The sequence below is a fragment of the Phacochoerus africanus genome, chromosome 3, assembly GCF_016906955.1.
Source record: "Phacochoerus africanus isolate WHEZ1 chromosome 3, ROS_Pafr_v1, whole genome shotgun sequence".
NCBI classification, from domain to species: Eukaryota; Metazoa; Chordata; class Mammalia; order Artiodactyla; family Suidae; genus Phacochoerus; species Phacochoerus africanus.
The window spans coordinates 97195336-97483693 of record NC_062546.1 but is presented as its reverse complement, the minus strand read 5'-3'; the positions used below and the strand labels follow the sequence as shown (position 1 = coordinate 97483693).

The 288358-nt window shown below is 43.8% G+C and overlaps 6 protein-coding genes and 3 non-coding genes across 13 annotated transcripts; 5 read left to right on the top strand and 4 right to left on the bottom strand.

Annotated features, from left to right (window-relative positions):
- The first annotated feature begins 1842 nt into the window (after positions 1-1842).
- Positions 1843-45954, top strand: NIPA1 (NIPA magnesium transporter 1). The gene is made up of 5 exons (XM_047772207.1): positions 1843-2010; positions 28924-28971; positions 30434-30524; positions 38172-38332; positions 40284-45954. The coding sequence occupies exons 1-5, from the start codon at positions 1848-1850 to the stop codon at positions 40793-40795; spliced, it is 975 nt and encodes a 324-aa protein (XP_047628163.1). The 5' UTR covers positions 1843-1847; the 3' UTR covers positions 40796-45954.
- A 6595-nt stretch (positions 45955-52549) lies between these two features.
- On the top strand, positions 52550-78182 carry NIPA2 (NIPA magnesium transporter 2). Of its 4 annotated transcripts, XM_047772203.1 has the most exons (7): positions 53614-53748; positions 56910-57030; positions 62546-62775; positions 64417-64473; positions 70788-70878; positions 72285-72445; positions 77503-78182. In XM_047772203.1, exons 3-7 carry the CDS (start codon positions 62637-62639, stop codon positions 78138-78140), a joined length of 1086 nt encoding a protein of 361 aa, XP_047628159.1. In that variant the 5' UTR covers positions 53614-53748; positions 56910-57030; positions 62546-62636; the 3' UTR covers positions 78141-78182. The 4 variants fall into 4 exon arrangements, with proteins under 4 accessions (XP_047628161.1, XP_047628159.1, XP_047628160.1 ...); XM_047772205.1 differs by lacking the exons at positions 53614-53748; positions 56910-57030 and adding an exon at positions 52550-52867; XM_047772204.1 differs by lacking the exon at positions 56910-57030.
- A 1976-nt stretch (positions 78183-80158) lies between these two features.
- CYFIP1 (cytoplasmic FMR1 interacting protein 1) lies at positions 80159-190705 on the bottom strand. The gene is made up of 31 exons (XM_047772202.1): positions 190573-190705; positions 154660-154782; positions 154495-154584; positions 152802-152879; positions 152526-152627; positions 151032-151213; positions 143409-143505; positions 143184-143312; positions 136681-136785; positions 133616-133707; positions 129158-129275; positions 124774-124896; positions 123078-123203; positions 120857-121023; positions 119154-119301; positions 117800-117953; positions 116399-116555; positions 114748-114844; positions 112771-112847; positions 112554-112662; positions 111113-111232; positions 108819-109018; positions 101477-101564; positions 93655-93798; positions 93313-93403; positions 89959-90089; positions 86158-86230; positions 85321-85415; positions 84113-84351; positions 83567-83714; positions 80159-80965 (listed from the first exon to the last, which is right to left on the bottom strand). Exons 2-31 carry the CDS (start codon positions 154774-154776, stop codon positions 80801-80803), a joined length of 3762 nt encoding a protein of 1253 aa, XP_047628158.1. The 5' UTR covers positions 154777-154782; positions 190573-190705; the 3' UTR covers positions 80159-80800.
- TRNAE-UUC (transfer RNA glutamic acid (anticodon UUC)) lies at positions 153540-153611 on the top strand. Its single transcript has one exon. It is a non-coding gene; the product is annotated as a tRNA-Glu (tRNA).
- Positions 190706-215156: 24451 nt separating the features above from the next.
- TUBGCP5 (tubulin gamma complex associated protein 5) lies at positions 215157-259710 on the bottom strand. 2 transcript variants are annotated; one of them, XM_047772200.1, is made up of 23 exons: positions 259525-259710; positions 256830-256883; positions 256616-256724; positions 254050-254146; positions 253110-253189; positions 252311-252446; positions 247041-247158; positions 245913-246002; positions 244290-244383; positions 243033-243279; positions 240805-241007; positions 239208-239323; positions 236208-236476; positions 234823-235021; positions 233496-233684; positions 231462-231644; positions 224480-224564; positions 224256-224376; positions 223454-223632; positions 221974-222099; positions 221012-221100; positions 218512-218612; positions 215157-215393 (listed from the first exon to the last, which is right to left on the bottom strand). In XM_047772200.1, the coding sequence occupies exons 1-23, from the start codon at positions 259668-259670 to the stop codon at positions 215347-215349; spliced, it is 3078 nt and encodes a 1025-aa protein (XP_047628156.1). In that variant the 5' UTR covers positions 259671-259710; the 3' UTR covers positions 215157-215346. The 2 variants fall into 2 exon arrangements, with proteins under 2 accessions (XP_047628156.1, XP_047628157.1); XM_047772201.1 differs by having other exon boundaries at positions 247041-247155.
- On the top strand, positions 229840-229943 carry LOC125123864 (U6 spliceosomal RNA). Its single transcript, XR_007134233.1, has one exon. It is a non-coding gene; the product is annotated as a U6 spliceosomal RNA (small nuclear RNA).
- Positions 259711-274922: 15212 nt separating the features above from the next.
- On the bottom strand, positions 274923-274994 carry TRNAE-UUC (transfer RNA glutamic acid (anticodon UUC)). The gene has a single exon. It is a non-coding gene; the product is annotated as a tRNA-Glu (tRNA).
- A 1434-nt stretch (positions 274995-276428) lies between these two features.
- CCDC115 (coiled-coil domain containing 115) lies at positions 276429-279896 on the bottom strand. Its single transcript, XM_047772199.1, has 5 exons — positions 279764-279896; positions 279585-279688; positions 279415-279497; positions 278643-278774; positions 276429-276993 (listed from the first exon to the last, which is right to left on the bottom strand). The coding sequence occupies exons 1-5, from the start codon at positions 279872-279874 to the stop codon at positions 276881-276883; spliced, it is 543 nt and encodes a 180-aa protein (XP_047628155.1). The 5' UTR covers positions 279875-279896; the 3' UTR covers positions 276429-276880.
- Positions 279897-280119: 223 nt separating this feature from the next.
- Positions 280120-284334, top strand: IMP4 (IMP U3 small nucleolar ribonucleoprotein 4). Its single transcript, XM_047772198.1, has 10 exons — positions 280120-280230; positions 280560-280675; positions 280818-280926; positions 282332-282415; positions 283128-283237; positions 283316-283448; positions 283536-283690; positions 283774-283868; positions 283987-284060; positions 284139-284334. Exons 2-10 carry the CDS (start codon positions 280673-280675, stop codon positions 284249-284251), a joined length of 876 nt encoding a protein of 291 aa, XP_047628154.1. The 5' UTR covers positions 280120-280230; positions 280560-280672; the 3' UTR covers positions 284252-284334.
- Positions 284335-288358: the final 4024 nt, after the last annotated feature.

Here is a 288358-nt window from a genome sequence, read left to right as displayed (position 1 = left end):
ATGATGCTCTCCCCCCACCCCCTTTAAGGCCTCGCCTGTGGCATACGGAAGTTCCAGGGCTAGGGACTGAATCAGAGCTGCATCTGTGACCTACATCAAAGCTCGAGGCAAACACTGGATCCTTAACCCACTAGCAAGGCCAGGGATTGAACCCACATCCTCATGGACATTATGAGCCACAGTGGGAACTCCGGGAGAGATGTTCCGTCACATGCCACAACATGGATGAAACTTGAAACCATTATACTAAGTGAAATGAGCCAGTCATGGAATGACAAATATTGTACAATTCCATTTATATGAAATTCTAGAATAGGTAAATTCATAGAGACAGAAAGTAGATTAGAGATTAGCAGTGACGAGGCAGAATGAGAAATGGGAGATGACTGCTTTATGGTTATAGTGTTCCTGTTTGGAGTGATGAAAAAGTTTTGGAAATAAAGTGGTGAAGGTTGCACAATGTTGTCAATGTAAGTAAAGCCACTGAATGTACATTTTAAAATAGTTAAAATGGCAAGTTTTATGTTATGTATATGTTACCACCACAACAACAATAAAAGAAAAAGAAATGGACTAGATTCATTCAGCACAGAAATTTTCATACAGAAATAGTATATGATTTTACATTGCTTCACAAACTAATAGTGTTGTATATAGGTGTAGGTTTATACCCTAGTATTATCATTTTTGTTTTTTTGGGGCAGGCCTGCAGCATGCAGAGGTGCTTGCACCAGGGAATAAACCCCAGCCACAGAAGTAACCAGGGCCACGACGGTGACAATGCTGGATTCTTAACCCACTAGGCCACCAGGGAACTCCTATACTCTTCAGTATTTTTAAAGTTTATGAAGATGTTCATTATGTCATCATCTATAATAGAAAAAGAAATGTAGCAACCTAACAACCAACAACAGCTGAGCAGTGAGACAAATTATGGTAATTAACTTTATGGGAACTTATCATTAAAATTATCTTTATGTAGCAAAGTAAAAACTGATTATGACATTAAATAAAAAGGATATCTTGTATATTGAAGTTAGAGTTGTACTTTATGTGGGAAGACACTTAAAATAATAACTATTAGGCTAGGGTAGTGAAACTGAGTAATGTAAAAATATTTTCCCTTTTCTTGTAATTTTGATAGATTTTATTAAAAATAAATTAGTAAATGAGATGGTATGATCACAAGGTCACTGCTCCAGTGCAGCGGTAGATGAGTTCACTTCATTCAGTGATCCATTTGAGTCCCAGGACACCTGACTCGTTTAGGTTTCATCCCCCAGGGGTGGCTGCCAGCTACGCGCCCGGCCACCCTTCCCCTCCTTGTCCCCCCTCCTCCCTGTCCCTCCGCCTCCCCAGCCATCTACACCCCCCACCTCCCCTCACCCACCCCCACCCCATTCAACTGCCTTCAAGCAGCTTTGTGGGGGGTCTTGATCCCAGGGAGGGCTGCGTCTTGCCGGCTCTCTTCCAGTCCCAAATAGTGCAGGGGACACCTACTAAAAATTATTACCCGAGATGCAAACTTTACTGGTTGTCCTGTATTTGGACTTGCCAAATCTGGGAACTCTGTTTCTGCACCCACCCACCTACCTTCTCACCCCTTTCCTCACCACCTCCCTGCACACGCTCCTCAACCTCAGGGCCCCCCTCTCCACGCTTTCCCTGCTCGGGGAGCCCAGGATCCACCCTCTGCCTCTCAGAGGCTGGAAGCCCAGGCTCCACCCCGCCCCTGCGCAGCCCCGGGTTCCCCAACACCCGCACAGCTACAGTCGGCGGAGCCCGCCCCCGCCTTCAGCCCGGCGGGCGAGCGCGCAGGCGCAGGCGCGGAGGCGGGCGCCGGCAGAATGGGGACTGCAGCGGCGGCAGCGGCGGCGGCCGGGGAGGGGGCGCGCAGCCCTAGCCCCGCCGCCGTATCGCTCGGCCTGGGCGTGGCCGTGGTGTCGAGCTTGGTGAACGGGTCCACGTTCGTGCTGCAAAAGAAGGGCATCGTGCGCGCTAAGCGGCGAGGTAGGGCGGGCCGCGGCCCTGCTCGGGGTTGGGGGGGGGGGGCGTGGAGGAAGCAGCCGCACGGCGTGGGGAGGCAAGCGGCCGTAAATTGGGAGGTGTTCGGGTCGTCGCCCTAGCGGGATCCGGAGACGGGGCGGGACACCTCGGAGGGGCGAGCTGCGCTGATGGAAGGCACCTCGCCCACCCGAAGCGCACTCACCGACGCGGCCCTGCGCGCCAGAAACATCGCCGCCGCGGCCGCACCTCGTCCTCCTGCAGCTCCGGAAGCTGCCCGGGGATCACCCGTTGTGCCCTGAGAGAGGATAGTTCTGTCTCCGCCACCGTTTTTTTTTCTCTTCCCAGCGGCCAGAGAGGCCTTGTTCAGTTTTATTGGGCTTCTCCAGTTGACTTCTTTTCTCTCTCCCAGACTTAATCCTTTTGCAGCCGTGCTACCCACCGACTTGCCCTCTTGTTGGCGCCCAGGCGTCCCTATCACCCGCACCCACCCGCTGTTAGGGAAAGCTTCCTATATAGTGTCCCCCGAATGGTGGGAACCCAGTGCTTGCCCAGAAGGAGCGATGGACCTCCCGCCTTTGCTGTGCCCCGGCCTGGGGTGCACTTGGAGGGCAGGACCTGCTGACTCCTCGCTCCCTGCAGTGGCCACTCCAATGCAGAAGAGCTGTGCCCTAGGCAGGCTGAGATGGGACCTGCTGGCCAAGGAGGGCGCTCACTCTCGGGGTTTAGCGAGAGGCCTGTGCTTTCCCGTGGGTTCTATTCCTGTGGTCCTTGATTGAGCCATCTCTGGTGTAGATATGACCCGTCTGACTACAAGTGATCTTCAGTGAGAAGAACATGCATGGCAGATTAAAACCAAAATTGGGCCAACACAGTATTCCTTCAGTAGGTAGCCAGCAAACACCACTCCTTAGCAAAGTGAAAGTGCATGATGTAGGTAGCAGACTTCTTTGCCAGTGCCCCTCTGTACTAAGGCCTGAGACTGTTCACTGAAAGCAAGATGTGGCATGCTTTGAAACTGATAATTAACATGTCCAGAAGGACTAAGAGAGTCTTGTGATTGTTTCTTGTGTTTTACAAGAATAGTGTTAGCAGCTCTCTGGAAAGGAGGAGACTGCCAGGTCATGGGTTTGAGAATAAGTCAACTCATTTCATAGTTAAGATTACAGAATTCAGCTAAAACTTTGTCGAGTGCCCTTTGAAGTGAAAACATTGCAGTCTGTACATATAATTTTAATAAAACCACGTGTGGTTTCCCCAGGATGCATGTGTATTTCTCAGGTAACAGACATCTGGCAGCAGCACTTTTCAGGGACAAAAAAGTGGGCTTCATGGGTGGGTGAAAAGTTTCCTGTGACTCAAAAATAAACAACCCATGTGCCCTTGATAGGATGGGCACAGGATCCCCGAACCCATGACCCCAGTGTAACTATGAGAAAAACATCACACAAACCTGAATTCAGGAGCAGCCTGCAAAATACCTGACCAGTTCTTCTGTCAGGGTCATAAAGTCTGAGAGACTGTCACAGCCAGGAGGAGCCTGAGGACAGATGGCCATAAGACATTAGGTAAAAATCTAAGAAAACCTGAATATAGACTTGAATTAACAGAAAACAGTAATTATTGAGTAAAACTAAATGTGTTATTTCAGCTCAGCTTAGTTTTCTGTGTTCAAGGAAATTAATGAATAAGAAACTTAAAAAAAAAAGCAACTTGGAAAAAAAAAAAAACCCTCACTATTGATGCTTTTATTTATACCTGCATGCTGTGCCCTTAAATTAATAAGTGAAAATGTGGTCTTTGCTAATTTCACACTTCCCCAGTTATCTACCACCACTACTAATTCAAGCTGGCTGGCATTGCTCATGATCTACTGGTCGAGATGTATAGTCTTGTTTTGATAAATTAAGTTTTGATTTGTTCAACAAATATGCGTGGAAGTCTTATTATGTGCCAAGCACTATTCTAGGTATTGAGGAGATTTTAGAATCTATTCCCCCTGAAACCTTTTTCTACCTCTGCTAACAGGCAGTGGAGTTGGCCCTTATGAAATGACTAAAATGGAGGAGATGGGAGGAAAGAGATGGTAGCTAGAGACTGAGGAGCCAAGTTCTTGCACTAAGGGAGACCTGGTCATTTCTTACACTGGAGAAAGCTCTGTCTCACTATGTAACAGGGAGCTATATTTAATATGCTATGATAAACCATAAGAGAAAAGGATATTTTTTTTAAAATGTATATATGCGCATAAAATTGAATCACTTTGCTGTACAGCAGAAACTAACACATTGTAAGTCAATTATACCTCAATAAAAAAACAGCTTTATCCAAAAATGGAAGGTAATTACATTATTTGACAATTTAGAAACTTAATAAATTTGCTCTTTTAATCATCTAGAGAAAAAATAAAGTTTTTTCTCACTGAAAGTTTCAACTTTTACCCATTGCCACGCACCAGCATTTCTTTCAAGTCTCAGCTTCAACAGAGCCCAGTTCTGGTCACAGCCCTCCTACTGGGGGGGATTGGAGTGCAGCTTCCTCTGACCAGCTTTCACTCACTCTTGAAAGGACCTTCCCAATGAATGGAATACCTGCATAGTCTAGGAACACCTTCCACAACTCAGGCTCCAGTTGAACTACCTCACTCCTGGGGTGGCTTGAAGGACTCTGCACTTTGGGAAGAGGACAGGGGGCCCCTGGCCCCACGGGTCATTGATAGTATGTTTAGTGTTAGAGCCCAAATGAAGCAGAGCTTAGATGAGAGAAACAAGGTAGTCATAGGGCGTGAACATATTGTGGAAAGCCAGTTGCAACATTAGAATTCCTGTGCTGGTGGGTAGGCTAGGACGGCAGGGAACCTCTTAGCTGGGGTAAGGTGATGTCCCGTCCTCAGGTAGACGTTGTGTAGACAACCTCAGGAAAGTCATATGTGTGGATTTGCTGGAAGCTTTGGAGAATTGCATAGATGAGTACCTCTATATAGGCTTTTTATCTTTTTTTTTTTTTTTTTGTCTTTCTAGGGCTACACCCACGGCATATGGAGGTTCCCAGGCTAGGTGTTGAATCGGAGCTGTAGCCGCTAGCCTACGCTACAGCCACAGCAATGCCAGATCCAAGCCACATCTTCAACCTACATGACAGCTCATGGCAACGCCAGACCCTTAACCCACTGAGCAAGGCCAGGGATCGAACCCGCGTCCTCATGGATGCTAGTTGGGTTAACTGCTGAGCCATGATGGGAATTCCCCATATAGGCTCTTTAAAAGACTGGTTCTTCCTAGGCCTAGCACCCATTAGAAGAATAGCATTGTTTCTTTGTTTTTTTTATTTATTTATTTTTTGTCTTTTTGCTATTTCTTTGGGCCGCTCCCGCTGCATATGGAGGCTCCCAGGCTAGGGGTTGAATTGGAGCTGTAGCCCCCGGCCTACGCCAGAGCCACAGCAACACGGGATCCCAGCCGCATCTGCAACCTACACCACAGCTCACGGCAACGTGGAATTGTTAACCCACTGAGCAAGGGCAGGGACCGAACCCGCAACCTCATGGTTCCTAGTTGGATTTGTTAACCACTGCGCCACGAAGGGAACTCCAAAATAGCATTGTTAAAAAAAAAAAAAAGCGAAAAATAGCAGTCATTGGTAAAGATGTGGAGAAATTGGAATCCTTGTGCAGTGTTGGTGGGAATGTAAAATGGTGCAGCTACTATAAAAAAACAGTATGGAGATTCTTCAAGTAAATTAAATGTAGGGGTTCCCTTCATGGTGCAGTGGAAATGAATCCCACTGGTATCCATGAGGATGCGGGTTCAATCCCTGGCCTCGCTCAGTGAGTTCAGGGCTCTGGTGTTGCCACGAGCTGTGGTGTAGGTTGCAGATGCAGCTGGGATCCTGCAGACCCGTGGCATATGGAGGTTCCCAGGCTAGCGGTCAAATAGGAGCTACAGCTGCCAGCCTGTGCCACAGCCACAGCAACACAGGGGTGCGGCCCTGAAAAGCAAAAAAAAAAAAAAAATTAAATGTAGAATTATCATATGACCCAGCAGTTCCACTTCTGAGTGTACCTCCAGAAGAAATGAAAGCAGGGACTTAGATATATGAAGACCCATTCTCATTGTTCACAATAGAGAAAATGTGAAAACAACCCAAATATCCATTGACAGATGAATGAATAAACAAATTATGGTATATACATTCAAAGGACTATTATTTAGCTTTAAAAGGGAGGAAATTCTGACACGTGCTACAACATGGGTGAACCTTGAGGACATTATGCTAAGTGAAATAAGCCAGTCACAAAAGGACACTGCTTGTGTGATTCCAGCCACATGAGGTACCCACAGCAGTCAAATTCATAGATAGAATGGTTGCAGGGACTGTAAGAAGGGGCAGTGGGGAGTTAGTGTTTAATGGGCACAGAGTTTTTGCTTTGGAAGAGGAAATAGTCCTGGAGATGATGGTGATGTTTTCATAGCAAGGTGAATGTATTTAACACCGTGGAACTGTGTGCTTAAAAAATGGTTAAAATGAGGGTGTTCCCATTGTGGCTCAGAAGTTACAAACCCTACCAGTGTCCATGAGGATGTGGGTTCAATCCTTGACCTCTCTCAGGAGGTTAAGGATCTGGCATTGTCATGAGCTATGGTGTAGGTTGCAGATGCAGCTCAGATCCTGTATTGCTATGGCTGTGGTGTAGGCCAGCAGTTGCAGCTCCATTTGGACCCCTAGCCTGAGAACTTCCATATGCTGCAGGTGTGGCCCTAAAAAGCAAAAAAAAAAAAAAAAAAAAAAAAGTAAGGTTAAAATGGTAAATTTTATGTTATATATAATTTACCACAATAAAAAAATCCTTTTTAGATTTCATAGTCTCCTTCCTGAGAGGAGCCCAGCCTAGCAGTGTAGTCACGCTGTTAAGATGCTTGGAAGGTGAGTTAATTGTCTCATGAGAGTGAAAACTGGGATCCAGGCATTCCACCTCCTAGTCCCAAGCCTTCTGTACTTTACGTTTCCGGAGGGCATATGCTCCCTAGCTGTGCACTGTGCACATTTTCTCCTGGCCTCTCCTGCCATTCCCGGGCATATATCTAGGTGCATGCACCCTACACCCAGGGATGAGGCAGATACATGTCATTTACCCCTGCAGCCCTTTGGGATTGTGGTCCATTCTCCTGCTTCTGTGAACCCTCCAGACCCTGACAGATGGGGTCAGCTTCATCTCCCGCCATGTCTTCTTGGTGCCTGTCCTCAGCCCCCTCTTGCCCCTGAAACCTGTTGGATGATGGCTTGTTCTCTTGTCTGTGTTCCCCTAAGATCCTGGCTCTTCAGGGCAGGGCACATGTCCTGCCCATTGGGAGGTATATAGTGGATGGACACTTAGTGATGCTAACCACCCATGAGTAGCCATGGAGTGAAAGAGGGTAAAACCAAACCTTGTATTTTATCTCTGAGCTTTCCTAAAATCATTCAGAGCTGACCTCATTTACCTGTGGCCTCTACTAAGTAACAGAATCTAGAGTTTCTGCCAAATCTGAAAATCTGTAACCCTAATCTCTCTGTAGCTCTGAGGGCAGATCTCCAGTGAGGAACATAGTGAGAATAGTGCAAGTGTTAAGAGCATTTGAGTGGGCCCGTAACCTGTGCATACCTGGTGTAACTTGATTGTATTTCCGTGAGAAGAGAAGGAAAAGGAGGCTGCTACTTACAGAAGACTCTTGTGCTACCTGGGACTCATTTGTCTGTCGTGATTCTGTGGAATGGCTTGTCTCAGATGGGCCCCCCTTCTTTGGGGTCTTCCAGTGGGTTGCAGTCAGGTAGTGGCCAGGGATGGTTTCACCTGAGAAGATACTTCTTCACTTGCAGAAACAGCTAGGGGTTTCCTGAGCCCCCTCTCTCTTTCCCTCTTCTCTTCCCTTTCTTCTTCCCCTCCCCCTCCATCTCTCCATCGCAGTCTTTTCACACGTGGCTCCCTGGGGCCTCCTCATTCCATAGTGGTCTCTGGGAGGCCAGATCCCTTACATGGCAGATAGCTTACCCTAGACCCAGACTTCCAAAGACTAAGGTGGAAGTTGAGTGGATCCTTGTTACCTAGCCTTGGAAGTCCTGCATTACCACTCCCACCACATTCCATTGCACACTTGGGGCCAGCCCAGGTTCAGTGTGTGAGACCACGGATGCCGGCAGGCACAATACAGGAGAGGAAGTTGAGGCATGCACCCAATATAGAACTGGTGGGGCCAGGATTTGAACCCAGCTTGGGCTGACTTTGGAGATGGGCTTTCTCACCCTGCTCCCTGTAGGGAAGATGAGGGGGAAGATAGATAAATTCACCTACAGATAGGGCTTTTCTCAAGCTTCACAGTTTATTTGGAGAAAACTTGTACTCTGATGCTGGCTTATTATAACTATGTATAAGTAATACCCAAAAACATTAAAGCAAATAAGCATTTCTAGAATTATTTTTTTTGCTCATAGCCTCAGCATGTGGAAGTTCTGGGTCCAAGGATCAAACACATGCCATGGCAGCCACCAGAGCCACAGCAGTGGCAATGCCAGATCTTTCATCCGCTGCTCCACAAAGGAACTCCCAAATTTGAATTTATTATTATTTTCTTCTTTTGCTTTTATTTTTATTTTTTTATTTTTTATTTTTTGTTTTTTTAGGGCCTCATCCATGGCATATGGAGGTTCCCAGGCTAGGGGTTGAATTGGAGCTATAGCTGCAGGCCTACACCACAGCTCACGGCAACGCCGGATCCTTAACCCACTGAGCAAGGCCAGGGATCGAACCTGTGTCTTCATGGATGCTAGTCAGATTCATTTCTCTTGAGCCACGACAGGAACTCTTGTAGGTATTTTCTGAGGCTGGCTTTTTCATTTTCTTGATGGTGCCTCTTGAAGAGCAAACATTTTTAATTTTGATGAAATCTAACTTACCATTTTATCCCTTTCTATGTGGTTAGTATTTTTTAAATTTTTTATTATAGTTGATTTACAGTGTTCCGTCAATTTCTGCTTTACAGCAAAGTAATGCAGTTATACATATATATACATTCTTTTCTTCACATTATCCTCCAACATGTTCTATCACAAGTGATCACATATAGTTCCTTGAGCTATGTAGCAGAATTTCATTGCCTATCCATTTCAAATGCAAATAGTATGCATCTACTAACCCCAAACTCCCACTCCCTCCCCCTCCCTCTTGGCAACCACAGGTCTGCTCTCCATGTCCATGAGTTTGTTTCTTTTTTGTAGATAGGTTCATTTGGGCCATATATTAGATTCCAGATATAAGTGTTATCATATGGTATTTTGTCTTTCTCGTTCTGACTTACTTCACTTAGTATGAAAGTCTCCACTTCCATCCATGTTGCTGCAAATGTGGCATTATTTTGTTCTTTTTTTATGGCTGGTAGTATTCCATTTTGTGTTTGTACCACATCTTCTTAATCCATTCATCTGTTGTTGGACATTTAAGTTGTTTCCATGTCTTGACTGTTGTGAATAGTGCTGCACTGACCATAGGGGTGCATGTATCTTTTTCAGTGAATGCTTTTTCTGGATATATGCCTAGGAGTAGGATTCCTGGATCAGATGGTAATTCTATATTTAGTTTTCTGAGGTACCTCCATACTGTTTTCTATAGTGGCTGTACCAGTTGACATTCCCACCAATAGTGTAGGAGGGTTCCTTTTTCTCCATACCCTCTTCAGCATTTGTTTTTGTAGACTTATTATTGATAGCCATTCTGACTGGTGTGAGGTGGTACCTCAATGCAGTTTTGTTTTGCATTTCTCTAATAATTAGTGATGTTGAGTATTTTTTCATGTGCCTGTTGGCCATCCCTATGTCTTCTTTGGAGAAATGTCTGTTTGGGTCTTCTGCCCATTTTTCAATTGGGTTGTTTGTTTTTTTGCTATTGAGTTGTATGAGTTGTTTGTATATTTTGGAGATTAAGCCCTTGGTTGCATCATTTGCAACTATTTTCCTCCATTTCATAGGTTGTCTTTTTGGGTTTTTTATGGTTTGCTTTGTTATGCAAAAGATTGGCAGCTTGGTTTATTTTTGTTTTTTATTACTACTGCTTTGGGAGATTGACCTAAGAAAACATTTGTACACTTGATGTCAGAGAATGTTTTGCTTATGTTCTCTTCTAGGAGTTTGATGGTGTCTTGTTTTATGTTTAAGTCTTTAAGCCATTTTCAGTTTATTTGCGTGTATGGTGTGTTCTAGTTTCATTGATTTACATGTACCTGTCCAGGTTTCCCAGTATCACTTGCTGAGGAGACTTTTTCCCATTTTATATTCATGCCTCCTTTGTTGAAGATTAATTGACCATAGGTGTCTGGGTTTATTTTTGGGTTCTCTATTCTCTTCCATTGGTCTGTATGTCTGTTTTGGTAACAATACCACACTGTCTTGATTACTGAGGCTTTGTAATATTTTCTGAAGTTTGTGAGAGTTACGCCTTTTGCTTGGTTTTTGTTCCTCAAGATTGCTTTGGCAATTCTGCGTCTTTTATGGTTCCATATAAATTTTTGGATTGTTTGTTGTATTTCTGTGAAAAATGCTGTGGGTAATTTGATAGGGATTGCATTGAATCTGGAGATTACTTAACAGTATTAATTCTTTCAATCCAGGAGCATGGAATATCTTTCCATGTCTTTAAATCCTCTTTAGTTTTCTCAGTTAGTGTTTTATAGTTCTCAGCATATAAGTCTTTCACCTCCTTGTTCAGGTTTATTCCTAGGTATTTAATTGTGGGGGGGGGTGCGATTTTTTTTTTTTTTTTGTCTTTTCTAGGGCCTCACCCGTGGCATATGGAAGTTCCCAGGCTAGGGGTCTAATCAGAGCTGTAGCCACCGGCCTACACCACAGCCACAGCAATGTGGGATCCGAGCCGCGTCTTCGACCTACACCACAGCTCACGGCAACGCCAGATCCCTAACCCACTGAGCGAGGCCAAGGATCGAACCCACAACCTCGTGGTTCCTAGTCAGATTCGCTAACCACTGCACCATGACGGGAACTCCCTGGGGGTGCAATTTTATTGTATTGTATTTGTAGTTAGAATTTTTTTATTTCTGCCCCCTCCCCTCTTTGTTCCTCCTCAGATCACAGACTCTTGTGTTTTCCTCTAGGAGTTTCATAGCTTTAGCTTTTACTTTTAGGTCTATAAGACATCTTGAGTTAATTTTTATGTATGATTGAGGTATAATCATACACAAAAGGTTTAATATTTTCCCTGCTGATAGCCAGTTCATTCAGCATCATTTGTTGTGGAGACTTCCTTACTGAGTTATGCATTCTTGGTAATCTGACTGTACATATATGGGTTTATTTCTGAACTCGGTCCTGTTTTATTATATATGTCTGCCCTTATGCCAGTAACACACTGTCTTGTTTATGTAGTTTTATAGTTAATCTTAAAATCAGATAGTATACGTCATTCAATTTTGTTTTTCTTTTTCAATATTGCCATACTGTTTCTTTAGGAAGATAAGTTCTGCATATCTAATAACCAACATACAAAAGAACTTCAAGTAGCAAGTCCATTCATAAGTTAATGGATACCATGTGCTCAAAATTAGTCTAATTAATGCCCTCAAATAGCTGTGTTTGTGTCAGAAAAGAAAATTTCTGTAGTTCCTTTTTTAAGAACTCTGTAAAAACTATGTAGCATCTTTTTACATATTTTTTAAAAGTCAGGGCATTAACTAATTAGTAAATGACATAATTAGTTGCTTTGTTCTTAGCAGCAACTTCTGTTGTTGCTGTTAGGAGCACACATGAGTAGAAGCAATTTTTTGGTGGTATAATCAGAAGGTAAATAAACTAGACGACTGTATTTTTGGGCTCTAAAGTCTTATTTTAGGGACATTTTTGATATGCAGTTACAACTAAATGGATGATTTTAAAAGCCACAAGTCCATGGTTGGACAGCTTCACTGCCAGTTGATATTATCATCCTGACAAGTCTCTTTTGTATTTGCACAACACTTCTTTGTCTTATAGTTCAGCTGTTATAAACAACCATTCAACTCTCAGCATCCAAAGTTTCCAATTTGAGGGGAAAAAATTCTAGACCTTTGCTATTGCTACCTTGCAACCCCCACCTAGGAGTGGAGTGGAGGAGACATGAGTGTAGTCAAATAAACAAATCTCCAATTCTGAGGCTCCTTGTTCTTGCTGAGGCCAGAGAACTTGAAGGGTCCCAGGCATCAGCTGGGAAGATGAGGAGCACAGATGTAGTCTTGAACAGGTGCCTCTCAAGGGTGTCAGGTGAGAACTTTAGGATTTTTAGGGACAGTGTTGAAGATGAAACTTTAGAGAAACCAAGTTTTTTTAGGACATGAGAAAATAATATCTATGACAAGGCTAAGGCTAACATGGAACACAAGCTCCTAGGGGTTCCTGGCTGCAGGAGGATAGAACCTGAGGCTGACAACTTACTTGGAAGGCTAGGCACAGGTGGGTGGGCAGTCCTTCAAGGCAGACCACGGGGATGCTGCTGGACCGGGATCCTTGGGAACCATGTGGAAGAACATCACTTTGATCTACAGTTAAGGGTGTGGAGCAAGTGTACAGACAGAAAATCTGACTTATTCAATGTCCATGGAAGCAAAAGGTTTTTGCCTAATATTGGCTTAAAAGGTGAGGGTGATTGCAATACCTTATGGATTTCAGCAACTATAAGTTCCTCCTGGGGAGTATGAGTGGGAGGACCCAAAACACTTGGAATTGACTTGTACCCTTTGACTACAGGAAGATAAAAAGCTTGTTATTTCCCCATCCCCTGGGTATCTGGTATCCCAGGTTCTTCCCCATTTTAGTAACAGAGTCCATTTCAAACCATCAAAAACATGTGCTGTGTAGTACTTAGTGGTGTGGGGAAAACTGTAACAGTGAAAGAGGAGTGCCTCACTGGTTCCCTTTGTGCTGGCTCTTGGCATCTCCAGACCAGCTTTCACTGCAGGAGGGTTGCCCACATTCCTGCTCCTGCTGTAGCAGTGATCCCATGACTCCATAAGCATTCTGACCAAATTATATTCATTCAGTAAAAGAAATGGACCCTTCCCTGCTCCCAACATAGACCCCTCAACTGAAAAAGATTGTGGCTGATCCCTCAATCTCAAAGTCCTTAAAATCTTTTGAATATCATATATAGACTTTTGAAAAGTTAAGTAAATTATTGTGTGCATCTGCTGTGAAAACAAACTTCAAGATCTAGCATGAAATATGTTCATTGTTTATAAAATAATAAACAAGCAAATTTACTTAGACACAAAAGATAGAAGCGGCCATGCTATAATGAAACAAAATAGACTTTGTTTTTCTGGGGCTGTGCCACAGCATATGGAAGTTCCCAGGCTAGGGGTCGAATCGGAGCTGCATAAGCTGGCCTATGCCACAGCCACAGGAATGGCAGACCTGAGTTGCATCTGCGACCTACACCACAGATCACGGCAACAGTGGATCCCTAACCCACTGAGTGGGGCCAGGGATTGAGCCCACGTCTTCATGAATACTACTCTGGTTCATTACCACTGAGCCATCATGAGAACTCTGGTGAAACAGAATAGACTTTAAGACAAAAATTATTACCAGAGACAAAGAATGACACTTTATAACCATGAAATGGTCCATCCATTGGGAAGATATAAAAATTATAAATATATATGCACCTCTCAACAGAATCCCAAAATGGAGCAAAACTTGACAGAAAAAAGGAATAGACAATTGAAAAACAATAGTTGGAGGAGTTCCCCTTGTGGCTAAGTGGGTTTCGAACCTGATTAGTTAGTATCCGTGAGGCTGCAGGTTTGATCTCTGAACTCACTCAGTAGGTTAAGAATCCAGCATTGCTGTAAGCTGTGGTGTAGATCACAGACATGGCTTGGATCTGGCATTGCTGTGGCTGTGGCATAGGTATGCATCGGCAGCTCCAGTTCAATCCCTAGTCCAGGAACTTCCATATGTTGCAGGTATGGCCCTAAAAAGCAAAAAAAAAAAAAAAAAATTAAAGTTAAAAAACCCCAAAGAAACAATAGCTGGAAATGTTAGCACCCTACTTTCAAAAATGGGTAGAAAAATGAGGCAGAAGATCAGCAAGGAAAATAGAAGACTTGAACAACACTATAAACCAACTGACATTAATATTTTAATTATTACAGTTGGATTCATGCCATTTACTCTTTGTTTTCTACATATATCATGTATTTTCTCTTCCTTCTACTCATTTATTGCTTTATTTGCATTAAGTGAATTTTTCTGGTGTAACATTTTAATTCCCTTAATTATTTTTCACCATATATTTTAGTTATTTGCTTCAGGACTAACCATTACATTTTAAATTACAGGATTACTTCAGACTTAATTCCAGTTAGATATAGAAATATTACTCCTATGTGGCTACATTATTTCTTCCTTTATTTTATTATTGTTATATATATTACATTTTTAGGTTACAAACCCAGTAGTACATTGTTGTAACTTATAATTAAGGTAATGTAAACTTTATAGAATTCATATTCTAAAGAAGCTTAGAAAAAAAAAGGAAAGCAAGTATAGATTTATAGTGTTTGTTACTACTTTCTTATTTACTATTTCTCATTCTCTTCATTTGTCCTGTGGATCAAGTTACCTGCAATTTACCATATCCTAGTCAATAAAACTTTTCTGACACACATGTCCTTTGTGCTAGTCTTGTCAAATATGTTACTATATGTTATATATAACATATATAGTGCTATATGTTATAGATTCAATAATACATAATATACATATTGGCACCTTTTCAAGTCAGGTAAAGTGAGAAAGGACAATAAGTTTTCATTTCCATTGTCTTTTATAATTATATGATTACCTTTATCACTACCCATGCGTTCGCGCATATGTGTGTGTGTTCAAATTACTATCTGGCGTCATTTGTTTTCAGCTGAAAGACTTTAATATTTATCGTAAGGCAGATTTGTTCTCAGTGAATTCTCTGCAATTTTACTTTTCTGGGAATTTTTTTGTTTTGCCTTCATATTTGAAAGATAGTTTTGCTGGATATAACATTCTTGGTTAACGGTTGTTTTTTTTCCCCCTTCAGAACTTTGAATATATTTTTCCACCGTTTTCTGGCCTCCACTATTTTGCTGAGAAGTCAGTTACTTGTCAGTTGTTTTTCTCTTGCTTCTTTCAAAATTTTTGTCTTTGAGCTTTTTTACCAAGATTGTTTGTTAATGTCTTTGTGCTTGACCTATTGGAGATTTTTCAGCTTCTTGGATGTGTAGATTTTTTAAAATCACATTTGGCATGTTTCAGCCATTTTTTTCCCTTGAGTATTTTTTCTGTTTAGATAATTACATTATATCTATTGATATTCTTTTTAAAAATTTTAAACATCACTGTATTTTTTTATTAGTCTCTTTTGTAGATGTCTCTTTACTGCACCAAAAATTTATGGGCTGGCTTTCAAAAAAAGATTGCTGGACCCCGGTCTGTAGTTTTCCATTCATAGTCCCCAGCCCTGGATCGAGAAATGTGCACCAGAAGGAACTGGACCAGGCTATGCACCTAGGGTCTGGCAACCCAGCAATTGTGATGCGTTCTGCGCACTTGATATCCAGTTGTCATCTGTCTGTTGATATTCTTAATAATATCCCACATTTCTCTGAGGCTCTGTTCATTTTCCTTTTTACTTCTTTCTGTGTTTTTCAGAATGTATAATCTTTATCAGTATGTTTCAAGTTCGATGATTCTTCTGCCAAGAAGTTCAGATCTGCTGTTGATTTTTTGTTCTTTTTTGGCCACTCTGCAGCATATGTAGTTCCCAGGCCAGGGATCAAATCCAAGCCAAAGTTGTGACCTATGCCACAGCTGCAGTAGTGCTGGATCTTTAACCCACTGCACCAGACAGCTGGGAATCAAACTCTTGACCCTGCCTCTGTAGAGATACTGACAATCCTGTTGTGCTACAGTGGGAACTTCTTATTCTTGTTACTGTACTTTTCAACCCCCAAATTTCCATTTGGCCTATACATGCACACACACACACACGGTTTATATATATATATAATTTCTATCTCTTTATACTGTTTGATAAGTTGTCATATCTTCCTTTTTTTTTTTTTTTTTTGGTCTTTTTAGGGCCACACCTGTGGAAGTTCCCAGGTTATAGGTCAAATCGGAGCTACAGCTGCTGGCTTACACCACAGCCACAGCAGTGCAGGATCTGAGCCACGTTTGTGACCTACACTACAGCTCACAGCAACGCCAGATCCTTAACCCACTGAATGAGGCCAGGGATTGAACCCAAATCCTCATGGATACTAGTCAGGTTGTTACCACTGAACCACGATGGAAACTTCTCCCCTTTTGCCCATTTTTGAATTATTTATATATATATATATATATATATATATATATATATATTTTTTTTTTTTTTTTGCTGTCTCATGATTTTTTTTGTTGATATCTGGGCATTTTAGGTAATACATGATAGCAACGCTGGTTGCAGATTCTCCTACCTCTGTCTCTCTGGATTGTTTGCTTGTTTGGTGACTTAGCTGGAGAACTTAGAGAAAGTGTATTTCCTCTGCAATGTGAAGCCTCTGATGTCACTCCGCAGAGAGTGTAACTTGGGTATTTGTACCTTTACCTGGGTATGACAGTGGTTTAGCTGGCAATCTTTGACTGTCTCTTACCCTGATTTCTTTATTGTCTGCTTCATTGGATATCGCACCCAGCTGTTAGGCTGTACTAATTACTGGCTGGTTGCTCTATTGTTTTCGACAATTCTCTAGTGCATTAATTGCTTTATGGTCTTACCCGGTTAAATTCTGACGTGTATTTGTTGAGAACAGTTATGGGTGGAGTTAGTAGCCTCTGATCTTCTCTGCTTGCTTCTCTAGATGTACAGCCTACTAGGGACAGGATGATCAGGGCCTGCCATGTCTGGGGTAGAATCTCCACCTTAAGAGTATGTGTTGTGTATAGGAAAGGAGCCTACCATCTGCTGGATGCATTAACCAGATATTTAGCCTTTTCAACAGTTGGAAGAAATTGCAGATGGTGGAGGCCTGCTCTCCTGGTGATTGAGCTGAGAGGGGGAAGGAGCCCCATCTTCTTGGTCACACCAGCCTGGAGTAGAGCTTTTGTCCAGCTGAGCTGCAGAGAGAAGGGGTGGGTCATGGCTCATGTGCTAAAGACTCTCACTGTCTTTACAGAGATTTTATAGATTTTCTTGAGTAAATATTTCTTCATTGCTGTGTGCTATACATTCCTGCATATGGCAATATTTCCTTCTCTTTTATAGCTGAGTAATAGTCCATTGTATGTATATACCACATTTTCTTTATCCATTCATCTGTCAGTAAATACTTAGGTTGCTTCCATGTCTTGGCTATTGTAAATAGTGTCACTATGAACATTGGGATACATATATCTTTTCAAATTAGAGTTTCCATCTTTTTCTGATACGTACCCATGAGTGGGATCATATGGTAGCTCTATTTTTAGTTTTTAAAGCAACCACCATACTGTTTTCCATTGTGATTGCACCAGTTTATATACCTACCAACAGTATAGGAGGGCTCCCTTTTCTCCACACTCTCCTCAGCATTTATTTTTTTAACTCAATGAATTTTATTATATAATAAACCTAATTTTAGAACATTTCAATTCCAAACCCCTAACCTATCCCTCAGCCCCCAACCTGTCTCCTTTAGTAACTGAAAGTTTTTGAAAGTCGGCGAGTCAGTTTCTGTTCTGCAAATAAGTTCATTGTATCCTTTTTTTAGATTCCACATATAAGTGATAGCATATGATGTTTTTGTCTCACTGTCTGTCAAACTTCACTTAGCATGATAATTTCTAGGTCCATCCATGTTGCTGCACATGCCATTACTTCATTCTTTTTATGGCTGAGCAGTATTCCATTGTGTATGTGTACCATATCTTTATCCACTCCTCTGCCAGACATTTAGGTTGCTTCCATGTCTTAGCCATTGTATATAGTGCTGCAGTGAACATTGGAGTACCTGTATTCTTTCAAGTCATGGTTTTCTCTGGATATGCCCAGAAGTGGGATTGCTGGGTCATGTTGTAATTCTGTTTTTAGTTTTCTGAGGAATCACCATACTGTTTTCCATACTGGTTGTACCAACTTACATTCCTACCAACAGTAGGAAGAGGGTTCCCTTTTCTCCAAACCCTCTCTAACATTTATAGTTCATAGACTTTTTGATGATAGCCATTCTGGCTGGTGTAAGGTGATACCTCATAGTAGTTTTTCATTTGCATTTCTCTAATAATTAGTGATGTTGAACATCTTTTCATGTGTTTCTTGGCCATCTGTGTGTCTTCTTTGGAGAGTTGTCTGTTTAGATCTTCTGCCGTTTTTTTTATGGTTTTGTTTTTTTTGTTTTTTTTTTTGTTTTTTTTTTTTTTTTTTGCTATTAAGCTGCAGGGTATGTTTATATATTTTGGGGATTGATCCCATGACAGTCGCTTCATTTGCAGATATTTTTTCCCATTCTGTGGATTGTCTTTTCATTTTGTTTAGGGTTTCCTTTACTCTGCAAAAACTTATAGGTTTAATTAAGTCCTATTTGTTTATTTTTGTTTGTATTGTCATTGTTCTAGGAGGTGGATCTGAGAAGATACTGCTATGGTTTATGTCAGAGAGTGTTTGGCCTATGTGTTCTTCTAAGTTTTATGGTATCTGGTCTTATATGTAGATCTTTAATCCACTTTGAGTTTATTTTTTTGTATGGTGTTAGGGAATATTCTAATTTCATTCTTTTCCATGTAGCTGTCCACTTTTCCCAGCACCACTCATTGAAGGGACTGTCTTTTTCTCCATTCTCTATTCTTGCCTCCTTTGTCATAGATTAGTTGCTTTTAGGTGCGTGGGTTTACTTCTGGGCTTTCTATCCTATTCCACTGATCTCTATTTCTGTTTTTGTGCCAGTACCCTACTGTTTTGATGACTGTAGGTAGTTTGTAGTATAGTCTGAAGTCAGGGAGCCTGATTCCTCCAGCTCCATTTTTCTTTCTCAGGATAGCTTTGGCTATTCTGGGTCTTCTGTGCTTCCAAACTAACTTGAAAATATTTTTGTTCTAGTTCTATGAAAAATGCCATTGGTAGTTTGATAAGGATTGAATTTAATCTGTAAATTGCCTTGGATAGTATAATCATTTTGACAATACTGACTCTTTCAATACAAGAACATGGTATGTCTTTCCATCTGTGTGTGTCATCTTTGATTTCTTTCATCAGCATCTTATAGTTTTCAGAGTATAGGTCTTTTGTCTTTTTAGGTAGGTTTATTCCTAGGTATTTTATTCTTTTTGATGTGATAGTAAATGGATGGTTTCCCTAATTTCTCTTTTTGATCTTTCATTGTTAGTATATAGAAATGCAGTCGATTGCTTTGTGTTAATTTCGTATCCTGCAACTTTATCAAATTCATTAATGAGCTCTAACAGTGTTTTGGTAGTGTCTTTAGGATTTCCTAGGTACAGTATTATATCATCTGCAAACAGTGGTAGTTTTACTTCTTCCTTTTCAATTTGGATTCCTTTTATTTCTTTTTCTTCTGTGATTGCCGTGGCTAAGACTTCCAAAACTATGTTGAATAGTAGTGACAAGAGCAGACATCCTTGTCTTGTTCCTTATCTAAGCGGGAATTTTTTCAGGTTTTCACCATTGAGAATGATGTTACTGTGGGTTTGTCATATATGGCCTTTGTTATGTTGAGGTGGGTTCCCTCCTTTCCCACTTCCTGGAGTTTTGTTGTGGTGTTTTGTTTGTTTGTTTGTTTGTTTTGTTTTTGTTTTTGTTCTTTTTGTGTGTGTGTGTGTCTTTTTGCTATTTCTTTGGGCCGCTCCTGCGGCATATGGAGGTTCCCAGGCTAGGGGTCGAATCGGAGCTGTAGCCACTGGCCTTCACCAGAGCCACAGCAACACAGGATCCAAGCCGCGTCTGCAACCTACACCACAGCTCACGGCAACGCCGGATCGTCAACCCACTGAGCAAGGACAGGGACCGAACCCACAACCTCATGGTTCCTAGTCGGATTCGTTAACCACTGCGCCATGACGGGAACTCTGTTTTTGTTCTTTTTTTAATCAGAAATGGATGTTGGATTTTGTCAAAAGCTTTTTCTGGATCTATCGAGAGGATTGTATGGTTTTTATTCTTCAGTCTTTTAGTGTGGTTTATCACATCGATTTGCAGATACTGAAAAATCCTTGCATCCCTGGGATAAATCCCACTTGATCATGGTGTACAGTCCTTTTAATATATTGCTGGATTTGGTTTGCTAGTATTTTGTTGCGGATGTTTACATTTATGTTCATCAGTGATATTGGCCTGAAATTTTCTTATTTTTATCTATCTGGTTTTGGTCTCAGGGTGATGGTGGCCTCATTTAATGAGTTTGGGAGTGGTTCTTCATCTGCAGTTTTTTGGAGTAGTTTCAGAAAGATAGGTGTTTGCTCTTCTCTACATTTTTAATAGAATTTGCCTATGAAGCCCCTCATTCAATAAAGATTGTTTGTTGAAAAGTGTTTTGTTTTGTTTTGTTTTTTGGTCTTTTCTAGGGCCACACCCTTGGCATATGAAGGTTCCCAGGCTAGGGGTTGAATCAGAGCTGTAGCCACTGGCCTATGCCAGAGCCACAGCAACGTGGGATCTGAGCCACATCTGCAACCTACACCACAGCTCATGGCAATGCCAGATCCTTAACCCACTGAGTAAGGCCAGAGATCGAACCCATAACCTCTTGGTTCCTAGTCAGATTCGTTAACCACTGAACCATGATGAGAAATCCTGTTGAAAGTTTTTTAATCACAGTTTCAATTTCAGTACATGTGATTAGTCCATTCATCTTTTCTATTTCAACTTGGTTTAGTCTCGGAAGATTGTATTTTCCTAAGAATTTGTCCATTTCTTCTAGGCTGTCCATTTTATTGGCATATAGTTGTATTTAGTAGTCTCTTATGATCCTTTGCATTTCTCTGATATATGTTTTGACTTCTCCTTTTTCATTTCTTATGTTATTGATTTGAGTCTCCTCTCTTTTTTTCTTGATGAGTCTGGCTAAGGGTTTGTAATTTTGTTGATCTTTTCAAAGAATCAGCTTTAATTTCAATGATCTTTTCTCTGGTTTTCTTCTTTTCTATTTCATTCATTTCTGCTCTGATCTTTATGATTTCTTTCCTTCTGTTAACTTTGAGTTTTGTCTGTTCTTTCTCTAGTTGCTTTAGGTATAAAGTTAGATTGTTTATTTGAGGTTTTTCTTATTTCCTAAAGTAGGCTTGTACTGCTATAAAATTCCATCTTAGAACTGCTTTTGCTGCAGCCCATAGGTCTTGGATTATTGTCTTTGTTGTCATTTGCTTCTAGATATTTTTAAATTTCCTCTTTGAGTTCTTCAGTGATCCATTGGTTGTTTAGTGGCATGTTGTTTAGTCTCTACGTGTTTGTGTTTTTTTGCAATTTTTTCTTACTGTTTTCCAGTCGTATAATGTTGTGGTCAGAAAAGATGCTTGATGTAATTTCAATTTTCTTAAAGTTTCCGAAGCTTGATTTGTGGCCCAGAATGTGATCTATCCTAAAAATGTTCCATGTTCACTTGAGAAGAATGTGTATTCTGCTGCTTTTGGATGGACTGTTTTGTAAATATTATGTCCATCTGGCCTAATGCAGTGTTTAAGGCCTGTGTTTCCTTGTTGATTTTCTGTCTGGGTGGTCTGTCCATTCTTGTAAATGGGGTGTTAAAGTCCCCCACTATTATTGTGTTATTGAATTTCTTCTTTTAAGGTTGTGAGCAGTTGCCTTTTATATTGAGGTGATTCTGTGTTGGGTGCATATGTATTTATAATTTGTTATGTCTTCTTTGGCTTGAGCCTTTGATCATTATGTAATGTCCTTCTTTGTTTCTTATAATATTCTTTATTTTCAGGTCAGTTTTGTCTATATGTGAGTATTGCTACTCCAGCTTTCTTTTGACTTCTGTTTGCGTGGAATATTTTCTTCCATCCATTCATTTTCAATTTGTATGTGTCCCTAGAACTGAAGTGGGTCTCTTGAAGACAAAATATTTATGGGTCTTGGTTTTGCATCCATTTAGTCAGTCTGTGTCTTTTGGTTAGTGCATTTAGTCTATTTACATTTAAGGTAATTATTGATATGTGTGTTCTTATTGCCATTTTACTAATTGTTTTGTATTTGGTTTTGTTAGTCTTTTTTTCTTCCCTTCTTGTCTTATGGTTTGATAACTATCTTTAGTATTGTGTTTGGATTACTTTTTCTTATTTGTGTATATCTATTGTAGTTTTGGTTTGCAGCTACCATGAAGTTTTGATATAGGAATATATATATATATACACATACAAGATTGCCTTAAATTGTTGGTCTCTTAATTGCAAATGCATCTCTAGTATCCTGCATTTGTACCCTTCTCCTCTCATGATTTCTTGTTTTATTAGCATATTTGTGTATGGATGGCTTCCTACTTTTACTATATGTATGCCTTTACTTGTGAGCCTTGTCATTTGTAATATTTTCATTTCTAGCTGTAGCCTTTTCCTTTCTACCTAGACAAGTTCCTTTAGTATTTGTTGTAAAGCTGGTTGAGTGGTGCTGAATTCTCTTAGCTTTTGATTGTCTGTAAAGCTTTTGATTTCTCCTTCAAATCTGAAGGAGAGCCTTGCTGGGTAGAATAATCTTGGTTGGAGGTTTCTTCCTTTCATCACTTTGAGTATATGGTGCCACTCCCTTCTGGCCTGCAGGATTTCTGCTGAAAAATCTGTCAGTAACCTTATCAGGGTTCCCTTGTATGTTACTGTTTCCTTTCCCTAGCTGCTTTCAATATTTTCTCTTTGTTTTTAATTTTGGTCAGTTTGATTCATGTGTATCTCGGGGTGTTCCTCCTTGGGTTTATCTTATATGGTACTTCTTGTGCTTCCTAAAGTTGAGTAAGTGATTCTTTTTCTTTTTTCTTTCTTTGCTTTTTTTTTTTTTTTTTTTGCTTTTGCTTTTGCTTTTTAGGGTGACACCTGTGGCATATGAAGATTCCCAGGCTAGGGTCTAATTGGAACTATAGCTGCCGACCTACACCACAGCCTCAGCAACACAGAATCTGAGCTACATCTGCAACCTATGCCACAGCTCACAGCAGCACCAGATGCCCAACCCACTGAGCGAGACCAGGGATCAGACTTGCAACCTCATGGTTTCTAGTTGGATTCGTTTCTGCTGCAACCTTGGTGGGAACGCCTGATTCCTTTTCTATATTAGGGAAGTTTTCAGCTATTATTTGTTCAAATATTTTCTCTGGCCTTTTGTCTCTCTCTCTTCTCCTTTTGGCACCCCTGTAATATGGATGTTGGTGAGTTTAACATTGTCCCAGAGTTCTCTTCAGCTGTCTTCATGTCTTTTCAATCTTTTTCCTCTTTTCTGTTTGGCATCAGTCATTTCCACCCATCTGTCTTCCATCTCGCTTATTCGTTCTTCTGCTTCCTGTGTTCTGCTGTTGGCTCCTTCTAGTGAATTTTTTATTTCAGTTAATTGTGTTTTGTATCTCTGCTTGCTTAACCTTCATATCTTCTATTTCTTTGCTCAGTGTTTCTTGCAGTTTATCAGTCTTTGCCTCCAGTTCATTTCCAAGATCTTGAATCATCTTTACTATCATTAGTCTAAAGTCTTTTTCATTGGAGGTTTCATTGGTAATCTTTAGATCCCTTAGCTGTTTTTTCTTTATTTTTTTCTTATTCCTTTATCTGAGTCATAATTATCTGCTTTTTCATTTTGTATATATTTTTGGTGTGGTCTCCTTTTAAAAAAAATTTTTTATTATAGTTGCTTTACAGTGTTCTGTCAATTTCTGCTGTACAGCAAAGTGACACAGTTATTTATATATATCTTTTTTTTCACATTAATCTCCATCATATTCCATCACAAGTGATCATATATAGTTCCCTGTGCTGTACAGCAGGATCTCATTGCTTATCCATTCCAGATCCAGTAATTTGCATCAACTAACCCCAAACTCCCAGTCTATCCTGCTCCCTCCCTCTCCTCTTTGGTAAACACAAGTCTGTTCTCCATGTCCATGAGTTTGTTTCTTTTCTGTATATAGGTTCATTTTTGCTGTATATTAGAGTCCAGATATAAATGATGTCATATGGTATTTGTCTTTCTTGTTCTGACTTACTTCACTTAGTATGAAAATCTCCAGTTCCATCCGTGTTGCTGCAAATGTGGCATTATTTTGTTCTTTTTATGGCTGAATGATATTCCATTGTGTATATGTACCACATCTTAATCCATTCATCTGTTGATGGACATTTAGTTTGTTTCCATGTTTTGGCTATTATTAATAGTGCTGCACTTAACATAGGCTGCATGTATCTTATTCAGTGAAAGTTTTTTCTGGATATAGAATATATAGCTTGGTCATATGGTTGTTCTATATTTAGTTTTCTGAGGTACCTCTATACTGTTTTTCATAGTGGTTGTTGGTCTTTTTGCAGACAGTAGGGTTGTAGCTTCTCTTGCTTCTGGTGTCTAACCACCTTACGGCTGAAGTTGGTACAGGGGCTTGCTGCAGGCTTCCTGATGGGAGGGTCTGGTGCCTGCCCACTGGTAAGTGGAGCTGATTCTTATACCTCTGCAGGGTGAGTCTTTGTCCCTGGGTGTGATTAGAGTTGGCTCTTTGTCTGGGTGGTCTTAAGGCAGCCTGTTGGCTGATGGGTGGGGCTATGTTCCAATTTATTATTTGGCCCAGGGCTTCTCAGCCCTGATGGGTGGGGCCACATTTTTCCAAAATGGCTACCTCTACAGGAATTCACACAGATGATTATTCCTGAGACCTTTGCCTCCAGTGTCCTTCCTCCCAACAAGCCAGAGTCACCCCCTGTTTTCCCAGGAGATCCTCCAAGAACCACAGGCAAGTCTGACTTACATTCCCATGGAGTCTCTGCTTTGCCCTGGGCCCCAGTGCACACAAAAGCCTGTGTGCACCTTTGAAGAGTGGAGTCTCCATTTCCCCCAGTCCTATGGAGCTCCTACACACAAGCCTGACTGGCCCTCAATGCCAAATGCTCGGGGAGGGGGGGGGGGGCCTCCTCCTCCCAATGCCAGATCCCCAGGTGTGGGAACCTGATGTGGGGCTCAGAACTCTCACTCCAGTGGGTGAGTCTCTGTGATACAGTTACTTTCCAATCTGTGGCTGCCCACCTGGTGAGTACAGTGTTGCTTATATTGCATTAATCGCCCCTCCCACCTTCTTCATGTGGCCTTCTCTTTGTCTTCTGGAGTAGGATATCTTTTTAGTAGTTTCCAGGTTATTTTGTTGAAGGGTGTTCAGCAGTTGGTTGTAATTTTGTTGTTATGAGAGGAGGTGAGCTCCAGTGCTTCTCTGCCATCTTAATCCCATCTCCTCTTCAGCATTTGTTATTTGTAGACTTTTTGATGATAGCTATTCTGATCAGTGTGAGGTGGTACCTCATTGTGGTTTTGTTTTGCATTTCTCTATTAGTGATGTTCAGAATCTTTTCATGTGCCTGTTAACCATTTGTATGTCCTCTTTGCAGAAATGTCTGTTTAAATATTCTGTCCATTTTTTGACTGGGTTGTTTGTTTTTTGACATTGAGTTGTATGAGCTGTTTGTATATTTTGACTATCAAGTCCCTATCAGTTGCTTCATTTGCAAATATTTCCTCCCATTCCGTAGGTTGTATTTTTGTTTTGTTGATATTTGCAGATATTTCCTCCCATTCCATAGGTTGTATTTTTGTTTTGTTGATGATTTCCTTTGTTGCGCAAAAGCTTTTAAGTTTTATTAGGTCTCATTTGTTTATTTTCACTTTTATTTCTTTGGCCTTGGGAGACTGCTCTGAGAAAATATTGCCGTGATTTATGTCAGAGAACGTTTTACCTATGTTCTCTTCTAGGAGTTTTATGGTGTCATTTCTTATATTTGGATCTTTAAACCATTTTCAGTGTATTTTTGTATATAGTATGAGTGAGTGTTCTAATTTCATTGATTTTTTTTTTGAGGCTGTCCAGCTTTTTGGACAGCAGTTACTGAAGAGCCTGTCTTTTCTTGATTGTATATTTTTGTTTCCCTTCTGGAAGGTTAATTGGCTGTAGGTGTATAGGTTTAGCTCTGGGCTCTCTCTCCTGTTCCATTTATCTATATGTCTGTTTTTGTGCCTTTACCATGCTGTCCTGATTACTGTAGCTTTGTAGTACAGTCTGAAGTCTGGGAGGGTTATGCCTCCTGTGTTGTCCTTTTTCTTCAGGATTGCTTTTTTTTTTTTTTTTAGATTCCACATAGAAGTACAACACATTCTCTAACATAGCTGCAGTGTGATTAGCACATTTGGGAAATTCAACAAAGATTCTGTAATAATAGTTGATAATTGTTCTGTAGTATTCACTGCAGGGCATTCTTAGGCTCAGCTATGCTTTCCGATGTATAGGACACTGGGCCACATTTATACTAGACACACTCTGAAGGACATGGGGCAGGAGCCACAGCCAGTGGCAAAGGTAGAGCATGGTTTAGGGGCCCAGAGGAAGAGTTGTATCAGATGGTGCTACAGCTGCTTAGCCTTACAAGCTTCATGCCCTCCAGTATAAAGTCAGAAAGACAAGAGTTCCCATTGTGGTTCAGTGGTTAATGAATCCTACTCGCATCCATGAGGACGCAGGTTAGATCCCTGGCCTTGCTCAGTGGGTTAAGGATCCAGCGTTGCTGTGAGCTGTCGTGTAGGTTGAAGAAGCGGCTTGGATCTGGCATTGCTCTGGCTCTGGTGTAGGCTGGTGGCTACAGCTCCAATTCAAGCCCTAGCCTGGGAACCTCTGTATGCCACAGGTATGGCCCTAAAAAGACAAAAGACGCAAAAAAAAAAAAAAGTCAGAGAGGCAGAGCTCCCAGGCCCACAGGAGACATGCTTATTCCCAGAGGTATGGCACGCAGGGGAGCCCAAGTGACAAGATCCAACAGGTGTTCACAGACCTCCACTCAGGTGCCATTTGCCCATCAGAGGTCATTTTTACTTTAAATGTTGTCCCTGACACATGGCTGTCAGCTTTGTAGAGCCAGAAAGTGCAATACAAGTCACATTCTTACACAAAAGGTGAAGGGGTTTTGTTACTCTGCTCTCTACAACAGTCCATATTGAGGTTTGCCAGTTGTCCCAGTACTGTCCTTTCTAGCAACCTTTTTTTTCATCTAGCATCATGTGTTGTGTTTAGTCACACCTCTTTAGTTTCCTTTCATCTGTGACAGTACCTTAGCTCTTGTCTTTTAGGACCTTGCCATCTTTGAAGAGTACAGGCCAGCTGGCGGATGGTCCCTTTCACGGTTTCCTTGTGATTACGTTCAGGAGATGCGCTCTGGCGGAGCACTGCAGGTGTGATGCTGTGCCCTCCTCAGTGCACCCTCAGGAGGCACAGGATGTTGGCTTGTCCCATTGCTGATGGTGGTATCTTTAACCATTTGGTTAAGATGATGTCTACCAGGGTCTTAGAGTACTTTTTCTCTTGTGATTAATAAAAAACTGGTAGAGGTGATTCATGGAGACTGCGTGACAGTCCTGTCTCTCAACAAAGTTTCATGTACTTATTTTACTCTCCATTGATGGTTTTTGTCTGACTCAGTTTTTATTGTAATATTGTCAAATGGTGCCATTTGAGCTTAACCATTCTTCCTACTCTGTCATTATTTATTGGTATCACAAATTTTTTTTTTTTCCCTGCCCATGGCATATGAAAGTTCTGTGGCCAGAGACTGAGCCTGGGCCACAGTGGTGACAATGCTGAATCCTTAACCCACTTAGCCACCAGGAAACTCTCTTGGTCTCATTTTTTTAAAAAGTACTGTTTAAATACCCGTAGCTGTGCTCCTCAATGAAGTAGGCTAGCTTCCTGTATCTTCATTATACCAAATTACTGAGACTTAAAACATCCAAATAGAATTAGGGTTTTTAGTCTGGAAGTGAGAAAAAAAAAATCCTCTTAGATTAGGAACGTTTTGACATACCTGACAAAGTGAGGGATGGTTGTGACAGGGAGGCCTGGACAGCTGCTCCCATCTCTGCCTGCCTGGGCAATCATGGCAACATAGGAGGGAGGTCCAGGAGGGTAAGAGGGAAAGCAGTTTATATAATGTCAGGTCACTGAGTGAATGAATCTAAGGATCTCTTTTCAACCATTTCCAAATGGTTGCAAAAAGAGCTGGGTCACAAAGGTTCTACATTATGAACATTGAGTAACTTGTTAAGTATATGCTAGTAAAATTATCATATAAATAGGTTTCAGTAAATGCATGAGGGGGTTGGACTTTGAAGGCTAAATATCTTTTTTTTTTTTTTTTTTTTTAGGGCTGCACCCACGGCATATGGAAGTTCCCAGGCTAGGGGTCAAATCCAAGCCACGTCTGCGACCTACACCAGAGCTCAAGGCAACACTGTATCCTTAACCCACTGAGCAAGGCCAGGGATCAAACCTGAGTCCTCATGGATACTAGTTGGGTTCGTTACCACTGAGCCATGACGGGAATTCCCCCAAATATCATTTGAAGTCAACATATAAAACATTACTCCAAAGAACATTTATGAGTCTAGATGACATGTTGAGCTACCCCCCCCCCCCCAAAAAAAAAAACCAAAACCAGTTAATAAAGATTTTATTTGTTTGGGTCAGCTTGTGTTGGTTGCAAGAAACATCTTTGCCACTTTTAGTGGTTTCTTTTATGCTGCATTTATAGGCTAATGATTCTTCACAGGATGAATAAACAGTATGGTACTCCTTGTTCTTTTCAATTTTAGTTTTCATTTAAAAACTTCTTTTAAGTATATAGCATGTAAACCTCTTGCTTCATACTTTCCTGATGTTTTATCTCATTGTTTTCTAGGTACCTCTTATTTAACAGACATTGTGTGGTGGGCAGGAACAATTGCAAGTAAGTACCCTGTATGGTGAAAAACTTAGTCTTCTTAAGTCATTTGACTGGCAAGGGTGGATGCAGGGAGTGGGATGAGCTTAGCTCATTCTTTGAAATGAGGACCAGGAGGATGGGAGGCAGTGGAAGGAGGTGGGAAAGGTTCCTGCTGCCTGTAGTAAGCCCTGAATTTGTCCAGGTCAGACTCTCCTGGGTCTAAGGAAAAAAATAGCTCCTGCTTCCTCATCTGTAGTAGGGCTGTGGGCATTTGGTGACCATTTGCTGAACACAATTGATTTTACAAAGGAGAGTTTCTTCACTCAACCTTAAGTACCAGATCAGAGGTCATGGGATATAGCATAAAAATGGTAACATTAGAATTTTAAACACATAAAGAAAAATTGTGTTAGATTTTTCAGAAATATCTTGAGGTCTATTTGTCACACATTGTCTTTTTTGTCTTTTTTAGGGCCACACCCACGGCATATGGAGGTTCCCAGGCTAGGGGTTGGACTGGAGCTGTAGCCACTGCCCTACACCACAGCCACAGCAACACCAGATTCAAGCTGCATCTACGACCTATACCACAGCTCATGGCAATGCCAGATCCTTAATACACTGAGCAATCCCAGGGATTGAACCTGTGTTCTCATAGATGCTGGTCAGATTCGTTTCCACTGAGCCACGATAGGAACTCCATACACATTGTCTTTTAGGCAAGAAATTTACTAGCAGGTGTTGAGTCATTGAAAAACTTATGTTTTCTTGGGAGTTCCCGTCGTGGCGCAGTGGTTAACGAATCTCACTAGGAACCATGAGGTTTCGGGTTCAGTCCCTGCCCTTGCTCAGTGGGTTAACGATCTGGCGTTGCCGTGAGCTGTGGTGTAGGTTGCAGACGCGGCTCGGATCCTGTGTTGCTGTGGCTCTGGCTTAGGCCGGAGGCTACAGGTCCGATTTGACCCCTAGCCTGGGAACCTCCATATGCCACGGGAGCGGCCCTAGAAATGGCAAAAAGACAAAAAGACAAAAAAAAAAAAGAAAAACTTATGTTTTCTATCTGGATGCAGCCCCAGGCATAGGCCTGTGCAGGCAGTAGTGTTTCCACTTGAGTTGCCATCAGAGTGTCACTGGAATAGATCTCAGGCCACTTGAAGGGACATGGAAAGCCCTACACAACCTGTCCTAAAACAAGGGTGTGCTAGAAGGAGAGCGGAAATGTTCTCTGTGTTGCACCCACTGTCAGTCACTACCTGTTAGATTGGGAGTTTCCATAGAGCATTGAAATTTCTACCCTAACAAATTGAGCCAGTGACTATGGAGCCTGCTTTCCTCTTCCCTCAGGACTAAAACAAGCAATATTTCCTCCTCACTGATAATGGAGAAGTAACCCTTTCAGAGCGGAGTCTTACAGAGTTTTACTCTGTGATGAATGCTCGAAGAGAGTTTTATAATTTCAGTGATGTCCTTGTGATTCTCTTGACAGTGGCTGTTGGCCAGATTGGAAACTTCCTGGCTTACACGGCGGTCCCCACAGTCCTGGTGACTCCTCTTGGTGCCCTTGGAGTGCCGTTTGGGTGAGAGCTGGGATTCTGTTTTGGTTTTTAATGCGTAGTTTAAGGATATGGAAACTTTTTATTTTATTTTATTTTATTTATTTTTGTCTTTTTAAGGCCACACCCGCAGCATATGGAAGTTCCCAGGCTATAGAGTTCGAACCAGAGCTGCAGCTGCCAGCCTACATCACAGCCACAGCAACCTGGGATCCAAGCCGCGTCTGCAACCTGCACCACAGCTCACAGTAACGCTGGATCCTTAACTCACTGAGTGAGGCCAGGGATCGAACCTGCATCCTCATGGATACTAGTCGGGTTTGTTACCACTGAGCCACAGCAGGAACTCTGAAAACTTTTCATTTTAAATGATTCTGTTAAAATCAAAAAAGTAAAATTGTAACCGAAGCTAGGTCTTCAGCATTACATGTCACGTGGTTTAATTTTACCCCTTCAGATTTAGTTATATGAATTACTAACTCTCTCTTCAGCATAGGCTTTAGTATATTTCATGTCCTAACTTACTCTTGGAAATCAGTGACTGTGACGCCATCACTCTCCTGGTTTTTGCTTTGGAAGACTTACTTCCTAGAGACTAGAGTCTTTCCAGCTCCTTGGCAAGTGATTCTGAGAAATCAGTAAGCAAAACCAGTCAGTTGGTGTTTTATTTGGGTGCCTCAAGAAATTATGGAGGTCGGGACAGAGGACACATGGGCTCAATGGGTGTGATTCCTCTTGTGAACCTATTTATATTGTTTTACTGTTGAAGAAATCATTAATAAACAGAGATAGGATAGAAGCAAAATATAATCCAAGTTTCTAACTGATTGATTACATTGGTATTCTGCTGATTCTAGACAGACCTCCAAATCCTTGCAGAGGAGTATGTCTGTGGTGGATGTATTGGATGCATTTAATTGTGTAACTTAAAGTCACTTGGGCTTTAAGTTTCTATGGCCTAAAAAGCACAAAAAAGATTTGCACACGTGAACCTTTGAGGATGTGTTTGTAGTACATTGTTCTAATCTAGATGTAGGCCTGATATCACATGTGGCTCAGCATCATTTGGCACTTTGGATGGTTCTGAAGAGCTTGGATTCATGGTTGGTGCTCTCACTAGGGAATCACTACTTCAGCTTCTCAGAGCCCAGCCTCACTCTCTGTTTCCTGAAAAATAATCAGGCAAATAAACAGTCCAGCCCTGTGACCTTTGCACATTTAATGTGCATATACTAAAAGGCCTTGCTCCTTTCTTGATTAATTTCCAAAGAACTGTCTGTTCTCATGGACTTTGGCAATTATGTCTCCTCACCAGAAATGTTCACTGCTTCAAGGCTTTGGGAGATGTTTCCCAAAGGAATGTGTGAGGTGGCATTATGGATAAAAGAGTGCTTTCAACTAAGGATCTCAAAGATTTTTTAAAAAAGAAGAAAATTAAAATTAGTTTCAAAAAAACAAAGATGTCTATACATGTATATATGTGTATATCTTTTAAAAGAAGTTATCTTTTTTTTTTTTTTCTTTTTTAGGCCTGCACCTGCGATATATGGACGTTCCCAGGCTAAGAGTCAAATCAAAGCTACAGCTGCTGGCCTGGGCCACAGCCGCAGCCAGCTCCGGATCCAAGCCACGTCTGCGACCCACACCACAGCTTATGGCAACACTGGATCCTTAACCCACTGAGGGAGGCCAGGGATCATACCTGCATTCTCATGAATATTATTCGAGTTTGTTACCACTGAGCCACAACAGGAACTCCCAGAAATGGGATGAGGTTGCTAGAATTACATAGAGAAAGAAATGAAAAGTATGTGGCCCCTGGAAAAAGATGTTTATGTGGCAGTGAAAGAGAACAGAGAGCCCCCAAATAGATCTACTTTCACTGTAGTGGTTTAATATATAATAAATTAATCATCATGTTATAGTAGTTTTAAAGAAGTTTTTTTAAAAAATTATTTGGAATTAATTTCCAAGTTACAGAAAACTTAAAAGGTTAAGAATAATCAAAGCGGGGTCCATGTGCCCCTCACCCAGACAAATTGATTGGCATTCTTTCACACTTCCTCCCTCGTTTTGTTTCTCTATATTAAAGTTTTTTAAACTTGATGCTGTTGATATTTGGAGATAATTCTGTTTTGGGAGCTGACCTGTGCTTTGCAGGGTGTTTAGGAGCATCCATGGACTCCACCCAGCAGATGCCACTAGCTCCCCCTCCTCAAAAATGTCTCCAGGCATAAGCAAGTGTCCCTTTGTGGAGCAAATCACCCCTGTTGAGAAGCACTGTTCTAGTATGAATGTTGTGTTTGTTTTGTTTTGTGAACCTTTTTGATCCATATGAGAATGATCCTTTACCCTTAAACACTTTGACTTGTATTTCCTAAGACTAGACATCCTCTTCATAAGAGTAGTACAGTCATCAATTTTTGAGAAATTTAACACTGTATCAGAAATGTATCTTTCTAATCTGCCTTCCCTATTCCAATTTTTTTTTTTTTGTCTTTGCCATTTCTTGGGCCGCTCCCGCGGCATATGGAGGTTCCCAGGCTAGGAGTCTAATCGGAGCTGTAGCTGCCAGCCTACGCCAGAGCCAGAGCAATGCAGGATCCGAGCCGAGTCTGCAATCTACACCACAGCTCACGGCAACGCCAGATCGTTAACCCACTGAGCAAGGGCAGGAACTGAACCCGCAACCTCATGGTTCCTAGTCGGATTCATTAACCACTGCGCCACGACGGGAACTCCTCCTATTCCAATATTCTTAATTGACCCATTATGCCATTATTCTATATCATTATCCTTTATACCATCATTTTCCTTCTAAGGCAAGATCCAATTTAGTATCAGGAGCTGCATTTGGTTGTCATACCTCCAGTTTAAAAGAGAGGGGTTTTTGTTGTTTGTTTGTTTTGTTTTAATAACTACACTTTGGGAAACTGGTAAATAATTTATAGGAACATCAGTTTAAATCCTAATCATAACATCATCAAAATATGATCTAGATGAATTAAGCATTATATACAGGATGGCCATCATGTGTGAAATAGAAACATACAACATTGCATGGTTTGTTGATACTACATTGAGTGCTTCATTTTTGTGATGACATTATGTGATATGTTGATGTGTGCTGTCCCACTCAGCAATGCAGAGTGTGCTATGTCAAGCTGCAGTGAACCCAGTGGGTTAACTAGCATCTCCGTGGATACCTACCCAAGTATCTGTGTTATGTAGCTACATATAATTTATGTCTCTAATTTTCCCTGAACAAACCTTCATCTCTAGTACAACCCAGGGTAAGTCATGTTGAGATTTGTAAAAGAGGAAAAAAAAAGCTTAGGTATGTATCTAGAGTTTATGGCCCGTGCATATCAGAAAACTACTTTAATGTGTTTCAGATTGTAGAAGGATAAGAAGTTTCAAACATTTGAAGCCATAAAAATGAAAAGGTTGGAGTTCCTGCTGTGATGCAATGGGTTAAGAATCCAACTGCACTGGCTTGGGTTGCTGTGGAGGCTTGGGTTTGATCCGTGGCCCAGAACAGTGGGGTAAAGGATCTGGCATTGCTGCAGCTGTGGCATAGGTAGAAGCTGCAGCGTAGGTCACAGCTGAGGCTCGGATTCAATCCCTAGCCTAGGAGCTTCCATATGCCAAGGGTGTGACCATTAAAAAAGAAAGAAAGAAAAGTTTAATTTTATACAATAAAATAAAGTAAGTTTTCTACAATAAAACATAACATAAAAAGATTTCAACAAATATGACAATAACTAAATTGATATAAAGAATATCTTAAATTGACCAAAATAATATAAAAATCTCAATAGATAAAATGACAAAAGACAAAAGTGATTCTATACATAGGAAAATTAATTCCACAGTGTTAAACCTCATTTCAATAAAATGCACTAATCAAACAAAATACACACCATGTATGTATATATATATATATGTATATATATATATATATATGAAATTAAAACATCACACTGTAATGATTCACATAATGCAGAAGAAAGCAGTAAATAAAGAATAGGGAACAAAAAAGACATGAAGGAGTTCCTGTCGTGGCTCAGCAGGAACGCAGGTTCGATCCCTGGCCTTGCTCAGTGGGTTAAGGATCCGGCGTTGCCGTGAGCTGTGGTGTAGGTTGCAGACACAGCTGAGATCCCACGTTGCTGTGGCTATGGTGTAGGCCGGCAGCTACAGCTACAGTTCAACTCCTAGCCTGGGAACTTCCATACGCCATGGGTGCAGCCCTAAAAAGACAGAAAACAAATAAGAGGTAAGTATTGGCGAGGGTGTAGGGAGAAGGGAGCCCTTGCGCACTGCTTGTGCACTATTCGATTCTTCACTCATCCGTTAATGGTTGCCTTGAGTTGCCTCCACATTTTAGCTATCGTGAATAATACTGCTATGAACTTGAGTATACAGATTTATCTTCAAGACCTTGCTGTCAATTGTGCAGCACACTTTTTGTTTCCCATTACTATGCATTCATTAAAATAGTTTATTGACTTTCTTTTGACATTGTTTCTTTCCTTCTCTGTCCATTGCCTTTTCTCTTTTCTTTTTATAATGACCACATATGGAAGTTCCCAAGCTAGGGGCTGAATTGGAGCTACAGCTGCTGGCCTGTGTCACAACGACAGTAACGCTAGATCTCTGCAACCCACACTGCAGCTTGCTGCAACACCGGATCATTAACCCATTGAGCAAAGCCAGGGATTGAACCTGCATCTTCATGGATATTAGCTGGGTTCTTAACCTGCTGAGCCGCAACAGGAATTCCTATTGTCTTTTTTTCATCACACGGCTCCTAATTTCACCCTCCCAACCCTGCCCCACTCCCCAACAACTTCTTCAGAGTGAGGATGCTGCTCTTCTGTGTTGTGGCCCTGATGCTGTCATGTACCTTGTGCCTCTACCTCAGGCCAGCTCTCTGGGTAGATGTGTGATTAGTTCTGTAGATTATTTAACTTAGGGGGTGGCCAACTTTTTCTGTAAAGGGCCGGATAGTAAATATTTTAGACTTTGTAGGCCCTGTGGTCTCCTTTGTAGCTGCTCACCTCTTCCACTGTGGTGAAAAGTAGCCACAGATCAGACTAACTGCGTGGACATGGCTGTGTTCCAATAAATTATTTACAAAGACAGGCGGAGGGCTGGATTGGGCCTTCAGCTATAGTCTGTTGACTCTTGATTTAAGTCCAAAGGCTATGTGTTTTTCACTTAATCTCAGCTCAGAAGGTGGCAGGCTCTAGTTGCTGCAGTGCAGGAAGAGCGAGGAGGGAAGGTTTTGTGTGCAGGCAGTTGGTGATTTCCTCCTCAAGCCTGGAGAGGCTTGTTAGGTATATGTCCCTGTTCCAGCTGCCCTGGGTTTGTGCATTCATGGGGGGCGGCAAGGGCTAGTTCTCCATGCGTTACTCAGAAGGTAAGTAGTTGCCCAGATCCTTTTTCCCTGTGTCCTTAAATGACATGATGCTTTACTGACCATGTGTCTCCTGTCTTTAAACTTGATGCTCTAGGAGTTCCCGCTGTGGCTCAGTGGTTAATGAGTCTAACTAGCATCCATGAGAATGCTGGTTCAATTCCTGGCCTTGCTTAGTGGGTTGATGATCCAGCGTTGCCGTGAGCTGTGGGATAGGTCGCAGACACGGCTAAAATCTGGCGTTGCTGTGGCTGTGGTGTAGACCGGCAGCTACAGCTCCAATCCATCCCTCAGCCGGGGACCCTCCATATGCTGCTGGAGTGGCCCTAAAAAGTAAAAAAAAAAAAAATTAAAAAATAAACTTGATGCTCTAACATCTGTCCTACATGCGTGTGCCACCTGCACCGTGTACTGAACAATCCAGTAGTGTGCCTGAGTCACCTTGCCTTGGCTTCTGTGTCCCTTGGCACCCCTCTGCCCCTCAGGAGTTCTTCCCTTGCTCAGGCATGCATTTCATATCTAAGCCAATAGACCCAGAACCCACACCCCAACTGCCTCCTTTAGCAGACTCTCTCCCCCCTGCCCTTATCTCCCCAGAATCAGGTAACAGCCAGCTTGGGACAGCCCCCGTGCCTAAAAGCCCACTGAAGTATTCACACTAAATTGCTTATGCTGCCTCCCACATTCCTTCCCTCACAAACCACAGTAAAGACTCTGGCCACAGTCCCCCACCAACCCCCACCCAGTGCCTCTTTGCTGATCATGGTGCTTCCCTGTGTGGTCCTGCCTGGGGTGCTCTGACCCCTCATCTTAGAAACTGAATAATAAACTTTTTTCAATGGCATCTGTTTACTGATCTGTTAGCCTTACTACCCCTCAAATTTTCTGTTAATTGCTCTCTAACTACTGTTTAATTTGTCCTCTGGAATAAGACTAAGAGTGGAATGAGAGATGAGTGGGCCGCATGGTCCAGCATTACCCCTGCCCCTGTCTTCCATGCATGGCAGCTCCTTTCCCACTTGGCATAGGCCCCCACATCATCCCAGCCTGACTCCAGCCCACCTCTTGTTCTCGGCGCTTCCCTCTCACCTGGTTTCCACCTTGCCACGCAGCTGTGAGGAGCGCCTTAATTTAATGCACAGTTTTATATTCTCATATCCTGTGTGGTTTCTTTCAGTGATGTTGCTTATTTTCCCCATCTACACTGCTCAGGCTTGTGGAGGACCAGGCTGTCTAGGGCCAGAGACAAAGTGGTCCATGGCTTCAAATTTTGTTGGCTTTGTGGCCTTGGGTTCAGTGCTGATCCTTTCTGAGGCTGTTTCCTTATCTGTGAAATGAGGATGAATGGAAGTAGTCTTGTATTGTATATTCTATATACAAGTCTGGTATACCTTCCCCATGGATTTTCATGTTCCCTGAATGCCTTTGGCATAGATAGTAGCAAAATGACGAAGACCCATCTCATGATTTAGAAAAAGCCCAAGTTTCCCAGTTCAAGTTATATACTGATGTTATACAGAGAAGTAAGAAACATTATTATCAACCTTAAGAATATAGATATTTTAAGAGAAATGCTTTTTTTTTTGCTTAAAAAGTAATGTGATCGCATTTTAAAAGTTTCCATATTAGAGAAGAGAAAAATAATCACCCATACTTCTACCATAATGCAATTACTATGAGCGTTTTGATTTTTTCTTATTTATGCACTTTCTCAATTTATTTTAACTTAAATGTTTTGATCGTGAATTACTTGTAATTATTTTAGCAGTTCTCATATCCTACTTTCCTACTTAACAGCTCTGTTGGCCTGTTTGCTTTTAAAAATACGTAGGCAACATTTTTATTTTTGGTCAATCATAACACTTATTTTTTTACCCTGGTATATTTCATACCTACTGAAATAGTATAATATAGTGGTATGAGTTGAATATCATTAATGACGTACTGGAATTGGTATGAAAATGATATTTCTATTGAATTCAGGAGTTCTCTGGTGGGCTGAGGATCCAGCGTTGTCACTGCTGTGGTGCTGGTTGGATCCCTGGCCCAGAACCTTCTGCCTCTTGTGAGCGGGGCCAAAAGAAAAGAAAGAAATTGCAACTTCAGTAAATTCTTTCTGCTCTTAAAAACTAAATTAAAAATAAAATGTGACTATAAAGAAAATGTAGCTTTAATAAAATATCTGCAATTAGTAAAAACATCAGATAGTTTGATTAAATCTGTAATAATTTTTTTATTTTAAATTGAAGGTCCATTTTAGCTTCTTACCTTCTGAAAGAAAAGCTCAACATCTTGGGCAAGTTGGGGTGTCTGCTAAGCTGTGCGGGTTCTGTCGTGCTGATTATCCACTCCCCGAAATCTGAGAGTGTGACCACTCAGGCTGAGCTGGAGGAGAAGCTGACCAACCCAGGTAACTCGGGGGTAGCCCTGCCAGAGAGCTTGCCACCTCCAGCATGGTCCCCCTGAGTGGAGCTGCACCCTCCACCCAGTTGTGGTCTGTCCTCCAGCCCTTGGTTCCTCTTCACTCATCACCAAGCCTCTGCCTGGGACCTGCTGTCCTGGCCCCTCTGCTGCCTCCTGAGACCCGGAACTTGTGCATTGATGCCATTCCTATCCACCCACCTCCATGGCAACTGGTCCATGGCCCCTCCGATCTCCCTCTGACCTTGTTCCCACGTTCCTGCTGTCCGTGCAGCAGACACCAGTCCTGCAGGGTCAGCCCTAGGCCACACCACTCGGGACCACCATGTGTCTGGCCCTCCTCGGTGAGTCTCTTAGATGTGGAGCTCTGTGAGAGCCTAGGCCTGATTTCAGTTCATCTTAGAGCCCTCCCAGAGCCCTCTTAGAGCATATATTTTTTGACGTAATTTCTATCTTTCGTTTTTTTGATAAGTGCAATCACCCCTCCAAGTCTCCCACCCCCACCATGAGCGAAAACCAAGCTATTGCACACTCAGGCCCAGCTGCTTTTCCCAGAAAGAAGCCTGCACACTTGCATTCCAACAACTTCTGATTTTTTCACAAACAGCCTGCTCTTGGGCAGTATTTTCCATGTGCCCATGCTGGTCTCTGTCCTCCACTACCCCTTCCCCAGTTTATAGGTCAGGCTCTCAGGCAGCTGTAGCGTTTTCCTGAATCCTCGTCTGCAGCAGAGCCCCATAGTTCTTTTCCTTACCCTTGGGGAAGAGGGAACTCCCATCACCTGCTTGCTGGTCCACATGCTGTTCCCAGGCCCAGTGCCTGTCACCCTCTTTACAAGGAGGGAACAAAATTCATGGAAAATACAACTTCCTTGTACGTATACTAGCAGCCAACCTAACACTCCAAGGACAGTACTTTGAAACAACATAAAATGCTCAGGTATAATTACATGCGAAGATATATTAGAGCCAGCAGACCCCACACCATATGTGGAGCTGCTGAGAATCTTGCAGGTGCGAAACAGACTGACGTGGAAGTGTGGTGTTATTGGCTCGAACACTTTGGGTTTCGCCATCAGCAGTGGGATCTTCTGAAATGGAGAATAACTCTTGAAGTTGTAAAAAATTCAATGGATATTAAATCCTTGCCAAATTAGTTTTATACACAAAACAGGTTCTAGGCTCTGATTATTATACACATTTTTCTCACTTTCCTGTCCAAGGCAGTATTCCAAAGTTGTGAGAACAGGATGATATTTCATTGTGTGGACCTGTATGCACATCCCAGGGCCCCTGGCCTCTGCCCACAGTGTGCAGCCCCCAGTCCCTCCAACAGCAACAGATACTCCCACAGTTTTCTTATATGTTCTTTAAGCCCCCACATGTTTCCCCCCACTTCTCCAAGCATCTGCGTTGACATTTATTGTTAGAAAAATATTACTAATTGGGAGTTCCCATCATGGCACAGAGGAAACGTGGCACTAGGAACCATGAGGTTGCGGGTTTGATCCCTGGCCTCACTCAGTGGGTTAAGGATCCGCTGTGGCTCTGAGCTGTGGTGTAGGTCACAGACGCAGCTCGGATCCCACATTGCTGTGGCTGTGGTGTAGGCCGGCAGCTGTAGATCTGATTAGACTCCTAGCCTGGGAATCTCCATATGCTGCAGATACAGCCCTAAAAAAAAGCAAAAAAAAAAATTACTAATTGAAAGTACTATTTTATTGACATGTAATCCTGTAGGAGCTATGAAAGTTTTAATGGTGAAAATAATGATGGGAATCATTTTCGTGGCGTGAGTTCAGTGGATCTGGTAAAGTCCACCCGGAGCAGTAGGGTGTCATGGCAGCAGTGGCAGGGGCAATGGTGGGATGCATGGTGTGGGCTGCGCTGCTGCCCGCCTCCCCCCACATCCCAAGTAACTGTGCACCCTCTGTCTTGCAGTGTTTGTGGGCTATCTGTGCATCGTGCTGCTCATGCTGCTGCTGCTCATCTTCTGGATCGCGCCGGCCCATGGGCCCACCAACATCATGGTCTACATCAGCATCTGCTCCTTGCTGGGGAGTTTCACTGTGCCTTCCACCAAGGGCATTGGGCTGGCAGCCCAAGACATCTTCCACAACAACCCGTCTAGCCAGCGGGCCCTCTGCCTATGCCTGGTGCTCCTGGCCGTGCTTGGCTGCAGCATCATCGTCCAGTTCAGGTACATCAACAAGGCGCTCGAGTGCTTCGACTCCTCCGTTTTTGGGGCCATCTACTACGTTGTGTTCACCACTCTGGTCTTGCTGGCCTCAGCCATCCTCTTCCGGGAGTGGAGCAACGTGGGTCTGGTGGACTTCTTGGGCATGGCCTGCGGGTTCACCACTGTCTCTGTCGGGATTGTCCTCATACAGGTGTTCAAAGAGTTCAACTTCAACCTTGGGGAGATGAACAAATCTAATGTGAAAACAGACTAGGACATAATGGGTTGGATGGCTTGAGGAACAGGAAGTGGAGGTGGTTTCTGGTCCTGATTTGATGTGAAGCAGAAGAGACTGTAAATGGCTGGTGGCAGAGTTGCCTGTGTGTTAATGGATGGGCTGGTGGAGAGTGCAGACGTATCGCTTCGCACCGGGGTGGAGCCCAGCCCTCTGCACTCTGCTCAAGGGTTGCCTGGGTGGGCATCACCCTCTCTGATGAGAGGAATCTCATGTTCATTGCCATTAACCTGGAAGCTTTCATGAATACTCTTTGCTTTTAAAACATTTCAACATTATTTAAATAGAAAATAAAGAAGGGCCTTTTCTGATTAGTCTTTGCAGGGAAACAGATACCCTTACTTAGAAGCTTACTTTGGAAGTGGGAGAAATTGTCTTGAAGACTGGCTCTACAGTAAATGTGTCTGTAGTTTTGTTACTTTGCATTAAGCATGTATAACATTCATGTGTCTCATCCAAATAGGAGAAATATACATTTAATTTGTTTTTAATCCTCTGATGAGCTGACTCTCCCACCCCTGACTCCAAGACATTTTAATTGCAAATAGAGAAGAGTAAATGGACATGATGCAGTGTTCCATTTGCAGGATGATTTTCAATAGCTCAAATCAATTTCAGTGCCTTTATCACTTGAACTATTCACTTAATTTAATTTGACTATTACTATGTGTATGTTCTCTTAGATTAGAGTAATGCCGCTTCCTTGTTTATACTTTAATATTTCATTCTTCAAAATAAAAATGTTGAGAGAAGTTAGAAATTATGGTATATCCATTCATTGGAAGAGAGTCAAGACTAAAGACACATTAGAGTAAATTGACCCTTTCAGCATGTAGTTATAGCCCAGTTAAAGACAGTTGACTTAAGTAGCATGAGGTATTTTATTTGCATTTCGTCTGATGTAACTAGGATCCAGTATTTAAAATACCCATGTTCTCTTTCTGTAAGCATTGGGGCCCCTGAGAAGAAATAAATTATTTAACTTGATAATAAGGCTGTTAAATGAGAGAATAACTGTTCAGTAGCACATTACAAGTTTCCTGTAATTGAGGAACAAGTTAAGAGACGCAATTAAGCTTAGGCTAATTTCTACAAATTCGAACACACTTAGTTTTCAAAAGGATTTCTAGCAAAAATGAAAATAGTTTAGCCACCTCCCTGTTGTTTGAGATGGCAGAGCACCCTACAGTTCCCACTCAGCCTCTCATTAAACTTCTGAGATGCAAAATAGCCATTAATTATTCCAGTATTTGGAACAAAGAGGTCATTCGTCCATCTGTAGTAACCTATGTGTATTAAATGGGAACAAAGCACAAAGTTAAGCCAGTGTTTCATCAAGATTTCATGTACTTCACGTGCAATGTCTTATCTAAATAGAGAACTAGGCCAAGTTGAAAGATGGGATTGGGTAAAATAGATTTAGTGAAGTGGAACAGGAAATTTAATAATACCCAATTAAAGATACTAAGGAATGTCAACAGGAAAAAAAAAAAACTGCGTTTTTCAGACAAAAAGTACATTTCTAAAAGTACATTTTTAATAGTCCCTAAAGTGTTGAACAACGTGACTAAATAAAAAGATAGTTTAACATAGGGCAGAAAACACCATTATGAATTAAAAGTACATGTGATAATCATAGGTTGTCAATGACTTGTGGACTAACAGAAGCAAGATTATTTGAATTAAAAAAAATCTTACAGTAACTGATAGTTAATAAATGCTGAAAACAATCCATTACTCTTTTAGTCAGCTCTTTGAACGTTTGTTTTCTGTCATCAGTATTTTTAGGAATGCAGGCCTTAATTTATTGAACTGAATTTTCTGGAAATATAATGTAGCAGTATTGATATATTTTTAGGCACAAAAATAGTTTCCTTGGTAGGTAGTTTAAGATGTTCAAAGAATACATGTGGCTATTTAACGAGAAAGTTTATGTGTCATGGAAATTGCCATATTTATTTTGTTAGAGTTTACATGTGAAGCTTAGTTGATTTAAACGCACCTTTTGGTGTTCCTTATTATAGTTAATCCACGATTTTCCCTAGATACTTAGAGGTGATATTTTCTGGATTATCTCCCTGTGATTTTTTGAGAGTAAAGCAAAATCTCAAAAGTATTAATAGCTTGTCTTCTCTTCTAGGTGAGGTGTCCCATAACAGTTAGACTCTCCCAGGTATACTCTGTATAGCAGATTAATTTTGTAGGGTATTACAGCTTTCCTTCCATCAGAACAAAGTTCATATCATCTGTTGTATTCCAAATGTGTGCCTCTAGCCTCAAAGTGATTGACATGACCATTAGTCTAACAGCCTTATTTTCAAGTTTAACACAGAGCATATAACTTCTGACTTAATAGTAACTATTTTTACAAAGTCACGTTCTTATAATTGATTTGGAATTGCAAAAAATAAAAGCTTCAAAGGAGAGGGCCCAGAGCGGGGATAGGTCTTATATTGATCTTTCCAAAAGTAAATACATAGAAAACATTTTTATTACCATGCTATTCTTTGGGTTTTATCTTCGCTAAAACTAAGGACAAAATACTCACTGTCTGCTTGTTTTCCAGCCTCCTGTAAAATCATGTGTTTGTGATCACAACTTGCAGAGTTACTTTGATATATACTTAAATAGGCCATTTCTTTTCTCTCCTACTTGGACAATGCCTTATTTTCTCTTCTGAATCTTGCATTTAAAAAGTGTTTCTTGTTCTGTTCAGTGATCAAGTGTAGGGCCTATTAAGAAGTCTAACCCAAACCCAGCACCAAGACCACCCTGGATGTTTTGCTGTTCTGCAGGTCTGCTCCACCTCTGCAGAGAAGGATCTGGGGGAAGGGCAGTCTGCTACCTGCCACATGGGGAGCAAAAACTGCCCACAGCTGGGACTTCAGGGAGGGATTGTTGCTCAGATGTCATTGTGGTCTTTTCACATTAGAACATCAGTGAGATACATTTTGCTGCTCTTGGTTCAGCAATACAAGAAATAGTCTTTTAAGTCCTACTTTTCAAGCCAGTTTGTCATATGCAGTTTCATTTCCAGAAGTTCATTCCAGCAGTAGTAGATTGGTCTTTGGGTTTCATGTCTGGTGGAAGAGAGTGCTGTTGAAGTGTGTGGTCACTCCTCATCTTCCTTCTCCTTGGACTGCTCAGCTCTTTATAAATACCGTGCTCACTTCTAGAGGCCAGTTCCTAGACATATGTAAAGTGCTTGAGATACGCTGTCTCCAGGCATGGATAAGTATTTCAGTCTGCAGAGACTGAGGCGTTGATCACAGGCCACTGCCATGCTGCCTAATTCTTGTTGGGAGATGATAACCTCTCTTTTCTAAGCTGCTCAGCTAACCCAGAAGAGCAGTCTACAGAGCTCTGCCCGTCGCTTTGTTGATGCCTACTGGATCATGACTTAGGCTTCCTGGGACTGAGTAGGAACCTGGAAAGAGAAGAACTTCAGTTTAGATCTGTTCATGACTGTCTGATTGGCTCCAGTGGTTTGAAGAAGTTGTCTTTACTGTGTCTGACACTAAGAAAGTAGTTCACCATCTTTAGCAGGATTAGATGGAATCTTGGTGTTCTGCCTTCTCAGGGACCAAAAATGTAACATTAACTCCTTAGCATTGACCTTCCTCCCTAGGACATGTCTGTGTTAGTTTTTCATATGTTTTGCTCATAGTCATAGCGAGAGGTCTGATAACTTGAGCTGGGAAGAGAATAGATCAGTTTGCACACCAGTCACACCATAAAATGGTTTATCATTATAAAATACCTCAACTTTCTGTGTTCCTCACTTCCACCTCACAGTTGTACTGGTGATGAATTTAAAGGCTCTGTCCTTTAGCTTATAGGTGATTTTTCACATCTGGCCAGATTCTTATACCTCCATTATATACTTGAAAAGATTAAGAATTATAGGAATGGGAACAAGAATTTGGCCTACTCTCACTACTCATATGTTTTCATACACATTTCTCACATGCTCTTAAATGCAACAAAAGAATTATATTTTAAGAAAATGTAACTTGGCGTTACATCAAAAAAATACCGTCTCGTAAAAGGGGATATTCAGTAGAACAGTGATCATGTAAATAAACATCTATCTCAAATGTACCCAATGTGATTAATAAGCATAGTCTAGGGCCCAGAGCTTGAGCCAGGGAGGATTTATTTGTTTTTTTCTCTATTTTTCCGTGAATTGTGCAACTATAGGTGAGTCACTTAACCTTTCTGTGCCTCAGTTTCTCTACCTCTAAAGGGTGGGATGGGTCTCCAAACCTACTGTGTTAGCGTGCTCGCACGTTCAGGTGGGCAGGTAGCCTCAGACTGGAGCGCGTGTGCAGGACTGCTCTGGAGCGATGCACTGGGCGCCATGTCTTCTCAGGACTGTGCCACAGACACGCAGCTTCGAGCCCTGAGAAAGCGAAGGAAGCACTGGCTGTAAAGTTTGCACGATTCCATGAAGCTTTAATTTTCCTTTTTTTGTTTTAAAAGGAAGGGTTTTTTATATTCTGTTGTAAAATATGGAAATTAAACAGGGACTGAGAAAAGCTCCACTGAGAGACCACGTTCTGACGGTGTGATGAGCTTCTCTGACGTTCTGCAAAGGTTTATGTTCTGCAGAAGATTCAGTGACCTGTGAACCAGATTGATTCTGTTTTGTTGAATTTGTAATGAATGATGCGGAACTTTCTGCTTCCAAGTGGCTCAATCCTGACCTTGAACTACCTGACACCAGGTGAATGTCAGGAACTCCCAAACCACTAGTGCCAAAGGGTCACATTGAAAAGTTCAGAATAGTTCTTTTATCTGTCAGACTGTAATAATTCCCCCCCCACCCTCGTATCAGTGTTTTTGCACTTGGAAATATTTAAGGGTACTGTGTTTTTGCCTTTTTAAATGATAACTATTACTTTCTTGTAAAATGGAATATAATTGTTACAGAGAGGAACAAAACTGGATAAAGAAAATGTAAAGTGTTGATTGGTTACATAAAATTTTTGTCACGTAAATGTATCAGGGGAGCTTCCACTTAGCATATTCACACACATTTGTCAATGATTAAGACTTGCTTATATTTTGCTTTATAGCAGTAGTCATTAGCATGTTGTAACTGCCTTATGTAAATAAAAAGGCTATTTATTAAGTTTTCCAATACTATTTATTAATCTGTATGTGTTTTAAAATAAAATAACTTATTTCTAGCTGAACACTTGTTGCTTTTTTTGCCTTTACATGAAATGTTTGTGTAGTCTCAGGTTCCATATTATCCTAATTCCTCAGTCAAATGCTTCCCATTTTCTTTGTAGAAACAAACAGCCCAGGTCCCCATCGTGCTATAGAAACTGTCCACCTGTGCATATCTTAGGGAGCAGATCCATGTGTGAAGAAATGCACCATCCAATGATTACCTTCTGATACAATGAAATGATGTATTAGAGAAAACCAGCTATATTTTAATATGTTAATACCTTTAAGTATTTTTGAGGTATATAACATTTTAAACACATGAGAAACTTGAAAATCATAACACATTTTAATATTTCAATTGTCAGAAATCTTGTCATTTTTGTTGGTGTCTTACACATGTAATTTGATTAAATAAGTATTTTATTTGAGGAGTTCCTACTGTGGCAAAGTGGGTTAGTGATCTGGCTTGTCTCTGTGGAGGTGCTGGTGTGATCCCAGGCCAGGTGTCACCCAGTGTTGCAGGATCCTTGTAGGTTGCAGCTGTGGCTTGGAATCAACCCCTGGTCTAGGAACTTCCATATGCTGCAGGCATAGCCAAAAAAAAAAAGTTAAATTTTGAAGTGCCCTTGTGGTACAGTGGGTTAAGGATCTGGCATTGTCACTGCAGCAGCTCGGCTGCTGGGAACTTCCACGTGCTGCAGTTGCAGCCCAAAAAAACACCCTTATTTGAGCAAGAAAATGTTTTATTAGGCTCTGTCCAAAAGAATATTTTTGTTTTTGCTTTTAAGGGCCACACCTGCAGCATATGGGAGTTCCCAGGCTACAGGTCGAATTGGAGCTACAGCTGCTGGCCTACATCATAGCAGGGTCAGATCCTAGCCATGTCTGCAACCTGCACCACAGCTCACGGCAACAGCGGATCCCCTACCCACTGAGCGAGGCCAGGGATTGAACCTGCATCCTCATGGATACTAGTCAGATTTGTTTCCACTGCGCCACAACAGGAACTCCCCAAAAGAACTTAAATACATTTTGATCAAAGTATATCTATGCAGAAATCACAGACATTTTAGGAAACCACTAGGTGTTTCTATGGAAAACTTTCCAGACAGGTTTTGGGGGTTGTGAAATGTGTAAGTGCCAAGTTCTACAAAAAGTTGCTGGGGTTGGCTATTGTTACAAATCTCTTAGTGGAAGCTGCTAGCCAAGCCTAGTACTGTTTTTTGGGTTGGTTGTTTTTTGTTTTTTTGTTTGTTTTGTTTTGTTTTTTGTCTTTTTAGGGCCACACCTATAGCATTTGGAAGTTCCCAGGCTTGGGGTTGAATCGGGGCTGTGGCTGCTGCCCTATCCCACAACCAGAGCAACTCGGGATCTGAGCTACATCTGCGATCTACACCACAGCTCATAGCAACACTAGATCCTTAACCCACTGAGTGAAGCCAGGGATTGAACCTACATCCTCATGGATACTAGTCAGATTCATTACTGCTGAGCCACAGCAGGAACTCCCAAGGATAGTACTATTGAATCTGAGCTCTACACCTGGTTCTGAAGAGTACAGAAAATCTATCTGCCCTCTACTTCACCTCCCTGTGACTCTTAGACGTGACACTGCCAGCACCTTTGGTGTAATATTAATTATACCATATTTTGCACCTCTTACAGTTGTTTCAAAGAGGCTTTTTGTGTTGGAGAGGCTGAGGCACAGTCAAGAAACAGAAAAATGAAAGCATACCTCTCTCTGTATTAGCAGTTCAGAGAGGTGTTTATCCAGAAACTGGGAAGAGTTGGGATCAGAACTGCACCATGGCAAGCCGGATAGGAGAAACACCAATCAAGTAACAAACACAAAAAATCCATGTAAAATAACTGAGATCATGAGCTGGAAAGTAGAGGGAAGATCAAACTAGGTCCTCTGTTTTTGAAACGGCATCTTTTTATTTGGGGTGAAGATGTCTGGGGGATGTCAGTGTCCTTCCCCTCATGCAGTGTGCTTATTCACTATATTGGTTTTCTACTGCTGCTCTAACAGAAGGCCACAACTACAAAGTTTATTATCTCATATCTTTGGGGTCGGAAGTCCAGCACAAGGGCTAAAGTCAAGGTGCCAGCAGAACTGCATTCCTTCTGGAGGCTCTAGGGGAGAATCTCTTCTCTGGCTTCTTCAGTTTCTAAAGGCCTTGCACATTCCTTGGCTTGTTTGCCTTTCTCCTTCTTCAAAGCCAGTGTTGGATCTCTCTGATGCTTCTTTCACTGTCATCTCATTCTCCAACTCTGACACTCCTGCCTCCCTTTCCTTAGAAGGACCCTTGTGATTATTTTGGGCCCACTTGGACAATCCAGGATTATATTAGGGTCCTTAATTTAGTCACATCTGCAAAGGTGACACAGTCACAGGTTCTGAAGATTAGGGCTGTGGACATCTTTGGTGGGGGGTCATTATTCTGCCAATGAGATCCACATAAAATGAGACAATTATTAACAGCCAGAATTTAATAGATGCAAACTATTGCCCTTGGAATGGATAAGCAATGAGATCCTGCTGTGTAGCACTGGGAACTATGTCTAGTCACTTATGATGGAGCATGATGATGTGAGAAAAAAGAATGTATATATGTATGTGTGACTGGGTCACCTTGCTGTACAAGAGAAAATTGATAGAACATTGTAAACCAGCTATAATGAGAAAAAATAAAAATCATTTAATTATTAAAAGCCAACTGCTAGCTTTCAATGAATATCTTAGTGTTCTACCCAAACTCTCTTGGAGTTATTACTGTCTTTCAGAGAGCTCTCCCCTCTCCCTCCAACAAATGTTTTGGAAAATGCCCTCTACATTTGTAGGTCATCTATGGCCTTGAATAAATAATGTTAACTGAAAAACAGGTATACAATACTAAATTCTTAAAATGCTAGAGAATATCACTATTCACTTTGGAAGGCCAAAGGGCAAATTTACTGATGGGGGTTGAGCTAAACAAAAAAAAAATGATCATCTGTAATGCTGTTCTCATGTTTCTGGCTGGCATCTGTGGTAACAAAGCCAAAACGTAGGAGAGTAATTGGAAAACAATTTATACATGAGGAAACTATTTGATTTACTAACATATGATTTAAAAAATACCATTTTAATAAGTCTTGCCTATACTTTTAAAACAATGCCAAAAGGTAGATTTTAACAGCTTTATTGAGGTATGGCTGAGATACCATAACTTGTACATATATAAAATATATGTAAGTTGGTAAGTTTCGAAGTATGTCAGAGATGTCATATGATGAAAGCATCACCAAGAACAAGAGTGAACATACCTATTATCCTTAAAGTTTCTTTTCTTTTTTTTGTCTTTTTGCCTTTTCTAGGGCCGCACCCACAGCATATGGAGGTTCCCAGGCTAGGGGTCCAATCAGAGCTGTAGCCGCTGGCCTACGCTACAGCCATAGCAAAGCAGGATCCAAGCCACGTCTTCGCCACAGCTCACGGCAACACCGGATCCTTAACCCACTGAGCAAGGCCAGGGATTGAACCCGCAACCTCATGGTTCCTAGTCAGATTCATTAACCACTAAGCCATGACGGGAAGTCCATCCTTAGTTTCTTTTTGCCCTATTGTTATCTCTCTGCCCTCCTTACCCCATCTGCTCCCAAGCATTCATCTGATTTCTGTTGCTATGTAATACCATTTCCTAGAATTTTATATAGATGTAGTCGTTTAGTATATACTTTTTCTTTGGTCTGGCTTCTTTCACTTATCATAATTATTTTGACATTCAGCTCATTCCCTTTTACTGCTCAGTAGCCTTCCATTTTATGGATATACCACAGTTGTTTATCTGTTCATCTATTGATGGACATTTGAATTGTTTCTATTTTTTTTCTTTAGCTATCATAAAGCCAGTATTGAATGTTCATTTACATTCACATTACATTCATTTACATTTTATCTTTTAATGGGATATGCTTTCCTGGTATCTCTCTTTTCTTGGATAAAAATACCTAGAACAGCTGGGTCATATGGTTATATATGTTTAACTTTTTAAGAAACTGCTTACAAGGAGGTTGTACCATTTTACAATCCTAAGAGCAGTATATGAAAAGGCATTCAATTTTTAAGTTTAAAAACATCTCATGGAGTTCCTGTCATGGCGTAGTGGTTAACAAATCCGACTAGGAACCACGAGGTTTCGAGTTCGATCCCTGGCCTTGCTCAGCGGGTTAACGATCCAACGTTGCCGTGAGCTGTGGTGTAGGTTGCAGATGCAGCTTGGATCCCACGTTGCTGTGGCTCTAGCGTAGGCTGGCAGCTACAGCTCCGATTAGACCCCTAGCCTGGGAACCTCCATATGCCGCGGGAGCAGCCCAAGAAATGGCAAAAAAGACACACACACACAAAAAAAATCTCATGATCAATGCTTGAATGCTCCTGGTATTTAAGATCTGCAACATTATGTGCTGGAGAAGTAAACTGGGCATTTAAGGAGCTTGCATTACTTTAGCAAGGAATTATATACACTTATAAAAACAACACACTGTGCAATATGACAGTAAGGGTCAGATGTGGGAGGAGTCCAGATAATCAATGTGAGATGAGTCTGTGAGCTACAATGATGAGAGAAGGATGATTAGATGAGGCAGGGTTTAGCTGGTATGATTAGAATACTGGCAGAAAAGAGCTACAAGCAAGTTAATTTGTTAAGTCAACATAATTTCTAAGCATTCTTATGACTCGACCACTACTTTCATTACAGTCATCTGCTTCCTAGAGGCATCTGTTGGGATTAGTTATTGTTACACAGCAATTCATATCAAAGAGTGGCTTAATACAAGATTCCTTTATTCATTCTCATATGTCTGTGGGTCAATTGTGCAGTTTTGTGGTCCTCAACCAACTAGGCTCCAATCCTTGGTCTCAATGAAGCTAGGTGGCTTTCCAAGTTGCTCTACTCCACCTGATCTCCTCCTCTAGCAAACTAGTCCAAGCTTCTTCTCATCATGGTTTAGGCTGGGAACCACCACATTTTCTTGACCAAAGACAGTCCCAAGGCCAGAATCAGGAGATGATATGGAAGTGCAAAGCCATTCTGCAAAATGTGTGGGCACATGGATAGGTAGAGAATCAGAGCCATTTTTTCAATCTACCATGTCATAGTTACCAACTTGCAAACTATCTTTCAATAGTCAGTACAGGAGTTCCTGTCCTGGCTAAGCGGAAAACAATCTGAGCAGCATCCATCAGGATGCAGGTTCGATCCCTGGCCTCGCTCAGTGGGTTAAGGATCCAGTGCTGCTGTAAGCTGTGGTATAGGTTGCAGATGTGGCTCTGATCTGGTGTGGTTGTGGCATAGGCCAGTAGCTACAGCTCCAATTCAACTCCTAGCCTGGGAACCTCCATATGGGCTGTGAGTGCGGCCCTAAAATGACCAAAACAAAAACAAACCAGTATGGGCCTTGTTTCAACACAGATTTGAACAAACCAACGGTAAAATATAAAATATTTTTAAAAGATTAGTTAATATAATTCTTTATTTGACAATGTCATTTAACTAGAATTCAGTTAAGACCAAAAAGCAAGCAAAAAAATTCATCTGAGCCAGTTCTAAAAAGCAGTTTCCTGGTTGTCAAGTTCACAGAAGATTAAAAGCTTTTAAATTAGAAGCTGCGTAGTTACCAAAACCAGAGTGGTCAGGGGCTGTGTAATCTAGAATATAACAGTCCAATGGGACTGTAGTCTGAAGAGAGCAAATTATATTGGGCATTTTCTGCCTAAATAGGCACATAATTCATTTTAGGAATATTCCCACCCAAAATGACTTAAATTTGGTATAATAGTGCTTTTGCATCTAGTCAAAAACTGGAAGAACATCCCTAGAAGACTTTTGCAACTGTAACCAAGGTGTTATTGGTTTATTAGCAGGTCTCACTCCAGATTTAGCTAGTTGCTCTGCCAGGCTTCTTATAAATGACCTCTCCGTCTCTGTCCTCTTCCAAGGAAACCATGATGATAGATTCCAAGAAATTTCTCTGTTCCAGGAGGAGCTAAGGCGGGACAGCTTAACAGTGGGTTTCCCATGCATCTAATGAAAAATAAATCTCTGCTCCATGGGTCGGGAGACCGAATTTTGCCAAACCACAAACTCGACCAAAGAACGCATTTATTCCCGTATTCGGTTAGTTAACATTGGGGAAGAAAGGGCCTTACCCTGAGCCCGCCCCGCCACCAGCACTTGGTCTCGCCCCTCCGCGTCCCCCAACCCGCCCGGGCCTCTTGGCGCGGCGCTAGTCCTTTCCCTTGCACTCTCGGAGAATCTTTCCCTAAGGAATCTCTAGGGACACCGCGTAAAACGCAGCTTCACACGTGGGAACTCACGGCACTCTCTGGGAATTCTCTGCACACTGTACCTTCCTTTCGATATTTCAGTCAGCAAACAATACATTGCAAAACACTGCTTCCGACACCCTTCAGCCCGCCCCCTGCTCTCCACCAACCAGGACTTGGAAAAGAGACCGGAACAAGATCGGAGAGCGCGCCGCAGGCGGAGCCTTTGCCGTGCACTGCGCGTGCGCGCGCCGCCGCTTTCGTCATTCGGCCGCGCCCAGGTTCTCCTCTGCTGCGCCCCTTGGCCCCCTGTGGCGGCGGTGGGTGCCGGAGGTCGTCCGGGGCAAGTTCCTCTCGGCATTTCCCCATGGAGGAAGCGGCGTGCACGGCTGCAGCCCCGGATGCTCGCACCTCCTACGGGACAGCAACGAAGGCTGTGGCCGCGCGAGCTCAGGACAGAGTGACCCGGGCGGCCTGTGTGGGGGTGTGAACGGAGGTGACCGGGGCCGGATAGGAAAAGGGAAGCTGCGCGGCGGGCCTGCCAATTTTCTTCCTTTCAGGCAAGCGCGAAGGGGCGAGCTGGGCAAGCCTGCCCATCTTGGGTCGGGAAGGATTTTTCAGGGGCGCCTTTCTTTTCCCTGGGGACACTGAGCCACGCGTGTTCTGGGATGGAGGTAGTTTTCCCCATAACCTGTATCAAGGAATACCACTGTGAATTGGGTTGCCAGTGAATCCCAAGGAAACCTGGCCTGGCCCTGTCGAGGGCGCATGTTCATTAAGTTCATTAAAATGCTTTCATTTTGTAGTTTTAGAAGATTTTTTCAGCTGCTGCGAAGATATTAACACTGTTGAACAAGCCTTAGATGTCGCTGTAACGTTTTGAACAAGGCTTGTTTCATTTCCTAACTTTTATAAAGTCACTAAAATCCTTCTCTCTCCCTCTCTGTATAACTGAACAAAACTCATTATTGTGTGGATAGAATTAGTATGCATTTTGTTTTGTGTTTATGTCTCTTGAATCTTTTCAATTCGTTTACTACAGGCTCTGTATTTCTGGGAATTCTCTATATACCGTAAGCCCACTTAGTACTTTGTTGTTAAAGTGCTAGCAGTGAATATGAGAGAATAGAGATCTCTTTTTTTCCTACCAGCAAGATGTCTGTTAAAACAGTATGGTGTACTGGGTTGAATAGATTTTATGTTAGTTGGTAAGTAAAACCAGTAAGGAGACTAGTAACCAAATTTTTTAAAATATTCAGTAACTATTTATTTCTTTTGCCTCCTTCTGTATTTTCTTCTTTCCAGGCTGGAGCCACTCTGCCAGGGTTTAAAACTTTAAATGAGAATAAAGGGTTTTATTTGCGAGGAAATGAGAGTGAATAAGTCATCTCTAACCTCTTCCAGCCTTTTTTTCATAAGAGAGACCATATTAAGTTTACATGTAAGTTAAAATTTTAATTTATAAATGATATTACTAAAAAAGGTTGGAGATTTAGGTTATGTAGTATTTATAAGTCTTGGGGGTTTTTTTGCTTTTTTTTAGGGCTGCACCTGTGGCATATCAGGTTCCTAGGCTAGAGGTTGAATCAGAGCTGCAGCTGCCAGCCTCCACCACAGCCACACCGGATCCTTAACTCACTGAGCTGGGCCAGGCATTGAAACCGCATCTTCATGGGTACTAGTTGGGTTTGTTTCTGCTGAGCCACAATGGGAACATCTATATGCAGTACTCTTAAAAATAATTAGCCAAGTGAGAGGTTGGAAAAAATTAAAGTAGTGGAAACGAAGCAGAAATAAAGATGGAGACCGCTAAAGTTTTAATATGATGTGGGCGGTCTATATATAAGTAAAGTCCAGTGGACACTTAGTTAGGTTCCATTTTAGGCTGTGTAGCTTTTTGTGTGGTCCTGTGCATATGATTTAACATCTGTGAGGTTTGGTTTCTTTACCTTCAAGGTGGGGGTAATGATATGTTTTTCTCATTATTGTATGGCTAGAATTAGTATCAGTTGTCTGGAGCAGTGCCTCCATAGGTGTTCATTAAGACATAGCTATTACTCGTAGGGAGACATAATGATAAAATACAGTGACACTGGTTTTCAGGTTATTTCTATTACATAGAAATACCCTGCTGGCGTTCCCACTGTGGTGCACTGGGTTAAAAATCTGGCTGTATCAACTCAGGTCACTGCAGAGGTACAGGTTCCATCCCTGGCCTGGGGTAGTGGGTTAAAAGATCTGGCATTCCCGCAGCTGTGGCTTAGATTGCAGCTGCAGGTCAGATTCAGTCCCTGGCCTGGGAACATCCTGATGCCATGGGTGTGGCCACAGAAAAGAAAAGAAATACCCTGCTATGGTATCTCACCTACCCTTGTTGTTCGTGTCAGCCACAGTGACCTTTCTTTTCCTAGAAAACTGCGTGTTTGCTCATGCCTCAGTGCCTTTGAACTTGCTTCTTTCTCTGCTATGTTCTTTTACTTTCAAGCCTTTGTTCAGTGTTATCCTCTCCACTAGGCCTCCTGACTAACCTAATAAAAGTCCTCCAACCCAGCTCCCCAGTGCCTTTAACGTGCTTGACTTTTCACCATAGTATTTGCCACCTTCCAACATAATGTCCTTATTTGTTGCATTGCCGTACCTCCAAGAGTAGGTAAACTCCATTGAGGGCAGGATTTTGGTCTGCTGTATTCACTCCTATACCTAGAATATAGTAAATAGTGTTCATGTAAATATTTAATGATCGAGTAAATACCACTTGTCTGTAGAGAGCCACAGTGAAGGGGATATGAGTCATGTACATTACTAATCATAATAAAGGCTGGAAAGGTGTCCAAAGAGGAGTTCAAGTTAAAGGCTAGGGAATTCAGAAAAGATTGGCTCATGGAATTCAGGTGGGGCTTCATTGCGGAAGTGCTTTTTTGAAATAGGTCCTTAAAGATGAAAGGAATAATGTGGAAAAGATAGAGAGGAATGAAAGGAATAGGTAAGAATGGCAGCAGTGTGTTGACCTAGGGTGCAACTAGGGTATGTGAAATATCAGGAAGTAAAAATGTTAAAGATAGGTTTGGAACAAATGGTGAAAGGTCTTAGTTACTGGGCTACAAAATTTGAACTTCTTTCAGGAAACAGTGGGTAGCCATTCTGAGTTTTGAAGCAGGAGAATGAGAGGACAAATGTGTTGTATAGAGCAGTGTGGTAGCATCCTGCTTTTAAGCTGGATTAGGGTCAGGAGAGACATGGGGTGCAAGGCCATATTTCAGAGATAGAGTCCATCTGGCTCCCTTGGCTCTTGTACACAGTTTGGAGATGAAGATGGTGAAGCCACAGTCAGAACACAAGAAGGAGCAGATTGGGCAGAGAGGCAATGACTGACACTGAGAGCCTGGTCTGAGCTGCCCCTTGCTTGTGTCCCAGCTTGGGGACTAAATGGAAACTCCGGTGGAAAAGACTGAGACTGAAACCTGTATTCTAGTCCTGGGTCTACTGTCCACTCCCACCATGAGAAGTTATTTAACATCTCTGTACCTCTTTTCTCATCATGAGACTCATCAGATGTCTTTTCAAGCTTTGTTAAAATTGAAATCAAAAGTGCTCTGAAGGGTTTAAAGCTGTAAATGTACTCCAGTTGATATAATTTTTAATTTAGCTGACTTTGAAAAGCAAATCTTAACTTGGGCTTTTCGTACAGGTATTAGAATGTTGGTCCATGTTTTCCTGTTCCTTAAATTATGTGTTCTCCGTGTTTTAAAAGGAAAGGTGGGAGTTCCCGTCGTGGCGCAGTGGTTAACGAATCTGACTAGGAACCATGAGGTTTCGGGTTCGGTCCCTGCCCTTGCTCAGTGGGTTAACAATCCCGCGTTGCCGTGAGCTGTGGTGTAGGTTGCAGACTCGGCTCGGATCCCCGCGTTGCTGTGGCCCTGGCGTGGGCCGGTGGCTACAGCTCCGATTCAACCCCTGGCCTGGGAACCTCCATATGCCGCGGGAGCGGCCCAAGAAATAGCAAAAAGACTAAAAAATAAAATAAAAGGAAAGGTGGACCAATTTCATAATATCATTTTCTTTGAGATAAAGTAATTTCATTTTTGACATAATTGCATTTGATGGAATATAACATAACATTATAAGTATTATAAGTAAGTGTTAGTGAAATCAGTTTTGAAAATTAAATGTGTTAAAGTTTAGAAAGAAGAAGCTGGAAATTCTAGAAGTCTTTAAAAATGGAAGTGTGTTTAAAATTTGAATAGTTTATTTTCAGAATTCTTGCTTAGCTATGGGAATCCTTGAGGGCAGCAGAAACTTTTGATCATCTTTATAACTCCAGTGCCTGGCACATTCATAGCTGCTCAGTATATGTTTATTGAACAGATGGCCACATATAAATAACATATTAACTGCCAGGGGTGGGGAGTGGGACCTTCCACTTCAGTCCCTCTGAGAGGTAAGATTGACAGGTTACCCCCCTGCCCAGCCCCTGAGCTTGTTATCTTTGGTTTGGTTACCAAGTTGAAGTGAAACTTAGCAAGTTTTCTTGTTTAGCTGTCTTTAAACCTGGACCTGCCTTATAGCTAATCCTTAAGAAATAAAAAGTAATCTCTGTTTCAGGCTCTCCCAGCTGTAATTGACCTTCAGTTACACAGAATGGGAACAGAACACTACCAGGTCTGAGACTAGCGAAGCAACTGTTCCTTTCAGGACATTCACACTGATGTCCTGTTCTCAAACTGTAAGTTAAATGAGTGATTCACTTACTTAGTTTAGTGGCTGAAGGCTGCTTTATAACTTTATGGCGTATAGCTTTTATGTTACTTATCATCCTTCCCCAGCCCCAGTATACACATTGGTATAGTTCATTGAGTGAACAAACATAACAAATAATTTTAATTCTAGAAAAGCTTTTAAATCAGATTTGCCACTATAAATGAGTGCCTTTTGTGGGGAAACCACCACAGTGAACTTAAGTCATTGTCTTTAAGAAACTTAGAATTTATCTTTGAAGATAGAACATTGAGAAATAAATTTCAGGAGTTCCCGTTGTGGCTAGTGGAAATGAATCTGACTGCTACCCATGAGGACGAAGGTTCGATTTCTAGCCTCACTCAGTGGGCTAAAGATCCAGCATTGCTCTGAGCTGTGATGTAGGCCAGCAGCTACATACAGCTCCAGTTCAACCCCTAGCCTGGGAACGTCCATGTGCTGTGGGTTTGGCTCTTAAAAAAAAAAAAGAGAAGAAAGAAAAGAAAAAATTTTATGAGGCTGTCTTTAAGTAAGTGCAAAGGAAAGCAAATGCCTGTGGGCTGCAACTACTGGGGAAGTCTTTGAGTGTGACCTGACCTAGACTGAAGAGCAGGCTCTAAGTAGTGGAAGTGAGGCCAGGAGGCTGTGGTGGGTCTGGGCAGTGATGACACTAGTCCAAAGGGAGCCATGAGTCTGTTGGGAAATGAAGTGAGCAAGAGGGGTACAGCTTTCCAAAGCCATATACAAAATAAGATTGACCCAACTAGTCAACAAAGGTCTTCTTTTGTGTGTTTGAAATTTTCCATAATAAATTGATAACAATAAAAAGAAAAGAGGGTAAAAGATTTTAAATAGCATCATTCAACTTTGTGTAAAAATGAGGAGAAAATTTATATATAGGCATAATAAAGTTAAGAACAGTGAATTTTCAGTGATCTTAGGATAAAATGAGTAAGATTCCATTATAATGTATTGTTTTATTCACCTTTTCTTCACCTTGTCAGGAGGGAGATTCCTTCCCTCACGACACCTGACAGTGGGCTCATGACACCTGACAGTGGGCTCACGACACCTGACAGTGGGCACATGAGAGCAGCTTATTAGTCACTTCTGTTCATGTAGGAGGAGGACACTGAATAAACACAGGGCTACATCAGGGCTGCAGAATAAAGAACCAGAGGCTGTGGGAGTCAGGCTTTGGGTAGCAAGAGGTTAAAAGTGCCCCTTGGTTCCTGCAGGAGGATGTGATTGGCTTGCTGTAATAATTCTGCAGTATGTCAGCAGTGAAGCCCACTGCCTGGTCCTTATGGGTTGCTGAGCTTTGGGACTTTCCATGAAAGCAGTGGAGGAGGGTTGGAATTTGTGATTAGGTCATCCCACTTTTACCAGATATCAGGGCAGTACAATAGGTCTTATTTTTAGACCTTATACTCCACATATGTAACTTGAAGTTAGTATTAGTAAATTGAAAATTATACATTTGGTATTTGAAGGTCAAGTTTATATAATTAAAATGTGAATTTGGATTTGTGAGGTTTTCATTCTACTGGGATTGGAATTATAAATAAACCTGACTTGTTTCTGAGTGTCATCCTTGCAGATAACAAAGTTCCATTTTATTAATTCCAGAATATCCAAATTATAAACTGGCTTGTTCTGTTCAGACCTTTAAAAGGGAGATTTACGAAGATTTAAGTAGTTACTCTCCTCAGTAGAACTTGCATGATAATGAAGAACACTGTTCCATTAAGATAATGGTTAAAGGAGAAGAGCTCATTAAAGTTAGGTGACCCTTGGAGTTCCCATCGTGGCTCAGTGGTTAATGAATCCAATTGGGAACCATGAGGTTTCGGGTTCAATTCCTGGCCTTGCTCAGTGGGTTGACGATCCGGCGTTGCCATGAGCTGTGGTGTAGGTTGCAGACGTGGCTCAGATCCTCCATTGCTCTGGCTCTGGTGTAGGCCAGGCTGCTACAGCTCTGATTAGACCCCTAGCCTGGGAACCTGCATGTGCCATGGGAACGGCCCTAGAAAAGGCAAAAAAAAAGAAAAAAAAAAGTTAGGTGACCCTTGGTCATTAGAAAGATATACCTACCGAGTGGGCTGAGGTGTTTGGTAGCTGAGTTTTTGTACTCCCATTTTCCAGCCCTTACTACTATTATCTTTGCATGTTCACTTGTATGTTGTATTCTCACTTCCTAGTTCAGTTTATAGGCTATTTTAGGATGCCGATCTGAATGATGCAGTGGTTTTCTGTTAATGACCACTCAAGAATGGCCACCAACTTTATTTTTTTTTTTTTAGGACCAATTATATGGTTCTCTTCATCTGTATTCATTCAGAAAACATGTATTAAGACACATTTTGAGACTACCAGATAGCTTGGTGCACAGGTTCAGGAGCCCAGGGCTGACATTCTGCTGAGGGTGACTGAGTCATAAGTGTGGAAAAACCAGTTGTGTAGGATGTGGTAGGAACACCATAAACACACTTTTTTTGTTGTTGTTATACTTTTCTTTCTTTCTTTCTTTTTTTTTTGTCTTTTGTCTTTTGTCTTTTAAGGGCTGCACCCTCGGCATATGGAGGTTACCAGGCTAGGGGTCTAATCAGAGCTGTTGCTGCCAGCCTACGCCAGAGCCACAGCAACACCAGATCCGAGCCGCATCTGCGACCCACACCACAGCTCACAGCAACGCCAAATCCTTAACCCACTGAGCGAGGCCAGGGATCGAACCCGCAACCTAATGGTTCCTAGTCGGATTCGTTTCCGTTGCGCCATGACGGGAACTCCAATTTCCTTTTCTTTTTGTCATAGAGCAGTTTAGTTATGGTTTTGAAACTTAAAAAAATTGTCATTTTTATTATTATTCGAATTAAGTCACCAGATTTGAAAATATAGCAGACATAGTTTTAGAGAGCACTTTTTTTTTTCCCCTCTTCTTTTTAGGGCTGCACCTGTAGCATATGAAAGTTCCAGGGCTAGGGGGTCAAAGCTAGGGGTCCAATCAGAGCTGCAGCTGCCAGCCTATGCCACAGCAATGCCAGATCCAGCTGGTTCCATGACCTATACACAGCAATGCCAGATCCAGCTGGTTCCGTGACCTATACACAGCAATGCCAGATCCTTTAACCCAGTAAGCAAGGCCAGGATCGAATCCACATCCTCATGGATACTAGTCAAGTTCTTAACCCACTGAGCCACCAGGAACTGCTGGTTTTTTGTTTTTTTGTTTGTTTTTGGTTGTTTGGTTTTTGTGTGTTTGTTTTGGCCACCTGCAAGACATGTGGAAGATCCTGGGCAAGAGATTGTACCTGTGCCACAGCAGCAAGCTGAGCAGCTGCAGTGACAATGCCAGGTCCTTAACCCACTGTGCCGTGACTGTGCCACGAGGGAACTCCAGCTCCGTGTCTTTTTTGTTTATATATTTATTTATTGCATTTTAGGGCTGCACCCATGGCATATGGTTGAGTCCTCATGGATACTAGTCAGGTTCTTAATCTACTGAACTGTGACAGGAACTCTGCAGAGAGCTTAATTTTTTTATGTTTAAATAAATTGTCAAATCTTTACCATTCAGTTACACTAAGTACTGTTAAGATACTTTGTCATACTTGGTAGTATTGAAAGTTCCTATTTTTCCCCTGAGTTATAATTGACCTACAACACAATTTTAGTTCCAAGTACACAGCATAGCGATTTGATATTTCTATATGTTACAAAATGATAAGCGTAGTTAACATCTGTCACCATACAGAGATATAATAACATTGTCATTGAATATATTCCCCCATCTGTACATTTCATCCCAGCAACTCATTTATTTTGTAATTGGAAGTTTATATCTCTTTAATCTCCCTCACCTATTTCTCCTATCCCCCACCCTACTTTTGTAATACGTCACTTGTCTGTCTCCCCACTGAGCTGTCACCATTTTATCCAGAGAGCTTATTATAATGCTTAGTGCACATAGCACATGTTCAGTAAAAACCGTTTGAGTGGGGAGTTCCCATTGTGGTTCAGCGGAAACAGGCCCGACTAGTATCCATTAGGACGCAGGTTTGATCCCTGGCCTTCATCAGGGGGTTAAGGATCTGGTGATGCTGTGAGCTATGGTCTGTGGTATAGATCACAGATGTGGCTTGGATCCCACGTGGCTGTGGCTGGCAGCTGCAGCTTGGATTTGACCCCTAGCCCAGGAACTTCCATATGCTGCAGGTGCGGCCCTATAAAGGAAAAGAAAAAAAGAAAAAAACTTGTTTGAGTAGATGGATAATTGAGGGGCTGGGTGGATAGGAATTTTACTTGTTCTTGTTAAAGACCAGAGTCCCTTAACCTGAAGAATGGAGCAACTGGGCTAGTCAGTGGGGATTAATGGCCAAGGATACTGACTAGATTACAGATTAGTTCTGGGACTCAGTCCTTAAATTGTGGGACTGCAAGTATCAGGACATACCAGAACGTTGAGCAGGCAGTTAGTTATAATCAGTCATAAATGTTGTAGCTGAGTAATGTTTTTTTCTTCTGCCTCCAACACTTTGCTTCAGTTTGTTTGTCAGCAGGGTTCTGACTTGGCTGATTTGGGCGGGGGGGGGGGGGGGGGGGGGGAATGCAGTCTTTGGTAAGCCTGTGTATCCTATCTGGTCTTATGGATTGAGTCCTTCCAAAGTCTTCATGTTCTCTAAAAAATCCACCAGTACCACACACACCCTGGCAAACATCTGCCTACTGGAATCATAATCCTCTGCTAACAACATAATTTCAAATCTGCATTCTCCTTACACACCCCTATTAATAGGCTAAGTAAGAAATCACCAAATGTTTATATCTACGTAGATTTCTAAGAAGAAAATATTTGGGTGAAAACATTTTTTGTTTCTCTATATAGATTATTGAAAAAAACACATTTATGAAATTTGTAAATGTATTTATAGGCTAGGTTTTTATATTTTTTTTGCTGATTTTCATTCTGTAGAATTTTTTTTTTTTTAGCAGCAGTTTTATTGCTGTGGACTGTCCAGCTAAGACCAGAAACATTTCTAAAATATGAAACCAGAGTTTATAAAATTAATTTAAATATGGTTTTATTTAAAAATTTTTCCTGTTCTATTGAGTTAATAGTTGGCACATAACATTATGTTAGTTTAAGGTGTAGCACACAATGTGTATATTATAAAATGATTGCCACAGTTAGTTTAGTTACCATCCATTACTACACATGTTTACATATTTTTTTCTTGTGATGAGACCTATTCTCAGCCATATTCAGCTCTACAGTACAGTATTGTTGACTACATCACCGTGCAAGTATAGTTTTTATTATCATGATCCCATCTTTTGCCATAATTGGAAGAAATATAATTAGATTAGTGATAAGTATCAATGGTAAATACAGTTTATTAATAGTTTAAAAATGATTGTGAGAAATTGAGTAAAAAAATTTTTGAATTGCATATGATCATGCATCATATTCTGTGAAAATCTCATTTTTGTTTTGCATCATTTAGGTTTGAAGACTGTGTCATCCTGCCTCCAGCACCAGCAGTTTCTCATTCTTGATCAATGTGATTCACAGTAATTTCTTAAGTAACAAACGAAATGAGCCAGGGGCGTGGAAAGTATGACTTTTATATTGGTCTAGGACTGGCTATGAGCTCCAGCATTTTCATTGGAGGGAGTTTCATCTTGAAAAAAAAAGGCCTTCTGCGACTTGCCAGAAAAGGCTCCATGAGAGCAGGTAGGTGATTTATGCCCTTGTGATTTTGAATGATATCCGTGTGTGCTTAAGTACATCTTTGTAGAAGACCACATCCTCATTCCTAGTGACTGGATTCACAACTTGAACTGTGCAGGAGTTGTAAATGTTTATAGAGAATCATTTTTGTAATCAAAAAAATAAAAAGATGTCAAAATAAGTTAACTACTCACTCTTGCAGTTATTGTCAAAGTAGAAGTAGGGACCAGTGCCCAATTAGCATCTAGCCTTTTCTTTAAATTTGGATATGTCTGCAAAGAAGGAAATGAGGATATGTGGATAGAATCAAAATCTTATTGAAGTCTAGGATCTTTTGTCTTTGATAGTAAAAGTTTGACTTTTAACCTTATACATTTTTCCTATTGATCTCAAATTGGCAAGAAGGAAAGCTTCCTTGGATTGAAGTGTACTCGGTTGAGTGAAATTCTGATGGGTGGTATAGGTGGATCCCCAGAAATTGCTGACAAGTCGAGAGACCCTGGGGGACACTTGATGTGATTGAATCCCCCCTGGCTTGGGTGCATCACGACAGCTCCCAGCTCCCAACATTATGTTGCATTCTGGTCATGTTCTGTCATTCAGCCTCTGCTTCAGTTCTAGACCCAGTCCTGACCTCATAGGAAAACCTACTTTGGCAGTTAAAAAAATATATATTACCTTCATCTTCTTTTCTGTACCATCTCTATGAGCAGACTTAAACACTCTTGAAACAATGGCTTCTATTGGAATTTAGTGCAGAGAGAAGAAAGTATTGGCACGTACTGCTGGAACAAGTGTATCCTCATTCCTGAGGCAGTAACTCTCATCGTCCACATGGATATGCTTGTCAAAGAGTTCATTTGCTGTGGTTTTTTTCTTTTGAACAATGGCTTAAGCACTGATTTTATTAGTTTGGTATGGAGGAAAGGCAAGTAAAAAGGCAGAATGAGTATCTTGGAAGCCCCGGACTATGAGCAGTGCTTGGTCTTCATATGTCTGGTCAGTGTAGGACCTCTTCCTCCAAGATCACTACCTCGTCTGTGGGGCTAACCCACACCTAAATGGCTTATCCCTTTCTGACTAACTCATTTGAAGTTGGGCTACTTCTTATTGGTTCATTTTCTTTATTTATTGAAATTGAGTTCTCAAAAGAATGAAGTATGAACTGAACATAAGAATTGATTAACTCTTTCACTCACATTCTCATGAGCCTTAACATCACCTTTTCTAAGATAATCTTAAAGATACCCCGCTTTGTAATCATGATGAAGCCATTATTCAAAGTAGTAATAATTGGAAGTTCCCATTGTGGCACAGTAGTAACAAGCCCAACTAGTATCTGTGAGAATTCGGCTTCAATTCCTGGCCTTGTTCAGTAGGTTAAGGATCCGGTGTTGCCATGAGCTGTGGTGTAGGTCGCAGGGGAGGCTCAGATCCTACATTGCTGTGGCTTGCGGCATAGGCCCAGGAGCTACCGTTCCAGTTAGATCCCTAGCCTGGGAACTTCCATATGCTGCAGGTGCAGCCCTAAAAAGAAAAAAAGTAGTAATAATCAACAAATGATATCTTTACATCCGTTATTACTAATAGTTGCCATAAATTTATGTTATAATCTTACAAAGAAATATATGTTTTCATTCACAGGTCAAGGAGGCCATGCATATCTTAAAGAATGGTTGTGGTGGGCTGGACTGCTTTCAAGTATGTATAGAGAACATTTCAAGAAAATATCATAGCTGTATATTGAGTTTTTTTCTTTGTTTTGTTTATTTTGCTTTTTAGGGCCACACCTGCAGCATAGGGAATTTCTCAGGCTAGGGGTCAAATCAGAGCTGCAGCTGCTGGCCTATGCTACAGCCACAGCAACACCAGATCTGAGCCACATCTGCAACCTACAACACAGCTCACAGCACCGCCACATCCTTAACCCACTGAGGCCAGGGATCAAACCTATGTCATCATGATATTAGTCGAGTTTGTTACCACTGAGCCACAATGGAACTCCTTAAATATTTACATATACTGCTACAACCTCCTATTATTAGCAAATTTTAAAACTCTACATAAACCCTGTTTTTTTGGGGTGTTTTTTTGTCTTTTTGCTGTTTCTTGGGCCGCTCCCTCGGCATATGGAGGTTCCCAGGCTAGGGGTTGAATCAGAGCTATAGCCTCCAGCCTACGCCAGAGCCACAGCAACGCGGGATCCGAGCCGCGTCTGCAACCTACACCACAGCTCACGGCAATGCCGGATCGTTAACCCTCTGAGCAAGGCAGGGACAGAACCCGCAACCTCATGGTTCCTAGTCGGATTCGTTAACCACTGCGCCATGACGGGAACTCCCTGGTTTTTAATAGGAAAAACTCAAACTATGTAAAATTTAATCCTATAAAAGTCATTTACCAGTTTAATAGCTTATTTAATTTGAATGAGAAGACTTTCTCTTACCTATCTGATTAAAACATGTCTGATGTGTGTTTTTAAAAATTAAGCTCAGTTTAAGAAGGTGATTTTGAAAGAGAAAGATCATAGAAAACATCCTACTTTAATTCCTGCTCCTCCATTAATTTTTATTCTAAATTGGAAAGGAGGCATGCATTTAATAAGACTGCCCATGCTTGTTTTGATGATTACCTTTTAAAAGGTACATAGAAAAAGTGATCCTTAAGACACTAAGCCTTCAAAGTATTCTGTATTAAATTGTTACACAGCACTAAATTAGTAAAGCTTGAGTAAACAGTAAAGAGGCAAGAATAGTAAGGGAGTGGATGTTCAGGAAAATAGCAGGGGATAAGTTTAGAGAAGTAATAAGGGCCTAGATTAGGTGGGCTTTGTAGGTTGTAGGAAGAACTTTGTAGTGTTTGGTGGGCTGTCATTGGAGGCTTGAGCAGAGGGGTAATGTTATCTGACTTAGCTTTTAATAGAAACTCGTAGGTTGTTATATTGAAGCCTAGACTGCATAGGGGCAAAAGCAGAGAAACCAGGAGGCTAGGGAAATAACTAGGTAAGAGGATGTTGATGGCCTGGACCCAGAATTGTGGCAGTGAGTATAGTGAGAATTCTGGAGATGTGTTTGAAGTTAAAACATTTAATAAGATTTGCTGGGAGTTGCCATCGTGGTGCAGCAGAAACGAATCCGACAAGGAGTCATGAGGCTCGGATTTGGCTTTGCTCTAGCTGTAGTGTAGGCTGGCAGCTTGAGATCCAGTTAGATCTCTAGCCTGGGAACCTCCATATGCCTCAGGTGCGGCCCTAAAAAGAAAAAAAAAAAGTGCTGAAAACAAGTTGGAAGGCTAGACAGGATATAAGAAAAGCATCCTCTTAAAGCATCAAAAAGCCAACGTGATAGTGAAGAATTACCTAGCCAAGATCATGGAGAATCATAGAGCTCAGGGTAAGCTGCAGATACTTCTGCCCTAGAGGTAATTGCAGACTCCATAGCAGTCAGCTGAGAGAGAACTTGCGTACTGGTCCATAAAAGTCAGTCAGGTGATGCCACTTGGGCAGTCTGGGGGGTAGATGTATGAGTGTCATTTATATTTTATTCTGTTTTTCTGAATATTTGAAATGTTTGAATCTTTAAACTTTTAGAAATAAAATCTTTTAAAATAGGTGGTAATTTAAATCCAGATATATCAATAACTAGCATACACAAAATGCTACAGTTAAAAAGGCAAAGATTATTCTACTGGAATTATAAACAAAATGCTGCAGTTAAAAAGGCAAAGATTATTCTACTGGAATTATAAAAACAAACAAAAACAACTACATGCCTTTTACAAGATGAATTATAAAACATAAGGATATATAGATTGGCTGAAAGAGAAGGATGGAAAAACACTCCTGAAAAAAAGTTGAGATTTCTGTTACTGATATTAGAAAAAATATACTTAAAAGTAGTCCTGGAGATAAGAGGATTATTTCTTAAAGACAGAGGGGTTGAACTTAGGAAGCTTTAACAGTTCTTACTTTATTTAATAATACAGCCTTGAAATATACAAAGCAATAGTTGACAGAACAGCAAAGAGAAATATGTAAATCCAAAATCATATAGTAAGATTTTAATAAAACACACTTGACTGGGCAAGCGGAGAGTAAAATCCATAAGGCAGTAGAGAATTTGACGAGCACATTTAACAAACAACTCATTGAACTCAACTTCAGGCCTACAGTCTTTTCAAGTACATGTGGAATATTAATGCAGATGAACTATTTGCTGGACCATAAAGCCAGTCTTAAATTTATCAAGGATTTAAAGAAGTCTTTTCACAGATCATTATAATTATATTAGAAATCAGTAACAAAAGATAACATGAAAAACTCATGTGGAAATTTAGAAATATGCTTTGTGTAACCGTGGTTCAAAGCAGTCAGAATGGAAGTTAGAAAATATTTTTAAAATATGCTTAAATTAGAAAATACTGTAATATGTTGATGCAAAATACACTTTAACTTGTAGAATATAACTGAAGTAATTAGAGTAAAATTTATGGCTTCAAATAAATATAATTGAAAATAAGAAAGGCTAGGCATCTAGTTCATGCACATAGAAAAAGAATGGCAAAATAAACCCAAAAATGTAGAAGTAAGTAAAGAGAAGAGCTAAAATTATTTAAATAGAAAACAAAGGGCATTAAAGACAATGTTTCAGTCATAATAATGAACTTGTTAAACCTTCTGTTGAAACTGCTCAAGAAAAGAAGGTAGAATAGCCAGGTGATGTAATTAGGATTTTATAGATATTAACAGGATGTTATAAAAAATTTTTATTCCGGTCAATATAAAAATATAAATAAAATTTCTAGAAAAATAAACTTTATCAAAACTCATGAGGAAGAAAACTAGACCACTACTCTAACTTAATAATACATTTGAGTCTGTAGTTTTAAAACCTTTGCACATACTAGGCCCTGGGCTCAGATGGTTTCATTGGCAAATTATACAGCCATTTAAAGAAGAAATATTTGGAAATTTCTTCCTTCCTTCCTTCCTTCCTTTTTTTGGGGGGCGGGGTGCGGAGGAATGCTACTCCCTGTGGCATGTGGAAGTTCCCAGGCCAGGGATTGAACCTGAGCCACTGCAGTGACAATGCCAGATCCTTAACCACCAGGCGGCCAGGGGACTCTGAGAAATTTTCTAATAATAGAAAAAGGGGTATATATTCCCCCACTCCTCTTAAAAAGCTAGCATAATCCTGATAGCAAAATCTGATTAGGATGGAGTAAGAAAGGAAAAACAAAGTTGAGTCCCATTCATGAACATATTTGTAAAAATCACAAAATAATACATCATAAGCAAGTTAGATTTATTCTATGGATGCCAAGTTGGCATAATCTTGGAAAGCCAGTCATTGTAATTTACCATGTTAATTGAAGGAGAAACATTATATGATTATTTCAGTAAAATTCAACCATTCATGACTAAAAAGAAACCACTTCAAATTAATGGTTTAGGAGTACCCGCTGTGGTGCAGTGGGTTAAGAATCCGACTGCAGCAGACCCTGGCCTGGCACAGTAGGTTAAAAGATCTGGCATTGCTGCAGTTGCAGTGTAGTTCACAGCTGTGGCTCGGACTTGACAAAGCCAAAACAAACAGTTGCACAGTAAATACCAAAATGTGGAAATATTGAAGACTTTCTTTTTGGAGCTGGGAACAAGCAAATGACTTCTCATTACTTTTTCAATATTTTACTGGAATTTCTAGCCAGTGCAGAAAGTCGGGGGTAGAAAATAGGATTAGAAAGAAACATGTCAACTGCTGTTATTTACAAGTTATATGACTGTGGGTATAAAAATTCCAAAGAATATACAGATGAATTATAAAATTAAAATTCAACAAGGTTGTTAGAAAGTCAATATGCAAAACTTAACTGTATTTTTATATATTAGCAACAAACAAAATTAAATGTTAAATTGTTAGTATCTGCATATAAGTTTAACAGGAATTACTTGTATTTGTTATAAATCTCACAAAAGATGGTAAAGATTCCCACAGAGAAAATTAAAATGTTACTGAAATAAATAGAGGAATATGTCATTTTCATGGATTGAAAGTTTCATGACCGTAATAATTATAATTGTAAAGTTGTCATTTCTCTCTATGCTGATTCATAGGTTAAATGTATTCCAATTTGAAACTAGGTTGTTAAGTGGTACATGATAAGTTGATTTTAAATTTTGTGTGGAGGGAGTTCCTTGGTTGCCCAGTGGATTTAGGGTCTGGTGTTGTCACTGCTGTGGCATGGGTTTGATCCCTGGCCCAGCCTGGGAACTTCTGCATGCTACGAGTGCAGCCAGAGAAAAAAAACTGTGGAAATACAGAAATCCAAGAGAAGCAAAGATACTCTTTTTTTGTTGTTGTTGTTGTTGTTATTGTTGTTGTTGTTGCTATTTCTTGGGCCGCTCCCGCGGCATATGGAGGTTCCCAGGCTAGGGGTCGAATCGGAGCTGTAGCCACCGGCCTATGCCAGAGCCACAGCAACGCAGGATCCGAGCCGCGTCTGCAACCTACACCACAGCTCACGGCAACGCCGGATCGTTAACCCACTGAGCAAGGGCAGGGACCGAACCCGCAACCTCATGGTTCCTAGTCGGATTCGTTAACCACTGCGCCACAACGGGAACTCCGCAAGGATACTCTTTAACAAGAAGAGTGAAAGGACTTGTTCTACTGGATATTGAGACTTAAGTTATACTAATTAGGTCAGTATGGTTTTGTTACAAAATAGATACTGAAACCAATAGAATAGGCTCATGGACAGTATATTTATGACAGAGATGGTACTGAAAAAAAGGAAGTGTGCTTTTTAGTAAATACTTCTGTAACAATACATATGGGAAAAAAAATTGGGTCCCTACCTCATTCTGTCTAAAGTTCAACTCCAGGTGGTTCATAAGTTTAAATGTGAAAGCAGAACACTAAAGGGTTTAGAGGATAAAGAATTTTGAGGAAATTTTGTTGTACAGGTTGTATGAGGCAATAACCACAGAGGGAAATATTTTAAAATTTGATGTAGAGAACTTTTTTTGATTAAAAGAGTTTGAGAGAATAAAAAAAGCAAATCACAGAGTATTAAAAAATATTACACTTTTAACCAACAGATTTGTGTCCAAAGTATGTAATGCATTACCTCAAATCAATAAGAGAAAACAAATAGCCTAATAGACAAATAGGGAGAAAACTAAAACAGCTACATCACAAAAAGATTTCTCTTGGCCAATAAACACATGAAAAGGGGAAATGTAGTTTGAAAGCATAATAAAATAATCCCATTTCCCACTAACAGTTTAGAAAAAGTTTAAAATCTAACAATACCAAATGTTTGGGAGAGTGAGAAACAAAGGGAACTCCCAGACACTGCTAGGTGAAATTTAGCATAGCTGTTTTGGAAAAAGTCAAGAATGATCCTTTTATGAGGTCATGTGTCTCTCCCCTGCTTAAGATTTTCCAGTGGCTTTTCAGCACAGATGAAATCCATTGCAGGACTCACAAAGATCTGGCCCCTTTAGCCCTTACTCGCTCTGCTGGAGACACCCTGGCGTCCTTACTGTTCAGACATTGCAGACATTGTCTTGAGTCAAAGTTCTGTCCCTGCTTGATGTGTCTCCCACCCTCTCCATAGCTGTAAGAGTTGGGTCTTAAAAAAGAAAAGAGACAGTGAAAAAGACCTGGGAGAAGTGCTTTCATATTAGTTTTAGCTGCTTTTAATTGATTTGTGTTTGTTGTCATAGGATATAAATAGCTATTAAAGTTTTTCATTAAACCCATAAATAAGCATAAATTAGTCTCTTTCATTAAACTTGTAGATTTGTATTTTTTTTCTAATTGGTGTGGATAATTTACAAGAGAACCCTTATGAATAGATGGCAGAAAATATAGAAATTACTAGATACAATTGAAATAGTATATTAAAAAATAAATGTAAATTTAAAAATAAATGTAAATAAAATACAGGCATTTCCATTTTGAGCAGATATGTTCCTATCTGAGAGTTTTCTTTTGTTGTCTGTCTCCAAGTGGGAGCTGGCGAGGTGGCCAACTTTGCTGCGTATGCCTTTGCACCAGCCACCCTAGTGACTCCACTGGGAGCACTCAGTGTCCTGGTAAGGTAAGGACCCGACTTCCTGTTTCACACATAGAAACAGCAGTTAGTATTTCAGTTGGTGAAGCAGTGAGGACCATCTAATTGCACGTGTTCAGCATAATTGACACTTAAGCAACCTCAAGAACTTTTTTTAATGCTGTTTAGTAATTTGCTTTTGAAAAGTTATCCTCTGCATAGTCAACCTATCGAGTTTGGGAGAAGCTTTTATTGATGGTTTGTCTTGCTTGTGTTCAGAGCCAGCACTAGTTCTACTTTAATGTCAATTTTTTAAAATTCCAAGTTGCTCTTGTTACAGTATTTATCATTTGACGTGTACTTTGGTAGGTAGCAGTTGTGAATGAATAGATGTCTATGTCTTCTGCAGAAAATCATTAATTGGGACAAGGTTGAAGACTGGCCTGGGGTACTTGTTTGGAAGAAGCAGTCCAAGATCTGTCCTATTTCTGTTATTTTAATCATTAGCCCAAACAGCTAATCCCATATTGAAGTCTGGATTTTTGGCTGCTGTTCTTAAAGTTGGTTGATTGATACTTTAATCCTTTTTTAAAAATAGCATTTATATAAATTAATATTATATGCAAATTATATACTTTTCAAGATACTACATATTGCTCACATAAAGATATAAGAAGCTATGTATTATGTATATACAAAGATATAGTATGTGTCTTTATCCTAAATTTTTTAAGACTTCAGTAAAACCAGCTATAAAGTATTAAAAATAGATAATTTGATTAATAGGCAAATAACATAGAATTAAATGAACATGTACAAAGGGAGTTCCCATCATGGCACAGTGGAAACAAATCCAACTAGGAACCATGAGGTGGTGGGTTTGATCTCTGGCCTCGCTTAGTGGGAAGGATCTGGCATTGCCGTGAGCTGTGGTGTAGATCACAGATACGGCTCGGATCCTGTGTTGCTGTGGCTGTGGTGTAGGCCGGCAGCTGTAGCTCCAGTTGGACCCCTAGCCTGGGAATCTCCATATGTCATGGGTGCAGCCCTGAAAAGCAACAACCACAACAACAAATAACAAAAATGTATAAAGGATGCATCAACCAATAGGGATAAGGTAAACTTGAACAAATAGATAGCATTGTTTTCTTAATTAGAATATATATTTGGATCATAGCTCTTTCTGTTTATTGTAAATTTCACATTGATGTCCTGCAGTAGAAAGATGGTAACTATCCTGTTTTCATGTATGATGACCCACAGTTGGTTCCCCAGAAACTTTTCATTTTATGATTGAGTGTGCATTTTCTTTCCCTTGGCTGAAAGCCAGAATCTTCATAGGCTGACAGTGTTTTAGTGTGAATTCAGTAATTTAAATTCTGAGTTGTGTTGATGTTTCAAAAGAGGAAAGTAGAAGATTATTGTAATGTTGTCTACCTTTTCCCCCGTTTTAGTGCCATTCTTTCTTCATACTTTCTAAATGAAAGACTTAATCTTCATGGGAAAATTGGATGTTTGCTAAGTATACTGGGATCTACAGTTATGGTTATTCATGCTCCAAAAGAAGAGGAGATTGAGACTTTAAATGAAATGTCTCACAAGCTAGGGGATCCAGGTAAGAAAGAAGAAAAGCTTTCTTAGTCTTAACTGTGTTTTACTTTTTAGTGTTCATCGTAATCAAAATTTTATGTGCCTGTAAGGAGGCCAGTTGTTCAGCAGGGCTTATTAGGAAAATGACAGTCTTTTTCTTCCCCTACCAGCTCCCTCAGCCCTTGTTTCTTTTGTTCTTTAGCTCATGTCTAAATAACATGCTTATATTGCTACTACTTCCTTGCCTTTATATCTGTTACCAGTTGTATCTATTGAGTTTTGTTTAAGTGGTTCATTTTACATTATCATCACTAATAACTTCTCTTCTCAGCTTAGACATATAAAATTTTATGATCACTTTCTCTTTCTTGTTTGACTTCTGATTTTCCTAAACTAATAATGATCATTGGCTTAGTTTTCTATGAATTTATCAGTGTATCCTGAAACTCTTCCCCTGCGTTTTAATTCTCTCCGTGATTTCTAACACAGTCAGTGTTCTTGCAGTGTCATCTCTTAAGGAAATCTCTCTCCCAGAGCCTTGTTTGGCCTCAGTTTAGACTGCTATCTTGAGGCCACCAGCACAGTTGACATCCTGAGGGATCCCTTTCTCTTTTGTTTTTTCTTCTTTCCTAAATCCTGGGCTTGCTCCTTCATTTTGGTGGAGCCATTCTTGTAGGAGACAAGAAAGAAGAGAGGAGCCTTTTTGAGACTTGCATATGTAATCTACCATGACTTAGTTATCTTCTCACTTCCATGTTGCTGCTAAGAAATCAAACACAGTCGATTCTTTATCTTTTATATGAGATTTATCTTTTTTTTTTTTTTTGTCTTTTTGCCATTTCTTGGGCCGCTCCCGAGGCATATGGAGTTTCCCAGGCTAGGGGTCAAATCCGAGCTGTAGCCGCCAGCCTACGCCAGAGCCACAGCAGTGCAGGATCCGAGCCGCATCTGCGACCTACACCACAGCTCATGGCAATGCTGGATCCTTAACCCACTGAGCAAGGGCAGGGATTGAACCCGCAACCTCATGGTTCCTAGTCGGATTCGTTAACCACTGCGCCTTAACCCACTGAGCAAGGGCAGGGATTGAACCCGAACCTCATGGTTCCTAGTCGGATTCGTTAACCACTGTGCCACAACGGGAACTCCGAGATTCATCTTTTAAACATGTAAGGATGTCCTCTTTGCCCTCATTGTCTGATGTTTTCCAGCAGTGTGCCTAGATGTGGGTCGGTTTTGATCCATTGCGCTTAGATACTTGATATATCTTTAATTTGAAAATTCATGCCTTACTCCAAGGAATTGAATTACTCCTTTGATGTTCTTTTGTCTGTTTTCTCTTAGTGAGATTCTTCTTTTCCTTCTTATTGATTGGACCTCCTGAACCAGACCATCCATTTTCTTGCCTTTTTTTTCTCCTATTTTTAACATTTTGCCTTTTTACTTTGTCTTTTGGAATATTACCTTGGTTTTATCTCCCAGCCCTTTTGAGTTTTTAATTCTGCCATTGTTTTCTCAGAGCTTGCTCTAGTTCTTTTTTTTTTTTTCAAGTGGCAAAAAACCCACGAACTACAGAACATAAAGTTCATTTGGCCTCCCACCAGTTTCCAGATTACAGTACAGTGTCACCAGCCACATGCATGGTGTTGTGCAGCAGATCTCTAGAGTTAAGTATTTTAAAGTCATTATCAGGATTATTTGTGGACCTGTTTCTATGATCTATTTTTGTTTGTTCGCATTCATTTAGTTTTGTCTTTGGACAGTTTCAATTGAATGGGCCATATTATATTAAAGAGTATAAAGGCTCCAGGTGATGTTTTCTTCCTTCAGAGACAACACAATTTCTTCAGGCAGGCAGGTAATAGTCCAGCAGATCCCCTTCAACCTGAAGTGTTGTTTCAGGCTTTGCTGGGCCAAGTTTCTTCCCATGTTGCCTTTATTCTTGGTCATATCCCTTCAGGCTCCCAGGTGATAGGCTAGGAAGTTTACCTGGACTCTCCAGCTTGGCGAGCTGTGACTGCCAGTGCCAGTCATGGCACCCCAAGACTGTGGGCCTCTCTGCTCAGCCCTTTGGCCCCCTCACCAGGCTCCCCAGATCTAGGCACATGCAGCTTCACCCAGAAACCACACAGATATTTGCACTCCCCTTTTATTTCCATTTTTACCTAATCTCCTGACACTTCCACAAGCCCCAGATTACCACTCTCCTGGCCTTTGTGCCCGTCCTCACTCTTGCTCTAGATTTTGCAGTTGCCCTGAGGGAACAAGCAGAGGTGAGTGTTGGTGGTACCTCAAGGTGCTTCCTTTCTCTCCAGGTTTTGGCCTCTCGAGTTCTGCCTGTTTTGATTCCTCTCGTATTTCATCACATCTCTCCAGGGATATTAATGGTAGTTTTTATTGACTTGGGGGGACAGCAATTTCTCTGTTTTGAAGTTTCCCTCTCTTAATGATCCTTGACTGCCTTTTGAGTTAGGCCAGTCAGATTCCTGTCAAAGTCTCCTGTCTGGCTGCTGGCATCCTAGGTGTGGATTGGGAAAGGGCAGGTTACTTCCATAGATGTATGTCTTACTCCAGCCCCCTGTCTCAATGGGGCACCTACACACCCAGCCTGTCTATTGTCCTCTAGTTCACTCTGCAGGCTGACCAGTCACTCAGATACTCAGGACAGGGCTGGGATCTGGGGTCTCATTGCTTCTTGAACTGACTTTTACAGGCCTCCTATTAGTCTTCCCTACGTCCCACTTCTAGAGGTAGCTTATACCTTTAGAACATTCTTTGTTGTAAACTGAGTCACTTTTTATTTATAAGTGCTGATGTAGAATTCAGCTTTCTTCGATCTGCTATTATCAATTATTAGTTATTTTCTGCTTTCTGACTTTCATATTGTTGCTATCATCTCCTTACCTATTCTTGTTTTTGTGTTTGCTTCTTTAAAAATCTTACTTTTAGCCAAATTTGAGGCAGGAAATGATTAAATGACTGCTATGTCCGTTTCCTCATCTTAAAATGCAGGTGACAGTGTCCCTGTTACAGGGTAATTGTGAGGATTTAATGAACTAATCAATGCCAATTGCTGAGGAAAGTGCCTGGCCCATGGGGCTACACAATCACTAGCTTTTTTTTTTTTTTGTCTTTTTGCTATTTCTTGGGCCGCTCCCGAGGCATATGGAGGTTTCCAGGCTAGGGGTCGAATCGGAGCTGTAGCCACCGGCCTACGCCAGAGCCACAGCAACGCGGGATCCGAGCCGTGTCTGCAACCTACACCACAGCTCATGGCAACGCCGGATCGTTAACCCACTGAGCAAGGGCAGGGACCGAACCCACAACCTCGTGGTTCCTAGTCGGATTCGTTAACCACTGCGCCACGACGGGAACTCCACAATCGCTAGCGGTTATGCTGGGTTCTCCATACCCAGCCTGAACCCTGACGGTTATTTTCAGGTTCTCATATTGATTTGTTGTTGCCCCAAAATAATTTACTCCTTTTAGATAAACGTTCTTCAGCATCTATGAATTGTTGAGCATTCAAGGTCATCTCATGATTTCTCTCCACTAGGTGGTTTTTTGTTTTTAAATTTACTTAGATTTAACTCCACTAGTTTTTTGTTTGGGGTTTGTTTTTGTTTGTTTGTTTTTTGCCACCCCAAGGCATGTGGAATTCCCTGACCAGGGAGCAGATCTGAGCCGCAGTTGCGGCTTAAGTCACAGCTGTGGCAACATTAGATCCTTAACCCATTTTGCCAGGCTGAGGATCTGAACCTGTGTCCCAGTGCTCCCAAGATGCTGCCTGCACTTTTTTTTTTTTCTTTTGGCTTTTTGTCTTTTTAGGGCCACACCCGAGGCATAGGGAGGTGGGTCTAATCAGAGCTGTTGCTGCTGGCCTACACCACAGCCACAGCAGGGTGGGATCCGAGCCTCGTGTGTGACCTACACCACAGCTCACGGCAATGCCAGATCCTTAACCCACTGAGCAAGGCCAGGGGTCGGACCTGCCATCTCATGGTTTCTAGTCAGATTCGTTTCCTCTGTGCCACAATGGGAACTCCCCACCTGCCCTATCGCACCACGAGAACTCCGTAACTGCACTAGTTTCTAATGTCTGTCATTGGAATTAGAGCACCCCAGTAGATGGGAAGGAGTCCATAGACTGTTAATCAGTCTGATTCCATTTCCTTTGATACACGTTTGACCCTTTAACAATGAGGGGGTTAGGGACACCCAAGAAAATCCACTTATAGTCTTTCTCCATATCTGAGGTTCCACTAACCCTAGATCATGTAGTACTGTAGTATGTATTTATTGGAGATGAGGGAAACCACGTATAATTTTTTCTTTTTCTTGCGATGTATAGGAGTTCTCAGGCTAGGGGTTGAATTGGAGCTGCAGCTGCTGGCCACACCACAGCCACAGCAACGCCAGATTTGAACTCCAGCTTGTGGCAATGCTGGATCCTAAACCCGCTGAGCAAGGCCAGGAATCAAACCTGCATCCTCATGGATACTAGTCAGGTTCTTAATCCTCTGAGCCACAATGGCAACTCTTCTTACATTGATCAAGGGGAACATACAGTTACCATGAGGCTTAAGATGCTGTTTTTAAAATGTTAGTGGTGGATTTCCCATTGTGGCACAACAGAAACAAATCCGACTAGGAACCATGAGGTTGCAGGTTCGATCCTTGGCCTTGCTCGGTGGGTTAAGGATCTGGTGTTGCCGTGAGCTGTGGTGTAGGTCACAGACATGGCTCGGATCCTGCGTTGCTGTGGCTGAGGTGTAGGCTGGCAGCTGTAACCGCGATTCGACCCCTAGTCTGGGAACCTCCATAAGCCGTGGATGCGGTCCTAAAAAGCAAAAAAAAAAAAAGTTGTGTAATAATTTGTGAATATGAAGCATAGTATAATCTTCCAATGTGTACATATAACTAAATTTTTATGAGGTATTTTTGCTGGGCAGGGGCAAAAGAAAGCTAATCTTCATTTTAGGGCAATTTTTCTCCTTCCTATTAATATTTTCTTCTGGATTCTCAGTTTTCTTTTAGTACTTAAACACTTGACTAAATATGATTTTTCTTTGCCTCCCCCAGGTTTTGTGGTCTTTGCAACCCTTGTGGTCATTGTGTCCTTGATACTAATCTTTGTGGTAGGACCTCGCCATGGACAGACAAACATTCTTGTGTATATCGCAATCTGCTCTGTAATTGGAGCATTTTCAGTGTCCTGTGTTAAGGGCCTGGGCATTGCTATTAAAGAGCTGTTTGCTGGAAAGCCTGTGCTACAACATCCCCTGGCCTGGATTCTGCTGCTGAGCCTTATAGTCTGTGTGAGCACACAGATCAATTACCTGAACAGGGCCCTGGACATATTCAACACTTCCATCGTGACTCCAATATATTATGTATTCTTTACGACATCAGTTTTAACTTGTTCAGCTATTCTTTTTAAGGAGTGGCAAGATATGCCTGTTGACGATGTCATTGGAACTCTGAGTGGCTTTTTTACAATCATTGTGGGAATATTCTTGTTGCATGCCTTTAAAGACGTCAGCTTTAGTCTCTCAAGTCTGCCTGTGTCTTTCCGGAAAGACGAGAAAGCGATGAATGGCAATCTCTCTAGTATGTATGAAGTTCTTAATAATAATGAAGAGAGCTTAACCTGTGGAATCGAACAACACACTGCTGAAAATGTCTCCCGAAGAAATGGAAATCTGACAGCTTTTCAATAAGAAAGATATAATTAAAAATTAACCTTTGTGTTATAAAATGAATCTGAGTATGAGAATGTGTCTGAAAAAGCATTGTTCTCAAAAATGTTCTCTAGAGACAATCTTTTTTAAGGTTTCACTAATTTGGACCAAGAAATTACTTTTCTTATATTTAAATGACACTAAAATGACCTCAGTATCAGGCAATTTCTATTACTATTGTATTACGGTAGAGATATTTTAATTTTTCCTTCACCCAATTCTAAATGCATTAATTTTAATGACAGTTTTAAGACTATAAAAATGCTGTTTTTTTCCATTGGTGATGAAAGTCTGAACTATATGTCTGGAATCCTCACTCTATCAATCCCTGACCATTTTAAGGCTTTTTGATTTTGAAAAACAAAATTAACTCAATACATTATCCTGTAATTTACCTTACTTGTAAAAATGACTCATTTGATGAATGGTTTTAATTTTGAAATGTTAAGAGATCCATAAGTTATTAAATGAAGGAAACTCATTTACAAAACAGGTAGGAAGTGACCCCATAGAAATATTTTTTAGTCTGTGACTTATGACCATGCACATTTGATGCCTTTCTAGATGGCAACTTTTTGTTAAACCAGCCCATCCTTTGTCCAGGTACAGCCTGGCTGGTTTTATTCTTCAGTTACTCTAATCCCTTATGCCTGGTAACTTGATTACCATTTTTACATCAGCTCTTGTACTTTTCAGTATGCCTTCATAATGAGTTAATATTGTCATTTAGCTCTTCTAACAACTCTGGGAAATAAAATCAGGAATTAGGGTAATTTCTTAAACTTAGCTCATGTTGTTATAATAAAAAGACAAATTGAAACAAAGTTGTAAGTGTGAATGCTAAGAATGAACTTAGGATGTTTGTAAAATAGGGTTTCTTTGTACCACCTATTTTACTTTGCTTGTAAGAGTTCGGCTGGGGCATGATGTAGCATTTCAGTTCTCAGACCAGGGATTGAACTCCAAGGGCCTCATGGTAAAAGTGCCAAGTCCTAACCACTAAACCACCAGAGAACTCCCATATATTTTATTTTTTTGAAAAAATGCCCATGAGGGAGAAAATGTTTACAGAAAACTTTAAAACATATGCAAAAAAGGGTTTAGAATAGTATAATGAACTCCACCAGCTTCAAAACCTATCATCATCGATTAATTGGCCTTTAAAATACTGACAAATAATTTCCACCTGAATAGGAAGAAACTAGGCTTATTTCTGTTCCCATTCTGTTGGTCACACAGTTTGGCCCACTGTGTAACTAGCCACCACTGAAGCCTCAGTGTCCACTGGCTTCATCAGAGTTCACAGTTCCCAAGTTCCATGAAATTCCATTTTCCCAACATTTTTTATTGACACTCTAAGGAGCCTTTGTAGATTTTTTTTTTCTAATTGCTTCTCCATGTGATTTTAACACCACAAATATACTCTATATTCGCTTATGTACTGTATCTGTGCTTTGTATACAATAGATCAGAACAAATTTTCACCCCCTTGGGTATGACACTGCCCTCAATGAGAATATGTAGGTTATAAATTTGTAATTATTTAAAATCTTACAGCGCTTGATATTTTTATTTGGCTCATAATTGTCTTATAAAACGCAATAATTAAATTTACATTTACTCAATTTTTCATCACAGTCTCTACTTTTAGTATAGGGTGAACACACAGATAACTTACCTCTTACTCTGCAGCAGAATGCTGGCCCCCAGGTTATTTCACATTACTAAAAGCAACATTTTTAGGTAACTTTTCTTGTAAAGGATATTTTTGTTGTGTGTAATTCAAGGTTAAACAGTACAATGGAATAGTTCACAAAATTTCTGGTGCCATGTATGATGTTTCTGGACTTCAGTGTTAATGTTTCTAAAGCCATATGGAAATTACTATCATGATCTTGTCCCTTCTCACAAGGCTGTAGGTGACCTCAATTCCTGGCCTAGTCTGTGTGTTCAGGTAAGCAGTGTGCACAGAGTCACAGTAAATGAATGAACACAAACAGGTTTCATTAGTTTTATTTTTGTAACCTTTAAATCATACCTCACAAATTAGATTTCGTCACAACTGGATTTAGTAGAAGCCTCGAAAACATGTTCACTATTTTCTGAATCACTGACACACAAAGGGGAAGGGAACAAATGACTTAGAAAAGGTTTCCATAAAAAACCAGAAACATCCGTAACCAAATAGCTAGATAATTAATCATTAATTAATCCTAATTGGTAACAGATTTTATCACAATTAGCTGGTATTAAGTTTCTTAAGTCCACAAATCTTTCCCTAATTGTTATAAAAGGTTAAATGGATGAACTCAGCAGCACTTGCTGAAATAGCTAGCTGTTGGAACATTCCATAGGAAAAAAAATGGAAAGTAATTTTGTAAGAACATGATGTCAGCAACCAGCCAATGTTCTCAGACTTTCCAATTACCAAAAGCATATACAATTTTAGTCTAGAAAAATATGTCAATTTTATAAAATTAAGCTTTTAGTTTGAAAAGCATCCCCTTTAACAGGCACAGAGATACTGAAAAATAGTCCCTAGAAATCTCACTAAATAGTTTATGGAAAGAAAAACATGCCCTTACAGTTCTCAAACGCAGTCAGTACTGGAATTCTTCAACAACAGGACATCCGCGTCCTCAGCTGCTGGCCAGGGATTGGTGAATAGGTGGCTGAAAGCAGCGAACGTGCTCCACAGGCGTGCTCTCTCCATCGCCCGACTTCAAGTACTTGTCCAAGATAGTGATTATCTCATCATTGAGAATCTGGAACTTCCGAATTCTCTCCACCATCTTCTTCAAAGGCTGTAACAGTTAAAATCAGGATGTCTTAGTAATAAAAGCTGTACATTTATCCTTGTTTCAAAATCTAAGAAGTTCCATATTCTCAGAAAAATTATAACATCATCTCTCAAATGTAACCATTAGAACAATGTATTCTGCGACATTTCTGTTTGCTTTATGCTAACTGTAGATTCATTTGTACAACTTAACCTACCCATTCAACAAACAGGTATTAAGAATCTATGGTGTCCTAGAGTCTCTTCAGAAAGTAGTGCTGGGAAAACTGGACAGCTGTACATAAATTAATGACACCAGAACACACCCTCACACCATGCACAAAAATAAACTCAAAATGGCTTAAAGACAAATATAAGACATGACAACGTAAAACTTGAAACACAGGCAAAACACTCCCTGACATAAACCATACAAATGTTTTCCTAGGTCAGTCTCCTAAGGCAATAGAAATAAAATAAGCAAATAGGACCTAATAAAACTTACAGGCTTTTGCACCATAAAGGGAAAACCACAAACAAAATGGAAAGACAACCAGGAGAAAATAGCTGCAAACAATGCAACGACGGGCTTAATCTTCAAAACATACAAAACAACTCAGAACAACAACAAAATCGAAAAATGGGCAGAAAGACATTCTCCGAAGAAGACACTGATTGCCACTGGCATATGAAAAATGTTCAACATCACTAGAGAAATGCAAATCAAAACTACAATGAGGTACCACCTCATGGCAGTCAGAATGGCCATCATTAAGAAGTCTACAAATGAACACTGGAGAGGGTGTAGATTAAAGGGAACCCTCCTATACTTTTGGTGGAAATGTAAATTGGTACAACCACTATGGAAAACAGTATGGGGGTGCCTCAGAAAACTAAATACAGAACTACCACATGATGTGGCAATCCCACTCCTGGGCATATATCCTGACAAAACTTTCATTCAAAAAAAAAAAAAAAATGAGTTCCTATTGTGGTGCAGCAGAAACAAATCTGACTAGGAACCATGAGCTTGCAGGTTCAATCCCTGGCCTCAATCAGTGGGTTAAGGAGCTGGCATCACCATGAGTTGTGGTGTAGGGTCACAGATGCAGCTCGGATCTGGCGTTGCTGTGGCTGTAGCGTAGGTCAGCGGCTATAGCTCCTATTCGATCCCTAGCCTGGGAACCTCAGGTGTGGCAGGTGTGGCCCTAAAAAGAAAAAAAAAATACACCCCTATTTTCATTGCAGCACTATTTACAATAACCAAGATATAGAAACAACCTAAATGTCCATGACAGATGACTGGATTTCAAGATGTGGTGTATATATATATATATATATACACACACACACAATGGACTACTACTCAGACATAAAGAACAAAATAATGCCACTTGCAGCAACGTGGATAGAACTAGAGATTCTCATACTAAGTGAAGTACATCAGAAAGTAAAAGACAAATACCGTATGATATCACTAATAGGTGGAATCTAAAATATGGCGCAGATGAACCTATCTGCAGAACAGAAACAAAGAACTCAAAAAACAGAGAACAGACCGGTGGCTGCCAAGGGGGAGAGAGTGGGATAGATGGAGAATTTGGGGTTAGACGCGGTGGTGTGAGCTGTGGTCTAGGTTGCAGATGCGGTTCATATCCCGCATTGCTGTGGCTCTGGTGTAGGCCGGCGGCTACAGCTCCAATTAGACCCCTAGCCGGGAACTTCCATATGCCATGGGTGTGGCCCTAGAAAAGGAAAAAAAAAAAAAAAGGACAAAAAAAAATAAATAAATAAAAAGACAATGGCAGAATATTTTCTAGAATTTAATTATAAAGAATCTATAAAATGACAAACACAAAAAGATCTTTTAAGACCCCCTCAAAACACCAGGCGTTCCCTGATGGCCTGGCAGTTAAGGATTGCATACCGTCATTGCTAAGGCTCAGGTTTAATCCCTGGCCCGGGAATTTCCACATGCTGTGGGTGCAAGCCAAAAAAACCAAAAACCAAGTAACAACAAAACACATCCTAGACAAGAAGAATAAATAGAGAAAAAAAGCCTTAATAAGAAAAAGGAGTTCCCGTCATGGCTCAGTGGAAATGAGTCTGACAAGCATCCATGAGGACGCAGGTTCGATCCCTGGCCTTGCTCAGTGGGTTAAGGATTGGGCATTGTCATGAGCTGTGATACAGGTCGAAGACTCAGCTTGGATCTGGCGTGGCTGTGGCTGTGGCACAGGGCATCAACTACAGCTCTGATTCGACCCTGGAAACCTCCATATGCCTCCAGTGAGGCCCTAAAAAAAAAAAAAAAAAAAAAGCCCAAAACACAATTTACAACAAAGGAAGCCAGAAGATTTGGCAAGTATGCCAATAAACAGGAAGTGCAGATCTTATAATGCTCTATAATAGGAAGCAGATCACCATACCTTCAAAACAGAAGGAAAATGGAACCACAGTAGTCAATTTCCACTCTCCTTTACTTACCAATTCTACTCAGATTCATTTTGGGAATAAAACGAAAGCTTCAGTTGGTGGCACCTTTTTGTCCTGGGATGAGAAACATTCCCAGAGAAACAACTTTTAATAAAGAGCAAGTATCCTTTTTTGTGAAACTTCCACATACCACATTTTTGATAATTTCATCTTTGCCATCATGTTTCTGGACTTTGAGGAGATGATAGCAAAAATCCAGTACAGCAAAGCGCCGCTGCTGCCCCAGAAGTACGATGATCATGCAGCCAGCCCAGTGGAGCCCGTCGCCAAAACACTGTCTGGAAATAAGGAGCAGCAGGGAGAGCGGGAAGTCAGACACGCGTGACCAGCCCTCTTCGGGGCAGGGAGGGAAAGCTGAGCAGCCGTGTTCCTGGTCTGATAAACACCTCTCTTTGGTTCCTTGGCCAAAGTGTTTCCTAACTTCCTTTTAGAACATGGCCCCTCCGTGAAGAATGAGTTCATGACACTGTGGCCATTGGATCCAGCAAGATGCTCATCTGACTTGTGTAAGTCCTGAGGGGTTCAAAGAACTCCGGAAGCCCAGCGTGGAGGCCCAGCCTGGGCATCAGGTAAGAGGCCCCCATTTAAACAGCTTTACAGCAGCTCAGCAATCTGGGCAACCGTTTCCAGAGGAAGGCGCTTTGCTGTGCTCCCCCTCCCCCGGGCACACACTTACTCGACCGTAAACTCATGTGTCCCCACGGGAATGCAGTAGACAAACTGCATGGCGCTCCACAGCCTGTGAAACTCAACGCAGTCATCCACATGCATGACCCCGTTGCTGGGCAGAGGCCCGCGCCAGATGGGGTCATCCAGAAAGGTCCGGATCCGAGTCAGGATGACTTCAAACATGGACAGGCCACAGCAGAGACGCTCCTTTGTCAGCAGGTCCCCCTCTCTCGCTATTGCAATTTGCTGTAGGAAGAAAAGGGTCACGGGTGTGGCAGGAGGCTGCAATGTGGACACCATACTCCTCCAGTTTTGCTTTTGACTCACCAGACACGAGTCCAGCTTGGAAACTACTGCTTTTATTTATTTATGTTTGCTTTTTTTTTCCCCAGGACCGCACCCATAGCATATGAAGTTCCCAGGCTAGGAGTTGAATCAGACCTGCAGCTGCCAGCACACCACAGCCACAAGAATGAAGGATCTGAACTGTGTCTGACCTACACCACAGCTCACAGCCATGCCAGATCTTTAATCCACTGAGCAAGGCTAGGGATCAAACCCCAGTCCTCATGGCTACTGGTCAGGTTCATTTCCACTGAATCACAATGGGAACTCCAGAAACTACTGATTTAGAAATAAGCATCAACAAAGTAAATATGTCAGCTATTACCTATATGTTTTATCAGACTGAATATTAAATATATTCTAGAGTCGAGGAGAACAGTCAAGTACAGCTGTTCTTAACAGGGAGTGATTTGCCTCCAGAGGACATCTGGCCAGTGTACGGAGATGTCTGTGGTTGTCAGAGCTTGGGATGGGTCTAGTGGCATCTGGTGGGTAGAGGCCAGGGATCCTGCTCAACATCCTACAATTCATAGGTCAGTCCCCACAGCAAAGAGCTGTCTCGTCCAAATGTAGCAAGTGCAAGTTAAGGCCGGGGAACACCTCCCTAACATCCTGCCTGTGTTCGAAACCTAGGAGAAAGCCTTCTTTGTAAAGGGACGGCCAAGAAAAACAGCCATGTGCCAGCTGACATCCTAAGTCCTTTCCACATGTTAGCTCATTCTAACATCCCAGCCGCTCTGTGACAAGGTCCTGTTATGAACCCCACACTGGGGCCTAAGCAGGCCTGTCCCACCTCCAGCCCCAACCGTGCCCATGGCCTGACCTGGACGCTCAGCTCACAGCAGCAACAGGGGCCCCGGCATGAGTTACCTGAGGGGTTCCCAGTCTTTCAATCAGAGGGACAAGATGAAGTGGGGCGTACTTTGATTCTAGTCTTTTCATTTTGGCATCAAGTCTCTCTCCCTCTGCAGTGGAAAAAGATACATTACACTCTATTCCTTTGTATGAATGAATAACAACTGCACAAGTTTCACTTTGTCCAGAAAAAAGAACAACAAAAGAAAAATATTTAAGTTAACATGTAGATTCTCCTTGAAAATTCCTTCATGGAACTGGCTCATTTGCTATATTTTAATTCAAAAAGAGGGGACTGATTCTCTGTTCAATATGCAACCTTTATTTTTTTATTGTTTTTTCTTTTTTTTATTTGGCCACACCACGGCATGTGGAGTTCCCAGGTCAGAGATCAGATGTGCGTTGCAATCTCGACCATAGCTGCAGCAACGCTGGATCCTTAACGCACTGGGTCGGGCCAGGGATTGATCCTGCATCCCAGCGCTCCAGAGATGCCGCCAATCCCACTGTGTCACAGCGGGAGGTCCTCAATATGTAGTTTTTAAAACTTACTGAAAAACCCAAATGTAATAAAGCAGAGCATGGTACAGCGCATGCTCTATGCCCATCTGCTGTGGTGACCTTGAGCTCAGGGCGCTTGTTTCACAGACCCCTGACAGCCCCGCTCCCATGCTCTTCTAGAGCACATCCAGGAAGCACTTCAGGCCAAAGTACTGCATTTACTCAAAACTCACTTAACTACCTCATGTTACCAGTTACCCCAGGTCCCGACTGAAAAGGCACCAAAGACAGAGTTGGCCTTCAGTTCTCTGGTCTCACCGATGTGCATCCCCAGTCAGAGGCCTGGCTTACCTTTCACGTGGACTCTCGGCAATATGTTCTGGAACGGGGCTGCATGCAGCAGGTCACACACTTCTTCCAAAGACTAGAACACAGACAGAGAAGGCTGCGTTAGACAGCTTATCTCACAGCAAAGAGGGACAAAGAAACTGAGTGCTGAAAACAAGACACATCTTTTTCACTCGGTATAACATAAACACTGCAAGCTGCACTGTCCAACAGGTGTCTCTGTGACAGTGGAAATGTCCCCAATCTATGTTGTTAAGGTACCTACCAGCCATATGTCATAAAGACTTGGGATGCGGCTGAGGAACTGAATTATCAGGTTTACTTTTTTTTTAGGGCTGCACATGGAGCATATGGAGGTTCCCAGGCTAGGGGTCGAATTGGACCGGACCTGCAGCTTCCGGCCTACGCCAGAGCCACAGCAACACAGGATCGGAGCCACATCTTCGACCTACCCCACAGCTCACGGCAATGCCAGATCTGAGCGAGGCCAGGGATCAAACCAACAACCTCATGGTTCCTAGTCGGGTTCGCTTCCGCTGTGCCACAACAGGAACTCCAGTTTTACTTACTTTTGACCAATTTAAACACAGACCTGAGTAGACACAGCACTGAGCATGGCCCGGGTATTTATAGTCTGGCTGCCCTCCCTGCAGACAGGAAGAAGGTAGTTCCTGTGCAAACAGCACAGGAGGCAGAAGGAAAGGGCAGCATCAGCGATTCCCCAGAGCCCAAAACAAGCTGTCACTCTGAACCTGTTTTTGGATCATAAACTCCTGTAAAGAAGCAATAAAACCCGATCTCCAGAATAATGCAATGCAGAGAGAAGTATACTTCCACTATCACAGGGGTTACAGAAACACTTTTTAAAAACCCACCAGGAACCCCAAGATGGTCAAGAATAAGACGCCCTTCCCAAGTCTGAGGGCCTGGAAACAAGGGAAGGCACCTTGGGTGCAGTGCATTCACCTCAGGGCAGAAGGAGAGGAGGGGCTCTCACACCTCTGACTCTACACCACCCTGAAACTTTAGTCAAACCATCTGTCCAAAACGAAAAGGTGACCAGAGTGAAGACATAGGCTGACTGATGAATATCCGTTCTGAGGGTCTCCACAAAAAGAGAGCAAAGACCAAGAAAAGGAAGAGGAATTCCTGTCGTGGCTCAGCAGCAATGAACCCAACTAGCATCCATGTGGACGCGGGTTCGATCCCTCACCTCGCCCAGGGGGTTGAGGATCCAGCATTGCCGTGAGCTGCAGCGTAGGGTGCAGAGGCGGCTCGGATCTGGCGTTGCTGTGGCTGTGGTGTAGGCTGTAGCTGCAGCTCTGACTCAACCCCTAGCTTGGGAACCTCCATATGCCTCAGGTGTGGCCCTGAAAGGCACCCCCCCCCCCAAAAAAAAAGAGATTAGGAAGAGAAGCTTGGTACCCATCCAGTGAGGGTCCCATCGTCACCTAACACAACCCGGCGCAGCAGCCAATCAGCCACCCCTGCTCTGCCAGAACCCTCCAGAGGGGCTGGCCCCGCCAGTCCTGTCCCCAAGTCCAGCAGCAACACTAGCACTTCACACAGAATCCAGGAGCCCTTTGAGGCCAGCACACACACAAGACCTGGTCCCAGGCCTCCTGCACGAAGAGAAGGCAGTGTGGGGATGGAGGGAGGACACGCATAAAGAAGGCAGGTAGGTGGCAGATTGCGAGGGCTTGCTACACACAGAACAGAGCACGATGTCTGTGGGACAGGAAGCTGCAAACAGGCTGAGGAACGTTACCACTTACTAACGTGGAGTGACTATCAGGACATATTTACTGTCGAGTGAAAAAAAGCCAAATAGAGACAGGCAACTGGCCCAACTGTATCACCAGAGGGTAGGAGTACCCTTGGCATGTGAATCACTGCAAAAGAGTGGCCTGGCCAATGGTGGGCAGAGAAACTTTGATGAGGGGGGGGACTGCTGGGGTTGAGCCACACAGGTGGAGGCTCTGTAGGTGGTAAAAGTTCCTGCCCACAGGTGACACACTCTGGAGGGGCCACTTGGCCATCAGTGCTGCTTCCAGGGGTCATTTTACCAATGAACTCAAATTTCTGCCCCAAACCACACCAGGGACAGAGGGAGAATGCTATAAAATCCAGCATTAAAAACAATCTAAAACTATTCTAAAACAAAAAGTTTCATAAACATACACATAAAAGCTTAAAAAACCCTACCTTATCAAAATTTTCAGGTTGAGCTTAGAGACAGAATGTAAAAAAACAAACAAGGAGTTTCTGCTGTGGCTCAGAGGGTTAAGGATCTCTGTGAGAATGTGGTTTTGATCCCTGGCCTCGCTCAGTGGGTCAGGGATCTGGCATTGCCACAAGTTGCAGTGTAGGTTGCAGATGTGGCTCAGATCTGGTGTTGCTGTGGCTGTGGTGTAGGCTGGCCGCAGCAGCTCCGATTCCATATGCCACAGGTATAGCCCTAAAAAGAAAAAAAGAAAAAAGTAAAACAAAACAACCCTTCTACAGTAAGCTAGAAGCATCTCCCCAGTGCAGAGGTTCAGACTGAGATCAACAGTTTTGGATACTGAACCAAATCCTGGTGCCAGGTGGGGCCACCTCTACCCTGGTGGCCTCACCACAGGCTCGTGGTGCCCCCTGCAGCTGGGTGATGTTTACCCGAATTTCCTAATGTGACAATTTGGAGGACACATCTATAGGCTTAACATCTCCGCTGATATTAATGGGAGAACACACAGATGTCAAACATACTTTATCACCACCTTCCTCAGAGACACTGAAACCACCACCAAGGAGAGCGCGGGGTCTAGAGTTAGGGTGTGAGGAGATGGAGTGAGAAGACCCATGCATCTTCCACCCTGCAGAATCCTACCCTGGTGGACCTACTGCAAAACACCCCTGATTTCCAAAAGGACAAAAGCAACATCAGGAAATTCCAGCCTGAGCAGGGCCTGGGAGCAGAGTCACCCAACACAGAGCTTGGCTTCTTGCCACCACACAAGGTGCACTGACAGGTGAGATGGAGCAGGAGGAAGTGAAGGGTGATGGTGCACAGAGGGCAGGAGAGGGTGGGGACAGGGACTCCTGCAGGGCAGGGCCACCTGCCCAGGAACCACACATGGACCACAGAATCTTCAGGGAAAAGAAAATGGGGAGTTCCCATTGTGGCTCAGCAGGTTAAGAACCCAAATAGTATCCTTGATGATGCAGGTTCAATCCCGGGCCTTGCTCAGGGGTTAACGATTTAGTGTTGCCGTGAGCCATGGTGTAGGTCACAGATGAGGCTCAGATCCCGTGTTGCTGTGGTGTAGGCTGGCAGCTGCGGCTCTGATTCAACTCCCAGCCAGGGAACTTCCATATGCCATGGGTGTGGCCCTAAAAATAAAAGTTAAAAAAAGGTAAAAAATTCAGTAACATTAAAAATTAGCTCTTCAGTCACATGAAGTCACACTTCAAGCTTCAGCTACAGAACCTTCCATCACAGACAAGTTCACATAGGCAGCTTACAAGCATGTCACATAATTTAGATGCAGCAAACACTATATAATAATATAAACATTATTCATACCACAGTAAGAATTCTTACACAGTAATACATTCCTAAATGATGAACTAAGTGACATTTTTGTTTTTTAGCTGTAGGGGAAAAAAAATTGAAATTAAAGCCCAAATAGTCATGGGAAAAAAATAGTGTTTCCCAACTCTTGCTCCCCTCCCCCTACTAAATAACCCCAGTAAACCAAGCCTCCAAAGAAGTCCCCCTCCCCTCACCCATGGACGTGGGGCAGGGCAGGGCTGGGCACTCACCAGGCTCTGCTCGATGAGCAGGCAGAAGAGGACGGCATTGCCCACCTCCCGCAGGTTCTGGAAGCACACGGTCTTCAGCTCCGCGTACTCAACGATGTCCTTCAGCTGGTGGTGGAAGAACTCCAGGATGCCTGTGGAGACAGAGAATGAGTGTGCAGCTGAGGGAGCTGGAGGGAAAGGAGCCCCACAGAGTGCGGTCTGGGGCCCACAGCCAGAGGCACCACTGCTGGCCACAAGCATTCTGACTCCACCACCACACCATGCGTCCTGACCCCAGCGCCTTCCCTGCAGTGGTGGTCTGTCCACCACCTGAGCCCTGGGCCTCAGCGCCAAAGCCTCCTTCCATCACATCTGTAGAGCACAGCTTGTTTCAGTGTGCTTTGCAGATACTGTGTTTTTGACAAATTGAAGGTCTGCAGCACTCAGGTCTACAGGTGCCATTTCTTCCAACAGCATCTGCTCACTTCATGTCTCTGTCATATTTTGGAAGTTCTTACAATATTTTTGACTTTTCCATTATTATTTTGTTATGGTGACGTGGAATCAGTGATTTTCGATGTTACTATTGCAAAATGATCATGATTTGCTAAAAGCTCAGGTGATGGTTAGCATTTTTTAGCATGAAGTGTTTTTATTTTTTTAGTTTTTATTTTTTTTTTTACGGCCACACCCATGGCATATGGAGGTTCCCAGGCTAGGGGTCCCATCAGAGCTACAGCTGCCAGCCTACACCACAGCCACAGAAATGCAGGATCCAAGCCACATCTGCGACCTACACCACAGCTTACAGCAATGCCAAATCCTTAACCCACTGAGCAAGGCCAGGGATCAAATCTGCAACCTCATGGTTCCTAATCAGATTCTTTTCCTCTGCTCCATGATGGGAACTCCCATGAAGTGTTTTTAAAGGTATATATATTTTTAAAGACAAACACTACTGCATACTTAATAGATTATAGTACAGTATAAACACAACTCGACATGCCCTGGGCAATAAATTCTCGTGGCTCACTTTATTGTGATACCTGTTTTACTGTGGTTGTCTGGAATCGCACCTGTAGTATTGCTGAGGTCTGCCTCTATCTTCACAGAGGAGGCATCACATTGCAAGAATAACTAAGAAAAACCATATCATCATCTCCAGCAGACCTAGAAGGTTACTGGTGAAATTCTATATCCCTTCACAGATACAAAAGGGAATGTTCTTAATCTGATAAAGGGCATCTACAAAAACCCTGCAGCTCATAGGGTGAAACCTGCATGCCTTCTCCCAGAGCTTCAGAGCAAGACAATGAATCTTCACCATCATCCCAGAGGCCTTGGCAGCCTTAATAAAGCGGGAAGAGACACAGGCAAAAAGCCTGGCGAGAACTCAATGTATCCCATTCAATGCTGACCAGTCAGAAATCCCTGAGCTGCAGCAGTAACAAACCCAACTAGCATCCATGAAGACTCAGGTTCGATTCCTGGCCTTGCTCAGTAAGTTAAGGATCCGGCATTGCCGTGAGTTGTGTAGGTCACAGACACAGCTTGGCTCCCGAGTTGCTGTGGTTGTGGTGTAGGCCAGTGGCTACAGCTCCAATTCAACCCCTAGCTTTGGAATTTCCATACGCTGAGAGTATAGCCTTAAAAAGCAAAAAAAAAAAAAAAAAGAAGAAGAAGAAGAAGAAGAAGATGAAGAAAGTAATCCCTGAGCTGATTCCACAATTTATTTACTTTTCTGGCCACATCTGTGGCTCCACAGTGACCATAGCTACTGCAGTCAGATTCTTAACCCATTGTGCCATGGCAGGAACTCCATGACTCCAGAACTTACAGTCATACACAAGACCTAGAATAGCCAAAACAACCCTGAGACTAACAAAGTTGGAGACTTAGGATATTTCAAACCCCTCACCCCAACAGGTTAGGTCTGAGTGCCTTTCTGCAAGGACCCCATGGCCCAGCCTGCCTGAGGCCCTTCCTCCTTCCTGGTCCACCCCCTACCCCAATTCTCCCTAGTGTGCACACAGACCCTGTTGGGGGAGGGAACGCTCCTTCACAAGTGTCACTGCCCAACAGGCGTCAAGGTGCTATCCGCACGGCAGTCCATGCCAGCTGCACAAAGATGTGTGGAGAGCAGCCCTGAAGACTAGCTCTGGATATGACCCAAATGGCTTTGTCTTTGACATTTAAAATGTCCACTTGGATGTTCCTGTCATGGCTCAGCGGAAATGAATCTGACTAGCATCCATGAGGGCACAGACTGGATCCCTGGCCTCGCTCAGTGGGTTAAGGATCCGGGGTTGCAGTGAACTGTGGTGTAGGTCGCAGACATGGCTCGGATCCCACATTGCTGTGGCTGTTGTGTAGGCCGGTAGCTAAAGCTCCAATTCGATCCCTAGCCTGCGAACCTCCATATGCCATGGGTGTGGCCCTAAAAAGACAAAAAATAAAAAATAAAATAATAAAATAAAGTGTCCATCTGTAGTCAGGACCCAAGCACCAGTTCCATTATCCCAATATTACCCATCTATGCTCTGAGGTTCCCCTAAGCCAGGGCATACCAATAGTTATTTCCCTTCCCCGTGGCCGATAGGGTGCCCTCTCCTCAAAGACCAACAGCTGGGGCCAGAACCTGCAACATCTGGGGGCGCAGCCACACTGGCCAGCTGCCTATCAGAACCACCTCTTGTCAGTGACCCATGTGTGGGCCAAACTCACTAGACAGGATAGTTGTCCCGCTTTCAAGAAAATATTAATGGATGCGAAACAAGAGATAGTTTTGCTAAGAGAAAAAGGTTCCGAGAGTCCCATTTTATGACAAACAATGCTGTTTAAGTGGAGAACCCCAAACCTGCTCTTGTCAGGACATGCAGGTCTGGCACCCGGAAGGGCGCATCTTCCTGAGGGCCCTACAGTCAGCCAGTCAACAAGAGAGACTCTCATTAGGGGGAGGCTGCGAGACAGACAGACGGGATGCACCATCTGGGCTGCCCCCGAGGCCTGGGCCGCACAAGCCCTGCAGCAGCTGTACCTGCCAGTGGAGCTGCCTGCCCCTCCCTGCTCAGTGATCATCAAGATCCTGATGTTGCCGGAGAGCCCAGGCGCACAGGGTTCACAGCCCTGTCACCCCCCGACCCAGCTTTTTCCACTTAAAATGGCAAGTGCCACACACCCTCCTGCACACCTGCTTCCGGATAAAAGGCTCCTTTATTTGTCCTGCTGGAAACAATCGGGTTGGGCTCCCCATCTCCTCTCACCAGGGGAAAGCAGATCTGATGCTTATCAGTAATTTCTGACTTGATTTCCCATCCTGAGACCTGGGGCTGACACTGTCCCTCCCCATGCACCCCAGGAAGGCGCCATGCTCACCAGGGGAGCCATACTCATGCCGCGGCAGCCGGCAGACCTTGGGCATCACCTCCATCAGCGTCTTCACGTACTGCAGGATGGTGCCTTGCAGCTGTAGGAGACAGGCTGTGTCAGCCACAAGCCCCGCTGCCGCGCAAGCCATGGGTGTCATGTGGACTTTTGAAAAGGTGCCTGTTAGTAAAATGCACGGCAATGACCCAGTACTGAGAATCACTGTGGCTGGAAAGGAAACCCCACCCACAAAAGGAAAGCAACCCTGATGGAAGGGAAAGTCCCTCCCCACATAAGGACTGGGTGCAGAATCCTTCCCCTGGGAAGGAGGTGCACCCGAGGGGAACATACCAGGCTCTTAACCACCTTCAGCAGCTCTTCCATGACCACTGCGATGCCCTGGTAGCCAAGCAGCCGGCAGATGACCTGGAAGTGGGGGGGGCCCACGAAGTTCCGGTAGCTGCCATAGATGCTCGAATAGGCCAGGTTTAAAGCCTGGAGACAGAGAATGTCAGCTCTTGATGAAGCTGCCCCACCACACAGATGAAAATGAAGATCAATAACGTAAGTTCATTTGCACACAGCACCCGCAGGTGGAAGGATCCAGAGAACCCGTTAGCCTGCCCTTTATTGGTGTCTATGTTTTCAACCTAAATACATGAAAACCAGGAGTTCCCGTTGTGGCTCAGTGATTAACGAACCCAACTAGTATCCATGAGGATGCAGGTTCAATCCCTGGCATCACTCAGTGGGTTAAGGATCTGGTGTTGTCGTGAGCTATGGTGTAGGTCGTAGACGCAGCTCAGATCCCACACTGCTTTGGCTGTGGTGTAGGCCGGCAGCTACAACTCCAATTTGACCCCTAGCCTGGGAACCTCTGTATCCCATGGGTGTGGCCCTAAGAAGGCAAGACCAAAAAAAAAAAAAAAAAAAAAAAGACATGAAAACCAGCTTGCTAACAAGAAAAAAAAAAATCCATTTGGTTTTCCAATATTTATTAAACTGCCAGTCCCAGAGAAGCTATTTTGAGGTCCTAGAATGAGAAAAGAATACATCATAGGGTTTTTATCAGAAGTGGGTGTTGGATTTTGTCAAAGGCTTTTTCTCTGTCTATTGAGAGGATAATATGGTTTTTATTCTTCAGTTTGTTAATGTGGTGTATCACACTAATGGATTTGCAGATATTGAAGAACGCTTGCATTCCTGAGATAAATCCCACTTGATCATTAAGTACAATCCTTTTAATGTATTGTTGGATTTGGTTTGCTACTATTTTGGTGAGAATTTTGCATTGATGTTCATCAGTGAAATTGGCCCGTAGTTTTCTTTTGTTGTGGTATCTTTGTCTGGTTTTGGTATCAGGGTGATGGTGGCCTCATAGAATGAGTTTGGGAGAATCCCTTCCTCTGCAATTTTTTGAAATCCCTTCAGAAAGTGGGCATAACAGGAACCTACCTCAACATGATAAAGGCCATATATGACAAACCCACAGCGAACATCATTCTCAATGGTGAAGAGCTGAAAGGATTCCTGCTGAGATCAGGAACAAGACAAGGATGACCGCTCTCACAACTACTCTTCAACATAGTTCTGTAAGTCCTAGCCACGGCCATCAGAGAAGAAAAAGAAATGAAAGGAATCCAAGTTGGAAAGGAAGAAATAAAACTATCACTATCTGCAGATGACATGATACTATACCTAGAGAATCCTCAAGACTCTACCAGAAAACTGTTAGAGCTCATCCATGAATATGGCAAAGTGACAGGATAGAAAATTAATACACAGAAATCAACAGCATTTCTATACACTAACACTGAAAGAGCAGCAAGAGAAATTAGGGAAGCAATCCTGTTTACCACTGCACCCAAAAGAATAAAATACCTAGGAGTAAACCTACCTAAAGAGACAAAAGACCTGTACTCTGAAAACTATAAGACACTGATGATAGAAAGCAAAGATGACACAAATAGATGGAAAGACATACCATGCTCGTGGATTGGAAGAGTTAATATGATCAAAATGACTATATTACCTAAGACAATCTACAGATTCAATGCAACCCCTATCAAATTACCAAGGACATCTTTCACACAACTCGAACAAAATATTTTAATGTTTGTATGGAAGCACAAAAGACCCAGAATAGCCAAAGGCATCCTGAAAAAGAAAAACAGACCTGGAGGAATCAGGCTCCCGGACTTCAGACTATACTACAATGCAACAATCATCAAAACCATATGGTACTGGCACAAAAACAGAAATATAGATCAGTGGCACAGGAAAGCCCAGAATGAAACCCACGCACCTACAGCCAACTCATCTATGACAAAGGAGGCAAGGATATACAATGGAGAAAGGACAGTTTGTTCAATAAGTGGTGCTGGGAATGCTGGACAGCCACATGGAAAAGCATGAAATTAGAACACTCCCTAACACCATACACAAAAAGAAACTCCAAATGGATTAAAGACCTAGATATAAGACCAGATACTACAAAACTCTTAGAGGAAAACATAGGCCAAACACTCTCTGACATAAACGACAGCAACATCTTCTTAGATCCACCTCTTAGAGTATTGACAATAAAAACAAAAATAAACAAATGGGACCTAATCAAACTTCAAAGTTTCTGCACAGCAAAGGAAACCCTTAACAAAACGAAAAGACAACCCACAGAATGGGAGAAAATCTTTGCAAGGGAATCAACTGACAAAGGATTCATCTCCAAAATTTATAAACACCTTCTTCAGCTTCATACCAAAAAAACAAACAACCCCATCCAAAAATGGGAAGAAGATTTAAACAGACAATTCTCCAAAGAAGACATACAGATGGCCAAAAAACACATGAAAAGATGTTCAACATCTCTCATTAGTAGAGAAATGCAAATCAAAACCACTAGGAGGTACCACCTTACACCAGCCAGAATGGCCATCATCAAAAAGTCTACAAACAAGAAGTGCTGGAGAGGGTGTGGAGAAAAAGGAACCCTAGTACACTGTTGGTGGGACTGTAAGTTGGTGTGACCACTGTGGAAAGCAGTATGGAGATTCCTCAGAAAGCTAAAAAGAGAATTCCCATTTGATCCAGCAATCCCACTCCTGGGCATCTATCCAGAGAAAACCATGACTCACAAAGACACATGTACTCCAATGTTCATTGCAGCACTATTTACAATAGCCAAGACATGGAAACAACCTAAATGTCCATCAACAGAGGAGTGGATCAAGAAGAGGTGGTACATATACACAATGGAATATTACTCAGCCATCAAAAAGAACGAAATACCAGCATTCTTAGCAACATGGATGGACCTAGAAACTATCATGCTAAATGAAGTCAGCCATACAATGAGACACCAACATCAAATGCTTTCATTGACATGTGGAATCTGAAAAAAGGACAGATGGAACTTCTTTGCAGAACAGATGCTGACTCATAGACATTGAAAAACTTATGCTCTCCGGAGGAGACAGTTTGAGGGGTCGGGGGGATGTGCTTGGGCTGTGGGATGGAAATCCTGTGAAATCAGATTGTTATGATCATTATACAACTACAGATATGATAAATTCATTTGAGTAATAAAAAAAAAGTAAAAAAATAAAATTAAAAAAAAGAAAAAAGAATACATCATAGCACCTCACTGCTCCCTATCTTCCTGCTCCCAGTCTTCTAGGGAAGACACCCAAGGACAGACTCTGATGGGGAAGTGGGGGGCACAGGAGCTGAGGACAGCAGCCCTGATTTCTGATAGATAGGACCTCCAAGCTTGTCTGAGGAAACAGGCACACACTCTGCAGGGAGATTCCTAATGGAAGCATTCAGTGTTTCCCTCTTGGCACTTCTTTGGCTGCACCTTGCAAATTCTGATGCATTTGCATTTCATCCAGCTCAAGGTTTTTTTGTTAGTTTTTTTTTTTTTTTTCCTCTTTTTTAATTTACCTTAAGACTTCCTCTTGCCCTAAGGATCACTTAGAAATGTTAATTTCTATGTGTTTGGAGATGTTCTTGTCATCTTTTTGTTAGTCAAACTAGAACCTGAGTTCACTGTGATCAGATAACCTTCTGTTCCCAGTCTTTTAATTTTATTGAGGTTGTCTGATGACCCAGAATATGGTCTACCTTGGAGAATGCTCCATGGGCACTTGAAAAGAAAGTGTGTTCTGCTGTTGTTGGCTGAAGTGTTCTATATATGGCAATGATATCCTGTTGGTTGATAATGTTTAGTTCTTCTTAGCTGCTGATCTTCTGTGTACTTACTCTTTAGGTTATTAAATGAGAGGGATGTTGACTTCCCGAACTACTACTGTGGAGTTGTTCAGTTCTCCTTTCACTTCTGTCAGTTTTTGCTTCAAGTATTTGAAACTCTGCTGTTTGGTGCATAAACATTTAGGATTGCTGTATTTTCTTGGTGTCTTGACCTTTTTATCAACATGTACTGTCCCTCTTTGTCCCTGAAATCTGCTTTGCTCTGAAATCTACTTTATCCTATATTCATACAGTAACTCCTGCTTTCCTCTGATTAATGTTTGTGTGGTACATCTTATACCAGCCTTTTACTTTTAACCTACCTATATCATTAATTTGAAATGAGCTTCTTATACAATCACTTTTAACTGTCTTCAGACCACTTACATACTTAATATATTTACACATCATGTAATTACTATTTGAGTGTGTGTGTGTGTGCTCGCACGTGCGTCTTCTTAGGGCCAAACCCACAGCATAATGGAAGTTCCCAGACTAGGGGTCAAATCCAAGCCAGAGCCACCAGTCTACACCACATCCACAGCCAACGCCAGATCCGAGCTACATCCACAACCTACACCACAGTTTGCGGCAGTGTCAGATCCTTTAACCCACTGAGCAAGGCCAGGGATCCAACCCACATCCTCATGTATAGTCGGGTTCTTAACAACAGGAACTCCTAAGTAGGTTCTTAAGTAGGCTCCATGTCATTCTTCCTGTCTTCCTGTAGGTCACTTAAACATTTTTTAGAACTTGTGATTTACCTGTGTCATTTCTGAGAGTATCTCTTTGCACAGGTCTTTTAGTTGTGCTCCAGGTCTTATATTACACATTACGTAAGCGACCACAACCTACTGTTATCAACATGTTATGGCTTTGAGTGAAGTAAACGACCTTTTCCTCCTTTTAGGTCCCTATATCCTTCCTCCTTCCCCTCTTATAAATGTCCTGAATATTACCTCTACGTGCACAGAACCACATTAGGACGACAAGGATTCCGAAGAACTGGCACAGCAGATCTGGTTGCTCAGCTCCAAATATCCTCAGGAGGCCAGACTGCAATTCCTGGGAACTCACCTCTTATAATGCTGTCTATTGAAACAGCTTTCTATACTTGGGACACTTAACCATGCCATACAAGCATGTCTAGGTATTTTGTACAGAGAGCGATTTAAGGCAAGATCCTCCTTTCCTTCTGTGGGTTCTGGGGTTTCAGTAACTAGAGTGTGTCTATTGCCCTGTCAAGGCTTTGGATGTGGGTGTTCCTCTGGGCTTTTCTTCCTTGGGCAGGACCACTCTGTATGTCCCATGTGACCCCCAGGAGGGACCACTGGAAGCCTGCACCTGTTTCCATCACCACCTGACGCATCTTTCCCTCTTACACCTTTGCGTTCTTTGGCTGTAATAAACAGCAGCTCCGAGTCCTCCTGGAGACTGACCAAATATGCAGGTAGACCTGGGACCCTCACAACAGAAAATCTGAGTCTAAACCGACAATCAAGTGCAAGATTGACCAAGGTGGAAACACTACCAAATGCCTGTCCCACATCCACCCCCAGGACCCTATCAGACTTGCAAGGACCATGTCTTGGTCGTGGGCTCACATATAACCCTCTCCCCCGTCCATCCTCAAAGCAACAACTCTGGGTTTTTTTGGTTTTTGTTTTTTTTTTTTTGATTTGTATTTTTTCCATTTTGTTTTTTCTATCATAGTTGATTTACACTGTTCTTCTGTCAATTTCTACTGTACAGCAAAGTGACCGAGTTATATACATATATATATATATACACACATTCTTTTTCTCACATTATCCTCCATCAATGTTCCATCACAAGTGACTGGACATAGTTCCCTGTGCTAAACAGCAGGATCTCATTGCCCATCCACTCTAAATGCAATAGTTTGCACCTACTAACCCCATACTCCCAGTCCATCCCACTCCCCGCTACCAACTCTGCTTTAAATGCTGGGATTCTAAGTGAGGTTTTTGCTTGGTAACAAGTTCCAGTACTTGAAAAACATGCAAAGCACAAAATCACAGAACCTTATGTTACAAGTGAGGAAACTCACTCCCAAAAACACCCTGACTTGCTGGGGGCCTGGGGATCAATGACACCTGGTGCCAGGCCCCTCAACAAGTGTCCGGCTTCCTGGAGACCTCACTCACCCTCTACATAGCACATCCCAGGGACAACACAATCAGAGCAATGTAACTACTCAAGAAGGAGGGGAAGAGGCACCACCTCTGGAGAGAGAAAAACTACAAATGCTGCACTGTGAAACATTTAGACTCAGAGGAGGGGAGCCTCACAGCTCAATTCAAGAAACACTACTTGTCATGCCTGAAGCAGAGACTGGGGCCTCCTCTAGAACCCAGAGGCTCCATCTCATCATGCACCCTGAGTTCTCCAACATTCTTGACACTGTGTGTCTTCAACTGAAAAGTAGGGGCAATCTTACTTACCTTACAGGAAAGAGAACATCAGTGATGTACTCAAGAGGCTGTTCGCTCAGAGAGGTGGTATTATCAAGAGCCAAAAAGATAAGGCTGGCCATGTGGAAACCACAGAGGCAACAGCTTAAAAAGCTAACAAGGACAGTTCGAACAAATGCATCATCAACAGAATTCAGAAAAGGAAAACATGTCTCAAACCAGTCCCACCAGAGACAGCCACTGTTTAATGTTTCAATATGCTTTCCTCTGGGTTTATCTTTTTGTAATCAGGAACTTTCTGTTTGGAGTTGGATTGTTTTCTTTTTTTCAGCCCCCAAGATCTTGTTAGTAAGATCTACGTGTTTATTTTCAATGACAGCACTGCATTCCACTGGACAATAACTTGTTCCAGTGCTCTTGGTGGTCAGTTAGTTTACCGCTATGGTTTTTACGATGATGTACTGTATTATCAACCCCATAACAGGCCTTACTTTGTACCTGTCTGATTTATTTCCTTAGGAGTCAGGCTTCCTACAAGTGAGAACATTTTATATACTGATGAACACTGGCAGAGGCTGCATGGAACCACTTGGTCCCACGGGCACTCCTGCAGCCACACTTAAGGCAACTTCATTCCTCCAAACTTTTCCAATCTGACGGGCAAAATAATTCTTACTGCTGTCATTTGTTTTTCTGCCATCTATTTTTATTTTTCTGCTTCACTTTTTTGGGAAGGGTCTGCTCATTGTATCTGGCTCCATTTTACTACAGAGCGCTTGCCTTTTTCTTACTAAATTATAAAAGCACTTTAAATACTAACAAAACACTTAGTAATACCCTTGCTGCCACACATCCAGCCACCATCAGCTGGGACACTTGCCGTATTTCACAGGATGGTGGGTGTCCTGTGGTTTGCATCATGGGCCCACTTACCTGTGATTTTCGGATGATAGCTATTTTCCCCATGCTCCCTCCCACCTCAGCACCTCTCTTCAAGATGTCACAGTTGATTAGCCACCCTAATCCTCCATCACAGGTGTGCTCCCAAGCCTCTTCCACACATTTTCTTGGCTTGATGTTTTCAAACCTTTAAGTCTGCCAACATTTTGCACATGGCATGATACATTTAAATTACCGCAACTACACTGATTCGAACTACACCAACTATGTCTCACTGTGAACTTAAAAATCATAATACACAAGCTCCCGTTGTGGCTCAGTGGTTAACAAATCCGACTAGGAACCATGAGGTTGAGGATTCGATCCCTGCCCTTGCTCAGTGGATTAAGGATCCGCCCTTGCTGTGGTGTGGGTCACAGACACGGCTCAGATCAAGAGTTGCTGTGGCTCTGGCGTAGGCGGGTGACTACAGCTCCGATTTGACCCCTAGCCTGGGAACCTCCATATACAGCGGGAGTGGCCCAAGAAATGGCAAAAAGACAAAAAAAAAATAATAATCATAATCATAATACAGATACAAAAGAACCTACCTTTGATCCATGCAAATACTGGGGTTGTGCATTTGGCTGTTTATCCCTTTGAAATTCTTGAGAAAATGGTAATACTGTCCGAACAAATCTAAACAAGAAAGGTTTAAAAAAAAAGAAAGAAAGAAAGTAAACCAAAAATTTAATGGTAGTTCTTTAAAATTCAGAACTTTTCCATTACTCATCAATTAAATCTTCCTCCCAATTAACAGTTATAATTATCATACAGGAAAATTCTAGGACATAAAAACCCATATTAGGAATGAACTATAAATACTCTTTGAAATATGTTAAATGAATCCAAAGTTCAGGAACTGAGTGAGGACACCTGCAGGGGGGGAACAGCAACCTTAAAGCACATAAACACAGTCTCCAAACTTGGCATCAGAACCATTTCAAGCCTAATTCTGTCCTTTAACAAGAGGTGATGACCAGGCACTCAGGCCTTGCTGGGCCTCTGGACACAGCAATGATGACAGGGTCGGGGTGGGAAGGCAGATGCAGGCAGCAATGTGGTCACTCAGAGCACTGGTTATGCACTAAGAGAAGGTGAGTCTACAGTCATACTTGCAGAACCAAGAGACCGTGGCTTCATAACGGATTAGGAGCCACTGAAAATCAAATACTTGGATCTTAAAGCAGAAATGTCAAAAATCAGCTAACAATGGAGTTCCCATAGTGGCTCAGCAGAAACGACTTGACTAGTATCCATGAGGATGCAGGTTCTATCCCTGGCCTCATTCAGTGGGTTAAGGATCCAGCGTTGCCGTGAGCTATAGTGTAGGTTGCAGACGTAGCTTGGATCCTGCATTGCTATACGGCTGGGGTGTAAGCCAGCAGTCACAACTCCAATTGGACCCCTAGCCTGGGAACTTCCATACGCAGCCCTAAAAAGACAAAAAAAAAAAAAATCCGCTAACATTTTCAAATCAGAAGGGTTCACTGAAGCATATAAAATGTTTCCTAAGAAGCACAATTTAAAAAATTCATGGATTTACTAATTATTAAATACTAAGAACTTGATTAACACATATTACACTGTAATAAATAAAAAAGAGTGTGACTGTCAAAACACCACCAGCTCATGAAACCAATGTTTGCACCTAAGGGGAGGACGGTGGCCTGTGGTGCAGGGCACATTTACATAGAAACACTATTGTTGAATGGCTGGACTTTGTCGTTATCCTTTAAAGAGTGTCGAATTTTTGTGGGCAGGTGGTTAAATTGCTTGCAAGTCAGCTGGATCCTTTCATGATCTGCTAGGTTGTAAAGCAGGCACTACCCTAAGGCTGGTACTAAGACAGGCCCTGCTGGCAGTTCTATCGAATGCCTGGGTGTTCAGTGAGCTTCCCCTATTCTTGCAGGCAAGGCCTTCAGTGACTCCTAGTGCCGGGGAGCTCTGGGGATGACTTCGCCTACAGCTCCCTGGCAGCTGTTCTCACAGCCTTGTGGAGCTCCACCCAGCGCACAGTCTAAGATTCAAGCAAAGACTAATAAAGGGTCCCTTAGTTGGTTTCAGGAGCTGTTTCCCTGAGTAGCTCTCTCCTCTCCCACTCTGCCTGTAAACCCCAGTGCCTCAGCTCTCCGGTGTCCACCCAGCAAGACCTCCAAAGCGTCTGCAGGCAGGAAGCAGAGAAGTCACAGCTCACACCCTTAATTTCATTTCCCTCCAGGAAACATCCAAAGAAAACAGTTGGTTCATCAATCTTCTCCCGTTTTCCCCTTGTTTAAGGCAAGAGAGTAAATCCAAACCCTGTTCCACAATTATCCCAAATAACTTCTAAACACCACATTTTTTTTGGTCTTTTTTTTTTTTTTTTTTTTGCTATTTCTTTGGGCCACTCCCGCGGCATATGGAGGTTCTCAGGCTAGGGGTCGAATCGGAGCTGTAGCCACTGGCCTACGCCAGAGCCACAGCAACTCGGGATCCGAGCCATGTCTGCAACCTACACCACAGCTCACGGCAACGCCGGATCGTTAACCCACTGAGCAAGGGCAGGGACCGAACCCACAACCTCATGGTTCCTAGTCGGATTCGTTAACCACTGTGCCACGACGGGAACTCCTAAACACCACATTTTGAGTGTGTGTATTTCTCAATCTAAAGACAAAAAAAAAAAAGGAAACAAAAAATACTGAATTACAGTAAGTTTGTGTTTCACAGTGGGAAGGACAAGTAATTCTGAAACTACTTTCTTCATGTTTGAGAACTGAGCAAATGGGTAAATATATAAAGAAGGATGAAACAAGAATTCTCAGTATAGAGGGAAGTTACAGAAATGGAATGAAGCTGCGCTGCTGAACTGGAATTGAAGACAGCAGTGTGAGTTCATGGTTTCAGTGTATAGAGAGCTGGACAGAGGTAGACACACATGTAAACATTACGGGTTTGTGTCCCCGCAAAAGAAAACTTTTAGTCTTAATAACCAGTACCTCAGATGTGCTCTTATTCAGAATGAGGACTGTTGCAGGCATAATTAGTTAAACTCATACTGAAGCAAAGTGGGTCCTTAATCCAACATAACATGACTCACTCTCTCAAAGGAAGTGAGGAGAGACGCACGAGGAAAACACCTCATGCCGAAAGAGACAGGGAGACAGGGCATGGAGCAATGAGGCTGCAGGCTGAGGAGTGCTGGCCACACCAGAGATGGGAAGTGTCAGACAAAGACCCTAGCTGGAGCCTCAGAGGGAGCACAGCCCGCTGACCCCTTGGTTTAGGGCTTCCTGCCTCCAGAACCATGACAATACATTTCTGTTGTTTTAAGCCCCCCAGAGTGTGCTCACTTGCTAGAGCAGCCTCAGGAACCTGACCCAGCACTCGTGCAAGTCTTTGCTAGCGCTGACCACTGAAAGGGGTCAGAAACAAGTACATACCGGTAGCAGTGAGCATACCTCCTAACCCCTGAACTTGGCTTAACTTTTTTTTTTTTTGTCTTTTTGCCTTTTCTAGGGTCGCTCCTGCAGCATATGGAGGTTCCCAGGCTCGGGGTTTAATTGGCGCTGTAGCCACCGGCCTACACCAGGCCACAGCAACGCAGGATCGGTGCCGCATCTGTGACCTACACCACAGCTCACGGCAATGCCGGATCCTCAACCCACTGAGCAAGGCCAGGGATCGAACCCACAACCTCATGGTTCCTAGTCGGATTAGTTAACCACTGAGCCACAATGGGAACTCCTGAACTTGGCTTAATTTTAAAATATTCTCCATTAAAAGGAATCCTCCTAGAATCACAGATTACAGGGATCAAGCAGGAGAATTCCAAGATGAATCTGGAACTTCCTGTGGTGCAGAAAATAGGACAGAACTTAAGAGTCATGGGAAGAGCCACATACACATTAAGAATAGAGAGGGAGGGACTCCCACCAGCCAAAACAGACCTATTTGAGCCTCGAAATCAAGTCATGACTATAACAGATTATAACCGTGCATTAGAACCACTGAGTCCTTCCTAATATAAACAAATAAATAAATGCTAACACATATAGCTCAAAGCCAATAACTTATTAATAACTATAGATGGAATAGAAAAGTTCAAAAATCACCACAGTTCAAACTCCATAGTGATAACTGATTCAGGTAAGAATCGACAGATGTTAAAACAAGTTTTAACAAGAAATGGTTTATTTAAAGTCTCAAATTACCTCCCTGCAAATTACTTATAAATTTCAAACAGAAAAATGGCAACATGGCAGTGGAGAAACTTGGCCGACACCACCCTAACCAAGGGATGGGAGTGAAGATGGCCAGTGACGGGGAGTTCCCTGGTACCTCATAGTTAGGATTTGGTGCTTTCACCTCCTCGACCAGGGTTCATTCAGTCCCTGGTCTGGGAGCTGGGATCCCACATCAAGCCGCGGCATGCCGCACTCCCCTACCTCGCAAAAAGAGATGGCTAGTGATGGGTGCAGTGGTTTTCCAGCCAAAGAGGCCTGACTCTGATCCCAACTGCTGGCTTACTTCCGCGGCTATTGCACTGCTACAATTAGTAGCTGCACAGGTTAAATTTAAGTCACAGGCTACCTAAGTGACCTCTGAGAGTCACTAGGCATAAATCATTAATAGGAAATAAGCAGGAGAATAAGTAGATACACCAAGCAACAAATGGAGTCTTGGTTTTCCGCAAGCAGCTCTTGGAAAACCCTCAGGCGAGGAATTAAACTGGGTGCCACAATTTGGTCTGTCTTCCCAGGTTTCCATATGCAAAGTAGATACACAACATGCTATTGTAAGATGTCTTTCGCAATCCTGCTGTATAGCACAGGGAACTATCTATCTAGTCACTTGTGATGGAACATGATGGAGGGTTATGTGAGAAAAAGAATGTATACATATATATGTATGACTGGGTCAACCTTGTTGTGCGGCAGAAATTGACAGAACACTTTAAATCAACTATAATAGAAAAAATAAAAATCTTAATAATAAAATAAAATGCCTTTTGCAGACAGTGAATCTTTTAAGAGTTCCACTGGAAGACCTGCTGTTAAAAAGACAGAAGTAATGGCTTTGCCAACACTAACAGAAGGTGGAGCCTTCAGGGCTGCTCTGGTGAAGATGGCATCCATGCAGCCAGGGTTCCCTCTGAACTGCACCCCAGGTTTCTGGGCCCGAGGATGCCAAGCTACCTCACATTGGCTCCTGCCAGCACATGTGAACCCGGGTTCCCAAGCAATTGCCAAGCCTGCTGTGGGCAGCACTGGCTCCAGAAGCCTGGGGTAGAGCAGCCTCCTGGGGCTGCATGCGGGCTCCACAGGCAGGCAGGCAGGCTCCCAGCACCTCCCGGACAGCAGGGAACACACGAAATCAAACAAAGACAGCCTTCTACTGGCTGGCATCCACGTTAGGGCACCAAGGGTGGAGATGCCTCTGTCAGCTTTTACATCAGAGACAGCTGGCTCTACCAGGCCCTACAAGCCATACAGTCTGGAGGTGTCCACTCCTCCTAAGGCAGCTGGGTCATGGGGCACCAACTTCCTGACCCGAATCTCTGATGAGACCCCTGCCAGGCCCCCATGGTGGGCTGTTTCCTAGCATCAGCCCCAATCAGGGTGAGGGCACCCAGGAGGGCGCAGCCCAGTGGGCAGGGCCTTAGATCTCTTTCCCTAACTCCACACTCATAACCCGAGTTTCTGGAGTGTTTTTCAGAGATTCAATAGAAGGGTTACAGCACATGCTGAATTTTCATCATCAGGTATGTCTCATCTAGCCTCCCTGTGCAGTCCTTCCACCCAGCTTCTGTTGTTTCTGAGCTCCCAACCCACTGGGCTGTCCCCAAGATGAGCATGTGGGCAGGCGCCATATGCATCCAGTGTGGCCAGCACAGAGGGGGCCCAGAGAATGGCTTCGACTGTTCCTTTTGCAAGACCTCTGGGTGACAAGATGCTAATCAAAAATGCAACCTAAAATAATACAAAAGAATCACAGCTCCCTGTGTTGCCTGATTCTACCCCCTCACTGTATGTTTTCTCCACTTGCCAATAGTGGGGTTCTGTTGCATTTCACCTTTGGAGATGCCAGTTCTAAGCACTAAGCAAAAATGATTTATGAGATGTAACAGAAATTAATTCCAAAGATTCCAAACGGATTAAGCAAAACAAAGAAAATCTTGTAAACATTGGCCACGACTTAAACAGACTTTCAGAAGCACAAGTACCCTCATTAAAACAGAATGCCAGGGAGTTCCTGTTGTGGCACAGCAGAAATGAATGAAACTAGGAACCATGAGGTTGCAGGTTTGATCCCTGGCCTCGCTCAGTGGGTTAAGGACTGGGTGTCGCCATGAGCTGTGACGTAGGTCGCAGATGTGGCTCGGATCTAGCATTGCTGTGGCTGTGGCATAGGCCAGCAGCTGTAGCTCCGATTGGACCCCTAGCCTGAGAACCTCCAGAGTGCAGCCCTAAAAAGCAAAAAAAGGAGAAAAAAAAACAAAAACAGAATGCCCCACCTTACAATATATCAGGTGGGAAAAGAATGTGTATTTGGAGCTCCCGCTGTGGCACAATGGGATCAGGATAGGCAGCATCTTGGGATGTGGGTTCAATCCCCGGCAAAAAAGAATGTGTGTATATAATAGTATGCCTAATAACATCCATTTCTGCAAATAAAAAATACACATATATATTTGACTATATGGTAAAAACTCTAAAGACAGACCTTTTTATAACAAAAATCTTGAGGGATTTAATTGTTTTCCCCCAAAACACACATACACATGACTTCTAGCTTTTCTACATAATCCATGCATTACTTGTGCAATAAAATTTTTTCGTGTGAATTCAAAAATCACCTGTTTCAAGAAAGGGGGCCTGTAGAAGGGAGTTTACAGGGATGAATCCTTTGGTTCCAGGGGATCGTGCCCAGCCAGGCACAGGGGCCCCAAACCCAAGGAAGCCAAGTAGGGCTTCTCCCTCTGCGGCTCTCACAGACACAGCAGCCTGGGGCCAGGGCAGGGGCCACGGCCCTGACTGCACCATGCGCAGGGACAGGCCTGCCTCCCAGCAAGAGAACCAACCCTGGGGTCCCAAAGAGATGATGGCCACAGCAGGTATGATCAAGAGGGCTTCCCTTCTGCCCTCGGGGTCAAAGCTCAGCACCCCTGGATCAAGCCACACAAATCTAAGCCTAAAAGTCAGTAGTGATTAAGCTAACACATAGCAGGGTTCAGATGCACCAGTGACGTGAAGTAAAAGCAAAAGACACTTAATTTTCAAGAGTGGTCATAACGCTCACACACATACTCTCTCACACCCACTCTCATTCATACTCACCCTCACACACCCACGTTTCCGCTCTCATGTACATACACACTCATGTGTTCCTGGCTCATGCTGACACAGAGCAGGAGGTCAGTGCAGACAGGACAACCTTCAGGCAGATGGCTGCCAGAGTGGGAGCTGACACAAGGCCATCCCAGGACCAGAGGCTGGGCCACGGGACACTGCAGCCATCAGCCATGCCACCCGCCCAGTGGGCCACTTGTGTTGTTCAACAAAGTAAAATGGTAGCTAACCAGCAGCCCCAACATCCCAGAATGGAACCATGACAATTAAGCATCATCAGCACATTCCAGCATCAACAGACCTTAAGGTGTAAAACTGTAGACCCGGTGGCTGTCCATATGCACCACAGACTTAGCCCTGAGCCCCAGGGAGTACCCTGGACAGGAACCCTTGCCCCACCACACGGTCTGCACAGGAAAGCCATGACCATACGTCCAAGGGCTGGCCCAGGGCTGCACTTGCACATGGAGGAGACAGGAGGGGCCTCAGTATCCTGGACATGGAAACCATCCTGTTTAGACGCCCACTGGCAGGGACATCCGTGAGGCAGGATGCTCACCGATTGGTGGAGCCATTGTAGCAGTAGTTGGGCAGGAAGTCGTAGTTGAGCTCCCAGAAGACGTGGAGAGTGATCCTCCCATAGGGTGCTGACACGTTGTGGTTGGCCTCCCGGAACATGGCATCGAAGCTGTCCAGAGTCAGGTACCTGCTCAGCAGCTTGTGGGTCATGCGGTTGATTTCCAAGAGGCCGTCCAGCTCCTGCAGGACCAAAGAGACAGGGGTGTGAGGACAGAATCTGGCCTGGCATGGCGGCCTCCATCCCCTCTGTGGGCAGCACCATGGTAGAGGGGTAGGGACAAAACAAGATGTGAATGGTGAGGGGCTACACTGAGGTGGGTGAGTCGGGCCAAGAAAGCACAAGAGAGGGGGTGTCTAGCAGGCCACGGGAGCTTGCTTCTCACGCCTAAATTCACTACATCCTTTCCACTGCTCTTGAAATGCCCCTCCTTTCCATGGTTGTCCCCAAAGGGCCATCGGACCATTCTCTACCACTGGCTGTGGATCCTCAAGTCGGGCTTTCCTAACTAAAGTCATTCAAAAGCACAGCTGTGCAGCAGGGCCGGCAAGCATGTTCAGAGATGGCCCTCTGGGCTTTCACAGTCTTCACAAACCCCGCTCCAGGTCTGCGCTATCCCCTGCAGCAGCCACCAGTCATACACAACGAACTGAGATGCGATGTACATATGAGATACACAGATCTCAGAAACCGAATATGAAAGCAAAGAATGTAAGATGCCCATGTCAATAAGGTTTTTATAACGATTCTATATGGAACTGTTAAATTTTGGACATGTTGGGTTAAATAAAACAGACTACTGAAATTAATGCCCCCTATTTCTTCTTCCTTTTCTACCTTAAAAAATGTGTGTGGAGTTCCCGTCGTGGCTCAGTGGTTAACAAATCCGACTAGGAGCCATGAGGTTGCAGGTTCGATCCCTGGCCTAGCTCAGCAGGTTGGGGCTCTGGCAGTTGCCGTGAGCTGTGGTGTAGGTCGAAGAAGTGGCTGTGATCCGTCATTGCTGTGGCTGTGGCGTATGCTGGAGGCTACAGCTCTGATTAGACCCCTAGCCTGGGACCCTCCATATGCCGCGGGAGTAGCCCTAGAAAAGCCTCCCCCCCAAAAAAAATGTGTGTATTTGTTTGTTTACATGCCTGCAGCATGTGGAAGTTCCTGGGCCAAGGATCAAACCAAGCCGCACCAGTGACAAAGTCAGATCCTTAACTACCAAGCCGCCAGGGAACTCCTCATTTTCCTTTGCTATTATGACAACACGTAAATTTCTATTTCAACAAGCAAATTTCTTTAAGGGCAGGACCAGTCTAGGTCAAAGCCTCAACCAATGATTTTAATCCAAATCATGTAAAACCAAGGACAATGAAGACACCATGGCTTGGATCAAGCCAGGCTGCAGGAAGGGCCACTGTGAGCTCTGCATCCTGAGACAACCTGGATTCTGAGAAAGGGCCAAGGAGCACTCTCAGAAGTGGGCCCAGGACACACACCCCCCATCCCATCCAGCAGCTTCTCTAAGAACAAACATCTTCCTGGAGTTCTCACAAGTCTGTCACCAAATGCCTGCATCTGTTATTCTTAGAAGATAGATTTGGCACAACAGAATTTCGGTAATTCTCACTTTCTTTCCTGCCAGCAAAGGTCTGAGGACAATAGGATTTTCTTTCCCTGATCACTCTGCTCAGACACCCCAAGAGGACTTTTCCTTTCCCTTGAAAGTCCAACACTTACACACGTGTTCCTTGGTGTGGCCCCTTTGGGTCAGTTTTCCCAGGCACATGATGAATATATTTACACTGTGTTTTTTATTTCATCGGTTTTTCTTGAAATACTACTTCACCAGGATAAACAGAAATTGGTATCTGTTCCATCTTGTGGCTTTGGTTTTCGCCCTCAGGGGTTTCCATGATATGTTTGTTTGATCCTCACTGTTCATCTTCTACATGATTTTCTCGCAAATCTCTTTTGTCTGTCTTCACTTCTTTTTAATTTTTAAAACTTTCCTCCCTTCGTTCTTTTGCCAGATCTTTTGTCATAGTTCAGTGTAATCATTTGTTTCTGAAATGAATTCAGAATTGTGAATACTAAGAGCAGGTGCTCAAAGAAGATGCCCGGGACAGACTCCGCTCCATGAGTGCACATCTTTGGATCTCTAGGCAAAAACTGAACCTACCATCATCAGGTCCATATGTCAATAAGGACAAAAGGGGAAGTAGCTCCAATCCTGGCAACCAGCCTCCCTAAAACCAAGCTGAGCTTGAGAAAGAGAGAGCACTTACGACTATTGACGTCAGATCTTCACTCTCGAATCGCCCAATTGCCAGTTCCAGGGACTTGTACATGGCGGCTGAGACGCGCTGGGTAATCAGACGATTGAGGTCTATGGACCTGCCCAGGAGCTGGGCACAGAGGGTGGAAAGTGTTAACAATAACAACAACAACAACAAAAAACCCAAATAAGCAAGTACATATCCATCCTCAGAAACTGATTCCAAAAGATACAAAAATCAAATGATGGGCGTTCCTGTCCTGGCTCAGCAGTAACAAACCCAATTAGTATCCATGAGGATACAGGTTTGATCCCTGGCCTCACTCAGTAGGTTAACGACCTGGCATTGCTGTGGCTGTGGTGTAGGCCAACAGCTGCAGCTCTGATTTGACTCCTGGCCTGGGAACTTCCATGTGCCACAGCTGCAGCCCTAAAAAAAAAATAAAGACAGAAAAAAAAAATCATAGGAAAGTATGATCAAATCCCCTACTTTGCTAGAGCTGAAACTCTGCAAGTCAAAACTGTAAAGAACTTGCGTAGTATCCTTTGCAAGTGAATTTACACTTACTTCATGGATAGAAACTCCAAGTCTCTCCAGAGTCCCGGAAGAACCTGGGTCTGGCAGATAGCGCAGCCCCAGTAACAGGTTTGGGGCCACCTCAGAACAGAGAGTGGCCTCTGCATGCCTCACCCCCACAGTGTCACAAGGACGAGAAAAAGAAAACCATTCCATATCTATTGCAGAGTCCTAACAGCATGTGCGCACCTCAGTATCACTTCAATAACATAAAAATACAGACAAGACCCTGGTGAAAATGTCCCAAAATGTAAATAGTGGTTATCTGTAGATGGACAGAATTACATGGAAATTTTCCTATAGTTTTCTATATTTTCCTAACTTGTGGTGATGTATATATATTATTTTTGAAGAAACAAAAAAGCAAGCACTCTATTTGTACTCTTTGTGCCTGTAAACAAAAAAGCTCCTCCCCACCACGCTGATCTGACCAGCATCTGCATCTTCTCTTAAGCCTGGCTTTTGGGTTCCTGGAGAGGAGCTGCGTTTGGGCCAGGCCTCCTTCAAGTGTCAGGTTATCCAAGAGAAACTGCTCTTTTTTTTTTTTTTTTTTTTTGCTTTTTAGGGCCACACCCGAAGCATATGGAGGTTCCCAGGCTTGGGGTCAAATTGGAGCTACAGCTGTCAGCCTACACCACAGCCACAGCAATACTGGATCCCTAACCCACTGAGTGAGGCCAGGGATCAAATCTGCCACCTCATGGTTACTAGACAAATTTGTTTCTGCTGCGTCACAACAGGAACTCTGAAACTGCTCTCTTTACAAGGATGTTCTCACAGCCATGTAACACACTGACAGGGGTGCTCCAAGAAAACCGCACTCTTTACCTGGTTGGCTCCAGGCCTCACCACACCCAGGGAAGACCTGGCTCACCTGCACATGCCTCTGCTTGAGCAGCGTCTCATAGCGGTTAGATGGAGGGAGGTGGATTGTTGCTCCCTGATTCTTGCACTCTGATCGTAACCGTTTATCAAGAAGCAAACTAGCAAGGAAAGAAGAGATGGCATTTCTCATGTGCTGTGAATTATAATGGAAATGTCAGATCAAGCAGCCCAAGATTCTGTACCCAAGTTACAAACCACATGCTCACCTTCCCGCCATAACCTTGTAATACGCAAATATCTGGTCTGCCAGCTTATAAACAAATTGGTCAAAGCATAGATTCACCTGAAAAAATAGAAAGCATGCATTAAATTTTGCTTCCCTAAATCAAGAGCAAATAACACAACTTAAAAAAAAAAACAAAAACCTTGATCTAGCAATTCTACTTCTAGGTATTTATCGGAAGGAAATGAAAACAAAGTCAAAATGCTATCTGTATCCCAGTATGTCCACTGCAGCACTATTCACAATAGTCAAGACATGGAAACAACCTAAGTGTCCACTGATGGATGAATGGATAAAGATGTGGTATGCGTGTAGACACACATACACACACACCTATATTTTAGATTTTAGAATGTTCTATAAAATAGAATATTCTCAGCCATAAAAGAGAAGAAACCCTGCCATTTTTGACAACATAGAGGGGCTCTGAGGGTACTATGCTAAGTGGAGTAAGTCAGACAAAGAAAGACAAATACTGCATGATTTCACTGGTATGTGGAATCTGAAAAAAAGAAAAAATATCTCATAAATACAAAGGACAGACTGATAGTTGCCAGATGTGAAGAATGGGAGAAATGGGTGAAGGTGGGCAAAAGGTACAAACTTCCAGTTATAAAACAAATAAGTTCTGGGGATGTAAAATTTAAAAATCTAAAAAATAAAAAAAAAATCCCAACCCTTTGTTAAGGCAACCAAAAAAGGCTCTTAAGGGGAAAAGAGAAACAAACTACTGTCCAATGAAAGCAGATTAAATCTATTTCAGTGTTACCAGGAGTGACCACCACACCCCCACTGAAAATTACATCAGAACCTTTCCTACTGATGGAGAGAAATGTTCCATGCTCTTAAAGACAGGAATATGAAAAAGTCTCTATTCACTATGTGTACTACGTTTGGGGTCCCCACCCTGGGGGTAGCTCCTGCCTCCAGGCGTATGTCCCAGGAGCCACTCTCTGTGGCCTCTGCTGGCTCCAAGGTTGGTCAGGGTAGACAGCCCTGTAACTTCACCCTCAAAACTGTATCCTCCCTTGGAGATGGGGCTAGCTCCTATCCTACCCCAACTAGGATAAGAACACCCTGTGTCAGTGCAGAGCTGCCCCAGGACCCATGGGTTCTGCCTGTGGTTCATCCTGTCTCACCTGGAAGCCCATGTCATCCCCCTATAGAAGCACTTCCCGTGATCTCTGTGAGACATGGCTGGGCAGTGCAATCTGTTGAGGTTAAATTCTCTTATAGCCTAAGCTAGAAAATAAGATGTGTCTCCTTAGCTGCGTGTACACAGACTTAATTCCACTTGTAGAAATTTATCCTCAAGAATAATCTAACACAGGGAGTTTCCACTGTGGCACAGCAGAAATGAATCTGACTATTATCTATAAGGATGCCAGTTCGATCCCTGCCCTTGCTCAGTGGGTTGGAGATCCGGTGTTGCTGTGGCTGTGGCATAGGCCAGCAGCTATAGCTCCAATTTGACCCCGATCCTTGGAACTTCCATATGCCATGGGTGCAGCCCTTAAAAAAAAGGAGAGAGAGAGAGAGAGAGAGAAGAATCTAACACAACTAAAAAGTTACATGCAAAGAAATTCATTAAAGCATTATTTATAATAAGCAAAAATAAAAAGCTAAAACGAGAAATAAAATAGGGTGGTTGAATGCATCTATTCTATACCACACCCCTGCTCTAGACTATGTTCATGACAGAAGACAGGCAGCAATATGCAGAGCTTATGACACACAGTCACATGAAAAGGACATCACCCAACAGCTGATGTTTTAAGACTCCAGCCATCATGTGTGGATGCATGAGAAAAGGGCGGATAAAAGGGTTCACCCCAAAATGTTCATCTCAACATTCATTCCACTGTTTAAACGTCCTTATGTTACAAAGAAAATTTGCTTCCTCTAATACCCAGAAAAAAAGGAAATTAAAGAAGCGTATTAGAGGTGCTTGGGCCCTCACCTCTGCCTCGATTTCATCGTAGAGAAACTGCTTGTTGAACCTGGTGAGGGCGTAGTGGGCACTATCATTGTACAGGTCCAGTGAGTAGAGGACGTACCTGCAGAGAGGGGGTAGCAGTTAGCCCAGCCACACCCAGGCCCTCTTTTCCTCTCTCCCAAGGAAAAACAATCTCTTACTTCAAGCACCAAACTGCATTCCTTCGAGGGCCCTGATGGCAGAGCCCCACCAGGCTGGTCAGACCCTCAGTAGGACACGCTTGGCTCAGCCTCACCCAGGGCATCCAGGGTCCACGAGGGCCTCCTGAAACTATATCTTTTCACTTATCATGTTTCAAAGATTTTCACCCCAATGTGCAACACCTTTTTTTAGGTCTCTTTAGGGCCAAACCTGGGGCATATGTAAGTTCCCAGGCTGGGGGTGGAACTGGAACTATAGCTGCTGGTCAACACCACAGCCACCACAACGTGGGATCCAAGTTGAGTGTGTGACCTACACCACAGCTCATGGCAACACAGGATCCTTAACCAACTGAGCGAGGCCAGGGATCAAATCCGTGTCCTCATGGATTCTAGTCAGCTTCATTACCACTGAGCCACAACAAGAACTCCATTTTCTTATTTTTAAGAACTATCTGACTTTAAAAAAAAAACAAAACATGAAGGCCCCAGGCCCCATGAACATGTTCAGTGTGGCCAAAAGCCCCTCGATCCCTGGAAAAAAGGTGGTGGCCAGTGGTCTCCAGAAGTAAGGTCCCTCTGAGGACTTGAGAGCAGCAGGCCCAGCGAGGCCCCAGAGGCAAGACACTAGCTAGTTAAGGCCTCTAACGCTGTGCAACAGACATCACAGCCGACGAAATGGGAACGTGGCCCACCTCCTAACCTGCATAGCAAGGAAGGTGGAGGTGGACCTGACTGGGTGGGGCTGCAAATCTGGTCAGCACACAACACCCCTTTTGTTATTACCTTCCCTCTGTAAGCTTCATATCTTCACGGATTTTTTTGTCTTTTTTTTTAGGGCCATACCTGCAGCATATGGAAGTTCCCAGGCTAGGAGTTGAACTGGAGCTGTGGCTGCCAGTCTACACCACGGCCATGGCAATACAGGATCCAAACCACGTCTGCAACCTACACCGCAGCTCATGGCAACACCAGATCCTTAACCCACTGAGAGAGGCCAGGGATCAAACCCATGTCCTCATGGATACTAGCTGGGTTCATTTCTGCTGAGTCACAATGGGAACTCCAAGCTTCATGTTTTCAAAGTCTCTAACCTTGCTCCCCTGGCTATGCTGTGACACTGAGCCCCAAACTCTAAACAAAGATGTTCAGTGAATATTTCCTCCCCCAAATCCATCTGGGTCAGAGGCCACGAAACAAGAGAGGCTAGGCCACCTCTCCCCTTGCTGAGTTCCCAGGGCCTCACCAGCACCTGGACACAGCAGACTTAATTAGTTCCACTGTATTAGTTCCCCAATTTAGTCTGAAGCCAATTCACCTGTTCCTTGTATTGATCTCCAATGTCTCACCCCAAGAATTATGAGTTCAAAGGAAGTACTGAGAAGAGTCACCCCTTCCCCCACCTCCCAGTTTCCAAACCACCAAGGGCTTCGATCACCAGGGACAGAGGCTGGGACAGGCCTCCAAATGCTCACTCCATCATCGATGCCTCCTTGGTCTCCAGGATATGGTCTGTCAGGATCCAGGGCATGGACATCTCAATGGGGAACTGGATCCTTCTACCCATGGTCAGCTCCAGGAAGAACTCTCGGAACCACAACTGTGAAAGGTCACAGCACTGCTGGAGCGTCTCTTGAGAAATTCGAATGATACCACGTTACTCATCTGCAAGCATAAGACTCCTTGGGGGGTGATGCAAGGGGGTGCGCGTCAGGCTCTCAGCCCTGAGCCCCAGGGAGTAGATGTGAGAAAGGAGGGGGTCGCACGGGCCTTGCACACAGTGTGGCCACAGACAAAGCCACCTGGATGTACTCATTCTCGCTCACAGAGTCAGTGTCCAGCCTCACAGGCCCAGCATGGACACCACCGCCCACCATCAGGACCTCATCACACCATGTGCCTTCTGGTGGGACTGGGAGAAAAAAAAAATGTCTTTGTTTTTTTTTTTTTTTTTTTTTGCTTTTTAGGGCCGCACTTGAAGCACATGGAGCTTCCCAAGCCAGGGGTCAAATCAGAGCTGTAACTGCCAGCCTGCGCCACATCCACAGCAGTGGAGCTGCAACTGCAACCTACGCCACAGCTCAAGGCAATGCTGGATCCTTAACCCACTGAGTGAGGCCAGGGATCGAACCTGCAACCTCACGGTTCCTAGTCAAATTTGTTTCCGCTGCACCACAATGGGAACGCCAAAAAATGCCCATTTTATAAAAGGAAAAATAAAAATGGGATTACTTTATTTACTTTGGATGCAGAATGTAGCACTACATGCATACGTGGTGCAGAGCTCTCTGATGCAAAATAGAGACAGACTGAAAAAGAACATTTCAATCCTTTTATGAAGTGAAAAACAAAACTTCACTATTACTCTAAAACGGCAGCACAAGGCAGCCAAAATAGAGGCCTCCTGTCCTGAATAGCTACAGCACGGGAATAAATGTAGACAGGTCCGTGATGACAAGCCCAGTCATCCCAGGACAGGCTGCTCATGTCAGGTCACCTGCCACCTTCCCCACATCACAGGCAGGGGGGCAGTTTCTGATATCTATCACTGCCTGGGTCTGGAACTAGGTGACAGTTATAGTTGGCCTGTGTTGCTGACCCAGAGAAGGTTACAAAGACTTGCGTCCAGGTTCCTGGGCCAGTCCCAGGCCCCACAGGCCTAATTCACCTAAGGGCCAGCCACATGGAGGGAGCTCCAAGCCGGTGATGCATTAGAAGCGACAGGCAAGGACAGGCCACGAGGGTTACAACATGTGTCACCGGCCGGGTGTGTGAAGGGACCACAGCAGGAGCGGTCAGACAGGCAGAAGCATTCTAGACGGTGTTAGTGGTGTTAGAACATGCTGGGCTGGACGCTGGTCAGCAGTAGCTCTTACCACTGAAATTTATCAAGTGGGTGTAGAAGAATGACTCGCGATGAAATTTTTCAATGTCCAATATGGTGGGCCCCTCAAGGCTACTCCTCAGGGTTTTCTTGGAACCACTTTTGTCTGCAATGAGGGACTCTAGCATGGTTCTCACCATGTAAAGCTGCATTATCCAAGGAGACATTTGTAGGGGAGAAAATACACATGGCACATTAGTTACGACAAGCGCTTATCAACTACGAGGGGGGCTGCTCTGCTGGACACCACGCCGGTCCTCACTGGGCGGCGCCCGTCCGCACGGCCAAGTCGCTGCTGCTGGGGACAAAGAACGTGGAGCAGAGCAGTTCACCTTGTGCCATAAATGTCAACAGGAAAAACAAACAATGTCTTACCACCAAAGGTTAAAAGAGGCGGATAGGTGTAGGACTGCCTCAGAAACGCGTTAACCACATGCAAGAGCCTTTCCGCGCCCAAAGACTTGAGCTGCCTGAGCAGCTCGGCAGAGCTCAAGGACTCCGCCATGGTGCGCACCAGGTAGAGCTAGACACGGACAGACGGGAAAGCGGAGACAGCGTTAGTCACGCGCGGCACAGAGCGGCGACGCGCATGCGCATGGGCGCGGTGGGGCGCCTGCGCAGACTGGACAGACAGCCATTTCCCCCCTGCTCCCGCCGCCCCCCGCCCCCGCCCGCCCCCACCCACCTCCTCCCCGAGCAGCAAGGCCCTCCCACCAGGTACCCCAGAGGCTTCACACAAAGCCAGAAGCACGCTCTGTTGGGAATTCCCTGCGAGGCTGGCAGAAGAAATTGTAAAAGCCCCCAACGCAGAGGTGATGAATAAGAAGGCCAAAGTCCCAAAACAGGAGGCGAAAAGCAGAGGGCATATTAAATAAGGTATGAGGGTCAGGGGAAATGTACCTGAGGGGCAGGAGGGGGTTGAACGTGCCAGGAGAGGGAAAGGCAGGACAGACCAAAACTATGTTTTTAAATCCCCCCCCAATTTTATCTTTAGAAAGGATGATTTTTAGACCCAACATAAAAATTACAAACATACATTAAACACCCACCAAGAAACACAGCATAAATACAGACACATGGACTTTTACCCACATTTCAGGTACGGGACTTGATGCAGTCAAATTAGGTTCTGCATGCAAATGACCAAACCTGAGAATTGCTAAGTGTGTATATCCCCGATTCATTTGAGTGGGAAGTAAAGGAGCAGAAAAGACAGAGGCAGCACTTGACCTGCCCAAGCAGACAGCGGTGAGGTCATTTCTCTCCCGACCCCCCTTTCCATTCCCCAACTCAAGGCCAGCCCACTCAGGGGAACAGCAGGAAGCAGGGGAGCGAGGGAGGAGAACCTGGGTGCTAGAGGGTCCCACGGCGCGCCGAGGCACTTTAATGTCGAAGCCACTCTTGGGGTCCTTCTCACCCCGAAGGGCAGGGTCATTGAAGGGTTCGTGCCCTGTCTCCCAGTCACACACGGTCTTCCTGATGGCCTGCAGGACACTAAACCACCACCAAGTTGTCAAGGTAGACACAGTGCTGACACCCTCAGCACTTTTACAATCACAGAATCTCCTCACCTAACACACAGTCAACTCTTACACATGAATTCCTCTGGGGGCAGCGGAGTAGGGGGTGGTAATGGACCCATTCAATAGGAAATTTAAAATTTTTTTTAAATCGATCGTTTTCTGGGGATATTACCAGCCCCGGAAGATCTAATATAGTTGAGTTTGCTTCAGTAAGCCCAGAAGTGATGTTTTATTTCCTAAACATTGAGTCATGCTAAGCGCAGCAAGAGGACAGACCTCAAACATCCACCCAGAGCTGAAGATCAACCTCCCTGTGACTGATCTCATTTTCTAACTTGAACATGAACTCACCAACGCAACCTTGGGGACTAAGTCTGTGTCCTGAACTCATTTGGAACATGCCCTCATTCCCACTAACGCTCCTCTGTGCAAAGTTCCCCAAGGGGCCACCATCAGAGCAGACGCACCAACACACCCATCCTGATCACCTCTCAGGAAACGTTCTAGCTAAACCCAGAGTTACTCTTAGACTACACTGTGTATTTCCTACGTAGTGAGGCTCCACCACAACAAGCATGAGCAGAACTGAGGCACTACTGAAAACACAAATGCCTCCACCCAGCTCTCCAGGTGAGAGGACCAAAACTGGAATGCTTCACAGTATAGGACTTATTAATGCTAAAGCTGTATCATTCCAGATGACACTTATGTCAACCATATAGGGACAAAATGAAATCAATACACATGTGAGCCCCTGGGAGTTTCATTTTACATAAATGTCTCCAAAAGACAACTTTATCTAAAAGGCTAAACATTATAATAGAAAATTAGGAGCTCCCTTTGTGGCTCAGCAGTTCTCGAACCCGACTGGCATCCATGAGGAGTCAGGTTCAATCCCTGGACTTGCTCAGTGGGTTAAGGATCTGGCATTGCCTTTCAGTGGGTGAAAGACTTGGCTTGGACCCCAAGTTGCTGTGGCTGTGGTGTAGGCTTGCGGCTACAGCTCTGATTGGACCCCTAGCCTGGGACCCGCCATTGGCCGCAGGTGCAGCCCTAAAAGAAAAAGACTAAAAAGAAAAAAAGAAAAAAAATTAGCTCAAGATTGCTGTAAGAGCTCAGCAACATGTATGTAGTTTTCAACCAATTTGTAGTATAAGCCAAAAAGAACAGAAACAAAATTACTAAAGAAAACACACTGAGCTGGCAGATGAAATGCTGGGCCGTCTGTCCCTACAGGCCTGGTGAGCAGAACTGTCAGATGGATTCTGAGATTCTCCCAGGCCCTGGATAAACGCACCCTGTCCATGGGTCTCTTGATTGCTTAGATTCTCTATAGTTGACTTATCGTGGGTTGTTCAGGAGAATAATTGGACCCACTGAGGAAATTCACCAAAGGAGTGCCTAGAGGTTGAATATAAATGCACTGAGCATGTTAATGAAAATTTAACCCTACAGCTGTTCAAATCTAAGCTGGTCTTTCAGTTCTAGACAAGTCTGTGTGGAGAGGTGTGTGCAACAGGACTGACCTCTGGATAACATTCTTCTTCTTCTTGATGGCTTGCCTGAGCGGCTCCCTGAGGGTGACCTGGGAGAAGTCCTGCAGTGCAGCGTAGACGGTGTGGCGGATGGCATGGTTGAACACGCTCTCCATCCTGCCCATCAGGACCTGCAAGCCTTTGATCATGGCAATCACCTGAAGGGGGACACATGACCTTCAGTGTGCTGGAGGGTGACATATGAGTTCCACGGGCCTGACACACACCAGGAGGTTGCCTCCCCTGAGCATGGGGCCTCTCTCTGGCCTCCGGTCTCACTGCTCTGTACCTACACCTGCAGCTGTCCCTGTTCTTGGTCTGACCCCATCAGACCACAAGCGCTTTGAGGGCAAGGATGATATCCTTGGCCTGAAGCCAACAGAGGCATTTGGTAATGGACTCAAAATACTTCTGAATCCATTAGGGTACACGACACAGAAGACTTCCAACAACGAAAAAAAGAAAGAAAGAAAGAAAAAGATGCAGGAAAAGCAAATTTGTTATTATCTGGAAAAGAAAAAAGTTACAAGTTTGTAGCCCAAATCCCATCTGTTAAACAATAATGGCACAGTGAACTAGTATGCATAAAAAGGCCAGAAGAAAAATGCATCGAACTGCTTAAAGTTCTTTTCTGTGATGGCATCAGAGACAAGATACTGTCCTCATTTCACATGCGTGTTTTCTCTGCTTGTTTGGGGGATATATATATGATGAATCTGGGTTGCTTTTCTAATGAGAAAAAAAAAGAGAGAGAAACTTCTATTTAAAAAAGCAAAAATTCTGGAGTTCCCATTGTGACTCAGAGGGTAGTCCCCATGAGGATGTGGGTTTGATTTTTGGCCTCGCTCAGTACATTAAGGATCTGGTGTTGCCATGAGCTGTGGTATAGATTTGGCTCAGATCTGGTGTTGCTGTGGCTATGGTGTAGGCTGGTGGCTTCAGCTCTGATTCGACCCCTAGCCTGGGAACTTCCATATGCTGCAGGTGTGGCCCTAAAAAGACAAATAATAATAATAATACAAAGGACAATAGCTGAGGACTTGAGGATAGAAGGACTTGCTTTACCAGACACACAATTAACTGTTGTAACTAAGAGGGGTGTTAGGAAAGGAAAGACTGACATATGGATTAGAACATGAGCACAAACACTCCCGCCCAGGTTTGATCACCTGACTCACAACAGAGGTGGCAGGTAGAATAGGTGGGAGGATTGGTGGGGGCATATAAATGTGAAAGGCAGAATAAAAAAATATCCAGAAAGCAATGTAGGAGACTAACTTCATGACCTTGGGACATGCAAAAACTTCTGAAGGCAGAAAACTTAGAACTACAAAAAAAAAAGAGCTCTTACTGTGGCTCAGTGGGTTAAGAACCCAACTAGCATCCATGAGCCTGCAGGTTCAATCCCTGACCTCACTCAGAGGGTTAAGGATCCAGTGTTGCTGCAAGCTGCAGTGCAGGATGGCAGCTGCACCTCCATTTCAACCTCTAGCCTGGGAACTTACATAAAAGAAAAAAAAAGGAGTTCGCATAGTGGCACAAGCAGAAACAAATCCAACCGGTAGCCACAAGGATGCGGTGCAAGTTTGGCCCCTGGCCTCGATCAGTGGGTAGAAGGATCCAGTGTTCCAGTAAGCTATGGTGTAGGTCGCAGATTCGGCTCAGATCGGGCGTTGCTATGGCTGTGATGTAGGCCGGCAGCTACAGCTCCAGTTGGACCCTTAGCCTGGGAAGTTCCATATGCCACAAGTGCAGCCCTAAAAAGCAAAAAAAGAAAAAGAAAAGAAAAATACAAACAAAAAAATTGTATGGCATAGAAATAAAGAACTGTTCCTCAGAAGGGGTCCTGAAGGGCAGAGCTGGGGGAACCACAGTTAACATGTGAGAGTGAAGAGCTGCCAGAGGGGCTCCCCTGCCTCAGACCCCAGGTCCTGGCTTGCTCCTCTTGCGTGTGCCAGCAAGAAGCTACTGCGGCTCCCAGGCTCTCGCTTAGAAGGAACCCTGATCTGTGCAGGGGAGTGTCCCTGCAGACCAGGAACCCACAACCTATTTCACTCTCTATTTTGACAGCTGCAACAGGTGCCAAGGGCTGCCCTCCACCAACGCAATCACAGAAAATAAGCAGTTCATTCATGTTTTTGTTTTTGCTTTGCAAAGGGGAGACAGTTTGAGGCCAGAGTCCAAGGAGGAAGAGAAAGCATACAAACCGCACCTCCACCAGGGCAAACTTCTCCTCACTAGTGTAGTTGTAGCGGGTGGCCCGCTCATACTCCTCAGCATTGTCGGGGCAGTCCTTGTTGGAGTACTTGTCCGTTGGGTGCACAAGTTTCCATGAGTACTGGTGTGGTCAAAAAGGAGAGACGGTCACACTGAATACAAAATGCTTAACTGCTAGTACACCTCACAGGGCCATTGCCAGAGCCACCAAAGGTCCGCCTCCTACTGCTCATTGAGTCTGAGAGTCACACACAGTCACGTGTGCTGGAGCACACACACATACACATACACCCTATGTATGCATACAGACACACACTACACATGCACACACACACACCATATGCATACACACACTTAAACAAACGCATGCACACACAATCTCTTTCCATAAAACTGCAAAACATTCTGGCCACAAGACTTCAGGTTTAAATAATGTATCAGAAATTTAGGGAATACCTCAGGTAAAACAGCCTGGATAGTTTGTGTGGATTATCTAAGACTATAAGCATTTCATCACCACCATTTTAAAAAGAATTAGCCTTTCATATGATCAGGAATCCATCCAGAAATAATAATCCTTGTCTGCACAAAATAAACAAAAGGAGGGAAACTCTTCTATGACTTACAGGTATCCAAATCCTTCTAGCATCAGAAACTACTAATCCCAAACAAAAGAAATTGATGGCTAGAACTACACAGAGACCATGTTGTTTAAAAAATGACAATTAGGAGTTCCCATCGTGGCGCAGTGGTTAATGAATCCGACTAGGAACCATGAGGTTGCGGGTTCGATCCCTGCCCTTGCTCAGTGGGTTGACGATCCGGCGTTGCTGTGAGCTGTGGTGTAGGTTGCAGACGCGGCTCGGATCCCGCATTGCTGTGGCTCTGGCGTAGGCTGGCGGCTACAGCTCCGATTGGACCCCTAGCCTAGGAACCTCCATATGCCGCGGGAGCAGCCCAAGAAATGGCCAAAAAAAAGACAAAAAAAAATGACAATTAAAAATCATTGTTAACAGGAGTTCCCATCTTTGGCTCAGCAGTTAACGAATCTGACTAGCATCCATGAGGACGCGGATCTGATCCCTGGCCTTGCTCAGCTGGTTAAGGATCTGGTGTTCCTGTGAGCTATGGTGTAGGTCTCAGACATGGCTCGGATCCTGCGTTGCTGTGGCTATGTTATAGGCCAGCAGCTGCAGCTCCAATTTGACCCCTAGCCTGGGAACCTCCCTATGCTACAGGTGCAGCCCTTAAAAAAAAAAAAAGTAACAGTACAAATTCAATTATATCAGTATGTTTAAAATAAGGCCCTTTTGCTGTATAACAAGGGAACTATATCCAGTCTCTTGGGCCAGTCATATATATATATGACTGGGTCACTTTGCTATATAGCAGAAATTGGCACAACATTGTAAATCAACTGTAATAAAAAATTTTTTAAATAAAATAAAGATAAGGCCCTTTATTTGTAATATATGTAAGTGAAATATACATTGAGCTATCTTACAAACATTTAAACTAACATATATTCTTATTTCTAGTGTCAAAGATAAAAAGACCAACTTGTTCTTAATCCGAAGAGCAAGATTAATGCAGAAAAATATATAATTTAGTCAATTTCTTGCCAAGTTTGGGAAGAAAAGCACTTCTAACCAACTGGGGATACGTTTCCAAATAAAAGTGGGAGTGCCCACCACTTCCATCACGTGAGCGCTCCACTGCGACAGCAGCTGCAGGCCCTGCAATGCCAGGTCGAAGAGCTTCCGGTACTCAGCGTCTGTCTTCTGAGCCTCCTGGCGGCCCGAGCCTGTGACCACCTAGAGATGACAGAGCATTGAGAAGTCACCGATGTCCAGGAAACCACCCATCAAACCCACTCAAAGAGCCAAACCCGAATGAACACTCCCCAAAGTAGGAAATGATGTGAACACAAGACTGCCAACTGCATCAAAAGATAAGGCACCTGCAGAGCCCTCACCATGGGCACCACAGCTCAAAGCCCAGAGAAAGGCTGCTGCAGACGGTGCTGGAGGGTCTCCAGACATGGTCCTTCCTGAGAGAAACACTTGCCTAGCTGTTTCCACTTAGCTACTAAAGGAAAATGTGCACATGTATACAATGTCACTGCTGTGACTCAGGTTCAATCCCTGGCCCAGGAACTTTTGCATGCCTCGGGCAAGGCCTCCCCCCAAAAAAAGAAAATAAAACCTTCGATTTAAGAATGTTTATCTACAGGCCAGGAAGGGTTAGGGTGGAGGGGAAGGCAGATTTCTTTGCATATACTTCCTCTGATACGTCTGGCCTTAGAGCCACAAAAACATAAAATTATCTTGTGACAAAATTAAATTAGGAAAAATCGATCCCTAAAACTCAAAAGCAAAATGCAACAATCAAGTGCAGGGCTGAACTGGCACATGAGCACAGAGAGGAACCATGCAGTGGAAGTGCCTGACATTAAGATTTTAGTCACCAAAGCATCCATTTCAGAGACATCCATTCTGAAGAAATATATTGCCAGCAATCCAAGTAGATAAAGAGCCAGCCTACCCATGAAGTTCCCCCTGTAGAAAGCTCATGGTGGAGTTCCCATTGTGGTGCAGCGGAAATGAATCTGACTAGGACCCATGAGATTGCAGGTTCGATCCCTGGCCTCGCTCAGTGGATTAAGGATCTGACATTGCGGTGAGCTGTGGTGTAGGTTGCAAACTCGGCTCAGATCCTGCGTTGCTGTGGCTGTGGCGTAAGCCGGATTTGACCTGGGAATCTAGCCTGGGAATCTCCATATGCTGCACATGCAGCCCTAAAAAGCAAAAAAAAAAAAAAAAAAAGCAAGCCCATGGTGGCCAAAATAACTGCCAGACCTGCTTCTCCCCTCCTGCACCCTAATTCCCACTCTTACATTTTAAATTCACCAGGAATGAATCCATGAAATATAAGCATCCAACCCTGGATACCAACAAAGGCAGAGCCCCAGGTTCGTGCACCTCCACTCCTCTCTACCTGTGACCTCATTGTGTGGCTCTGAGTGTCCTATGGTACCCTCTTGGACCTGTGCATGATCAACCTTGTTTTTTCAAAGTTCCCCGATGGTCATCGCTGAGGGCATCTTGCAGTCATAATAAGGTCCACAGGGGCTGGCCCAGCCACAACACTAGCTCTGGCACGGGTGGGGGGCTGCCAGGAGCAGTACAGTTCCAGGCGTCACTGGCGGTGTATAGGACACACAGGGGACAGGGGTCATGGCAAATGACACTGCATGGAACAAGGAAGATGGTGGGAAAGGCATGTCAACGAATGCAATATACGGAACTTATCTGGACCTTGAGGCAAAAAAAACCTGGAAAAATAAACCACAAATGATAATGAACAAATCGGAGAAATCTGAACAATGACCAGCTATTCAATATGAAGGAATACATACTTGCTGGTTTTTAGGGTGGGATGATATAATGGTTATGTTTTAAAAGGGCCCTTATCTTATAGAGACATGTAGAAAATATGTTATTTTGGCTTTGCTTCAAGCTAATCCAGACAGAGGCACAGGGCTGAAGGAATATTTGATTTGAAAAGGGGTAGGTGATGAAGCTAAATGTGGCACCCAAGGGCCATGACTGGTCTCTCTCCCTCTGTGGCCCTGAAAATTTACATAATGGAGAAGTCAGACGAAAACAGAAACACCTTTGCCCAGAACCTGGCTCTGGTCACTGTCAGAAAGTGACCGGGAGTTCCCCTCTGGCTCAGTGGAAATGAATCTGACTAGCGTCCATGAGGACACAGGTTTAATCCCTGGCCTTGCTCAGCAGGTTAGGGATCTGGAGTTGCCGTGAGCTGTGATGTAGGTCACACACATGGCTCGGATCCTGTGTTGCTGTGGCTGTGGTGTAGGCCAGCAGCTATAGTTCCGATTTGACCCTTAGCCTCCTAGCCTGGGAACCTCCATATGCCGTGGTGCGGCCCCTAAAAAGACAAAAAAAAAAAAGAAAAAGAAAGTGACCAGATCTGGGGCCTCAGGGAGTGTGCACACCTGCACTGACATTCCCGTGAACTACTCACACCCAGCTGCTATCCCTGCACAGAACAAATCCTTACCCACTAGTGAGAGAAACTGCTAAGCAAACAACTTGAAAATAAAATTAATAAAATAACTCGATTTACAGTAGCTAGATCTAAAGTAATACAGTACTGGAGCAGAGCAGGTTAAGGATCCAGCATTGTCACTGCAGTGGCTCAAGTTCAATCCCTGGTCTGGGAACTTCCACATGCCACAGGTGCAGCCAAAAAAAGAAAAGAAACAAAATCATACAACTCAACAATTAAAAAAAAAAAACCAAACCAAAAAAAAACCCAATTTTAAAATGAGCAAATGACTTCAGAGACATTTCTTAAAGACAATATACAGTTGGCCAATGAGCACATGAAGATACTCACTTTCATTAAAGAAATATAAATTCAAACCACAACCAGATACCACCTCACATTCACTAGGATGCCTAGAATCCAAAAAAACAGACTGCAGCAAGTGTTAGCAAGGATGTGGGGAAGTCAGAGCCTCAGAGACTGCCGGGGGGAATGTGAAATGGAGCAAGCACTCTGAAAACAGCCTGGCAGTTCCTCAAAATGTTCATCACAGAGTTGCCACATGACTCAGCAGTTCTATTCCTAGATATCTACCCCAGAGAAATGAAAACTTATGTCCAAACACTTGTGCATAGATGTTAGACCAGCATTATTCATAACCCAACTGTCCATCAATCGACAACAGATGAATCAATCAAAAAAATGTAGTATGTCCAAGCAGTGGTGTATTATTCAGCCATAAAATTATAAATATTACAAATTTCATAAGCCACCCCTCCTCTGTGGGCCACACTGGCCTCTGGAGAGGGGTGAGGTCATACTTCCTCACTGGGGAGGAGGAGGGCAGCCCACCTGGGATCCACGAGGAGGCAGCACGGCTGAGCATCTGGGCTGTCTTTCAGTCATTTTGGTTACATGATGACTAGTGCTTGGGGGTGAGGGACAGGGTGCTTGTTGTCCTGCAAAGGGCAGGGCCAGCAGATTGAGTTGTTCCCCCAAATGTAAAGGTCCTCTGGACAACCTGGAGGTGCCTCAGTCTCAAAAACCAGACCTCTCTAAGTGGCCCTGAGTCCCTCTAGACCACTCACAGCACCTACGCCACTGACCACTGCTCTGACCCTGACCTTGGTGCCTTGTCCACTAAGACAAGAGGATGATGCGCCTCTGCTGCTCCCCCTCACTCCGACTTCTGACCTACCCACCCCCCCACCTGAGCAGTGCTGGCTGGGAGCAGGTACAGGGAATGTGACCAGTCCAAACAAGGAACACCCACCGGGGAGTTCCCGTCGTGGCTCAGTGGAAATGAAACTGACTAACATCCATGAGGAGGCAGGTTCGATCCTTGGCCCTGTTCAGTGGGTTAAGGATTCAGCATTGCCCTGAGCTGTGCTGTAGATAGCAGACGCGGCTCAGATCCTGCGTGGCTGTGGCTGCGGCATAGGGCTAGCGGCCATAGCTCTGATTCGACCCCTAGCCTGGGAACCTCCATATACCACACATGCAGCCCTAAAAAGAAAAAAAACCAGCTGCAGAGCTGGAGGGGATTAACAAGGCCCAAAGCCAGAGAGGCAGCACTTCCTCCTATACCCAACTGCAGGCCTCCTCTGGGCCCCCAACACGTCTTCTCCCGACCCAGGGCTCCTGCTCTTCCCCCCACTAGATGTGAAAGGGGAACAGGTCAGAACCCCACTTCTGTCCCCGACACTCTCCTCACCCCTCTCCTAGCAGGTTGGAACCATGGAACTGGACTAGGAAATGCACTTAGTTCTTGGTCTCACCTCAGTCCTTTCTTTTGAAATCCCTGTTAAAAAAGAAGATACTTTTTGTACAGCTGAACAAACTCCATTATATCTGCCTCATCCATTAGAATGAGCGCTTTTTCAGTATTTGATGCTAAATCATGTTTCTCAAAGCCATTAGAGACGGGACTTGGGTGCAGAGAGTACAAGAGCGCCCCAGGCCCCATGTCCTGGGTGAGCACCGCAGGCAGGGGCCACTCACCTCGCTGTTGCTATATCGTGCCAGCTCCGAGATGAAGCGCATGTGGTCCTCTCGGATCTGGACCATCTGCTCGCAGATGTTGTACTGTGGGCTGCTGCTAGAGGATGTGCACGTCCACCTGGGGGTGAAGGGGAAACATGCATTACCTGAGGGGTGCCTGGCTGAGGACACACTGCACAGCAGGCCCACCTGCTGCCCAGGGGAACCTGCATGTAGCAAGGAGGTGGGGGCAACATCAACAGAACACAGAATTCTCTGCAAGGGATGGGAGAGGGATCTGGCCTCATCTCCCCGGATCAGGGCTGTGTGCTCTATCTTCTCGTGTCTGCATTCTGGAAAAGCAACTGGAATGTCTCCTTAAGCAGCAAACCACTTTCCACAAAGCCGACAGGAGCTGCTAAAGTCAGGACACTGCGCTACGCTTGACACAATACTGCAGAGCTGGCAGGAACTAATATTTATTTTATACTCACGTGTGAAAACATAAGCCATAGTCCAAAACAAGTCAGCCAAAAACTCGGGGACAAATGTTATCCTTAATGAGAGAGTTGAAAATGACATCACTTGGAAATTAGTGTTGCTGTAACTACCTATGTGCAACCCACCCAATTTCAGCAGCAGGTAGTCAACTTACTGGGAAAAGTGCATCAAGAATTAAATCTCGGGAGTTCCCGTCGTGCGGAGTGGTTAATGAATCTCACTAGGAACCATGAGGTTGCGGGTTCGGTCCCTGCCCTTGCTCAGTGGGTTAACGATCCAGTGTTGCCGTGAGCTGTGGTGTAGGTTGCAGACACGGCTCGGATCCCGCATTGCTGTGGCTCTGGCGTAGGCCGGTGGCTACAGCTCCGATTCAACCCCTAGCCTGGGAACCTCCATATGCCGCGGGAGTGGCCCAAGAAATAGCAACAACAACAACAACAACAAAAAGACAAAAAAAAAAAAGAATTAAATCTAGGGGGAGTTCCCATCATGCTGCAGCAGAAACAAATCTGACTAGTATCAATGAGGATGCGGGTTTGATCCCTAGCCTCGCTCAGTGGGTTAAGGATCCAGCATTGCCGTGAGATGTGGTGTAGGTCGCACACTCGGCTTGGATCCCGAGTTGCTGTGACTGTGGCATAGGCCAGCGGCTATAGCTCAGATTAGACCCCTGGCCTGGGAACCTCCATATGCCGCAGGTGCGGCCCTAAAAAGAAAAAAAGAAAAAGAAAGAAATATAGGGAGTCCCCATTGTGGCTCGGCTGGTTAAGAACCTGACTAGTATCCATGAAGGTGCAGGTTCAATCCCTGGCTTTGCCCAGTGGGTTAAAGGATCTGGCATTGCTGTGCAATGCAGTGTAGGTTACAGATGCAGCTTAGAGCCCACGTTACTGTGGCTGTGGTGTAGGCTGACAGCTGTAGCTCCAATTCAACCCCTAGCCTGGGAACTTCCACATGCCACGGGTGTGGCCCCAAAAGGAAAGAAAATAAGAATTAAATTTGCTGGAGATCCTGGACAGAAAGCAGCTCCCTTGCACTCAGCACTATCTCACACCATGTTTTTAATAAGTTGGTCCCCTTGGCTTGAAGAAAAGGGTGCATGTAACCCATTTTCAAAATGATCAGTACACTGCCTCAAGCAGCATCACTTTTTTTTATGGCCACAACCATGACATATAGAAGTTCCTGGGCCAGGGACTGAATCCAAGCCACAGCTGTGACCAATTCCAAATCCTTCAACCCTAGGATCAAACTCGCCCCTCCATAGTGACCCAAGCTGCTACAGTTGGATTATTTATTTTTTCTTTTTACAGCCACACCGTGGCATATGGAAGTTCCTAGGCTAGGGGTTGAATTGGAGCTACAGCTGCTGGCCTACACCACAGCCACGGCAACACAGATCCAAGCCAGGTCTGCAACCTACACCACAGCTCACGGCAATGCCAGATCCTTAACCCAGTGAGTAAGGCCAAGGATTGAACCTGCATCCTCATGGATACTAGTCAGGTTCGAAACCCACTGAGCCACATCAGGAACTTCAGCAGTTGGATTCTTAACCCACTGCACCACAGCAGGAACTCCAAGCAGCCTCACTTTTTAACTTTCTGAATCCACTACAGGATGATGTTGATGAGGCCTTAGCCAAGGCAGCTCCCCGAGTCTGCCGTAAGCACACACGTCCCAGGCCCTTCAACAGGGTCCACCCTCAGCACACCCACCTCCCCTGCAGACCACAGACATCATATCTACCTCAGGTGGGGCACAGGGCCCAGAGTCCAATGCCAACCCCTGCTCACTCTGTGCCTTCCCCCTCTGGGCCAGGCCCAGGCACTGGGCTCTCAGAGCTGACTGCTGCACGCTCAGCCACCTCCCTCAGTGGCTGGGAAACACAGCATGTGACTGGTAATAATGACCATCAACTTGCAATAGATCATATGAAAAACAAAGCAAGCATGCAAATCTCCTTGTTTCTTAATTCTCCTGCTGATTTTACCACCACTAGATCAGGGTTTGTGAGGGTAGGAATTAGGAATTGCATGTTGTTAACTTGAACGGAGACATGGCAAGACCATTTACACCATGAAAATCAGCACACACTCCCAATCAGAGCTCAAGCTGATGCTTAAGCAGACTGAGTGAGTGTAATTCAGAGGATGTAATCCAGAGAATGTAATTTAGTGAATATAATTCAGAGGAAGGCAGTCACATATCAGATTTAATGGCAGATGTGTCAGAAAGCTGGCACAGAGGTCAGCAAACTACATTACAGCTCAGACCTGAAGTGATCAGTTTTTGTACGGCCCTAGAGCCATACAAAATGGTTTTTACAGTTTTAGAAAGTCATTTACCAGAGTTCTCTTCCTGGCTCAGTGGAAACAAATCTGACTAGCATCCATGAGGACACAGGTTCAATCCCTGGCCTTGCTCAGCAGGTTAAGGATCCAGCCTTGCCATGAGCTCTGGTGTAGGTTGCAGACACAGCTTGGATCTGGTTTTGCTATGACTGTGGTGTAGGCCAATGGTACAGCTCTGATTCAATCCCTAGCCTGGGAACCTCCACATGCCACAGGTGTGGCCCTTAAAAAAAAAAAAAAAAAAAAAGCAATTTACAAATAATAACAAAAGAGACTATGTGACCAGAAAGGCCCAACATGTTTACAATTTGGCCTTCACAGTAAAAGACTGCTAACTTTTGAGTAAAGAGATTGAGATGCAAGTGTATTTTTCAAAATCGTGGCTGAATGGTGATCACACATTTGCCAGGTCAACAAAAGCATCCTATGAGACTCAACTGGCTATGTGGAAGCCACAATAAAGAATATTGTATATTATTATCATTTGTAACCATGAGATGCAGATCCTTTCTGGCAGGGGTTGGCCAACTTTCTCAGTACAGGTCCAAAAAGTCAGTACTTTACTGTCTGTCACATCAGTCATAGAGCCATCGTCTTTTAAAAAACAAACAAACAAACAAACTTTAAAAATGTGAATACTGGAGTTCCCGTCGTGGCTCAGCAGTAACAAATCCGACTAATATCCATGAGGATGCAAGTTTGATCCCTGGCCTCCATCAGTGGATTAAGGATCCAGAGTTGCCGTAAGCTATGGTGTAGGTTTCGCACACAGCTCAGATCTGATGTTGCTGTGGCTGTAGTGTAAGCCAGCAGCTGTAGCTCCAATTTGACCCCTAGTCTAGGAACTTCCATATGCTATGGGTGTGGCCCTAAAAAAAAAAAAAGCAAAGACCATTCTCAATAATATCAACAACAGAGATCTTACAAAAATAGGATCACTCTGGATTTGGCCCTCAGCTGATAGTTCTGTAACCTCTCTAAGTTACATATAAATATTTCTCCCCACCACCACTAGGCTGGTTGTTCAGCATTTACCAGCACACCACTAGTCGCAGAATCTGTTTATACTTCCCTACTTGTGACCATCAAGTGATGGGGTGATGAAAAAGTTCTGTATCTGTGCTGAACAACACAGTAGTCCCTAACTATTAAATATTTGAAATGTGGTTATCCTACTAAGGACATAAATTGCATTTGTAAATGAATTTTTTTTTTTTTGTCTTTTTAGGGCCTCACCCACATCATGTGGATGTTCCCAGGCTAGGGGTCAAATCGGAGCTGTAGCTGCCAGCCTACGCCACAATACCAGATCTGAGCCACATCTGCGACCTACACCACAGCTCAAGGCAATGCCAGATCCTTAACCCACTGAGCGAGGCCAGGGATTGAACCTGCATCCTCACGGATACTAGTCAGATTCATTTCCACTGAGCCATGACAGGAACCCCTCTAAGTGAATTTAAATGTAAATAGCCACATGTGGAAAAGGCCACCATATCAGGCATTCAGTTCAACATGGTTGAAAATGTGAAAGGTGGCATCTCTGGATAGATAAGTGCAGTGTCATAAATGACAGTAAGAACACCGGAGGATGGTCTGTAGGGGTACCTCTCTCTCCACCTACCGAGATTTATTTTCCTCATAGTGAGCGCTCGTCTTGATGTATCTTGCCAGTTCTATTTGCATGTCCCCAAACAGCGGAACCACCTGGAGCTGCTGTACTCGAAGAACAGAAGAAAAAATCCCCATGGTCATTACATATGTTTAGTCACCAAATAAAATCACAAGAAGCATGAGTAAAGCTGATAATGACTGTGGGTTGAGCGCTATCTCTGCAAATCACTGCGAAAGAGTGAAAAACAACTTCTACATTCACTTTAACAAGAACAAAATAGAAGAACCGATGTTCATAAAACCAATTCAAATATTAAAATTAACCTACCTTGTTGCTAGATCCATGGTCATTTAAAAAAAAAAATCAACTGGGGAGTTCCCGTCGTGGCGCAGTGGTTAACGAATCTCACTAGGAACCATGAGGTTGCGGGTTCGGTCCCTGCCCTTGCTCAGTGGGTTAAGGATCCGGCGTTGCCGTGAGCTGTGGTGTAGGTTGCAGACGCGGCTCAGATCCTGCGTTGCTGTGGCTCTGGCGTAGGCCGGTGGCTACAGCTCCGATTCAACCCCTAGCCTGGGAACCTCCATATGCCACGGGAGCGGCCCAAGAAATAGCAACAACAACAACAAAGACAAAAAAAAAGACAAAAAAAAAATCAACTGTATTTCTATATATTAGGAACAAATAGAAAATGAAAATCTAAAGAGAAAAAACTGCAGTAGCATCAAAAAATAAAATGTATGATGAAATCTAATAAAATATGCACAATTCTAATCAAAAATGCTACCAAAAATTTTTTAAATTTTCATGAATGGGGAAATATACCAGGTTCATGTATTGGAAGACATGCTATTTTATTTTATTATTATTATTTTTTAAATGGCTGCACCCACAGCATATGAAAGTTCCCAGGACAGGTATTGAATCCGAGCACAACTGCAACCTAAGCTGCAGTTGCAATAACACTGGATTTTTTAACTCACTATGCCAAGCTGGGGATCAAACACTTACTCCCCAGTGATCTGAGCCACTGCATCTGGGTTCTTAACCCACTGCCCCATAGTAGGAACTCCAAGACATGCTCTTTTAAAATATCCATTCTTGGAGTTCCCGTTGTGGCTCAGTGGTAACGAGCCTGACTAGTACCTATGAGGACACGGGTTCCATCCCTGGCCTCGCTCAGCGGGTTAAGGATCCGGCATTGTTGTGAGCTGTGGTGTTGGTCACAAACGCATCTTGGATCTGGCTTTGCTGTGGATGTGGCACAGGCCAGCAGCTGCAGCTCTGATTCGACCCTCAGCCTGGGAACTTCCATATGCCGTGGGTGTGGCCCTAAAAAGGCAAAAAAATAAAATAAATAAAATATCCATTCTCCCTAAATTGATCTATAGATTCATGGAATCCCAAATAATATCCCAAGAGGAAAAGTGGTTCAGGGTGTGGGTGTATGTCTGGATGTGTGTGTGTGTGTGTAGGTGTGGGAATCAGCAAGCCAACTCTAAAACGTATTTCAAATGGATAGAAAATACTCAAGACAGTCATGAAAAGCATAACTGGAAGGCTTCCTGATAAGGCGATCTACTGGAAAGTTACAGCACCTAAGCTACCAGAGAGATCTGAGAACTTAAAGCAGAATCACAGACATGCAGAAACGTGCTTTATGACTCAGATGACTCCGCAGAGCAATGGGGGGGAGACAATCTTTGTAATAAATGGACAGAGTCAACTGGCTATCCATAATGGGGAAAAAAAATCCAAGAATGTCAACCTCCAATCTCACAGAATACACATGGCCAGTTCCAGGAGGATTACAGACCTAAAGGAAAGGCAACTGTGATGCTTCTAGAAGGTAACATAAAAGAAAATTCTCAAGAGCCTGCTTTATCAAAGATTTCTTAAAGTGGACATTAAAGATTGACATATTAAAATTAAGAACTTCATTCAGTTCACCAAATGACTCTGTAAGAAAGTGTTCAAGAAAGAGCCACACAGAGGAAATGCATGTATTTCAGAGCTCATGTATCCAACAAAGGACACATACCTGGATACACAAAGAGCTACACATCAACAGGGGAGGGAAAAGAAGGAGAGATTTAAAGGGCACTTCACAGAGAGAACACAAAGAAGACTAAAAATACTGTGAAAAGGCATCAGGGGACTTCCTATCACGGCTCAATGGAAACAAATATGGTTAGCATCCATAAGGACGCAGGTTTGATCCCTGTCCTCACTCAGTGGGTTGAGGATCCGGCATTACTGTGAGCTGTGGTGTAGGATGCAGACACAGCTCAGACCCCATGTTGCTGTAGCTGTGACGAAGGCAGGCAGCTACAGCTCCAATTGAACCCTTAGCCTGAGAACCTCCATATGCCGTGGGTGCAGCCCTAAAAAGACAAAAAAAAAAAAAGCCATCAGGAAAAACATTAACTAAACCACAAGGAAACACTAGCCAATAAAATCACAATGACAGTAGTACACACCCTTCAGGATCACCCCACGCAAAAAAAAAGCCAAGCATTGGTGACGATGTGGAGCTCCGAGAATACTCATTCACTGCAGGTAGTGGGTGCAGTTCAGCACAGCCACGTGGGAGAGTTGTGAGCCTGTATCTCCTACCCTGAAAATGTGTATCCCCATGACCCCCAATCCACCACTGGGTATTCATCCAATAGAAGTGTGCACAAGTCAGAACAGCACTGTTGGGACAAGAAACAATCTCACGTTGATCATGACAAAATGGATAAATAAACTGCAGTATAACCGCAAAATACAGTGCTACACCAATAAAAATAAAACGACTATGGCTGCAGGCTCCCACAGGGATGATCTGACAAAGTGAGTGAGGGCATCCAGACACAGAAGAATAAACATAGCAGGATTCCATTAGACAAGGTTCAAACCCAGGCAAAACCGGAGCAAGGTAGGAACCTGTCCACCCCACCCCCACCTGCCACCACTGCATTTCCCAGGAAGGAATGGTCACAGAAGTTGACCTCCCAAAGCTCACACTGCATAGACTTCAATAAAAAGGTGTACCCCCCCCCAAAAAAAGGTGTACCCCAAAACTGTAACCTCACCTTGAAGTACTTGTCGATTTTGGATAAGTTTATTCTTTTCTTGGCATCTAGTTTATAAATGTTGCTGACACTCCCATCCATCAAGTACAGACCAAATCCCATGACCTGAAAACCACAAAATGGCACAGAAAGCTCAGACCTGCAAGTTGAATTACCCATGAACACTTCACTTAACAGTACTACTATGGTTCAGAATTTGGACATGACAATTCGTTCTTCTTTCAAAAATCACCTTTTAAAAAATTTGACCTACAACACTACATTAGTTCCAGATGCACACCATGATGATTTGATATTTCTATATATTAGGAAATGTTCACCACACGAACAATCTAGTTACCACCTGTCACCATGCAAAGATATTACTACATTAATGACTGTATTCCCCACACTATACACTGCATCCCAGTGACTCATTTATTTTGTAACCACAAGTCTGTAACTCTTGATCTCTCTCACCTATTTCATTCAACTCCCTCCCACCCAGAGCCCTTCCAGGGAACCTCTTATTCTCCGTATCTATGAGTATGTTTCTGTTTTATGTTTGTTCATTTGTTTTCTGTTTTTAGATTTCACATATAAGTGAAATCACATGTTATTTTTCTTTCTCTGACTTACCTCACTTAGGATAATACCCTCTAGGGCCATCCATGTTGTCACAGATGGCAAGATTTCATTCTTTTTTATGGCTGAATAACCTTCCATTATTTATATAAAATCTTCTCATGCCTCCATCAATGTACACTTGGGCTGCTTCCATGTCTTGGCTATTGTTAACAATGCTGCCACAATGAACACTGGTATGCACATATCTTTTGGAATTAGTGTTTTGTTTTCTTCACATAAATATCCAGAAGTGGAACTGCTGGATCCTATGGGATTTTGACTTTTCATTTTTTGAAGAACCTACTGTTTTCTGTAGTGACTGTACCTTCACTGTGCAAAAGCTTTTTAGTTTGATGTAGTCCCATTGGTTTATTTTTGCTTTTGTTTCCATTTTTTTGAGGAGGCATATCCAAAAAATATTGCTAAAACTAATCTCAAAGAGTGTTCTGCCTGGAGTTCCCATCGTGGCTCAGTGGTTAACGAATCCGACTAAGAACCATGAGGTTGCGGGTTTGATCCCTGGCCTTGCTCAGTGGGTTAAGGATCCAGCGTTGCCGTGAGCTGTGGTGTAGGTCGCAAATGCGACTTGAATCACGTGTTGCTGTGGCTCTGGCATAGGCCTGCGGCTACAGCTCCGATTTGACACCTAGCCTGGGAACCTCCATATACCACGGGTACGGCCTAGAAAAGGCAAAAAGAGTGTTCTGCCTATGTTTTCTTCCAGGAGTTTTATGACTTCAGGCTAAGTCTTTAATCCATTTTGAGTTTACTTTTATATATGGTGTGATAGCATGGTATTTTCTTCCTTGTGATGCAACTGGATTACTGGGCTACTACTGGACTGCTTGATCCCTTTGCAAATAGCTGTCCAATTTTCCAAGCACCATTTAATGAAGAGGTTTTTTTTCCCCATTTTACATTTTTGCCTTCTTTGTCACACAATAACAGACTATAAAGTGTGGGTTTATTTCTGGGCATCTCTATTCTGTTCCACTAATCTATGTGTCTGTTTTGTTCCCCAGTACCATCCTGTTTTGATTACTGTAGCTTTGTAGTATAGTTTGAAATCACAAAGCATGATACCTCCAGCTTTGTTCTTCTTCCTCAAAATTGTTTTGGCTGTTTGGGGTTGTTTCTGTTTCCATACAAATGTTAGAATTATTTGTTCTAGCTCTGTGAAAAATATCATTGGTATTTTGATAAGGGTAGCCCTGAAACTATGGATTGCCTTGGGTAGTATGGCCATTTTAACAATATTAATTCTTCCAACCCCATAAGCACAACAAGTCTTTCCATTTGTTTGTATTGTCTTCAATTTCTTTCAGTGTCTTATAGGTCTTTTATTTCCTTGGTTAGGTTCATTCCTAGGTATTTTATTCTTGTGATGCAACAATAAATGGGATTTTTTTTTTTTTTCTTTTTACGGCCACACCTGCAGCATATGGAAGTTCCTAGGCTAGGGGTCAAATCAGAGTTGCAGCTGCTGGCCTACGCCACAGCAAAGCTAGATCCGAGCCGCACTTGCAACCTACACTACAGATCACAGCAATGCCAAATAGTAACCCACTGAGTGAGGCCAGGGTTCGAACCTGCATCCCCATGGATACTACGTCACATTCTTAACCCACTGAGCCACAACTGGAACTCCCTAAGTGAGTTTTTAATTTTTTTTCTTCCTGATAGTTTGTTGCTAGTATATAGAACCACAATAGATTTCTGTATATTAACTTTTTATATACTGCAACTTTACTGAGTTCATGTATTAGTTCTAATACCTTTTTGCTGGTGTCTTTAGGACTCGTTATGTATAGTATCATGTCATCTGCAAACAGTGACAGTTTTACCATTTTCCTTTCCTATTTGGATTCCTTTAATTTCTTTTCCTTGTCTGACTGATGTGGCTAGGACCACATCAATACTATTCACAGTATTTTATTCAATACTACATTGAACAAAAGTGGTAAACTGAGAATGGACATCCTTGCCTTGTTCTTAATCTTAGAGGATATGCTTTCATTGTTGAGTATGATGTTAGCTGTGGGCTTGTATATGGCTCTTATCATCTTGAGGTATGTTCCCTCTATATCCACTTTGGGTTTTTTTTATCATAAATAGATGTTGAATTTTGTCAAAAGCTTTTGCTGCATCTATTGAAGTGACTGTGTGATTTTTACTCTTCAACTTGTAAGCACAGTGTATCACATTGATTGATCTGTGGTTACCAAACCATCCTTGCATCCCTGAGATAAATCTTAATCATGTTGTATGATCCTTTTAATGTACTGTTAAATTTGGTTTGCTAATATTTTCCTGAGGGTTTTTGCATCTATGTTCATCAGTGATATTGGCCTATAACTTTTATTATTATTATTATTATTATTGCCTTTCTGCCTTTCCTAGGGCCACTCCCATGGCATATGGAGGTTCCCAGGCTAGGGGTTGAATTGGAGCTGTAGCCACCAGACCTGCACCAGAACCACAGCAACATGGGATCTGAGCCACATCTGCGACCTAAACCTCAGCTCATGGCAATGCCAGATCCTTAACCCACTGAGCAAGGCCAGGGATCCAACCTGCAACCTCATGGTTCCTAGTCAGATTCGTTAACCACTGAGCCACAATGGGAACTCCTGGCCTATAACTTTTGTATGTGCGATATCTTTGTTTTTGATATCAGGGTGATGCTGTCCTTGTAGGAGGAATTTTTGTAACATCTTGAAGACAGGTATTAACTCTTTTTAAGTGTTAGGTAGAATGCGCCTGTGAAGTTGTCTGGCCCTGGACTATTGTTTGTTGGGAGTTTACCGACTACAGATTCAATTTTATTAGTAATAATCAGTCTATTTTCAGAAATACTTTCTCTTTCTTCCTCATTCATCTTGGGAGACTGTACATTTCCAGCAATTTATCTGTTTCTTAAAGGCTGTCCATTGCACTGGCATATAATTATTCATAGTAGTCTCTTATGGTCCTTTGTATTTGTGGTGTTGGTTGTAACTTCTTTTTCATTTCTGATTTTATTGATTTGGATCCTCTATTTTTCTTGATAAACTAAAGGTTTATCAATTCATTTATCTTTTTGAAGAACCAGCTCTTAGTTTTTTTGATCTTTTCCAGTATTTTTTAGTCACTATTTCATTTATTTTCACTCCAATCTTTATTATTTCCTTCTACTAACTTTGGGTTTTTCTAGTTCCTTTAGGTTTAAGTTTAGATTAGTTATTTGAGATTTTTCTTGTTTCCTAAGGTAGGTTTGTATTGCTAGAAAATTCCCTCTTAGAACTGCTTTTGCTGTGTCCAATAGATTTTGGATCATTGTGTTCCCATTTTTCATTTGTCTACAGGTATCTTTTTAATTTCTTCCTTAATTAGTGATTCATTTGTTCTTTAGTAGCGTATTGTTTGGCTTCTACATGGTTGTGGTTTTCTGTAGGTTTTTTTTTTTTCCTTGTACTTGATTTCTAGTCTCAGTGTTGTGGTCTGAAAAGAGGCTTGAAATGACCTCAATCTTCTTAAATTTACTGAGATTTGTTTTGTGGCCTAGCATGTGATACACTGGAGAATATTCCATGCACTTGAAAAGAATGCACATTCTGTTGCTTTTGAATGGAATGTTTGCTCTATATATAGCTATTAAGTCCATCAATCTAATGTATTATTTAAAATCAGTGCTGCCTGATTGATTTTCTGTCTGGATGATCTGATTTTGATGTAAGTTAAAGTCCCCCACTATTACTGTGTTACCATCAATTCCTGCCTTAATGTTTGTTAACATTTTTTACTATTTACATTTGCTTCTGTATTTAGGTGTTCCTATGTTGGGTGCATATATATTTACAACTGGATAGATCTCTTTACTACTGTGTTATGTCCTTCTTTGACTCTTATTACAGTCTTTGTTTGGTCTATTTTGTCTGATATAAGAATTGCCACCTTGGCTTTCTTTCCATTTCCATTTCCATGACATATCATTTGTCATTACCTCCCTGTCAGTCTTTGAGTCTTTAGATCTAAAGTGAGTCTCTTGAAGGCAGCATACACATGGGTCTGGCATTTTTAATCCATTCAGCCACTGTATGTCTTTTGTTTGGAGCATTTAGCCCATTCACATTTAAGTTAATTATTGATAGGTACATATTTACTATCATTCTGTTCATTGTTTTCTGGGATTTTTAATAGTTCCTTTTTGTTCTTTTCTTCTTCTTTTGCTCTCTTCCCTTGTGATTTGATGACTATCTTTAGCGTTATATTTTGATTCCTTTCATTTTTACGTATCTATTACCAAAAAAATTGGGGGTGCACCTGTGGCATGCAGAAATTCTCAGACCAGGGATTGAACCTGAGCCACAGCAGTGAACCTGGACCACTGCAATAACAAGGTCAGATACTTAACCCACTACACCACAAGGGAACTCCCTTTTATAAATTTTTGATTGTGGTTATCATCAGGTTATACAGCAACCTATATAAATACGTTATTATTTTGTTGTGATCTCTTAAGTTCAGATGCATTCTAATAGCCTTGCATTTTTATTCCCCTACCAACACTTAATGTTTTTGACATCATAACTTACATCTTTTTGTTTTGTGTATCCCTCAACTACCTATTGTGAATACAGATGATTTTACTACTTTCATCTTATAACCTTCCTACTAGCTTTGTATGTAGTCAATCTACTACCCTTACCATGCATTTGCCTTTACCAGTGAGATTTTTCTTTTTATAATTTTAATATTTCCAGTTTTGATAAAAAGCACTTTTAAGGGTCCCTCAGAAATGAAGAGATACCCCCCCCTTTTTTTTTTGCTTTATAACAGCCATATGGAAGTTCCCAGGCTAGGGGCTGAATTGGAGCTACAGCTGCCTGCATACATCACAGCCACATCAACACCAGATCCAAGCTGCATCTGCGACCTACACCACAGTTCACGGCAATGCTGGATCCTTTAACCCACTGAGTGAGATCAGGGGTAAAACCCACGTCCTCATGGATACTAGTCAGGTTAGTTACCACTGAGCCACAACAGGAACTCCCAATAGCTATCCCCTTACATAAAGCTATTTTATGTCATTTCTTGTGTCCTCTTCCAGGTACACATACCAGCTCCACCTCCTGTCAAGCACAATGCAATATTAAATGTGGATTCCCATAAACACTCATGGCCAGGGGAGTCTTGCACCAGTAGGTGCAAATAGAATGTTTCCACTGTTACAAAGCACTCCACTAGACAATGCCCTCTTGCTCAGATCCCTCCATCCTGCTCTCCTGCAGGGAAGAAGTCTTAGAGCTAGGCAGCTTGCATGGAAGGCTTTGGGCCAGCAGGACACACAGCATAGGATCCCCCAGGACTGCCTTCCATGAAGGTAGTGAGTGGAATGAAAGGGATGACAGAATTGTCTTTTCATCTTCCCAATGAGAAACATCACTGAAAATCTTCCCAATTTGAAACAGAATTTTAAAAAATGAGGAATATGGTAAATAACATGTTTCTTGACCAACAAAAGTCTACTATAATCATGTTGAGAATCTATCTAGAAATTACATCCTTATCAAGTAGAATGTGATATAACCTCTGTTACAAGAAGCTTAATGCTGAGAGAAGCCCTTGACCAGGACCTCCTCACCCATGAGCACCTTCTCCTAGCACTGGGGTCAAGCTCAGGATATGCTCACAGCAATGCGTCAAGAACTTGTAGTGCAAACTGTGAGTGAGGTGGAGGATGCTATATGTATACACGTATACACACACACACACGCACACACACAAACACATACACAAGCATGAGAATTAGAAAAGACTGGCAAAAGAGTTCTAGACAAAGTGCAACCTATTCATAAAAGCAAGGCTGCCTCTCTCTCATGGTGCTGTGGGCAGCCTACCCTCAACACACTTACTTTGAGAAGCATGTGTTTCTCACTGGGCGTCAAATACATCCTATTTTCATAGTAATCCACACACAAATTCACGATGTCTGCTAAGAGCTCTTCATAGCCAGAAATCACTTCAAGCTGCTGCTGCAGAGACTGAAACACAGAGTAAGACCTGTCATTGACTGTTCTCTGCCCCTCAGCCCCCCAGCAATGTGCCCCATCAGCCAGAGCAGCAAGAATGTGAGTTACTTGTGTGATCTTGTTGTGGTTGGCCAGGAACATGGATAGATTCTGTGATTCCTGGATGGATTGTGGATCTGCCATTTTACGTAAAAACTGAGCAGCCCTACGAAAGAAGAAAAAAGTTAACCAACACACTTGACTTAAAAAAAAACAGCCTAGGGAAACCAAAATTACTTTACTCTTATTACAGTTATCTAGAAATGTGCATCTTAGAACCTGGTTACAATTTTAGCCTCTTCCAGTTTCTCCCCTGGACTCCAGGTGAGTCTCCCTGCAACCTGAACAGCTCGTGACCCCACTGTCCATAGGTGACAGATTTCCTCAGAGTTGTGGCAGCACTGCCCATTGGACCTTCCTGAAGGGCACCTATACCCTGGCCTCTCCTCTGGGCATCTTGAGAAAGGCAGCCATGCCCCCTATGACTCCTACAGGTAAGTGACAAAGATGGCCAGCACTGTTCAGGTTCTTTCCCAGGAAACTTCTGGGCCACCAAACCTCCTGTTAAGTGAGGGAGCACAGTACACAAAGTTCTGGGCCAAAGACCTGAGACGGAATCTTTTTGTTGTTGTTGTTGTTGCTATTTCTTGGGCCGCTCCCGCGGCATATGGAGGTTCCCAGGCTAGGGGTTGAATCAGAGCTGTAGCCACCGGCCTACGCCAGAGCCACAGCAATGTGGGATCCGAGCCGCGTCTGCAACCTACACCACAGCTCACAGCAATGCCAGATCGTTAACCCACTGAGCAAGGGCAGGGACCGAACCCGCAACCTCATGGTTCCTAGTCGGATTCGTTAACCACTGCGCCACGACGGGAACTCTCTGAGACAGAATCTTGATTCCACTATCAATCTGCAGCTCCATCTTGGACAACCCTAAAGATCTGGTACCAATTCTAACATGACAGTGGGTTTTCCCACACCACCAAGCAATTCTCTAACACCTGCTGGATGTCCTATAATCAACTCGATTCTGACATTACCTGAAGATATATCAGATCCCACAGGTTAAAGGCTCCATCCTACAAGACTGCTATGATGTCTCCTGACTTCAGACAACAAATGGAGGTCCGTGTTACTACCTGGGCTTCTGACCAACAAGCTACAGGTTGGCAGTCCCAACAATCCCTTCTCTGAGTTCAATTAATTTGTTAAAAGAGATCAAAGAACTTAAGAGAAACATTTCATGTCCTAGATTAACGATTTATTATGAAAGGACATAACTCAAAATAGCCAGATGGAAGAGATACATAAGGCAAGGTATGGGAAAGGATGGAGGCTTCTACGCCCTCTTCAAGCATTACTCCCTCCAAACTTCCATGTATTTACCAAGTTGGAAGCTCTCTGAACCCTGTTCTTTGGCATTTTTATGGAGAATTCCTTACATTAGCATGTTTGATTCAATCACTGGATATCAGCAATGGATTCTCCCCTCCCTGAGGTTAGGAGGAGAGAACTAAAAGTCTCAACCCTCTAATCACAGGATTGGTTCCACTGGCAACCTGCCTGCATCCTGAGGTTACACAGGGACTATCCAAAACTCATCACATTAACATAACAAAAGACATTTTATTGCTCTCAACTCCCAAGAGTTTTAGGAGTTCTATGCCAGAAATGGGGACAAAGACCAAATATATATTTATTATAAATCATTGCCACACCTCCTGAATGCTCCTCTCACTTATCGTATCTGAAAAAAAAAACAACAGGTGTATGATCTACCCATGGGGCTCACAAGGAAATGGTGGACACAGAAGGACCTGTACACTGAGGTCCTGCAAAGCACTGTGAAAGCATGGATGAGGATTCTGCACACCTAGGGCTTCCCCAAAAGAGTTCAGTGCAAACTGCCTGTGCAACCTAAACCTCAGGGGTTTTACTAAAGAAAAGCTTCCATTGTAAAGACTGATGACCTACCCCAACTGTCATCCCTTCCCTTCTTGCTGTGGAATATACCCTGAGTACCTGTGGTATAGCAATGTGCTTCCTCTCCACGTTGTGACCAACTGCTGAGCCATGAGATTTAATGCAAAACTTTGTAAGGCACTCGAAAGTTTACTTATAAGGGATAGTATGGACCCTTCAATTCTCCTTCCTTTCTTCTGACTGGAATGCAGAAATGACAGCTGGAGCTCAAGCAGTCATTCTGGGCCACAGGTAACACATTACGACAGCAGGAGCCCTGATTCCTAAACTCTACAGAACCCCCTCTCAGCTACAGACCACCTATGTCAGGACTTTTCAGGTGAGGAAAAAAACTGCAATCTTGTTTAAGCCACTGATATTTTTGTAAGTTATAAAAAGTTATATACAGCGAACAATACTGACTGATATGTTTACAATCTTTTTTACTTGTTTCTTTTTTCTTTTATTTCTTTCTTTCTTTCTTTCCTTTTTTTTTTTTTTTTTTTTTTGGCCACCCCCAAGGCATATGGAAGTTCCCAGGGCAGGGATCAAATCTAAGCCAGAATTTCGACCTATGTCCCAGCTGCGGAAGTGTCAAACCTTTAACCCACTTCCTGGGGCCAGGATCTCTACCTCCACAGAGACGAGCCAGATCCATAACCCACTGCACCACAGCAGAAACTCCTACAATTTGTTTTTTTTTTTTTTTGTCTTTTTGCCATTTCTAGGGCCACTCCCACGGCATATGGAGGTTCCCAGGCTAGGGGTTGAATTGGAGCTGTAGCCGCCAGCCTATGCCAGAGCCACAGCAATGCGGGATCCGAGCTACGTCTCTGACCTACACCACAGCTCACAGCAACAGCAGATCCTTAACCCACTGAGCAAGGCCAGGGATCGAACCCGCAACCTCATGGTTCCTAGTCGGATTTTTAACCACTGAGCCACGACGGGAACTCCCCTACAATCATTTTTAAAGTGTTTATTTTTGGAACTAGAGGCTCTCATACTAAGTGAAGTCAGAAAGAGAAAGACAGGAGTTCCCATCATGGCGCAGTGGTTAACGAATCCGACTAGGAACCATGAGGTTGCAGGTTCGGTCCCTGCCCTTGTTCAGTGGGTTAACGATCCAGCATTGCCGTGAGCTGTGGTGTAGGTTGCAGATGCAGCTCGGATCCCCCGTTGCTGTGGCTCTGGCGTAGGCCGGTGGCTGCGGCTCCGATTAGACCCCTAGCCTGGGAACCTCCATATGCCTCGGGAGCGGCCCAAGAAATAGCAACAACAACAAAAAAAAAAAAAAAAGAAAGAAAGAAAGAAAGAGAAAGACAAATACCATATGATATCACTTATATCTGGAATCTAAAATACAGCACAAATGAACCTTTCCACAGAAAAGAAATCATGGACTTGGAGAATAGACTCATGGTTGCCAAGGAGAGGGGGAGGGAGTGGGATGGACTGGGAATTTGGGGTTGATAGATGCAGACTATTGCCTTTGGAATGGATAAGCAATGAGATCCTGCTGTGCAGCACTGGGAACTATATCTAGTCACTTATGATGGAGAAGGATAATGTGAGAAAAAAGAATCTCTACATGTATGTGTAACTGGGTCACCATGCTGTACAGTAGAAAATTGACAGGAAACTGACAGAACCAGCTATAGTTAAAAAAATAAAACTCATTATATTAAAAAAAACTTTTTAATGACAAAACAGTGCTGTGAGAAGTTAAAGAGGACCTAAACAAATGGGAAGATAAATGACATTCATGGATTGAAAGACCCAGTGTAGGAGTTCCCGTCGTGGCGCAGTGGTTAACAAATCCGACTAGGAACCATGAGGTTGCGGGTACGGTCCCTGCCCTTGCTCAGTGGGTTAACGATCCGGCGTTGCCGTGAGCTGTGGTGTAGGTTGCAGATGCAGCTCGGATCCCACGTTGCTGTGGCTCTGGCATAGGCCGGTGGCTACAGCTCCGATTTGACCCCTAGCCTAGGAACCTCCATATGCCACGGGAGCAGCCCAAGAAATAGCTAAAAAGACAAAAAATAAATAAATAAAATAAAATGCAAATCTGAGTTGTCAAATTTATTAAAAAAAAGAAAGAAAGAAAGACCCAGTGTAGTCAGTGCTCCCCAAGTTGATTTATAGATTTAAAGCAATCCCAATTAAAACCCCAAGAGGCTTTCCTTGGAGTAGAAATTGACAAGCTGAGTCTAACATTTATATGGAAACATAAAGGACCTTGAATATCCAAAGCAATCTTGAAAAAGAAGAATAAGGCTGGAGGATTCACAGTACCTCACTTGCTATAAAACTATAGGATGTCAACAACAAAAAATAAAAATACCTGATTTTAAAATGGGCAAAAGGACTTGAGTAGACATTTCTTCAAAGATGATATACAAATGGCCAACAGCATAAGAACATATGCTCAACATCACTAATCTTTACGGAATTGCAAATCAAAACCAGTGAGAAACCACTTCATACCCATTAGATGGCTACTATTGGAGTGGGATTAGACTGGGAGTCCGGGGTTAACAGATGCAAACTATTGCATGTGGAGTGGATAGGCAATGAGATCCTGCTGTATAGCACAGGCAGCTCTATCTAGTCACTTGTGATGGACCATGATGGAGGATAATGTGAGAAAAAGAATGTATATGTGTGTCTGTGTCAGTTTGCTGGACAGTAGAAATTGACAGAACACTGTAAACCAACTACAATGAAAAAAATAAAAATCATTAAAGCAAAACAAAACAAAAAAATAAAGTGTTCACTTTATTGATCTGTTTGGCTGTTGAAGCTGCAGAGGTAGAAACTAAGGAAGGGACCAAGAATACCTGTTTTTATTTTCCTCAAGCCTCACCATGACCATACGGATTATCTGGCATTTACACACACACACACACACACACACACACACACACACACACACAGATGAAGCTGTAACTACAAGCTGAGGCAAATAAAAAGTGTATGCCAGTGCTGGATTTCCCTAGTGGCTCAGTGGGTTATTGCCACTGCATTGGTATGGGTTCAAGCATTGTCACTGCTGTGGTGTGGGTTCAAGCCCTGGCCCAGAACTTCCAGATGCCACGGCTGCGGCCAAAAAAAAACTGTGTGTGAGGGCTGGGGAGAAGTGGGGGTTACTGCTGGGAAGGTGACCCAATAGGTGAGAGGCCAGGGGACAAGCCCGCTGGAAGGGTGAGGGGTGCTAGGGCCCTCTTCTAATGCTCAGGGGAACCTGGGGGGTGGCAAAGATGCTGGGCAACTCCTGAATGGGATGCCTGAGGGCCCCCCCATGGCCTTCCACAGAGCAGCCCATCTTAAAACTATTTTCCAGGCTGGGCTTTGAAATAATGTGCTACTGCTAAGAGAGAAAAGAAACCTTTTAGAAATTAAAGACCACTGGTGCTGCCACTCCTTACTTCCCGGACAGAGTCAGAAAGGTTCACAAAGCTGCTCAAAATCTCAAGTGATTTGGGCTATCAGGAGCAGAAGCTGTTCTCCTGGCTGGGCTGGTTCCACCCCTCAGAAGTCCCTATGCTCTACCCTATGCTCCACCCAAAGTCACATGCACCTGAAATCCCAAAAGCACTGGCATTAAATGGAGACAACTCCAGACTTTACTACTGGAGAGTAAATAATAGAGCAATTCAAAAGATTTAGTAGTTCTGGGGCGTTCCCATCATGGCTCAGCAGGAACGACCCTGACTAGTATCCATGAGGACACAGGTTCAATCCCTGACTTCGCTCAGTGGGTTGGGGAATCTGGCGTTGTCATGAGCTGTGGTGTAGGTGGCAGACGCGGCTAGGATCCCAAGTTGCTATGGTTGTGGCATAGGCTGGAAGCTTTAGCTCCGATTCAACCCCTAGCCTGGGAACTTCCATATGCCACAGGTGCGGCCCTAAAAAAAAAGAAAAAAGAAAAACGATTTTGTAGTTTTGAAGATCTAGTGGACTCTAGGTGCTGAATGGAAGGCCTCGATTTATTTTACATGACATCGAACTCAACTCACACTGCTGCCCAATCCTCAAATCTGTTTCATGTCACATCCCAAGTTGATTTCATCGTAAAGACACAGCAAAAGTTGCACGGTTTTAGAGGCATGTGTTAGAATTCGGTCCACCCCCAAATACAACACTGTGGCATACTGAATTCTGAATTAAAGTTGCATAAGAAACAGCCAGTGCAAGGACCTTCTGATCTCTTCTGTGCCCCCTGAAAGCAGAAAACAACCTCCCACATGAAAGGTACCCTCCCTACACCAGGAGGGAGGGAAGCATCTTCATCCCCAGAGACGGGGGCGTTTGAGGCTGAGTGACTTCACTCACTGACCACCCCAACTCAAGCCTCTTGTCAACTCTTCACAGATTTATTTTTCTTTATATAAAAAGTATATACATTTTTGGGGGTGGGAGAGGGGTCTTCTTAGGGCCATGCCCACGGCATATGGACTTCCCAGGCTAAAGGTCGAATCGGAGCTGCAGTTGCCAGCCTACACCACAGCCACAGCAATGCCAGCTGAGTCTGCGACCTACACCACAGCTCACGGCAACCAGATCTTAACCCACTGAGTGATGCCAGGGATCGAATCCACATCCTCATGGATACTAGTCGGGTTTGTCATTGTTGAGCCACAATGGGAATCCCAGTATAAAAAGTACAAATGCTGACTGCTCTGGTCAGTTCTTTGGGTCTCGTATCTTGAGATCCCTGTATGTACAAAATTAATTAGTTTTTCTCCTATTAAGCTTTCTTTTCTATTTAAAAAAAATTTTTTTTTGGCCATGCCTATGGCATGTGGAAATTCTAGGGCCAAGGATCGATCTTGACCACAGCAGTGACAATGCCAGATCCTTAACCCGCTGAGCCACTAGGGAATTCCTAAGCTCTTTTCTTGAAGGCGATACTCAGCCAAGAACCTAGAAGGGCAGAGGAGAAATTATTTTTCTTCCCTTACAAATGAAACCACAGCCTATTCAGATACAAAGTCAAGTCTCTTCTAATTTAATTTTATAGCAAAGACTCTTTGCCTAGCAGAGGAAACCAAAGTCAGCATCTAATTCCAGCCAACATGTTTTCAAGAGTCCCAGGCACAGACTTTCTAAGGAGAGTCAGTCAGAAGACAGCAGCTCTGCTCTACCTGCCATCAGCACACTTGGTCTTGCACACACACAGTGCCCTCCTTACCAACCTTTTCCAATTCTCTTCTCCAGAAACTGTCTGCATTTGGAAAAAAACGACCCTAGAGGAGAGCTGGTCTGGGAAGTGCTGTGGGTCCAGGGGCCAGCTGTACTCACTGCAGGGATGGTGCAGTGCCTGCGGGCAATGCCCACCAACCAGCCAGCGAGGAGCAGAGGCGGCCCCACCAGGCTAGGGCCTCTGGCACCCTCACCCAGACACTCACAGAGCCAGTGCCCACACACACCCCAAGGCTCAGAACAGGACTGCTCTCATGATCAGCTATCCTCCCAGGGTGCTGAGCATCCAAAGCCCACAACACAGACACACACACACACCCAGGATGCTGAGAGCCCACAGCCCACTACACAGACACAGACACAGACACACACACACACACACACACACACACACAGAGGAATGCATCGCAGCACTCACCATCTGCCGCCCCACTAGAACATCTCCACCCAGTCCTGAGAGGGGCCTGCGTGGGATGCGCACCCACCATGAGGGCGCTCAGGCGCCCGAGGCCAAGGCACGCTCACCTCTTGTAGGCAGAGTGGTCATTCTTCACGCTGCACTTCATGTTCTTCAGCTCATCCAACACAGCAAACATGTTGATGAACTTGCCCAGGGTGATCAGGTAGGCCTCAGAAACGAAGTCCTTCCTTCTCTCCGCGTGGCACAGGCGCCTCACCTCCCCACAGAAACGCTCGATGGCATTTCTCTGTGCAGAGGAAGTGGGGACAGCAAGGCCGCTTTCAGGGATGAGCCAGCCCAAGGCCCAACATCCACATTCATGCTACTCACTGATGAAACACCCGCCAAACATTTACAGTTCATGCACAGGGATGTGTTTTGAGAACGTGATATCCACGTGCCTTTACTCTGTAACAATCATTGATTTTGCACTTGACCAACTGTGTCTCCAAGTAAAAGAATTTTGTTGGGAGTTCCCGTCGTGGCGCAGTGGTTAACGAATCTGACTGGGAACCATGAGGTTGCAGGTTCGGTCCCTGCCCTTGCTCAGTGGGTTAACGATCCGGCGTTGCCATGAGCTGTGGTGTAGGTTGCAGACACGGCTCGGATCCTGCGTTGCTGTGGCTCTGGCGTAGGCCGGCGGCTACAGCTCCGATTCGACCCCTAGCCTGGGAACCTCCATATGCCACGGGAGCGGCCCAAGAAATAGCAAAAAGACAAAAAAAAAAAGAATTTTGTTGATTATTCCAGCAAAGTTACAGAGCAAAATGCTCTAATAAACATCTGAAAAGCAGATAACTTTTAAGATAAAACAAAGATTCATCATCTAAGAAGTTCGGTCTTCTTCCTTTGCTAAAGAAATTTATGATAAAAAAAAAACTTCCACATATTTCTGAAGTATGTATTTAAAAAGTCAGCAAGTCCAGGAGTTCCCGTTGTGGCGCAGTGTTTAACAAATCCAACTAGGAACCATGAGATTGCAGGTTTGATCCCTGACCTCGCTCAGTGGGTTAAGGATCCAGGGCTGCCGTGAGTATGATGCAGGTTGGAGACATGGCTCAGATACCACGTTGCTGTGGCTGTGGCGCAGGCCAGCGGCTACAGCTCTGATTAGACCCCTAGCCTGGGAACCTCCATATACTGCAGTTGTGGCCCTAGAAAAGGCAAAAAAAAGTCAGCAAGTCCCGTCCCTGTAACCACTCTGCCTAACCCAAGGGCTAGGAGGAGCCAAGGCCAGGGAGAAGCCCACCAGAGTGGACAGTGGGACGAAAACACCTGAAAACCAGATGAACCGAAAGTGCTGAGCATACTGATAGAAAGCAATGTTCTTGCAGGAAATATATAAGTCACTCTCAATGGGAGAAGAGAAGTGAAACACAGAAGCAGCATTTATTCTGAAAAGGCCAGTAAGGGCTTTAGATCATCGAAGGTTAGTTCCCTTTGGTCTCAGACCAGCTGTGGTTGGTTACTTGAATTCACAAGCACTTTGTTTCCTGAGTAGGTGGCGCTAGTATCTCACACCTCTGCAGTAAACCCCTAGGATTATTTGGCTGTTTTACCTGGAAGTACATAAAATTCATCAGTTTTGTGACTTCAGGCTCAAGAACCTCCACAGTTTTCTCATAAATTTCCACTCTATTGGGCTGTTCGTTACACTTCACCTGGGAGTAAACAAGCACGACATAGAGAGGCTTCAACCCAGAGAGAATGCGGGGAGGGCGCCAGGGCAGAGGGGCCAGGAGGTGGGATGTGGCCTGGAAGGGCGGGGCAGGGCGGGCTGGAAGGGATGGGGCGTGGTGGGTGGGGACAGGGCAGGGTCTGGCCGGGGTGAGCACCTGTGGGATAGCCCGAGAGCAGCTCCTCCAGGTGTACAGCATGACAGCATACTCTTGACCTTCCTCCAGCATCTCATTCTGCAAGGATACCCAGGGCAAATCAAAGGCAAGTAGAAGAACAATCATAAAACAGGAGGGTCAAATTCCTAATATCTAGAGCCATAAACCATGATAGAGAGGCCATGAGGACCCTCCCTTTGAGGGTCAAGTAAGCACCCAGGACCTGTGTGCCAAGATGCTGGTGACACTGCAGTCCTGTATCTAGGCCACATGACCACCCTCAACATCCCCCTCTTTTGCTGGCTGAAGAGGGGTGTCAGTGACATGCATACACCTCTGCATGGGCCAGCAAAGCCCATGGCACCTGCCACAGCCGCCACAACCCAGCTCCACTCAGTCCAAACCACCTGCTGGCAGTGCAGTCAAATGCACATGGGCCCTCATGGCCTCTTCGCCAGGCCTTACTGAGCCTTGTGGCTCAGAAGGAAGACTGACACTCTCTGCTATCCCCAGTGCGGGGAGGAAAAACACTGGGAAGCACTTAAAATCCAGGAGGGAGAGTATCCACAGGAAGAGGACTGCAAGCATTTCAAAACTGCTTCAGTGTCTATTCCTCCTTTCATGTTGATCCTTCGGTAAAAAAAAAAAAAAAAAAACCTCAAGATGTTCTTGCAAATGTTAACTACAATTTGGGAATGTTTTTAAGATGCTTTAAAATGTTCACAACCTTATGGGAGTTCCCTGGTGGTCTAGTGGTTAGGACTCAGCACTTTCACTGCCATGACCCAGGTTCGATCCCTGGTCTGGGAACTAAGATCCCACATCAAGCTGCTGCACGCCACGGCCAAAAAAATCTTCACAACTGTTGACTTAGTAACTTCACTTCTACAAATCTAGCCAGTGAAAATAAGGATGTATTTATCAGGAAGATGTCCATCCCAGCATTTTTTTATTATAAAGAAACGAAGGAAATGAGCAAAAATTGTTAAATTTTGAACATTTAAAAATTGGACTAGACAGCCATTAAAAATTACTTCATCTAGTGCATTTGAATGAAATATTAAAATGTTCACAGAATCATTAAAATACATAGTTATAATAATAAGGCAATTCACTTATGCAACCTAAAACCCACATGGGTGTGTACCTGGTGTGCTTGAGTACAAGAGTTTAAGAGGGAAAATGGGCTCCCTCAAAATGCTGCAATGGTTTTCTCTGGACCACAGCAGCTGTTCTCAGAAAGAGCATGTACCGTTCTTATAATAAGAAAAAAACAGGAGTTCCCGTCGTGGCGCAGTGGTTAACGAATCCGACTAGGAACCATGAGGCTGCGGGTTCGGTCCCTGCCCTTGCTCAGTGGGTTAATGATCCGGCGTTGCCGTGAGCTGTGGTGTAGGTTGCAGACACGGCTCGGATCCTGTGTTGCTGTGGCTCTGGCGTAGGCCGGCGGCTACAGCTCCAATTTGACCCCTAGCCTGGGAACCTCCATATGCCACGGGAGCGGCCCAAAGAAATAGCAAAAAGACAAAAAAAAAAAAGAAAGAAAAAAAACAAAGGTTTTAAAAAAAAACATAAGCCCTTCATTCACTTTCTTCTCTTCTTCCTCCCTAAGTATCCTATGAGGATAATACAAAAAAAAGTGGCATCTGCCAACTCCCACCCCCCCACAAAGAAACCCCACAGAGAGAGTTACCATGCTAGAATGGACAGTCGCTTGTTCAATGTATCTTGCGATGCCGGTGACAAATGCATTTCTGTCTTCAAAGTTAGTGTTGAAATTTGGCTGAAAGAAAGAAGAAAACCATCACACAGAGGTCAGCATCGCAAGCCGTGAACCCCATGGCCACCCAGCACCTACCTGGTAGAGCAGTGAGGACGGTGGGGGCTCGATGCAGGGCTGCTGGTCTGGCAGAGGCAGCTCTTCCAGCAGGTCCACATTGGACAGAGCATCCTCCAGGGTCACCTGGGCCGCCATCCTGGCCTAGGACAAAACACAGAGCCTGCGAGTTCCTATTGTGGCTCAGCAGTAACAAACCTGACTAGTAGCCATGAGGACATGGGTTCAATCCTTGGCCTTGCTCAGTGGATTAAAGGATCCATTGCTGCCATGAGCTGTGGTGTGGGTCACAGACTCGGCTCCAATCTGGTATTGCTGTGGCTGTGGCATAGGACGGCAGTGACAGCTTAGATTCCACCCCTAGCCTGGGAACTTCCATATGCTGCAGGTACAGCCCTAAAAAGACAAAAAAAAAAAAAAAAAGGCAAAGCCCCCGTGCCATGAGGAAGGGCAGGGGCACCCTGACAATCCTTCCACGGTGAGGCACTCGGGGCCCTGGGACCATATGCCCTCTCCTTGGGGCCCAGGAGATGGTGTAGGAGTCACAGTGGTCCCTGGAGTCTGGCATCTCTCTCTGGGCTCAACACAGCCTCTCCTGGTTGTGGAGCAGGGTACAGGGTCCAACAAACCTACCATGGCTTCCAGCCACCTTCCCACCTCAGGGCTGCAGTTCCGGAAGGCTCTCTGTGAGGGTCTGACAACCCCTTCACTGAGCTAAAAGGGGAAACAGCTCCTCCAATACTGTGTCTGCCCCCAGGAGGCCAGCAGAGGCACAGAGGGGCAACAGCACTTCCCTGCCACTGATGCTTCCCAGGTGGGTCCTCCAAGCAGGGCCACACGCTAGGGACAGAGATGGAAAAGGCCAGACCCCTGCCACCAGGCGCACAAGTCAGGCAGCAGGGCCCACAAAAGTGAGGGCCAGGGGCCAAGGGAAGGAAATGGGGGGGGGGGGGGTTGTTGGAAAAGGATGAGAGCACGAACTCTGTGGCTATCATCCAGAAGCCCAGTAATGGTGCTTCATTTGATACCTCTGTGCCAGCTCCAAGAAGAGAGATGAGTCTGCACACTCCAGCCTGCCCCCCACTGAACACTGCTCTGATCTGGGACAGGCCTCAGGGAAGAGCTCTAAGCCCAGAAGGCTTTGCTAAGCAGCTCTGACCCCAGGGCAGCTACATGGGCAGCTACGTTCATTCTGAGAAGCAAAAAGCAAAAGGCAGCTGGACAACAGTACTGAAAGCAAGAAGCACCCAGATACTCCTCCTAGCACTGGGCCACAGACAAGGCCTTGGTGTGGAAGTGTGTGGTGGGGCAGGTTTCCAAAGCCCAAGCATGCTGGTTAGAGAAACAGAAAGGGAACCCCAGGGCACTGGAAAGCCCCAGGGGCAATGTGGAGAGGAAGCAGCTCAGAAGAGCAAGACTACGAAGCTGCTCACCAATGCCAGGGCCATGCATGAGTCTGATCCTCACATCCCAAGCCCTGAAACCTCAGTCGGGTCCCAGATAGCCACAGAAGGCACACACAGGACAGATACGAATGGCACTGCTGAGGCTCCGAAGACAGAATGACACCAAACCACAATGCACAGGGGGCACATCAGAACTGCAGTCTAAATTGAACCAGATTTTTTGCCCCCTAAAATAAACCATCAACATATATCCTAGGATTTAAATAAGACCCAGAGTCTCATACCATAATATCCAAAATGTCCAGCCACAGTCCAAACTACTCAGCAAAGAACCAGTAATGCCTTAACCCCTATGGGGAAAGATGAACAACAGATACCAACGCCAAAATAAGAGATGCTACAATTATCTCCCAGACTTAAAGCACCTACCATAAAAATGTGCTACACAAACAGAGCACTCCTGAACTGGAAAAAAACAAACAAACAAACCTGAAAATCAGCAAATAGATGGATAAATAGATACTGATACAAAGAACCAAATGGAAATTTAGAACTAAAAAATACTGAAATTTTTAAAACTCCCCACATGAGCTTAAGAACTTATTCAGTGACCATGAAGACAGAGAAATAGAAATGATCTAATCTGAATGACAGAGGAAAAAAGATTGAAGAAAATGAAGAGCCTTGAAGACCTTTGGGACAAGAGAAAGTATCTAACACTGGGTCATCAGAGTGAGAAACAGGGAGAAGAAAATGGGCAGTGCCAGAAAAACAGCTGAAAAGCATGACTGAAAATTTCACAAGCGTGGCAGAACTTTGGTCTACAGATTCAAGAAGCCCAACAGATCCCAAAGAGGATAAACCTAAAGAAATCCATCCCCAGACACATCACAGTCACACTGCTGTCACTGCACACATAAAGACCATGAGAAACTATCTTGAAAACAGCCCAAGAAAAGTGGCTCATGACCTAGAAAACACCAGTTTGAATGTGGACCTCTCCCAGGAAACCAGGGGGAACCTACAGAAGTGGGAAGAAAAGAAGAATCATGAAGGAGTTCCTGTCATGGCGCAGCAGAAACGAATCCAACTAGGAACCATGAGGTGGCAGGTTCAATCCCTGGCCTCGCTCAGTGGGTTAAGGATCCAGCATTGCCATAAGCTGTGGTGTAGGCCGGCAGCTGCAGCTCCAATTAGACTCCTAGCCTGGGAACCTCCATATGCTGCAGGTGCAGCCCTAAAAAGCAAAGTAAAGAAAGAAAGAAAAAGAAAAAGAAGGATCATGAAAATGAAACAAGGACATTCTCAGATGAAGAAAAATTAAGAGGATTCATGGACAGCAGACTAACGAGTTCTTCAAAGAGAAGGGAAATGATACCAGAAGGAAACTTGGGACTTAAAGAACAAAAGCAAAAGCAAGATAAAGGGTAAATAGCAAGTAAACGGAATAGACGACTACTATTGTCTGATGGATTTTTCAGTGTATATAAATGTCATACATACGAGAACCATAACAAAAAGGGAAAAGGCAAAAGGACCTACATGGTGTAAGATTTTTGCATTCCACTTGAAGTGTTGCAATACTGATTCAAAGTAGACTGAAAAGTTAGCATGTATTTGTGATCCCTAAAACAACCACTTAAATAACTCCAAAAAGCAATATAGGTAAATCATAGAAAGACTGTTTAAAATAAGTTTAAGGAGTTCCCGTCATGGCACAGTGGTTAACGAATCCGACTAGGAACAATGAGGTTGTGGGTTCGACCCCTGCCCTTGCTCAGTGGGTTAAGGATCCGGCGTTGCCATGAGCTGTGTTGTAGGTCGAAGACGTGGCTCGGATCCTTCGTTGCTGTGGCTCTGGCATAGGCTGGCAGCTACAGCTTGGATTAGACCCCTAGCCTGGGAACCTCCATATGCCGTGAGAGTGGCCCAAGAAATGGCAAAAAGACAAAAAAATAAATAAATAAAATAAAATAAAATCAGTTTAAATGGAATACTAAAAACTAATCAGTGGTATTTAAGTAAATAGTACTTAAGAGTTCCCATCGTGGTTCAGCGGTTAACAAATTTGACTAGCATCCATGAGGAAGCAGGTTCGATCCCTGGCCTCGTTCAGTGGGTTAAGGATCCAGCATTGCTGTGAGCTGTGGTGCTAGTCACAGACACGGCTCAGATCCTGTGTTGCTGTGGCTGTGGTGTAGGCCGGCAGTTACAGTTCCAATTTGACCCCTAGCCTGGAAACCTCCATGTACCACAGGTGCAGTTGAAGATGATAATAATAATAATAATAATACTTTAAAATAAGGGGGGTAGGAAAAGGAAACTGCAAAGAAACTACAGTAATCTTCTTTCTGCCATGTAAGGACACAATGAGCAGTTGGTGTCTGCCCCCCAATTCTGTCACCCTCTGATCCTGTCACCAATGCCAAGGTGTGGGTTTCCCGACACCACCAAGCACCAGCTGGGTGTCTCAAACTCGATTCAAGTCTGACACTATCTACCCACAAGACAGCCACTCCCCACAACGCCAATCACAAGACCAGGTTGTCACCTGTACTTCTGACTGAGCAGCTGTCCCAATGACTCTCTCCTTGAGTTCCATTAACTTGCTAGAGCAGCTCACAGAACTGAAAGATTTTACTTACTAGATGACTGATTTATTATAAAGGACATAACTCAGGAACAGTCAGAAGGAAGAGATGCACAAGACACATGAGGGAAGGGGCACGAGCTTCCACACCCTCTCCAGGCATGTCACTCTTCCCACATTTCCACGTGTTCACCATCGGGGAGGCTCTCTGAACCCCAGTCCTTTTGTTTTACAGAGGATTCATCGCACAGGCATGGTTGATTTATCAACGGCCACTGATGACTGAACTTCATCTCCAGCCCCTCCTCCTCTCCCCAGAGCTCAGGGGATGGAACTGAAAGTTCCAGTCCACTATTCCTAGTTGGTTATAGTGGCAGTCAGCCCTCATCCTTAGGGGCTTTCCAAAAGCCACTGCCTTAGCACACACAGACCAAATATATGTATCATTATAAATCACAAAATCACATGACCTTATCAAAACCTCACCATGCTGGTTGGCTTCAGGTCAGACTTCTAGCCTCCAGAACTGTAAGAAATAAACTTCTACTCTTTATAAGTCAAAGAAAGGAGGGAGGGGAGTTCCCTTGTGGCTCAGTGGGTTAAGGATCTACACTGTAAATGTTGTGGCTCAGATTCCTGCTGTGGCATGGGTTCAATCCTTGGCCCAGGAACTTCTGCACGCCATGGTGCAGCCAAAAAAAACAAAAAAAACAAAAACAAAAACAAAAAAAAAAAGGAAGAAGGATCTAACAGGAATCAAATAATAAAATGGTAGACCTAAACTCAAACACATCATTACTTTGATTTATCACAAATAAGTTGAAACACACCAATTAAAAGATACAGATGGTCAGAATGGATTTAAAGACCCCTGACCCAACCACATGCCAGCTACACGACACTCACTTCAAACAAAATGACAGAGGTAGACGGACAATAAAAGGGGAAAAAACAAGCCACGTAAGACTGGTCAAAAGGAAGCTGGACTACGTACCAGATGAGGCTGATTCAGAGCAGGAAAGTACCAGGGATAAAAAGGGGCACTGAATAACCATGAAGGTCATTCACCAAGGACACAACCATGCTCAGCGTGGATGCATCCAACCAGGCTGACAGCACTGAAAAGAGAAGTAATTCTACCCGAGCAGCGGGAGACAGCAATAGCCCAAGATCTATCCTGCGTGGTCCTAACTACAGATTTTAATGTAGCAGACATTTTTCAAAACCATGAAGTATTTTTCCTTCCATTACCAACTTCCTTCTATCATCATAACTTCCTATCCTACGCACCCAAGAAAGGACACACCCAGGACGGGGATGCACAGTCATATCCTCATCCTGGTCACCGCCATGCAGAGCCAGTGCAGAGACCCCAGTGGTGTTCACATAGAGCATCTCAAAGCTGATGGCCTCCAAGGATGCCTGACACCATTTTTGCAGCCCCACAGGACCCCTTCCTCTCCCGCCTCTGCCCAGGACAGGCCAGGATCACCCAGTTAGAGAAGAGGCCGTGCATGAGGGTTGTAGAAAGCCCCCGTGACACACTGAGGTCACGTCCTAGGAAAAGTATCAAATGTTCAACTCACTTCAAGTCAGTGTTCAAGGACATTTTTCTTTGTTGTGGTTTGTACATATAATGGAATATTATTTGGCCTTAATGAGGAAGGAAATCCTGACACATGTCAACCTGGATGACCCTGAAGACATGCTAAGGGAAATAAGCCAGTCACAGAAAGACGAATACTGAGCAATTCCAGGTCTTTGAGAGGAGTCAAGGGAGATCCCTGGTGGTCTAGTGGTTACGACTTGGTGTTTTCGCTGCTGCCAACCTGGGTTCAATCCCTGGTCTGGGAATTAAGATCCCACATCAAGCTACTGCACGCCGCAGCCCCCCCTCCCCAGCAAAAAAGGAGGAATCAGAGTCATGAAGAGAAAACAGAATGATAGAAGGGTGGTTACCAAGGGGTAGAGGGGGCGGTGTGCTGGGACATTACCGTCTAATGGGCACAGAGTTCCAGTCTGGGAAGATGAGAAAAGGGCTAGAGGTGGATGGTGGTGATGGTTGCACAGCAATGCGCATGCACTCAACAGTACACCTAAAAATGGTTAAAATGGTAAATTTTATGTTATGCGTGTTTTACCACAGTTTTAAAAAAGCAGCAAAAAAGATGGGAATATTTAATGTAAATAAATCAGAAAATATACATAGAAAAGTTCAAAGAAAGGGTATCCATGATCCCCTGATCCCTCCCAGAAACAAGATGATTAAAGCTGTTTTGTAGGCTGCTTTTTCCAGCCAACTTCCATAGAAACATTCAGGTGTTGAATATTCTCTCACAGCCTCTCTTTAGCCTCAGGTGGACTACGGCCAAGGCCTTGTTGTCACTCCCTGAGGCTCCTTTCTATTTGCTGCGATTTCCTCTTCATGTTTTTTGGTCATAAACACTCCCTACAAACCCCTGGCCTGCGAGCTGTGAGGCTGCCCCACACCCAGTCCCAGGGCAGCAGGCACCCTGCATCTCTCCATTCTGCGTATCTTCCACAAATGTGCCTCCACCCAGCTTCTGCCTCACTGCCAAGGCAACTTGGAACAGGCAATTCTGAATCCAAGTCCCCACAGAGTCCACCCCATCTTTTCTGACACCTCACAATTCCCCCACAAGGTTTCCTTTCAATCCATTGACTTTTCTGCAGCTCTAACAGAGCTTCTTCATAGCAGGTGGCCCACTGCTCCAGGAAGAAGCCCACACCCCCACACCCACTCCAGCCACCCTAGCCTGGGATCCCGTCAGCCTCACACAGCCTCGCTCCCTCTGGCCCATGGGGGCCTGTGTACCCAGTCACCACATGGCTCTGGGACAGAGACTCTACTGCACCCGAAGGACTGGCTCACCTCTGATGGTCTTCCACGGTGCTCGAGCTCAAGAGCAAAGTAATGTAACACACTTGGGAGTTCCCATCATGGCTCAGGGAAAACGAATTTGACTAGTATCCATGGGGATGCAGGTTCAATCCCTGGCCTTGCTCAGTGGGTTAAGGATCCGACGTTGCCATAAGCTGTGGTATAGGTCGCAGAGGTGGCTCAGATCCCACGTTGCTATGGCTGTGGCGTAGGCCAGTGGCTATGGCTTCCATTCCATCCCTAGCCTGGGAACCTCCATATACCTCTGGTGCGGCCCTAAAAAGACAAAAATAAACTAACACACTTGGATAATCTATGTGGGAAAACAATCTGAGAGAGAATGGATATGTGTATACATATGACTGGGTCACTTTATTGTACAGCAGGAATTATCACAACCTTGTAAATTAACTCTACTTTAATAAAACTTTTTAAAAAATAACACAACTTGGAACGAACTTGAACCTGCCTATGTTGCCACGTGGGCACTTACAGTTTAACAATTGAATTACATTTCTGTCTCCTCTGGCTCAGCTCAAAGGGGCCCACAGGGAGAGTCCGTGGCTTGGGCCTGGTCACAGCAGGGTGGCACGTGACCACAGGCACAGAGGGAAGGCCACATGAGGACACAGCGAGAAGGTGGCTGTCTGCAAGCCAAGGAGAGTTGCCTGGGAGGAAACCACCCTGCCGTTGACCTCAGACTTCCAGAATACATTCCCAGGCTGGGGTGCTTTTTTCGCAGCCTGAACAGACTAACACAGCTGAGATGGAGCAGAGCAGAATCGCCCAGATAGGGTCCCTACTCCCACCTGCTGACTGGCTGCTAAAACCACCCAGTGCTGGTGTTTTTCTGATCATGAAACAACACATGCTCCATGCAGAAAAAGCAGACTGCTAGGAGCAAAACAAAGACCAACTGACCTGCAAGGGCCTCAGTCAGAAATGCCAGCATCAGCACTTCTGTTTTGTGACCCACCCGCTTCCCCACAAGGGTGAAACAACTACAAAGAGACATTGTTAAGTTACCCAACAACATGAAAGCCAGGCTTTTCCTTCCTTGATTGATTTCCTTCAGCAGCAGTTCCCAACATTCAACTTTGGGATTCCTACAGCTTGTCAAGTTATAAAAGTGAATTTAAATTCACCAGGGGAGGAGTTCCCACTGTGGAGCAATGGAACTGGAGGTATCTCTGCAGCGCCAGGATGCAAGTTTGGGCCCTTGCCGGGAACAGTGGGTTAAAGGATCCCTCATTGCCACAGCTGCACTATAGGTTGCAACTGCAACTCGGATGTGGTCCCTGGCCAGGGAACTCTATATGACACTGGGCTGGCCAAAAAAAAGAAAAATCAAACCAAACCAAACCAAACAAACAAACAAAAAAAGGGGGAATTGCCTTTTAATGAGCTATCAACTAATTTATTTTGGAAGTTTAAGAGTTTTTAAAATCAAGATTTCATAAAAGGATGTACTGCTCTCTCTTTGCTGCTGTTTGAATGTCCCTTACTTGGGGGTCCCCAGGTCTCCAGAGACACCTGTACTCCAGCAGCATCTTCCCTGTGGGGAGGGTGGGTGAGCACAGAGCCAGATTCCAAGCTGGTAGCGCTTCATTCACGCTGTGCGCTGCCACCCACCCTGATTGTTCCTTTATTTGGCCATGTCCTGGGCCCCACAGCAGGGCCCTGGCACATGGATGGTGTGCGCATGCCCATGAGCTAGTGAGGAAGGGAGGGGGTGAGCCTCCCCAGGGGGGCTGAGAGGAAGGGATGCTGGGCTGTGACACGATGGAAAACTGGCACCCCGGGGCCCTGCTGCCTCTTCCTCCTATGCCCCCTGCCCCTGGGGAGGGGCTCCCAGGGCCCAGGAGCCTCTTCTGACTCAGCCTGGAGCAGACACACCATCTTGCACCCAGAACCAGGCTCAGCCCTGGGCAGGGCAGGATCTTTGAAATCTCGCCTCTATAAGGGGACCTCCCCTCTCCCGCCACAACTGCACCCAGGACCAATACCTGAAAACACTTCCAATGCAGTTCATGAGCAGAACGGGCTGGGGGCACCCATTCCACTCATCCCTCCCCTGGACGTGGAGCCTATGCGTGACCAGAACCAGAGTTTGAGGGAGGAGTTCTGTGAACCTCAAGTGGAACCACACGTAGGCATCAGGGGATCCCAAGTGAGATCAGGGGTCCAGGAGTGGGGATTAAGCAACCTCAGGTGGGCAGGAGGCCAAGGCTCCCTGAGTGGGGCCAGAGACCCCCCAGGCTACTGGCTCTCTTTCTCCCCCACACAGCTCTGCCCACCCCTCAGCCTAGATCATCCTGTTTTCCCAAGTAATCCTCAGTCACCCTCAGGGTGGGGTCATCACACTCTGACAGATGAGCAAAGCAAGGCTCAGAGCCCCACAGCCACAGAACAGGGACAGAGCCAACGTGACCCCAGCACCAGGTGCTGTGTCCACTCGGGCCAAGGATGCCGGGAGACAGAGGTCAACACAGCAACTTTCCTAAGCATGACTGCACTTATACAGAGGCTGGCCAGGCCTGAGGGCAGGAGAGGAGCAGCGAGAGCCTGAACCCCAGACCAGACACCAGGATCCAGGGAACAGCACCGGGGATGGTGACCGGGCTGCGGCAAGCAACCTGGGGAGAAGGGAAGATGATTTCTGTGACTTGCAGCCGTCACCACACACTTCAAAACCAAGAACAGTGGATAACAGAACTTTCGTTGTTTAATAAGTATGATTTGATTGTTTCCCGTTTCTGGGCAGCAAGAGGGTAGGTAGGTGGGAAGAAGGGGCAGCCTTCTCTGCTGGCAGTTCAGTTAAAAGGTAATAACCTATGAGTCCTTACATAACTTTAAAAAAGAAAAAAAAAAAAAAAAAAACACTTAGGCTGCAAAGAATTAAAAAAAAGTAAAGTTGGGAGTTCCCATCGTGGCGCAGTGGTTAATGAATCCGACTAGGAACCATGAGGTTGCGGCTTCGATCCCTGGCCTTGCTCAGTGGGTTAACGATCTGGCGTTGCCGTGAGCTGTGGTGTAGATGCAGATGCGGCTCGGATCCAGCGTTGCTGTGGCCCTGGTGTAGGCCAGCAGCTTCGGCTCCTATTAGACCCCTAGCCTGGGAACTTCCATATGCCGCGGGAGCGGCCCAAGAAATGGCAAAAAAAGACCAAAAAAAAAAAAGTAATGTGGAGAGACTGATTTTCAACCTGGTAGCAGGGGTGGCACCAAAAGACTAAAAGGAAAGGAGGAAAGTGTGAGTGTGTGAGTGTGAGTGTGTGTGTGTGTGTGTGTGTGTGTGTGTACTTTCAATAAACCAATATCACTGGGTGAAGGCAGCTTCCCATCAGAACAGGGGCTGCAGAGGCAAGACGAAATGAAGGAGCAAGATGAGAGGACAGGCGGCAGGGGGCAGTGAGGAGGGTCTACAGCCCAGATTCCCTGCAAAGGTCGCCACATGGAGGCGTCCACTCCTGAAGGGTCCAGGCCTGGTTCAGACACTTGATGGACCTCAGGTGACGGCAGGGACCAAGGGGCAGTGTCACAGAATGGCTGCCCCCACCCCAGACCTCTTCCAGGCCCAGACAACCTGAGTCCCCACTGCCTAGGGGGCCGGCCTGGTACAGGACACGGGCCATGGAGGGGGTTCTTGTGTTTTACCCAATTAGAGGATAAACATCTATCACCATAGAGATGTATTTATTTTCTAGGACCATCTCCCTAGCACTGTTTGGAAAACAAAAAACAGCTAAAACACTTCCTCATTGAATAATTTGCATGTATTTGAAAGAGGAGGTTCACCTACTAGTATATTAGGTAAAACTGAGGAGCAAGAGGAAATAAATAGCAATAAAAGTCGAGCCCAGGGGTGAAGGGGCTTGAGGAGGGCAACCGTTTTGAAGGCTGGGCTAAAAACATACTAAACAGCTCAAAACATAAACAGTAAGCAAGCAAACTCTTTCTGGTTACTTCTCTTTCCAAAAGCAGCTAAATTTAAAATCTTCTGCAAATAAAACATTTAAATCTAATTAGTCTCTGCTGTCGTGGTACAGCAGAAATGAATCCAACTAGGCACCATGAGGTTGCGGGTTCGATCCCTGGCCTCGTTCAGCGGGTTAAGGATCTGGCATTGCTGTGAGCTGTGGTGTAGGTTGCAGACATAGCTCAGATCCTGTGTTGCTGTGGCTGTGGAGTAGGCTGGCAGCTGTAGCCCCGATTAGACCCCTAGCCTGGGAACTGCCATATGCCGCAGGTACGGCCCTGAAAAGAAAAAAGATCTAATTAGTCTCAAATAACCACAAGGGAACTCGGCACACAGTTTCACAGAATCCGTAACTTTTGTCAGGGCAATATCTTCACTAGATAAATTACCATCCATGAAAATAGAAACAGGTAACAAACTGTTACTTGCCCACGGGTTGGGACCCAGACTGCAGGTGAGGGTAGGATGCGAGTTGGGATCCGGTTCATAAATGGGACTAAAAATTGACCCCGAGGCCCTAGAGGGTCACGCAGCAGTGTCTGCAGCAGCAGCAGATGCCCCGAGACATTCGATGCTGAGAACCAGGGGGTGTGCTGACCCAAACACACAGGCAGGGTGGGCAGAAGGCACTAGTAGGGATGGCATCCAGATACAAGCTAAGAGAGGGTACGTCCCAGCCAAGAGCCAGTGAGCAGGCCTGGGTAGCACTCTGCACAGGCCCAGTAAGCTTTAAAATAGAACTGCCAAGGCAGCTCGACACCAAGGTTGCAAAACATGGAGAAACCACAGGAGGGAAAATGCAGAACTGACAGCCCAGATGCCTATCCAGACATCCAGCCTGTAGCACCACAGTGAGAGCACAAGTGGGTCAATGCCACCCTTCCAGCCCATGTGACCTGAGCCAAGAGGCAGGTTTTTGCTGGAAAGAGTCTCCCCACCATCTCTAAACTTATAAAATTTTTTTTGTCTTTTTAGGGCCACACCTGCAGCATATGGAAGGTCACAGGCTAGGGGTCAAATCAGTAGCTGCAGCTGCTGGCCTACATCACAGCCACAGCAACGCCAGACCTGAGCCACATCTGCCTAAACCACAGCTCACAGCAACACCGGATCCTTAACCCACTGAGCGAGGCCAGGGATCAAACCCGAGTCTTCATGGATACTAGCCAGTTTGAGCTAGCTGAGCAATGACAGAAATTCCCCTAAACTTGTAATTTTTAAATCTTACAACTTGCCCATATTTCACTTGTCAAACTCCACAGCATAACCCAGCAATGACTAACCATGAGATGTTTCCACTAATGTATGTGAGACATACAATGATTTTCTTCCTCTTCTATATTCAAATAATGGCACTTCCCAGAAAAATATCCAAATTTTTGTGTAATCTTTTCATATGTAAAATAAATCTGAGGAAGAGAAGCATACTTTATTCAACTGTGCCTTTCTCTTCTGCTTATTTCTTTTCATTTCATTTCATTTGCTGTGTCTGCAGCATGCAGACATTTCCAGGCTAGGGATCAGACCGGAGCCACAGCACTGACAATGTACAATCCTTAACCACCAGGCCACCAGGGAACTCCTCTCCTGCCTTTTAAAACTGTGTTTTTCTGACTCCAGGTTGTTTCCCCAGATTAAGTGGGGCGGGAAGAGAGGACAGAGCAGCTATGATCACCAGGCAAAAACCTCATAATTAAAAAACAAGCATCATCTTCTGCCTAGCTTTACTACTGAAGAAATTCAACTTTTTAATGTACAAAATTTTCAAATTCCATTCTCAAAAGCAGCACTGGGCTCTTCTGCAATCACCTCAAAAGAACTGCTGCATCAACAAACAAAAATCGAGTTTCCTTGAAAATCATGACAATAAGATGGAATCTGGGGCAGAGCCTGCAGGGGAGTCTTAGTCTGCAGGCCCCTCCCTCGGCACTGACCTCTGCCCCCCTCATCCTCAATCTGCAGACCCTGCAGCCGGGGTCAGAATCAGGGACAGAGTCTTCCCAAGACAGGGTAGTCTCTCTGCCTCCTGAATACCTCCTCCCCAGGCTTCCTGCCACTGCCCTAACTCAGCCTGTCCTGCCCCTTCCCAACCTGGAGCACTCCCAGGCAGCACTCATGCCTGCCACGCTCCTTTTTAATTCCACTCACCACACAAGCAGGACTCTGTTGTGGCACACTCTAGCCTACGTGCTTACAGCTGTGATTTTCAAACCATGTTCCCTGGATGGTTTGCTCCATGATGGCAAAGAAGAGTAGGCCTGCCTTACCTATTTTATGAACTGGGATGCCTCCTGAGAGTTATATGAAAAACTACTCTGCTGCAAATGTAAATCAATCAACAAGAGATGGAAACAGGGAGTTCCCATCGTGGCTCATTAGAAACAAATCTGACTAGGAACCATGAGGTTGCAGGTTCGGTCCCTGCCCTTGCTCAGTGGGTTAAGGATCCGGCGTTGCCATGAGCTGTGGTGTAGGTAGCAGACATGGCTCAGATCCTGCATTGCTGTGGCTGTGGCTGTGGCTGTGGCTGGCAGCTAAAGCTCCGATTTGACCCCTAGCCTGGGAACCTCCATATGCCTCAGGAGCAGCCCTAAAAAGCAAAAAAAAAGGTGGAAATAGGTCTAGAGTACAGTCTTAATCCCTGAGGTAAGAGGGAGGGTCCTCACGGCCCAGGCCAACACCGCTCCCACTCCCACCACCCCCAGTGGGTCCCTTCAGGGAAACAGAAATGCTTCTGCGGCCAGACACCGGGCACACAGGTGAGGCCCAAGGAGCCAGACTCTGCCTTGGGAAGGATGCTGGGTCAGGGCGGGTTCTCCTCGGTGGGGGAAGGTCTGGGATTCTCTTCGGTCTACTAATTCCTGACCATTCTTCTGTGACCATGGTGGCCCTTCTTTCACACAGAACCCCAGGAATGTTCAAGACATGAGAGAAGATGACAGTAGTGGCTCAGTGTAGCTCAGCGGTCTCTGGCCCTGGGGGCAGTCACACCACAGAGAAGCTGCTACCAACCTCCCAATTAGGCTGGCTGGTCCCCATCCACTGTGACACCAGGGCAGGGCCTTGCCCCAGAATAAGAAGGAGAGCGAGCCTGCACACAGGCCTTCCAACCAGCCTGAGGGGGGACCTTCCCACTTCACAGCAGGGGCAGCCTGGCCCCACAAACGTGGACCTGGATGCTTCCTGCCCAGGCTCCATCACCAGCACCCCTCTGTACTAGAAGGCACCATCATCCTTGCTTACATGGCTCACCAAAGACTCTGATCCATCTTCCTTATAGGCCTTGCCTTTGTGTTAGTCATTTCAACAATATTTTACCTTCTAGAGAAAAGCCTAAGATGGACCATATCTGGGGAGAAAAGTCCGGTATCATCGCTCCTCCATATCCACAGATGCAAAACCTGGGGATACGGAGGTAAAATGGTACAACTGCCATTTTACATAAATGCTTTGAGCATCGTGGACCATGGTATCCACGGGAGCTCCTGGAACCAATGCCCTGCAGGTACCGAGGGATGACTGTGTTTGCAGATGACTTCCCCAGTAGCACATGCCAGGATGGGATTCTTCAAGCCCAGGACTGTCTTCAAAGCTGCAGGAGATGACCCATCAATCTCACTTCTGGCCATTTATCCAAAGGAAACAAAATCAATAATTCAGAAAGATATCTGACCCCATGTTTCCTGTAGCACTATTTACAACAGCCAAAACATGTATTATGCTAAGTGAAATAGGTTAGACAAAGACAAATATCATATGATATCACTTCTTTGTGGAATCTCTAATCAAAGAAAGAAAAAAAAGAAAAACCTCACAGATACAAGTACAGATTGGTGGTAGCCAGAGGTGGAGAGTGGGAGAATTGGCCCAAGGGGGTCAAAAGGTACAAACTTCCACTTATGAAATAAATAAGTCTTGAGTTAACCTTGCTGTATTGCATATCTGAAGGTTGCTAAGAGAAAAGATCTTTTTTTTTTTTTTTTTTGCTTTTTTGGCTTTTTAGGGCTGCACCTGAGGCATACGGAGGTTCCCAGGCTAGGGGTCCAATCAGAGCTGTAGCCGCCGGCCTACACTACAGCCATAGCAAAGCAGGATCCAAGCCACGTCTTCGACCTACACCGCAGCTCACAGCAACACTGGATCATTAACCCACTGAGTGAGGCTAGGGATCAAACCCGCAACCTCATGGTTCCTAGTTGGATTTGTTTCCACTGGGCCAGGAGCGGAACTCCTAATAGATCTTAAAAGTTCTCCCAAAAGAAAAAAAAATTTTGTGTATATCTACACAAAAATGTATATAACTAGACATACTGTGGTGATCATTTCACAGTATGTACATATATCAAATCATTATGTTGTTAACTTGAAACTAATATAATGTTAATGGCAATTACATCTCAATTTTTTAAAAGCTACAGGTGGATTTGAGGGACCTGCCCTCCCACAGGGACACCAGCATGGAGCCTCTCCGCAGCTCACAGGGATCACTTTGCTTTTCACAATTTAGTAAGTGGAACCACTTTTTTTTTTTTTGTCTTTTCTAGGGCCGCACCCATAGCATGTGGAGGTTCCCAGGCTAAGGGTCTAATCAGAGCTGTAGCCACCAGCCTACACAACAGCCACAGTATCGCCAGATCCAAGCCAAGTCTTCGACCTACACTACAGCTCACAGCAACGCTGGATCCTTAACCCACTGAGTGAGACCAGGGATCAAACCTGCAACCTCATGGTTCCTAGTCAGATTCGTTAACCACTGAGCCACAACGGGCACTCCCTGGACCCACATTTAAATTCTTCTTTAATTGGCACTCCTTTTATTCCTATTAGGGTTGAACAAATTTTTATACAGTAACCCATTGTTTGGTTTTCTTTTTTTGTGACTTGCCTGCTTGGTTTGTTCTCCTGTTATTTTGTCCTTTGAAATCTCAGTATTTTCCTCATCAACATCCACAGGTACTCACTATACCGCTGACATTAAAGACATTAAATTGGTGTGGAAGTTGCTGCAACAAATTTTCCCAGGTCAGACGACTTGCCTTCACTTTTTCCTTTGAAACTTCAGTTTAAATTTTTTTTTTTTTTTTTACCATATCAACTTTTCAGCCTTTTCCCTATGGAATTTCCTCTTTCACTCAAAAATTTACCAAGCAGGAACAACTCTGCCAACCCGAGCCAGGGAAGGAAGTAGTTTCAACCCACAATCCCCATTTGAGCAAACAGCTGCTCTCAAACAATTGCCCACCTGAGAAACAGTTTTGAGGCAACAGATAATCTCAGAGAATTAATTTGAAAGTAATACTGAGATCCATAAAAAGTTCTGTAGGAGTTCCCGTCATGGCACAGCGGAAACAAATCCAACTAGGAACCATGAGGTTGCAAGTTTGATCCCTGGCCTTGCTCAGTGGGTTAAGGATCATGCCTGCATTGCCGTGAGCTGTGGTGTAGGTTGCAGACGCAGCTCGGATCTGGTGTTGCTGTGGCTCTGGCGTAGGCCGGCAGCAACAGCTCTGATTAGACCCCTGGCCTGGGAATCTCCATATCCCACGGGTGCAGCCTAAAAAGACAAAAAAAAAAAGTTCTGTAGCTGAATGATTTTAGGAATTTTTTTCTTGTTGGACCTTGCATCCATTATAGTTCCTAGATCCTGGCTTGCTCTCACGTGTTATGTTTAATGATGCCACAAAGACAGGTGGACCACCATTCACAACAAAAGCTAGGGTCCTGTCTTTGATATATAGCAAATCCCACCAGGGCATCAATCCCCTGCCTTCTTTTGTACAAGCTGCACCTCATCTACACATATTTTCAAAAAGGCACATTTAAAATTCAACCTTTATCTTTATAAAGGGGATATCATACTCTATATAATTGTCTGACTTACTTTTTCCACTGCCGCTATGTTCCTAAGGGGCATCCACACTGTCACAGACTTGCACAGAAGCACTGCTTTGACAGGTACATACTATTCCACTGAACGAATGAACCAGTCTGTGTGCCATCTCTCGAGGCTCCTTCCAATAACAGGATCTTTTTTACCATAAACTGTGAGGTTCTGGCACATTAATATGTGCAATGGATTCTCTAGGACAGGGATCAGCAAAGTTTTTCTATAAAAGGCCAGAGTTGGTCATTGTTCTGTGGGTTTGTAAGAGAATATCCTCATCCTTAGGAAATATACTAGGGATAAAGGGCTTCAGATTGATGTCAAAAAGTTCTGTCATGTGTTCTTGTACTATTTTTATTTTTATAGTTTTTGTAAGGCTGACATGATTTGAAACAAGTAAAAAAAAAAATGGAATATTCCCTGGAAAACATTTTGTGAACATAAGGGAAAAGGTATTAAAAACATTGAAAATAGACCTATGTCCTTGACTGCAGGTTTTTCAGTGGCATCTCACTGCCACGACCCATGGCAGGTTAGAGACTTGCATTCACTTCAGAGTGAAACACATCTTTCCAGCCAGAACAACTGCCTTGAAAATCTGCCCAGAGGCCTGCACTCCTGGAAGAGAGCTTCTGACAGACCTGACAGGAATCTGGGCCAGGGACCACACATCCTCAAACAAGTCAGCCCTCAGCAGCAATCATTTTAGTTTTATAATCAAGGCCTTCAGACCACTGCAGAGTGGTAAGCTTTGTTTAAAATACGCATACACTCCAGGAGTTCCCGTTGTGGCTCAGCAGTAACGAACCCAACTAGTATCCATGAGGACATGGGTTTGATCCCTGGCCCCGCTCTGTGGGCTAAGGATCCAGCGTTGCCATGAGCTGTGGTGTAGGTTGCAGATGCAGCTCGGACCCTGCATTGCTGTGGCTATGGTATAGGCCAACAGCTGCAGCTCCAATTCAAGCCCTAGCCTGGGAACAACCATAGGCCACAGGTGCGGCCCTAAAAAGCAAAAAATAAAATAAAATATGCATACGCTCCAAATGTTTAGCTTCAATTACTTAATAATTTTACACTTCCCAGGCTTTGAGCATCTAAATAAACCAACTTACACAAAATAGAGAGATCTTAAAAATGCAAAATCATCTCTGCTTCTAGTCCAGAAAAAAGCAGCAAAACGCCAAGAGCAATTTATGTTTTTAAGTAGAACCCCTCTCTCTTGGAGACAGGTACTGAAGCGTTTGTGACTGTGATGAGACACTGCTCCTGGGGACTTGCCTCAAAGGAGCATGGTGTAGGCAGGGTGACAGGTGGCCGAGGCCACTGCTGAGGGTTCATAATGCTCTTGTCCATGCCTCTGCACATTACAGAATTGTCCACAATGAACAGTTCCATATACAGATATATGAGATTTCAGGTTTCAGGCTGAGCTAGGATGTGTAGTCACTGCCTCATCCCCCAGGTGAGGCTGCAGCTAGTGGCTTTGTATGCAGCCACTGGGCTCTGAGGCCACCTGTTTAAAGTTCCTTCCAGGACACTTTTAATTGTCTACATCTTTTTTTTTCCCCCAGTCGTAATTAAAAAGTCTTCAAGAGGTAGAGTTTCTGCAAACAAACATTTTCAGGCTACAACAAGGGGGACAGGGGGAGTATAGGCAGACCTCAGAGATACTGCAGGCTCAGCTCCAGACCATCGCAAAGAAATGAATATTGCAATAAAGCAAGTCATACAAATTTTTTGGTTTCCCAGGGCATGTAAAATTCTGTTCATACTATAGGCTATTAATTGTATAATAGCATTATTTCTCTTTTTTAAACCAGTTTTTTAACTCAATAATTTTATTACCTTTATAGCTGTACAATAATCATCACAACTCATTTTTACAGCATTTCCATCCCAAACCCCCAGCCCCTTTCCCCCACCCCCCAACCTGTCTCCTTTGGAAACCATAAGTTCTTCAAAGTCTGTGAGTCAGTATCTGTTCTGCAAAGAAGTTCACTGTGTCCTTTTTTTAGATTCCACATGTAAGTGACAGCACATGATGTTGGTGTCTCACTGTCTAACTTCACTTAGCATGATAATCTCTAGGTCCATCCAGTAATAGCATTATTTCTTAAAAAACAACGTCTAGACTTGGTTAAATAGCAGTGGTTGATACACAAAAGTGCTTAATAACTGCTAGCTCATATTTTTCTTATGTCAACTATGTGATTGATTCATACTGCTGTCACCCCAAATGTCCCATATCTCTGCCATGCTTTTAAGTAAACTGAAGAATACTGCTATTTAACAGTGTGCACAAGAAATCCAAGACTGTATTTTTGACAACAGTATTTATCAAGATTGGAAAGTCACTATATTTTAGCATTGCCGGTGAGTTGGAAACAATGTATGAGATTTCCCTGTGATAGCAGAGAGGACAGGCCAAGAGTCCCACAGGAATGTCAACCAGGAGTATTTGATGACAATACTGGAGGGAAAATAACAAGGGTGCTATAAATATGTTTTGAAAAGCATCCCATTGCAGGAATGTAAAAACAGCTGTAATGTAAAATTACTTCGTATCGAGAGAATAAAAAATGGTTAATGGTTAATGTCTCATCAAAACAAAAACAATGTACATACCTTAATTTAAAAAGTATGTTATGGGAGTTCCCGTCGTGGCGCAGTGGTTCACCAATCCGACTAGGAACCGTGAGGTTGCGGGTTCGATCCCTGGCCTTGCTCAGTGGGTTAAGGATCCAGCATTGCCATGAGCTGTGGTGTAGGTCGCAGATGCAGCTGGGCTGTGGCTCTGACGTAGGCTGGTGGCTATAGCTCCAGTTGGACCCCTAGCCTGGGAACCTCCATATGCCATGAGTGTGGCCCTAGAAAAGGCAAAAAAATAAAAATAAAAAAATAAAAAGTATGTTACTAAGTCAACTATAATGGAAAAAATTAAAATCATTTAAAAATAGGCAAAAACAAAGTACATTATCGCTAAAAAACGCTAAACATCATCTGAGGCTGCAGCAAGTCATAATATTTTATAATAGTAACATCAAAGATCACAGATCAGGGGAGTTCCCGTCGTGGCGCAGTGGTTAACGAATCCGACTAGGAACCATGAAGTTGCGGGTTCGGTCCCTGCCCTTGCTCAGTGGGTTAACGATCCGGCATTGCCGTTGAGCTGTGGTGTAGGTTGCAGACGCGGCTCGGATCCCGCGTTGCTGTGGCTCTGGCGTAGGCCGGTGGCTACAGCTCCAATTCGACCCCTAGCCTGGGAACCTCCATATGCCGCGGGTGCAGCCCAAGAAATAGCAACAACAACAACAACAAAAAAAAAAATCACAGATCATGCATCACCATAACAAATATAAAAATAATGAAAAAGTTTAAAATATTGCAGGAACCACCTAAGTGTGACAGAGACATGTAGTGAGCAAATGTTGAACGAAAAATGGCACTAACAGACATGGTCAATGCAAGGTTACCACAAACTTAACTTGTTTTTTTTTGGGGGGGGGGGGGGTTTAGGGCTGCACCTGCAGCATATGGAGGTTCCCAGGCTAAGGGTTGAATAGGCGAAGCAGCTGCCGGTCTACACCGGCACAGCCACAGCAATGCAGGATCCAAGCTGCATCTGCAACTTACACCACAGCCACAGCAACGCTGGATCCTTAACCCACTGGGCAGGGCCAGGGATGGAACCCACATCTTCACGGATACTAGTCAAGTTAGTGCTAAGCCACAACAGGAACTCTCAAAATTTTCAATTTGTTAAAAAAAAAAAAATTTCACCATATGTGAAGCACAATATAGCAAAGATCAACTAAATGAGGTCTGCCTGTACTTTTCACTTTATTCAGAGAACCATCAGATCCTAAACATGGGCTTCTCCTGTCCAGCACCCCAGGGTGTCTAGGAAGCTGGGGTGTGAGCCAGCTGCAACTAAAACAATCACCACGGAGACCACGCAAATGCAGACTCCCACATCTTGTCCTAATTCAGCCGGGAGCAGGGGGCACCTGCATTTTTAACTTCCCACTCACACACCCCTCAATTCTGAGGTTGTAGTCTCTGGCCCACACTTGGAGAAAAGGTTTTGTGCAGTGGTCTCCAACACAGGGTGTACCACAAAATCCTTCAAAGTGTGAACTGAAGTTTGGCACCTGCCATCAGCCTTTACATGGATTAAATCATGAACCACTGCAGCTGCCGACCCACAGCACTCCCTGAGCCGAGCTCAGGGTAAAAATCCGGAGCAAGACACTCTGTTCTGAGAAAACTGGCAGAACAGGTCAGATATTTTTAGGAGAAGATTTTATGTGCCCAATTCTTACATCTCCTCATATCTAGAAAAACACTAAAATCCTTCATGGTGATGGCTGCTCCTCATGACAAGGAGTAACCTTCAGGAAACCAGCAACAAACTTTTGTAAAATGTGTGTATGGCTGCATGCACCTCACCTTTGTCATATCCTGACATCCCCCCCTTTCCTCTTTGGGGGGTATTTCAGACATCTGAAATATCGCCACTGCCCAGGCTGTAGTTAAAGATAAAACAAAGAATGTCACGGTTATCTGTCTTCTGCGAATGCAGTCACCTCCAAGGGTGAGAGCCAGTGAGTCCTGCAGGCTGTAAAAATTCAGGATACAGGCTCTGATAGTGGAGGTGCATATCAAAGGAATGATTTCAGCGAGCCCAGGCCTCTTTTGTTCTTACTACCTGCCCTTAGTTGCAAAAACTGCTATATATCCTAGCTCCCCCCTTGCCTCCTCAGAGTGGTTTCTCAAGGCTACTTGAGATGCTGTCTCCCAGGCTTAAGTCCTAACATTGCCCCTAATAAAACTTACGTCTCAACTTCCAGGCTGTGTATTTTTTAAGTCAAAAGTGATAGAAGTGTCTGCATTTTTTTTCTTTTTTTGGCCACCCAGTGGCAGATGGAGTCCCTGGGTCAGGAATCAGATCCCAGCCGCAGAAGTAACCTGTTAAGATGATACTGTAACCCAAAGCCATCTACAGATTCAATGTAATCCCCTTCAAAATTCCAACAGCATTTTTTGCAAAAATAGAAAAACCCATCTTAATATGGAATCTCAGAAGACTCAGACTAGCCAAAAAACAAGAATTCCATTCTGGGATGTGCTCCCAGGAAAGTCATCTGAAAACACGGTCACCCCTAGGTATCCGTGGGGTGACTGGTTCCAGGAGCTCCCCTGGATACCAAAATCCACAATACTCAGGTCACATATAAAATGGCAGTTGTGCCATAAACATAGTTGCCTCTGTATCCCCAGGTTTTGCATCATGGATACGGAGGACAGATAATACTGGACTTTTCTGCCCAGATACGGTCATCCTTTAGGGCAAGGGGGACCCCGGGACAGTCTAGTGGGGCACACTCCCCAGTCGCTCTCAATCAAATCACAAGCTCCCAAGGCAGAGTTCTTTTTTTTTTTTTTTTTTTTTTTTAGTCTTTCTAGGGCCACACCCGCAGCATATGGAGGTTCCCAGGCTAGGGGTCTAATCAGAGCTGTAGCCGCCAGTCTACGCCACGGCCACAGCAACGTGGGATCCAAGCCACATCGGCAACCTACACAACAGCTCATGGCAACACCGAATCCTTAATCCACTGAGCAATGCCAGGGATGGAACCTGCAGTGTCCTCATGGATGCTAGTCAGGTTCATTAACCACTGAGCCACAACGGGAACTCCCCAAGGCACAGAGTTCTAAGCATGAATTCAAAAACACAACCCTGGCTGACTTTACAGAAATGTACCTGACCAAAATAAAAACGGGAGAATTCAGGGGGAACTCAGATTCAGGAGTCTTTCACACTGAGTCTGCCTCCAGCCCAGTCTGTGGAGACCCCCAGGCTGAGTCACACCCCAGAGGCCCAATAACACAGCACATTTTCCCTCTTGCCCTGACCTCAAGGCAGAATGAAGGCAAGTGAGTGTTCCAGGAGCTTCTCAAGAGCCCTTCCAGAATCACAACCAATTCCACATAACCTATGGAGTAAGCCCAAATGGGCCACTGGGGTCCAGGTGGTACACAAAGAACCCAGCACAAGGTCACACAGCAGTGCAGGACAGGAAGTCACATCTTCTGTGGCAGCTGCCCCAGACCTCGACCATCCTGGTATCCTGTCCCCAAGTTGACTAGCCCTGCTCTGTCCACCTCTGGTGTATAGGGGGCCATCTGTGGACACTGAGAGGGGTGAGAGCCTCTCCGAGCTTGTGTGCAGGTCTGACAGTGACACACATGAAAGGACGTGTTCCCTTTTCCCAGTGGAGAGAGGGTGAACAGTGTTGATTCTGACCTCGCTCAGCTGGTGGTTCCAGAGGGCAGGAACCCCCCACCCTTTGCGTGGGAATACCTTGAAGCCAACCTTTGTTGGAGGAGGCAAGTAACTAAAACGCAAATTATTAAAATACAAAGTAAGATGAGTGGATTAAGAAGATGTGGTATATATAGACAATGGAGTACTATTCAGTCATAAAAAAGAAAAAATAATGCCATTTGCAGCAACATGAATGGAACTAGAGACTCTCATACTAAATGAAGTAAGTCAGAAAGAGAAAGACAAATATCATATGATATCACTTATATCTGGAATCTAAAATATGGCACAAATGAACCTTTCCACAGAAAAGAAAATCATGGGCTTGGAGAACAGACTGGTGGTTCCTGGGGGAGTGGGGGAAGGAGAGGGATGGACTGGGAGTTTGGGGTTATTAGATCCAAACTATTGCCTTCGGAATGGATAAGCAATGGGATCCTGCTGTATAGCACTGGGAACTATATCTAGTCACTTATGATGGAGCATGATAATGAGAGAAAAAAGAATGTATACATATATGTGTGACTGGGTCACCTTGCTGTACAGTAGAAAATTGACAGAACACTATAAACCAGCTATAATGGAAGAAAATAAAAATCATTAAATTAAAAAAAAATACAAAGTAAAAATGACTCCCTGTGATGAAAAATTTTATGTCTCACCTTGGCTATACTAGAGTATGATCCAGTTTGGGGTTGGTCTGAATGTTGCTGTGCAGGTGTTTTTAAGGTGTGATTTACATTTCAATGGGAAGACTTTGAATAAAGCAGATGATCCAGCATAAAGTGGGTGAGCCTCATCCAAACAGTTGAAGGCCTTAACCAAGGTCCTCTTAAAAGGAAAGAATTCTGTCTCCAGATGGTCTTTGGACTCGAGCTGCAACATCAGCTCTTCCTGGGTCTCAGCCTGCCTACTCTGAATTCAGAATCACCAGCCTCCACAATCACATGAGCCAATTCCTTAAAATAAATCTCTGCTTATACATGTATCCTATTAGGTCTGTTTCTCTGGAGAATCCTGACTGATACACACATTCCCCACCCCAGTAAAAGCAAAGGACAAAACACAATGTGTGTACAAAACCCTTATCCACGTGGTCTCCAGGGCAGGAGCAAAGCTGACTCTCCAGAGTCTGTGAGATTATCACACACATGCACACATTTGCTTGATTTAACACACTCAGTTATTCTAGCACCCCTGGGGACAGGCAACCCCAACAAGTCAAGAATCCAGGTGACTTTAAACTCATTGGCTGGAGTTCCCATCCTGGTTAAGTAGTAATGAGCTGACTAGTATCCATGAGGACTTGAGTTAAGGATCCGGCGCTGCTGTGAGCTGTGGTATAGGTCGCAGATGCAGCTCAGATCTGGCATTGCTGTGGTTGTGGTGTAGACAGCCAGCTGCAGCTCTAATTCGACCCCTAGCCTGGGAACTTTCGTATGCCGCGGGTGCAGCCCTAAAAAGCAAAGAGAGAGAGAGAGAAAGAAAGAAAGATCACTGGCTTTGTGGAGACTGGGCCTTTGAGGCAGGCTTTGCAGAAAAAGAAGAAACTGGAGTTCCCATCGTGGCTCAGTGGTTAACAAATCCGACTAGGAACCATGAGGTTGCGGGTTCGATTCCTGGCCTTGCTCAGTGGGCGTTGTCATGAGCTGTGGTATGGGTCACAGACACAGCTTGCATCTGGCATTGCTGTGGCTCTAATTAAACCCCTAGCCTGGGAACCTCCATATGCAGCAGATGCGGCCCTAGAAAAAGAGCAAAAAAAAAGGAAAAAAGAAAAAAGAAACTTCTTTAAAATGAAACTGCTTGAGTAAGTCAAGCTTTAGACAGGGATTTAAACATAATGCAAATCCTCATCACCACTTCTGTCTTGGCGCTATGTGGTTCTTCAGAGCAAAGTGTACCCTCTAATGTGAGGGTCTTCAAGGATGAATCATTGCCCAACCCCACTGTCCTGGCCAGAACAACACAGGCACAAGCTCTGTGCTAGCTCTAGTGTGAAATTCTTGCTATGAAAGCAGGTTCCAAGATGGAACTCATTGCCCTCTAAGCATTGGTTTTTCTCTCCTGAGGAGCAAAATTCCCCCCAAGGGAGAGTGAAGAACAGGGCCTGACAAGCTTGGCTAGTGGAGTATCTGAGATATAAATGCAAATCACAAATATGCTGGTTTCAAAGTCACAGTAGCTATTGCTATCCATTGGTTTTGTTCAATACTCAAAAAGTTCAAGGCCTGTGATTTCTGTCCCCAAAGCCTTGCATGGAGGTGAGGCCATCATGAAGAAGCTGGACTGGGTAAATGAATGCTTCACAAGCTTCTGCTGAACAGCACACGTGCACACCAGGCTCAACGCACAAAGGTAAAAAACACGTTCCTATGTTCTTGAGACCATGTTCTGAGATGTCTTTAGTACAAAAAATTCAGAGAAATGTAAACCTTATCCCTAGAGTGCTCTAAAAATCCTATCAAATAACCTGAAATCAGGCCAGAGCTGCCATGTTTAAGTTCCACTCATGGTGCTAGTTCTCCACTGGCTCCTAGAGAGCTGCTGTGCCTAAGCTCCCCACTTACAGCCAAAGGGTCTCCAGACAGAAGATATAAAAAGGACAAATGACGAAATGGCAAATGTAAATCCTACCATGTAAGTATCTGCATTAAGTGTAAAAGGCAGACACTGATAGAATGGGGTTTTTTTAATGAACCAATTATATGCTATTTATGAAAGACTTTTTTAAACAGTTTTTACAATACTGTATCAGTTTCTGGTGTATAGCACAGTAAATCAGTTATGACCTCTGCCTATCTATACATACATACATAGAATCTTTTTCAGATTCTTTTTTCCTTTTTTTTTTTTTTTACAGCTGCACCTGCAGCATATGGAAGTTCTCAGGCCAGGGGTCAAATCAGAGCTTCAGCTTCCAATCTGAGCCTCAGCCATAGCAATGTGGGATCCAAGCCGCATCTGTGACCTATGCCGCAGTTTGCAGCAATGCGAGATCCTTAACCCACTGAACAAGGCCAGGGATCGAACCTGCAACCTCACAGTTCCTAGTCGGATTCGTTTCCTATGGGAGACATTTTAAATTCAAAGATACAAATAGGGTGAAACTTGATGAAAAAAGATATGCCATGCAAAGAGAAACCCAAAAGTGGTCAAAAGTAGCTATACTAATATTAGACAAAATAGATTTGAAAACAAAAATTGTTACTAGAAATATTATGATGAAATGGTCACCTCATCAGCAAAATATAACAACTATAAATATATATTCATCTAACAACACAGCCTCATAATACATGCAACCACAGAGAACATGATCTTATACGTAGAAAGTCCTAAAGGTTTTCACCAAAAAACTGTTAGAGTTAATAAATCAATTCAGCAAAGCTACAGGATGCAAAAGCATCACATAAAAATCAGCTGCATTTCTATACATTACCAATGAACAGTCCAAAAAGAATATTAAGAAAACAATTCCATTTACTATGGCATCAAAAAAGAAAAAAAGGTTTAAAGAAATTTAGCCAAGGAGGTGAACGATCCATACACTAAAAAATTACAAAACACTGCTAAAAGAAATTAAAGACACAAATAAAGGGAAAGATATTTCATGTTCCTGAACTAGAAGACTTAATACTGTTAAGATGACAATATAACCCAAAGCCATCTACAGATTCAATGTAATCCCCTTAAAAATTCCAACAGCATTTTTACAAAAATAGAAAAACCTATCTTAAAATCGATATGGAAGCTCAAAAGACTCAAACTACCCAAAAACAATCTTGAAAAAGAACAACAAAGATGGAGGTCTCACACTTACTGATTTCAAAACTTACTATAAAGCTACAGTAATCAAAACAGTGTGGTTCTGGCATAAAGACTAACACACTGACCAATGAAACAGAATAAAGAACCAAGAAATAAACTCTTATGTATGTGGTCAAATGATTTTCAACAAAGGTGTCAAAACCATTCACTGAAGAAAGGACAGTCTTTTAAAGAAATGGTGCTGGGAAAACCAGATAATGCATGCAAAAGAATTAAATTGAACCATCACTTTATACTACGTATAAAAATTAACTCAAATGAATAAAAAACCTAAACAGGGGAGTTTCCTTCATGGCTCAGTGGTTAAAGAATCCGACTAGGATCCATGAGGTTGCAGGTTCGATCCCTGGCCTTATTCAGTGGGTTAAGGATCTGGCATTGCTGAGGGCTGTGGTGTAGGTTGCAGACAAGACTCTGATCCCAAGTTGCTATGGCTGTGTGCTGTAGCTCCACTTTGACCCCTAGTCTGGGGGCTTCCATACGCTGCAGGTGCAGCCCTGAAAAGCAAAAAAAAAAAAAAAAAAAAAAAAAAGCTAAACAGAAGAGCTAAAGTTATAAAAGTCTTAGAAGGAAACATGAGAAAAGCTCCACGACATTGGACTTGACAATGATTTCTTGGATATGACACCAAAGGCACTAACAACAAAAGAAAAAAATAGATAAACTAGGCATGAAAATTAAAAAATTTTATGCATCCAAGGACACTATCAAGAGAATGAAAAGACAACCCACAGAATGGGAGAAAATATTTGCAGATCATGTATCTGATAAGGGATTGGTATCCAAAACATATAAAGAATTCCTACAAATCAATACTGAAAAAATAAACAATATGATTTAAAAAATGGACAAAGGATTTGAATAGACATTTCTCTAAAGAAGATAAATGCAAATAAGTACATGAAGAGATGTTCGACACCACTAATCATTAGGGAAATGCAAATCAAAACCAGAATGAGATACTACTTCATACCCATTAGCATGGTTATTATTCAAAACACACACACACAACAACAACAACAGAAAATAGGTGCTGGTGAGGATGTAAAGAAATTAGCACCCTTGTGCATTGCTCGTATACAGGAAGGCTGGTGAAGCTGCTATGAAAAACAATTATGACAACTCCTCAAAGAAACTAAAAGCTGAATTACCACATGATCCAGCAATTCCTGTTATGGATATATACCCACGAGAATTGAAAACAGGATCTCAAAGAGATATCTGCACACCAGTGTTCACAGTAGCCTTATGCCACAGCAAAAGGTGGAAACAACCCAAATGCCCTTTAATTTGATAAATAAAATAATATTCCATACAGTGGAATATTATTCAACCTTAAAAAGGAATGAGGAGTTGCCATTGTGGCTCAGTGGAAACGAACCTGACCAGTATCCATGAGAACTCGGCTTCGATCCCTGGCCTTGTTCAGTGGGTTAAGGATCCGGTGTTGCTGTGAGCTGTGGTGTAGGCTGCAGACATGGCTTGGGTCCCACGATGCTGTGGCTCTGGTGTAGGCTGGCAGCTATAGCTCCAATTAGACCCCTAGCCTGGGAACTTCCACATGCCAAGAGTGAGGCCCTAAAAAGACCAAAAAAAAAAAAAGAATGAAATTCTGATACATGCTACAAAATAGATGACCTTGATGACACTATACTAAGTGAAATAAGTCAGACCCAAAAGGACAATATGATTCTACTTATATGAAGTATCTGGAAAGTCAATTCATAGACAGGAAATAGAATGGTTGCCACCAGGAAAAAAGGAATGGGGGCTTAGCGTTTAAATGGACACAGATACAGACACAGAAAACAAATTCATGGTTACCAAAAGGGAAAGCAAGGGAGGAAGAGGGATCAACTGGGAATTTGGGATTAACAGATACACACTACTACATATAAAACAGATAAACAAGGATGTACCGTAAAGCACAGGGAACTTATTCAATATCTGTATTAACTTATGATGGAAAACAATCTGAAAAAGAATAGGGGTGTGTGTGTGTATATGTGAATAACTGAATCACTTTGCTGTACACTTGAAACACTGTAAATCAGCTATACTTCAAGTAATAAGTAAACAAATTTTAAAAATAAATAAATAGGGGTTTCAGTTTGGGATAACAAAGGTCTGGGGATGGACTGTGGTTTACAGCGACACAATAATGTAAATGCTAATGCTACTAAACTGTACTCTTAAGATGATTAAAATGCCAGTTTTAGGTTATTTATAGTTTATTATAGTGAAAAAAAAGGTGATTTCCTCTATTTTTATTTTTAAACATTTTTTTTCAGTGATCCCAGCTCATTTTCCCCTTCATATAAATTTTAGAGCCAGTTTGTCTTTCACCTATAATGACATCCTGCTGAGATTTCTAAAAGTTAAACATCTTATCACCCATCAAGAACACGTCGAGATTTCGACTGAAGAGAAAGTATATAACGTATGCCCATATCAAGACCTGAACCTGAGTCTTCATAGAGCATTATTCATAACAGGCAAAAAATGGACCTAATCGATAGTTAAACAAAAGGTGATGTAGCCACACCATGGACTGCAATACAACAAAAAGGAATTAAATATTAGTACACACTACAATAGGAATAAACTCCAAAAACATTATGCTAAGTAAAAGAAGCCACATATAAGGACCACAAATTGCACATTTTCATTTATGTTAAAGGTCCAGAAATGACAGATCCATAAAAGAAAGTAAATCAGGAGTTCCCGTCGTGGCGCAGTGGTTAACGAATCCGATTAGGAACCATGAGGTTGCGGGTTCGGTCCCTGCCCTTGCTCAGTGGGTTAACGATCCAGCGTTGCCGTGAGCTGTGGTGTAGATCGCAGACGCGGCTCGGATCCCGCGTTGCTGTGGCCCTGGCGTAGGTTCCCTAGCCTGGGAACCTCCATATGCCGCAGGAGCGGCCCAAGAAATAGCAAAAAGACAAAAAAAAAAAAAAAAAGTAAATCAGTGATTAGTTGGAACAGGAGCTAGGAATGGGGACTAACTGTAAAAGGTCACGAGGGATCTTCCTGGAGTGATAAATATGGGTTATAGTGATGCTGCTCAACTCCAAAAATCTACTAAAAATCACTGCACACAAAGCAGGTAAATTTTATAGTAGGTACATTATAAATCAATAAGGTTAAAATATTTTTGGCACAATATTTATGTTAAATCTATGGATCAATTTGGAGAAAAATGACGATCTTTTTTTTCTTTTTTTTTTTTTTTTAGAGCCGCACCCATGGCATATGGAGGTTCCCAGGCTAGGAGTCGAATCGTCGAATCGGAACTGCAGCTGCTGGTCTACACCACAGCCACAGTCACAGCCATGCCAGATCCGAGCCATGTCTGTAGGCTACACCACAGCTCACAGCAACTCTGGATCCTTAACCCACTAAGCAAAGCCAGGAATTGAACCTGCATCCTCATGGATACTAGTCAGATTTGTTTAACTACTAGGCCACAATAGAAACTGTGAGAACTGACAATTTTTACTATGTTGAGTGTTGCAACCCATGACCATAACATGCCTCTCAATTCAAATGATCTTTGTTTTGTTTTGCTTTTGATTTTTTTTTTTTTGTCTTTTGTCTTTGTAGTTGTTGTTGTTGCTATTTCTTGGGCCACTCCCGCGGCATATGGAGGTTCCCAGGCCAGGGGTTGAATTGGAGCTGTAGCCACTGGCCTATGCCAGAGCCACAGCAACGCGGGATCCGAGCCGCGTCTGCAACCTACACCACAGCTCACGGCAACGCTGGATCGTTAACCCACTGAGCAAGGTCAGGGACCGAACCCACAACCTCATGGTTCCTAGTCGGATTCGTTAACCACTGCGCCACGACGGGAACTCCTGTTTTGCTTTTGATTTTTAGGACTAGGGGTCTAATCTGAGCTACAGCTGCCAGCCTACACCACAGCCACAGCAACACCAGATCCAATCTGAGACTGCAACCTACACCACAGCTCATGGCAATGCCAGATCCTTAACCAACTGAGCAAGGCCTGGGATTGAACCCACAATCTCATGGTTCCTAGTCAGATCCGTTTCCGCTGTGCCACGACAGGAACTCTGGTTTACATGACCTTTGATTCATTCATCAGCATTTCGTAGTTTTTAGCATACAGATCCTGTGTGCATTTTATTAAATTTATATCTAAATATTTGATTTTTTTTTGGCCATGCCCACAGCATAGAAGTTCCTGGGCTGGGGAATGAACTTGCACCACAGCAGTGACCTGAGCCACAGCAATGACAACACCAAGGAAACTTTAACCTGCTGCAACACCAAGGTACCCCATAGGTTTTGATTTTTTGAAGCTACTAAAAATGGTATATTTTAAAATTCAACTTTTGCTAGTGTATAGAAATAAGATTGACTTACATGTGTTGATTGTATTTTGTGACCTTGTTAACCTCGTTTACTAGTTCTAATGGCTTTTTCATAGATTCCTTAGATTTTCTTCTTTTTTTTGTCTTTTCTAGGGCCACACCTGCAGCACATGGAGGTTCCCAGGCTAGGGGTCCAAGCTGATCTGTAGCCACCGGCCTATGCCAGAGCCACAGCAACAGAAGATCCAAGCCACATCTGCAACCTACACCACAGCTCACGGCAACACCGGATCCTTAACCCACTGAGCAAGGCCAGGGATCAAACCGGCAACCTCATGGTTCCTAGTCAGATTCATTAACCACCGAGCTACAATGAGAACTCCAGATTCCTTAGATTTTTCTATGTAGATAATATCATATCATCTGCAAAAAGGAACAATTTTGTTTTCTCTTTCTAATCTGCCTTTTATTTTTCCGAATGTATTGCCTTGACTAAAATAGCATTTTTATTTTATTTTTTCCCTTTTTAGGGCCACACCTGTAGCATATGGAAGTTCCTGGGCCAGGGGTCAAATCAGAGCTACAGCTGCCCACTCACGCCACAGCCACAGCAATGCAGGATTCAAGCGGCACCTGCAACCTATGCCTGAAGCTTGCAGCAACACCCAATCCAGGGATCAAACCCGCATCCTCACAGTCTATGTCAGGTTCTTAACCTCCTGAGCCATAATGGGAACTCCTAAAGTTTTTAAATTACAACGATGTCATTAATCCACACTATACTTGCTTTGGTTGCAAAAAACAATAAGAGTAGCTAGAACTGGTTAGTTATATAAAAGCTTTAAAACTATAGCATGAATAGTAACAGTCCCTTTACAGTACATTTCATATATATATATATATATATATATAATCTCATTTGATCTTCCTAACAATCTAATAGGTGCTTTTTCCACATTACCAAAGAAGAAAAATGGGCCAAGGCAGGCCAAGCAGGGCACTGAGGCTCAGGTGATCATATTACAGCAGATATCGACAGCAATTAAAGCAGTAGACTTTCCAGGATCCAACTTGATCTCGCCTACAGAAGTCTGGCTTTCTTCCCACTGGCTAACAGGCAGCCCCAGGCACTGACTGAGTTGCCTCCTCTATAAACTAGTGCTAGTGAAATACAGAACAAAAGCCAGGACAGAGTCACACAGTGAGAGAGGCTGAGGGAATGAACCCTGGCCCACCTGGCACAAGGAGGCAGGTGCTCCTGGAGTAGTACCTGAGCAAGCACAGTGCCTTCAAAGAATCACAGGTAAGGGAGCTCCCGTCGTGGCTCAGTGGTTAACGAATCCAACTAGGAACCATGAGGTTTCGGGTTCGAGCCCTGGCCTTGCTCAGTGGGTTAAGGATCCGGCGTTGCCATGAGCTGTGGTGTAGGTTGCTGTGGCTCTGGGGTAGGCCAGCGGCTAGAGCTCCGATTCGACCCCTAGCCTGGGAATCTCCATATGCCGAAGGAGTGGCCCAAGAAATGACAAAAAAAAAAAAAAAGAATCACAGGTGAGTGATTCAGTAGGTATGTGAGGGTCAGGTCCCAGGGTCTCACATTTTGGAGAAGACATTTTTGGTAGCTTCTAATTTTTAACATATGAGTGTGCGGTCAGGTGGCTAGATTCAAAGTCTGGCTCTGTCACTCACCAGGCATGTAGTTTTGGACACATAACTTCATCTCTTTGTTGGTGAAATGGGACTAATAACTGCACCTACCTTTGAGGGTTGTGAGAATAATCAGTATGTAAAGTACTCAGGAATTAGCAAACGACAGCCCATTATTTCTATAAGTAAAATTTTACTGGCACGCAGCCACACTCATTCATTATAAATTGTCTACGCTGACTCGGTGCTACAACAGAGTTATTGGGGAGGATGTGACAGAAACCATACAGCCTGCAAAGCCACAAATAGTCACTATCAGGACCCATACAGGAAAAGTAACCCTGGCTTGAAACAACACTGGAGCAAAACAAGTACTCAAGAAATGTTAGCTATTATTTAAACCCAAACTCACCTCCAGAATAAGCTTGAGTATATACATGAAGATACACACACAAGCATTGACAATGGGAGTGACCAATGCAAAACAACATCCATTAACTGGTGGCTGATTAAATAAATTATCAGAGCATTATACAGCCATTAAAAGGAAATGAGGGTGGGAGTTCCCATTGTGGTGCAAGGGAAAGGAGTCTCACTAGTATCCATGAGGATGCAGGTTCGATCCTTGGCCTCATTCAGTGGGTGGGGGACCCTGCATTGCCGTGAGCTATGGTGTAGGCCGACAGCTGTACCTCCCATTCGACCCCTAGCCTGGGAACCCCTATATGCAGCCCTAAATAAATAAGTAAATAAACGAATAAAAGGAATGAGGGATATCCATGTGTACATATAATGTATATGCCAACATGTTAAGATTTCCAAGGAATTCCCATCATGGCTCGGTGATTAACAAACCTGAGTACTATCCACGAGGATGAGGGTTTGATCCCTGCCTCTCTCAGTGGGTTAAGGATCTGGCCTTGCCATGAGCTGTGGTGTAGGTTACAGACACGGCTCAGATCTGGTGTTGCTGTGGCTATGACACAGGCCGGCAGCTACAGCTCCGATTAGACCCCTAGCCTGGGAACCTCCATATGCCAAAAAAAAAAAAAAGATTTCCAAGATCTTTAAATAATTGAAGATCATTATGTGAAAAGGTATAATGATACATGCAATATAATCCCATTATGTGACAAAAGAACATACGCAAAAACAAAACCAATGTGTATACACAGAAAAGGCTAACTACCAAGAGAGAAGTACTGAGGAAATTTCACCCTTAGTAAATGTAGTTCAGTACTGTTTGACTTTTTTTTTTTCCAGAGTTGCACCCACGGCATATGGAGGTTCCTAGGCTAGGGGTCCAATCTAAGCTGCAGCTGCCTGCCTACACCACAGTGACACCAGAGCCACATCTGCAGCCTACACCACAGCCCACCAGCAACGCTGGATAACTAACTCACTGACCAAGGCCAGTGATAAAACCCGAATCCAGATGGATTCTTTTCAGCTGCACCACAACGGGAACTCCCCATTTGATTTTTTTAATGAGCTGAAGTTCTGCAATTTATCTCATGACTTACAAGTGTTATTTGAATGGCTCAGGTTGTATCCCAAAGGCACATGCTTCAAACTGCAAGGTCTTCTCCCCTCAGGGACAAACTAGAGTATGGATGAATCTCAAATGCCAAGCGAAGTAGCCAGAGTCAAAAACCACACACCACATTCTGGAAAAAGCAAAACTGTAGTAGAAGTGGAGAACAGATCAGAGGTCAGGAGTTGAGAATGGGCTTGTCTCTGAAGGAGTTTAGGGGGTGATACCCTTCTGTACCTTGATTGCGGTGGTCCTCACAACACTGCTTTTGCTCACTGAACTGTACACCACAAAGTGACTATTACTATATGTAAACTTATCAATAAGTTTAAATAAACACGTCCAACACACTTGAGGGGTACCTTTTCTTTGAGCGACCTCTGAGCACACAAACATATGGGCTGATGCAGGAAATGTTTTCGACCACATTTCCCTGTTCTCCTCTGGCACAGATGATGCCGCTAGGCGAGAGGGGCAGCCCTGGCACCATCTGCCAGCTGAATTCCCACGAACACACACCTGCCGTGGCCCACGTTCATTTAAAACGGGATTATTTTCTTCTGGCTCGGTGCCTGTCGGTCTGCGCCCCACCCGGAAAACCACGAAAGGCCTTCGGAGAGAAGGGACGGCGGGCGAACGACCCGGACAGGCTTTTCTGCCCCGAACTGGAAGCTGGAGCTGCTGAGGAGCTGTCAAGCACAGCAACCGGAGCTACAGCACGGGAATCACTGCTACTTCAATCACGGACCACTGACGGAATCACGTTGACAACGGCCAAAAAATAGCACCGGGCTCACCAAGCCTCAGCAGAACACTGCGGGGCACGGCGCACGGAACCATACACCCTTGGAAAAGAAAACTCCCAGATCTCAAGCGCCCGCAGAAGCGCAGACCGTCCAACAGCCGGCTTCATAAGCAATCGCTATCCTGCCATTCAGACCTAGCACGAGAGTGGACGTGTTCTGGACTCCTTTCTCGGCTTAGAAAACGCCCCCTAAGCCCCATTTCCAAATTACTCTTCCACCCTTTTCCCCCGCCCACCAAGCGCGGGGAATTAGGTGCACGCATTTCAGGCTTAAAATACAGTTTGGCCGTGCGGAATCGCGCCGCCCACGTAACAATCCCGGCTCCTTAACAAAGCCCCAAACTCCTCTCTCCGAGAATCTGCAAAATGGTCTCACTCGGCCAGAGTCTCCCTCCTTCCTCAGAGAGGGGCACAAAGCACGACCTCGGTGCAAGCCGCCTGCTCCTTACTTTCCAACAATAACTGCAAAACCCCAATGTACCCCCTCCCCACAGGAGCTCCGCCACGTGCCGGGGGCGCGGGGACCGGGGCGATCCCGGGAGGCCGCACAGCCTGGGAGGCCGCGCCGCCGTGGACCAAGTCCCGGCTGCCTGCGGAACCTCGGCCCCCACCGCCGTCTCCCTCCTCCCGCACGGTTCCGAGGGCCGCAGCGAGCCCACTGGGGCCGCGGGGCGGGGGCGGCTGCGTTGCTCACCTGGGTCCACCGCGGCGGCTCGGGGGTCCCGGGCGGGCCCTGGGAGTTTCCTGGCCGAGTGAGTCACTCGGGCGGGCCGGGAATGCGCCAGGAAACACCCGGCCTCCTCCCCTTCCTCCCGGGGCGGGGGCTCTCCCGGCTCGGCCCCTTCCTCCTGGCGCTCCTCCCTCCGCGCTCCGGCCTCAGCCCAGTCCGCTCGCTCCTCTCCGCTGTGCGCCTTCCACCGTCCCTGCCGCTCCGCACTGAGCGGGGCCGCGCTACCCTCCCGTGGCCGAAATGCTCCCCAGGGAGAAGAGCCCCGAAGGCCACCTGCTGGCTTAGGCCTGGGACCACCGGGGTTGAGGGGGGATGGGAGGCGGATGAGGGGCTTCTGCGAGGGAGCTGCACCGCTTGGGCGGTAAAAAGAGCAGGAGTCCACACCCTGTCCCAGGCTCCACCCAGGTCTGGGCTGTGGATGACTTGAGCTGCAGAAGGGACTTGGGGTACAGCAAGGGTGCACTGTCCTGGCGCCCCACTGCCAGGGAGTAGTTGTGCACACCTGCGCTCCGCGGGATGGGGCCGGCAGATGGCCGGTACCGGGTGCGACCAGGACACGCCTGCAGAACAGAGCCAACCGGGAGAAAATGACCCGGACCGGCCCCTGCAGTGGTCGAGACTGTACAACTCCGTCTCCCTTCTGAGTCGGGGCCAAGGAGTGCGCTGGCTTGTGGGAATGGCTGGCAGAAGAAATCCTGATGGACTGGTCCCAAAACAATCTTGAGAAAGGCCAGTGAAGTAACGTCTTAGGGAAACACTAAGTGGAGAGTGAGCTTGTTACAAACATGCTTGGGAGAAAAATTTCCCAAAACTCCCCCACCCACCCCCACCTACCTACTCCTTCGCGACCCACCCGACCACCCCACCACCCCACGCCTCCCCAATTATTATAAGAATGAGCAATAAAGATGGGCAGCAGGTACTCTAATTTGGCCACTAGACTATGAAAACCGCAAGTTTGATTACCCCCGCTGTCCTCTCAGTGATGCAAAAAGTTATGGCAAATGGTTCCTGACTAAACCAGAATCTACCAGTTGTCTAAATAGTCAGAGACCATTTTTTCTAGAAGCTCCTGGAGCTTCCACATGGCTCCTGCGAAACATGAGTTTTGAGTGACTTTCTGGTTCCCAGCCAGCCCACATGTTTTCAGTCAGAATACTGCTTTTCTCTGCCCAGGGCTGAGTCTCAAAGATTCCAAAGGGTTGTGTTTTGTTTTTGTTTTTCTGTTTTACACTGTAGATGAAGCAACAGAATACAAATTCAAGATATATTGTGATAATTTAAAAATATTGTGATCCCTAGAGCAATTTAAAAAAAGCAATTAAAAAATCCAAGAGAGGAAATAAAATGGAATGCTAAAATATAAATCCAAGAAGACAGCAAAGAAGGAGCAAAAAGCACATAAGACAAACAGTAACAAAGAGCAATTAGATCTAATCCAACCATTAGTAATTACATTAAATGTAAATGAACTAAACACATCAATTTAAAAAAATGTCACATTGGATACAAATGGATATTGGATATGGCTGTTTAAAAGAGACATTTAAATATAAGGACACAGACAGGTTGAAATTTTAAAAGATGAAAAAGCATCTATTATACATATGCTAATCATAAGAAAGTTGGAGTGACTGCATTAATATCAAAGTAGACTTCAAAACAAGGTGTGACCAGAAATTAAAAGGAACATTTGGTAAAGACAAAGGGGTCAATTAATTCAGAAAAAAAAGGATAATTTTTAGTGTATAGCAGCAGATAAGCTTTGAAATACCTCAGAAAACTGATAGAATCAGAAAAAGAAATAGGCAGGAGTTCCCACTGTGGCTCAGCAGGCTCAATCCCTGGCCTCGCTCGGTGAGTTAAGGATCTGGCATTGCCCAAAGGTGAGGCGTAGTTCCCAGAGGAGGCTCCGATCTGGTGTTGCTGTGGCTGTGGTGTGGGCTGGCAGCTGTAGTTCCAATTTGACCCCTAGACTAGAAACTTCCATATGCCACAGGTGCGGCCCTAAATAGGAAAAAAAGAAAAAGAAAAAAAAAAGAAAAAGAAATAGGCAAATATACTATCATAATTAAAGATTTTATTACCCTTCTCTTTGTTATTGATAGGACTAGTGGACACCAGTAAGATACAGAAAAAATTTAAAGCAATTGACCTGTTTGCCTTTAATGGTACTCTCACAAAACAAAATACGAAATACATTGTATTTAATGAAAGATGTTCAAAATCTTTATACTGATCCCTCAAAGTATTACTAAGAAGAATTAAAATTTTCAAATAACATACACAAATATATGTTAGGAAATAAAACAAGTCTCAATAGATTTCAAAGGATTGAAATCATATAGAACTTTCTCTGACCACTGTGAAATTGAACTAAAAAGCAGTAACAAAAAGATAACTTTTTAACTGCCCAAATATTGGAGTTCCCCTCATGGCTCAGCAGAAACAAATCTGAATCCATGAGGACAAAGGTTCAACACCTGGCCTTGCTCAGTGGGTTAAGGATCCAGCATTGCCATGAGCTGTGTTGTAGATCATAGATGTGGCTCAGATCTGGCGTTGCTGTTGCTGTGGTGTAGGCCGGTGGCTGCAGCTCCAATTCGACCCCTAGTCTGAGAACCTGCATATGCTGCAGGTGTGGCCCTTAAAACTAAATAAATAAAAATAAATAAATAAATGCCCAAATATTAGACTACTAAACGATACATTTCTAAATGTTCCTTTTGTTACCGACCAGGGTTCTTGGCCTTTCTTAATCAACAGAAATTGATAAGAGGCCAGGCAAGAAATTTAAGCAAGGCTTTATTTGGGGGGGAAGTGAAAACAAGTATCACGTTCTCTTGCTCTCTTCCCACAGTAGGCTAAGCTGGTTCCTTATATGGGGTGAGGGTAGGGGTGGATCTCGGGGTCAGGCCAGAGGGATGGCTTAGTTGGTCTGCCCACCCCCATGGTGGTGCTATGTGCAGGAGGGATACCCAGTGACCTGCTTTTCTTCTGGTTCTTCAGAGGTGCCATTTGGATTTTTGGTCATTCTGTATCTTTTTGTCCATAATGGGCTTAAATTGCACATGCACACGGTTCTTTTTAGCCCATTATACTTTCTTTGTATTTTGTTGCACAAGGATACCATTTGTCCAGGTGATTCCAGGTCCAAAGACCCGGCCCATCTCACCTTGATCAAAGAAGAAATCACAATGGAAATGGGAAAATATGTTGAACTAAATAATAATGAAAAAATGACATCAAAATTTATAAGATGCAGCTAAATGAATGCTCAGAGAGAAAGTTAATATATCAAATACATAGAGTATAAAACAAGAAAGGGTTAAAATCCATTCTCTAAACTTCTACCTCAAAAACATTAGAAAAACAAAAGGAAATGAAATCCAAAGAAAGTACAAGTGAAGAAATACCGAAGATAAGAACAGAGGTCAGGGAGTTCCCTTCTTGGCTCAGTGGTTAACGAAACAGACTAGGATCCATGAGGATGCGGGTTTGATCTCTGGCCTTGCTCAGTGGGTTAAGGATCCGGCATTGCCGTGAGCTGTAGTGTAGGCGCCAGACGAGGGGCTAGGATCCTGCGCTGCTGTGGGGGTGGTATAGGTTGACTGCTGTAGCTTCAATTTGATCCCTAGCCTGGGAACTTCCACATGCCTCGGGTGTGGCCCTAAAAAGCAAAAAAAAAAAAAAAAAGGGGGAACAGAGGTCAATGAACTAGAAAACAGATGACCAAATAAGAAAATCTTCCCTGAGGGATAAATTAGGACCTGGGGATTAAAAGATGTACATTACTGTATATAAAATAGATAAACAGCAAGGACTTACTGTGTAGCACAAGGAACTATATTCAAACTCTTGTTTTTGTTTTTTGGGGGGTTTTGCTTTTTACGGCCACACCTGTGGCACATGGAGTTTCCCAGGCTAGGGCTAAAATCGGAGCTACAGCTGCCAGCCTATGGCACAGCCACAGCAAGGCAGGATGCGAGCTGCATCTGCACCCTACACCACATCCAGCAACGCCAGATCCTTAACCCAATGAGTGAGGCCAGGGATCAAACCTGCAACCTCATTGTTCCTAGTCAGATTTGTTTCCGCTGCAACAGGATGGGAATTCTTATATTCAAACTCTTGTAATAACCTATGATGGAAAAGAATCTGAAAAAGAATATATACTTTCTGAAAAGAATATATATATATGAGAATATATATCTGAAAAATAGTATATTTATCCTAAGACAAATTTGTAAATCAACTACTATTTTTTAAAAAATTGTTTTTAGAAAAACATAAATTACCAACAGGAATAATAGGAGTGACACCAATCGTATCTTACCAAAAATAAAAGTGTAAGTATAAAACACCTCCTACAGCTCAATACCAAAAAAAAAAAAAACCATCAAAAATGGGCAGAATATCTAAACAGACAATTCTCCAAAGAAGACATACAGATGGCCAAAAAACACATGAAAAGATGTTCAACATCACTCATTAGTAGAGAAATACAAATCAAGACCACTAGGAGGTACCACCTTACACCAGCCAGAATGGCCATCATCAAAAAGTCTACAAACAATAAGTGCTAGAGAGGGTGTGGAGGAAAAGGAACACTCTTATACTGTTGGCAGAAAACAGTATAGAGATTCCTCAGAAAACTAAAACTAGAACTACCGTTTGATCCAGCAATCCCACTCCTGGGCATCTATCCAGAGGAAACCATGAGTAGAAAAGACACTTATTCTCCAGTGTTCATTGCAGCACTATTTGCAATAGCCAAGACATGGAAACAACCTATGTCCATCGACTGAGGAGTGGATCAAGAAGATGTGGTACATATACACAATGGAATATTACCTAGCCTTTAAAAAGAAAGAAATAACAGAATTTTTAGCAATATGGACGGACCTAGAAATTATCATGCTAAGTGAATTCAGTCAAACAATGAGACACCAACATCAAATGCTATCACTACATGTGGAATCTAGAAAAAGACACAATGAACTTTTTGCAGAACAGATACTGACTCACAGACTTTGAAAAACTTATGGTTTCCAAATGAGACTGGTTGGGGTGTGCGGGGATGTACTGAGGGTTTGGGATGGATATGCTGTAAAATTTGGTTGTGATGATTGTTGTACACCTATAAATGTAATACAATTCATTAAGTAATAGAAAAAGTAAAAAAAAATAATAAATAAATAAAAGTGTAAGTAAAAGTATTGTATGAAAAATTTCATGGCAATAAGTTTAATAATTCAGAAGAAATAGATTGCCTGACATCGCAACAGAACAATGGGAGAAAAAAGAATGTATACATGTGTGTGTGACTTGGTCCCCATGCTGTACAGCAGAAAAAAATTAAAAATAAAAAAAAAATAACTAGATTGCCTGAAAATATGACTTTCCAAAACTGACACAAGAAAAAAATAGAAAATCTGAATATTCCCGTATTAGTAGAAGAAAAAAATAAATCTATATTTTAAAACCTTGTAGTTCCCATCATGGCTCAGCGGTAATGAACCCATCCAGCGTCCAAGAGGATGGAAGTTTCAATCCCTGCCCTCACTTAGTGGGTTAAGGATCCAGTGGTGCTGAAGCTGTGGTGTAGGCTGCATCTCAGATTGGACCCCTAGCCTGGGAACTTTCATATGCATGGTGAGGCCCTAAAAAGACAATTAATTAATTAATAGAACCTTTCTGAGTTCCCATCGTGGCTCAGTGGTTAATGAATCTGATTAGGAACCATGAGGTTGCAGGTTCGATCCCTGGCTCAGTGGGTTGGGGATCCAGCCTTGCCGTGAGCTGTGGTGTAGTTTGCAGACTCGGCTTGGATCCTGAGTTGCTGTGGCTCTGGTGTAGGCCAGTGGCAACAGCTCCAATTAGACCCCTAGCCTGGGAACCTCCATGTGCCAAGGGTGTGGCCCTAGAAAAGACAAAAAAAAAAAAAGAAGCCTTCCCATAAAGAAAATTACCAAGTCTATATAGCTTCACTGGTGAATTCTATAAAACATTTAAGGAAGAAACAGACCAGTTTCACAAAGCTATAATAAAGGCCAGAGCGAACATCATATTCAGTGGTGTAAGACAAACAGCTTTTCCTCTGAGATCAGGAACAGGTCAGAGATGGCCATTTTCATCAATTCTGTTCACCCTAGTACTCGAAGACCTACCCAGAGCAGTAAGGCAAGGGGAAAAAAAAGAATCCAAAATGAAAAGGAAGAAGCAAAATTATCTGTTTACAGATGATGTGATCTAATACGTCGAAAATCTAAAAAGCTTAAAAAAAATTCTTAGGAGTAATACACCAATTCAACAAAATTACGGGTTACAAAATCAACACATTAAAAAGTTATTTGCATTTTCATGCTTTAACAATGAACAATCCAAAAAGGAAATTAAGGGAGCTCCCTTCATGGCTTAGTGGTTAACAAATCCGGCTAGGAACCATGAGGTTGAGGGTTCGATCCCTGGAATTGCCATGAGCTGTGGTGTGGGTCGCAGACATGGCTCGGATCCTGCGTTGCTGTGGCTCTGGCGTAGGCCGGTGGCTACAGCTCCAATTAGACACCTAGCCTGGGAACCTCCATATGCCTCAGGAGCGGCTCAAGAAAAGGCAAAAAGACAAAAAAAAAAGGAAATAAAAAAATTCCATTTACAATAGCATCAAAAAATACAATACAATACTTAGGAATAAATTCAAGAAGTAAAAGATTTGTACTTACAACTATGAAACTTTGCTGGAAGAAATTAAAGAAGACAAATATATGGAAAGACATCTCATGTTCATGGATTGGAAGACAAGTTTTTTTTCCAGTTTCATTAGATATAACTGACACAGAGCTCCGTATAAGTTAAAGGTGTACCTCATAATTACTTAACATACAGATACTGCAAAACGATTACCACAATATATTTAGTTAATATCCATCTCCTCATACAGAAAGAAAAAATATTTTTCCTGTGATAGAATGTTTGAGATTTTTTCTCAACTTTCAAATATACCATATAGAAGTGTTAAAAATAGTCATCGTGTTATACATTACATCCCCAGTACTTATTTTTCCTGTAACTAGAAGTTTGTGATCTCGGAGAGGAAGCACTGAGTGATGGCTTAAAGCAAGATCTTAATTTTCTGCTCGGGAATTGAACCTGGGAACCCTGGTTAAAAACCAGGAATCTTAGCCACTAGACCAGCTAGAGGCTACAAGCAGAATTGCCCTGATTCTTGCCCCCTGCTAAAAGCAAGAATGCTTCAAGGAGGCCAAGACTGTGAAAAGAGCTATAAAGTTTGTTTGAGTCACAGTACAGCATGTGGGAAAGCACACAGAGAAGTAGTTTATTTAAGTCAGAAGCAAAGAACTAATACACTCCCTAAAGAGGAGTGCGGGTGCCAGCATTCCCCTGAGTGAGGAGCCACAAGAGAGGGGATTTAACTCACTTATGTAGCACAGTTCTTCCAGGTCTTTGTTTGCCTTTGGCCAATTATTTCTCACACCCGAGGGACACAGGACCCTCCCCATGTGCATGCGCATCTTTTGGCAAAGATGGATTCCAGAGCAAAGGGTGCTGGGACGGTATCAGGACTCATTTTGGCCTGGTGCCCCCTCCCTTTCTGACCCCTAGGAGTCTTACTGCGCATGTGTAATTGGGGAGGTCTCCTTGACCCCAGGTGTGATTGAAGAGGTCATCTTCTCTCTCTATTCCAGCAGAACTCAGCTCCTGCTGTTAACGTTTTCCTTAACGTGTCAAAGAGAAACAAGGCCCAGTTACTCAGCCCGACAAGTCCCAGATATTCTCAGCCCAGGGGCCTATCTCCTACCTCATTTGCAACTTCTGACCACTTTCATCCAATTCCCTCCACCCCTAACCCCCTGCCTCTAGCAACCACAAATCTGACATTTTTCTTTGTTTTCTTTTGTGGGTTTTTTCCTTTGCTCCTTTCTTTCTACCTTTCTTTTTTAAGACTTCACATATAAATGAGATCATAAAATTTTTGCCTTTCTCTTTCTGACTTATTTCACTTAGTATAATGGCCTCAAGTTTTACCCATGTTGCTACAAAGGGCAGCACTTACTTTTTTTGGCTGAATAGTATTCCATCATATATATAAATATTGGGGAGGATTTCCTTGACCCCAGGTATGATTGAAGTGTTCACCTTCTCTTTCTATTCCAGCAGAGCCATTCATCTGTCAATGTACGTTTAGGTTGTTTCTGTGTCTTGGCTAGTGCAGATAGCTCTTTGACATGACCATTTGGTTTCCTTTGAATATATAGCCAAAAGTGGGATTGCTGGATAGTACGATAGTTCTATTTTGAATTTTTTAGTAACCTCCATCTGTTTTCCATATTGGCTGTCCCATTTTACATTCCTATCAACAGTGCACCAGTGTCTCCTTTGCCCTGAGTCCTCCCCAACATTTGTCATCTCTTGTCTTTTTCTGCTAGCCATTTTAACAGGTGGGAAGTGATATCTGATGATGGCTTTTTAGTTTTTTAGTTTTGTTTTGTTTTGCTCTTTTTAGGGCCACATGCAACATATGAAAGTTCCCAGGCTAGGGGTCAGATTGGAGCCACAGCCACCAGCCTATGCCACAGCCACAGCAACAGCCACAGCAACATAGGATCTGAGCCGTGTCTGCCACGTACACCACAGCTCAGAGTAACGTCAGATCCCCACCCACTGAGCGGGGCCAGGACTCGAAATTGCATCCTCATGGATGCTAGTTGGATTTGTTTCCACTGTGCCACAATGGAAAATCCCACTGTCAGAGTCTTAACCCACTACACCACAGTGGGAACTTTGGGGTTTTTTTAATGAAATTTTAAACGGGATTTTTTTTTTGTCTTTTTGCTATTTCTTGGGCCGCTCCCGCGGCATATGGAGGTTCCCAGGCTAGGGGTTGAATCGGAGCTGGAGCCACCGGCCTACGCCAGAGCCACAGCAATGTGGGATCTGAGCCGCATCTGCAACCTACAGCACAGCTCACGGCAACACCGGATCGTTAACCCACTGAGCAAGGGCAGGGACCGAACCCACAACCTCATGGTTCCTAGTCGGATTCGTTAACCACTGCGCCACGACGGGAACTCCTTAAACGGGATTTAAAAAAAAAACTCTGGTATTTCATTATTAGTGTATAGAAATGCAACAGGCTTCTGTATATTAATCTTGTACCTTGAAACCTTGCTGAATTCACTCATTAGTTCTAGTAGTTCTATTTTGTTTTGGGTTTTTGGCTGCACCTGTTGTATGCAGACGTTACCACGCCAAGGATCAAATTTGTGCCACAGCAGTGACCCAAGCCACAGAAGTGACAATGCTTGATCCTTAACCAGGACCAGGGATTGAACCCACCCTGCCACAGAGACAATGTCAGATCCTTAATCCACTGTGCCACAGTGAGAACTGCTTAGAGTGCTTTTTCTCTCAGAATTGAATTAGATAATTAGATTTTTTACTGCATCTTCTTCATTTTTTATTTTTGGCTGTACCCGTGGCATGTGGAAGTTCCCAGGCTAGGGATCAAACCTGTGCTACAGCAGCAACCCAAGCCACTGCAGTGACAACACTGAATCTTTAACCCACTGCACCACAAGAGAACTCCTTTTTTGGGGGGGCGGAGGGGCTGCACCCATAGCATACAGAGGTTTGCAGGCCAAGGGTCCAATTGGAGCTACAACTGCTGGCCTACACCACAGCTACAGCAACATCAGATCCAAGCCGTGTTTGCGACCTACACCACAGCTCACGGCAACGCAGGATCCTTTAACCCACTGATCTCCAGCCAACCACTAGGCTAGGAACCTCCTTTTTTAAATTGGGTGTTCTTTGTATTTTCTAGCTCCCTGTTAAAGCAATCTGTGTTGAGCTCAATTCTCTCTAATTCATTTAGCATTTTAATTACTAGCGTTTTGAATTATTTGTCTGGTAGATTGTTTATCTCTGTTTTCACTATTTATTTTTTCAGGAGTTTTGTCTTGCCCTTTCAAGAAGTTCCTGGGCCAGGAATCTACCTAACATCAGACAAAATAGACTTTAAATTTCAAAGGATAATAATAGAAAAGGACACTATCAATTAATAACTAATACCTCTTGACAACCGTCACCCATTTCCCCCACTCTCCACCCTCAGCTTCTGGCAACTACCAATCTATTCTGTGTTTCTCTGAGTTTGGTTTCTTTAGACTCCACATATGAACACACACACACACACACACACACTACATTTTCTTTATCCTTTCGTCTGTTGGTGGACTCTTAAGTTGTTCCCATTTCTTGGCTATTGTGAATAATGCTGCAATAATTATGGAAATGCACCTATCTCATCGAGATAGTGATTTCATTTCCTTCAGAAATGTACCATCCAGGAGTTCCCGTCGTGGCGCTGTGGTTAACGAATCCGACTAGGAACCATGAGGTTGCGGGTTCGATCCCTGCCCTTGCTCAGTGGGTTAAGGATCTGGCGTTGCTGTGAGCTGTGGTGTAGGTCGCAGACGCGGCTCGGATCCCGCGTTGCTGTGGCTCTGGTGTAGGCTGGCAGCTACAGCTCCGATTTGACCCCTAGCCTGGGAACCTCCATTTGCCGCGGAAGCAGCCCAAGAAATAGCAAAAAGACAAAAAAAATAAAGAAAGAAAGAAAGAAAGAAAAAAGAAAGAAAAAAAGAAATGTACCCTCCACTCCTTCACTGCAGTAAAAATGCCTACTTTCCTCTTCAGAGTATAACTTTTCTTCAGGGAAGAAGAAATTCAAAGGGGCCCTTATAGTTTATTATGAAAGCTATAACTCTGGAAACCCAGAGAGAAGAGATGCATATGCCAAGGTATGGGGAAAGGGCACAGAGCTTCCACACCCTCCCCGAGCACACTCCTCTCCCTGAAGCTCCATGTGTTCAACGATCCAGAAGTTCTCCAACCCTCCCCTTTTGGGGTTTCATGATGGCTTCATTACAGTAAGCATGATTGATTCTAGCCAAGACAATTTTTTTTTCTTTTTTTAGCACTGCTCCCACAGCATATGGAGGTTCCCAGGCTGGGGTCTAATCAGAGCTGCAGCCGCCAGCCTACGCCACGGCCACAGCAATGCCCGATCCGAGCTATGTCTGTGGCCTACACCACAGCTCACGGCAACACTGGATCCTTAACCCACTGAGCGAGGCCAGGGATTGAACACATAGCCTCACGGTTCCCAGTAGGATTTGTTTCTGCTGTGCCATGACGGGAAATCCCTAGGCAAGACAATTTGAATGCCTTAATTTCCTCAAGAAATGCTTTCCTCAGATTTTCCACTCAGAATTTAGTTGCTCTATAGGGAGTTCCCGTCGTGGCGCAGAGGTTTAATGAATCTGACTAGGAACAATGAGGTTGCGGGCTCGATCCCTGGCCTCGCTCAGTGGGTTAAGGATCCGACGTTGCCGTGAGCTGTGGTGTAGGCCACAGACACAGCTTGGATCTGGCATTGCTGTGGCTGTGGCATAGGTTGGCAGCTGCAGCTCTGATTAGACCCCAGCCTGGGAATTTCCATATGCCTCGGGAGCAGCCCTAGAAAAGACAAAAAAAAAAAAAGAATTTTATTGCTTATTGTATGCCTCAACTATAATCTTTTCCTCCAGGCAGCTGTGGGCTACTTTTTGCCATGTAATATCTCTGAGGAATTCCTGCTTCTTTTCTTCTCTAAGTAACTCATTTCTAAATTTGGCACAACAAAGACAAGGACCCCACATCAGTCCTTTTGGTTGCTCCAGAGAGTCTGGAACAGACAAACACAAGTCTTTGCAAATAAGATGTGCTCTGTTCCCTTTGAAACCTGGGGTCAGGATCCTGCACTGAGAATGCTGTCATCTGTCTTCAAGATCACAAACAAGTTGAGCAGGGGATGGGACAGTTGCTACTAGACTTGATCTTGGAGAGAGACAGCAGTGAGTGATGGCTTGAAGAATCGAGATCTTAATTCTCTGCTCAGGCATTGAACCTGGGCAGCGTGGGTGAAAACCAGGAGTCCTAACCACAAGACCAGCTAGAGGCTAAGACCAGAATTGAATTGATTCTTGTCCCCTGTTGAAAGCAAGAATGTTTCAAGGAGGCAAATGCTGTGAAAAGAGGTATAAAGTTTATTGTTAGAGTCACAGTAGAACATGTGGGAGAGCACACGGAGAAGCAGTCTGTTTTATCTAAGGCAGAAGCAAAGCAGCAACACACACCCAAAGGAGCAAGGGTGTGGGCGTCCCCAGAGTGAGGAGCACCAGAGAGGTGATGTAAAACACTCAAATGGGGCAGATCTTCCACATCTTTGTTTACCTTTGGCCATTTATCTTGTTTTAGCTTTTACACCTGACCAAATCCAGAGCCCTCCCCTAATCTGCGTGCACATATTTTGGCCAAGATGGATTCCAAAGCAAGGCATTGTGGGAAGGGTATCTAAACTTATTATGGTCTGGCACCCCCTCCCATTCTGATGGGAGGGGAGTACATGACCTCTTGGTCTTTGGTCCAAGCCGGGCTCAGCCTCTCTTCTGATCCTGTTATTATCATTGTTTAACAAGTTCACAGAAGACAAGTACCAGTTATTTGCCTTGTACTTGTTGTTATTTCTATCTTGAAGTATAGACGGGTGGCTGGTTGTAAATGCTAATCCCGGAGCCCACCTATCTCCTGCCTTGGGAAGTGTAAACAAGAGGCTAATTGCAAATGTCTCTCCTGAAGCTCGTCTATCTCCTACCTCATATTCAGTTTTTAAAACAGTAAGAACTAAAATCAAAACAAAATAAAAAGTGAAGTGTGGTGGTGCTCATTCCTCTCTCTGGCTTTTATTGTGGTAGAAACTGCTAATGGCCCATCAATGCCTGCTTCCTCTGTTTTCTGGTGAGTGGATTGTGAAACAAATGTCATATTGTTATGGCGAGACAAGAAATTTAAACAAAAAAATCTTCTCTGCCTTTTGACTTCTTCTTCTCCTCAACTGCGTATTGTGTCTCATCATGTGTCAACTTAAAAAAATGCACAACCTAAAAGTTGAGTTAGATTTTATTTGGGGCAAAATGAGGCGATTACACGTGCGTCAACCAAACCTCCTCAACCGTAAAAAGCACCAGTCTCCCAGCACCAACAAGACAACTTAAAAGATAGCTTTCCTTCTTGATCCTAAAAGGGGTCACATGACTCACCAGGATGATGCTTAGATCTGGGTTACGTGAGCTGTCAATCATACATCATTTCAGGAGTGCCCATCGTGGCCCAGCGGTTACCGAACCCGACTAGCATCCATGAGGTTTCGGGTTTGATCCCTGGCCTTGCTCAGTGGGTTAAGGATCTGGTGTTGCCATGAGCTGTGGTGTAGGTCGCAGACATGGCTCAGATCCCGTGTTGCTGTGACTCTGGCGTAGGCCAGCGGCTACAGCTCCAGTTGGACCCTTAGCCTGGGAACCTCCATATGCCGCAGTGCAGCCCTAAAAAGACAAAAAATTAAAAAATTAAAAATAAAAAATACATCATTTGATGTATAGCCTTCTGTCTCAAAAAACTTATGTAAAAGTGCCTTAACTTCAACAGTTCTCAGAGATTTCTGAGATGCTCTTCCTGGGCTCAAACAAAATTTTCCTTTTTTTTTTCCTTTTCAGATTGACTGATTAATTTTACATTGACATGATGGATCACCTCCAGGATCATCTTTGCCTATTTAGATGGGTCACACATCCCTGGCCCACTTATATTAGGTGTAGTTAGATACAAAGTTCTAGTCAATGTGCCTTAAGCAGTGGTGGGTATTGCAGCTTCTGGAAGTTGTCTTTATTTATTTATTTTGCTTTTTAGGGCCACACTCGTAGCATATGGAGGTTCCCAGTTTAGGAGTCTAAGCAGAGATACAGCTGCTGGCCACAGCTGCAGCCACAGCAATGCAGGATCCGAGCTGCATCTGCAAACTACACCACAGCTCACGGCAACGCCAGATCCTTAACCCACTGAGTGAGGCCAGGGATCAAACCTGCAACTTCATGGTTCCTAGTCAGATTCGTTTCCTCTGTGCCACAACGGGAACTCCTGGAAGGTGTCTCTAAAGGGAGGATATGTCAGCCTCAAGCATTTCCTTTTTCCCTGCTAGCTGATAAAATAACCCTCATGAAATATGAAATGAAAGCTGAGGATGGAAGGCCAAAAACATAGGAAAGCATTCTTAGTAATTTCAGAGCACTGTCCTCTGATTTTGAGGGGAGGGGGTTCTAGGAAGACAATTCAAATGATGATAATTTTGTCTCATTCCCAATATTAATGCTTTTTTCTCTTAATCTTTGAAGAACCTTAATTTCTTTCTTAGCTGAGCCCAGCATTTCAAAATGACAGGATCTGGATCTGTACAACCTGATCTCATATTTATTAAGCCTGGGGTGGACAGCCAACAAAGCTGTGTTCTCTTTCCCGGGTATTCCTGAGGGACAACCACAGAGGTTTTTAAGGGAGACTTGGGGAGGTGAAGCAGCACTTATTTGCAGCTCGCACATGTGTGGTATGTCTGATAGTTAACCTGTAGCAGAGACAGAGATGGCAACCACTGTCCTCACCTGGATCCTCTGACTTGTGCAGGTCATATGTTTAGCTTCATGAAAACAAGCCCGGTTTTGCAGGACACCCATGCCACCAAGTCAGAGGCCACAAGAATGGACATGGGTTTCTGTCTATCCAAATGGGGTTTCTGAGAGTTCTCTAGTATCTCAGTGAGTTAAGGATCTGGCATTGTCATTGCTATGGCACGAGTTCAATCTCTGGCCTGAGAACTGTCCGTGTCAAAAAATGGGGTTTCTGGCATGTTCTTGTGAAAGCACAAGTGTTCTAGCTTGTTCTTTCTCTCACTTCACTTCCATCTTTTCCTCCTGACTGCCAGACCCAGGGACCTCAAAATTTTCTCCTCTGTGCATGATTCAGCTGCATGAATAAATTGTATAGAGCTTCAGCAGTTTTGTTCTCTGCTTTTTTGTTGTTGTTTTGTTTTTTGTTTGTTTGTTTTGGCTTTTTAGGGCCACTCCCACAGCATATGGAGTTTCCCAGGCTAGGTGTCAAATCAGAGCCACAGTGACATGGGATCCGAGTCGCGTCTGCGACCTGCACCACAGCTCATGGCAATGCTGAATCCTTAACCCACTGAGTGAGGCCAGGGATTGAATCCCCAACCTCATGATTCCTAGTTGGATTGTTTCTGCTTCGTCACAGGGGAACTCCTCTTCTGTTTTTTTTCTGAAAAAGCAACTCCGTGTCTTGTTAGAAAAAGAATAGGGTCAATTTGAGCTTTTGAGCTAGCTCTGTAGTTACAATATTTACTACGGAATAAAATCCACATGTATGGAGTTCCCGCCGTGGCGCAGTGGTTAACGAATCCGACTAGGAACCATGAGGTTGCGGGTTTGGTCCCTGCCCTTGCTCAGTGGGTTAAGGATCCGGCGTTGCCGTGAGCTGTGGTGTAGGTTGCAGACGTGGCTCGGATCCCGCGTTGCTGTGGCTCTGGCGTAGGCCGGTGGCTACAGCTCCGATTCAACCCCTAGCCTGGGAACCTCCATATGCCGCGGGGAGCAGCCCAAGAAATAGCAACAACAACAACAATAACAACAACAAAAGACAAAAAAAAAAAAAATCCACATGTAAGTGGTGAACCTGTGTGCTTTAAACCTGTGTTGTTCAAGGGTCAACTATATTTTAAAGAAATTTGTGAGTGTGGCTCTTGTTTAATAGAGTCAACTTGAAAAGATTCACAGGTGCCCCAGGAAGTTTTATTTTATTTTTTTGTCTTTTTTTTATTTTTTATTTTTTGTCTTTTTCCTATTTCTTGGGCCGCTCCCGCGGCACATGGAGGTTCCCAGGCTAGGGGTCCAATTGGAGCTGTAGCCACCGGCCTACCCCAGAGCCACAGCAATGCAGGATCCGAGCCGCATCTGCAACCTACAGCACAGCTCACGGCAACGCCGGATTGTTAACCCGCTGAGAAAGGGCAGGGACCGAACCCGCAACCTCATGGCTCCTAGTCGGATTCATTAACCACTGCGCCATGACGGGAACTCTGTGCCCCCAGGAAGTTTTAAACAGTTTGATGTCACCAGAAGAACTGCAAGCTTGGACTAACAGGAAAGGAGACTATATGAATGAGGAAAGACTTTTAGACCCCCAGAATTTTATTGCCAGGAGCCAAACTTAGAAAACGACTCAGGAGTTCCCGTCGTGGAGCAGTGGTTAACGAATCCAACTAGGAACCATGAGGTTGTGGGTTCGATCCCTGCGCTTTCTCAGTGGGTTAACAATCCAGCGTTGCCGTGAGCTGTGGTGTAGGTTGCAGACGCGGCTCAGATCCCGAGTTGCTGTGGCTCTGGGGTAGGCTGGCAGCTACAGCTCCGATTGGACCCCTAGCCTGGGAACCTCCATATGCCGCAGGAGTGGCCCAAGAAATGACAAAAAAAAAAAAAAAGATTCAGCTGCAACTGTGACACTTTTAGGAAAATGGAAGAATTATTGAGTGCAGGACCAAAAGGCAAGAGGGTGGAACCAAGAGCTTTGGGAAGATATTCCCAGATCTCCAGACCTAGTCAAGAAACTTCCAGGCTTGGTCATTTGGATTATAGAATTGTTATGAATCTGCATCCCATCTCCCCATCCCCATCCCTTTTGAACAGAAATGACCCTAACAAGTATCCTGTACTTGTCCCACCACTACAGTGGGGAGGGAGGTAGCTCACTTGTCTCTAGGTTCACATATGTTCAGTTAAAGGAACTAGAATGAGGAAATACTCTGAGACGCCCTCTCAGCTGGCGGACTTGATACAGATGAAGAGATTCTGAACTCTGAACTGATGCTGCAGTGGAATAAGATGGGGTGCGGGGGGTGGGGGGGCAATTGGGATGGCCAAGCATGTATTTTGATATTTTATGTGACATGAATGATTGGAAGGCCAGTTGGCAGACTGTGGTGGAAAGCCTCTAAGTCGGCCCCAGATCCCTGACTCCTGGTATCCATCCTTCCATCCCTTAAGTAAGACCCTCTGCTTGAGTGTAGGCTGGATTTAAACTTTTTTTTTTTTTTTTGGCTGTTCTCAGGGCGTGCGGAAGTTCCTGGGCCAGGGACTGAACCCATATCACAACAGTGACAAGACTAGATCCTTTAACTGCTACGTCACTAGGGAACTCTGAAATTCACTTCCAAATTTTTTTTTTTTTTTAAGGGCCTCACCTGAGGCAATGCAAGTTCCCAGGCCAGGGGTCAAATTGGAGCTGTGGCTGCCAGCCTACCCCACAGCCACAACACAGCATCCGAGTCATGTCAGTGACCTACGCCACAGCTCACAGCTCACATATCCTTAACCCACTGAGGGAGGTCATGGATCAAAACTGTGTCCTCATGGATACTAGATGGGTTTGTTACCACTGAGCTACAACAGAAACTCCCTTCACTTCTAATTGATAGGATACAGCAGAAGTGATTGGATGTTGACAGCAGTCTTCCCTTGATGTGAACAGCCCTGTGGAGGGGCTCATTTTTCGATGAGCAGGCACTTCAGCCAGCAGCGAGGGAGGACCTGTGGCCTGTGGAAGCTCATGTGCGGGAACGCGGAAGTAGATGCTGTCAAGCCAGGAGATCACCGCAGCCTCTGCTGACATTAGACCAAGCTGGGAACACCCAGTTAAGTCTCACACAAGGCCCTGATATACAGAAGCTACGAAATAAAAAATGTTAAGACACTAAATTTAGGACTATTTGGTGCACCCCGATATAAGTACAGTTTGCTTCTGTTACTTGCACTTAGAGGTTTGTAAAAGACACATTAAGCAATACCCAAAGCCCTCCACAATTGAATGCACTTGGACTTCCCAACTTTCCCACCAGCTTCAGGTCCCTTCACAAGCCCCACATTGTACTCAAGCACACATTTTCATGTTTTACTTTTTTTTTTTGGTCTTTTTGCCTTTCCTAGGGCCGCTCCTGCGGCACGTGGAGGTTCCCAGGTTAGGGGTCGAATCGAAGCTATAGCTGCCGGCCTACACCACAGGCACAGCAACTCGAGATCCGAGCTGAGTCTTCGACCTACACCACAGCTCACAGCAACGCCGGATCCTTAACCCACTGAGCAAGGCCAGGGATTGAACCCGCAACCTCATGATTCCTAGTCGGATTCGTTAACCACTGCACCACAACGGGAACTCCTTTCATGTTTTACTTTTAAGCTAGGTATTCTCAAAGCAGATGATCCTGCTTTCTGAACCGAGCTCCATCCTCAGCTGAGCTCTAGGTGTTTTGGTCAGCTCAAGAGACTTAATCTCTTTCTCTGACACTACAAACCCTTGACTTTCTACTCATTAGGACAGCAGTTATCCAGATCGGATATTTGGACCAACAGAAACAGCACCCCTCGGAATTGCAGATGCTTGGGTTCCACCCCAGTTCTATTGGAACAGAAACTTGAGAGTGGGGCCCCATGCTTTACACATTTGTTTATTGTCATTTCTGCTGGAATGTATTCCAGAGAGTGCTTCTGTGAGCCGCAAACTGTAGTTTCTTAGGCCTTCAGCATCCTTTAGGAGTTTTTTTTCCCAGTGCTTTGCTATAATGATGACAAATATTAACTATAAAATATTAGTAGCATGCGAGGTGATTTTTTTTTTTTTTGCTTTTTATGGCCCCACCTGAAGCACATGGAGGTTCCCAGGCTAGGGGTCTAATCAGAGCTACAGCTGCCGGCCTACACACAGCCATAGCAACGGGGGATCTGAGCCACATCTGAGACCTACACCACAGCTCACAGCAATGCCAGATCCTTAACCCACTGAGCGAGGCCAAGGACTGAGGCTGCATCCTCATGGATGCTAGTCAGTTTCGTTAACCACTGAGCCATGACAGGAACTCCACAAGGTAATTTTTTTTTTGTTTTTTTGTTTTTTGTCTTTCAGCGCTGCATCCGCTGCAAATGGAGTTTCCCAGGATAGGGGTCTAATCGGAGCTGTAGCCACTGGCCTACGCCAGAGCCACAGCAACGCCAGATCCTTAACCCACTGAGCGAGGCCAGGGATCGAACCCAAAACCTCATGGTTCCTAGTCAGATTCGTTTCTGCTACGCCACGATGGGAACTCCACAAGGTGATTTTTAATTGTTTAAATTTGACGTCCCAGCTAAAAATGAACAAGGGCAAATAGAGAAAGGATAGGATCAGATCATCAAATAACCACTTAGAATGTATTATAATGAACATTCCTATGTCTGTTGGTGGAAATGACAAGGTGTGATTAATTTATTGCAGGTAAACATGCCCTTTTGGTTTATGACGTACTTGTTTACTATTTTCGTGTCCTCTTCACTGCCCTGTGAGGTCCTTGGGAACAAGCTTTTGTCCGACCTGTCTGCTATGTTATGGTCAACATCTGGCATGGGGCAGGGTATACAGTAGGTGCTCACTATTTGTCAAGAAAGTGAATACCTAGCTCAAGTAACAAAATACAGGAAAGTATCAGGGACTAAAAATAACTGCATACATGAGCAGTTAGAGCAAATTATGGGCAGGAAGATACTAAAAATCTAAAACCCAACTCCTGAAGAGCTGGAAGTAAAAGCAAGGTGTCAGGAAAAAAAGCAGGATGCTGAGCCTGCCCTCTGCACAGAGCACCACCAAAAGGGCAGGCAGACCACCTAAGCCATCCTTCTGACCTGACCCTTTGACCCACCCCTACTCTCGCCCCTAAATAGGGAACCAGCTTGCTCCCTTGCAACAGTGAGCAAGCAACAGAACCTGTTTGTTGCTGCTCCCGCTGCTGCAGCAGGGCACCCAAAAAAGCCTTGCCTGAATCTTAATAATCTCTTATCAATTCCCAATGATTAAGTAGGCCGTGAGACCCAGGAGGTAAAAACTGGATAAACACATTTTCTTTAATGGTTAAAGCAGATGGATAATGTATGTTGTGTATGCTATGGGCTGTCAGGCTGTTCTAATTCGCATAAAATTTAGGCCAAATGGGGAGTTCCTGTTGTGACACAGTGGAAACGAATCCGACTAATATCCATGAGAATGTGGGTCTGGTCTCTGGCCTCACTCAGTGGGTTAAGGATCCAGCACTGCTGTGAGCTGTGGTGTAGGTCACAGATACAGCTCAGATCCTGATTTTGCTGTGTAGGCTGGCAACCGAAGCTTCAATTTGACCCCTAGCCTGGGAACTTTCATGTGTGGCAGGCGCGGCCTAAAAAAAAAGAAAGCAAAAAAAAAAGTTTAGGCCAAATGGCTCGCTCTTAGTGTTGCACATTCTAGTGGTTGGGAAAAATGCATAATGCTGTATCATACAGAAGAGTTTCGCTACTCTAGAACTCCTCTGGGTGCTGCCTATTCATTTCTCTCTGCCCCCAACACCTGATCTTTTTACTCGTCTCCATAGTTTTGCCTTTTCCAGAATGTCATATACAGATGACCCTTGAACAGCAAGAGTTTAAACTACATGGGTCCACTTTTATGCAGAGATTTTTCTTTTCTTTTTTCGTTTTTTAGGGCCACATCTGCAGCATATGGAGGTTCCCAGGCCCCTGTGCTATGACCTTCACAGGTGCTCCTCAGTTATCCGTCCCCGCCTCTCCCCTAAGTGACACAAGAAGCTAGAAAAGACTGGAATTGGGTATTTCCCTTTCTTCACATTGGTCAGGCTTTGGTAGTTTTCCTCTACTCAGGCCTTGCTAAAAACAGAATTCTCTGGGCATACTGCACAAAGGACACTATTCCTTCCTTGTGCCAGAAGCACAAGAGGATTTCTGTCCTAAAACTCATAGGAGTGTGTCCCATCCCCCAAGCCTGGGTCTCCCGGAGTTCTAACTGTCTCATCCACATTGAGCCTCTAATGATTAGCAATTATGATTCAAGTTCCCCTAGTCTGGTATTGGCTCCTGCAGAGGTTTCTGCAACTGCTTTCGTATAATGTGATTCTCTGCATCTCCTTGTTTCTCCAATTATGGGCAGCAGTTTGCCCTCTGACCTCGTCTGATGGACCTAAGAAGAGCTGATTGATTTTTCAGTTTGTTTAGCTCTTTTCTTGTTTCAAGGATGGGAAAGATGACTTCCAAGCTCCTAACACCAGGAACTGAAAAACCCTAAGAGTAAAGGTCCAAACAGAAGTATGAGAAAAATTAAGTACAAGAGGTCTCATCTATTCCACACAAAGAAGGTAATTTAATGTATATCATAGCATTAATTTTCCCACACAAACTAGCTAAGGAGCATTTCCTAATTCGGCGTAAAAGTTCTTTCATTTACATGACTCAGTAATTACCTGACAAGGAGTTCCTGTCATGGCTCAGCAGAAACCAAGCTGACTAGTATCCATGAGGACACAGGTTCAATCCCTGGCCTCGCTCAGTAGGTTAAGGATTCAGCACTGCCATGAGCTGTAGTGTAGGCTGAAAACTCAGCTCGGATCCTGTGTTACTGTGGCTGTGGTATAGGCTGGCAGCTATAGCTCCGATTTGACCCCTAGCCTGGGAACCTCCATGTGCCGCGAGTGCAGCCCTAAAAAGCAAAAAACAAACAAACGAGAAAAATCACCTGATGAGAGTAGCTGCCAGCAGACAGCTTCAGTGTCCCTGCTCCTGAGGTGGCCTCAGCTACAGAGGTAACGCTCACCCCAGGGACCCACAACCAAGGATTGATGGAGGTAATGGACTAAAAGCCTATTTCGAAGCCCAAAGTGGCACAACCTGCTAGGCTGATTCTGCCAACTCGTGTGCGGGCTGGCTTTTCTATTCCACCAGTTCATTCTCCTTTTCCTTCTTTCCACTGGGCACTCTGCATCTTGGAGGCTGCTTCCTAAAGAAACCAAATGGTGAAGTTTGTAAAGTCTACTCTTCCCCTAGTTTAAACTCTGCTATCCTTCCCTTGGAAACTCTTTTCCTCCCCCTTTTTTGGCCATCCCGAAGCATATGGAGTTCCCGGGCCAAGGATCAGATCTGGGCCACAGGTGTGACTTATACAGCTGCTGTGGCAACACTGGATCCTTTAACCCACTGTGCTGGGGCAGGGATCGAACCTGCATCCTGGTGCGGCAGAGATGCCACCCATCCTGTTGTGCCACAGTAGGAACTCCTTCTTGGAAACTCTTAAAAGTCATGACAAAAGAACAAATGCAGTACAAAATCAATGTGAGATAATAACAAATTCTAAACACTCATTTTTTTTTTCTTTTTAGGGCCACATCTGAGGCATATGGAGGGTCCTAGGCTAGTGGCCGAACTGGAGTTGTAGCCACCGGCCTGCGCCACAGCCATAGCAATGTGAGATCTGAGCCATGTCTGTGACCCACACCACAGTTCATGGCAATGCCGAATCCTTAACCCGTTGAGCGAGGCCAGGGATTGAACCTGAATCCTCAAGGATGCTAAGTCAGATTTCCACTGATCCATGACAGGAACTCCAACACTCATTTTTTAAAATGAAAATATCGCCTTTCTTAAACATCCTATAAATAAACTTATCTTCTATCCCAGGTAGAGAAACACTGATATAAAACATAATTCAGGAGTTCCCGTTGTGGCTCAGTGGTAATGAACCCAACTAGTATCCATGAGACTGAGGATTCAATCCCAGGCCTTGCTCAGTGGGTTAAGGATCTAGTGTTGCCATGACCTGTGATGTAGGTTGCAGATGCAGCTCAGATTTGGCACTGCGGTGGCTGTGGTGTAGGCTGGCAGCTCTGATTGGACCCTGAGCCTGGGAACCTGCATATGCCATGGGTGTGGCCCCCCAAAAAAACCCCAAAAAACCCAACAACCCATAATTCAATTTACGAAAGAGGTATGTTTTGGTATGTTCGATGTGATGATTTTGCCATGCATAAAGAACTTTATTAAAGGAGCCAGTTTAAACCTTGACTCCACCACAACTGCTTTATAAGGGAGCAGATGTTCCCATCAATTTCTACAGGGTTTTGACTTAAGGAGATCACAAAATACTTGTCACATCTTAGAACTGTTATGTTATTTTATTTTTCTTTTTTTGGCTACGCCCAGGGCATGCAGAAGTTCCTGGACCAGGAACTGAACCTGTGCCACAGCAGTGACAACGTTGAATCCTCAACCAGTAAGCCACAAGGAAACGCCTTGCAGTGTTTTCTTTTTTTTCTTGTCTTTTTCCAGGGTCACACCTGCAGCATATGGAGGTTCCCAGGCTAGGGGTCTAATTGAAGCTGTTGCCATTGGCCTACACCACAGCCACAGCAACGCCAGATCTGAGCTGCATCTGCGATCTATACCACAGCTCACGGCAATGCTGGATCCTTAACCCACTGAGCAAAGCCAGTGATCGAACCTGCAACCTCATGGTTCCTAGTCAGATTCATTAACTGCTGAGCCACAACAGGAACTCCTGCAGTCTTTTCTTGAGACCTGGAAGAAACTGTTCATCCCTGGCATTTGAAGCCCTCTTCAGTGAATTTCTTTCAAGACTTCAGAGTAAAGCCTGAGATCTGGGCTGGCTCCCAGGAGGGCTTGTTTACAGACTGTCACCCTCATGCAGTAAATGCTGATGCTGCAAGACGACCGAAATTGGGTCTAGGGCAGGGGCCCAGGGTGCTCAGCTCAGAGGTTATTTTAGAGTTCAGTAATTGTTTTTTTGTTTGTTTTGTTTTATTTTTCAGCTGTCCCCATAGCATGTGGAAGGAAATTTCCAGGCCAGAAACCAAATCCGAGCCAGAGCTATGACCTACACCACAGCCGTACCAACACCAGATCCTTAACCCAGTGCACTGGGCCGGGATCAACCTGGCACCTCCATAGAGACAAGCCGGATCATTAGCCTACTGTGCCACGGCAGGAACTCATGTTTTTAAAAAATCAGTAGTAAATACAGTGCTAAGTCCTAAGTGCTAGAGACATGCCAAGAAGAAAATCTGGGAAAACTGAATGGTAAATAAAATTTTAATTAAGCTATAACTGGTTAGGAGTTCCCACTGTGGCTCAGCAGTAACGCCACTAATATCCATAAGGATGTGGGTTTGATTCCTGGTCTCGTTCAGTGGGTTAAGGATCCAACATTGCCATGAGCTGTGATGTAGGTCACAGATGCAGTTTGAATCCCAAGTTGCTATGGCTGTAGTGTAGTTTGGCAGCTGTAGCTCTGATTGGACCCGTCGCCTGGGAACTTCCATATGCCGTGGGTGTGGCCCTAAAAAGACAAAAGAAAATATATATATATATATATATATATATATATATATATAAAACTGGTTAGTTCACAGAAGTTGCTCACAAATGTCAAATAACAGGATGTACCAACAGCTGGCCCTAACAGAAGCTGGCTTTTATATTTATTGACATTGATTGATGCTATTTTCCATTTTGGAACTTTGCAGGCGCATAAAAATACATTTTTCAGACAACCTTGATGGAAGACAGCATGTAAAACTCTACATAAAAAACTATGGCTAAGCAAAAAGGGAATAAAATAAGTGCTTTAATTTATCTATAATATTAATAATTACATTTTTAAAGATATCAATACCATAAATCTATAGCTTACATTAGGATATAAGTGTAAATATGCTATATATATTTATAACATTATTGATACAATTTTATACACATGATCCTATACACTAACCAATAATCCCCAGAGGAAACAAAATCCACTTGTCTAGATAATAGACAAGAGGTTTTAAAACGGTCCAAAATAGATTCCTGTTTCTCAGCTGCATGTGGTGGAAATGTATGACGATTAAATCTGAAGTATTTACTGCACTGAAGATATTTAACTTTGTTCCATGCCAGCCATGAGTGACAGCGCTAGAGATTCCACTGTGGGAAGAACAAAAATAGGTTAACAAAATAGGTTTGGAATCACTTTGCTGTACAGCAGAAATTATCACAACATTTTAAATCAACTATACCTCAATAGAACTTTAGAAAATGAAAAAAATTAGGTTTAAATATGTGAAAGCGTCAGAATAGGCTTTATTAAACTCAAAACTAAAAAGTATTTAGAGACAATTTTCTATTTTTAATTAAAATACTGGTCACTTTTAACATAAAGATGATGGAGTTCCTGTTGCGGCTCAGTGGTAACTAACCTGACTAGTATCCATGAGGATGCGGGTTTGATCCCTGGCCTCGCTCAGTGAGTTAAAGATCCGGCGTTATGCTGAGCTGCAGTGTAGGTCACAGATGCAGCTTGGATCCCGAATTGCTGTGGCTGTGGTGTAGGGAGGCAGCTGCAGCTCTGATTCGACCCCTAGCCTGGGAACCTCCATATGCCACACATGTGGCCCTGAAAAGCAAAAAAAGAAAAAAAGAAAGAAAAAAGAAAAACAGAACATAAAGATGATAATCTTTTTTTAAATTATTTATCTTTTTTTTTCATTATAGCTGGTTTACAGTGTTCTGTCAATTTTCTACTATACAGCATGGTGACTCAGTTAAACATACAAGTATACTATCTTTTTTTCTCACATTATCACACTCCATCATAGTGACTAGTTCACAGTGCTATACAGCAGGATCTCATTTCCTATCCAAGATAATAATCGTTTGTTAAATACAAATTTTTAAAATGTGATTTATTCTATTTCAGATCATTTTAGTTTTGGAAAAAACTCAAAAATCTGGGCATTACACTGAACAAATGACATTTTTCCAAATGTCATAAAATCTGGACTCAATTCATAATAAAACACTAACCAACAAATGGAATCCACCTGTATAACAGTCACCCAGTGGAAAATGGACAAATGCATCAACACTTCCTCTAACACATAATGCAGTGGGTTTTTGTCTGTTTGTTTGGCTGAGGGTAAAAATGTGGGAGGCTAAAAGGCAGCAGTAGGGGCTTATAATATTTGTTTTTAAATACTTGCATAATACCTGTCTGCCTCCTCACTGTATAATCACCTGACACAGGAATACAGGGATCTAACCTAAGCAGTTTAGAGATCAGAAGCAGTGTGAGATAAGAACTTTCTGTTTGATCTTTCTGTTTTCCTGCCCACTCCCAGCTTCTGTGTTGCCACTTACACCAAGTCCAGGAGAGAACTGGCTCTGTATTGGGAGTACCCAGGATTTCATTCCACCAGAGAAACCCCTGCATACGGGGTTTCTCTATCCTGGCAAGTCTATGTGCCTCTGGTGGGTGACTGCCCCACCTACCTGTACTGTAGGTACAGCAAGTCAGCACCTAAAGGCTCATCTTACCCCAGAATTTATTTAGACTTTCCAGTCATAACTTTTGAAGTCTTTTTTTTTTTTTGTCTTTTTGCCATTTCTTGGGCCACTCCCACAGCATGTGGACGTTCCCAGGCTAGGGGTTGAATCGGAGCTGTAGCCACCGGCCTACACCAGAGCCACAGCAACGCGGGATCCGAGCCGCGTCTGCAACCTATACCACATCTTATGGCAATGCCGGTTCGTTAACCCACTGAGCAAGGGCAGGGATCGAACCCAAAACCTCATGGTTCTTAGTCAGATTCGTTAACCACTGCGCCACGATGGGAACTCCAGTCTTTTTTTATTTTTTATTTTTATCTTTTGTCTTTTCAGAGCCACACCTGCAGCATATGGAGGTTCCCAGGCTAGGGGTCAAATTAGAGCTGTAGCTGCCAGCCTATACTACAGCCACAGCAACGTGAGATTCAAGCTGCATCTGCGACCTACACCACAGCTCATGGCAATGCCAGATCCTTAACCCACTGAGGAAGGCCAGGGATCAAACCCACAACCTCATGGTTACTACTCAAGTTTGTTAACCACTGAGTAACAACGGGAACTCCTGAAGATATGTCTTTGATTATTCAGCATTCTCTCACTACTACTCTTAACAGTATTTTTTATTCTTTAATTTTTTAAATTTTTTGCTTAAAAAAAAAAAAAAGATATATGGAAGTTCCCAGGCTAGGGGTCGAATCAGAGCTGCAGCTGCTGGCCTATGCCACAACCACAGCAACGCGGGATCCAAGCCATGTCTGCGACCTACACCACAGCTCACAGCAATGCTGGATCCTTAACCCACTGAGTGAAGCCAGGGATCTAATCTGCATCCTCATGGATACTAGTCGGGTTTGTAACCCGCTGTGCACAACAGAAATTCCTTAACAGTATTTTAAAAAACGGTCAGCTACTTGTAATGAGCATATCACAATGTGAATATGAAGAAATAGGGAAAAAAATTAGCCTGCATACTTTTCCCAAAAGAGTTATTATGCAGAAGATACTACTTAGTCCTTTGTGAGTGCAGATTAAACAGCTCTCTTCTCCTCGTGACTTGCCCTACAGACCTCTGTCTGCTTCACACACTGTGTTCTGAACTGTAAAGCCTGCATTTTCTTATGTAAGTTTTAAAATTGCTGGGAGTTCCCTTAGTGGCTCAGCAGTTAATGATCCTGACTAGCATCCATGAGGATCTAGGTTTGATCCCTGGCCCTGATCAGTGGGTTAGGGATGCAGCATTGCTGTGAGCTGTGGTATAGGTCAAAGATGCACTGGGATCCCAAGTTCCTGTGGCTGTGGCGTAGGCCGGCAGCTGCAGCTCCGATTTGACCCCTAGCCTGGGCACTCCCATATGCTGTGGGTGCGGCCCTAAAAAAAAAAAAAAGTAAAATTGCTGAAAAAAAACACTAAACCACCCCCACCCTTTGAAAAGGAATAGTTACAAAGGCGACACATGATAGAGAAATGTGACTGAAACCTATTCTGCCATCTGCTTTAGTTAATGATGGCTTTAAAAATCTATAAGTTTAACACATGATATATTTGGAAGCATCACTCACTCCACTGTAATTCAGGAAAAACAATTCAACTGCTGAGGGCCTTTCCACATTTGAAATGGTGAAAAATTCTAATTCTTTATGAGATCAGTACCAAAACAACAACATGTAGACTGTTATAAGAAAATACAAAAGCAGTAATATTTTAACATAATACTCACAATGGGGAAAAGATCCTCTACAGACAGCTTTGTTTAAAATGGTTACAAGAAACATATGGCAGTTTTTAAAATCAGACTCCATTTTCTCTATAGACTCCATTCTAGGAAAGAAAGTAAATTTCAATTTAAGTAAGTGCATAAGGGCTTACTACGCAGGCTATAAAATAGCTCTGGAGAAATTTCAAATGTACTTCAGTTTAATTATTTAGAATCCTAAATCTAAAGAATATAAAATAAAATATAGGAGTTAACCATTGTGGCGCAGAGGAAACAAATCCGACTGGGAACCATGCGTAAGGGTTCAATCCCTGGACCTTGCTCAGTGGGTTAAGTATCTGGTGTTGCCATGAGCTGTGGTGTAGGTCTCAGACATGGCTTAGATCTGATGTTCCTGTGGCTGTGGTGTGGGCCGGCAGCTGTAGCTCTGATTGGACCCCTAAGCCTGGGAACCTCCATATGCCATGGATGCAGCCCTAAAAAACAAAACAAAACAAAACAAAAAAACAATTCCCTGCCTTACATTAAAATAAAAACTCTCAAAGTGTCAGAAGGAACACGTCATTAGGACACAAAACTGCTGCTTCAGACTAGTATGGAGTTCCAAAGCAAGGTTAACTGGGGATAGTCCCCTTTCTATTATATAGTTCTGTACTTCTATTTTTCCATAAGCACACTGTCTTTTGAAATAAAGAGTGCACTGAAGATATAAAACCCCACATTTAAAAATTACTCAGTGGGTGGGTTAAGAATATGGCATTGTCTCTCCAGCATGTCAGGTCACTGCTGTGGTGTGAGTTTGATCCCTGGCTGGGGGATTTCTACATGCTGCGGGTGTGGCCAAAAAAATAAATAAAAATTAAAATAAAAAGTACTAAAGAAGTTGTTATTGTGGGGAAAGAGCAAACAACCACACCCTACTTTACAGTCACCCCACAGTAGGCAGTCCTACTTACACCCCCTGTCCTACATTTTTAGAAGCAAAGTTGAGACAGCACAGGACTTCAGCAATAAATATTTCAGTGTATACACAATGAAGATAAAGACTCTTTTAAAACCACAGCTACAAAACAATTTGCTTAAAAATACTTAATGACTTTAAAAAACATCATCAAATTAATAGTGTTCAAATTTCATCTTATTTAAAAATTTTTTCACTTCTTTATTTTAAATGTGAATCAGGACCAACTAATTTCCATAAACTGTGATATGCCTAAGTCCTCCTCACCTACTGCTTTTTTCTTACAATGTACTTGTTGAAGAAACACTTCAGTTTTAGCCAAACACACACAGCAATGTCACCTTCTCCTCCCCCTGAAACCACAGGGAAGAGAAGCCTGCTCATACACTTGAGACAGAAATAAAGCAGTAAGCCTTCTGTTTCCATTCCTGCAATTAGCAGTTCTTTCTACCACCTTAGTTTCTTCATTTACAACATTCTGAAACAGCCATATTAAGATTTTAGACTAGTGCTGTAATGAACTCTCAGCTCCTCATTAACACCGACAAACTACAAGCTATTATCCCTGCAGCCCAGTCAACCAGACCTATACTTTCATTTCAAGGAATTAATAATAGCAGCATTGGTTTTTTTTTTTTTTTGGTCTTTTTAGGAGGCATATGGAGGTTCCCAGACTAAGGGTCTAATAGGAGCTGTAGCTCAAGCCTACACCACTGCCACAGCAACTCGGGATCCAGGCCATATCTGCGACCTATACCATAGCTCACAGCAATGCCAGGTCCTTAACCCACTGAGCAAGGCCAGGGATCAAACCCACATCCTCATGGATACTAGTCGGGTTCGTTAAACCACTGAGCCACGATGGGAACTCCATGCTATACTAATTTTATAAACAAGACAGGGACAAACTATCCAACCTCACATTCAAAGAAACCATGGAGGATGTTAATCTGGATAGGAAGAAATCTCCTGGTCCTCAACTGTCCTCTTACTTTCTATGTGACAGGTGTGAATAATAAACACCCTAAAAGTAAAATATACACTCACTCTTTTAGAGCTCCCTAAAATACAATTTTGGACTATAATCTAGTATGACGTCCAGAATTTGGTTTAAAATAATTGAGGGAGTGGGAGGGGGCACAACACAAAACAGTACCGGTTGTTACTGGCATCTGCTAAAGTGAGTGATGAGCCCCAGGGTCTGCTGTGCCCCTGCTGGCCCTACTTCTGTGCATGTCTGAAGGCATCCATGACAAAAACTTAGCAAAACCTATTCAATGAAATATGTATATAATTTAAGGATATTTGCTGTCCTAGTCAAAAGACTTCAGATTTTTCTTATTGTTTTATTGCTCATAAAAACTGCACAATTCTTGATGCTGCCTAGTTTAGATGAATAAATTCAAGTCTTCAATTATTTCTATAAATACATGTGGTATGTGATGTGTTGTCAAGCTGAAAAACAAGGCTCCCAGAATGAAGCCAGCTAAAAGGGAAGCTGAAATGGTCACAGCACAGAAGCTCCACAAGCCACATACTTACTGCCATGCCCCCAGGCCGGCCTGCCAACCATCTGCGAACATGAGGGCCAAGTTCAACACCTTCATGATGGCTTCCTTCACAAAACTGACCTGGAGAGAAAGCCACGGAAGAACACAGGCTCCATGACCATGTTTGGATTCTGACATCAACACTTTTACCTAATTTAAATCAGTGAGATGACTGCCTTCTAGGTATAAGGGGCAGAGGGATGCCAGGCTCTGAATAAAGAGTGCTTGGAACTGGGCCACATGTCTACTGCACCCACGGTACAGGGGCATTAGCAGCAGAGCCTGACCAACTGAGCCAGCAAGCTACCATTTCCTGGGACAGCCATTTAAATCAACCAGTGAGGAGTTTTCATTGTGGCTCAGCGGTCAGCGAACCCGACTAGCATCCATGAGGATGCAGGTTCGATTCCTGGCCTCGCTCAGTGGGTTAAGGATCTGGCATTGCCATGAGCTGTAGTGCAGGTCACAGACACAGCTTGGATCCCGCATTGCTATGGCTCTGACATAGGTGGCAGCTACAGCTCCGATTCGACCCTTAGCCTGGGGGCCTCCATATGCTGTGGGTGTGGCCCTAAAAAGACAAAATTAACCAGTGAAATGGAGCAAGTCATTCCAACGACTGTAAGAGTAATCCTACATATTTACATCAAGCTGGACATACTTCCTGACCAAAGCACTATTATTCCATAAATACAGATGAAATTTTTCCAAGTGAATCCAAACACAGTGCTGAGTGAGAGCAGACCATAACAATACTAATAACTATTTCTCTTAGATATAATTTCTACGAATAGGGCACAAATTTGTAATCTCATTTGATCTGGTCCTTCCTTCAAGAATATTCGGCAGATCAGAAGCTTAATAGGTATAAAATTCCAAAGCAGAAAGACAACCATCCTTGGCTGGCTCCATTCTTGCCTCAGTGACTAAATTCACAGGTGATGCCTCCCATACCTTTTCTCTCAGCAGACATCGATCATGGATGGTTGACAAGTATCTATAGTGAATTTTAATCAACTGATCTAAATCCTTGGCTTCCTCAACTTGATGTTGAAACTCCAACCCTGTACTGTGAAGAATCTTGAAACAGAAAGAAGACAAATTTAGTCAGCAGATTTCTTCTTTGAGAACTTGTGCCACACAGAACTTTTCACCAATCTCTTCTATTTCTCTCAACTTCCTTCAACAATCACAACTGTAATGTGCAGCAAAGTTCATAAAGTGCTCCTTATTGGCTGGCACTCTAGACAGGGGGGTGGGCCCCGTCTTTAGGGCATCCACTTGCACAGGGAGGGAGGGAATGCCTCACTCTGGACTAACAGACTGCTCCTGTGCAAAGGGACAATACATGAAACTGTATAGAAAACACATTGCTTTTTAAAAAAGTCATTGGGGAAATTGAATTCAAACATTTTTTATAAATTTCACTGCTCATGTAATGGTTCTTCTTTAAAAGGAGCGTAACTGTACTTCAAGTTGAAAACAAACAAAAACCAAATTAAGCAAAAACTTAAAACTCCTACCATTTACTCTCAACAATTAAGGGCTTAAGGCTGGCCATCTGAAGGTCACCAGTGCATGGGAAACTATGAGAACCTCTGCCACAAGTCCCATGTCTAAAACTCAGGCTTCAATGGCTCATTGCATCCAAACAAAAGTGTTCTAGAACCTCTTTACCAGAATGACAAGTGTTTCTTTAGCAACCATTTTAAACCCCACATGAGTACTGCTGTCAGAGTTCCCTCATGGCTCAGTGGGTTAAGGATCCGGTGCTGTCACTGCTGTGGCTCTAGTTACAGCCACGTTGGGGATTCTATCCCTGGCCAAGGAATTTTTGCATTCTGTGGGTGCAGCCACACAAACAAACAAAAAACCCAAAAAAACTCCCCCAAACCAAATGAGTACAGCTGATCAATAATACTGCCATTATTCAAATATCTAAACTTCTTTTAACCTCTAGAACTTGTAACAAGAGCAATTTCATTTACTTTGTAATGTACTTCTTGTATTTAAGAAAAAGGTATATAATCTGGCTGCATCTTCCTCCTCATATTCCATACCAGCCTGACAGATGTCTTTAGGCTTGTTACCAAAAACTGAAGCCATTTTCCAGGGACAGCCCTGTCACCACTGGTGAAATTTAAAGGACTACGTGGCAAATTCTGATGGCAATTCCCAAAGAGGAGCCCTGAGTGTGTCGTTCCAAGGGGCTGCTAAACAGGAGACAGCAGCCTCTGGATATCCGTGCTCTGGCACATTTAAAAAACATTTTCCCTGCTGCCATGTTTTTTATGGTCAAGTGTTTGGCATGTGCTGTCCCCACATTGCAGTCTCTAAGTGTTTTGTGCACTTCTTTGTATTTATAAATACAAGTAATTCTCTATGAACAGATGTATACATGGTGTCAGAGCTGAGTGGACGGACAGACACGAACCCTGGTCATGATGTAGTTGTGTAAGCTGTTCACAAAGTGCATGAGCTTCACTCTTAAGAGGAACATACGATGAATCTGCTGTCTTACTGGCTCCTTCTGTGGTCCAAACTGAGCGGCTGTGTCCTGTCCACTTAAAAGTCCTTCTTTAGATTGTGGCTTTTCAGCAGAACTAGCTAGTTCTGTAAAGAAATAAAGAGCAGGGAGTTCCCATCAAGGCGCAGTGGTTAACGAATCTGACTAGGAACCATGAGGTTGCGGGTTCGGTCCCTGGCCTTGCTCAGTGGGTTAAGGATCCGGCGCTGCCATGAACTGTGGTGTAGGTCGCAGATGCAGTTCGGATCCCACGTTGCTATGGCTCTGGCATGGGCCGGCGGCTCCAGCTCCGATTTGACCCCTAGCCTGGGAACTTCCATATGCCGTGGGAGCGGCTCAAGAAAAGCAAAAAGATCAAAAAAAAAAAAAAGAAAAAAAAAGAAAAAGAAATAAAGAGCATACTGGGTGGGAAGAGCATCCACTCAGACCCCACCTACATTACTGCACCCACAGCAGGGGCCCCCCACCTTCAGTACCTCCAAAAGGTGAAGCAGTGAAAGATGCCATATCATCTTGATTACCACTATCATCAAATATATAAACACAGAGTCCCAGTAACTTGTCATTAAAAATTTCTCACAGAGACTAAGAATTTTTATTCTGGCTAAGTTCCTAATTGTGTCATTGTATTTCAGGTTTAACTATTCATTCATGAAAGTTAATTCTCATGTCATTAAATTGTAATTTATCTGTTGAAAACATATCTTACCACCAAATAGTAGAACATCCAGACTGTATTTTGCCCACTTTATTTGCAATAAGAGAAGGAACACCTGATTATAAATTTTTTGACATTCCAAACTTATAACAATGTCCACGGGCCATGGGATCTATGAAAACAAAACCAGAACATTAGAATAGAAAGTAACTTATTACTTGTATGTTTTAATTTTAATAGAAAATGACAATCTTACAAAGAGTATCAGCACATACCTTATAGCTCAGAGTCAGACCATCTAAGGTGTGAACAGGGAGTTTCTTCTTAGCTGTGTCAGTATTTTCAAAAGATATAGATAGGCTAAATAAAAAATATCAATTTTAGTTTTGTGAACACACTATGCTCATATAAAAATGCCCCTTAAGGAGTTCCCATCGTGGCTCAGTGGTTAACGAATCTGACTAGGAACCATGAGGTTGAGGGTTCGATCCCTGGCCTTGCTCAGTGGGTTAAGGATCCAGCGTTGCCGTGAGCTGTGGTGTAGGTCACAGATAAGGCTCAGATCCAGCACTGCTGTGGCTGTGTCTGGCAGCTGTAGCTCCAATTTGATCCCTAGGCTGGGAACTTCCATATACTACAGATGCAGATCTAAAAAGCAAAACAAACAAACAAACAAACAAAAAAAACCACAAGCATTTTCATTTTACATACCACAAAAAGACATTGTATTTCATAAATGCACATATCCCAATAAAGGGGTATTTTCTAGTATATATTCCAGAATAGAAATTGAGCTTTAGAACTAAGGGAAATGATAAAGTTTTTAAATAATAGGTTTAGCTAATAAAACAGAAGAGATTCTTACAGTAAAAGTATCCTAAGAAAAAGAAGGTTAACTGCACTCTCGAGGCGCTAACCCTAGCTGAGTTCAGCAACAGCCTCAGGTGCCAGACCTTCTGCTAGGGGTGGCAGAGGAGGGGGTGAAGGGGCTGCTCTACTCACCCTGGAGAGCAAGCACATGCAAGTCTAGGGAAAAGAATGGAGTCTGATTTTATTATTTTTGCTTTTTAGGGCTGCCCCCGCACCACATGGAAGTTCCCAGGCCAGCAGTTCAATCAGAGTTGTAGCTGCCAGCCTACGCCATAAGCCATAGCAATGCAGGATCTGAGCCATGTCTGCGACCTACACCACAGCTCATGGCAACACTGAATCCTTAACCCACTAAGCAAGGCCAGGGATTGAACCCAAAACCTCATGGTTACTAGTCAGATACATTTCTGCTGCGCCACGATGGGAACTCCTGGAGTCTGCTATTAAAACAAAGATTCCTCCGCTTTTCCTAACTGGTTTGAGTGAGACTCTCAATAGAAGGCATGCAGCTACCACTGGGCCAGGCACTTCCTTCCTCAGAGCGGTCCTGTCAGTGGCTGAGAGACGGCATGATTCTCCCACAGTTACAGGGGCACCTTGTGACGATGCTTGGATGCAGCCTAGTTACATTTAACTCTAAGGCTGAGGTAGGAGTTAGCCTTACAACCAGAGGTGTAAAGGGCACTGTGTGATTTTCAAGTTAAGCCAATTTATTCCATGTCACAGGCTAGTCAGAACTTTTTTTAGCTTATTAAGTCTACATATGAATCCACTAAGTACTTAGGAGGCACCTATTGAATACCTTAATTGTCAGGCCCTGCACTAAGAAGGTGACAAAAAGCTGAGCCTTGCCCCTTTCCAGGGGCTTAGAGCTGAAAGTAAACACACAGTCACCCTCCTGTCACCAACTGGATGCAGTGCACCACACCAAGCCACACAGATAGACCACTGCTGGCCATGCACACAGGACAGCAGGTAACCAGAGGATGTGGACATGTGAAAGCATTTGGGCCAGAAATATTCCAAATCCCTGAAATGGAAAGTGTGGTGGAAAGAGAACACGATGTGTCTGCATGTTTATGCCTACAAGAAATGAGGCTGGGAAAACAAGCCAGACAGTGAAAAAGCTCTTTCTCCCGAGAGAAGCTCGGCCCATCTGCTCTGCGGTACAGGGGAGCCTGAGCACAAGCGGCAGTGCAGGTTGCTGGTTTCCTGCATGGCCCAGCACAGCCAAATGGAAGGGAGAGGAACCGAGACAGCTGGTCAGGAGGCAGCAGAGTGAGCACTGAGAATGTTTTTTTTTTTTTTTTTGTCTTTTTGCTATTTCTTCAGGCTGCTCCTTTGGCATATGGAGGTTCCCAGGCTAGGGGTCTAATTGGAGCTGTAGCCGCCGACCTATGCCAGAGCCACAGCAACGCGGAATCCGAGCCGCATCTGCAACCTACACCACAGCTCACGGCAACGCTCGTTAACCCACTGAGCAAGGGCAGGGACCGAACCCGCAACCTCATGGTTCCTAGTCGGATTCGTTAACCACTGCGCCACGACGGGAACTCCAGCACTGAGAATGTTATGCGGGAGGCAGAGCTGAGGGACCAAGGGTATGCATTGCTGGCAGAGAGGAAGGAATCTAGGGTGAACTACAGACTCCCTCTGGGCACTGGGATGAATGGTGGTGCCAATCCAGGAGAAACACAATGAGCTCAGATTTGGATCCATGACACTTGAGTAGAGTTATGAGGTGCTGGCTGTTCAGACATCTGGGCTAAAGGTACTGATGTGCAGGTCATTAGGGATCACTGAAGCCATCAATCAATATGGAATGCAGATGCTCCAGGCAGGAGAGTGAGAAGCTATGCCCAGTGGAGGGCAAGGTGTGCCCAGGAAGGCTGTGGAGGAGCACCGTGGCCAAGGGAGGGGTGCGGGAAGGGCAGGGCAGCCTGGAACAGAGCAGGAGACTCTTAGGTCTGGGCTCAGAGAGCCTGAGGGGACAGACAGGCACCTGGGACACATGGGAGCCAGAGGAGAAGGGATCCCAACGGGATGGCTCATTTGTCCTGAGTTAATCTGTGAACGGGATGCAGCCTCAATAAAAACATCACCAGGTGTTTGTTTTGGTGAATGCAGCTAGACAAGTTGATGATAAAGTACCTTTGGAAAAATAAATAAGCAAGAATAGCCAGAAAAACCCTGTTATTAAAACGGAATGCTACTGGCATATAAACAGAACAATGAAATAGGATGGAAAATCTGGAGAGAGAGAGACCCAATGCACACAACTCAAGTGCATATGAAAATTTAACACTAAAGGGGTATCTCAAATAAATGGGGAGAGGTGGATTTTTTTTTTTTAAATAAGTGATGGGAACCAATTAATCATTTGGAAAAGGATAAAACCAGATCTATTTCTCATGTTTTTTAGCTGAATAAATTCCAAAGGATCAACACCTAAATGTAAAAAAAAAAAACCCATTCAAGCATTAAAAAAAAGACAAGTGAATTTTTTTATTACTCAGGAGAGTAAAACTTTCTTAACTACGACTCAAAATCCAGAGGTAATAAGAGAAAAGATACAACATAAAACTAAAAAAATGTCTGCACAACAAAACAAGAAATGGTTACACCATAAGCAGAAAAAAAAAAAAGACAAATGTCAAATTGGGAAAACTATAAAAAGAGCTTTTAAAAGTGGAGAGGAGAAAGACTTGATACTGACAGAAATAGAGGCAAAAGATATGGATAGCCACATTAAAATAAATGCAAAAGTAAACATAAGGAAAGATGACTAAGCTCACATAAAAAAGGCAAATTAAAACTACACTGAGACACCATTTTTTATCATCAGACTGGCAAAAATCCAAAAGTCTGACAACATATTCTGCTGGTGAGGCCATGGAGAAAGCTTCATTGCTGGTGGGAATGAGAAAAAAAAAACAAAACAGCCTTAATGAAGAAGAATTTGGTAACAGCTAGCAGGGTTACACGGGTATTTACACTTTGACCTGGCAATCCCATCCTAGAAAAATGCTCCAAACTTACACCGGCAAAAGTAAGAAGTGAAATGTACAAGATCAGTCACCGCACAGCAAAAGAACAGAAACCCATGTGTCCACCAAAAGGACACCTGGCTGACGAATACAATCAGCTGTAAAGGAGAGAGAACAAATTCTCTAACTTGCAAGTACGTGGGTCTAGGATGTTTTACTTATGTATGAAAAGTACAGCAGGTGCTGGAGAATGTGTGCTGTGTGCTTCCTTCTTTGTAACATGTGAGGAGAAAAAGTAATACACACACACAGGTTTTTGGTTCCAAAAAACAAACACTGGAAGGATAAAATAAAAATCTAATAAAAATGGTTACTAGGGGAGTTCTCTGTGGTACAGTAGGTTAAGGATTTGGTGTTGTTACTGTGGCAGCTTGGGTGGCTGCTGTGACATGGGTTTTATCCCTGGCCTGGGAAGTTCAACATGCTGCAAAAAAACCCAAAAGCCAAATGAACCTGACCCTTTATCAGTGGTATAATCACATGGAGAATTATTCCAAGTGACCTTGAAATAGAGGATTCTGGAGTTCCTGTTGTGGCACAGCGAAAATGAATCTGACTAGGAAGCATGAAGATTCAAGTTTGATCCCTGGCCTTGCTCAGTGGGTCAAGGATCCAGTGTTGCCGTGCGCTGCAGTGTAGGTCTTAGATGCGGCTTGGATCTGGCGTTCCTGTGGCTGTGGTGTAGGCCAGTGGCTACAGCTCTGATTACACCCCTAGGCTGGGAACCTCCATATGCCGAGGGTGTGGCCCTAAAATGACAAAAAAAAAAAAAAAAAAGAAAGAAAGAAAGAAAGAAAAGAAATATAGGATTCTGATGACTTGAACTACAAGAAAAAGAATACAATCACAAGCATGTTTTAAACTCTAGGTGGGCTTGTTGGTGTATTGCTTTGTAACTATTGTGATTTATTACAGAATAAAACAATAAGTATTTATGTTAAAGCATTTGTAAGCACTCAAAGGAAGAGATACAAAGGAAAAGTGAAGAAATGAAATCCTGTAATCTTTAATATAATTTGAAATATCAACATGAGCTAATGATTCATTTTCCTCTTTCTATTTCTTAGTTCCATCCACTGTGTGAGCCCAGAAGTCATAACAACCAGGTAGAGTTGAACACCCCAGCATTCACATCGAGGGCTTTTAAAGCCACAGAATAGACAGGACCATGCTTCTGGGAGAGGTGCACAGCCCAGGGCAGGAAGGGCGCAGAATGAGCCCAGACACCCAGGCCTGAAAGCAAGGATGCTCTCCAAGATGACTAGAGTCAAGGGAAGGAATTCCCAGTAGGGAAATATGGGACAGTCTGAGCAAAAAAAAAAAAAGGAGTAACTGTAATAGACTGAAACACACTAAAAACAAAAATTCATGAGTTTCTATCAACAATGAAAAATATAACCTACCCTGGCCTCCTCTGGGGGTTGTTGGGCACAAATTTCTTACTATGAAAAAAAATCTAGGAGTTCCTGTCATGGCACAGTAGAAATGAATCCGACTAGGAACCATGAGGTTGCAGGTTCGGTCCCTGACCTCACTCAGTGGGTTAAGGATCCAGCATTGCTGTGAGCTACAGTGTAGTTCGCAGATGCAGCTGAGATCTCATGTTGCTGTGGCTGTGGAGTAGGCTGGCAGTTGTACCTCCAATTAGACCCCTAGCTTAGGAACCTCCATATGCATTGAGTGCAGCCCTAAAAAAGCAAAAAAAAAAAAAAAATCTAGTGCTCACTTCGGCAGCACATATTCTAAAATTGGAATGATACAGAGATTAGCATGGCCCCTGCACAAGCATGACGTGCAAATTCGTGAAGCGTTGCATATTTTTACTAAGTGAAGTCAGAAAGAGAAAGACAAATACCATATGATATCACTTATATCTGGAATCTAATATACAGCACAAATGAAACTTTCCAGGAGTTCCCATCGTGGCTCAGTGCTTAACGAATCCAACTAGGAACCATGAGGTTGCAGGTCGATCCCTGGCCTTGCTCAGTGGGTTAAGCATCCGGCGTTGCCATGAACTGTGGTGTAGGTTGCAGATGCAGCTCAGATCTGGCGTTGCTGTGGCTCTGGCGTAGGTCAGTGGCTACAGTTCCAAAAGGACCCCTAGCCTGGGAACCTCCATGTGCCATTGGTGCAGCCCTAGAAAAGACAAACAAAAAAAAGAGAGACAAGAATGTGTACCTGTATGTGTAATTGGGTCACCATGCTATACAGTAGGAAAAAAAAACTGTACTGGGGAAATAACATTTAAAAAAAATCTAGCAATTATTCTGCTTTTACTAACCATATAATTGATGAAAATTCTGCTTTTATGGAGGAATCAAAGGTAACTCATGACAAAAAAAGAAATTATTTTATCTACTACTAAGCAGTACATGGTCAGTAACCTGGCATAGCTGTAAGGAAAACATGTAATAAATGTTAATTATTATTATTACTACTTTTCAAGAGCCATTGAGGGAGCCAAGAAATGTAGCCAAGCAAGGACATGGAACAGGAAAAAGGACTGACTGCCAAGGAGGGGGAAGATGAGACTCTGCCATACAAATATTTAGTGGTGCCAACCCTCAGACCTGGCCAAGCTGCTCAGCAAGCTGACTGACAGGAGGAGGGAAGGTGAGATCCCAGGCTGGGGATAAGCTGGTACAACAGCTTGAAAACAGGCAACCTTGTCATGAAAGTGGTACAATCTAATTCCCCTTCCTCACCTGGGCTGGCTAGTGCTTAAGGGCTCTGCTTGCCATCTCTCAGAACACTGCCCTGGATACTACAACAAAGGTTGGTACAGCTGGCTGGAGGGCGGGGCCTGTGGGGCAAGAAGGCAGCCAGTGCAGACTCCAGCCACGTGAGGAGGGCCATTAGTCCACAGACACACAGCCCCATGCCACTGTCTCCTCTCGTTGAGTGGGCAAGTTGCTGATGCCGCAGTTTCCCAATGTGTAAAATAACACCAGTAAAACTCACAGGGGATTGGTATGAGGGTTAACTAAGACAATACATTGGGGAGTTCCCGTTGTGGCACAGTGGAAATGAATCCGACTGGGAAACATGAGGTTGTGGGTTTGATCCCTGGCCTCGCTCAGTGGGTTAGAGATCTGGCCTTGCCGTAAGCTGTTGTGTAGGTGGCAGATGCGGCTTGGATCCCGAGTTGCTGTGGCTATGGCACAGGCTGGCAGTTGTAGCTCTGATTAGACCCCTAGCCTGGAAACCACCATATGCCGCAGGTGCGGGCCTAAAAAGCAAAAAAAAAAAAAGACAATATATTAAAAAGTCATAGAAGAGTTGGTGGCACTTGGATTACTTCATAATATTTAAAATAAAAGGACATCCCATATCTTACCGTGAACTGTCTTCAGGATAACGTTGTCCTACTGCTTCTTGGAGCTGGACATTAAGAAAAGACACATTCTGCCAGGTTTCCTTTTCTCTTATTTTATCAAAAATTGATGTGTAGAAGTCATACATGGTATCACCCCCTTCCATTAAGAAGAAATTCCTCATGGCCTGCAAGTACTCAACCAACCTGAAGAAAAAATAAGTGACAGAAAGGTCTTAGGCTTATAAGATGGGATTCTAGATCAGTACAAGGTTTTGTAAACTATCATTTTTTTAAAAATAGGTTTACAATCTACATTTACTAAAATTAGAAAAAGTAAGACATCTTAAAGACCTTCAAAAGTAATAATAAAAAAAAAGGAGTTCCTGTTGTGGCTCAGCAGAAATGAATCTGACTAGTATCCATGAGGACAAAGGTTCGATCCCTGGCCTTGCTCAGTGGGTTAAGGATCCGGTGTTGCTGTAAGCTACAGTATAGGTCCAGACTCAGCTCGGATCTGGCATTGCTGTGGCTGTAGCGTAGGCTGGCAGCTCTAGCTCCAATTCGACTCCTAGCCTGGGAAGCTCCATATGCCATGAGTGTGGCCCTAAAAAGACCAAAAAAAAAAAAAACCCAACAAAAGTAGTAAAAATAGTATACAGTTTACTTTTAATAATCAGAAAGAATAAGTTATCTTTTTTACAACATTGAAGAAAATTGAGCCAAGTCACAAAAGTGTAATAAAAAAAGTTAATCTAAATCATACTATTCATGACGAATTTCCACTGTTAATATTTAGAGGTTTTTTTTTTTAGGGCTGCACCCATGGCATATGGATGTTCCCAGGCTAGGGTCCAACTGGAGCTCAACTGCTGGCCTACGCCACAGCCACAGAAACACCAGATTCGAGCTGCATCTGTGATCTACATTACAGCTTGCACCAATGTCAGATCCTTAACCCACTTAGCGAGACCAGGAATTGAACCCAATCCTCATGGATATTAGTCGGGTTCTTAACCTGCTAAGCCACAATGGGAACTCCTAGGGTATTTTTTTTTTTTTTCAGTCTTTTTTTCCCCCTATACATTATAAAAAAATATACAGTTCTTACCATATTATATATCCTGTTGTTTAGCTTTAAGAAACTTTTTATTTAAATCCCTGTATAAACACAATTTGTATGAACTTTATAAAGTTCATATATGGAAATGAATAAAATGAATAAACCTTATTTCAATATGGATATGCCATATTTATTTATTTTGTCTTTTAAGGGCCATACCTGCAGCACATGAGGTTTCCAGGCTAGGGGTTGAATCGGAGCTACAGCTGCTGGCCTACACCACAGCTCACAGCAACGCCGGATCCTTAACCCACTGAGTGGGACCAAGGATCAAATCCGCGTCCTCATGGATACTAGTCAGGTTCCTTAACCACTATGCCACGACAAGAACTCCTGGATAGGCCATGTTTAAAGAGCTAGTCATACAATAACTAAGTAATTTCATGTTTTTCCCTCTGATGGCAAATTTTGTGATAAGCATTTTTGTATTTCATTTGGGATAAGTTCTGAGAAACAATTAAATTTTACAATAAAGTTAAAACATTGATAGTAAACTGAACCTCTCAAAAGAAAACTGTTTACTACATATCCATTTCTATTCTAATAAAAATTAGCTTGAAATACAGGTTTAAAACTAATTTGGGGAGTTCCCGTCGTGGCGCAGTGGTTAGCGAATCTCACTAGGAACCATGAGGTTGCGGGTTCGGTCCCTGCCCTTGCTCAGTGGGTTAACGATCCGGCGTTGCCGTGAGCTGTGGTGTAGGTTGCAGACGCGGCTCGGATCCTGCGTTGCTGTGGCTCTGGCGTAGGCCGGAGGCTACAGCTCCGATTCAACCCCTAGCCTGGGAACCTCCATATGCCGCGGGAGCGGCCCAAGAAATAGCAACAACAACAATAACAACAACAAAAAAGACAAAAAAAAAAAACTAATTTGGACTACTCTTAAAGTACAATAAACTACTGACTACTCCCAAAACTAAATAACTCACTTATACCTGTAATCTTTTTTTAGAGTTCGCATGAGGTTTCCACAGCAATCTAGATACTGCTTGTCAATATGAGGATAAAGGCAAGATCTCAGTGTTAATTCAAAAGTTTGGCAAGTGACAGATTCCGATGATCTATCCACACATATGTCTCCACCAGCAAACTTCTCGTGAAAGTCACTCTGCTCCAAATACAACCTTTAAACATAAAAATATAAATCTTTTTTAGAGCTGCTCTGAACAGACTGCTCTTTAAAAAAAAACGGCACTTCCTTTTAAAAAATTGATTCATTTACAATATTATTTAAGTTTTAGGTGTACAACACAATTATTCATAATTTTTAAAGTTTACAGTTATTATAAAATATTGGCATATTCCCTGTGCTGTATATTTTTTGTAGCTTTTTCTTTTATTCATAGTAGTTTGCACCTCTTAATTTCCTACCCCACCTTGCCCTTCCCCTCTTCCCTCTCCAATGATAATCAATATTTTGTTCTTCATACCTGTGAGTCCCTTTTTGTTATATTTTCATGTTTGTTCTATCAATAGTTTGCTTAATATTTTAAATTCCACATATAAGTGATACACAGTATTTGTCTTTCTCTGTCTGACTTATTTCACTAAGCATAGCATCCTCCAAGTCCATTCATAATTGCTGCAAATGGCAAAATTTCATTCTTTTTTATGACTGAATAGTATTCTATTATACATATACATCTTCATCTATTCACCTCAATAGAATTTTCTTAAAACAAAACTCCAGAGTCTCATTTTTACCTTTTACCCTACAATCACCAAGTATCACAGAAATAAAAATATTTTTTCTCAAAATATTCTTTGTGTGAAGCAGTCCTTCACAGAGTTGCTTCTGTCTAAAGGGTCAAGTAGTGAGTAGGTCTTTCTAGCCATTAGGGTCAAAGGCAGTGAATGACGACCGTAAGACAATACACAGGGTATGGTGTGGGTGTTAACTTATTTCATGAGGCTAAGCGTCTAAAAGCACTTAAGGGCCAAGATGTAAAGGGAGGGTCTGACTCAACATGTCCCAGGATCCCAACTTCCACAAGCAGCTTCTGTTATGAATGACAGCACTGGCCATGGGCCTAGGGCACATAAGAGAGTGGATTTTCACAAAAAAATAAGGAGGCCAAATTATACATCTGAAATAAATGAACAAACATTGTCCCATATTTCCTCTCGTTAGAAAGGAGAAGCTATAGAGGTTTCTGTTTTTAAGGCTGGAAAGCCCTACCTGGCAGAAACAAAAAAGTTACTAAATATTGCAGCACAGATTCTGCCATCTCAAACACTGAAAATCCTGTAGGTGTGTATCACCTTGCAAAATTTATCGCCAGCAGTGGATCATGAACATCATCCAGTTCAAGATGCCTCTCGGCGATGGACTGCATCTTAATGAGGGTCTCTCTGGTGGCCTGCTGCTCAGTGAGGGCCTGGGCAGTGGCGTCTTCTCCATGTCGAAGACGAGACTGTACTGACTCCAGAAAGAGGGTATACAGGCTTTTTCTTTCTGCATCTGAAACATAAAGAAATGTGTAAGGTGAACTATGTTCTGAAAGATAAGTAACATTAAGAGATATTAAGTAATCTTACCGAAACATAGTCTCGTATTTTTCTTTTGGCCTATGAAAGTCTATCCTTGTTTTGTTCCCTTTACAATATAATACAACTGAACATTTTTTATACTCTCTGTTAGACAAGGGCAAAATTCATGGTTAAACATTCAAAGTATAAGCTAGTTTCTTCCGAGGAGATAACAGCCTAAGCAGGATGCTTGAAATTTACCACCGTCGTAGATAGCTCTATGATAACACTAATGGAAGTCATGATTTCACTGCAAAACACTTCCAACAGTGGCCCTGGAAAGCTCTTTGTTTTAATATTCAGTTAAAAAGGAAATATTCCACAAAATAAAAGTACTACTTAAAGTAGACACAGTAATTCAAAGTAATTAATATAACATTAAGGTGACTTACAAACAAAACAAATAAGGTCACATCTATACCTCTCAAAGCCTTTATAGTCAGTTGATAAAACTTTAAGTCATATTGCTTAAATTACATCAAAAAAGACCAGAAATTATATCAAGGTTTTCTTAAAAACTATGATCAAGTCTGAACTGCTAACCAAAATATTCGTATGTGCCAGAGTTCATGGTCCTCAGATGCTAAAGGCTGCATTGCATTAAATGCCAGAGAATTACTGTTAAAGGACTAGTCCTAAGGCATCAAGAGCAAGGACAATGCAAGTGGAACCATTATCACTGCCTTTCAAACACCATGCTAAAAGCTTCTAGTGACTGGAGTTCCTGTTGTGGCTCAGTGTAAATGAACCCGACTAGTATCCATGAGGATGTGGGTTCGATCCCTGGCCCTACTCAGCAGGCTAAGGATCTGCTGTTGCCGTGAGTTCTGGTGTTGGTCACAGATGAGGATTAGATGTGGCATTGCTGTGGCTGTGGTGTAGACCAACGGCTGCAGCTCTGATTCAACCCCAGGCCTTGGAATTTTCATATAACACACCTACGGCCCTAAAAAAAAATAAAAGTTTCTAGTGAGGACAATCTTTTTTCAGGCAGGAGCAGTATCATCTATTAATTTGATCGTGGTGATAACTTCCATGGAAATAAAAAACTTTGATAATTTTCAAACTGCAAAATAATGATGTATCTCATGATGGCTACCCTACCGCTGAAGGGGTACCTCTGGCCATGGCCTGGCACGTGGTGCTCTCCGCGCATTGCAAGTTCTTCAGCAGCTGCATCGACTTGCCAGCCATGATGATCTGCTTGAGGACAGGTTTCAGGAAGGACACCATGGTGTGCTGCCTGCTGGAGGGCCCCTGGTCACTGCCGGAACTCGCACTAGCGTTATCACTCATTTTTTCTTCATTTTCTGTCTTTTCTGATACACTGTATAGTGTGTAAGTTGCATACCAAAAGTCTCTGTGATTTACTGGAACATTTTTGTTTCTACAGGAATTCAAAAGAATTGCAAACTTTAATTTTTTATTCCTTAAAAACAATGGCATATCTGTTCTAGCTTAGGCATGTTGTCCAGACATTCCAAAGCACAGAAATATCAATTATTAGTAAAATGATGCAATCTTCAGGTAAAATGTGGTAGAAGTTTATCTGACTTTAGTTTAACAAAGAAAGGTAGATAAATACTCCGAATGGCATAAATAAAATTTAACTAAGCAGAAAGTTTCCTGAACTAGAAATAAATAAGATATGATTACTTCGGTTCTCTTTAAAGGTAGAATAAGTTTCCTGTAGAGAGTTCCTGTCATGGCTCAATGGTAACAAACCTGACTAGTATCCGTGAGGCCATGAATTCGATCCCTGGTCTTGCTCAGTGGGCTATGGATCTGGCATTGCCATAAGCTGTGGTGTAGGTCACATATTCAGCTGGGATCCCCTGCTGCTATGGCTGTGCTATAGGCTGGCAGCTGCAGCTCTGATTCAACCCCTAGACCAGAAACTTCCATATGCTGCAGATTCAGCTTAAAAAAAAAAAAAAATCCTCTAAAAGTAAACTCCACACTTCAACATCTTTTTTCTCCATATAGATACTTTTTTTTCTTTTTGGCTTTTTAGGGCCACACCTTCGGCATATGGAGTTTCCCAGGCGAGGGGTCGAGTCAGAGCTGTAGCTGCCGGCCTACACCTAAGACAGGGGAGTGCCAGATCCAAGCCGCGCCTGTGACCTACACCACGGCTCACAGCAGTGCCGGATCCTTAACCCACTGAGCAAGGCCAGGGATCGAACCCGCAACCTCATTGGTTCCTAGTCAGATTCGTTTCCGCTGTACCATGATGGGAACTCCACACATAGAATCTTAACTGGACTGTTTTAATGACGAAATGTGGATTAGTCATCAGCCTCTAATAATAGCCAGAATCCCATTTTTACAGAAATTCTCATATACAATAGAAGAAACATGATGTAATTACAGACCCAAGATTCAGCTAAAGAAGGGCTGCCTCACTTATATGAGTAGTGTAAACAGGGTTACTTTTCTGTAGCTCTAAGTACTTAAAGTTACTCTTTCTGATGAGTTAAATGGGTAGCTATCAATATAAACACACACACACAGAGTGCAGCACTTAAGACTGAGCTAAGAGGGGAGGTCCCGTCGTGGCACAGTGGTTAACAAATCCGACTAGGAACCATGAGGTTGCGGGTTCGATTCCTGCCCTTGCTCAGTGGGTTGAGGATCCAGCGTTGCCGTGAGCTGTGGTGTAGGTTGCAGACATGGCTTGGATCCCATGTTGCTGTGGCTGTGGTGTAGGCCAGCAGCTGTAGCTCCAATTAGACCCCTAGCCTGGGAACCTCCATATGCCAAAGGAGCGGCTCTAGAAAAGGCAAAAAAAAAGACAAAAAAACAAAACAAGACTGAGCTAAGAGAGTGCAAATAGTTCTATACTACAGTTTCCATTTTTTCAGAAAAATTATAAAGGGGAATCATCATAAGTGGGTTAAGATTTTCCTTAACTGTTTTATTAAATATTATACTAAAAAAGTTTTTAAAAAAGCTAATTAGAAGAAATAAATTAGAAACATATTCTGTAATATTTTCAAGTATTTTATCTTACTGATATTGATTCCCATTAATGAAACCATCTGAATCACCTATTCATTTTAAGGGACTCATGTGCCATTCAGCACACCAGCCAGCCATAAACACACTATCATTCCAAAATATAATCTGCCAATAAGCAAAGTTGTAAACTGACATAAAACTTAGTGAAAGTTACTTTTTGGCTGGTACCTGATGTCTTCTATAAAAAAGCAATAGACATTAATAAATCCACAAATAACAAGTGCTGGAGGGGCTGTGGAGAAAAGGGAACCCTCCTACACTGTTGGTGGGAATGTAAATGGTACAGCCACTATGGAGAACAGTTTGGAGATACCTTAGAAATCTATACATAGAACTTCCATATGACCCCACAATCCCACTCTTGGGCATCTATCCGGACAAAACTCTCCTTAAAAGAGACACATGCACCCGCATGTTCATTGCAGCACTATTCACAATAGCCAAGACATGGAAACAACCCAAATGTCCATCGACAGATGAGTGGATTCAGAAGATGTGGTATATATACACAATGGAATACTACTCAGCCATAAAAAAGAATGACATAATGCCATTTGCAGCAACATTCATGGAGCTAGAGAATCTCACACTGAGTGAAATGAGCCAGAAAGACAAAGACAAATACCATATGATATCACTTATAACTGGAATCTAATATCCAGCACAAATGAACATCTCCTTAGAAAAGAAAATCATGGACTTGGAGAAGAGACTTGTGGCTGCCTGATGGGAGGGGGAGAGAGTGGGAGGGATCGGGAGCTTGGGCTTATGAGACACAACTTAGAATAGATTTAGAAGGAGATCCTGCTGAATAGCATTGAGAACTTTGTCTAGATACTCATGTTGCAACAGAAGAAAGGCTGGGGGAAAAATGTAACTGTAATGTATACATGTAAGGATAACCTGACCCCCTTGCTGTACAGTGGGAAAATTAAAAAAAAAAATGTAAAAAAAAAATTAATAAAAAAGCAATAGAATCTGCTTATGGTGACACAACAATCTGTCTTGAGAACCACTCGTATCATCTGAAGCTAAGAAAATGCATGATCTCCATGGGGAAGAAGAGGCAAAGCCAGTGTCAGGCACGGCTCCCTCACCTCTGGATGATGAACTCCCTGGCACCATCGCACAGGTGCCCGTGCACGATCCACTCATCAACAATCTGCAGGTAGGGCCGCACAGTCTCCACCCAGAGGGAGAAGAGCAGGGAGACCTGAGGAGACAGTGTAGTATGTACATCCACTCTCAGAACTCCCTCATTTCTGCATAAAACGAGGCTTAAGCATTTCTGAAGCAGCTTTTAAAAAAGGATCTGACTTCTATGCTTTTTGAAACAAAGTAAGAAATTTAAAATCCAAACCATACACTATAAAATTCTTGGGGAAAACCTCACCTAAATCTAAGACATATTGTCCTGGGAGCGAAGGGTGCACGAGGACAACAGTTTTAAATTGGACAGTCCAAACTGGGATATGATTATCATATCCAAATAGTACTATTAGCAAAATGTCCCTTAACAACTAGGAATTGATTTCATTCTACTATCGGTCCTAAGAAAAAAGAAAGTACAGAAGTTCCCGCTGTGGCGCAGTGGGTTAAGAATATGAGTGCAGCGGCTTGGTCACTGTGGAGGTGTGGGTTCCATCTGTAGCCTGGCACAGTAGGTTCAGGGATCCGACATTTGGCGCAACTGCAGCTTGGGCTTGGATTCAATCCCTGGCCCAGGAACTTCCAAATGCCATGGTATGGCCGTAAAAGAAAAAGAAGGAAAAAAAGAAATTGCAGAGCTGAAAGAAATCAACTTCTTTTTTACTGAAATGCAGTACAAAAATGTTGAGAAAACAAAGTTACACCAAGAAATAAGGTAAAACATCCAAATTAACCTGCAGCTTTTCTAGATTATAGTCTCTAGTTAGACTTGTATTTTTTTTTAATTATGGTAAAAAAATACATATTAATTATACTACCTTAACCAATTTAAAGTGTACTGTTCATTAGTGTTTAGTGTATTCATACTGTTGTGAAAACAGACCTCCTCCAAATTTTTTTCATGCTGCAAGATGGAAACTCTACCTATTAACCATCTCCCCTTTTCTCCTCTCCCCTAGTCCCTGGTAACTACCATTCTCTTTTTCTGTGTTGACTACTCTAGATACTTTATATCATGGATTTGTTATTTTCATTTAAGAAAGGGTTATTATAAATATCTATATAAATCATCTAGGTATTTTTCACAGCTTGCTTTTACATTTTATTCTTGTGGCATTCTTCTGGTGATCTTGGCAATTATGGCTGAAAAACTAGTTTCTTGCAGTCTCAAGTTTAGAAGCTAATTTGAAAACTCAGAACAGGAGTTCCCATCATGGTTCAGTTGGTTAACGAACCCAACTAGTATCCATGAGAACTCGGGTTCAATCCCTGACCTCTGAGGTCAGGGATTGGTAAGCTGTGGTGTAGGTTGCAGATGAGGCTCAGATCCAGCATTGCTGTGGCTGTGGTATAGGCTGGCTACAGCTCCAATGTGACCGTGACCCCTAGCCTGGGAACTTCCATATGCCATGGAAAAAAAAAAAGAAAACTCAGAACAACTCTCTGATACACCAATTTTGTGAAGATCTATGACAGATTATCCACCACTCCCGTGGTTGACCAGAATGAGTTACACTCAGTGGACTAGACAAGGGTCCCACATACAGTTTGCTCAGAGGCTTCTCCAACATTGTCATATTCAAGGATGGCTTTGTACAGGGTGTTAAGCAGGTGAGATGCCCGAACAACATTTCGAGTGTCAGGTGGAACTTCTGCTACTCCAGTACTAAACACTTTGTGCAGAACCTTGAGCTGAGCCAGTCGAGGTGACAACTTGTCCACCACAATTGCAAGAGTTACTGTAGTATCTGCAAATACCCAGAAATCAAACTCATTAGCAAGGAAATATATCTGCAGTCAAAACGTGATATAAATGCTAAGACACTTGTGGAAAAGCACAGCAAACTGGAGGATGGTGAGTTTTAATCTCATATAAATTTTCCTAAAAAAAAAAAAAACTCACTAAAGAAGGAAAAGACAACTTAGAAAAATAATAAATGAAGGAACTGACATTTCATGGAAAAGGAAATTCAAGTGCTTCTTAAACCCAGAGAAAGACACTCAACCTCACTTATGAAAAAAGGATGCAAAATAAAAACTACACTGGGCAAACAAAAACAGACTACAGTGGGTTCCATTTTAGTGAGGGGAAGCTGGGAAGGGTGCCGACAAAAGGCAGCAAGAACAAGTTCCCTCATCAGGATGGCATAGCTCCGAACCTAAATATGGAGGTGGTTATACAAACCTACACATGTGATAAAATGTCAAAGAACCTCCCTGCAAAAAGCCAAGTACCTGCAAAACGGGTAAAACCCATGTCAGGTTTGCAGACACGTTAATGTATTGTGCCAATGTCGATTTCTTAGTTTTGCTAACATACTATAATTATGTAAGATGTTAACACTAGAGGAAGTTGGGTGATGGGGACGTGGGACCTCAGTGTACTATATTTTTTGCAGTAGTTATAAATATAAAGGTTACAGTGATCACCTTTACTGGGTCACCACCATTTTCACCTATCATATTGGAGAAAACTCAAGTTTCAAAACACACCGTTGGCAAGACTGTGAACAAATGGGTACTCATATATAATCCTGGCAAGAGTGTAAAGTTATTTATCTGTATCTCCGTGGAGAACAATGTGGCAATATCTATTGAAATTGCCTATGCCCTCACATAACCTTTGACTTAGCAATTCCACTCTGAAGAATCTTTGCTATAGGTACCGTGTTTTCTGAACATGTGTACAATTACTTACACATAAGTGGTTATCACTGAAGCACTGCTGGCAACAATAAAAGATCAGAAACAGCCTAAATGGCCATCAAAAGGTGACTGGTCTATGATTCATCCATACAACAAAAGGCTCAATTTGTAAAAAAGAACGAGGAGGCTCTTTATATATTTGCATGGTATAATCCTCAAAGTTTAAATTAAGAAACACTTTGGGGGAGTTCCTGTCATGGCTCAGTGGTTAATGAATCCGACTAGGAACCATGAGGTTGCGGGTTCGGTCCCTGCCCTTGCTCAGTGGGTTAACGATCCGGCGTTGCCGTGAGCTGTGGTGTAGGTTGCAGACGCGGCTCGGATCCCCCGTTGCTGTGGCTCTGGCGTAGGCCGGTGGCTATAGCTCCAATTGGACCCCTAGCCTGGGAACCTCCATACGCCAAGGGAGTGGCCCAAGAAATAGCAAAAAAAAAGACAAAAAAAAAAAGAAACACTTTGAAGAGACCAGTTAATAGATTACTACATATGTGTAAATGAATATGCTTTGCTTTACATAGGTCCAAATTATTTCTGGAAGGATGCCTAAGAAACTGATCACTTGGTTGCCTCTGGGCTTGGGCACTGGCACAGAAAGAATTTTTCAGTATAAATCTTTCTATACTGTTTGGATTTTGAGAAATGAATGGCTTAAAAATGATTTTTAATAAAATGGCTTAAAATAATTTTTAAAAATGAGTGTATTCAGGGAGTTCCCCTTGTGGCTCAGCAGTAATGAACCCGGCTAGTATCCTTGAGGATGCAGGTTCAATTCTTGGCCTCACTTAGTGGGTTAAGGATTCAGCGTTGCCATTAGCTGTAATACAGGTTACAGATGTGCCTCAGATGCCACGTTGCCATGGCTGTGGCGTGTGCTAGCAGCTGCAGCTCCAATTTGACTCCTAGCTGGGGAACCCGACATGCCATAGGTATGCACCCCCACCCTCCCAAAACGAGTGTATTCAGGAGAATTACTTATTTGCCATGTAATTTTCAAATCTTATATCAATTGTTAACCTAAACAGCATTCCAATGTGTCTTATGAATAAAAAGGAAGAATATTTAAATACCATTATTGATGATGCACTTCTCAATTTCTGAAAGTTCCTCTTTGAAACTAATGAAATATTTGTACAGGGCCCACATGAAAGCCTGGTATGTTCTAAAGGGTGCGTCAGTCGACTTCTTGGGAACAGAACCATTTCCAGGTAACGTGCTTTCAGAGCTATGCCCCATGACTTCATCAATGAACTCCTGGAGTCGAAACACAACTTGGCCATATGCAGCTATTTGTTCTAGTACTGATCGTAAACAGCTCTACAACAGAAGCAAACCACAATGGTTTAAAGTCAGTCCTCTGCAGGCATTGTTATTCGTATCCCCCTCAGTGTAAAATATTTCTTCTATGATCGTTTCATTTATTTATTTAATTTTTGTCTTTTTGCCTTTTCTAGGGCCGCTTCTGAGGCATATGGAGGTTCCCAGGCTAGGGGTCTAACTGGAGCTGTAGCCGCTGGCCTATGCCACAGCCACAGCAACTCGGGATCCAAGCCATGTCTGCGACCTACACTATAGCTCATGGCAATGCTGGATCCTTAACCCACTGAGCAAGGCCAGGGATCGAACCGGCAACCTCATGGTTCCTATGATCATTTTAAACAGTATGCTTAGTAACAGATAAAGTTATAAAACAAATATTCAGTTTCATATTCAAAGGAAATAGTATAAGCATTAATTTTTATAAAATATAATATTTTGGCTTATATTTTTTCTAAAAACAGGAGTTCTGGTCATGGCTCAGTGGTAACGAACTAGACCAATATCCATGAGGATGCGGGTACAACCCCTGGCCCTGCTCAGTGTGAGCTGTGGGAGAGTTTGCATGGCTCAGATCTGGTGTTGCTGTGGCTGTGGCTATGGCCGGCAGCTGCAGCTCCGATTCCTCCCCTAGCCTGGGAACCTCCATATGCCAAAGGAGCAGCCCTAAAAAGCAAAACAAAAAACAAACAAAAACAAAAAAACAGAATCAAAACCAAAAAACCCCCCATATACATATAAGGTAAACATATAATACCATAGGCAGAAAAACTATAGTAGCTCTCCCAATACAGAATGACAAAAAAAAAAAAAATCAGAAAACATAAAACAAAACTAAGTATGAACATCCCAAACAATTCTCTAAATACTGTAAAGATACAAACTTAATTTTGTCTTATGGATTTTAAATATATTTAGCAGTTAATTTTAATACTGCAAAATGTTCTAAAGTTACAATTTTAATTACAATATTTAATTTTATTTAATTACAATAAATGCAAATAACTTACATGTGTCAAGTGAGTTACCATAACATTGTTTCTCACAGCTACCTTTCCATCTATCAACTGAAATATAAACAGCTTTTTTACCCCTGAAAGTAACCTGAAATGAAATAAAAAAAAGACGAATGAAATTTAAGTCTTGAAAAATGTTCATTACACTAATGCCTAAGAAATTTTCATAAAAAGAAGGGACGGGTGAGGGATGGCACAGGTCAGATAATTAGAAAATAGAAAATATCAATCTTTTTTATCTAATTATTTTAAGACTCAAGATAGTTCAATATCATCTTTTAAAAAGTCTAAAGTGGAGTTCCCGTCGTGGCACAGTGGTTAACAAATCTGACTAGGAACCATGAGGTTGCGGGTTTGATCCCTGCCCTTGCTCAATGGGTTAAGGATCCGGCGTTGCAGTGAGCTGTGGTGTAGGTGGCAGATGCGGCTCGGATCCCAGGTTGCTGTGGCTCTGGCGTAGGCCAGTGGCTGCAGCTCCAGTTAGACCCCTAGCCTGGAAACCTCCATATGCCTCAGAAGCAGACCTAGAAAAGGCAAAAAGACAAAAAAAAATTAAAAAATAAAAAATAAAAAGTCTAAAGCACGGAGATCCCACTGAGACACAGTGGGTTAAGAATCTAGCTGCTGGAGTTCCCGTCGTGGAGAAGTGGTTAACGAATCCGACTGGGAACCATGAGGTTTCGGGTTCGGTCCCTGCCCTTGCTCAGTGGGTTGACGATCCGGCGTTGCCATGAGCTGTGGTGTAGGTTGCAGACACGGCTCGGATCCCGCGTTGCTGTGGCTCTGGCGTAGGCCGGTGGCTACAGCTCCAATTGGACCCCTAGCCTGGGAACCTCCATACGCCGAGGGAGCGGCCCAAGAAAGAGCAAAAAGATAAAAAAAAAAAAGAATCTAACTGCTGCAGTTTGGGTCACTGTGGAGGCACAGGTTCATTCCCCAGCCTGGTGCAGTGGGTTAAAGGATCCGGTGTTGCCACAGCTGCATGCCACAGCTGCGGCTCAGATTCAATCCTTGGCCCTGGCACTTCTATATGCCATGGGTGCAGCCATAAAATTGAAAAAAATAAAATAAAATAAAGTCCAAAACAGTATTGTCAAAGCATTTCCTCACACATGTGATGGTCCAAACAGATCTTTCCATTTTTAGGAATGTAAATACTTTATTTTATGGCAGAGAGAACCAGACCCTGGAAATCTCAGTAGTAATAGCACTACATGTTATATCTCTCATTTCCATTTTTGAGTACAATTTAAATTCCTACTTTCCTGGTTTCTAGGTAGGGGCACAGGTAACTCTCACTGAGAGGCTCTGCCTAAAAAGGAGTAAGCAGCACACGAGACACCTCAATTTGAAGTCATACAGTCTAATCTTAGTTAAATCAAGTAAGAAGTAAGTTAAAAAAGAAGTTAATATATCAAAATCTCCATGGTCAAATCTGAAGTTTAGGCTTCCTGAGTCCCCTAATTTAAGTTTACATGCCCACAGGGAAGTGTTTTGGGTTCCTACCTAATAGCCTGCCTCTATTTGCATATGAAAAATCTTTGAACACTTTTCTTTAAAAAAACAAAATTCTGCTTTTCACTAATAGTCTTTATGAATTAGGTTAACAGTTCTTACCATAGGGTTTCCCGAATAACCTGTGTTTCCGTAACAGAAACTCTGTCATCTGGAACATATAAGGGGTCACTGCTGTACAAGTGTTGATCCCTATTACATGACAAACACCAAATGTCAATGAAAAGATTTCTCATTAAGTAAAATTACAAGTCTCAAAAAATATATGTAATTTAGTGATGACTTAACCAGTAATCAATAAGCAAAGAAGTAAAACAGGTTTTAAATGTTCTCCCATATTCATTTTCACAAGTAAACTAAAATACTCTCAGGAGGCTCCTTAAATGCAATATTAATTGTTATGTTTATTGCTGACTTAGCAAATGCTTAAAATTATGTATTGTTTTAGAAAAACAATAATTATTTTTTCAGTAAGTGTGCTAAAACAGAAATCAAACAGATGGCCTAACATATACCAATTCATTTAAAAGAAAAAATCAAAAGACAGACTATAGTTAAATAATAACCTCATTTAAAAATAATAATTAAAATAATTTAAAACGGGAGTTCCCGTCGTGGCGCAGTGGTTAACTAATCCTACTAGGAACCATGAGGTTGCAGGTTCGATCCCTGCCCTTGCTCAGTGGGTTAACGATCCGGCGTTGCCGTGAGCTGTGGTGTAGGTTGCAGACGCAGCTCGGATCCTGTGTTGCTGTGGCTCTGGCGTAGGCTGGCAGCTACAGCTCCGATTCGACCCCTAGCCTGGGAACCTCCACATGCCGCGGGAGCAGCCCAAGAAATGACAAAAAGACAAAAAATAAAAATAAAAATAATAATAATAATTCAAAACAGTTCAATTGGAATTGTTAAAAATTTCAAGTACTTGATTTAAGTCACAAATCAAAACAAAATATTAAAACATTAAAGTTTTGGAGTTCCTGCTGTGGCACAACGGGATCAGTGGTGTCTCTGGCATGCTGGGACGCAGGTTCAATCTCCAGCCAAACACAGTGGGTTAAAGGATTCCAGTGTTGCCACAGCTGTGGCATGAGTGGCAACTGCAGCTCAGATCTGATCCCTGGCCCAGGAACTCCATATGCCATGAGACAGCCAAAAAAGAGAAGAAGAAGAAAAACAACAACATTAAAGTCTCTTCCATCAACATATGAAAAGAAAACTTTAGCTACTTACCAGATGGCAGCTAGATTGGAGTGCAAATGTAAACTATGAGGAAACTTTGAGGACCTAGTGGTCCAGTACTGACGGACCACGTGTTGTTCTAGCCAGCTTCGGGCATCCGGCTCATCTACTGGAATGAAATTTAGTTATGTTTAACTCATGAGAGCTAACAAAAGAAACACTTGATCAACTCTGCTACAATATGTGGACTTATGACTCCATCTGAATATTCAACTGAAAAAGGCTCTTTAAAATAACAGCTGACAGGGAGTTCCCACTGTGGCTCAGTGGTTAATGAATCTGACTAAGAACCATGAGGTTGCGGGTTCGACCCCTGGCCTTGCTCAGTGGGTTAAGGATCCAGCGTTGCCGTGAGCTGTGGTGTAGGTGGCAGACGTGGCTCGGATCCTCAGTTGCTGTGGCTCTGGCATAGGCCGGCGGCTACGGGCTCTGATTCGACCCCTAGCCTGGGAACCTCCATATGCCGCTGGAGCAGCCCAAGAAATAGCAACAACAACAACAACAATAACAACAACAACAACAACAACAAAAAGACCAAAAAAAAAAATAATAACCCCGTGAATAAGAAGACACAAACAATGTATTTGAACAGTTCAATAATCATGAAAAAAAATGAAATGGTACCCAAAGATATTCTCATGCATATTCAAAGTCTCAGGACTAGTACTAAACCTTGAAGGATTAGATTTTTTTTTTCTTTTTTGGCTGCCCCCAAGGCATATGCAAGTTCCCAGGCCAGGGATGGAATCTCAGCCAGAGCTGGGACCTATGCCATAGCTGCAGCAAAGCCAGATCCTAACGCATTGTGCTGAGCTGGGGATTGAACCAGCACCTCCAGAGACAAGCAGGATCATTAATCTATTGTGTCACAACAGGAATTACAGGATTAGATATTTTATACAGATTATTACAGAAAACAAAAAAGGGAAAACTGCTTAACATTCTGAAGCTAATATAACCTTGCTTATAAAACCAGATAAAGATATGATAAGTAATTCTGAGTTCCCGTTGTGGCTCAGCAGTAATGAACCCAACTAGTATCCATGAAGACTCGAGTTCAATCCCTGGCATCACTCAGTGGATTAAGGATCTGGTGTTACTGTGAGCTTCAGTGTAGGTCGAAGATGTGGCTTGGATCCCACATTGCTGTGGCTGTATTGTAGGCCAGCAGCTAAAGCTCCAATTTGACGCCGAGCCTGGGAACCTCCATATGCCTCGGAAGCAGCCCTAGAAAAGGCAAAAAGACAAAACAAAAAAAGAAACAAAAAACAAAAACAAAAACAAAAAAACAAAACAAAACCCAATGGGATCAACAATTATAATCAGTATGAGCGCTCAGCAAGAATGCTGGATATAAGAACATTTTACAAAAACCAAGTGTCCCCCTACACCAACAATAAAGGAAACAAAAAAAGGCATCATTCACAATAAGAATTATTAACATATGTAGAAGTTAGCAAATACTTAAGATCTTTACAAAGAAAATTTCCTATCTTGTAAGACTTAAAAAAATTACAGGGTAGATATTTTCACAGTAAAGACATCGAATCTCCTCAAGCTAAATCTATAAATTCAATGCCATCCCAATAAAAAATCCAGCTGGACTTTTTTTTTTTTTTGGCTGCTTCCACAGCATGCGGGAGTTCTTGGGTCAGCAAGAGAATTCAGGCCACAGCAGTAAAACTGGATCCTTAACCCACTGAGTCACCAAGGAACTCCCTCCAGTTGGATTTTTAAAAAGGAACTGATACTGCTCCTAAAATACCTATAGAAGAATTACAGTCCACAAATAGCCAAGCCAATTTTTTTTTGCTTTGCTTTTTAGGGCCATATCCGAGGCATATGGAGGTTCCCCGGAGCTGATCAGAGCTGTTGCTGCTGGCCTACACTGCACCTGCAACCTATACCACAGCTCATGACAATGCCAGATCCTTAACCCACTGAGCAAGGCCAGGGATCGAACCTGCAACCTCATTGTTCCTAGTCGGATTCGTTCCTGTTGCACCACAATGGGAACTCCAGCCAAGCCAATTTTAAAAAAAGAATAAAGGAGATGAGGGGGAAACTTACCTTCTATGTGTTGGAATGTATTATAAAGCCATATAAATTAAAAGTCTGTTCCTTGGCAACTCACGCACAAGGAAGAGAATTCAATGTTCAGAAATAAATAAGTGTATCACTATATAATAATATTAGAACCACAAAGCAATGTGGGAAGAATGGACTGTTCACTAGATAATACTGGGAAATCTGCTCATGACATGGGAGAAAAAGAAGCTGGGCCATTTAACCACCCTTCATACATAGAAGAGGATCTGGTGGTCACTAAACACAAGCTATAAAAAAGCAAACATAAGGAAAATACTGGTGAATATTTTTGAAGAGAAAAATATCAAGGCCCAAAATTCTAACCAATATCATGAAAAATTCAGAGTTGAATACAATAAAATATTTTTAAAAATAACAGATTCTGTCTGAAGGATGCTATGAAAAATGTTAACAGGAAACTAACTAGAGGAAGATAACTGCAATGTCTAAAACTTGTTATACAAAGAACTCTGAGTGGTGGGGATGGACAAGAAGGACATGAAACTCCAAAGAAAAACAAGCAAAGGTTGTCACTCGATACATGATGGAAGGCACAAGACTGAAGGCCATAAGGGATCCCAAATATTTATCCTAAGTAGCTGACACGTGCAAATGAAAACAACAGCAGACTGAACCAGAGGGGGACCTAATCAAATGGGGATGAGATCTGGGCCAGGTCGATATGGGAAAGGGGGTGAGGGTGGGCCTGACCATAAGAAAGGCAATAATAGAAATGTGGTGCTGCAAACTGCAGCATCCCATGAAGCTGTTAGGAGCAACAAAACGATGTTCATAGAGTGACATGGACAGATTTAAAACAGAATTGAATGAAAAGAGGAACAGAATACAGTTCACACATAGCATAATATCAGTATTTAATTTAAAACACAATATACCAGGAGTTTCCATTGTGGTACAGCAGGAACAATCCAATTAGTATCCATGAGGAGGCAGATTTGACCCCTGGCCTTGTTCAGTGGGTTAAGGATCTGGCATTGCCATGAGCTATGGTGTAGGTCACAGATGTAGCTCAGACCTGGTGTTGATGTGGCTGTGGTATAGGCCAGCAGCTACGGCTCTGATTCAATCCCTGGCCTGGGAACTTCCATGTGCTGCTGGTGTGGCTCTAAAAAAAAAAAGCAAAAAAAAAAAAAAAACCCCAAAAAAACCCCCAAAACAACAGAATATACCAACCAACACAATATACTTTACAAAAACTCAACATATGGGAGATGAGATATCAAATACACTAGAACAAGATCCTGTCACTGGGCTGGCAGAGAAAGGGAAAGGGGAGTGAAAAATCAGAAACAGCAGAAGAGAAGAAATAAATTAAACCAAAAGACCCTGCAAGGACTGCTACTGCTGTGCTCTGAGCTAATTAGTCCACAATCTGCTCTAAGGGTCCAATTCAAAAGTTAAAGAGAAAAGAAACCAGAGAATCCTTAGCATACTAAATCAGCTTTAACTGCTTTATGCTCATTTGTCAAGGTTCAGGTACAGTGAACAGGGCCAGGTCACAGACCTCAGCTTCTGGAGTTAGCTGCACAGCTGTGACCATGGGAAAACCACTGTAACCAGGCCTTTATTTACCTTCCACATGAGAACTATAGGAGTAGATATTCTAATGTCCAAGGTTGTTCCCAGCTCTTTCTAGAGTCTACCAATTCATATTTTTTTCAATAAAAATTGAAAAAGCCAGAGTTCTCGTTGTGGCTCAGCAGAAACAAATCGGACTAGGAACAATGAGGTTTCGGGTTCAATCCCTGGCTTTGCTCAGCAGGTTAAGGATCCGGCATTGTCTTGAGCTGTGGTGTAGGTCACAGACTCGGCTCGGATCTGGCTTTGCTGTGGCTGTGGTGTAGGCTGACGGCTATAGACCCCTAGCCTGGGAACTTCCATATGCCGTGGGTGAGGCCCTGGAAAGACAAAAGACCAAAAAAAAAAAAAAAAAAAAACCAAAAACCGAAAAAGCAGACATTCAGATTTAAAATTAAATTGTATAGATTAGGAGTTCCCGTAGTGGCTCAGCGGTTAACGAATCTGACTAGCACCTGTGAGGACACAGGTTCAATCCCTGGCCTTGCTCAGTGGGTTAAGGATTCGGCATTGCCGTGAGCTATGGTGTAGGTCACAGACATGGTTCAGACCCTGTGTTGCTGTGGCTGTGGTGTAGGCCAGCAGCTACAGCTCTAATTCAACCCCTAGTCTGGGAACTGCCATATGCTTCGGGGGCGGCCCTAAAAAGCAAAAAGTCACATCAATAAAAATTACATTGTATAGATCAAATTAAATTTCATAAATCTTTTTTTCTTTTCATCTAGTCACTGACTTTAGCAAAGCCAATTCTTTGCTAATAAAAATAACCATTTAGGACTAACAAAGTTCTCAGAACTATTTAAAAAAGACCAAAACTGCATTGTAAATGCTTTGCAACATTACTTCTATAGAGCTACTTCTTAGGCACTAAAGAAGAAAGATTTACTAGTCATTTAACAAAAGGGTTTGTTTTATAAGGATGACAGAGCTTACCAACATCTTAAATCACATGGTACTGACTCTCAAAGCTTGCTTTCCTTCCAGAGAATTTTTCTATTAGAAAATGACGCAGGAGTTCCCGTCGTGGCGCAGTGGTTAACGAATCCGACTAGGAACCATGAGGTTGCGGGTTCGGTCCCTGCCCTTGCTCAGTGGGTTAACAATCCGGCGTTGCAGTGAGCTGTGGTATAGGTTGCAGACGCGGCTCGGATCCCCCGTTGCTGTGGCTCTGGCGTAGGCCGGAGGCTACAGCTCCGATTCAACCCCTAGCCTGGGAACCTCCATATGCCTCAGGAGCGGCCCTAGAAATGGCAAAAAAGACCAAAAAAAAAAAAAAAGAAAAAAGAAAATGATCCAAAGGAGTTCCTATGGTAGATCAGCAGGTTAGGGACACAATGTAGTCTCCGTAAGGATGCAGGTTTGATCCCTGGCCTCAGTGGGTTGGGGATCCAGTGTTTCCGCAAGCTGTGGCATAGGTAACAGATGTGGCTTGGATCCAGTGTTGACATGGTTGTGGTGTAGACCTCACCTAAAGCTCCAATTTGACCTCTATCCTGGGAACTTTCATATGCCACAGGTGCAGCCATAAAACAAAAAGAAAAAGAAAATGACAGCAGCATCCAAGAACAGAGTACCTTTCCAGCTGACTCGAGATGCTGGTTTTCTGTTTTGATCTAGTTCTTCTAATGGTGTCCTGTCCACCTGAATCCCAGAGTCCTCTCTGCTCAAGGGCTGTGGATCATCTTCGTCTTCACTTTCTTCAGACCAGTTCTGATTAAAAGAAGGAAATACAGGAGTTCCCACTGTGGCTCAGAGGTAAGGAACCTAACTAGTATCCATGAGGATGTGGGTTCGATCCCTGGCCTCGCTCAGTGGGTTAAGGATCCAGCATTACCGTGAACTGTGGTGTAGGTCACAGACATGGTTCAGATCTGGCATTGTTGTGGCTGTGGCATAGGCCAGCAACTGGAGCTCCAATTTGTCTCCTAACCTGGGAACTACCACATGCTGCAGGTGCAGTCCTAAAAAGAAAAAAAAAAAAGAAGGAAATACACCTTACCTCTAGAGCACCTAACAACTGGAGCCATTTAGATTAAAAGATTAAGAAAATTCCACAAGAAAAGCAAAAACTATACCAAATGAAACTTTTTCCTACATGACTTGAAAGTTAGTATTTATTACAGGACGGAATTAGTTTTGGTGGCAAAATCTCAAGATTTATAGCTCCTTAGGGGATACTTATATTCATTTTGTTCAACTTTCTAGTACCTACATTTTGGTGCAAAATCTTATTCATTCTTCCATAATAAACTATAATTTGGTACACATTGATCTGTTTTAGTTAAGTTGCTATAGGGCAAAAAGATCCATAAAAATCATCTGTATCACTTGGCATATATTTATATTTTTCATAGCAAAATGGCTGTCACTTACTGGTGTGTCTACGTTTGGGCCAAGGTCAATTTCTTCACCTTCCATCAAATATTTTCCCCAGTCAAAATCATCTTTCTTCTCTAAAATATAATAGAAGAATCTCATCAGCTTTATCAAAAACATGTAGGAAAAACTCTGAAATTATAGTAAAAAATCTAACAATGCACAAAATAAAATACACTTGGGAAATAAGAGATCAAAAATACTGAAACACTCCATAAACTGACATTCTATAACACAGTTAACATTTTTTCATCCTCAAAAATAATTTTTCTTGGAGTTCCCATCGTAGCTCATCAGAATCGAATCCGACTAGAAACCATGAGGTTGTAGGTTCAATCCCCGGCCTCCCTTAGTTGGTTAAGGATCCTGCATTGCCGTGAGCTATGGTGTGGGTCATAGGCTCAGCTCGGATCTCGTGCTGCTGTGGCTGTGGTGAAGGCCAGCAGCTACAGCTCTGATTCGAACCCTAGCCTGGAACCTCGATATGCCACAATGCTGCCCTAAAAAGGACAAAAAAAAAAAAAAAAAAAGGAGTTCCTGTTGTGGCGCAGTGGAAACGAATCCAACTAGGAACCATGAGGTTCTCGTTCCATCCCTGGCCTTCCTCAGTGTGTTAAGGATTCAGAGTTGCCATGAGCTGTGGTGTAGGTCACAGATGCAGCTGGGATCTGGCATTGCTGTGGCTGTGGTATAGGCTGGCAGCTACAGCTCCAATTCGAGCCCTAGCCTGGGAACCTCCATATGCCTTGGGTTCGGCCTTAAAAAGACAAAAAAAAAAAAAAAAAGAAAGAAATTTTCTCTTTCATAGAACTGAAAGTAGTTTAACTTACTAAGTCAGAATTTATATTGTAAATGAAATGAAAATCACAATTGCATTCAAGGCAACAGAAATATTTCAGTTTCAAGACTTTTTACAACTTTTTATTTAGTAACGTACCCACTTCTTTATTTCTTGGTGTTTCCACGTAATTGCTGTTTGAAGGAGAATCAGACAGACATAGAAGAAGTGACAGTATGGAATAATGGGCATCTGTCTTTAAAACAAGAAATGAAAAACATGATTCACAGAGGTTGGTAAGAGCTTTCTAAACTTGTTCAAGAAAAGATAACCTCATGACAGTTAGGTCCTCAGTTTTTCCCCCCGGTTTGAGAAAACATAAATCATACCTAAAAAAACCCCACAATCTCAATCTCTAAACTTGTTTTTATAGTTCAAACATGTACAGATAAGGAACCTGTCAAATAATGTATTACCTGAATCATATATAAGAATTGTTAGACAAACCTAAATTGAAGGACAAGCTACCAAATAATTAGCCTGCTCTCTTCAATAACGTCAAGGTCAACAAAAGAAAGGGTGGGGAGTTCCCTTTGTGGCTCAGTGGGTTAAGAACACGACTAGCATCCAAGAGGATGTGGGTTTAATCCCTGGCCTCACCCCAGGATCCAGCATTGTCGTGAGCGATAGTGTAGGTTGCAGATGTGGCTTCGATCCCGTGTTGCTGTGGCTGTGGCGTAGGGGATCCAATTCAACCTCTAGCCTAGGAACTTCCATATGCCGCAAGTGCGGCCCTAAAAAAAATTTAAAAATTTAAAAATTAAGGAGTTCCTGTTGTGGTGCAGTGGTTAACGAATCCGACTAGGAACCATGAGGTTGCGGGTTCAGTCCCTGCCCTTGCTCAGTGGGTTAACGATCTGGTGTTGTAGTGAGCTGTGGTGTAGATTGCAGACGCAGCTCGGATCCCCAGTTGCTGTGGCTCTGGCGTAGGCTTACAGCAACAGCTCCGATTAGACGCCTATCCTGGGAATCTCCATATGCCACGGGAGCAGCCCAAGAAACGGCAAAAAGACAAAAAATAAATAAATAAATAAATAATAAAAAGATACCAAATGTTGCTATGGTATGGGCTGGTAGCTGCATTCAACCCCTAGCCTGGGAACTTCCATATTCCACAGGGGCAGCCCTAAAAAAGCGAAATAAATAAATACTTTAAAATAAATTATAAAAACTGCCAAAAAATACAAGTACTCCAAATATGCTGAAAGTCATAAACTATGCATGGAAAGATGAGATGAATTAAATTCAAGGATGGTAAGGGCAATCTCATGCAAGCTTTCCCTTTCAAATGTTCTATAGTACTGTATATGGTATTTATAATTACAATGAAATAACTATTCAATAACTACTTGGGCAGTGATGACCATGTCTTGTTTATTCTGTATTCCTACCACCCAGTGATGTTAGGGACACAGCAGATACTCGGTAGACTTTCCTGGGCATGATAAGTCAATACATCACTAATAAGACCACATGCACCTGCCCTTCTGTGAATAATCTCTCCACTTGGAAATGCCTTAAATTCTCTTATTCCCCAGAGAAAGGTGGTCTAAAATGTAAATACCCGAAGAAAATAATTCTCAATACATAAATTATTTAGTAGTAGTAATTGCTAATGTCAATTGTTTACTTTGGAAGGACTCTGTACACCAGAAACAGGTGAATATAACCAGTGAAAGAGAACCACGCACAGTAAAAGACCTCCCTGCTTTGCCAGGGACCAGAACTGCTACCCTGCAGCCGTGTGGAGATGCCCCAAAGCAGCACATGGTCCTGCGAAGTGGACATGGTTGATGCTATTCCTCTACCCCTGCACTCCTTTATTTCACTAAAATCTAAGGGAGCTTGACACCTAGAGGACTCATTAATTGAAGTAATCACTGAACTAAAAATTAGCACTAATGGCCAAAACCTAATCTATCAATCAGCTAATATGATGCTTTCACCAAAGTCACTAAATGTATTGAAGAAAAAGAAGATGGGCGAGTTCCCATCATGGCTCAGTGGTTAACGAACCTGACTAGCATCCATGAGGACATGGGTTTGATCTCTGGCCTCACTCAGCGGGTTAAGGATCAGGCATTGCCATGAGCTGTGGTTTAAGTAGCAGGCACAGCTCAGATCCTGCGTTGATCTGGCTGTGGTGTAGGCCAGCGGCTATAGCTCTGTTTCTACCCCTAGCCTGGGAATCTCCATATGCCACAGGTACTGGGAATGAATGGAAAGAAAGAAAGAGAAAAGAAAGAAAGAAAAAAATTCTGTGAATCCTTCCAACATATCATTAAGCCTAAGGGACCCATGACTGAATATGGAAGTGCTCAGAACAGCACCTGGCATCTATATAGATAGTTATTACTGCCAAGTGCTGAGAAGTCATTTAAAAGTTTTAAGACAGCCAGACAGTGCTATTATTTGTGCCAGTCTCTGATCTCAATGTCCATAATAGGTTGGGGCTAAGATGATTAAATAAGAACATACTTCTTTCATCACAAGCCTGAGGCACACTGATTTGACGGCAACACAAGTCAACTTCTAGGAGAATCTGGTTCTCTTCAGTGGATAATACTACTAAAATAGAATGACTGTTAAATGTGAATAGAAACAGGCTGACGATAATCAGATTGGAAACAGTAAAATACAACCAAGATCTCACAATACAGCATACCTTTATTTCCTTTATACTTGGAAGAGATGCATTTAGAAATTCATCAGTTAATCTCTTCCAACTAGCAGCTTTGCTGAGATCAGAATGAATGATGAATTTTTCATAAATTCTAAAATGTTAAAAAAATCACCTGATTAATTATAAAGTTATACCAATAAAAAAGTCTATAAGAAAATATATTTGAGTATGCATACATATATATAAACTGACATACCCTTCTATCGTCTTTTCTACTTTATGACTGTTGACATCTAAGAAACGATGAAATCTGAAAGAGAAGATGTAATCCTTCCATCAATCTTGTCATATATAGCTAAGGAGACTAGTCCCACAGCCTTCTACATCACCCCAGACAACCTATACCCACCTATGGTTCCAGTGAATGCACCTCTTTCCCTGTATGACCTCCATCATTCATGCAACCACTGAATCTGAGAGACTGTTCAAGCACCCTTTCTACAGGACACAGGTTGTCCTGAGCTCCCCAACTCCGTCCTCTGGCTCCTTTGTCTTCCTATAATGCCCTGTGTCTAAGTCCAGCATAGCACACTCTATCACAGGGATTCTTTATCTTTTTATGCCATGACGAAGGCTAGTAAATTCTAGAGATCCCTTCTCAAGACAATGCTTTTAAATCATAAAATGAAATACAAAGGAAACTGGGCATACTGAAATACTGTGGTGAAACATTTTTTAAAGTTTGTGATATAGTAAGAAACATATTTTTTTTAAAGTGTTAAGTAACAAGATCTAGCAGTGGGTTCATAACTATGTAACGGTAACAGTACTAAATATTTAGAAATATCTGTAACAACTACAATATGACAGTACATGATTTTTACTGGTGACACAGTCACACATTAGCTATTCCTTACTGCTTGTTGCTTTCACTCATAGTTAAAGGAAATGCTTTTTAGTTAGAAGTTAGTATAATTAGCATAAGAAAAAACATCCAAATCCATTAACACATGAATTCCATCTTCAGGCTCTCAGGTTATTAAATGCTATTCTAGGGAGTTCCCATTGTGGCATAACAGAAAAGACTCCAACTAGTATCCATGAAGATATGAGTTTGATCCCTGGCCTCGCTCAGTGGGTCAGGGATTTGGCACTGCTGTGAGCTGTGGTGTAGGCCGGTGGCTATAGCTCTGGTTCAACCCCTAGCCTGAGAACTTCCATATGCTGTGGATGAGGCCCTAAAAAGCAAAACAAACAAACAAAATCCTATTCTACATCATATATAATTTTTGCCTGTCTTACTTAAGGATAAATCTCTATTTCACCTATCTATGAATTTCTAGGGCCTAGAATGTGGCCACTATTTTTTAAAAAGCAAACATGAATTGTTCATTTTTCTGATGGATTAAATCATCATGGAATTATTGTATAGCTCATTCACCCTTGTTCTCCATCTTTTAGTACCAAAGCCACACAATCTGTACTTAAAAGAAGTAAATTAAACCACTAAATAACATATTTAACTCTAACCCAGTAAATGGCTGAATGGAAAACCACTTTACCTATTATAATTTAGTTTCTCAATGTATAAAAGTAGATAGTAACTTCTAATGTCTCTAAAACTAAAATGATGTCCATTTGCCTACTGTCATTTAGAAATGTTAATATAAAAATTATTTGGGATATCGCATTTAAATTTCTCTCTTATCTGACCTCTTCAGGAACTGTTATCTTTATAAGCTACATTTAAGAACTGAGCATTTTATTTCAGAAACTTGGCAGGCTTTTAGACTCATTGTCTATTCTTATTATAAACCAAGGAGGAACTTTATGTATGATCATTAATGTTGATAATCAAGATTACAGATTTTGAAACATTGTTTACTATTCAAGATTTCTGAAATTAAACAAATATTAACTAACATTTTTAATAATTTCATTATAAGTAATGATCACAGCAGTATCGTCTAATTTACATCTTCTATAACGGAAAATGGGAGCTCAGACCTCACCAAAGTATCTAAAGTGGAAAATCTTTAAAAATTAATTGCATGGGAGTTCCCGTCATGACGCAGTGTAAACGAATGGGTCTAGGAACCATGAGGCTGCGGGTTTGATCCCTGGCCCCTGTCAGTGGGTTAAGGATCCCACGATGCTGCGAGCTGTGGTGTAGGTTGCAGATCTGGCTCGGATATGGCCTTGCTGTGGCTGTGGCCTAGGCCGGCGGCTACAGATCCGATTAGACCTCTAGCCTGGGAAGCTTCATATGCCCAGGGTGCAGGTCAAAAAAGACAAATAAATAAATAAATATAAAATAAAAATTAATTACATGAAAAACTGTATTAGATGTTGCATTAGGTGGCACGGAGTACTCTATGCCAAGAAATGTTCTAGGTGTTGGGAGAAGAAATGAACGTAACAGACAAAAATCCCTACTCCTGTGAAATTTGCTTTCTGCCTGCAGGTGGGGGAGTAGGGTGGAGAAGACAATACACAACAGATAAGTTATCCAATGTGTTAGGCTATGCATTTTGGAAAAAGCAAAAGGAGAGCAGGGTAAGAGAAATCTGGAGTGGCCCAAGCAGGGAGAGGGAGTCAGTGAGAATACAGTTTTTAAAAAAGTGTGGCCATTATTTTGCTCAAAAGCTTCACTCACACACCCATTCAAAAATTACGTTTGATGTGCAGTGTTCCGGGCTAAATGCAGTGGGCGGAGCAGGGTACAGGGCAGACAGACCGATTCCCTAGGAGCACGCTTCTAAAACAGGAAGACGACCACCAACAACCCACAACCCACTGTTCGTGCTTGCGTGTGTCACTGCGTCGGGGACCCAGAAGGCACCGAGGGCGCCAAGCTGCTGGAGTAGCAGGGCGCGCGGGGGTTCCGCCGGTCTGTTCATGCGCCCTACACCTCGCCAGACACCCTCCCATCCCTGGCGCCGCGCCCACACCTGAAGTTGGACCAGGCAAAGTGCAGAGCGAGCTGGAAGTTGGGGTCCGCCTCGTCCTGCACGCCCGACACAAGGCGAATGAGCTCGCGCACATCGCGTTCTTGCTGTGGGTCCAACCGGGTCCAGGACGGCGCAGGGGACGCCATACCGCCCGCGCTCCCGCCACTCTCCGCGAGGTCGCGTCCGCTTTCGCGAGAATTCGAGCTAACTCGGAGAGGTGCCGCCGCTCTCGCGAGATTCGCGCTGCCGGCGCTTTGAGTCTCGGCTCAGGTTCTTTTTGGTGGCTTGGGTTGTGCGTTTTCCCGTCTCACCTGGGGAAATCTAGGAACGTCCTCAAAGGGTTAGCCATTATTATTTGTTATATTAATGCTAACCTCTGACTAACCTTGGTTGATGGTGTATCTTCTGATGTTCTGAAAGCAGCCACTTCTTCAGTGTATCTGTTTGCACCTGTATTTGCAGGTCCCATGACCCGTTAGTTGTCCATCCTTCTCCAACCTTCCATTTCTCCAGCGATCTTTCAGTTCCGTTTTGCTTGCATAGGCCACACTACATGGCCCACATTACAGCACGTGTAAGGAAAGCGAGTTGTCCCACGTACAGGCTGAGTGCTGTGCCTCCTGCTCTCGCCAGTGACACCGGGTGGCCCAAGGAGGATTTGATAAACCCCATAGGCAGCAGGTAGAGGTAATGGGCCTCTTTGCTGTTGTTTGTAATTAAAACTATACTTTTAAACTGTTTCTGTTAAGTTTTGCTAATAACTATTCCAAGACTTGTTACATAAAACTCTAATTTTTTTTTTTTTTTTTTTTTAGGGATTTACTAGGTTTTCATGTGGTTTATTACGTTGCATTACTGTAGTAAAAGATAGTGGATTCACCACTTAGTCTCTTTGGGCTGCTATAACAAAATACCATAGACTGGGTGGCTTATAAACAATGGAAACTTATTTCTCATAGTTCTGGAGGCTGGAATTTGAGATCAGAGTGCCAGTATGGTTGGGTGAGGACTCTTCCCGGATGCAGGCCTCTGGTTGTGAAATATGGTGAAAGGGGCAAGGGAACGCACTGGGGCCTTTTTTTATGAGGGCATTCATTCCAGTCCATTCTTGAAGGCTCCACTCTCCTTTTTCCTTTTTTCTTTTTTTTTGGCCATGCCCATGGCATATAAAAGTTCTCAGGCCAGGCTCAGTGACCCAAGCCCCTGCAGTGACAACACGGGATCCTTAACCTGCTCCGCCACAAGAGAACTCCTCCACTCTCCTTTTCTAGTCACCTCCCAAAGGCCGACACCTCCCAAATACCATCATTTTGGGCATTGGGATTTCAAGTTATGAATTTTGGGGGCACACAAACATCCAGACTATAGCAACTACCCAAAATATAGACTGCCCACGACTGCACAAATCCCATAAGAAGTGGGAAATCATAATCATAGCAGTGGAAATGATTCTATACAAGAGAATTTTCTTTCTTTTTTTTTTTTTTTTTGTTTTGTTTTTAGGGCCGCACCCATGGCATATGGAAGTTCCCAGGCTAGGGGTTAAATAGGACCTGTAGCCGCTGTCCTATACCACAGCCACAGCAACGGGGGATCTGAGCCATGTCTGCACACTCACCACAGCTCACAGCAGTGGCAGATCCTTAACCCACTGAGCAAGACCAGGGATTGAACCTGAGTCTTCATGGATACTGGTCGGATTCCTTTCCACTGCACCACAATGGGAGATCCTATAGAAGGGAATTTATACTCTCTGGGCAGTCTTTTCTATTCCAGTCACAATTATCATCTATATGTTTATAAATCAAATTTGTGTACGCAGCTCACATTTTTTCTCATCATTCCAAATCTATAATTGCTTATTTTACATCTCAAAAAAATTAGTTACATACACACTTAACATGTGTCTTCTCTATCCTATCAGTTGGCCTTGACCTCAGGAGGGAGGCAGAAAACTTTCCACAGGGCACTCCCAATGACTTGGAGCCAGGAAGGACTAAGCCACTCTCCCATGTCCCCCTGGCTGGCCTGAGCCAAGGTCTCCTTTCTGACAGAGGAGCTTGAAAAATTTTCCACAGGCACCTCTGATGACTGAGCCCCATTGAAAATACCATTGGGTCCCAGGTATCCTCTGTGGGCTTCTGAGGCTGGTCACCCACCCTGTAGAGGACATGGAAACATTTTTGGAAAGAACATACAAAGACAGTGTGGTAAACAGTCTGGGCGCACTACCACATGTCCTTTGCTGGCCTAGGCCAGTGCAGCCTTCCAGAATGGCCCCCAGATAACTTTTCTGGAAGTGCAGGCAAAGACCAGACCTCACACAAAACTTCAGCCTGGTTAAGGGTACCCTTCCCATCTTCCTTGTCCAGCCTGTTGCCATGCCCCCTTTGGAGGGACTTAGAACTATTTAAAGGGATCAGTTGTGCCACACATGCAACAGAGACAATCTAAGAATGCCCACTATGGATCTACATGCCCAGCCAAGTTTGACCTGGCTTTTGGAGGTGACTTATAAAAATTAGGGGGAGGTACACTGCTCTTTCCTTCATCCATGGCTAGCCCAAGGTGATGCCCACCTCTGGAGAGGAAATAAGGAAATTTGGGGGGACAATATGGTTGATGACCAGGACTCATGCAGAATTGTGGCCAGTCCAGATTTCCCTCCCCAGGCCTGCCTGTACTAGTAGGACTGATCCTGGCTTTTGGAGGGGAAATTAGAAACTTTTGGGGTGGGACTCCCAATACCCAAGACCCATCCAGACTCCTCCAGACCTCCCTGGCCTGACCAAGGCTTTCCACACCAGAGAGAGGCTTAGAAATATTTTGGGGGTCCCTCCAAAGACCAGTCCCAAAGCAGGAGCACAGCCAGGCTCAAGGTGCCCCCACAAGACCTGTCTTGGTAATCACCCCCTCAAGAGGGAGACACCAGCATCTTCAGGACGTGCCCTCACCTTTCAGTCTACAAATGGGAGACTTGGCCAGAACTGGGGTGCCCCCTGGGGCCTCCCTGTTGACCTGGGCTAGTACCTGACTCCAAAGGAAAAGGTGCCTCCCCCAGATGTTTCTCAGTCCCCCTCCTGTGGCAGAGATGTAAACAGTCTGCCAGGGAGGCTGGGGGAGGGTCCTGGATTCTGCCACACCCATGAAGGCCTGGCTGTCAGCAGCACCCACCTGAGTGATCCTGATCCCACTCTGGCAGGGACTGGCCCAAGGCAGAGGGGAAGCAGGGCAGAGTGGAATGGACACAGTTATGGTTGTGCATAGGCCTAACTCATTAGCGTGCCTCCAAAAACATTTCCAAGTTCCCCTCAAAGGGGGTGGAGGTGGAAACCTGCCATGGAGGCCTGAGCGGGAGCCTGCCATTGGGTGGCCCCTGGATATTCACCTCTGGAGGATGTGGGCACTGACCCAGGTCAGCGAAGCCTGCTCAGGGAGGGTGCTGTGTTTTTGATATGCTCCCAGAAACTTTTTATGTCCCCTTTTGGTAGTGGACACAAGCCTGTGAATGCCATGGGGGCCCCAGGAGGGTGCCTTAGTCCCAGCCATGGATGCTGGATCCCCCATACAAACGGAGATTGGTCTGAACTGGCCAGAGAGGCCCCTGGAAAGGTGCCACATGTGGCCCAGTCATAGAAGGCACACCAAAAACATTCCTAAGTCCAATTCCAATGTTGGGGAGCCAGTGAGAATCAAGAAGGGGGTGCCCAGGCCTGGTGGTATTCTCTGTGGGTCTGGTCATTGCATGCAGCAATGACCAGCTATTTTCATGTCCCCTGCCAGAGAAGGGGACACTGCAGGTGGGTAAGATACACCCTGAGATCACAGCCAAGCTTCACCGAGGTCCCCTCGAGGGCTGGTCACTAGAGGCAGCACCCAGCGACTTTCCTAGGCTCTCTTTGGTGGTGGAGACTGGCCTGGGATGACCAGGGAGCCCCATCAAGGTGTCCTGACCATGGTTGGTCACAGACCCTGGCCACCTCTAGAAGTGTTTCCAAGTGCTCTCTGTGTGCCATAGCACTGGGTTGGGATGCCATGGGGTAGTGCTGGGTTCCAGACATAGCCCTGTGCAGGGCCTGGTTACCTGTCTATTGAAAATCTTTTTAAGTCCCTTTTAGAGACAGAGACTGACCTGGGATGGACAAGAGGGCCCAGTGATAGCCCTGTCCTGGCAACAGTCTAGGTGTGGCTGGGGGGTCAGATGTCCCTCTTATTATTTTTCTGTATCTCTGGAGTGGCTGGCCAGAGTTGCTTGTGGAGGGGCAGAGGGTCCAGCCACAGTCCCATGTGGCCTGTTGTCACATTCCCCTCTAGAAAATGTTTCCCTGGACCCAACAGGGAGAGGGTGTCTGGGGCCAGCTTCCCATTCAGAGCTTTAGAAGCACCTCACACAATGTTTCCTAGAATTCTAGAGTGATCCAGCCAGAGAGGGGGGACTGTGGACCTGGTCCCTGCCTACCCGCACCCCTGTATGGGCCCCACCCCTGTGTTGGTGGGATTTGGCTACCCTGGGAGGCACAGGGGTCAGGAACTGCAAGAATTCTTGGCACAGAACAACCCCATCCAAACCCTTGCACTGAAAGAATGAACCAAACTCTAGCTTGTCTTTTGGCAGCATGTGTCTCTAGGATGACCCCAGGTCCTATCTCCCACCCCAAATAAAGTATCCGCTTGAGAAGGCTCAATGCAGACCAGAAATGTACTATTTGTTCTAGTCCTGAAAAGGGCCTGTAATTGTGAGTATGTATCTTTTGCATCTCAGAAGCGTCACTCTCAAGATCCCAAGAGCCACTCCTTGGAAATGTAGTCATTAAGTAAGGCCTTTGTCTCCCAGTGCCATTCCTAACTTCCACAACTGTCAGTGAACAAACACAGATGAACAGATCACATCTGTACTATGCAACCCTGTGTACTTCTTTCACTCTCTGACTTTGCCAAGCACCCCTCCCTCAGTCTCCCCTAAAATGCCCTAAACAGCTCTGCACTCATGTGAACAGAGCTCAGCTCTATCCCCTCTGTCAGAAGTTACTGAGTAAAACCTGTTTTCCCAGCTTTAACTACTGTCCAGCTGTGATTATCTTTGATAGGGGCACCCAGACTGGCCAAGCCTGCTTGGTCAGTGTGTTTTCCGATGAGTTCTGTTCTCATCTGGTGGTGGGGACATCCCAGGATACAGGCAGGCCCTGAGGGTACCAAGTCTGGTCACAGTCCACGTTGGTCAGCAGTAGGGGAGGGGCTGGCCATGGTTCCACCTGGGCCCTGATGATTATATGACTCTCCCTTACTATTTCCAGGCCACCCACTGGAGTGGGGACAGTGTCCTAGTTCGGCCAGGGGGCCTGGGGTTGCACACTGGGCCGTGCCTCAGTCTTGTGGGGTCTGAGTCATGGGTAGCCCTCACCAAAAAATATCTAAGAGTAGGGGGTGGGGCCAGGACTGTTTGGTTTGCCCAGTCAGGCCAAAGGAGGGCGCCCCAGTCACATCACAACCCCTCATGGGGTGCAGGTGGTTGTGTACCCTGAAGGCATTTCTGTCTTCCTCCAGGAGGGGGCGCCAGGAGCCACCACAGTCAGCCTGGATCTGTTGTAGGAGGTGCGGTGCTCTGTTGCAGGATGCACTTCCAAAAGGTTTTCTGTATTGCTTAGGAGGAGAAATGAAGATAGCAGGGGTGTGTGTGTGTGTGTGTGTGTGTGTGTGCGCGCGCACGTGTGCCCAGAGTGGTTGTTGAGCCACCTTCAGAAGATGTTTCCAACTCACCTGCAGAAGTGGACACTGGCTGGACCAGCTCTTGGATGCCCTGGGAAGGGCCCAGCGGTGGCAATGCTAGAGCTTTAACCCACTGCACCACAAGGGGACTTCCTCAGGAGAAATCTTGAGTTGACCATCAATCTCTACATGGGGAGGGTGGCCCATATGTTTGGTACTTGTGGACCACCGCATGAGTACAAAGATGAGTCAAAGTGCTGGCTGGTCTAATGCACTTGTTAGAGGAACGAGCAGAGTTTACCACAAAGGGAAATGCATGGGTGCATAGCAGGCTGGCTTCTGCTGTAGGCAGCTGGGCTGGCCACCAATGCCCAACTAGAGGTTGGAGGCCAGGTTAGAAAGTTAGAAGAGATGAAATTGGAGAAGGATGTTCTGCATCCACCTCTCTGCTTGGTTCAGGCCTGGCAGGTAAGGTGGGAAAGCAGGATAATAAATTGGAGACATTAGCTTTTTGCCAACCTAGGAGGGTGCAAGCTGCTATGGATTAAAAGCCAAGTACTTGTGACAGCCTGATTGGGACACTAAGAAGTGGAATCCCTGGGAAAGTGAGGAGAGTGAATTGTTATATTGACAGTGAAATGGAGACCCCTATGTCCTAATACAAAGGAAAAATTTTAATAGCAATTGCCCTAGACTTCTAATATCGGAGGAATATACCCCAAAATTCTTAGGAGGAAATTTGCAATCCTTTCTCTGTCCTTTGATGCCTTATCATGTCTTTGAAATATAAACATGACAAGAAGTAACTAAAAAACTGTCTACAAATTCTGAAGGAAAATGGAAGTAAAGAGACTTTTTAAAATATAGAAGCTTTCTTGCCCCAGGTTAGTTCATAGCTTCCAAGAGATTATTTGTCATGAGCAAATACAAATCTTAAAGTCGTCTCCGTAAACATTAGTAAAAACTTGAGCCATGTGAATGGGTAACTCTAACTCCTTTTGCCTGCCAGGAACACAATTTGTATTCAAATGTTATTTATGGAGTTCCCCTTGTGGCTCAGCAGTACTGAACCCAACTAGTATCCATGAGGATGTTGGTTGGATCCCTGGCTTCAATCAGTGTGTTAAGGATCCAGCAATGCCAAGAACTATGGTGCAGGGTGAAAACACATCTTAGATCCTGCATTGCCATGGCTGTGGTGTAGGTGGACAACTGTAGCTCTGATTTGACCCCTAGCCTGGGAACTTCCATATGCTGCGGGTGCAGCCCTAAAAAGACCAAAAAGAAAAGAAATTATTTATTTTGTATTGTTATATCTGAATTATGGCTAATATTTTATAATGAATTCTATGGGGAGTCTGTGTCTGAATGTATGTTTATATTTGTGAATATAGGGTTTTTTTTCCTACTTTGCCAAGATTAATTTGTGAAAGGTCTCTATTTAATTGGTTTAAAGAAAACATAAACTTTGGTATCAATAGTGTACTGATATAAAACTAGGAACTTAATTTTGTTTCATCTGCTAGGACACAATTTTAGTGGACCATTGTCCTGTTCTTGATGGAATTGGGAAAGGCTTTTCTTTACCTTTTAAGTAATTTGACTAAAAAACAAAGATTCTGTGTTTTTGTTTTCTTTCTTTTTTTCTTCTTAGTAGGGCTGAGCCTGCAGCATATGGAAGTTCCCAGGCTAGGGATTGAATTGGAGCTGCAGCTGCCGGCCTATGCCACAGTCACAGCAACACCATATCCAAGCCACGTCTGTAACCTGCACCACAGCTCATTGCATTGCTGGATCCTTAACCCACTGAGCGAGGCCAGGGATTGAACCTGCAACCCCATGGTTCCTAGACGCATTCATTTCCACTGCGCCATGACAGGAACTCCAAATCTTTTGATATTTCGACAAGATTCCCCCAAATCAAATTCTAAATGAGGTCTTGTTGATCTAGAACTAATTTTGGGATTTTCAAGATGACCCCTGAAATATCTCAAAAGATGTATTTTCTCTCCTTATAGAAGAGAGATTTTAAACTAATTGGGCTTATTTTATATGTTAAAATATGTGGGGAGCATTTTCAAATAAGAAGTGATGCTAGACTTTCTTTAGGGTATTTTTGTATGAAATTCCTAAGAATCTGATACATCCTTGTATAATGTTGTCATTTGTAATTTTAAAATTATGTCATAGGAGTTCCTGTCATGGCGCAGTGGAAACGAATCCAACTAGGAACCATGAGGTTGCGGGTTCAATCCCTGGCCTTGCTCAGTGGGTGAAGGATCTGGTGGTGCCGTGAGCTGTGGTGTAGGTCCCAGACGTGGCTCCGATCTGGCGTTGCTGTGGCTCTGGCATAGGCTGGCGGTTAGAACCCTTATTGGAACCCATTTACATTGTTGGAATGTAAAGTGGTGAGGCGGAAATGGAAAACAGTAGGGCAGTTCCTAAAAAATGAAGCATAGAATTGCCACATGATTCAGCAGTTCCACTTTTTTGTATATACCCAAAAGAACTGAAATCAGGGACTCAAACAGATATTTGTACACTAATAATCATAGCAACACTATTCACATTAGACAAAATGTATTCTATACAGTGCAATATTATTCAGCCTAAAAAAAAAAATGAAATTCTGGGAGTTCTCTCATGGTTCAGTGGGTTAAGGATCTGTCATTGTCACTGCAGTGGCTTGGTCAGTGCTGTGGTGCAGGTTCATTCCCTGGCCCAGGAACTTCCATATGCTATGGGTGAGGCCAAAAAATACATAATAATAGTGAAATTCTGGCACATGCTACAACATGGATGACCCTAGAAGATGTTACCCTAAGTGAAATAAGCTAATTTCAGAAAATCAAACACTGTATGATTCTACTTATAGAAGGTAGTTAGAGTGTTGCAGAAGCAGTGGCATTGGACAGAGACAAGGTACATTCAGAGATGTGGAGTAGCCAGGTTTATTCAGTGCCCATGTGGGTTCAGAGGAGTCATCTCTAGAGTCTGAGCACTAGGTTTTTGTTCTGGGTAGCTTTTACACAATACAGACTTCCTGGTCTTGTTTTTCCTGGCAAGCAACCCGGCCCTCCCCCTTCCCCAGAGCAGAAAGAGTTCCTGCCTAAAAAGCTGAGCAAGAAAGATTACAAAAGCAAAACTGATGAGCAATGCTTGGAGCTGATTTGCAGGGCTGCTAGCAAAGACATAAGGCACATAGTTGCTACATGATTACAAGAAGGGTGGTATGGGGCTAGCAAAGCTGCTGTCAGGCAAGCAGCTACCTCTTGGCGGGGGGTGTACTTTGTGTTTCTTTAGTTAAAACACTTACTTCAAGAGTAGTCAAATACCGGAGTACCGGTAGTGGTGCAGCCAAAACAAATCCAACTAGGAGCCATGAGGTTGCACGTTCAATTCCTGGCCTTGCTCAGAGGGTTAAGGATCTGGCGATGCCATGAGCTGTGGTGTAGGCTGCAGACACAGCATGGATCTGGCATTGCTGTGGCTGTGGTGTAGGCTGGCAGCTACAGGTCCTATTGGACCCCTAGACTGGGAACCTCCATATGCCGTGGGCATGGCCCTAAAAAAACAAAACAAAACAAAAAACCCCAAGAGTAGTCAAATTTCAAGGCAGAAAGTAGTTGTTGCCAGAGCTTAAGGGGTGTGAGGAATGGGAAGTTACTGTTTAATGAGCACAGAGTTTCAGTTTGGCAAGATGAAAAAGTGCTGGAGATGGAGAGTATTGGTGGTGGACAACAATTGAACATATTTAATGTCACTGATCCTTACACTGGAGAATGGTGTATGGTGTATTTTTATTTTTTTATTTTATTTTATTTTTTCATTTCATTTCATTTCATTTTATCTTTGTCTTTTTAGGGCCTCAACTGCAGCATATGGAGGTTCCCAGGCTATGGGTAGAACTGGAGATGTAGCTGCTGGCCTTCACCACAGCCAAAGCAACACCAGATCTGAGCCACATCTGTGACCTACCCCACAGCTCAGGCAACGCCCGATCTTTAACCCACTGAGCGAGGCCAGGGATGGAATCGAACCCTTGTCCTCATATACCTGTCGGGTTTGTTACTGCTGAGTCATGATGGGAACTCCCTGTATTGTGGATATTTAAAATTTTCATATATATTTCATGTAGTTATGATATTTTGACATATTAAAAAACCCTTTCTGGCTAAGGAGAGGCTGCTCCTCCTAGGGCTAGCCAATTCTTAGAAATAGCAAAGGACTTGGAATATCGAATACCACTGACATGCATACTAACCCGTCTAGGCAGTACTTCCTCTGCCTGGCCCCTGTGCTCCAGGAAGCAAATTTCTCTGCCTTAATCATTTTACGGTCACATACCAGGCATCCTTGGACCTACAGTTTAGAGCCCCTTGAAAGGATGCAAATTAGCCAATCCCGCCCTTTACGCTGCCCTTCCAGCCCTTTCCCTCAAAACTTCACTGAAGACTTGTTCTCCATTTCCCCTCTCTTCTGTCCTCTGCCACCTGATCAAAACCTGGCACTTCCACTGTGACTCTGCAGGCACGTTATGACCAGTCTCTAGGATATGTGAGTAGAGTAAACTTTGTTTTTTTTTGAGTCTCTCTTGGGCCTCCTCTTGTGGACATACCTGATTGACCATGAGATAAAAGAACACAACAAATAATTTGAAAAGTATGTGTTTTTTTACTACAGTAACAAAAGACTTATCAATGGATATTAAAATTAGTGGGTGGAATTTGAGGAGTCACAGGGTATTTATATGCTCTGTTAGTATACATGTCCCCACGAAATACCGATTTATTACAAAGTGGAAAGGAACTTTAGGGTGAGAAGGCCTGCAGACAGCACTTAACCCAGTGAGCAAGTTACTGTCCATAACAATGTAATAGGGGCAGGCCGGATGAGGACCATTAGAGGGCCACCTCACCAACAGTGAGGCAGAGAGAGGGTAGGTGAGGGGTGGATAGCAGCCTTCTCACTGGGTGCCCTCCATGCCCTCTGGTTTCGGGATGGCGAGTGAGTTGGGGAGAAGTGGAGGCCTGGGGACAGGCTGAGGACTATGTCCCCCAGAGCTCTAGGGCCCTTGCCATGGCTGCCCACTGGCTGGGTCCAGGTGCCCTCTCCCCCCCGCCCCACCAGTGACCTAATGGCCCAGGCAGTCTCTCTGGGTTGCGGTCCCTGGGACCAGCCACTGTTTACTCAGCCTAAGGAGCCTGAGGGCTGACTGGGTCCCAGGCACCTTGCCCCCTCAGTGAGGACAGCTGAGGAGGATCTGGGGACCTGGCCCAGAGGGTGTCATTAGTTGAGATCTGCCTCTTCAGCTGGGCCTGGGCATTGGTGAGAGGACCCAGAGTGGGTGCTGGCCAAATGCTCCTAGGCAGAGTGACCAGCCCATACCCCAACCCACCTCCTCTTAGCGAGGGACCTTGAACAAGTAAGATGAAGGGTAATGATGTCACTTTGCTTATGGGGTTCGTTAAGTATTAAAAGCCACAAGGAGGCATGGAGACAGAATGTAATGCTTCCCCTTCCCTTTATTGTGTACTATACTTTAGTTATTTATTTATTTGTTTTTGTCAGCTGTGGCACATGGAGGATCCCAGGCTAGGGGTTGAACGAGGGCCTTCACCATAGTCACATCAATGCCAGATCTGAGCCACATCTGTGACCTATACTGCAAGTTTCAGCAATGCCAGATCCTTAATCCACTGAGCAAGGTCAGGGATGGAACCCATTCATTGATACTGGTTGGGTTCTTAACCTGCTAAGCCACAATGGGAACTCCATGTTATACCTTTAGCTACAAGGTTGCAGAACAGCGAATAACATTTGTCTTATGGAGGTTTACAGGGACATTGTGACCTGACCTACATGGACAGCTGTAAGAACAAAGGATTCCTGCACCAAGAGTTTGCAACAACCTACAGCAGAAATTGACAGAACAATAAATCAACTATAATGAAAAATTTAGAGTTCCTGTCATGGTCATGGCTCAGCGGAAACAAATCTGACTAGAATCCATGAAGACGCAGGTTTGATCCCTGGCCTCAGTGGGTTAAGGATAGGAAAACATTTGATTCATGTGCAAAGGTCCAATAAAACAAGAAGAAACATTATAAATAATCATTTGGGTCAAGTCTGGCATCTTGAATTAGCTATTTGCTTATGATGTCTCCTTTTTGTACTAGCATTGGTGTTTCTTTCCTATTAGAGTGTCACTTTAAGATGAGTTTGAGGCCAGCACTTCTCTCTATAGACCAGTCCACTGCAGGGGCCCTTTTTAGATGGGAAATATGATTCTAAGGGTCAATTCCCTCCCCTTTGCGGTGCATGAGCTAGTTAAAGGAACCTGACAGGGGCCCTTCCATTTAGGTTGGAGGGAGTCCTTTATTTATTTATTTATTTTTAGGGCTGCACCCACGGCACATGGAAGTTCCCCTGCTAGGGATCAAATTGGAGCTACAGCTGCCGGCCTACACCACAGCCACAGCAACACCAGATCCAAGCTGACCTCTGCAACCTATGCCACAGCTCACGGCAATGCCAGATTCTTAACCCACTGAGTGAGGCCAGGGATTGAACCCACGACCTCATGGATCCTAGTCAGATTTGTTTCTGCTGTGCCACAGCAGGAACTCCAGAGGGAGTCCTTTTGCCTTTTTTTGTTTTTGTAGCTGTTGTTGTTGTTGCTATTTCTTGGGCCGCTCCTGCGGCATATGGAGGTTCCCAGGCTAGGGGTTGAATCGGAGCTGTAGCCGCCGGCCTACGCCAGAGCCACAGCAACGCGGGATCCGAGCCATGTCTGCAACCTACACCACAGCTCATGGCAACGCCGGATCGTTAACCCACTGAGCAAGGGCAGGGACCGAACCCGCAACCTCATGGTTCCTAGTCGGATTCGTTAACCACTGTGCCACGAAGGGAACTCCAGAGGGAATCTTTTAAGTGGAGTTGAATCTCACCTCTGTGTCCAGGTGTCTTTTTCTTTGAATGGTGCCAGTCTCTGAAACTTTAACAACATGTCAGTAGGGTAACTGGGAGGCTGAAAGGAAAAGGCAGTGGTTAGGGGCTGTCGTTTTGTGAAGTTGTGGTGAAAGTGGCTAGAGAGGTTCCTCTGCCACTGCAGTGTCAGCCTTTGAATGACCCGATAACTTAATAATAGCAAATGCACTTGGTTGCAGAATTGCATCTAATGACTCCACTTCTTCGTGTGTGTGTGTGTGTGTGTGTGTGTGTGTTTTAGGGCCACCTCTATGGCATATGGAAGTTCCCAGGCTAGGGGTCAAATTGGAGCTGCAGCTGTGGCCTATGCCACAGCCATACCTATACCACAGTTCATGGCAACATGGGATCCTTAATGCACTGAATGAGGCCAGGGATTGAACCTCATGGATACTAGCTGGGTTCGTAAACCTCTGAGCCACAACTGGAACTTCTAACAACTCCACTTCTTGTTTCCCATTTTTGATAGGCTGTCCTCAGGATATTAAAAATTCTCTTTGTATTCAGAACATACCCAAATCATGGACCACTCCAAAAGCATAGCGATTGTGTAAATATTAGAAGATTTTCCTTTTGCCAACTGACAGGCTCTTGTTAGTGCTATTGATTCAGCCTTTTCAGCAGAAGAAACATTTGACAAGGGACCATTTTCAAGGATAGACACTAGAGAAACAATGGCATAGGCAGCCTGGTACTTTCCATGAGGTCCTCGTAGATGTGAACCATTAATGACTAATATAAAATCAGAATTATCCATTGGGTTTTCTCAAAGGTCAGTCCTAGGAGATAAAGGGTTATCAGTTAAAACAATACAGGAGTTCCCCTGTGGCTCAGCAGGTTAAGGACCTGGTGTTATCACTGCAGTGGCTCGGGTTTGTACCATTTTGTTGGGTATTACTCCTAGTGCAGGACCCTTGATTTCATGTGCAAAGAAAAAAAAGGATGTGAATGAAAAATATTGCCTGCCACGTCAGTAAACAAAGGATGTTGCAGTCATCAAGCCATTTACAGCCACTTCACCTGTCTCCCCAAGGTGAGCCCTGAGGGAGCTCAGAATGAAGTCAGTGAAGACCTACATGCTGCCCACTGCCAGGCCCTAAGTCACTGCAGCCACCCCTGAGGGAGCAACCTGAGGGGACTCCACATGGTAAAGAACAGGATTTCAGAGGTTCATATCAAAGGAATGATTCCAATGAGCTCAGACTTTTGCATCTTCCCATACCTAGGAAAGTGCTAAATTCATTAACCTGATTTTCTTCAATCAACAGTTAATCTGCTGAAGTTCCAACTACCTGGTGTTTCTTGCAAAAACTCCTATATATCCTGGCTCCTCCCTTACCTCTTTGGAGCAGTCCCTCTGAGAGGCTGCTTCCTGGGCTTAAGTTCTCAGTTTCGATTACCAAATAAAACAATTCTCAACTTTTGGGTTGTGTATTTTTTTCCCCAGTTGATAATTCCAAGCTCTTTGCATTCCAGACCAGAAACCACTGTGAACTGGAGACTGGCACTCTACAAGTGTTGAATCAAGGGCTGCTGCAGCGGCCAACATTCGACACTTCCTGAAAAGAGCTCAGGGTGGGGATCAGGAGAAAAAACTCCGTGCTCTGGGAAAAACTGGCAGAACAGGTCTTCAGACAGATGTTTTCAGGAGAAGATTTTATGAGCCCAATTCTCACATCTCCTTATATCTAGAAAAGCACTAAACTCCTTCATGGTGATGTCTGCTCCTCACCACTAGCAGAAAACTTCTGCAAGCTGTGTGCTTAATTGCATGTACCTCCCCTCTTCACCAAAATCACATATATGCTGACCTTCCCACCCTGCCTTTTTGAAGTGGTTTCTCAGAGCTGTCTGAAATGCTGCCTCCTAGGCTATAGCACTCATTTTGCCCCAAGTAAAAATGTTGTGCATTTGTTTTCAGTCAACAATATTTTAACTTGTACACTTAAAATGAGTGTGATTATAGAGATAATTCCCCCCGCCCCAAAATGTGGTAGTGTTCTCCTGGAGACAGGACCCCAGGCCTGCATATAATCTCCCTGGACTAATTGATAAAACCAGAGAAAAGGAATGGAAAATTGAGGAAGGCACTTACTAACTCATGTTTGTGAATGTGGCTCTCCTTCCGATCGAAAGTGTGCACTTGTTGGGGTAGAGGAGTTGCAAACCATATTCACAAAGGCGGGGATGGGGGAAGTGGGAGGGGCTGAAAAGCCTGGATTGCTCCCCGGAAAAACCAGTAACTCTAATCAAGGGACCAGAGGACAAACACAGCAGCCGCTGTACTAGTGAGAGTTAAATTGTCAGGGAACTCGCCCATCCCTTTCCACCCCCTGGCTCCTCACCCCTTTGCAAACTCCGCTCAGGGACCATGCAACCTGTGGACACCCGAAAGCCTGGCCCCGCCTCTCCCTTCCCCATCGCTCTCCATGGAGGAGGCCGGCCAGGGCGCCCTCCAGAGCGGAGGTTATATATTTAAATATTAAAGTCAATATTTAGTATGTAAACACTCATAATTTTCACAGCTACAGTATACATAGTACCTTACATAACTGTTCTGATTAAACCACTGAGCTTCCCAAGCCACAATATCTTTAGGTTTAAATGGGGAGAGACATACTCAATTTGATTTGCAGAAAGTGGAAACGCTCTGACAGATATTTCCAACCTGAGAAGGCAGCGGAAGAAAAGCAATCTTGTTCCCATACCGGGAGTCGAACCCGGGCCGCCTGGGTGAAAACCAGGAATCCTAACCGCTAGACCATATGGGAACTGCTGAAAGCGGGTTTCCTCGTTGGTGTATATATTACCTACGTCAGCTTGTCGTCAGCACCTACACACAGCAGCTGCGCGCCTCGGACCTTACGGAAACCCGTCTTTATTGCGGCTGCGCGAACGCAAGGGTCAAAGACACATCCTGCCGACAGCGCTTAAGCTGGCACATCCGGGCCTTTCCTGGCGGGTGGAAACCTCTGCTCCCGGAAGTGTCTCCAGAACTGCAGCCTAGAGGGGTAGCTGGGTGCTCGTTAGTGTTCGCTCTCCCAAGACCCCGCCGGGATTCCCGCTACACCCGAAACCCAACTTCAGGCGGGCAGTGGAGAGCTATTGCTCTACCTTCGATGTCATCTGACATCTAAAACAAACAAAAAATACCCTCTCCCTACCCCTCAAAACTGCGTTCCACGTGAAAAATCTCTTCCTCGAAAAGAGAAAAGAGATGTTTTTCACTCATTCTGGCCTGAAGACCTCACAGGTTGGCACTTCGTTGGCGGCAGGATTTTGGTCTGAAATTCACCTTCTGTATGTGGGGGAGGGATGCCCTTTTTTCTCCAGTAACAGCGTTTCCTAATGGAAAAGCTTACATTAGGCTTTCAACAGACAACTCAAGCTCAACAGAGCAAACAAAACAAAATAAAAACAATTTCCTCCAATCCAACTGAAGAATTCGCCCTACTGTGGTTAAAATATATATTCAAGGCTCAAGAATTAAAAGTGTGGAGCCTGTATCTTAACTGACATTAAGGTCAACGAAACAGAATGGAAACGCCAAAATATGGTGTGGGTACATGACACGGGTATTAAGCGAAAGAAAAAGGTGGAATCTCGAATCGACAGTAAGGGGGGCTGACCGTCGACCTATGGCAGAAAAGAGGAAGCTGAGTGCAGGACTCACCCCATACCTCAACCACAAACACTAAAGTTCTTGAGGAAAACATTGGTGAATTCCCTTATCGTTGCATCAGTTACAAACCCAATAAATTCAACTCCAGAAAGAAAACTGACTTAAAAAAACAAAAGCTGAGTGATAGGATGGTAGCTTTCACCTTATTCATTAAGATATTCGATTGGTCTGTGCTGTTTAATGTGTTTTATTTTATAACAAAAGTTTTTTTTCTTTAAAAACATTGCGAGCAAAATTAAAGACAAACTGGGAAAAAACATTTATATCTCATATTATGAAAAAATAACTCCCAAACATAACCATTAGCTCTTACAAACTGCTAAAAATACCAACAAGCCAGCAGGGAAATGAAGCAAGACACAGAGTTCCTGGCTCTTCAACAAATTAAAAGACACTCTCGAAAGAGAAAACTTTTAGGCAGGTTTTTAAAAACCTGAAAGGTCTCTTGATAGAGTTCCCTTGAAAATCTGGGTCAGATTCGTTTCACTTTCTGACGAGGGTTACTCATCTATCTACTCAGGTGTCTGTGTTTTTTATTATTTTATTAATCATTCTTCCCGATCTGTTAGCTGTGTAAAATTGTTTTTCCTCAATCAAAATCGGTTTTGAGGATCTAGTGAAACTGAGGCACCAACTTCTTGTCCTTTCCTGCCACTAGCTGTGCAGTATCTCATCCTATAATGAAGAACTCCAGCTGAGTTACTCACGATGTTGTTACAGTTGTTGAGTGATGTGAACTAACCTAGGACAAAACAAGTCTAAAGATAGTTTCAGGGAAGTGCCTTTCAACATTAATCAGCTTGCCTCTTCAAATTTTCCCTCCTAACGAAGTTGGAAACATGAGGACCAGAGAAATAATGAGGTGGAATTAACTGGGGAGGTGGGGGTGGGGGATCTGTGAAGGAAGAAGGCCTGAGATAAGGCAGCCACATTAAGGAACAGCTATGCTCACTGCCCTGCCATTGTGGTGGCAGGTCAGGCAGCCCCAGGCTCCAGCTGCTTGAGTTTCTCCTGGAGCCCCCGGAGCTGGTTTCGACCCCAGTCGATTCGAATCTGAAGGCTGGCCATGTCTGCAGCCAGCTGCAGACCTAGAGGAAGAGAAGAGAGTTGTCACCATGGTATCTGTGGTACACTTGGCTCAGAGGCTCTGGACATCCCCAGGCCTCTCCAGCCTTCCCACTATTCCTGAAACATTCCAGGAGTAGCCTTGCATGGGCTACTCAAAAACCTCATAGGATTCACACCCTTATATCCTTCAAGTCTTTGTTAAAATGTCCTCTTCAGAAGACTCTCTTGTCCCCTTAGGTCACCCACCAGGAACTAAAAATGTACAGATCATAACCTGGTCTCATGCCCTCACTTCCTTCTTTTCTCCATTATCACAGCCCCTCGATGCTCTCACTCTCTCTCCTTCTGCCTGTTTTCTCCGCCCCCAAGGGTGGTCCACCCTCTGGATCCACTTCTAGGTTGCTTTCACTTGATGTCTTTGCTGCTGTCAAGTCCTCTGGCCCTCCACACCACTCAGTCACTGGCCAGTCTTATCTTCAGCCTATCTGCCTGGCAGCAGAGCTGGCCAAACACCTGATCACTTCCCTCCAGGTCACATCTTACCCTCTTGGTGTTGCTCCTGCCTCTCGGCTGGTTCTCAGTCTCCTTGCCTGGTTTCTTTCCTTCTCCTTCACCTCACTTCCTGTCCACCCTCCTGCTGATCTTAATCTCATTTCAACTTTAATGCTGTGTCTGGGTCAGTAACTTGGGGACTTGAAACCAGTGTTATGCAGTGGGCTTCCAACTCTCTCCAGTCCAGGCTGCTCCCAAACTCCAGATGTATGTGCTCAACCACCCGCTCAGAATCTCTATCACACAGCACCAGGAACACACCAACAGCTGACTTTGCCTCAGCTGCTGCTCTGCAGCCCTCCAACCCCATCCACCCTTTCAGGCATTCTAGTTGGAGACTGTGGGGTCACCCTTCACGACTCTCCCTTACTCCCAAACTGATCTGTCAGCAAATCCTGTGGCTTCTATTAGAAAAACAAGCAGCGTCCCACCTGTTCTCCACCTGTATACCTCATACCAGCTGCTCCCTGGCACCTGCTTCCTCCCTCTGCTCTTGACTGTTTTTACCTAGAACCTACAGATTTCTCTCACCCTGTGAGTCCAATTGCACCTCTGCTCAGAGGGACCCATCACTCCGAGTCCTCCTACATGGCTCTCAAATCACCTGGCCCTCTGACCCTTGGGTCCTGGTGCTCCCCGCTTCACCACCTCCACTCCAGTCCACTGGCCTCCTCTCCATCATTCCAGACACAACCTTACCTCAGGGCTTCTGTCCTCACTTATTCCTCCATTTAGAGCACTGTTCCCCCAGACCACCAACAGAGATCTCTCCTTCATCTCTTCTGAGGCCTTCCCAGGCTACCCTTCATAAAACAGCTCCCCCAGTCCATTCCATCCTACCATACTCTACCTTATTTTTTGCATAAGTTTCACTGCTGGCTTGTTTGCATGTTGTCTTTTCTGCTTTCAATAGAATAAACATCCCATAAGGTGTCTGTCCACTTTCAAGAGCCTAGAACTCCACCAACAGTCAGTAAGTGCTTTTTGAAAAAACAGGTCTGCAACAAAAATCTGCAGTGGAGAAAACCTGCAAATCCCTTTGCAGACTAACCCTAGACCAAGCATGAGTGCTCAAAGGCCCCCTGTAGACTGAGGGTCCCTGGCAGGGTCCACTCACCCTCCCGGAAGCTGGCTTGAGCCTGCCGCAGACTGTGAGGAACAAGGATTCCAAACCAGTTCAGAGGGTCCTGGGGAGCTGGGGAAGGTTCTGGCTCTGCCATCTTGGTGGGACCCTTGCGCTTACGCAGAGCTGGAGAAAGAAAGGCTGGAGGTTGGGGGTCTCGTTACTTGGTCCTTGTTTTCTCAGTGACAATGTTGAATTTGGTCTGAGCTCATGATCCCAAAAAATACTGACAGTTGGAAAATCCTCTCAAACTTTTTAAGTTCTGGAAAACAGCTTACCACAAAGAACCACCCTTTCCCTTATAATTCAGATGAGAGTCTGTCCATTTTTTCTCTTGACCATCATAAAACCAGGAGATGACCCTCCCTTGTTTACCTGTGAAAAACCCAGACACTGACATTTGCCATTCTGCCTGAACATGCTGAAAGGCCAAACAGACTCTCAAACTCCCTGTTCTTTGTCTTACAAATGATTAACTGAGATTAGAGCTTTGTCCCCCTGAAACTAGCTAGACACAGCAATAAATATCTTCTGTTCGGCCGAGACTTTCTCTGCAAAACAATCCCATTTGTAGAGGACTTCACCTGTAGTTTATTTCTCCCTATAAAAGTCTAAGGCAAAAAACCACTTTTCTGAGATATTCTGATCTTCAGATCTGAGGCGCGGTCTCTATGGCAACAGCTTAAATAAAATCATCTCCTTAGTTGTCCATGCCTTTTGTCTTTGACAAACGAAGGAGCCCTGAGGGGAAGAAGAATAGGCTCACCTGACTCGCGAGGCCCCACCTCCTCTGGAGTCCTGGGGCCGGCTCTCACCAACCAGAACTTCTGGAGTCCATCCTGGGCCTCGCTAAAGAACGAGAAGGGAGGCTGGACCTTTGGCGGCCCCGGCCCGGCCCCTGCCTGCCCACCCGTTGCAGCATGCAAGGCTCCTCACCTGGTGCGGACGCAGACCTGGGGCTCCATGCGGGAGGCATACTGCAAGGGCCCTACCGACTTGGCACCCATAGCGTAGCGAGCTTTGGAAAGCGAGAGCCAGCCCTGAGCGGAGACAGGAGAGCAGTGAAACTCAGTAACCTCCGCTGCCCGCCCGCCCGCCCGCCCCAGGCCCCGCACCTCTTCCACCCGGGCGTTCAGCGCCGCGCGCTTGGTCTCCAGTTCCTCCAGGTCCCCGAGCAGCTGCAGGAGCAGCGAATCCAGCTCCGCTCGAAGGTTCGCTGCCGCCATGGGTTCCTCACACTGTTGGGAGCCGGCTCCTTCCAGGTCGCCCAATCAGCGCCCTCCTCGCCGTCAGCACAGCCAATAGGGGGGCGTTCCCAGCAGAGGGCCCTGACGCCCACTGGGTAGTGGCTGCCAGCTGGTGCTCCTCAAGTGTCCTCTGAGCAGCGGCAGGGGTAGGTGATGAACGGTTAGTCAGGCGAGCACCCGAAGCTGGCCAGCCAGTAGGCCGTCGGTGAAGTGTGGGTGATTCCGAGTCACTTCTGGAAGCGGCTACTTAGGACGTTGCAGTGACTGTGGAAGGAGGCGTGGCTGTTCTGCAACCCTCGGAGGAGCGGCTTTAAATATAACGAGAGAAGGAACCGGTAGGTGGTCGGTCTTCCAGTCAATGGCTGTGCTGGTTTTACAGTTGCTGGACTATTTCGAGCCGACAACTATTACTTTAGCCCGACAACTATTATTTTAGCGGCTCGTCATCTCAAATTAGGCATACTGCGGAGCCGCGGCTGTTAGTAGTGAAGCCAGGGGCTAATACTTACAAACAGCCCTTCTAAGCCACGTGACAGCACCTTGTCTCGCACAATCCGCCCCGCCCATTGGTTGCTCCTGTGAGCATGTGATTCCAAACTAGCCAATCGCCTTGCAACTCCCACCCACTGTTTGCCATTTTAATTTTGGGCATTCTCGACAGCAGAGGAGTCTAGTGAAGCTTCTTGTGACCTTATCGGTTGAGGGCGGAAGCGAGGGCTGCGTTGCGTGGGCGGTGACGGAGGATTCTCCTGGACCCGCGTGGAAGCCGCTCTCAGGATGGTAAGGACGTTTAACCTTCTGTCTTGGAGGTTGGGGGCTCGTGGAGGCTGGGAATGTGGCCCCTGGGCCTCGGGCGGGTGTTTCCCTGGTTCGGCTCTGCGTGGCGAAAAAGGGTGCTCTGTACGGGCGCGCTCTTCCGTAGCTGCGCCGCGAGGCCCGCCTTCGCCGGGAGTACCTGTACCGCAAGGCGCGAGAGGAGGCTCAGCGAACCGCCCAGGAGAGGAAGGACAAGGTTCGGCGCGCGCTTGAAGGTAAGTCAGTTCCCGCCCCCCGGTCTCCAAAAGGCTTGCGTTTTAAAACCCAGCGGTAAAAAGGCCCAATGAAAAACGCCGTCTTTTCCTTGCCTGTTGTGTCTTCGTAATTGCAGCTGTCCTTTTCATGATGGTATGAGTTACTTGTCATTTATGCTGCAGTACCCAGATTTTATAGCTTACCTATTAATTTTATTTACAATATCTAGTACTTAGCAAATTTAAGCATTTTACGTGGTCGTAGAGGTCCCCCACCCCGCCCCGTCGTTTTTCTTCTTTGCTACCTTCCTTACTACAAGGTAACAAGAATAGTGCTGTTGATGAGACCCTTGTATTTTGAAACTTAATTCGTGTAAACCTTAAGTTTATTTGCGTTGTAAATTAGGCATTTAACTTTTCATTTGCTGTACTAATGAAGTCTGTCACACATGCTTGATTGGAAATGCTGTATTTGTTCTTTGTGTCACTTTGATTTTCTTAGGTTTTAGACATATAAAGTATATGTGGTATGTGTATGTATATGTTAAGCGTAACAGCTTTGACCTATCTGCTGACGTCAAGAAATGAAAAATAATCAATATATTGAAATTCAGAAATATTTCTAACTTAGATAATCAGTATTGAATATTGTTTTAAAATAAACCATCTCCTTGCTTGTTTTTTGAGTATATCATGCTTGTTTTTGTTCTGAAATCATACTGATTGATTTTTAGTTGTAAAGGTAGTATTAGGTTGTGTTTATTCTTTCGCAGCTTTATGTTTTCCTTCAACAGGTTTCTAAGATCCAGTGAGTGGAGGTGAGGCTCCCTCTGGTGAATATTCCACAAGGTCTTCATCCATTTCCCTTTGGGTGGTGATGACCTTATTTTTAGTTTAGGGCAACTCTGCTGCTATAAATATTGTCTTCCATGTGCAAAAATTTGTCCAGGGCATGTTAGAGAGAAGTGCTGGGTTCAAGGGCATGCCCACTGCCCAGTCCCTCTGCCAAGCCCAGCTTTAGTTCACAGAGGAAATCTCTGACTCAGAGCATCATGATTAGTGATTTTATTGTCAGTTTCAGGGATTCTGGTCCACCTTCATGCAGAAAAAGGTTTCTGTTTATTCTTTAAAAAATTGTTAGTTTTTTTCAAGAAATGGTGCGTACTTGTGATTAAATATATTTGAAAGCCCTCAAGCCATGAGACTAAGGAACTTTGGAAAATGAAATCGCCTATAACCACTGTTAACAGATTGGCATGTAGCCAAAAATAAATTGTTTTTGTCCCCTTTCTCAATGATTACCTATCACCTCTTTGCCCAGAAAGGGGGAAAAGGGATATTTTTCCATCAAGTTTGTACCAAGTGTTGTATAAACAGAAGGCTCCACGCGTGTGTCTCACTCAGCCCCTCTGTCTCCCCCCCACAGAGAACCGCCTCATTCCCACGGAGTTACGCAGAGAGGCTCTGGCCTTACAGGGATCCCTGGAGTTTGATGATGCCGGTGGTGAAGGTGACCTTCCCTGACCCCGTGAGCCAGCTCCTCTCCCTGCCCTGGAGCCTGCTGGCTTCCACGTCATCCTGCTGACACATTGTAGAAAGGCTCTATAGCTCCCCTCCTGAAATGGTTCCCCAGATGCCTGCCTGGCTCTGCACAGATGACACCTCAGAGGATCTTTCCCTAAATGCTCCCAATTCTGTTTATATGACACAGCGTTACCTCACTCTTTGCTTTGTTTTGTGTGTTGTGTCCCCCTCACTAGGACTGTGGGCTCTTCTGAGGCAGAACAGTGTCCATTTTGTTCACTGTTGTGTCCTTAGCGACCAGCACCTCACTGGCACAACGGATGTTTCGTTCATTATGTTATTTAACAAATATGAAAGGAATAACAAAAGTTATCAACATTTGTTATGAGGGAAAGGAGTTTGTTACCTTTGGCCTTAACAGAATCTGCGCTTGAGCTAACCTGGTTGCTATGAGCTCCATGTGATTACTACAGCTTAGATGAACTAAAATTGGATCAAATACAAAGATTCGCTTCCTCGGTTGCACTTGTGCTTGTAGCCAATGCGGTCCAGGGGCTACCCACTTGCCCAGAGCAGGTACAGAGCGTTTCCACCCTGGAAGGTATTGTCAGACAGACTCTAGGTAGAGCCGGCCACCCCAAGTTGTCACTTCCCTTCCTTAGACAATGTCATGTTCTCATGCCTCATGCTCCTAACAGGTGTCACCAACCATATGGATGATGAGTATCGATGGGCAGGGGTCGAGGATCCCAAAGTCATGATCACTACCTCTCGAGATCCCAGTTCCCGCCTCAAAATGTTTGCAAAGGTACCAGTGGCAGGGAGTGAGTGGGAGATACTCAGGCCCCAGTGGCCCCAGTCCTAACCGGAGGGCGTTTGTTTGCAGGAGCTGAAATTAGTGTTCCCTGGCGCCCAGCGCATGAACCGAGGCCGGCACGAGGTCGGGGCACTGGTGCGAGCCTGCAAAGCCAATGGGGTCACTGACCTGCTGGTTGTCCATGAGCATCGAGGCACACCTGGTAAGGCTGGTGGGAGGGAGCAGGGTGCTGCCAGGACGGCTGGCTGAGAACAGAGGGTCTCTGACGGCTTGCCTGTGGCCCTGCCAGTGGGGCTCATTGTCAGCCACCTGCCCTTTGGCCCAACTGCGTACTTCACACTGTGCAACGTGGTCATGCGGCATGACATCCCCGACCTGGGCACCGCGTCAGAGGCCAAGCCTCACCTCATCATGCATGGCTTTTCCTCCCGCCTGGGTAAGCGGGTGAGTCTGAGGGCTTGGGGTGAGGGCCGGGGGCCTGGGGTTCCAGGCCAGGCATTTGCTGCTCTTCCTCTTTTCTGCTCCAGGTCTCTGACATCCTCCGCTACCTATTCCCTGTGCCCAAAGATGACAGCCGCCGGGTCATCACCTTTGCCAACCAGGATGACTACATCTCCTTCCGGTGGGTCCCTGGGCTGGGCCTGAATGTTGTCCTGACCTGTGTGTCCCTGTACTGTTTGTTGTTGACCCCGCAGCTGCTCCTTACCTCCCTCACCCCCGCCTTGGCCCCATTACCCCAGGCACCATGTGTATAAGAAGACTGACCACCGCAACGTGGAGCTGACTGAGGTCGGGCCTCGCTTTGAGATGAAGTGTGAGTTTTGGGCTTTATCCCACACCTGGTGGTGGTGGGGGTTGCTGGTTGTGTTGGTGACCACGTTCCCTTCCCCAGTGTACATGATCCGCTTGGGCACGCTGGAACAGGAGGCCACAGCAGACGTGGAGTGGCGCTGGCACCCCTACACCAACACTGCACACAAGAGGGTCTTCCTAAGCGCTGAGTGAGCCTCCTCACCGGTCAGAACATGGACCTGATCGCCGACCTGGGAGCTGGGGAGGAGTGAGAATAAAACCTGAATGTCAGAGCACTCTTTTTGTCTCTGAGTGATCAGGAACAGGTCTGTTAGGCTGAGCATGAAGGAAGTGTGGTCTCCTCAGGTGGGGACCTGACAACTCTGGGACATTCTCAGGGCTGGTGGTGACAGCGTGTCTATGACAAGGCAGGCTCAAGGTGCTGGCTTGCCCCTTGACCATAGGGAGGGTTTGGTAGTACCCGAGGGATTTGGTGTTGCTGTCACTTAGGAGTCAGGGGGCCTGTGAGTTCATCTTCCAGGAGTGGGAGTAATAATGTGAGTGCGGAAGTCTCACTGAGAGTGGGACAGACAGAAAATAAGATGCAGACTTCATTGTGGCTTTGAGTGTAATTCAGGTTCCTCAGAGAACCCAGTGCACTCAGGTTCACAGACAGTGGAGAGCTTCATCATGGCCATCTTTCCATTTAATGATTTCTTTAGGGTCTTCTTGGGTTACCAAGGACATGTCTAGGTTGTGGTATCTATGGATTCACCACGCTTTAATGGCTGTACATTCAAGTCGTTTCCTGTTTTTAACTACCACAAACATTGCTTCAAGAACATTGAAAATATCTCTGTGCATACTGATGCAACTGTATCTGATGAGTAAACTCCTGCAGATGGAAGTGTGTCTTTTTTTTGGGGGGGGGGCTTTTTTATGGCTGTACCCACGGCATATGGAAGTTCCCAGGCTAGGAGTCAAATCAGCTGCAGGCCTACACCACAGCCACAGCAATGCCAGATCTGAGCCGCATCTGCAACCTATACCACAGCAATGCCGGATCCTTAACCCACTGAGCGAGGCCGGAGATCGAACCTGTATCCTTGTGGATGCTAGTCAGATTCGTTTCTGCTGCACCACAACAGGAACTCCAGAATCGTGTCTTTAAAATGATTATAGATGCTGTTGAATTGTTTTCCAAGAGGATCTCTCCCAGCCACTGTTAGTAGATCAGAGTGCGTGTTTCCTTATGTCCTTGTCTGTACCAGGCACTGTCAGACTTATCATCTTGGCCAAGCTCCTGGTGCAGAATGGTTCCCCAATTGAATTTGCATTTCTGTGGTTATGACGAGGTTGTTCATCTTCAGATACTCATTGGCTATTGTCTATGTGTGTTCTTTGTGACCTGTTGATCTTTATAGAAAAAACTATTTACCTCATTGATTGATTGTTTTAAATCTTTTAATCGTGGAGAATTCCAAACATAAGAGCAGAGGGGACTGCTCAGTGAGTCCAGGAGACTGTCTTAAGGTTGACCAATCTAGTTTCCTTTGTAGCCTTACCCACTCCCTTTATCTCCTCCACTTTATTGTGAAGCAAATTCCAGACACTGTATCATTTCATAACATTTTCATATATCTCTAAAAGATAATATTCAACAAGAATAACAAAAACACCTGTCACATTGAAGAAATGAACAGTTATTCCAAATTCTTTCTTTCCTTTCCTTTTTTTTTTTGGTTTTTAGGGCCACACCCGTACCAGACTAGGGGTCAAATGAGCTGCAGCTGCCGGCCTACACCACAGCCACAGCCCCTTGGGATCCAAGCCACATCTGTGATACACACCACAGCTCAGAGCAACACTTGATCCTTAACCCACTGAGCAGGGCCAGGGATTGAACCCACATTCTCATAGATACTAGTTGGATATGTTTCCACTGAGCCACAACAAGAACTCCCAAATTCTGTGTATTTCATGTTATATATTCCAAATATATTATTTCAGATATCTAGTGGCATTTTCCTGTTTGCCAAATGCCAGATTTGTGGATGGACCAACAGATCAGCCCACCCAACCCAAAGGTTCTTAACAGAGTGGAGCAATGAGAGAATTTTTTCAAATTTCTCCTTTTCTTTTGTGGCCTAGCAAAAAGGGAAGCAGGAGAAGAACTGTTCAATAGGGATGTCACAAACTTTCTAGGTGAAGGTGGTGTCTGCCAAGTTTCTCCACTGTTAGTTACAATTTCCCCTTTGTGGCATTGGTGCAGGTTGGGTTCTTCACAGCACTGTGAAATCTCCCCTGAGCACCTTCCAGCACCCCATCCATTTGGCTGTATTGGGTGGCCAGTTCATCTAGCACTCTGAGCTGGCAAGCAGGTGGCAAACTGGCATATGGCATGTGGCCTCTGGAGTGCTCAGGTCCTGTAGGGCAGTGCCAGCTGGTCTTACAACTCAGGACTGCTGCCAGTAGGGTACACGGAAGGAGCAGTCAGTCCCATTGTAAAAAGGCAGCTTGCAGTTCCGTGGGGGAACAGAAAGGGGCAGCCAGGGCTACTGGAGGAGGTCTTGGGGAGTCTTCCCACCCCCCACATCCAGCTGCGCTGATCAGAGGGCAAGTCAGGAGAGTTTGGATGTTGGAGAGACATGGGAGGGCCAGTGTCAGAAGGGCAGTCTGGAATTGACAGAACGCTAAACCAGCTATAATGTAAAAATTAAAAATCATAAAAAAAAAGGAGGCTGGTTGAACAGGAGGGTATAGAATGGAGAGGTAGACATGCAGCCAGAAAGATAGATACCCAACACTGGAAGCACAGCAGGTGGATTGAAAGTCTTAGCCACTTCTATTCACAGGCCATTTAGGCAGAAGCATCCCCCAAAAGGCTTGCAAACAGACACATAGCCACCTGGTAAGACAGATTTCCAGGTAGAGTCCTAGGGTGAGACAAACAGACCACAGCAGGACAGCCAGGCAGATTCGTGGACAGGTGGGAAAATGGCCAGCCAGGCATCCAGAAAGACCTGTGTCCTTCCCACCCCACTTCCAGCCAGCCAACAGACAATCACTCAAGAACAAACAGAGAGCCCTGCCACTGGACAAAGATGTTACTCGGTGGAGAGACACCCCACTATGCAGTCAACTAGCTAGCCAGACCTTCAGCTTGACAGACTTAAGCTCTGCCAGGAAGACAGACCCAGCCTACAAAAAAGTCAAGCCCTCTGGACAGACAGATGCCCCCCAAGCCAGGGAGAGAGTAGTCATAATATATCCCATCCTGTTGGGCAGACCCTTAGCTGGAAGTGGAACACAAGATACCCAGCTGGCCAGAACCCTTTTGCTGGGTCAACCACCCTGCCTCCCTGTCACCACCATAGATGATATGGTGGCTCACTGACTCAGCATTGCCTCTGATCCCCAGATATCACCGGTTTCCAGTGACCATTGCCATCCAATGACATCCACCATGAGCAGGGTCCATAAAGGCCTTTTGTGCTCCCACGGTGGCTCTCCCTCACCCTTTTACTCTGGTACCCACTACCCCCAAGTGACTGCCATTAGTGTCCATGAGGACTCAAGGATTTGGGTCTCTGGCTTCTCCAGTGAGCCTCAAAGTCTGCTGGTATTTCCATGTCTTGCAACCCTGTGTCTCCAGCAGCCATCCAAGAAATCTCTGATCCCACTGACATTCACTATCAGCCCTGAATAGGAGTCCTTGATGACCTTCCCCGACTCTTTTGACACCTCAATTACTTTAACATTCTAAGTCCCAGTGGTTACTTTCAGACTCTGACCTCCCAGTGACCACTGCTGACATCTATGGATAGTCTGTGTGAACACTGAAGGAACTCTCACCTTCAATGAGTTCACTATCAATGTCCATCCTTGGTGATCACTACTGACCCCCTTTGAACTCTCACAGGTGATGGTGATAAACAGTCAACAGTGATTTCTACTAATCGCTCAATGAGAGAAACACCTGCACTGACCTGCTTTCACCTCTCAGTCACTTAAACTGGGATCAGAAAACCACAGCCTGCAGACCACCAACACTTTTGTGACAAAATTTCAGTGCCCACGAAGTTTGCAATACAATCACATTCATTCCTTTACATATGCCTTTACATATTTCACAAGGCATGGCAGAGTTGAGTAGCTGGGACAAGGACAAGTTTTCTTAAAGAACCCAAGCCCTTTAAGAAACAGTTTGCCTGTCCCTGACTTAAACAGCACGCTAATGAACTTTATCCACACCCCTTACCCTTGAGGTGAGGGGTGGATGAGCCCATCTACACTGGCGGATCCTTGGGAAGGGGGCAG

What these genes read in the sequence shown, in the direction of transcription:
- NIPA1 (XM_047772207.1), top strand. Translation starts at nt 1,848, where the DNA reads ATGGGGACTGCAGCGGCGGCAGCGGCGGCGGCCGGGGAGGGGGCGCGC. An exon ending in GTGGGCAGGAACAATTGCAA is followed by an intron (nt 28,972 to 30,433) that starts GTAAGTACCCTG and finishes TTCTCTTGACAG; the next exon opens with TGGCTGTTGGCCAGATTGGA. An exon ending in GCCCTTGGAGTGCCGTTTGG is followed by an intron (nt 30,525 to 38,171) that starts GTGAGAGCTGGG and finishes TTTAAATTGAAG; the next exon opens with GTCCATTTTAGCTTCTTACC.
- NIPA2 (XM_047772205.1), top strand. Translation starts at nt 62,637, where the DNA reads ATGAGCCAGGGGCGTGGAAAGTATGACTTTTATATTGGTCTAGGACTG. An exon ending in GCACTCAGTGTCCTGGTAAG is followed by an intron (nt 70,879 to 72,284) that starts GTAAGGACCCGA and finishes CCCCCGTTTTAG; the next exon opens with TGCCATTCTTTCTTCATACT. An exon ending in TCACAAGCTAGGGGATCCAG is followed by an intron (nt 72,446 to 77,502) that starts GTAAGAAAGAAG and finishes TGCCTCCCCCAG; the next exon opens with GTTTTGTGGTCTTTGCAACC.
- CYFIP1 (XM_047772202.1), bottom strand. Translation starts at nt 154,776, where the DNA reads ATGGCGGCCCAGGTGACCCTGGAGGATGCTCTGTCCAATGTGGACCTG. An exon ending in AGAAGTTTGCCCTGGTGGAG is followed by an intron (nt 121,024 to 123,077) that starts GTGCGGTTTGTA and finishes GTCCCCCTTCAG; the next exon opens with GTGATTGCCATGATCAAAGG. An exon ending in TGGGACCCTCTAGCACCCAG is followed by an intron (nt 117,954 to 119,153) that starts GTTCTCCTCCCT and finishes TGGATAATGCAG; the next exon opens with CTTTACATGGTGAGAACCAT.
- TUBGCP5 (XM_047772200.1), bottom strand. Translation starts at nt 259,670, where the DNA reads ATGGCGTCCCCTGCGCCGTCCTGGACCCGGTTGGACCCACAGCAAGAA. An exon ending in TTTGCCTGGTCCAACTTCAG is followed by an intron (nt 256,884 to 259,524) that starts GTGTGGGCGCGG and finishes CTTCTCTTTCAG; the next exon opens with ATTTCATCGTTTCTTAGATG. An exon ending in ACAACTACATCATGACCAGG is followed by an intron (nt 222,100 to 223,453) that starts GTTCGTGTCTGT and finishes TTCTGTTTCAAG; the next exon opens with ATTCTTCACAGTACAGGGTT.
- CCDC115 (XM_047772199.1), bottom strand. Translation starts at nt 279,874, where the DNA reads ATGGCGGCAGCGAACCTTCGAGCGGAGCTGGATTCGCTGCTCCTGCAG. An exon ending in GGTGGGGCCTCGCGAGTCAG is followed by an intron (nt 278,775 to 279,414) that starts GTGAGCCTATTC and finishes TTCTTTCTCCAG; the next exon opens with CTCTGCGTAAGCGCAAGGGT. An exon ending in TCAAGCCAGCTTCCGGGAGG is followed by an intron (nt 276,994 to 278,642) that starts GTGAGTGGACCC and finishes CTCTTCCTCTAG; the next exon opens with GTCTGCAGCTGGCTGCAGAC.
- IMP4 (XM_047772198.1), top strand. An exon ending in GGTTCGGCGCGCGCTTGAAG is followed by an intron (nt 280,927 to 282,331) that starts GTAAGTCAGTTC and finishes TCCCCCCCACAG; the next exon opens with AGAACCGCCTCATTCCCACG. An exon ending in TGAGCATCGAGGCACACCTG is followed by an intron (nt 283,449 to 283,535) that starts GTAAGGCTGGTG and finishes TGGCCCTGCCAG; the next exon opens with TGGGGCTCATTGTCAGCCAC.